The following is a 250,227-nucleotide window of genomic DNA, read 5'->3' on the forward strand; positions in this document are numbered from 1 at the left end:
AGAGCTTTACATATAAATACAAGTGTTTATCGAAGGATATATTAGCTCATTCAAGATACAGATTTGCTTACCAATGGATCCTCTGCAGTGAATAGGTGCCATCAGTCCAAACAGCTGATTAAAAAAAAAAATCACAATAATCCAAAAGTAATCAACATGACTCCAGTCCAGTTCAACGCACTTCTTTTTCGAAACCCCTACAGTTAAACAATTGAGTTTTACCACTTTGGAACTGTACTCTCATTACGCTGTAGTAATCAAAGAACTTTGTTGCCGTACTTTGGCTGTAGCAGGCACAATGATATTATGCATCACCTGAAAATAGTCTACACCTAAAAGTACTACTGCCAGACATGGAGATCAGCTGAATGGGTTAAAAAATGGTAAAAGACAACTATTTAACTCTAGGGGAAAAAAGTGACATCAAAGTGATATTAATTAATCTCATGAAGAGAAAAGCTGCATGTTAGTAATATGCAAATCCATAATTGAGACGTTTTAAACTCCAAACCATTGCTTCTGGTCAATATAAAGAGTCATCTCTCCATTATATTGTTTCCCCAAGTAAAAAAAGTAGTCTTGTCTAAATCTTGAGAGAAATATGCTCAGATCAGGCATCAATTAGAAGCAAAATCAGTCCAAAACTGTTCTAAACAAGTACGTTGCTGAATTTTGATGTGAGGTATAATGACAGGATTTATTTTTTCCTGTATATAGTGTTATTGTGGATTATGAACTTGGCCAGAAGCAATGGTTTAAAGTTCAAATGCCATAATGATGGTTTGTTTCTTACAAACACACAGCTTTTACACTTCTCGAATATTGGAGTCTGCTGCTGTTGTGTCCTATTGTGTTACTTTTCTCAGCTTTTTTGATTCTCTTTCTGATGGCACCCATTCACGAAATTTCCATTTTTAGGTGAACTATTCCTTTAAATACTGTATTAGGCTTATACTTGTATGCCTATAGCTGCCTGGGATATTTTTAACCACCGGTAAAGATTTGTAATGCTTTTAATAGAGTTCTGCTGCTGATGTTAGTGATGGTGCAGGTAGAGTTATCCAGTGTGATAACAGGGCTTTAAGGTCAGAGAGGAACCGCTCACAGCCTCTTATTTCACACCTCCAAATTGTTCAAGAACCGTGTGAGAGAGTCTGTCAGCTCGGTAACCTGCGCAAATCCTTCTCCCACACAAGTGTTACCTGGGCTAAAATGGAAAACAGCCAGTCTGTAGTCTAATGGGTTAGAGGCAGGGTGTAATTTTCGCATTTAGATTCAGTGATGTGGATGAGCCTGGCAGATCAACAAACAACAAAACCCCTAACACAAACACTGGGCTGTCATGGTGGTCCTGCAGGCTTTCAAAATGTCTGACATCTGATGTGCTGTCTACACTGATTCCCTGTCTGAATGTCTCTCTTTTTTTGTACACCCTTTTCTCCTTCTTAGTCTTTTTTCGATGTGGAATGCCCCAGTTAATACACTTTGGCATGACAGATTTATGCTTTTAATTAGTGGGACATTACAATAAGATTGTCAGGTAGTGATGAAGGAATGAAATGAAGAAGGATCTGTGTGATTAAAATGCAGACAGCGCTGTGGAGGATGAAAAGAGAGAGCTCACAGAGAGGATCCTGTCTCACTGTGCTTTAAAATAAACTGGAGCACAAAATAGTTCCCAACAGTGCAAAAAGGAACCAGGGCTCAGGGACTCACACTTCTACTTCAACCATTTACAGTAACATACAGAATCCACACAAAGTTTGTTTTGTAGATAGGTGTGCTGTCTACTTTTATTTTATAAACGTCACGCTATAAGAAAGAGATTAAACTAGTTTGGCATGTATTGATTAAGCTAGTTTGATTAAACTTATTTTGATTAAACTAGTTCAGCATGCAGGATGCGAACTGAATTTTGGTTTTGTTTTTCAATAATGAAAGTGAAATAGAACTGGGACTGTTGAGCTTTAATCAAGCTTCAAGGACACAGAAGCATCATAAATGTATCATAAAAGTGTCCCATTTCAACCCTGCGCTGTTTTGCAGTTCTTTTGATGTCAAATCACAGATTTGTGTGACCGAAAATGAACTGAGGATTGATAAGTCTGTATTATGAATAAATCATACAGTAAACTGTATCGTTCAATTTAAGTTTTAGGCTTATAATTCAGTTTCTTTTAACCATTTTGGTGGCACACATTTTTCAAAATATCTTCCTTACGTTTAACAGAAGGAAGAGAAACTCATATTGTTTCAGACGTAATGGTGAGTAAATAATGACAGAATTTTCATTTTTGGGCAAAGCTATTTCTTTTACCAGGCTTCTGCACTAGTAGTTAAACTTAATGCTTTTTTTATCTAATGTTAAAAATAGCTGTTTCTCAGAATATAAGGATATTCTGGTGCAGGTATATAGGAGGTTAAAGCATGCTTATCCGCGAGCTAAACACATGACAGTGTAGTTTTACTATATACCACCAGGCAGCCTCCCCACAGCTGGGGTGAGCATTGCCAAGCATCAGTTTCTCTTTTTTTTCCACCTTTTCTCTATCTTTATCTCTCCCATGGGTGGACTGAATAAATTTCCAACTGTCTTTGCCGCCCTGACCCTTTGCTGAACCATCTACTTTTCAGAGCAGTTTAAATTGTAAAGGCAAACACTACAGCGCTCTCCCCACTAAAGCAGCAGACACTGCAGCAGCAGGCTGCCATCTGTAATATTAATGTCACTTACCTCTGCATAGCAATACGTGACAGGCAGAGAGTGAGAGGAAATCATTACTGTATCTCTCATGAAACATGAAGATGCTGACATTAAAACCTTCGATACTTGTCTTGGCTGCCCGGTTTGTTTTATTTGTTCTGATTGTTTGTTTCCGTGTAATATTTTTTAGCTAGTCCAAATAAGCAATTAGCATGATTTGTGTAATACTTTTGGTGCAATCAGCCAATCAGTGTTGTCATGACATCTTCAGCTCCCGAATAATGAGTCACATGACATTTACAGCTTAAGTGATTGGATCAGAAACTTCAAACCGAACATCTTTTAGTAAAGATTTTAAATGGCATAGCTTCGAAGGGTCCTGTGTCAGCTGTCATGGAGATGATTGCTAGAACTAACAAGTTTTCTTAACTTGAAGGAAATATAGACCACCCTGGCGAATACAGAAATGAAAACTGTGCCAGGGCCAGGGCCTATCAACAATAAGACTAAATTAAATGTTTTAAAACAGCTATAAATTGGCATCATATTAAATATTCTATTTTGTTGCTTTAACGTTTCTTGAGAGAATTTTAAAAACATGATTTCTCATACTGTAAAAGTCATGGAAATTAATAATATGTTAAGATATATATATATATATATATATATATATATATATATATATATATATATATATATATATATATATATATATATTCATACCATTTTATTTTTATTACATTTTTTTAAATATAACATATTTTTCTTAAATATATACATCATATATACATTATATTAAATTATGTATTTATATAAAAATAATATGCACTCATATATTATGTAAAAAAAAAAAAAAAAAGATAGATAGATAGATCCGATACATTTCGGAAGTAGCGGAGTGAAACAGATAAAGCAGATAAACCTATGAATGAAGGTAGAGCACTGAGTAGGAAATGGAAGGAACAGAAAGAAAAACGTGACGGGGCTGAGAAGGACAGCAGAGAGCGAATAACTGTAACAGCTGTGGGTCAGCCCCAGTGCCTCTGCTCCCCAACACCTCCCAGAAAGAAACAAAGAGAGACGTATCATCTGCTGGAAACAGCTCACTGAAATGAAAAACGTCACCTTGAATGAAGCATGAATTCCTCAAGCAGAAACCCCCCTAAGCCAGAAAGGACCGCAAACCAATTAGAGCTAGTCACATATTACCCATTTTCAAGCAGTAAATTCAGGTATATAGGCAGCTATGAATCACATGCAGGGATAACAAACCATACAGATGTCAAAACAGATGTGGGAAGGCAGGGCTGGGAAAGATGCTTCTACAGTAATTTAAGAAAAGAGCAAAAAAAGTACATAAAATCTATTTTGGTGAATGTCTGTGCATATAAAAGTTAAAAATGGCATTGTGGCGTAGTTGAAAGCAGGGGGAAAGACACGTGGGAGGATTTATTATCTAATTTAAAGATGTTTACCAGAAAGCATGTCAAAAGAATACACTGACTTAGAACTATATTCAGTATTCTGTTTTTCCGATGATTATATTGGTGATATAATTTGTATAAACTACTAAACTACTAACAGATTCAGTTAATTGATTCAAGTCCCAGATATTAGCGAGTGGTCTATTACAAATTTAGTGTAAAACTATATAAATATTGATATTTATTCATTTTGTATTTGAACTGTATTTTCCTTATTGACTTAAACATTTTAATCTATAACCAACGGCAACAATATTTTTTTGTGGTTATGTTTTTAAGCAGCTTTAGTGCAAATACAAAATGCAGACTGAATATCTCTGAAAACTGAATAAAAGATTTTTCTGTTGCATCACTCTACCTTGAGAGCAGAGACCATGTTTCAGTTGATATTCAGATCTGGTAACTTCTGCAAATCTGTCTGAAGATGTTGCATTTTCATACTTTCACACTGAAATTACAGCTATAGTGCACTTTTTTTTGTTGTTAGAAAATGCACTGACATTTTGTTTTCCATCAAATGTTTTGCTATCTATCAGTTTAAGCCCCCCTAACCTTTTTTGCACGCACAGCGTAAGAGCTTTTAACCACATTTCTGTTTATGCTTTCTTTCCTTATCCATTCTTTTATTTACTGAAGTGCTTGTGCAGAAGTGTGGGGAATAAATTCATTTATTTCTCAAATGCTGAAACGAGATAAAATCTTTTGTCTCAAAGGCAGTGAATGTAAAATTGTTGATAGGAGAGCAAAGCTGTCAGCAGCTGTTATGAAGGAAAATAGAACAGAGTGTTTCCATTAATATAAACGCATTGGTGTTGGGCCTTTGGGTTTATTGGGTTCTCCATTGGATCTGTTTATCAGAGCAATTATTCTCACAGTAGTGCTGTCAGTTTCACGGAGTGTAGATGAATCTTTATGGCAGAATACAGAAGAGATTAAGCAGATGTTTAGGATGGGTTTATTTATTCATCCACATCTTTGAATCAGAAACTTCATAATGACTCAATTTCGCAAATTATTGTTCTGTTTAGGGGTTTTTAAAATCATTTTTGTCACGCGGTGCTTTGGGCATCTGCAGAAAGTGTCTAACGCGGTAAATGCGTTCTTCCTGTTCTATTTAAAAAAAAAAAACATTTCCTTGCAAATCACCTCACAAAAGGGTCTGCTTTCTTGCTCACATGCAAATTAAACACATTTGCACTGCACACCTTTCAAAAACTGCCTTGTGTTTTTTTTTTCCTTTTTTCTACTCTCTCTCTCTCTCTCTCTCTCTCTCTCTGTTTCTCTCTCACACATACTTTCTCTCTCTTTTCATCTGTCAACCAAAATACCTGTCAGTCGTGCATTCAAAAACAGCAGCTGCCTTTATGGGCAATCAGATGCGGGAGGAGATGCTGTCAGAATAACAGTACAAACAGGGACACAAACACACACGTTCGCAAGTAACAGCAAACCTTCTTTCAGGAGCCGCTCTGACACTATGAGTAATATATTCCACCTAAAGGTGATCGATAATGAACAGACATGAACAGCTACGCTATTTATTCCTGTAGTTGGAATTTAAGTGTGTATTTAGAGTGAGGATTTTTTTTTACATTAAATACTTTCTTTAATACCAGTTTCTCTGCAATGTTTTCAGAACGTGTCAACTTCTCAACCAGTGAGTTTGAGCAATAGCAGACAGGATAGGTGCTCTTTACTGCAGGCTGTAGCACAATGACATGCTGAATTGAATTAACTACGAAGCAGACTTTTGCAACATACTGGTTATTTGTTGCCCATATATCTTATTTGCAACTTTATAACATTTTTTGACCAAAAAAGATTTAATGGTTATGGGTTAATGTAGATTTTAAATAATGCTATTTGGTATGGAAAATGATTATAAACAATAATAATTTAGAATAATTTATTCTGATTTACAGTAATAACTGTTGACATTGAACATGTAAACTAGTAAAAGTGTCCTAAACTTAATTTAAAATTATACCATAATATTGCCATTTGTTTATTTACATGTATTTTTAATGAAACTTCAATAAGAGACTGGGATGATAATGAAGTAAAAAAAATGTCATGTTAAGCATAGTCTCTGAGATCTAATTCTAATTTGTATCACAAAATATAGACATCATCGCAGATGCCCACTCTTAAATGCGTGTACAAAATGACTGAATACATTTAAAGTACACTTCTATATGCATGCTCATTAAAAAGCTCCACTAGCTCTCTCAGCACTAGCTCTCTCAGAGTGTTCTTGAATTGGTCATTAAAACTCCATTCGGTGCCACTAGGGGTGCTGTGTATATGCATAACCATGTAAACAAGCTCTATTTCAAGCAAAATGGAGATTATGTCGGCCACATTTTCAAAAACATGGCAATTCTTTGTTGATTTATGACGTAGGCAGTATTTTGGTTACAATAACAACTTGTGTACCCGGCTCAACCCTGGATGGGCCTCAACTTTCTCTGTCCATAAAGCTGCTCTCATTCCAGCACGTAATAAAAGAGGAAACACTATACACATGACTGTCACCTCCCAAGGGGTTTAGGAAATCAGACAACCTCATGGTGTCTGGAGGCCGGGCAGGGAGACGTGGCTTTATGTGTGTGTATGATGTTTTATGTCAGTGATTTGTGCCTAGAATTTATGCCAGAGTCATTGTAGTCAAGTTCCTGTCTCTGACTCCTGTCCAGTAAATCACAGCCACAGCTGGAGCTTTAATCCTGCTCGAGTTAAAAGAAAGCTCGCAAAACATAAAGAAAGCCCAGGGACACGTATAACAAGACCGAACGAACTTCTGGCCCTCAGGCCACAGATGCACGGGCGTTTTCAATGAGCTAGTGATGGACAGGGATGCTTTGAGAATCACAACAGATGAAACGTCTGAAACGTGTTGTGTTTAATGTATTTGTCATGACATCGTTACGGTTTAGAATATGGGGGAGTGCAAAATTGGAGGATAATGTTGGACTTTTCGTGTGCTTGCTTGTCAGATATCGCAAAATAAGCTATATTAAGCCTCATAACAGTCTACTAAAAAACCTGGAAATGTGCACAGCAGTCAGTCATCAATATACTGGATTAATTCCTAAGGCTCTGTAGAGATTAGACAGGCACTGGGAGCTGGAGAAGAGCTCTTAGCGCACGCACACACATATTCGATGTTTAAATACGCCCGGTCATGACCTTTCGTTGCCTCCAGAACCATTTTTGTCATCACTCTTTGATGAATGACACCAGGCGCATAAAAAGTAGGAAGAGAAGACATATTCTAGAGTGAAGTTTAGGGAGTGAAATTTAACTCCAGCTCCAGTCCGTCAAATTTTTAAGCAGCTTTACGGGGTTCCTTCAGAAATCTGTCTTGTATTCAGATTGGATGGTTAGCTCAGTTACACTTTTATGAGGTCAGTGATTTTGTTTCATCTCTCTTTCTGATTAACTAAGTTTTTTGCATGTTACAAAGTGCAGAGCCCTAAAGGGGATGCGGTAATGGAAAAAAATATGAGACGGGAGGAATTTTTTTTGTTTCAGTGCTTTTGAGTTCTATTGCAAAACACTCACATTCTCTCGCTAAAATACTGAGTTTCCCCTGAGAAACTTTGCACTCGCTCGGCAAAAGCAATGCAACGTAGTTTTTTCTCCTACTGAATATTATTTCCGTCACAAAAGTTTTGTAAACAAACACAACAGTTCAGTGAATGAACAACAACGTTTCTCTGGGGAACGTTAAAGTTTTCCGAAAAACTGCAAACGCATTCAAATATTCTTTTTCATAATAAAACATGTGAAACAGTTTATCCAATCGATTCAAAGATTTACTCATCTTTGTTAGTGAGTCACTGAATCATTTACTCAACTAATTACTGGTCAGTTGAGTAAATTACAACATTTCATTTCATTCGTTCAACATAAATCTATACCTTAATATTCTCTAGTTACATTTGTGAATAAACTGAATAATTTGAAAGAATGACTCAATGACTTATTGAAGTGATTTGCTTTAGTCATCTCTAAATGAATCAGTGTTTTTGAACATCAATAGGCTGAAAATAAAACATGCATTTAACATTAAAATGAGGTTGACTCCTCAACATACCTCACTTGATTGATATCACGTTTGAATTAAAACAGTTTTAGTAAGAGGTATTTGTCAATTCAAGTCTTTCACAAGGTTATTTTTATTTTTTAATTGATTTAACAGTAAAATTGTAGCATACTGTAAATATTTTTGCATCATGCGCAACCTACAGCTGATCTAAAATACATACAGTAATAACTCCACACTTCATACAAAAGTTTCTTCTTCCTTCCCAAGGTCAGTGATGCATTTAGCCAACGTGTTCATTTCCTTTCTGCCACCGCAGCATGTTCTGGCTAAACGCAGCAGTTTTCATACACCCCAAGAAATGAATGATGGAGTTGGATCACAACGAACGAGAGATGTAAAGGTAGGAGGTTAAAGCGCAAAATTTTTCAAGCATTAGCCCATAATTCATCCCATTGGGAACCCAGTAATTTCTGATGATACTATGACATTTACCAGCCAACCACAAGCCAGGCTTTGGTATAAATAGACACACAAAACTCTTGCAATGATGTAAGTCACAACCACTAAATTGTCAGCTATATTCAGAAAAAGCCTCAGTAAACACAATGTCTGGCAACATGCTTTTAGTCACCGAAAATGTAAAGATTTAGGTCGTGCCAAAAGTACAAAAGTAGTTTGCAAGACAACTCAGTGAATTCAAGCCACTACGTCTCAGACTCTTTTGCGTTTTGGCTCTTCTGACATTTAAAAAAAAATTATGCCAAACCAGAATACCATACAATATTGAACTGCCACAAATCACAGAGGCAGATGCCCTGAAGCGCAACTAGCTACAGAAAGTGGTTTCCTCCTGCAAGATGGAGATGGTGAAAGATGTGAGATTGTCTCTGATTTCCTGCATAGGGGATGTGGAACCAGCCTCCATGGCAGGGTCGGCCATTGTCAGCGCACCTCATAAAACCCTAATGAAAGGTGGCAGGGACACGGCATTTGCTTGTGTGTGTATGTGTGTGTGCGCCTCAGTGTGTGTACGTCCTTGCCTGTGTGTTTATGACAACAAAGGGGAAATGAAAACCCACCACATGCCCTCTTTCTCTAATCTCAGCACAGAAAGTGAAAACCAACAAAAATTGCACCACAGAGGTCTTGGCAGGAGTTAATGGAACTGAACCTGGGATTTTCTCTTTCAGAGTTATAAAAGTAGCATTCGCACAGGAAATCCTCATTAAATTGGCCTGAAATTTCAGATGAAATACAGATGATGGCAACAACGACGATATAATCAGAAGGCTTTCAGTGGATCACAGCTTATGTGACTCCTTTAATTTAAAAACACGTTGCTGTCTAAAAGTGTGAGATTGTTTAAAGAAATGTCTTACGTTTAAGACTGCATTTATTTAAGATGCAGTAAAAAAAATTTTGTGCAATATTATTATAGGTAAAAATATGTCTCAGTACAATGTAAATCACTTCTGATAATAAAAAAATGCAAAAAAATCAAATGTGCAAACATTAACATTTTACTGCTTATTACTGTTAATTGAAATTCATTCATGATATTATCTAATGTCAACAAAAATATATTAGTATACATAAAAATTACCATTAAACAATAATTGTGCTACAATCATGAACAATATGTTAGCTTACTGAGAAAAATAAGTGCTATTGCTTTTTTGCATTGAAGACTGTACCTAAGCCCTATGGAGTGACCAGAATACCACGTTCTTTTGACTTTTACCAGCAAGTAAACACCTAACGACCCTCAACACTCTAGTAAGCGCTTAGCAACATGCTAATCAGAACACCCTGACAACCACCGACAACAGCCTATTGTGCTAGTGAGTTTTACAGGCAAACAACACTCCCATGTTTTTCAGGAAAATGTAGTTTATCATTAACTGATTAAGTGGGTTGTTGTTAAGTGGGTCGGGATTAAATTGTGACGTCTAACTCCTTTAACAGATCTTTTTACACCACAGAAACTGAATAGACGAGGTCAACTGTCCAGCCTCTGTCTCCATGAGCTATGTTTAGAAGTTAACTCGGGGCCACGGTGAGGTCATGACCCGTCAAAGCTGAGGGAAGGCAGTACTTACGTCCAACCTTGTGTTTACCCCTATGCTGGGTATTATGTTGGTTTGAAGGGTCATATCAAGTTACTGCCAAACACTCATTTATCACAGAGCCATGATAAACAGCAGACGCCATTTGTCAAATACAATACTGGATCTCAAACTATTTCCTGAGACACGGGAGGGTGGATGCTGGATGAACTCCCTACCTCAGCATATGTGTCACTCTATGTTTAAAAAATAAATGATTAAATGTCTGACACAGAAACCTATGTCAGGAAAACACTGGTAAATGTGTGACCTGCTCCAACATTTTAAGTATTGGTTTAGAAACCCAGAAACAGAAAATGTGTTTTAAGCACTAAATGAACAAGTAAGGGATTTATTGTTTTTCCAAACTGTGGTCCAGATAGCCAGTAATCATATAATAGTGGCTGTCATTAAAACGTATTGAGAAAATTACCTCTGATTATTGTAAACAATTTTCTAGTATGATTTGATTAGCAGACTTCTGCAAATAACTACATAGGCATATATTTAACAATATATTTTACCGATGATTTACACTGAATGACTTTTCTGAGGTAAATGTGACTGCAGAAAAAATGTGTTAGCAAGCTATTTTGATGAATGAATATTTTGCGGTCGAACACACAAGTAAAACTACAGATTGTATATTTAAGCCAGTTGTTCTTGTCTTACAACTTACCCCCAATTTTCATTTGTGTTTGTTGAATTGTGCCATGTTTGTAAATAAATCCACGGTAAAATAAAGTGAACAAAGGACCAATATTTTACTGACACAGTAAAAATTTCATTAAAAATAAAGCTAATCCAGTCATTCGTAATGTTGGTATTAAAAGGAAGGCAATGTAAAGACTATTTTTGGGGTTGTTTTTTTTTTTTTAACAATTTTGCACATAGCATCTTGTTGTCTTCAGAGCCATCTTTAGACCTCCCATAGACCTTGTAAACAGTATTGATCTTCTGCTGAGGCAGTGTATAGCCACACTATTATGTCAAAGTGGCACATTCCACAACCAGTTGTTTTAGCTAATTGGCTTCAATGTAGGCTGGTTTGTAAGTTTTGAGTTTTGATCCAGGATATTTTTGTAGTAAAATTACCTCTTATATATCAAAAGATGAAGAGAATTTCAGTTAACGACCCCTTTAAAGACCATAATTTATTTGAATTTGAATTTAGAACTGAAATTGTTTTAAAAGCTGTGACTTTTTATGAAAATTATTATAACGGCTGTTATGCTCGAATGAGAATGATATCACACATAGTCAGCACTGTAAATATATTGGCTAATATTTGTTGTACTTTGGGAATGACGGCTGCGTAAGAGCCTACATTGCTAAAGTCTAAGGTGCGAGAAAGGGTAAGGGTAATCTTTTATTGGTCTCACAGCTCTGTGCTGTCTCAAAAATACCTTACAAGCCAGACTGCTTTGACTTTTATGAAGGTGGGATGAATGGCTCAGGTCTCACAACATAAACACAGACTTCCCCGAGCTGCCGAGAGACTGTAATGTTTACATGTAACAAGTCAGCCCTACTTCTACCCTTTGAATGAGGCTGAGACTTTAATTCAACCTCACATCATAAGACATCCAAGAACAGCTTAATCCTTGTTCACAGAGAGCCGTGGGGACCATGCGCAGAATGGGCGGCAATTATAGACATTAGAGGATTCTCCAGTGCTTTGTAAGAAGAAAAAACAAATCCTCACAATGAAACTGTGAAAAAAGGGGAAAAAAAGTCATGGTAAAATGTTCTTCTTCCATTTTATAGGATAATGGACAGATTTACACACTTGCTTTTCGTCCTAATGCTCACTGCAGCATGACCTGACAAAATGAATTCAGCTCCAGTTCTAAAGGACAGAGAGAGCTAGAGAGCAAAGATGTGTAAATGGGGTGGGAAACAACAGCCAATCATGTGTCTGGAAGGGATAGGGACTTTTTTTAGGCCAGGCTGCTGCGTTTACGCAAACTGAGAGTGCCCATTCCCCCTTGGCACTCACACACTCACACACACTATGTAGGACTGTGTACACTAATACTGAAATCAACACTACTCAGATTTTCTGGAAGCATGTCAATGGCTTTACAACTGTACAGTGCACACAAGCAAACACCCACACCCCTGATCTTAATGCCAGCTGTCTTTCTGTGTTAACCTATCTGCTTTGTACTCCTACAGGAAGTGTGTGTTTAAGCATTTAAATATCTGTGGTTTCACTCTGTGCTGATACGAATGATCTCTCTGACTCATTTTTAGTACGCGTGTGTCTACAGGTGTTCCAAGAAATAGTAACTGTATATCTCACAAGTGTGACCAATGCAACTTTATATCTCTCAGTTGCACCGTTTTTTATGATGTACCGTATGCTGTATATTGCGATTTGACTAATTTCTTAACTGGAATTATGTATTAAATCGTAACTTCAGCCTCTTGCAATTGACTTTTTTGTAACTTGAGCACAGGCTTTCTTACAGAACCGGGGGGAAAAGGAGAAATCCAGGACAGTGGAATGAGAGAAGGAAAAAAAAACAAGGTCTAGAAATGCATTTTCTTGAGTTGAGCTTCTTTTAACATTTGTAGAGTGCTGTATCATGCACAAGATGCTGCAAAAGATGTAAATTAAAAGGTCAAAGATGTCCAAAGTGCAATGAAATGCAAAAATGCAATCCGTTTGAATGGGCTCTTATGCTGCATTACATTCAACTTGGAAAGTGCAACAGATCTCTGCTTGAAATCAGTGCTCTCTCAGAAATAAAAGTCCAAAAACTGTACCTTTTCGAAAGGTGTGCTTTTGTACCTTTTAGGTACAAATATGGATTCCTGCTACTAATAGTATAGTCTCCAGGTTTCAGCTCTTCCCACATACTTGATCTTATAACCTAATTCTGGCTTTTGCCCAACCCTATACACCCGGACTCCAATAACCGACCATACATGAGCCAACTCCCTTTAATTTTACAATGTATAAGTCACTTTTATTGCATCCCCACCACCACCACCACCCCAGCCGACACATGCACCTTATCAGATTACACAGTAATCACTAAACACACATTTATATTAACAATTAAATGACACACATACATACAGAGACAAACTCTTGTGTTGACATAAGCACACACACACACACACACACACTCATATAGTTTAGGCCCTAACACAGTGCACATTATAATTGCATACTTGGCCTTGGGCCTTAGAAAACAGCGTAATTCCTTTCCTCGGTCTAGGGCAGAGAAGTGAAAGTACAGAATAATAGCAGAAAAAGATTTGTTGGGGTGTTTCAAACTATTCTCCGCTATTCGCAGTTTGCATCACGGCGCCTTCGTTTTAAGCCTGGTGGCTGAGTATGCCACCAAAGCTCCGTTTGTTGGGAACATTTGACAAACGTTCCCAGCTTCTGAGCAGTGATATAGCGCAGATGCAGAGAGCTGTCACTACGGCGTGCCGGGAGGGCGTGCGATCAAGGCAGAGAACAAAAAGACAGTAAAAAAAAAAGGGACAAAAGAATTCCAGCTATTTTCTAATATAAATTTAGCTTTCAATCTCGCTCTGCCCCACCTGGTAATGCTTTTTTTATGGCAGCCTTATAAAATCGCAAGGATGGGAGAAAGCTGATGATGTGCAGTGAAAAGCAAGGCTAAAAGAGCGAATTTAAGGGCGGTAGGTGAGGTTTTGTGAGGCAGAGGATTTAATGTGCTATTGCAGATAAACCGCGAGTGTATTGGTGCGCGTGACAAAGACAGACAAGCACTTAGCCAGCAAACAACATTTCACAGAGAAGCCGCGGATTAAATACGGATTAAATGAAATAACCAGGTTCTGATGAAGCAGTTTCATTTAAATGGCTCATGGTTATTCATAAAACAATTACTGCGTATTGAACCTTTAGAGCCACGCTGTCGGTTTTAAGATAAAACACCAAAGCAAAGTTAACGTCACAACAGATTACGGAGCGGCATTTGTCGGCCACATCTTGGGAATGTAAATCAAGCTAGGGAGAGTCGGGACGGCAAAAGGCAGAGGGAAAATCAGAGGAGGAGAAAAAGTCAGAAGGAAGACATGTCAAATCATTGGCAGTGTTTGTTGTTCATTTCAAGCCCATCGCGAGGAATCGAGTTGGCCAGAATCCCTTTGATGAAGTGAGAGCTACGGAGCCTCAATTTATTTGATACTGCTTTGATAGTGTCATTCGGCTTTTCGGGCCCCTCTTTTATCCAGGAGCATATTCTGCCCATGTGAACCTTTAGAGCTGCGGAAAATCAGGAGGGATGATGAGAGGTGAAAGAAGGAGGCTATACATAATCCATAACTAAAATGTTCAGTCAGTCAGCTGCATTTTTTAAAGTACTTTTTCCTACCTTTTTATGAATACAGTACCGCACACATTTGGACGTAAAGTACTATGCGTTTGATACAGCTTTTTCCATATTCCATAGTAGTGAAGTATGCACGTTTATGCAAATTGTTGTATTTTTTACTCATATACTCATGTTGCAGTTCTTTTAGATTTTTCTAATGTGCTTTGATCTGTCGTCCTAGCTCAGTAAAAATATGTATATATAATATAGTTCAGAAAGCTAGTTTCGGATTTGTCACGATTGAACGGTCTGAGGCGTGCGGATCCATGTGCAGGCTTTTATTAAACGAAGGCATGGTCATAACAGGCAGGCGTCGAACAGGGCTAACAGATATATAGGAGGCGAGGCAATTACAAAATCCAGAGACAGGCGGAGGTCAGGTCAGGCGGCAAACGATCAGAGAATCAGAATACAGACAGGGTCAAAACCAGAAACAATAATCCACGAACGATATAACTACAATACAACAGGCGAAACAATGCAACCTGCAGTTGAGTGGCTTGCTGCAGTATTTATAGTCCTGGGACAGGAAGTTGTCGCAGAGGGAGTGGATGCAGATCACCCAGAGGTCAGGGCTCCCTCTGCTGGCTTGGTGACATAGCCCCCCTCCTAGGAGCGACTCCTGGCGCTCCACAACACAAAACATAACTGTGAGCTTGGGAGGGGGTTCCGGGAGGGAGTCAGCACACTGAGACCAGGGAGGAAGAGACGGTGGGAGGAGCCAGGGTGAAGACGGGAGGAGTCCGGGGCGGGAGGCGATCCAGAGCCCAGCCATGATGGTCAGTGGTGGAGCCGACGGAGGGAGGAGCCATGGAGAGGTAACGGTCATCAACACCATGGAGCTGACCGACGGCGGCGGAGCAGGTGGTCGGGGAGACTGAGGCGGAGGCGGAGAGCCGAAGAGCCAGGGCGACACAGCGGCGCTGGAGGTCCTAGGCGATACCGCAGACTTCGGCGACTGATGCGGAGACGGGGGACGAGAAGGACGCGGCGGAGCCAGAGCGACAGAGGACTGAGGTGGAGCCGGGGGAAGGGAGGAGCCTGACAGAGCCGGAGGGATGGAGGGACGAGGCGAAGCTGGAGGAGTGGAATCCTGAGGCGACGGATGGTCGACGACCGGCCAAGGCGTAGCCGGAGAGACGATGGAGCCTGGTGAAGCTGGTGGATTGACGGAGCACGGTAGAGAGGAGGGAGCTAGGAGCCTAAGGGAAGCCGGCGGGTCTACAAGCCGAGGTGGAGTCTGGGACTCGGAGGCGGGACGGTGAAGCGAGGGATCCTTCACCCACGGCGGCGATGGAGGCTGGCAGACCCGTGGCGAGCTCCAGGTGGAGGGCAGAGGATGAGTGCAGGGGCTGCTGGGATCCTTTGACGACGTGTAGCTAGGGTGGGAGGGTGGGTTAACTTGAGGCTTTGCACGCAGCGCGGGCACTGGAGGCTTTGCACAGGCGCGGGCACTGGAGGCGCAACGCAGGCGCGGGCACTGGAGGCTTTGCACGCAGGCGCGGGCACTGGAGGCTTTGCACAGGCGCGGGCACTGGAGGCTTTGCACGAGGCGCCGGCACTGGAGGCTTTGCACGAGGCGCGGGCACTGGAGGCTTTGCACGCAGGCGCGGGCACTGGAGGGCTGCAGGCGCGGGCACTGGAGGCTTTGCACGAGCGCGGGCACTGGAGGCTTTGCACGCAGGCGCGGGCACTGGAGGCTTTGCACGAGGCGCGGGCACTGGAGGCTTTGCACGCAGGCGCGGGCACTGGAGGCTTTGCACGAGGCGCGGGCACTGGAGGCTTTGCACGAGGCGCGGGCACTGGAGGCTTTGCACGAGGCGCGGGCACTGGAGGCTTTGCACCAGGCGCGGGCACTGGAGGCTTTGCTTTTGCTGGGCAGGCGACAGCCATCTTGGGAAGCGGCTCTGGGCAGGCGGCATCCATCTTGGGAAGCGGCTCTGGGCAGGCGACATCCATCTTGGGAAGCGGCTCTGGGCAGGCGACATCCATCTTGGGAAGCGGCTCTGGGCAGGCGGCATCCATCTTGGGAAGCGGCTCTGGGCAGGCGGCATCCATCTTGGGAAGCGGCTCTGGGCAGGCGGCATCCATCTTGGGAAGCGGCTCTGGGCAGGCGGCATCCATCTTGGGAAGCGGCTCTGGGCAGGCGACATCCATCTTGGGAAGCGGCTCTGGGCAGGCGACATCCATCTTGGGAAGCGGCTCTGGGCAGGTGACATCCATCTTGGGAAGCGGCTCTGGGCAGGCGACATCCATCTTGGGAAGCGGCTCTGGGCAGGCGACATCCATCTTGGGAAGCGGCTCTGGGCAGGCGGCATCCATCTTGGGAAGCGGCTCTGGGCAGGCGGCATCCATCTTGGGAAGCGGCTCTGGGCAGGCGGCATCCATCTTGGGAAGCGGCTCTGGGCAGGCGGCATCCATCTTGGGAAGCGGCTCTGGGCAGGCGGCATCCATCTTGGGAAGCGGCTCTGGGCAGGCGACATCCATCTTGGGAAGCGGCTCTGGGCAGGCGACATCCATCTTGGGAAGCGGCTCTGGGCAGGCGGCATCCATCTTGGGAAGCGGCTCTGGGCAGGCGGCATCCATCTTGGGAAGCGGCTCTGGGCAGACGACATCCATCTTGGGAAGCGGCTCTGGGCAGGCGGCATCCATCTTGGGAAGCGGCTCTGGGCAGGCGGCATCCATCTTGGGAAGCGGCTCTGGGCTGGCGGCATCCATCTTGAGAAGTGGCTCTGGGCAGGCGGCCATCTTGGAAAGCATTTCGGGGAAGGCGGCCATCTTGGAAAGCGGCTCTGGGAAGGCGGCCATCTTGGAAAGCGGCTCTGGGAAGGCGGCCATCTTGGGCAGCGGCTCGGGGAAGGTGGCCATTACTGGAGTCGATGTGTTGTCCTTCTCCTCCTCAACACCCAACGTAAAAGCTGACCCCACAGTCACTAAACCAAACCTCGCGAACAAGTTTAGATTTGAGCGGCTGATGTACTCCCTCATGATACAACTCAATCAATAAACAGTCCGGTATGTCAGAGAGGTAAGCCATGTCCAAAAACTCTTGAGTATAATCCTCAATCGATCGGGTACCTTGCTTGAGGGCCAATAAACGTCTAGCGAGGGTCCTACCTGGCCATGGATCAGGTGAAAAGCCGCTGGATCCTGGTGCGAGGTTGCATTCTGTCACGATTGAACGGTCTGAGGCGTGCGGATCCATGTGCAGGCTTTTATTAAACGAAGGCAGAGACAGGCGGAGGTCAGGTCAGGCGGCAAACGATCAGAGAATCAGAATACAGACAGGGTCAAAACCAGAAACAATAATCCACGAACGATATAACTACAATACAACAGACGAAACAATGCAACCTGCAGTTGAGTGGCTTGCTGCAGTATTTATAGTCCTGGGACAGGAAGTTGTCGCAGAGGGAGTGGATGCAGATCACCCAGAGGTCAGGGCTCCCTCTGCTGGCTTGGTGACAGGATTACACATATGCTATTCAAAAGTGAACAGTAGCAATTTACAATATCATACAAGATTTCAATTTCAAATAAATGCTGTTCTTTTATTCAATCTTCCATTCATCAAAAATCCTGAAAATAAATGTATAACAGTATCGACAAAAATATTAAGCAGAATAAGTGTTTTTCAATATTGACAATAAGAAAAAGCAACAAATCAGCATGATTTGGAAATTCAGTTGTGTAATTACATGAATAAACTAAAATTATATCGAAAATGTAAAAAAAAAAAAAAAAAAATTAAATTGTAATATTTCACAATATTATTGCTTTCACTGTGTTTCATATAAATGCATCCTGCAGTTTTGTTTTTTTTTGTCTTACCAATTCCAAACTTTTGACTCATATGAAGTAGCTTTCTCAACACAGTTTCTTGCGTTGCTTCTTGAGTCTATGCATTAGCATTAACATGCACTAAACAGCCAAAACAAGGCTGAATCTGCATTCAGAAGCGCAGCTCGTGAGGAAACTTCCGTTTGCATAACAAGGCCTTTGTTGTTTGTGTGACACTGGAGTGGACCGACGTTTAGCGTGAAGTGAAGTTAAGGAGCTCAGGGTCAATCCCACTTGAGCACGTCGATCCCTCGACGTAAACAAGCAGGGAGCAGCAACAAGAGCTTAGAGCAGAACTGGGAGCCAGTAGCCAGCAATCAGCCCACCATAACCCATAAAACAGCTCTAGCTCAGCAGCCACCTCATGCTTAGGTCATTACCACCTGTAATGTATTTTACAAGTAGACATTTCACCATGATTTGAGGTACTCCATGGATTGGAAAGTTATAAAACGCAAAGTTTTATACATTTGACCCTAAATAATGAATCTGGTCAATCAGCATTTAGTCAGCTAAGGTGAGTTAAGGGAGATCCAATTACAAGGTTTGTAAAGTTTAATATCACAGCTGCACAAACTACACCTGCAGTTCAGACGGCAAATAAACGCTCACGCTATAACTCAAATAGCACAACACCCTTTCAGAAAATGAAAATGACCCGTTTAAAAGCGTTCCTTGTTTTTAATTAAACATCCATTTAAAACAGGCCACTGTTTTTCTGGATACAGTAGGTTTTCCAATAGCCATGTGATTTAAGGCCTCAGTTGTTCCACGGGAAATGGAACTAAACTTTGGGGTACGGCTAATGCGCAGTAAAAAATAAAAGATTAATGTTGTCATTAAATTTGAGCTTTGCCTCATTAGCCCTTCGACGCTGATGCATGTAATCCAGTATAGTGCTAATTAAGTCATAATTATTTTGATTGCTTGTTTTTAATTAGTCAGATGAAACAAAGCTAGTTCAAAGTAGCCTACTGGCTGAATCAGTACCGGTCCGTGAATCAATTCTCAGACAGTCTTTCTCGCTGAAAAGGCTTGTGAAGTAAGAGCTAGCTAAGCTGTCCATACCGCATACAAAGATGGCAGGAGATGAATAAGCTTGTTTGGAAGTGAGGGAGAAAGATGTTGAGATAAAGCAAATGAGAAAAGAGAGGGAATGTTTGGATGAGGCAGCCACAAGCCTGGTCACATGTTGAAAAGCCCTCATGGGGCGGCCATTTTGAGAGAGCGTGTTTGGATGTCCCTTATTGAAGAGATGCAGGCACACATGTGTGCTTTAGATAAGAGCAAGTGAGAGAGACTAGGAAGGAGCGAATTTCATGGTTGAGTTCACTATCTCCACATCACTTTGCCACAGCTGTTATCCTCTCATAAAGTGCATAGAGTCATCTGTCATGTCACAACAGCTTGTGAGAGCTGGAGCCCTTCTCGTTGTGATGTTTTGAAAGTCTGTGGTACTACAGATTTCTGTTGGCATCGGGCACACTGGTCAGCTGAGGCAGAGCTGCAGACAATGATGGATTATGGACCAGGTCAGTAATGTCAGGGGGCTTGAGCTGAGGGGCTCGCAGTGGAAACAAGGTGCTGCAAGATTAGTAAAGAAATGGTGGAAAATTTTCTTTACAAATTACATTAACACGATCGCAAATTTGATTAAATTTGGTTAGTAGTGTATACTCAATAATGAATTCACTTTTAGTAGAATTTAGTAAAATTTACTCAACCATTCTTCTCCCCTTGTTATGTCTTCTGCCATTTTGGAGAGTATCGCAAAGCATCACATCACAATCTTTAACGTGTTTGACGTAATCAGTATGGAAGATGTAGCTCAGGGGAAAAGAATGGTGGAAAATTATGTTATTTTTGCGCAAAAAAAGTATTTTCCTAGTCGCAAAACTGAAGTTGAGCTACTGATGTCACATCCTGTTTTACTGAAGTGTTTACCAAGTTATTAAAATGTTTTTTTCTATTTTAAAAGAATGAAAACCCACTCTTTCTCAATAATTCAGGCTGTGTACATTCTGGACTTGTGTGTGTGTGTGTGTGTGTGTGTGTGTGTGAGCAGCTGTGTGATGAACACCTGCTGTCACTGTACACACAGCTTTCTGTACTGGATTAAATACCCAGTCTGACAAACTGCAATAAGACCACTTTCTGTCGCTCTCTGCAGGAGACAGAGAGTGTGTGATGGGGTGGTCAGTCAAACCACCTGTTAGTGTCCTGAAAATCACTGGTAACACAACGGTTAACCATCCATTTTCTCTTCAAGCAACACGGTAAGCATTAACATTGTCCCCGACTGTGCAAAACACACTTACTAACACTCAAATCACCACCTGTCTGTGAAAACAGCACCATATAAACCTGTGTTTGCGTGTGTGAAGGGTTGCAAGGGACTCATAAAAGTGAAGGATCAAGTCACACATTGTTTTTCCCAGAAACCACCAATTTTCAGAGACCTTCAGAACGTCTCGGTTACTTGTGTAACTCTCGTACCCTAACGTCATACGGTCCTGCTTGGGAACCCAATCACCTCTGAGCTTAAGAGTAAAGGCCAATAAGAATTGGCGAGTGGAAGTTGCATGCCAAGCCACTCCCTCATACATACAGGTATATAACCAGCATGCAACCACACATGGATGCCAGATCCGAAGAGGGTGAAGGAGCCCCCCTTTTGGGCACAGCTCTAACTATCACCAGAATTCACAAGGGGAACAACTGGGAAAAAAAGGTTCACGGATCCCTAAGGAATGGCGCTGCAAGCCGACATCCACTTGCCTCCCGCAATTACCTGATGTTACCAAGTACACAGGAGGACACAGGCTCTGCACAAAGACTGTAAAATCTTGCGAAGGTATTGGCTGTCGCCCAGTCCACAGCGCTTCATATGTCTGCTAGAGAGGCACTGTGCGCTACTGCCAGTGATGGCATCCACCACCCAATGAGCCAACCTCTGTTTGGAAACAGCATTGCCCTTCTGCCGTCCCCCAAAGAGCTGCTCAGAGTTCCTGAAACTCTAGTTGTGTTCCACATAAAAGCATGAATGGGACACAGCAATGCAAGAGCTTGCAAATTGACCACCTGATCCCAAAAAAGGAGTAATGGGAACCGTGGGCACATAACCAGGCCGTGGTCTTAAGGTAGCATGGAGAGTCAGCCAGACTGAATTCAATGCACGATTCGTCAACCTAAAATGTGTGCAGGCCCAGGGTGATTTTTCCATTGAATTGCAAAGAATCGCAGCTGAAAATCTCCTGCAGCTCGTCGATTCTTCTTTCTTCTTCTCCAGTTGCTGTTAGAAATCTAAATAAGCAGTCGCATGTAGCCATCCTGTATACCCATATATGTATGGGGGAGTGTCTTGACATGCAAATTCCACTCGCCAATTCTCATTGGTCTTTTCTCCTAAAGGTGACATGTCATGAACATCTGAATTCTCCAGGTTATAAATGCTATAATCAGGTCCCTGGTGCATCTACCAGCAAAGGAAAAGTGAAAACCCAGCAACTTTGTTTTGCTAAGGCTTTTTTTTTTTTTTTTTTTGCAAGCGTATGAAAAAAAAAACGAGCATCTCACTTACCTAGTGACAAGGGATGTTATTATAATATTACCGCCCCTTAATCTGTACATTTCAGTGCATCATTTTGATTTCACAAGCAAAACGGTGCAGCAGTTCTAACGCTATATAAAAATAAGTTTGAGCAAAACATGCTAACCGTTCTGTTTTTAGCTGCACAGGAGAACACAGCCTCAGAGACAACTGAGCAGTGTATTTATAGATTTATTTACAGTAACATATATTGCTGCTTCCACACAGATCGAATATAAACATGCAATTTATTTCCCAGCTCATTTTTATGCCCCGACCGTTTTTGCAACTTATGTGTGTGGTTTAATGTAAAGTGGAATGAAAACAGTTCTCACCTGCTGTGACAGCCACCGTCTTTGTGCACAAGCAGTACATAACAAGTCTAAACTAATATATTTTAAAACACATGAGTTTAGCATGCTTCCACTCAAAATAGGCATTTTTAAAATGATATACTAAACGATCTGTGGGGTTTTGTGAGCTGAAGCTTCACAGTTACATTCTGAAGACCCCTAATATTACATAATGCAAAAAGGGGCATAATATGTCACCTTTAAGCTGAGAGGTAATCGGGTTCCCAGCTGGGACCCCACGACGTCAGTCAGTGACGTAACATCATAGTGACTGACTGAAAGGGAATAGCTCTTAGTCAGTAAGCTCTAATTTGAAGATGACTCTAGTTGCCAAGCGGTCATATGTGCTGTGTGTGTGTGTGTGTGTGTGTGTTTGTGAGTGTTTTTTTTCTAAAAGCAGGACTAAAACTGAACAGCCTCACACACTCAGCAATGTGAATATGAGAGTATCATGTAATCCAGCTTAGTCGAATGCCGGCTTACATAATGTGTTTATGAGACCCCTTTCATTTTTACTGCTCCTGATTATACTTCACTCTTTTTCATCTTTTGTATCTGTCAACATAATTGGCGTGACCGTTTCACACACGCTGCTGTTCAAACGCTTGTGGTCAGCGAGATTTTAAAATAAGAAATTAACACTTTTATTGAGCAATGAGGAATTAAAATGTTTAAGAAATGACATTAAAGACATTTAGAATCTTACAAAAATGTTAATTTCAAATAAATATTTTTCTTTTGAAATTTCTTTAAAAAATCCACAAGGAAAGAATTCCGAAACAAAAAAAGAATTTTGCAAATATATTATACAGATCAACTGTTTAACAACATTGACAATAATTGTAATGACAATGAAAATTCAGCAATACATTTTTAAATGTATACTGTATTTTTTATAAATAAATGCAGCCTTCGTGAGCATGAAACATTTCTTTCATAAACATTTAAAAATCTTACAGAACAGTATAGTGTATAATATTTCTAAAGTTTGAATATAAGCAACTAAAACAATTACTAATAACAATGAATATTACTTTGTTTTTAAATAGTTATCAGTCTATATTAATATTTTAATAAGTAACTATATTGTGCTTTTATTTGTTTTTATATAATATAATTATGGGTTTACAGGTTTATTTGACATTCTTGACATCACGGTAATAAATCTATAGTGTTTTCACTATTTGCTACAGTTTGCTGTATAAAATCATTGCAAAAGTGTTTCCAGAAACACAGCAAAACATAACATGAAGTAAAGTGAATGTGTTTCATTGTTCATTCCGTGAAGGGATGATGTCATAATAACAGAATCATTTGATTTATGAAAGTGTTTGGTAAGTAATTGTTAAGGCAGTAACAGGGTTGGTGTATAAGCTGGAAATACAAACACTTTCAATCTTTATAATGTCAGCATAATTCAAAATACGTAAAGAGAGAGAATCCTAATGATATTTGTTCAGTGTTAAGTAACATAGGAACATGTGTTTTTTCCCCAAATGTTTTAAAATTTATGAAGGAAAAATGTGCCTCGTTTTCAGCCTCACCTTGCGGTGACTATAAATCCGTTCTTGCGTTTAGACTCATGTTGTTTCATGTCTGTTTTTTCTGTGGCGAGACTGTGGTCAGTGAGCCAGTCCTGGGTGAGGATGTGTCCCTGCCTCATACAGTTTAAACATTAATCACACGGATTAATCTGTATTTGACTTAACTATTTAGTACGTTTGTGTGTGAGAACCAGAATATGCATGAGATAAGAGGAACAAAAAAAAAAGCACCACAGTTTTAATGAAAAGAAATCCCTTTAGATTAAATGCATTCTCAGTATGTGATAATCTGTCCAATTCCTGAGAACCCTATTTAATTCTTTTGAGAGTGTGACTCTAATGACACACACACACACACACACACACACACACACACACACACACAGACACTGGGATCAGCTCCCTAAAGACTGCATGCAAGTGGAGAATAAATTAGAGAAAATCATTCAGTGACATCAGTGTGGGAATTCACACCGAGGACAATTTCAGCATAAAAACACATCCGACCCATGAAAGCCATGACTTATATAATGAAAGTCAGTGCTGTACAGTGACGTTTGGTCCACACTGACTCACACTGATTGCATGTACAAACGTTTGATTTTAAAATATCTTATTTTTGTGCTCCACAGAAGAAAGAAAATCATGGAACAACATGACGGTGCACAAGCAATGACACGATTTACATTTTTGGGTGAACTATGACTCTGATAATACATTTCAGAAATGGAATATTTTCTCATTCTAATCACCTTTGCCATGATCTGTCTTTGTCATTTTTAGCAAATCCCAATTATATTTTTGTCATATTTCAATTTACTTTACAGTTGAATTTATTTGTTAGCATTTAATTTTTTAATATATTATGGATTATTAATTATTATATGTTATATCATTGTATATTATTATATAATAATTATTGATTATTGGTTTTTAATCCAATTTGATCATTATAAATAATAGTGAAAACATAGAGATTTTAAAAAAACATTTATTAAGTGAAGTAGAATAATAGATGTATAATAGAATAATAACCAATAATGAATAATTTATATAATAAATTATATATATATATATATATATATATATATATATATATATATATATATATATATATATATATATATATATATATAATGTATAATAATTTATATAAAAATGGATTTTAATATTGGTGAATACTCTTATTATTTGCAGCATACATGGTCTTGCAGTAGAGTAACCTGCCATTTGTCTTATATATGCATGGTATTTAGTATATGTACCATTTACCTGCTCCACTTCGAACTGAATCATTAGTAATTTATTTTCACAGACACACACATACACACACACACACACACACACCAATTCAGGGAAAATAAAAGTAAAATGAATCCACCTACACGTGAAACAATAATGTCTGCCACGGCTTCAGATGAGAGGATTTTAGTCTTGTTACAAAAAGAACTATTATGTAAATCCAAAGCAATTACAGTTTCTCTCTATCAAAATTGCAATAATACGAAGCATTATGCAGTTTTGATTCTCAGGGCACTTCAGGTGACTCCATAATGTGACATTCAGCCGCTGACATTTAATTGTATGGGTTTGATTTTCTATCCAGTGGGGCCGTGTGGTGCCTATCTGGGGGTGAGTGGAGTCACCAAGCTTCCTCTTCATTAAAAAGTGCTTCGTTCTAAGAGAATGGATAAAGATGAATTAAAGGACAAAAACACGGATGAAAAAGAGATAGAGAGAGATGACAAAGGGTGACAGCGGGGATGAGAGAATGAGAAAGGAATCGTGAGGAACAATATGAAGAACTTCACTCTAATACCAGTGTGTATTCTCCTAATACCAAGGTGCATCGGGGCAAATTTAGAGAGAGAGAGCAATAAAGGTCTGCGCGTCCCCTTTAGAGTTCAGTTAATGTGTGGTTTTGGTATATGAAATCCCCAAAAAACCTTGAGGTTCGACTTTGAAAGGATTTTTCCAGTCCATTTCTGTGGTCCGTCACTGCAGATATTGGTCATATGCAGGGATTTTGTATTCACTTTTATACAATACGGTCCTTTTAGACCCTAAACTATTTATGGGGTATTTATTATGGAAAGTGACAGGAAGTTATTGTAGAACGAGTTCATGACACATCACAGGCTAGACTTCAACCTGTGTCGTCAAAATGAACATTTTGAGCAATGTATATAATATCATTATTGTGTAAAATTACAATTCGTGTCATTTCTACGTAAATTGTGTAAATAATTAAAATATTATCATGCGTTGATTGTTTACAGGTGTTTTACCTATTTAAGTTTTTTATTATTATTATCATTATATTATTATTATTATTATTTTATTATCATTATTTTACTATTATTATTATTTGTTTGATTATATTTTCAATGACAATAATATTCTGTTTTAGAAAACAACTGATCCGAGTTCAAAACGTTTTAGCATGCAAAGAGTAAGCTCCAGTGAACGAAGAAAAAACCTAAACAAAACACCTGAAAACGAGACTAGCATATTCTCCCCAGAGCTCACGCTACATCATGCACAAGAAACGATGGTGTGTAAAGTTTTAAATATAAATATTTCTCTTACACAAATGCATCGCTTCGCTTCAGAAGGCCTTAATTAACTCCCTGGAGCCACGTGTCCTTTTATGATGGATGCGTGCATCTTTAATATAAGTCTGACTGTATTTGTACGAAACAAGAAAGCCATATATGCCTTGAAGGTGAGTAAATCATGGGTTCATGTTCATTTTTGAGTGAACTATCCCTTTACAGTAAGTTCTTTTCACTTGAAATTCTGAAAGCAAAAAAAAAATAGGAAACAAATAAGTCTTATTGCATAAGTTGTAGTATTCCTGGTAGAGTATTACATATTTTGAGAGTGATTATCTGGTATAAGGGAATTGCGTGGGCTGCGACGCAGAATTTAATATATTTAATAGCCGACCTTTTAATCTGCTACATTTGAACAGAGGTGTTACACAATCCTTGGTCCTCTTAAATCGTATTTTTCACAGTTTATTCCTGATTTTTACATCATCGTCGTGTAGAGATTAGAGTTTAGATCTTGTTATAGTTATGCACCTCATGTGCTCGCGCCGTTGGAAATCATAACCGTTAAACGTATCTCACAAATGAACGTTCGCCTTTTTTTTTAATCTGCATGTGAACCGGTAAATAAAACTAGTCAAAGGTCAGATTTTGCCATTAGCGCTCGTAAGACACACACAGGCACGCAAAATTGCGCCTAGTAAAATTCAAGTGGCTGTTTGTAGCAGCCCATAAAAAGACACTTGGCCATTAGCACCAAATTATGCAGCAAGAGAGCGCTGCGCGACGCGGCCCCTCCTTTTCATTCCAGCAGAACGTCTGAGGCCAGTAGAACAGGAAACGCATTAAGGAAACCAAAGCTAAATCCTGCTGTTTGTGCACGTTTTTCTCTGGCTCTCTTAGACTATACATAGCACATCTATGTTGAGTCATTAGAGTAAAGTCTGCCTGGGACCCTAGGAGATGATGGGAGCCTTTCTTGAGGTTTTACAACATCTGGGGGTCTCATTTCCTCAAACGTGCACATAAACAGTCAGCGCAGTTGGCTTTCAAGTGGCTTAAGTGATGACATCACTGACGGGATATAAAACACTTAGCGACTTCGGAGCGTGGGAGGGATTGTCGTGGGATTTTGTCATATTAAGTTTGACGTTGGCGAGATGTTATTTTGTCAGTTTAAAGATGATCATCTGCACTTCAGTGATCGAGCAAATGTTTTCATCCCATCGTTTTCTGCTCATCAGATGTGGGAATAACTCCTCGACACCAGGGTTTCGTTTTGTCGCACAGTCAAATTAAACGAGTACGAATGGATGAATCTGGCCTGGTTTCATCAACTTAGACAATATTATAAAGTGATTTAAATTCGGTATGAATGTATTTCTACAGCACAGCAGTTTACGGTTTAAATACCGATAATAAATCAGTATGATTTCTGAAAGACTGTGTGACACTGAAGACTGTGGCACAGAAATACATTTTTTTAGTATATTAAAATAGGAAACCAATATTGGAAATCGCAAAAATGTGTGTTGTTATATTTTATATAAATGTATTTGTGTATGCATTTGCAATACATATGTAATGTATGTATATACACACATCTGGCACACACACATTACGTACACAACTTATTTTGTCACATATACATAACTACACATCTGATATTGCATTGCGGTTTCAGTAATATAATGCACGAATATTAATGCTGCTGTCGATTGTGTAATCACTCACGTGGCTTTTTCTGAGGTAATAAAAAATTCTGATTCATCTTAAGGCAAATACTATTGCTAACAAACAGGTTCAATGTTGAACTCAAAGGCATCAAACACGTCCAACGTTCTTCAAAAGCAATATGCCATGTACGCGTTAACATATCAGCGTGAGACGTATAAGGCGTTGATGCATTTTTGATTATACTCAAAGGTGCGAGACGCTTTCATGAAGAAAGGCGTAGAAAATACAAAGCATTATTCACTTTCCCAGTGGGAAACAAGATTGAGGAGATACCCAACACTCTCGGAGGATTCCTGAAGATGAGAGTGTTTTCTCACTTCACTTCAAAACAACTTCTGTCGCCTTAGATATTATGTACCGAATATCCTTTTTAGGACATTTGAGAAGATCACCTTGCTACACAAAATCCTTAGCTACATATTTTAAAGACCTTTACAATTGATATTGTATTTTTATACATCGGATTTGTCTTACTTTTTGTTACTTCCTGTTTTTGATGAAAACTTTAAGAACCATGCGCTATAACGAGCAGCGATATTCATCCATACAGGAAGAGGAACGATTTTAGTGCATCACCTGAGATGATCTCATCAACGACTGACGTAAACCGAAAGCCGTGAAACACGTTTGCGACTAACACAAAACACTGATTATCCTCTGAGGTCCCACATTCTTTAAACCTCTGTTTGTGACTGTACACACATCGCAGACGCGTCTGCACTTGTTAGAATGAGTGTAAATGTGACATTGTGAAACTCACAATTCACAAGGAGAGACGCTGGTTGGATGATGTCCAAATCAAAGTCTAAGCACGTTGAAAGACAGGTCATTTATTTAGATAGTGAAGAAAATCAAGAGTAGAGACAGATAAGCAAATCCATCCTCAAGGTTTTCAGTGTCATTTGAAGGAAAGGTACATGAGAACTGGAGGCCTCAAGGGCATTTCAATAGCTCAAAAATAGCACTTAGCATTTCAGGAACGGGTTGATACTTTGTGACTTTTCATAATCTTATAAAAACTAACTATAAACATAATTTCAACTCGATAACACACATAAAACTTTCTGCATGAAAATTGTTACATTACTTCTGTTTGGAGTCTCAGAAACCCTAGGCACAAAACATGAATAAATGCAATACATTTTTACGTGCCAAGATTTTCTGATTGGCAATACGCACCGCAGGAGTACCAGTTTGTTTATTTAAATTTATATCACTGTATTTGTCTTTTACAGTGGAAAATAATATCAAATATATTTCAACTCTTTCAAGTACTCCATAAAAATTGTGTACGTTTTTATATTATTTTATTTACGTTTTTATTTTATTTCTATTTAAAGTTTCTCTTATTTTTACAAATATATTTTTATAAATGAAATAATATATATTATTCCACATACATCTTATATACATTATTTGAATTTCAAGAATTCGAAATGTAATTTTTTTTATTTAAAATTTGTAGCTAGTGAGCAAACACTACAATTCAAATCTGAATAGATTTTAGAAAAAAATCTAAAAAAAAAGGAACATTATATATACTATATATATATATGTGTGTGTGTGTGTGTGCTTACTACTACAAAAATATATGTATTATTTATTTATTGATTTGTTCTTGTTCACATTTGTCTATCCTCAAAGTGGCAGCTAGTAAGCTAAAACCTGAAATTCAACTTTGATCACATTTTAACCTGGAAACTTTTTTGGATAAATCATTCATGGTTGAGCCATCCATGCTTCTGTCACAACAGGATCCAGACCCTTTAAATTGCCTCATGAAGCCACACAATGATGGCTATGTCTGAAGGAAGGAAAATCATTGAGGCTGGATTTTATCTAGTCTGAAAACACTTTAAGACAGCTTTCTCTCCACATGCTGTCCGCACCGGAGAAGACGCTGATCCCTGCTGTTATCGATGCACCGTTCTGTGACCTGCTTGTTTTCCACTATTATCCACGCAAATGATCACAGCTACCTGCGGCTTGAGGTTAAAGGACAATACATATTGCAATCGCAGCCAGACAGATCAATGTGGCAGACCTAAAAGGACCTGATAGTTAACAGATAGTGTTACTAAAGCCTGAGGCTATTGACACCAGTGGCTGGAATTATGAGCTTTAAATCTTCATTTCAAACACAAGCCACAGACAGCATCGTCCAGAAAAGTGAGGGACAATGTTAAATTAAAAATAATTGGTTTTACTAAGTAAAAAAAACTGTAAACGACCCATTTGTAGGGAGGATTTACTCTTCGTTTTTGTTGACTAAACAGTATCCGAGAAACACAGCTAATAATCTAATCATTCAAGTGTAAATGTATCTCTTTTGCTCAGGCTTCAAGCATAAACTACTCTTCTCCAAGTTGGAACAATGCATCCATACAGTTTAGGGACCCTACAAAGCAAATTTGAGTGAGCGAACATGGATGAGACCCATGAACTAACTTTATAATAAAGAAAATTATATGGGATCCTTACATTTCTTTTTCAGGTCATGATTACATCTTGATTTTGAGACGTACGTATTTAGCATAAACACACCCCATGGCAAATCGAAAAACTTAAAAGGGATGCAGTAAAGACGGGAGGCTGATAGGGTGACTGGTCTCTGAAAATTGCCCACAGGCTCACTTTGTTGAGATAACAGAATGCTGTCACAGAGGACAAGACGGCCACAGAAGTCGGATTACAGTGTTGATTGCGAGAGAGAGCGCACGAGTGTTTGCATGTGCGCTCGGAGAATTCCCGGTTCCCCTGCTCACCTGCAATCTGTGCCACAGGCATCAAAGATGTTCAAGTAACCAGATGAGACCATCGTGCTTAGTTAAATCAAGGCACGATTCATATCATGCAGACTGCAGCACCTCAGATGCTGTGTATGAAGAGAACATGCGCTACACTTTAAAGAGATATCAATTTTTTTTTTTCCACTCTTTCCTTTTACACAGCATGTAAAGAAACAAAACACATCTGTGTGGAATTAGCTATACTGTCTTGGCCATTTAAATTGTACTCGATTGGCAACGACTTGACCCATATTTATACTGAGAACCCGGGAAATGGGAGTGGGGATTTATACAGTTTACACAGTCTGCAGTTTATGCAATATATATATATATATATATATATATATATATATATATACACACACAGAGCTATTTCTGTCTCTGTAAAGGCATCTCCGTCACTGACTACTTTGTCCCAATCTGATTAAGAATGGTCAAAACATGATCTACACGCGTGATCTACATTATGATCTATATTACGATCTACTTTGTCTCCGATCCTTCCATTTATGGCGATCATAGTTTTTTTTTTTAGCACCGTTTGCCCCGGGAAGTCACGTAACTGATTCAGGACATGCGCTTGAGTGGTCAACTGTAACCAGCATAGCAACACGCAGCATCCCACCACCCTCTCGTCTCCAAAAACTGGTTCACCTACCAGGTTTTGTGTTCGCCAAAAGGGCCACACAGCAGAAGCAGGTTTGATTCGACCGGAGCACGGTCTCAGGAATGCTTTTGAAGAGGAGAGGAATGCATGAAGAGAGGCTGTTGTGAGAGAAGGGCTGAACTTCCTAAAGCCTTTTGAGAGTTATGACCACGGGGTGTTTCGCCTGGTCTCGTGTTTAGCTGGCCACAGTCAGTGAAAACAGTTGGTTGTACTTTTTTGCCTGCTCAGCACTGCATATACTGCAGTCTTTATTCTCAGACACTGCAATCCATAAGACGATGTGTAATCTTTCTGTCGTTTAGCAATTCAACAAAGCAGATAAGTGGATTTTCATGTCTGTCCTTTGAGTATAAACATTGGAAGGGGCAAATTATATAAAAAAAAAAAAAAAAAAAAAGAACATTGCAATCATTAACTCAGAGGCACAGAGGAGAATAAAGCCGCCAGTCATCTTACAACAGAAAATATGACAAATTACTGCAAATATACTCTTGAAAAGGCTTGTAAAAGGGAATCGAAGACACAGAGGAGCAAATCTCTGGCTGATTGCTTAATTTGTCAGAATATCTGACATAAAAATAAAAAGAATGAGAGAGTTACGGCTGGTTTCTGTCAGTAGTCATTGATTTGTGGTGACAGAATATAAGAGATCAAGCTGTGGAAGGTTTTTAATGTGGAATATCACAGTCCTAATGACTTGACAGAATGAGTATTGTTGTTATTATTATTATTCCAGACAATTTCCATCATATTTTTACATTTGTTTATCGTTATTTACTTATTATTTTCAGTGCTCCATCCTGTGTTTCATTGTATAACCTCAATATCACCATATTGCTAAACACCCATACACACTGTAAAGATTAACAACCATGCACTGAAGAATTCATTTCATTGCTGTTTTAATATCACAGAGACACTATTATATTTTATACATGTTGAAACTGAAATTGCAATTCTGGTCATATTTTTTTAACCAATAACATCTCAAACCACATCAATTTTAATAACTACTATTCATATCGTGTTGAATTATAAGTCATATATAATTGTCCAGGAAGGACTCCTTTAATTCAGGCGTTTCGAATTATTACACACGTTTTCTTTTTCCAGATAAAATGAGCCAAGAAAGAGGTTAAACTCAGACTAAAAGTAAAAAATGATTAAATGCCCATTAGAAGAATGCAATAGTAATGCAATAATAAAGAGTTATCAAAGTTAAGGAATGACCATTTGGCAGAGAAATGCTCAGTGGGTCAGCAGAATCAGAAAAAAAACAGGTGGAGAAGAAAAGACAAATTTTAACTGCAAAAGAATTACGAATGAACGTCAAGAATTAGGTGAGAAACCATCAGGAAGCATTTAGTCTCCAGCACCATCATTTTCCAAAACGGCAATCTTCCTGGAGTCTCCACAAGTGCAATGCGTCTGGTTCTCAGAGACTTTGCTTGGGTACAAAATCCTAAAAAAACGACCCTCGCTTAATAAGAATAACGCGCTGAAGTGTTGTGAAATCCATCAAGACTGATTTGTCATAGCCTTTATGGACAGATAAGTTGTGAGTGACTCTTGAAAGAACAGCGTCACATCGTCTCGAACTACCGTTTGAAGAATTTATCTTCCAGAATCTGGCAGTAAGTTTGGGGAGCTTATTTTTAGTCTTTCTCCCATCCTGAAACGTCTGTCTTTCAGAACCTGACTAATATGAGCTCCTAAAACTTACTGCCAGAGGACATGCATAACAGTTTGGAACACTTGAATATAGGGAGTTAATGATTAAATACAAAATCAATAGTGGTTATTAAGATTGAAGTGTATTGATTTTTTATATTAATTTTAGTTTAGTTTTATTATTCTTTTTATATTTAGTGATAAACCGAATGGAAATGTGAAATGCTACAGAGAGAGAGACAGAGAAAATTAGTTATATAACTGTAATAACCTTGATTTATCTCTCTGATGTCACCACGTTAATATAGGGAGAAAACCTTACTTTTATGTTGTTCAAAGAATGGAGTTTTTATTTTTGCTAATATAGTTCTAATATTGCTGCGGTAAAAATGTAGAACAGCGAGTATTTTGACATTGTTTTCCGTTTTAAAACAAATTTCAGAAAAAAGGTTTTAGTACATCGTTGTTGAGTAAACGTACCCTGAGTTTTTGACAAACATAAAGCCTAAAAATTCACGCCGAACACCTCGAAGCAGCTAATTAGGCTGAAAATCACATGCAGGTGTGTTGTGCACGAGGAAGAGGAAGGTAAATCTCCACGAGCAGGATCGAACGCCTTCAACATAAAGGTTAACAAAAGAGAGCTAAACACGACGCCGCTCATACCCCGAATTAGCGGCTCATTTACTGGCATGCTGTGCAGGGCTCATTTGCAACAGATCTAGTACCATATGTCATCGACACAAATGGCTTTGAGTTCAGCGGTTCCAAAATCGTCTGCTCAAACTTCAGCGTAACCATCTCAAGAGCACTCAATAAATTTGTATTATTTTTGCTCTAGAGCTTTGCTTTTAATTAAAACATAATCATCATAAACGGACCCATCAGAGGGTCTTAATCACAACAAACTTTAATTTGCAACGAGGCTTTGTGCATTAAAATTAAACTACGCTATCATGTTGCGGCATAGACGGGCTCAAAACGCCAGAGAGCCTGAGTTCACAAGAAATGATTTTCCAAATCCTATCAAGAGGAACCAAGGTGCCATATTGGCATTCATTACCAGTCTGTGTTTAATCAAGAGCGGGAATGATTAAGTGGCAAATTGAGAAGCTTGTCATTTCTATAAATTGAGTTTGTTGTCAGGGATTGGAATATGATTCATCTTCTTCACCAAGTAATTTCACTTTCAAAGTTTAAAGCCCTCACTTGAGAGTGGAGGATTATGCAGGGTTTGGTAATAATCTTGAGTGAATAGCACCTGTGCCGCAGATTAGAAAAGACTTAAATTCGACCCTTCTTCCGACAGCAGCGCCACTAAAACCAGCCAGGTATTTGTTGTTTGAAGTTTCGCTGACATTCCTGACCTCTCGCTTTAACACCCAATTTAAAAAACCCTCAAGGGTTGAGTGGAATTCATAAATAGCCAGAGCACTTTTCATTTAAACATCTGTACAGAAGTCTTTACCATAATGGGCTACCTATTTTTTTTTTTTTTTTAATATTGGCCTCCTTACAGGTTACTTCCGACACGTCTCTTCAATAGGTCTTGACATTGGTGCTCCACCGAGATAAGCTTCAGTTTAACATGATAATGAACGACCTCTTACATAAAGAAATGTCAGGTGCTTGATTAAAACGCACAGGAAACGATCGCGCGCCCCTCGAACCTCCGCGACCGATCCGCCATGCCCTACCAGCCAAGAGCGAGCACAAGCACACCTCCCACCCACAGGGACCAATTACTCTGGCATCAAGCCATTTTGCGGGGGAGTGTGTTTTTTCTCTCAACCTGTCAAAACTTTAATCCGGGAGAGTGGATCCTTCCACAGCTGAACACTGTGTGGAATTATCCCAGCACGATGGCTTTCAGACTTAGCCAATGTGCGTTCGAGGGTCTAAAATACTCAACGCTCGAACAGCACATCTGGACTCTCGGCGGATGAGAGCTAGGGGCAGAGTGAGAGACACAATGAAGTAATTGCATTTATAAGCCTTATAAAAAAACGTACGTGGTGTTTTAGCACACCGATTAAATCATATGGTGATACCATGGTACAGAGAGGATGAATTTCACTATTCAATTCGATTTTGACTCACTCTGTTTGATTCCCGTTAATTTGGGCACATATCCTTTCTAATGTCTATTTTACTTGAAGCATTTACCATTGTGACTCAGTTAAAAGGAATAGTTAAAAAATCAATTCTGTCATTGATTATTCAATCTTATGTTATTTCTCAAAAAGTATTTTCGTAGCTTCATAAATTAAACCACTGATATCCTTACTACCTGAAGGACAAGAGAGTGAGCAATTCATGGCAGAATTTTCTTTTTTTTTTTGGATGATATGTTTTTTTTTATAATAAGTTTAAGTGTGTAATTTATACATGATTCAAACTACACTGATTATGCTCCTTGTGTTTGTATAGATTATATAGAACTGGTTTAAAATTTAATTGGACTTGCAGATGTCATATTTCATGATATTCCATGCAGTCAGTGAGGACAATACAATCTAATACATTTATTTTTGATAGTTATTGCCTGTTACAAAGTTGTTTATTATAATTATTATTATTATTATTATATCAATGAAAGCAGTTAAATATCTTTTTGCCATGTGGCTATTGATCATGGTTCCTCAAATCTTGCCCTGGAGGGCCAATGTCCTGTAGAGTTTAGCTCAAACCCTAATCAAACACACCTGAGCGAGCTCAAAGTCTTCAGGAACCCTAGAAAATGTTATCAGGGTTTAAAATAGACTCTGCAGGGCATTGACCTTCAGCACCAGATTTAAGGATCCCTGGTGTGGAATCAGCAGCCGGGCCTGGAAAGAGCAGTAAACACTGGCACGGAGTAAACGATCAATCTTGGTCTTTGGATTTTAATAACTGATAAGACGAAGAATGAAGATCACGATTAATTGGAAAGATTTAGTACAGTAAATTATCCACCATCCAACTGAATGCCACATCCACGTCTCACGGAAATGCATCCCGTCTCTAAAATATACACTAAAATAAATATGAATAAAGCCTCAACATCAGGTCATCAGAATGTAAATACTGTACTTTTGAGGTACACCATCTTTGTGTCATAAATTTAAGCTACTCTTTCTTTCGGCCTTCTGTCATAAGCTCCTATGAAGTCAGAAAGTATGTTTACTCTGGATGGCATTTCCTTGAAGTTTCTGCATGGTTTGGCACCCATGGTTGGCCTCTTTACTGAATCAGCCCTGTTTCTCAAAGAGAAGCCCCGGTGGCCTTTTGTGCTCCATATGCGCTCCCTTTTCACTCCCTCCCTTCTCCCTGCCCCTATTGAGAAAGCCCTTATAAATTAAAGGGGCACTGTGACATGGACACACACAAACACTGGCCACTGATCAGGGAGTCACAAAATTAGGACTCATAATCAGCAAAGCTGAATAGATGAGAAAGAAGGCTGAAATGTTTCGATGAGACCGGTTTAGAGGCAGATGCTACACATCACGGTCTGGAGAGTAGGCCATGTACATCTGCCAAGGCTAAGGCCAGGCTTGACCCCTCGATTATATGGGGAAACAACGTCATTGACAGCAAACACAGAGAACCGAGAGCTAGAGAGAATACCGATGTTTACAAGAACAGAACTCATGACCTTGCATCAAATAATCTTATTCTATTTTTTATTCATTTTTCCGCTCAAGGATTATTCTTGCGTTACAATACCCTGACAGAAAATAATAATAATAAAAAAAAACTTATATAACAGTTCGCTTCCTATGAACCCAAATACTGCCATGATCTTACAGAGTAATATTCAGATTTATATTTCCAGTAATTTATATTCCACCAGACCATGACACTGATCTAAATAAAAGAAGCACCGCGATCAAGCGGTGTTACATTAATCCCTGAGGAGAACCAATAAAGATTAATAAATACAGAAGTAATCTGCCCTGCTGAGCCCATGTCTAAACACTCTCGGCAGAAATCCCTTCGGTTCCCATTTTACAGTCACCGCGAGAGATTGCGGACACACATTTTTTCACATGATTGATTGCTTTCAACATACTGGGTTAATTAGATCGAAGGATAGACAGACAGGTAAAACGGATAGAACGATTGATAGATAAAATGACAAAAAGATAAATAGAGACAAACAAAATGACAGAGTGTTTGACAGGACATGAGATAAATAGAACAGATAACAACCAAGAGAACAGTAGACAGAACGAGAGACAGGTAGAAGAGACAAAATGATAGATAAATACCCAGGTAAAAAAACAAGTACACTTCCATAAGGTAATTAAATGTGCTCTATTTGCGTGCACTAATTTTGTACTTAATATACTAAAAATGATAAACTTAAGTGTACTCAACTGTGCTGTTTTGAGACCATGAATATTAACTAAAATGCATTTTTAACATACTACCTTTGTTTTTAAAAGTGCTTTTAATTGCCACTTGAAACCATCTTTCATACAGTAGTGCATTCGAGCGTGCTACAAGTGGTAACTAAATACATTTTTTAAATTAAAAGTGCATTTTAGTTCATATTCATGTCTCAAAATAGCACAGCTGAGTGAACGTAGATCTTAAGTTTATCTTAAAGATTAAAGAATAATTTCAGTATATTAAATACAAAATTAGTGCGAAAATAGAGCACTTCAATTACATTGTGGAAGTGTACTTGTTTTTTACCTGTGTAGAACAAAATGACAGATAGAATGATTGATAGACAGAACAAAAGAGAGAAGAATAGACAGAATTCAAAGATATAAAGACAAATGACAGACAGAACAAACAATAAATAGAGCGATAGACTAGTAGAACAAAAACAGAACAAAAAAATAGACATAATAAAGAACGATAGATGATAGATAGATAGATAGATAGATAGATGAACCAATGAACAGAAGACTGAACAATAGAAAAACGATCGACAGACAGATGATAGATAGACAGAATAAACAAACAAATGGTAAATACAACCAATGAACGATAAAGTGGACAGAACTACACAAAAATGAACGAACAAACAGATGACTGAATAGATAGATGGCTGTATAAACAAATAAAGAAAAGAAGACCAGAATATTTAGGCCACAATGTTTATTCAGTAGTGTTGTTTTAACTTATAGGTACAATACTGTCTGCTTTTTGTACAACTAAAAAAAAAAAAAAAAAAAAAAAAAAAGTTACCATTTCAGTCTGCTGCGCTAACACAATACCGATCACTCTAGCCATTCTGGCGTACACATCGCGTCTAAACGACAGACATTTGCACGTTTCCAAATGGTAGGCACTTTTAAGGCAAGGTTTAAAACATTTGTGAATATACATTTATATATAATTCTATATAGATTTTTCCCATACATGAATAAGTAATTGGATGCAAAGGTCAGATGTCTACTCAATAAAATCAAAAAACAAATCTAACAGCTAACAATGAAAACTCAAATGTGGCCGAAGGAATACACAGCAATGTGAAAATCAAATGAGTCTTTGGGTTTGCCTATGTTTTCTTAGTACCTTGCTTCTTTCAGCTCCAGCTTAGATTAGGTAAGGGTCAGTACAGTCACTTTGGGGTGTTGGTCACAGTTGGGGCACATAAACGGGGCGAGGAAGGAAAGATACACAGGAAGTCACGCTTCTCAAGGCAACTTCACAACCTTTATGTGGATCTAGTGTGAATTTTAACGTACTGATCTGTATGGGTCTTTACTGGCCTGCATAATGGTTTCTGATGAGATGCGTGAACAAACCGGGCTTTACCGAACAATCCCAAACTAGATTGGAAATAAATGATTTCAATGAAAGTGATTCCAAGTCGCCAGTTTGTAGGAAAAGCAAAGCAGTAAAAAAAAAAACTACTCTCTTCATGAACTAATGAAACAGATCACTGCGGTGTGACGTGAGAATAAACGCGAGCTTTTCATCAGTGAAACATCAGAACAGCGCTCTGATCAAAGGAAATGCACGTCTGAAGGTGGGCAGGCTGTGTCAGATCCCCAGAATGAGCTACCTCAAGCTCTCATCATAGAGGACAAGCTCTGGGCTCATCAGTTCCAGAAATCAGCCTCGTTTCAACCGCGTGAGGAGCTTTAGAGTCGCCAAGACGAGAACGGATGAAAAATGGCACTGCTTGATTTTCTTAACCTGCAAACGCCCGAGCGCAGATCGAACTCAAATTATTTCGCAAGACGCGGGTCTTTCGACGCGTTTTCGGTTTCAAGCACCAATGAAACTGCATGTTGTGAAATAATAAGATGAACATCGCAACCTGGAGGGAAACATTTACATTGACTCGTTGAGAGTTAATAGACAGAGTTCTGAAAACTACAGAAAGGCATTTTTCAACATCCGAGAAAGTGATAAATTAATGAAACACTTATGATCAACATCAGACATGCTAGGACAAAACCAAAAAAAAAAAAGAAGAAAAAAAAAAAAAAGAAAAGATGAGAAATGAAGTCAGGACTGATACAGAACAATTATATTCAATTATTCCACTTTAAAATTTTCTTTACAAATACATACTGCTACAGTTAAAAAGTAGTCAGCGACTAAAAACAGCTTCTTGACAGAAGACGGATGCGGATATCCTCACCTTTACAGATCGTGTTTCTTTTTTTCTTTTAAGCCTTTTCAAATACACAGAAATAATGTTTAAATACAGAGATTTGCCATAAAATAAGCAATGCTTGCTTTTTTTTCATAAAAAAAGAAGAAAGAAAAGGTCTTAATTACAATACTCTATGCAAAAGCTTTCCTTAATGTTATTTTTTTTTTCCTCAATCATGTCGTATGATTTGTTATTCTTTTTCTTTTTTTTTTATGCAGAACGAGTTTGTCGTAGTCACTGATATTAGACCATCACCTCAGGTTGGTGAAGCTCGGTTGTACATGAGTGAGTCTATGCGTAAAACTCCTTGGTGGGAGCTTTCTGATAGGCCGCTCCGGACGGCTTCCTCTCCCCGAGGTCGTAGCTGCCTTCGTCCTTCTTTCTCATGCGGTACACCAAAAGGAGGATGAGGAAGATGGCAAAGAGGAAGCCGATGACTCCACCCGCAATGACAGCTGGAATAGAGGGTTTAAGAAGGACTAATGAGTCTGTTTGTTTCAATTAAGATGAGCAGACATCGTTGAGTTACTGTTTTCTCACGGTGTATGCGAAATCTCATTCCTGTCCGACTACGTGACTGAAGTGTCATCTGGGAATCTTTGGCTCATACAAAGCAGACTCTCATTATGTCCAGTGATCAAGTAATTAAATAAGGAGCCCCTCAACACTGCTGGAGGGTCAAGAGTGAGAGGAAGTGTGGAGGAAGACAGGAAGACATTATTTCTTCTCATTGCGATTCTGTCTTTATTCGACAGGATATTAAAGCCGAGAGTGCTTAACTTAAGAATTTGACCTTTGAGCATCGAGAAATTGATCTGTTATTTTGAAAGACTGGTAACACGCTCTTTATATTTTGTGCATCTCTCCTAAGATAAAAGATACAGCGATTTTCAGATTCAAGTTTATGAAAGTGCACACCGCAGCACCATGAATTATAAGAAGGAATTAATTGAATTGAATTTATTTATTTATTTCTAAAAAATATTTATGTAGACTACCGCTCCAAACTTTTGGGTTGGTAAGATTATTGTTATTATTACTAGTCCTATTTTTTTTTATTCAGTAACAGCACATTAAATAAACACTTTTATATTTTTACTAAATATTCTATTTAAAAAAAAAAAAAGAAAATCACGTTAAACATTCAGTTCACCAAATAATGGATTGTGGTTTCTGTAAATATATTAAGCAACAAAACTGATTTCAACATTGCTAATAAGAAATGTTTTTTGACCATAAATTTAACAAAAAGAGTAGTATAGGTATATTTGTAGCAATAACCAACGATACACTGAATGGGTCAAAAATTATATTTTTCTTTTATGCTAAAATTAAACATTATATATATCTGTGTGTGTGTGTATGTGTTACTTAAATTGCAATAGTTATATAGTTATTGCAACAAATTATGTCTTCTCCTAAAAACAGTCAAAAGTGTTACCTGATAATATCCATTTATAAATGATTATTTACAGACCTGCCAAAACCTCTGTCCTCTGGAAGAGATTTTCCGACTGGACATCCAGGGGTGATCGAGGGAGGCTGGTGGTGCTTGTGACTGGATTTCTACGCGAGTCTTCTGTGGTAGGAACTGGGTCCTAAAGAGAGTGAAGAACACTCAGTTTAGAGTGATGGATGACTTTATGACAGCAGTGGGCTCTTTGCTGTCTGCATGACTGCACAGTAATATCATCTCCACTCATAGATCCACTTGTGACCAATAGACCCCATTTACACCTGGCTTCCGTTTCAGATGATCAGATACATAGGACCTTCTATGCCTCTACCACTTATGTTCAGATCCCCTGAGATGGATGATAATCAATCAATGAATCAATCGCTTTTATTTATATAGCGCTTTTAACAATACAGATTGATTCAAAGCACTGAACAGTATCAAATAGGAGAATACAATGGTAGGGATGTTATAATGACCAGATTTAACAATTTGTTATTCAATAATAGCACAGCTGGTACCCACCAGTATCCGGACTCGTTTCTTTGTGTCTTCTGGGACATCGCGCGACGTAGATGTTTCCTCTTTCGGCGTGAAGTCTTTGGTGGAGTCCTGTGTGGGCTCTGCTTTAGGCACGATGAACAATGTTTTTACTGTAACAGCTTCCTCAACAACTTCTCCAACTCCTGAAAAACAAAAAAAAAAAATCAGTCCTTCAACTTCAATATCCACCATGACGAGATCAGTTTGCGCCCCTTGAATCAATAAGGCACTACTCACCTGATCCTGATCCAGAGGTGAAGTCGTCATCATCTTCAGGGTAACCTCCCGACCCGGCCTCCTCCAGGTATAAGTCATCAGTCGAGGAGGTGGATTTAGCCGCAGAGACTGCTATCTGCAGAGGTAAAAGTTAAAAAGAAGTCATAAAAATGGAGATTAAGACAGAAAGGTGCGTTTTCAACTTTCATTGTCTGTGTCTTATTGCTCAAACCCCTCGACTCAAAGGACCAGAGGCTATGAAATCGATTTTTTTAGCAATGTGTTTGAAACTAGTAAACTGGCCATCTTGCCACACGATGAATGAGTATTCCCTGTCTCCCCTGCTTACTGCTGAAATCTGAAAGTCAATATTTTCTGCCTTAACGCGTATTATACACAGCCTAACCTTCTCATCAAAGACTCTGCGCAGACACAAGCCCGCCAGCTACAAGTAAAATTTGCTCCACAACCTAACATTCAGAATGAACTGCAGACTCAGCTGTTTCTGTAGAGCCACATTATGACATTTTACAGCACTGCAGAAACTTCCCAACAACAGGTTCATTGTCAGGAGCCCATCTGCATCACCTACAAAAAGAGCAAATTTGCTAAATAGTTTTGAGAGCATTTAATTGCAGGTGTTTATTTACATAATGATTTCAATACAAACACTTTCTATGCCAATTCGGTTTATTATACATTGTTCCCCGTTCGCAAAGCGCATTCGTTCGCCCAGTGCAATTAACGCTGCACTATTGAACAGGATTTTATTAAGAGTGGCATTTGTGTGCATGTTCTAGCAATCATGGCAGCAGTTATTCATCAAATGATGGAGCAGAATTCTGTAGCCGGCTATATTTTTAGATACGCTGTGTAATGAAGCGTGGTTTATGCATTTTAAAGAGCATATACAGGTGTCTGCTTCACAGTTACGAAGAGAGATAGTCCCAAATACGCCAGATCACGGTAGAATTTTTTATGTCACAAACCCCCCTAAACCTGAAATAAAACATTAAACTGTGAAAATACGTGTGATAATAAAATAAAATCAAATTTATTGGTTCGAACCAATATGACAGGGATGTTGTGTGTGTGTGTGTGTGTGTGTGTGTGTGTAAATTCACACTTTGAAGAAAAAAAAAAAAAATCTTAATCTTAGTCAATTCACATGGGTTAAAAATGAATGACGCATATTCTCTCATAAGCGAAGAGAGACTAATCTCCTTTAACATGTGCTGATAACGGCAGGCTATACATATAACTGTTTTTAAATTATTCCCTTAATATTACTTAATATAGTGGGGGGAAAAAAAAGAGAAGATACATATTTGGTGTTAAACAGCTTGGTTTTGAAAATTGGTTATTGTAAATAAAAGCTTTTTATATCAGATTTTTACTGATGACTGCAGCATTAATATTTTAGGCTTATAATTCATTGTAGCCTATAACAGACCAGTTAATTGAGGAATAAATAGCCTAATATATTGTGATCTTTGCAGCGCATCAGTTATTATTGTGGGTGTCAAATTGATTATAATTTTAATTTAATAATAAAATCAACTTCATAACAATAACAACAACAAAAAAACACCATATGCTATTTAAAAATCTGTGCCAAGTTTCAATTTCAATTTGGGATACACAAATTGTATCAAGTGACGATATAAAAGTGTGTTAACTATCTGTATCTGTTTTCGTGGTAGTGCTAATCATGTTCCTTTGTGTTATTTAGTCTTTGTGAAGTGGTTTACCAGCCCCATGGCAACCAGCATTGAGCGTCAGTCCAACCCTGCCTGTGACCGTCTCTCCATACTGATGCGGCCTCGAAAAAGGCCCATAATGTGGTCACCATAAATCACACTACAGAGTCTGTGGCACACATACTGGTATCTTTGTTTTAGGAGCTGTCTCTGTTCACAGCAAAAATAATGTGTATATTGATGCTTTTTGAGACTTTTCCTACCGAAAACCTTTCTTTGTGGAAATTTGTTGTTTGTTAACGTATATAAAATGCAATGGTGGGTATTCGCGTTTGTCAGACTCACAAAAAAGCCAGTATCTCACAAAAAAGCAGAACTGTACCGAGGACGGTGAATGGACACAACGATAAAACGGAACAATAACTAGCTCATTCAAAAGCAGCAGTGACTTCCCACAGAAAAGCATTGAAGCCAAAGTCCTGATCAAAGGAGGAATTTGTTCAAAGCAACTTTATCTTAACCTTTCTAACCCAGCGTTGCTATTCTCTCAGTAGACAATTCACTTGGCCAGCCCAAACGACACCGCTGTTGATTTGGTCAAATTCTTCCTCCACTGATTGAAATGCAAAGTACAAAGAGCACAATTATCTGGGCCACACACACGGGCGCATCAGCAGTGCTCGATATCTTCAGTCAATTCTTTTGGTCAATGGGATTCTAGTCAAAGTTCTCCAACGAGGTGTCTAATGTGTCTTTATGTCTGGCTACGGACAATAAACAGCCCACAGCGCTCTTAAGATGCTTTCAAAACCTTTTGAAGGAATGCATTTTACTTGAGTGCTCTTGAACGATTAGTGTTTAGTTTGGAAGAAAATAAGACAAATTGCACCGGATCGATCCGATTCTTTTGTGCTCGAGTTGTATTTACATTCTGTGATCAGCATGGAAAATTAAAATGTGCAACAAACAATTAGTGATGATTGCTTAGACAAGCACTTCAAGCTGGGGTTATTAAACGGTCACATCTCAACCATTAGATCAGCCATAGATCACTGACAAGCTACTCAATATTGTGTTCGTTTTTTTTTTTTTATTGCCTGTAATACTGAACACAATATTGTGTAGTTGGTCAGTAACTCCGTGCATTAGCTGCCGCTCCATGTGAAAACAGGCGATGGAGATTTACCGCTAATCAAAGAACCGACTTTACTGACTATATGCACATGACCTTATCGTACGCTTTTTTTTTTTTGCTGAGCCCTATTTCCAAGCATACGAATGACACTGTTGTATGTGTGAGAAGTTTGCTATTGTTTCTGCAAGCGATTCGACTAATGGCGGACCACCAGGCAAAAAAAAAAAAATGCATTTATTTATGCTGAAAGAGTGACCCAAGCCATATTAGGGAAAACAATATGAGAAACTCAGCGGTGGACTCTGATATAGAGGAGTAAACAATCACCTAGAAACAAACCAGGCCACCCTAGTTACCAGCCACAACATCTCAGGAAACCACAAACAAAAACAGCAACACAGTTATTTTTTCATTATTTCTGTCTTGAAAATGTGTGCACTATCTGTTTATACATATTTATGTTTATATGCACTAGCACTAGCACATATACATATTCTTGCATTTATACTAGTACAATAAACACGCATATATATGCACAATTTTTTTCCCTTTCCCAGAGATTCTGTGCTATGTTTGTAAATTTTAAATGGAAATTCTATTGAATGTAAATTCCGGTAAAATAATTTTTCTGGTAAATATTTTAAATGATAAATGTTTAATAATTTGATTAGTCATAGTAGTGCTGTCATTACATTAAGTAACAGATTTGTGTCACAGTCCCATTCACGTTCTGTATAAACATATTATAGTTTTCATATATATATATATATATATATATATATATATATATATATATATATATATATATATATATATATATATATATATATATATATATATATATATATTTACACACACATTTTGTTCTTTTGATCTTCCTACCACGATTGCTACGTGTCAAGACGATTGAGGCCACATGAACCGGCCTGATTACACAGGACGTCCTTAAGACTGATTAGCTGACTAGCCGTTTGTCCCTAATATGCATTTTTGCACATCCCTACCTGACACACATTTCTCGTCTGCGACTTCGTCCTGCTGGGCAAACGTTGTCACGTACCATGTGCAAATATGTTTATCAACAAGGACGGTGACTGAGGGGCAGTAACGAGCACTGGAGAGCGGCCTAGTCAGGCAGGGAATAAGCAGTAATGAAGGGGCCAGCAGTTTGTGGCCCCCATTATGAAACAGTCACAGCATTTACTTTCGTCAGTCTCTAATGAACAGGCAACCGGCAGGAGGCTGCTCTGTTTCCATAGTGAGGCTGGGTGTGAAAGACGGAGACGGAGAAACCAGCGAGAGGACAGCGACGATAAAAAAAAAAAAAAAAAACAAAAAAAAAATATGTGATGAGCAATGGAGGGAGGGGACCAGGACATAGGGGAGTGAGAGATTACTGCTGCTAAGGACAATCTGCTGCCTTCAGGTTACATCGCTAAAAGCCTGTCAAACTGCACATCTATGCCTAGCAACCTCTGAAAGGCTAGAAAGACTCCCACTGTCTGACATATGCTTTAAGCCATGTCATTGTTAAAGCAGGCAGGGGAAATGGAGAGCAGGACAAACGTGGCCAAGCTTTATTTGGTCCGACTGTCCCCCACTGCATGCAAGCAGAATTTGCTTTTCTTACGAACTGAGGATATATTTCAAGGGTCAGGGTTGTGTGTGCATGCATTCAGACGCTACGCAGGCAGATACCCTGGCTTACACTGATGCCTTTTGCTAAAACCACACTTTAGATTTTTTTTACTCTCAAATGTTGATGTTAGTTTATCCATTTACAAAAAAAAAAAAACAGCGAGGTACAGATCTACACCACAATCAATACTGAAGTCTAGCGCAGCACACAGATCCAGTAGTCAGGGAGCGTTTATAAGTTTGAGGATTAATCACGACTGGCTGGCAACGGCTCTCATGTCACGGCCCAAAAAGAACGCAAGTAAAGAAAAGTAAGAAGCAATGTCTCCAGTGAAGATCGGAGATGTTTATTTTGACCACTTGAATACTTGAGAGATCAAATCAGCCAAATAACACTTTCTGTGTTCACTTACAGCACAGAAACATTTGGGGTAGAAAATAAGTCTAATATTGTGAAATATTAACACTATTTCAAAATAACAGTTTACATAATATGTTTTGAAATGCAATTTATTATGTGGTGGCAACGCTGAATTTTCAGCAGTCATTATTTTATTCCTCAGTGATCGTTCAGAAATCGTTCTAACACGCCAATTTGCTGCTCAAGAAACATTTGTTATTATTATTATTGAAAACAGTTGTACTGCTTAATATTTCTGTGGACATATTTGAAATGGTATCCTTTTGTAACAATGTAAAAACCTCAGCTCTAACTTTTGATCAATTTAAAGCATCCTTACTGAATAAAAGTATTAACTTCTTTAAAGATACATATCATACGGACCCTAAATTTCTGAATGGTAGCAATTTTGTAACAATTATGGCTTAAACAACAACATAAAACTTTTTTCAGAAAACAAGTCAGGATTCACTTTATTATACAGTTAAACAAATCAAATATTTAGCATTTTATAAAAACAAGACACTATTTTGGCAATGTAACAAAAGACAAACAACATCATATTCTATGTGTTTAGCATATAGAGAAGTACACAGTGTGCAATTCCCCAATTTATCTGCCGGTCTATAACTATACAAACCACAAAGTACCATCCAAAAAGTCACCAATGACTGACCAAATTTTCATGCTGAATAAAAAATGCCTTACAAGATGTAACAGTTTTGTGTTTTCATGACCATGTGACCTGTCACTTCCAATTACTTGTCCTGAGAGTCAACCGTCAAACATACTAAATGGAAAAGATTTCTATAGTCCACTGTAGTATCTTTAAAGTCACCAGCAACACATCAGCCGCACATCAGAGATATCTGCAGCTCTGTCAACACAAAGACAGAGACCTGAAAAGTTAGACATATGGGTAATCAAACAGTCAAAGGGACTTTTCAAGCAGAGATTTATTTAGGAAATGCTGTGCTGTGAAAGAAGAACATAAAAGCAGAAGGGGAATTATCCCTTTCTTCTAGGCCTGAGGTTTAGGTTGCCTTCCTAAGGTTCATAATCAGGAACTAATTAACAGAAAAACAAGCAGAGGGGGAGCTTCTCCAGGAAGTGGACACCAATCAAAGTCAAGCCCAAACCCAAGCGGGCCTGGAATGCATCCAGGAAGAACGTTTGTGAGGTGACATCATTCACGGGTCATGAGGAGACTGATCTACAAACCAGAATCTCCTCATCTGTCCTGCGAGACGCATGAGGCCTTTCCTTTTTCTCCACGGGGAGGGTTAAGAAATGCTTTGAAGCTGACTTTGACTGATCAAGGGATATGAGCTACATAAACGTCTAGAAGTTTTAGGGAAGTGCTCATTGAGCTCTAATCCTCAGTCTAAAAGCACACAATGAAGAATCAACCGTAGACCTCCAACATATAAGCCTCCACAGCTCTGTGCACCAGAGGTGACTGTATTAATCAAAAAGAAAGCTCACAAAGAACCTCTCCACGGATTCATTCCAGGCTCTTCATTTCACACAAAGAAAGCCTCTACGGTGAAGTTTATAGTGCTTCGTGCAATATTTCAGGGCCTGTCTTCATGCAGAATCCAAAAAATAAAGCATTTTTTTAAAAAATGAATAGAAAACGGAGACAGCTGCCGCTGAGAAAGCTAAAAAAGAACCCATTTATCACAAACGAATCTGAGATCTAGAGAGGTGTATGTAAACAGCAGAACTGAAGTTCTCAGCAGGCTGAGCGTCTTTGGTCTACACTGGCAGTCGTTCGTCCGCAACTCACAGTCGCTCTCATAGTCAAAAGCGCTCGGGAAAGCATGTTGGGCAGGGAAGCAAGTGCACTGGCCCAGGACAGATTAATACGCTCTCAGATTCCAAAACAAACGGCTGTCTGACATACGCAGGCCGGCGCCACATTCCTGGGCTAGTGCCCCATGTAAGGATACGAAGGGTCTCCTTGCTGTAGCTTCAGGGGCAACAAGTTTTGCAACAACAGAGGTAGCACTCCACCAAACCTTTTCCAAAACGTAAAGGTCTAATAGTACTTTCTATGGAAAAAGTGCACCAAAAAGATCAAACCAAGGTTATGCATCAAATATAAATAGGAGTCATTTTAACCAGGTCATGGTTAAAGCTTTCATGTGCAAGCTTATATATGGCTTCTTGGCCACCTTCTCTGTTGTAACCTGGCCTTCCACCTCATAAAGGATCGGACAGCCAGTTACAGCCAGGCCAGATAGATGCCGGCCCCTGAACCTGACCAGGGTCATAAATACCCTATCCCAAACCTGCGGCGGGACAAATATGTAAAGGCATTCTGATAATATTTGACAGCATTCTGCAACTGCTTCACGGTAAAGACTGCGATTGCAGCATGAAAGCTACCAAGTTTAATTGTCTGTGTCAAGAAAATACTGTGTAAACGTATTCAAATTTACTTATGTTATTTATATTGTAACAAAATACATTTCTCGTAACTTGAATGATTTTAGCCATGCAAAAAAATTTAATAAAAAAAGAAGTAGTGTTTTCCTCCAGACATATCATACTGCAAATATGACTTCCTGTCTTGCTCCCTTGAGAGGATGAATAACAATTTCATGGTTTCCAGGCCAAACAGAAACAATCTGCCCGGAGGTGCACATGCTCTAAATTATTATCAGATCTATCATAATGCACACTACAACTTTAAGATCAACAATATTCGCTCCAAGGTCATATCTGTTCCAAGCAATTATATCACCTTTGTTCAATGACGTCCTGTTTGCCAGTACATTTACAAAATGCAAATTTCACAGGACCCTCCTAATAAATTAACTCTTAAACTGTATTTTAAAGGACTTTCTAATCTAAGATCGCAATCATGGTGGTTTTGCTCTCATCTCCAAGGCTTCTTATGACTCCTCAGTGGATGGCGCCTGGCCGGTGATTCCTCGACCCAGTTAAACTGCTTTTGATACTCACAAGAAACCCAAGAATTTTTTTTGTGAGCCGTGAAATGTTATATGCTGGGAAATAGGTTTCGCCCTCCCAGTCATGTTTTGAATAAAGATTAGCAGTTACAGTTAAAGCAGATAAAGTTATGGATTTGTAGCTGCATGGCAGTTCTGTCCCCTCCGGTTAAAGAAAAAAAATGGGACAAGTGTGTCAGCCTTGCAGGGATTTGATTTCACATTTGATTTCATAAAACACCTCTCATGCATCTGCATTTCTTCTCACTACGAGTGATGAATACAAATCAAGTATCAGTGACTGATGATTTAAAAAAAACAAATTATTAAATCGCCTCCAGGGGAAGACCTCAACACAACTTCAAGAAGCCTTACTTTATCTCTCATGAGGTTTAACGTGCAAAAACAAAACAAAAACAAAACAAAAGGATTTACCATACTAAAAAAAATAAGCATTAAGAGGGCTTTCCATCATAGGCTTAAATAAAAATCAATACTACTGAAGACATGCTATTTGTTAAGACAGTCTTAATGAAGAACACTAGTTGATCCGACAGAGAGAACTTTGCACACGTTTACCTAAGGAGAAAAATCACATTATTGAGTCAGGAACATAACATACACACTGAGCAAGATAAATCAGCAGTCTCATTAGGAGCTTCAAAGATTTTTTTTCTTAGAGATAAAATAACAACAACGAAGTCCTCAACTCATTAAGACATTTCTCTCTATCCTTAAGCATCCTCAGACATGCTGAACTCTCACCTTTACTTCCAGTTCATGTTACCTTTTTATACATGCCATTATGTTATACCGAGGTAGTGTATTTTACTGTAACTTAAAGGCCATATATGAAAAAAAAAACTACAAATATATTCAAGACCACAATGCTAATTGATAGTGTGAATCATGAACACAATGGCAGATATTTCATTCATAACTGATGAGGGCATTTGTGACATTTGTGCTGATCTAAAAACAAATATTGCAAAGCGATTTCAACGTGCTTTATGAATATAGGTTTTAATTGTGTCCCTAATTTAAACCATTAGAATCATTTATGAAAAATGGTTCTTTAAAAGTTACTGTTCAGGTAAACGGTTTAAAACAATGCAGAATTTATACAATCACGTATAAAGAATTTATAAATATATATATAGAACATTTTAATAAAAATGCTGGTAAATATTGTGTCATGTAATCAAAGTTAAACAAATGATACAATTCCATTATTCTTACTCATATTACTTACGATATATCAACTTAAAAAATATAATTGAACAATGGAAAAATGGCTCTTTGGTTGAAACAATGGTTTCAATGACTGCAAAAGCCATTTCGGAACAGATATAAATCTACATATTGAATATCATAAAGAGGCTGAAACATATTGTGCTATACTTTACACAGGCCTGTAATTGACCAGAATTATAATAAAAAGTCCTACCAAAATCTAAAAAGAAATATAATAAGCTTTCTGAACAGATTATGCGGTGAAAGATAACCAATAATGCAATTAGCATGGGTAGAGCAGAAATGATTTGTTTTGAACAGATTGCTCAACAACTTCCAATCAAATTTCTTGTAGTTACACGTGATCTTTTTTTTTTTTTTTTTTTTTTTTTTTTTACTGTGAACCACTTGGGCAAAATATTCACTAAAAACATTCGTTTTAATATAAATTCTGTGCTTTTTCTAGGTGGGTCTGACCTCAATGTGACAAAGTGCGTGCTTCCATCTTTGCTGCACTCTAACCTTAACCGCTCTTTAAGGTGTTTTAACAACTCAGGTTTGCACTGACACAGACATGAATCTGCCAAGACAGGAAATGAAAGCCCAGTACAGCGTGCTGGCAGGTACTCTCACAGGAGCCCAGAGAACATGCTGCGCAAGGATCAAGGTGGATGTTTCAGGAAACAGATGCTTCGGCTGTGTAGAGGTTCCATTTTGAAAGCTCCTCAGAGAGAACAGCAGCTAAACGGCATTAGTCAGAATGAACAGAGCTGGACCGGCTGGGCTGCTGGCGTGAAGTCACACTCGGAGCACCAATGTTTGAAAGGCATTCAAATGCCTGAGAGAAACATGCCAGGTCTTTAAAGAGAAACAGAAAACAAGAGAAGCTGGAAATCCCAGGCTAATAGATGCTTTAAAAAGGAACGAGGCACAGGTTAAGTGTCAGGTTTTTGAAGTCTGAAGTAGTGTATCCTATTCCCATTTAACATGCAGAGACAAACATAAATAAATTTTCATCACTAAACAATTCAAAAATTATTCTTGCTTGCAGCCCAAAAGCAACAACACTGAATTAACCAATGAGGTTAATTTAGGGCGGGACTACCACTTTGGTCGACCAGTGAGGCTTTGAAAGTACAAACTTCATGTTTAAATTATGCTCAAAAAACAAACACATTTTTAATAAACTCTGGTAATTATTTGTAAAATATTACAAAACTTATAAAATAGTAGTCATTTAACTTCATCTGACATTTTCCAAACTTACTGAAATTACAGGCTGTTACTAACAGTACAAAAAAAAAAAAAAAAAAAAAAAAAAAGGAAGAAGAATCACATACCAAACACTTGACACTTCAATACCTGGAGAAGCAGAAGGGAAGCACATGTGGCCACATGAATATGTAACAAAGGATAAAAAACACACATCTTCCCGAGCAGACCTTTGCTCGGGCTGTTCGGTGTTGGCACAGCATCATGAGATGGATGAATGCTGTCTTTCAGGCCAGAACATGTCTGGCAAATCCCCCAGGTCTCTAGAAACGCAGGTGGTGACTTGAGAGAAACCCAGGGGGAGAGCATCTCTGCAGCATATGTGATCAGCCTTGCCGGTGTGTGGACAAGCAGGGTCAAGAAGCAGGGCTCAACAATAAGTATGGCCTGCTGGCCCGGGGCCAGAGTCAGAGAGTTTCAGGCCAGTAGATGAAAGAGTCGCTCACCCTTTTGGGGGCTAGTGCTGCACTGGAATTAATAAAAGTACCTTTGTTGATCTTGTTTATAATTCTTTCCAGCAACAGTGTATTAATGGAGTTATAATTTAGCAGTACAAGTTTTTAAAGCAAATACAAAAAAGTTTACTGACAAGCTATGAACGTGATATTGTCCAGCTTGTCAGTAAACTACAGCTTTGTGTAGTAAATACCTCTCTGAAAACAGCTGATGGCGATTTTAATCTCGAAACCGGTTTTACTAATGAGATGCACATAAATCACATAACTACTTCAAAAGTAGTTCAAAAGAAAATCATTTAATTGATATATATATACTGTTGAATTTAATTTACTATGTCCTTTTGAGATACCGACTGAAAAGGCCTTGACAAAAGGTAAAGCTGTCAGTTACATATTATCTAAGATAAAAATCGCTGATGCAATATTAAAGCTATTGTCACGAGTGCATCACAACAACTCTCATCTTGTCTTCCAAAAAAAGGGGGCAACTAAGTTCTGGCATGGTTTTTGAGCCACACAAAGCTCCCTTTACACAATTCCCCCATGCACTGGGACAACGGGTCAAAATGTGGCAGTGTGAGATTGAAGATAACAAACCCCAGTCATGTGACCGATCCGGGGACAGGCGCCTCTCGCAGCATGCACTTCAAAAGGTCCATGTTTCCCTGAGTCTGCATTGATAAAGGCTTGGCTTCCATCAGCATTAGACCAGGGCTTTGTGCTCAGACTACTCCACCCCAGCCCTAAAAACTTCAAGCCGCCCGAGGGACAATGATGTATAAATTAGCTGCCAGTTCAAAGTTTAATGTAATCCAGATTTCAGCCACTGCTGAAGTGGAGCAGAATGGCTTAGAAAGTTGGTGGGATGCTTTGTCCAGTCTCACGCCTGCCTCCCCACCTCCCCTTCTCCGACAGGAAGCTCTGGAAGAGTTCTTTAGTTTCAGCTCATTAACCTCTCAGTGGTTAGAGAACCCCGAGCATGCAATAGTCTGAAGCAGAAAAGGAACAAAGAACTGGACACGACAATGCCACAATGTCTTTCTAAGAACATTAAAGAGATGAGCATTGCCTCTGTTTTCTAACACTCTCCGGACTCCTGCGGTGTTGCAATCATCGCTCTACGAAAATGGAAGTTTTTTAAGTGCCAGCTAGTCAGGTTTCACTAATAGCGCAGGAATCGAAAAGTGGGAGCTTTTTCCTGAAAGTTTGTGCTGACGCGAACTGTTTTTCGCCCATCCGTTTACATAGGCATCAGAAATGATGACCTGCCAGAGTTGTTCATCACTTGGCGCTGCAAATGGGCCCTTATCTGCAGAGATAAAAGCTGGAGGCGATTTCGACGCTTCAGTGGCTGATCTGTTCCAATCCTCACTCTGTCGCAATTGAATTCCCATCCAACCTTTGCCTTAAGAGGATTTGTCCTCAAGGGAGTCAGGAGGCCATGGCATTTGGGAAGAGGGGGAGGGGAATTGCCAGGAGAAAAACTTTTCAAAAATCCCAAAACTGGTGACGAGAGAGAGAACGGGACAAGAGTTTAAAAGTAACGAAAGGGGAAAAGCTCGTCTCTTTGTCCTATACCAAGACTCAGATTGAAAGTCGAAAAAGCAAGATATTAGATTGCAGGGTAAAGTGATGTTTCGATGACGCAAGAATTCATCTGGTCAGAGTGTGTTGTTTTGATGAAGCGAAAAGGTATAGCGCGTATTAATAAAGCGAACGAGGGATGCAGGCCACAGGAGAAAGCAGCAGGTGGTGATTTCTGATCCCATTATGTGGGGCTAATCCACAAACTAGAGCACATGGTCTTGTTACAACCTACAATTTCTGTTCTAGGAACAGCAATACCTTCAATTGAAGTGGCCTCGGTCTCATCAGCGGAGCAAACATCTGTTGTTTTGCTTTATCTATCAATCAACTAGGAGAAGCTGGATTCTGTTGTGATTATAAAGCGCAGGGCCTATTCTCAAAGCGTGGAGCAGATGAAACATCATGCTGCTCTTTCACATACAGGCAAAGTTGCATTACGGATTAGAGCTTTGAGAAGGCATCGGGCTTATAGTGGCACATGCATGAGCTTAGTTGGATTGCTAGAGTTGACCGGGTAAATCGGGCCACATACTAAAAGGACCAACAAACCAACCTATATTCAAGGTTTTCAGTAAACAAATTAACAAAGCCGGATATAATACTGCAGTGCTTGAACCATATGGTTAAGAAACTTGTAGAACAGCGCAATATCAAACTCATTAGAAAACAAATACATTTCTGCAAATGCTACAAGTGAATATAGAAATCATAACTTTGGGCACTGAAAATCAACGACTGAAATATAAGCTGAAAATATAACTACAGGTTTTGTAATTACGGTTACAGCTTTCAGTCAGGTACATCCAGAATTTTCAGTTTTTTCCCAAGAGAGCATTATATTACAGTACAATGCATGCCATTATATAGGAAATTATATTAAACGTATATAACTTAGCAAGTCAATATCAGATAACGGCCAAGGTACTAGGAAAGTAAAATTAATTATCCAATATTGACCAAGATGGAGAAAGAGAGAACTTAAAAGAACCATTGAAAGAACCAAAATGGTTCTTCTATGATGTTGCTGTGAAGAACCTTCATTTTTTAAAGTGAGGGTTCCTAGCATACTTTCTGTGCATTTCTGTGCATTTCATATGCTAAACACTTGTAATAAAGCAACATTTGGTTATGTGTGAACAGGACTTGTCAAAAAATATTGTTAAATCAGCTGCAGAAACTGGACAGTCACTGAAACAAAAAAGCTTCATTTGTGAACAACACGTGGATCATTTCCTATCCAACAATTTAATGTGCTCCATGAGTGAAAGTGGCTATTAAATCACAATCACCGGGAATGAATTAAAAAGTTTTCTGACTTATTCCTACACGCATCTGCTCTGTTTTGTCATAGAGAAAACGGACCGTTGCCTTTTTACATATATCCAGTCTTCCTGACAACAGAAAGGGTCTTAAGAGGATTCTTAAAGCACATGGCCAAATTCAAATTTATATTTCATTCTATGTAAATAATTCAGCTTTGGCAAACAGAAATAGGTCCTGTACTAGAGCTTGTCTGAGCTTTAAATCTTTCATGATGAGGAGCGCAGATGAGCAAAAGGAGGAAGAGATGGTTCTTCCCAACAGACCCCAGCCACTGCAGAGTTTATGAGGACAGAGAGGGACCCGCTCCGCGAGACTGTTGACAAACTGAACCACAAGAAACAAATCTCAGATCTGTGCCAAACCTCACGCGCTGTTCTACCCTGCTCGTTTTACCCTCTGCTGTAATTCAAAAGGAATGCGTGTGGTTTGAATAAGTCGCCTTTTTCCAGCCCCAGAAGCATTGAAAACCCCTTCCACCATATGACTAACCAAGAGCCAGTCTGATCTGATGTTTGCTGATAAGACTCATTTTGGTTGCCGTATGGAAACACTGAGACACTTTAAAGGCACAATTGATGGCTGATGTTAGATGTTTGTCAATCTAAGCGGTAACAGAAACAACTGTGCCGAATTGATCTAGTGGTGACCCAAGCCACACCAAAGCAGAAGCACTGCATGACTCTTCTGCTTTGGTTTATTAGTGTGTACACAACGTAGAGCCAACACTTAGTTAATTACGCCTCGTAATGCAAGCTACGCTCAGATTTACTCAGATTTTCCATGAAAGGGGCCATGATTGCACAGAAATATGTTTGTGATCTCAGTATTCAATGCGTCTGATTTGTACTGTCAGTGCAGCGTGAAAAAAGAAAACAAAGCGAATATTAGCTGGGGGAGTTTGACGAAGGTGATACAAAGCAGGAACAGATGCAGAATACAACAAAAGGAAGTTGACAGTGCCAGAAAGCAATGTTTAATGTCCTACGGGGCCTATATGCAATAACAAAGGACACATGCAAGTTATCCTGAACGTGATGGATGGGTCAATAACAAATTAAGAGAGTCCTCCAATAAAGAAAATGAGAAAAAAAAATCTAGTTTAAAACACATGTGCCAAGTTACTAGAGACGGACTCTTTCATGTTCGTCTCATATGGTTTTGAAAAACCTTTGCGCCGTTAAAAAAAATAAAAATAAAACATTTTCCTATACTATACATGAAATATTTAGACCCCTTGAAGAGTTGCATCGCCATGAGAATTGTTTTGACTATGTACAAAAACAAAAAAACAAAAAAAAAAAAAGTAAAAATGTCAATTCACTGCATGTATAAATTTAATTTTTAATGTATGTTTAAATAAATAGATATAGTATACTGCTAAACTGAATGCTGAACACTGACCTGAAGTTTATACGTTATGATTTTTTCATAGTTTTATATTGTACAAAATCAGACTGCTGGTCCTCGATGGTCGGCTCAGTGCTGAGCGTGTCAATTTCATTTGTGCGAACAATGACAGCAGACACATTTGGACAGGCTCTTCTGAGTTGCCCCTTTTCTCATTTAAGCAGTGTGACGGAATGCTACTGGATGAGAAAGGAGATCAGAGTGCAGTTTACAGCACACAAATGGGTGTTAACAGAGTGCATTAGGCCAGATTAACGGCGGCGTGTGGGGCTGTCGAATTAATGCATTCGAGCACATCAAAACTCCCGAAGGGTCAGTATGCTTTCTGAACCACAATGATTAAAGATCAACAAAATTTCCTCTTGGGCAGTTCGTCTCACAGTCTCTTTCTAAGCAACATACCCACTCGCGGTCCGATTAGGTGGACACAGTTAAAAGAAATTGGATATGGTGGCTGCCACCAGTATCAGTGGGTGCAATCGATGGTTCGGAACAGCTGGAGAGGACCAGATTTCAGTCTTCGGGAACCACCAGAGAAAAGTCGAGTTATCTAGTCTCTTCAACATCACCTCAAAAAATCTCCCAAGATGCTTCGGTGTGTTCAAGCAAGGCCACATGCGCCGAAGCAATTGAGACAAAGCGAGTGTAAAGCGCTCGGCTTTCAAAGTGCAGCTTTTAAAAAGGAATGATTTCTAAACTGTTCCCATAACAACCACTTGTCACATTGTCAGTGGCACGTAGAAATTAAAGAAACGCTTGAAAACACCCTGAGAAAACATCATCCTCAACCTATGGTTAATTACTGAAGTTACACTGAAAAATTATTTGTGCATTTTAATTAGGCGTATTCGTAGATTTTAAAGAGTGCTGTGTTTTAGCAAAAGCAATCTAGTAGGCTATTTCTTCACAGGAATTTGTGGTTCATAGGTGATATGTTCATATGTCTGCACAAAGATCTACACTTTACAAACAGCTGAAAGTGACTGCATACGTTTTTGTAGCAAAAGAAACCAACCCTCTAAACAAAAATACACTCTTAGTAAATATATTAGCTTATATATGAATAATGATAATTGTTTTTTTCTAAATGATTAGTATCATCTCAAAGAAAAGTAACCTTGCAGTACAACTGCAAATAAATAAAAAATACAAACACTAGTTTGTGATAGACCAGATTTAATTACTAATTAATTACTCATAAAAACAACAACAACAACAAAAAAAAAAATCAGAATGGCTCATGTGATGCAGGTTGTTTATTTTTTGCAGACTTGGATGAATTACAGACTTGCATAACATGGAACTATGAAAAACTCACACTGCAGCGCACAGATGGTGTCTCACACTGTTCTTACATTTACTCTGCACAAGATGGCTTCTACACTCATCAGCTCACAGTTAGACGTCTTCTCATTTAACTTTCCAAAAGCTTTTTCCATTATACCAACACTTTCTAACAGTAAAGAGTGACGAGGCTTATGAAACATAGGATCTCTCAAGTTCCCTTCACGCACAGCAAATCACCCTGTGTATCACAGGCTGTCTTTTTACAGTGTATTTGGTTCTTAACCACGGTAAATAGTATAATGAACACAAGCGGCAGCTTTTTGCAGCTTTAACTAAAAAACTACTTGACTGTTTTAATCATAGCATGGAATAAGAAATGACTTACTGTTCAAAAGTTTGGGGTTGGTGATATTTAGTTGGTTTTTGGAGACTCTTATGCTTACCAAGACTGCATTTATCTGATTATTAATATAGGGAAATGATTCAAATTTCAAATGACTATTTCTTATTTTATTTGAAAGCTGAATTTTTAGCAGCTATTACTCCAGTTTTCAGCGTCTCATGATTCTTCAGAAATCATTCCGTTTATTTGCTGCTCAAAAAATATTTCTTATCAAAAGTGTTAAGTGTCCTTCAACGAATACTGAATGTAAAAAATAAAAACTTTGAAAAATCTTCTGTATAAACATTCTTATTGTTATTCTGATCTATTTAATGCATCTTTACCGGACCTACGGTGTACTGAAATTCAAATTTACCTCGTGACAAACATTTTAAGCAAACTTATTGTGGTTAACTGGTGCGCACCAAAGTTCAGAAAACCACTTTCACACCAACCAAACTCTGACGTCAAACAGACCCTGGCCAGCCCCAAAAGCTGCAGTATGAAAGCAGTTAAAACGAACCCCCTTCCATTTCAACCGCCGTTCTTAAACCACAATCCTCCAAAGGAACTTTCCATTTGCTAAGCTAATAAAGAGCAAGAAAATTCAGACTGGGAGCAAAAGGAGTGTGTTTTAAATGGTGGAGCGTGCTGAGGGTTTTTTTTTTTTTCCACAAGCCTGTGTGCTCACATTGGGGGGGCTCTGGGTCACGGCTTTGCACCCTTGAGGCTCCTTACTGTCTACAGTAACCCGGCCAAAGTAGTGCTTTGGCAGCGGCGCTTTCAGTGCTCGCTCTGTATGGAGCGCATCGGTCTGCCACTGCTCCCACCACTTCCGAGCTCCACTCGGCTTGCGCTGTTTGTCGATTCCCACTGGTATGCATGACTCTATCCCTGTGAAAGAACTGCTTCCAATTCTCAGGGGAAGGAAAAAAACAAGAAAACGTGAACAGTGCCGCTTTGAAGGAAACGCACATACGTGTTGCAGATGTTTGTGGCGCTGACATAAACAAGCGCAAGGCATGTGCCATCAGAGCATAGCGAGGCATATCTTCTTTTTATCCTCCCCTACTCTGCCTCCTCATTCTTTCCATCTGCTGGGAAAGAAGATAAAGAATAATGCCACTGTTCTTTGGAGTAACCGAAGACAGGGTAATAATAATGACGAGCTTAGCTGCGGGGAGAGAAGTCGACTGGGCTGAGGTTGCATGGCTGATGACAAAACAAGAGCACTCTGGGATTCCTTTACAGGCCTAGCGGCCCAGTGCCTGCTGAGACCATTAAGGATTATGCAATGTGGAACAGTTAGAGTCAATCAAAAAGAGCCCCCCAGGGAAGAGAGGTGGGATGTAAGATTTTCTCCCACGTGTCCATTTTAAATGCACGCTGAAGAAGAAGAAAAAAAAGTGCTTCAATTACACTACCTCTCAAAAAATGTTGAGAGCATTTGTACGCTTGTGCACCAATGCTGCATTTACATAACCAAAAATACAGTAAAAAGAGTAACAGTGACATTTACTATGTTATTCTTATTCTTATAACGGAACATTAAATCTTTTCTTATTATGTGATTCTAAATGTATTCAGCAAAGTGTTAAAAAAAAAAAAAAAAATCTAATTTCCTCACTGCTTAAAGGTGCTGACAACCTCGAAGCTGATTTGTAGATGTGTTTTCATTAACACGAAGTCATCATTGGAAATCAAAACCTGAAACTTCAGCATGCATCTGCTAAATGCTGTACCGTGTTACGCTATTATTATTTCATAAGCCAATATTCCGCCCTATACCATTAATATTTACAGGACAACGTAAACAGGGAGCACTTCTGGACCCTTATCTCGCAGACTCAATACATTTTTTAGCACGCAGGATTATTGCGGATGTGTGACCATCCGCCTTGCTAATCAGGAATAGAAAAACAGCCTCAGGTGAAAGACTGGCAGAGAAGCGAAGGGTGAAAATGAGGTCAGCATGCTGCTATCTCTCGCTCTTGGTCATTCTGTGCATTTATTTAATCATGTAAGCATCCGGACAGAGTGTAAAAAATAAAAATAAAAAAAATACTTAATACTATAAATAGTAATAAAAGGTTCCTTATTGACATCTATAGTCCATGAAGATCTTTTAAATTTTATTAAATTTTCAGGTTCATTAGAGTGAAAGAAGGTTCTTTTGAATTTTTGAAATGGTTATTTTAAGTACTGAAAGGTTCTTTGGGGAACCAAAGATTTTTATTTATTTTTTTTTTTCTTGCACCTTTGGGATTTTTTTAAGAGTATAGCGACAAAACCAATAAAGAGGTTCAAATAGTGCTGGCAAACATTTAGCTATAAAGTACATAAAGCATATTTAGAGATATCTGGCTAAAATAAAACAGAATTTATGTTAAGTGCTTTTAAAAACTAAAATTTAGGACAAATTTAATTAAAAGTACTCAGTGTGGCTTATGCATAATTTTTCTTCCTGACACTAATTTCTTTCTAAACACTAGAAAAAAAAAAATTGGTTGGATGAGAACCATTTCATTTAGACCTCTTAGAGGAAACAACAGTGCAGTGACCTTGCAAAACATCTCCATTTTGAAGGCGATGTTCACACTTCCCACCAAAACATCATGCAAATTACACGGTCAAACATCTGGCCGCAGACAACACACTAAACTGTGACAGGTTCGCAGCATACAATTTCAGAGAAAGCAGAGGTCAAGAGGCACATTAAGAGACTAAATAACATTCTCGGGTCACATTCGCAGACAAACCATTTCTTTTTGTTTATATGAGAAGGGGACGGTTTCTCTCGCTGGCGGACGCATGGATCGTCCTACAGGTTTCAAGCCAGATAAGTTTAATTGCTCGGCGTACATGATGCCGGTTCAGAAAATCTATACACTATGCTGGGACTCATTGAGATTGATGCTGCCTTTACCCCTCTAGGCCAAAGCGAGTGAGTGAGGTCCTAATCAATGGGAGGAGACAGTACAAACCAGCATGCCAGTCAACCATGGAATTACAAAGCACGGGTGCCAATCCCTTGGCATTTCGTCAAAAATTGCTAGCAACTGGCTTATTCAGAATCCACATTCATTAAAAGCACTGCCAATTAACTGTATAATGGCAGAAATGCAAAGAATCCCCGTGTAAGGTTAACGAATGCTCCAAAACATCTTCCATCTGTCTACTAGGATTCTAAAGAGTAACGGCGACTTTTCAGAAAAAGCCTAATGCAAAACAATCAACGATCGCATGTGTTCACATTCCAGCAAACCGAGCCAAGTGTGACCAAGAGAGAGTTAGTGTCTGATTTACAGCTTCTGCATGTTAAGCTGCTCTAAGAGGCACCTGGTCACTTTAAGCAGGGGTTTTAAGAAGAAGTTGGATGCGTTTTGACTTTAAGCAGAAGTGATACAGACAAAATGCATGCCATCGGTCTTAAAACGTACGTTTGTGGTCCAATCTTAAAGTTCGGCTCTCCTACAGTTGTCGAAAAAGCAATGCACATTTACCAATACTGCTGATAGATCCCACTTCCATTTTGAACAAAAAAAAGGTTAACTAAACCAAGTTATTTCTGCATTCCTCACCTCATCCGTACCTGTCTCCACAACCAAGTTAGTGTTTTTTTTTTTATGGCTGAATTTATAGTAGTCACAGACTCTTATGAGGTTGGATCTTTCTCTGCCATAAATGTCACAATACAAGAGCGAAACGTCTATCGAGCTTCTTCCCCCATTTTCTATAAACATCACAAAAGCATCAAAACTAGAAATGTTTTAGTCATTCATCTGTTTGCACAACACATCCGAGCTGAAAACCCTGGACAACACCATGTGTACATATTTGTGCAGTGTTCCCAATTCATTAATACCTTGTTTAACGTTTTCTTCAATGCATTCTAGCTATTACTATTTGAAAAAAACAAAAAAACACAAAGCATTTGCTGTCTATTAATACGTGTACTGTAGGTAAAACAACAACACCAAGCTGACTTGAAAAACACTGCAGTGATTAACTAAACTGATACTTGATACATTACATCTGATACTTAAAAACGTTTATTACCGTTGACACATGGCAAAGTACGAATCAGTCCAGAGAAACCGTGTTTAGCTTACTTAGTTTACCGCTTACTTTATAACGTGGCCGGATGGCTGCTCGAGTTTACGCTCAACTACCCCCCAGCAAACCGCTTATTGTTCTCGGTTGAAACTCACCCTTTCCCCGGAAAGAAAGGCTGTCAAGCCGAGGGTTAATATCATCCAAACGTTCCTCATAATTCCTTAGTCTTCGCTCGTGAAAAAGGAAAATACCGTCCCCGTGCCCGTTTCCACTTTTGAAGAAACTCTTCCCTCTTTCTCGCTCGCGCTCCAATCTCGCTCTCTCACAGGACTCAAATCCCACCGGATACGTGTTGCTTTTTTTTTGTCTGCTTGTTCCTCCGCGCACTTCTGCGCACTTAATAAAATAGGTCGTTTTCGATGCGTTTCGCCGAGTCCTGCGCGTTTGAGTCTACGGCCGCGCGCGTTTAAAGCTGCACTCGTCTCGCGAAGGTGAAATTAACGTGAGGTCTCTCGGCCATATGTGTGAAGTGGAGCTCTGCTGTCGAGCCACCCGCAGGACTGAGAGGAAAATACGGGTCAAACAGAGGGAGAGAGCTTGAGCAATGATTGACAGAGAGCGCGACCATATGGGCGCTTGGCCGAAGAGAGAGAGAGAGAGAGAGAGAGAGAGACTACTTCAATTCTGGTTTTCTAAATGTTAACGCTTTAAGACATGACGGGTTTAAATACTAAACCATGACGCTTTTGTGTAATTTAATGAGCTATTTATTTGTACATTTCCAATTACATAAATGCATTTCATTACGTAAAGCTACCGAAATGTACTACATTGCCTATGTTTTATTTGAAATGAGTCGGATTATTTTATTTTTTTTCAAGTGAACAGGTTGAACCAGTTTTCCAAACCGGTTTAAACGGACTGAATCGGTCCGAGTTCAGGCAACCACTTACTGACTCACTGAACCGCGAATCCGTACGAATTATGTCAAAAGGATTTAAAAATAAATGCTTTTAAGTGATTTTTATTCGTGTGCTGCGAAGAGCATACCTGCAAGAACTCGCTGAATGAATTCTCGATGCAACGTCTCCCCCTATTGGACAAATATGTAGCGCGTAAAGGTAAACGATATCATGCAGAATAATTAATCCTGTTTTTTAATGTTTAAACCTTCTCTGGGAGGCCGTGATCTTCACTTACTGACCACAGTATCTAAAACAAAAGTCTGATTGCTTTTGTAACAATGCAATGCATTTGAAAGGAATTATGTAGCGGTAAATTGCTTAGAAGATAATGAGACGCTTGCTTCCTGATCTCGAGTACTGCCAAAGGTAACCAATTAACCCCCTGCACAAAAACACATGCACCCCTCCCTCTTCCTGCTTTGCAGACCAAGATTATTAACAGTGGCATCCTAGATTACCCCGTCAATTAAGGTGATGGCAAAGCCTCTTCTGCCAGAACCCTGGGGCCTTTTTGTGCCCTTAATAAGCACTTGCATATACATCAGTTATCCAATACTAATAATGGTACTATAAAATTATTAAACCATTTGTCTAATAGTAATGCAAAAGTAATGCCGCTTTGCATGCTAAGCTTTCTTAGTTTTTTTATATATATATATATATATATATATATATATATATATATATATATATATATATATATATATATATTTTTTTTTTTTTTTTTTATTTTTTTTTTTTTTTTTTTTTTTTTTAATTTATTTTATTTTATTTTTTCTCCATTAATCATTTCCATGTGTTCACGCTTATTAGAACTGAAAAACAATTTTAAAAACGCCAACTAGTAGAATGTATTGTTATTTCTTTTTATTAAATGCGATTCTAGTCAAACAACCCTCATGCAAAGCACAGCGGACAATAAATAATAGTTGAAGGAAATTTGCATATTGTAAAACCCACACACAACAAAAGGCAGTTTTGTTGTGCTCAGCTTCCTTTTTCGCTCTGGCCTCCCTGAGGCTTCAATGTCATTTAGCTGAATGGGTTCAGCGGCTTTCCAAGTAAAGAAAGTACAACCAGACTATTAGAAACAATTGCGAAATAGACACGCTTTTTTCACAACTGTAAATAATTCAACCGTAATATAACTAAATATTGCTTATAGCTTAATATTGCCCTCCACCAGAGCGTCTAAAAACAAGGCGTTAAGTGGAGGACACTTTAAGATGCCTAAAGCCCCCAAACAGGTGAGAGGCCTTTTTTTTGTGGAGTAAGCAGGAGAAAGGCCTTCAGAGGGGAATGCTGGGTTATGGTGTTGTCCAGGGCCAGGCGCCGGTTTGACTTCCTGGGTTAAAGGTCAGGAGACAGAGAGCGAGAGTATGAAAGAGAAGACGGGTTAGTAAAAGCATAAATCTTCCCTTGAAGCTTACGTTTATCGCGTTACTAGCAACAGATCACAGAGAGGTAAGACAGAACTTCTAAAATCTCTACATTAATATATGGGTGAATAACGGGGCGAAGTATTTGCATAAATCACATGTTGTCAGAAGGCCTGCACATACCTCATATAGTTGCCACGGCAAGTGGATGACACCTTGATCCCGCAGACATAAATCAGGCTTATTATTTCCTCAAACATGCTCTCACTGTTCATTAATGCAGTGAAACACACATAATTGATCTCGCAGGTATGGTATCAATAGCATAAAGCTGCTTTTGCTCCAGCTCCACCTAAGCACCCGCTTCTGCATGCATCTGTCTCTCAGTGTCCTCTCTGAAAGTGCGGGAAGGTTAAGGATGACATGCCGTTAATGCAATAGTCACAGATTAATATGATTAAAAGCTGCGTCAGGTTATTGAATAGATTACATGCACAACTTAATTGTGACATTTTAGTAATTGAGCACTGCCGCTTTAATAATTTCATGCTTTTTTATGACTTAATTCATTCTCGGCTCCAAATTCAAACTCACCCCCACGAGAGAGAGGGTTTTTTTTTTTTTTTTTTTTTTTTCAAAGTAGCAAGAAAAGTAGAGCAGGACATTGGCAAGAAACCCTTCCACAGCTCTTTGCTCCTGCAAATATTTTGGCAGAATATATTTGGAATCACAGAGGTACGCTAATATAACTGTAACTAAAATTGACTTTTAAATTAAGGATAACTAAGAAGTTCATATATTAGACAATAAATAGGTAGAAATCGGTAGTCAAAATGAAGAGCGAAGAGCATGAACATATAACAGTCTTCCTCAAATTAAATTAAAACAAAAAACATAGTAGAATTAAAAAAGTCATACTAAAATACTTTATTAGAGATACAACACAAAGAGGAATGGGAGCCTGTCGTTCTCCTGTAGCAAACAGGCTGCTGCCACTGCAACGTATTAAATGTATATTAAATCATCCTGGTTATGGGGAAAAAGACCATTTTTCATACTGTTTTCATTATGGAGCACAGTATACAGACCTACGTTTAAATCCTGAATTGTGACACATTCCTTTTGTTAGCATTTTATTGAGGCCTTGAAGGCATCCAGTTGAGCGGGTCTTACAGTATTCCTTTGAAAAATGAAACTGAGTAAATCAATTGCTCAGAATAATACATCAAAGTCCTGCATAATGACCACCATGCCAGGAGAATGAAGTTATTAGGCCATAATTATTTCCTGATGTCTGCCAACCATATAAGCTACGTTAGAAAACCAAATAGCTTTGCCACTTCTAGATGCTCTGGGAACTGCTCTTGGTATGCAGATGTCTTTTTTTTTCTTTCTTCTTTTCTATTTTTTCTTTGTCTTCGAAATTGCAAAGCACAAAGTAGAGATTTTGCTTGTGTGAAAAACAGAGAAAATTACAATATTACAATTAAAAAGTCTTTTCCTATCAAGAAATTATTATTATTATTATATATATACACAGATAATATGACATAATATTTGATTTGTCTGTCACAATAACTTTTTAATAATGTGTACCTTTACATAAATTATTTGGTTTTGACGATTCCTAAAGTTAAATTAAATCCTAACTAACCCACATTGGTGCAAATACTCCCAGATTTACTTTTTTGGTTGTTTTATTGTTTTTCATTTTTACTGTTTCAATCTTATATTTATATTATTGTTTACTTGTATTATTTGTGTTTTTTTTTAAAGCCATCATTTTGTTATGATACTGTTTTCGTTATTTTTTGTCAATATAATCATATTGTCCAATATAATGCCAATATGTAGGCCTATTAAAAACAATTACGGACAATTTGAAAATATTTGTTTCAAACTAATTGAACTATTTGATCCACAAACATAATTATCAACTATAATATTTGTTATTGCTGCATTTTGCATTTTTTAATAGATAATTACATGTGAGATTGCAATGATATTGTGACCAGTGGACTAGGTAATGTTTCCAATGTGTCCAGCGTTTTCATATAATTTAAGGGGTTTGGGGATAACATAGCTAACTGGTGCGAACGCCTGCTTTTTTTAACACATTCGGGGGTTTTTCATATCCATGGTGCTGAAATGGTTTTGCAGAACAGTCTTGAACACATTAGCAATAATCCCGACCCTTTCGGTCAGCTATTTTGGCAAAACTCCCTCAAAATAGGCGCACAGTACTAGCGCCTAACTGTAACTTCTAGACCGCCCGCTGCATCCCAGTAACGTCCACAAACTGACGGCTGCAGCGTCAGTACTACGTGCGACGTCGTGCGCGAAGCCACGCCCACTGCGAACGAACTCTTCCTGTTGTGAAACCGGCGCACGTTAGCTAAGAGTTTGACTTTGACGTGAGAAGCTGCTATTCGGGTGATCGCTGAATTGGAAGTGATGTAAGGTAACAAACTGGCTGCTGCAGATTCCTATTAAATGTGGAATAATTATTTTGTCTGGTCATGCTCAGTTTTGTTTTCAAAGACCGGTGGATTGTACTGTGTGCTGCCTTCAAAGTGACATAAAGTTATTGGTTTGTCTAACATTTATGTTTTTTACAGATTTTGGAGGTTGAGTTCTGGTCTTTTCTTATAAAGGACTTTGCTGCTGCGAAGAATGCAGCCCAAACCGCTGTACAAAACCATAATGAAACCAGCAATAACACAATAAAAAAGAACTACAGAAAACAAGACAATTTAGTTCGTTCCGTTGGCAGGTTATAGTGGCTTGTTATGAGTCAGAAGAAATGTATTGATATTGTGACAGTTTTGGCAGGAAGGGAACAGACTAACAAATCAAATGGTACATGGTACATGCAGTATCATTGTGATTACGCAAGTTGATCAGGTGCTAAAAATCAGACTAAAAAAATAAATAAAATGTATATATATATATATATATATATATATATATATATATATATATATATATATATATATATATATATATATATACATACATATATATATATGTATAATACTTTATTTACTTTGTATTTAAATTCACACATATATATATATATATATATATTTAAATACATATATATATATATATATATATATATATATATATATATATATATATATATTACTTATTTAAAAACCCAACATTATGCAAAATCGTTAACACAGCAGTAACTGAATATGGAAATGAAACATTTTTTACATGCAGAAGCAGAACATAAATATGGGCCACAGTAGCTTGATGAGTTCAACAGTGACGTCATTATCAACAATAGAACTGATTTGGAAAGCATTTTCGACATATTTTTGAAATGCTGGTCAACCTATTTATTTATTTTGCTTTCCTAACTATGCATAATTATGTGCTTAGTTGCATTTTAGCATTTGCACATAGCCAGAGAAGAGAAGAGAAGAGAAGAGAAGAGAAGAGAAGAGAAGAGAAGAGAAGAGAAGAGATGTCTGCCCAGGCAAAACGAGTGATGGCTTTGTCCGAGTGGGAGGACAGGTGGCAGGAAGGAAAAACTGGTTTTCACCGACCTGAAGTTCACAAGTAATCACACATTGAGTCACCACCGACACTACAATCAAATCAGCTTATTTTTGTACAGATTGTTTCCAAACGGCTTCACAGTAATAAACAGGAATGTTTGAAGCAAGCGTAATCAGATACGAGACTATTAAATTCTTCTGTAAAGCAGCTCTAAACATAAAATAGAGTTATCGTTCAACTCAGCTGTGGATTCAGTTCAATAACAGTAAAGATGTTGCAAAATGCTGTGCTGAATCATGCATACTAACACGTCATATACTGTAACTCTATGAATTAGACACCATCCTGTGTTTTGCTTTGGACTGATCGTTCTGAATTTTCCTTAAACGTGTAGAGGATTCACACAATGTTACCTATATATTGTTTTCCTTCAATGTCTTGCTTCAGTTGTTTCAGTCTCTTATTTTTTGTACATTTCTGGTAGCTTGCTGGAAAAAAACCTGGACAAAGTATTATGCGGACGAAAGGAGGTGCGGTTCTTCTTCCCGCTATGCGGAAAAGCTGTGGACATGAAATGGTGCGAGGTCCAAAGTCTCTCTGTTAATGAGTGATGTTTCAAATCTTCCTAGCACTTCCATGAAATGTAAAAAAAATAAAAAAATAAAATCTTTCTCAGGCTGGCTGATATGGGTCACACGGTGGTTGGAGTTGAAATTTCCGAAAAAGGAATCAAACAGTTCTTCGCAGAGCAAAATCTTGCTTTTAATGAAGAACGGGTTCCCGCCATTCCAGGAGCAAGGGTTTTCAAGGTATCCCGCATTTGTCATTCACGCTGTTTGCCAGGTCCAAACTAATGATGTTAGCCCTAATGGATTTTAATGACCATAAATCATACACTGAGTTATTATCCACTTATTTAGCAACGTGGAAATAATGCAGTAGAATGAGAAAGACTTCTGATTAATTACCTTAAAAAGTTAGTCGGTTTATAAAATTGGTTACAGATAGCAGTTTGTAATATAAGGAGATGTGTTTTGGACAGCTAAAGTAACTGGAAGCGAATGAGGTTAAGCGTTAGGTAGATGCGCTGCTGTGCGTATTATAATGCCATTTTCTGTGTCTGTGCTTCGATTAGATGAACACAGACGAATGCCCCTCAGTGTAACACACTCCCGCTGTCAGATGGCCACATTGCTTCAGCTTTCTTTAATGGAAGTAGACAGTGTCGCGTTACTCTGTCATGCCCACTCACCTAATGCACTTTCCTTGTTCTCAGAGCGCAGATGGAAAGATCTCCATCTATCAGTGTGATTTATACAAGTTCTCTAGGTACATTTTATGCTTTCTAATTTTAGACTATGAAACACGTCGCATGAAATGCATTTTAAATGCCTGTCCTTTCTTTCGGTCTCTGTCCGTATATAGCGCTGCTGCAGGAAAGTTCGGAGGAGTCTGGGATAGAGGAGCACTGGTGGCTATAAATCCATGTGACAGGCAAAAGTATTAAACATTTCACGTCCTTTTATTTAATTGTTATTTATTTAAGTGGGATTGATCGTAAATGCACATTCTCTTCATCCCCAAGGTATGCCGATCTGCTTATGTCTTTAATGAACAATGACTGCAGGTATCTTGTGGACACGCTGGATTATAATCCTGAGTTGTATAAAGGTAAAGTCATGGATTAGTTTGTTATTAGGAGTCGTAGTTATTCTAAAGCATATGCGTCTTGTCTTTAGTGTTTGATCTTTTCTGTTGCCGTATTTGACATACAGGTCCACCATTTTTTGTATCAGAAGAGGAGGTAAAAAATGTATTTGGTGAGTTTCGGTCACTGTTCTGATGTCACCTTACCTATTATGTCGAGTTTTACCTTTTTATCATTCATTATGCATTATAGAGTTTTTAGTTCTAAAACGTTTATTCCTGTAATCGTGTCTCTTCTTTCAGGAGGTGGATGTGACATTGAATTGCTAGAGTCTGTGAATGCCTTTGAAGAAAAGTACAAATCATGGGGACTGGATTCGCTGACAGAGAAAGTGTACATTCTCACTCCAAAAGCCCAGTGATCGTTTTAGATTTACAGGAGAAAGTACAAATGACTTAATAATGCAATAACAGTTGACAAAAATGACATATACGAATGCGAAACATTGTAATAAATCCTAAATATTTTCAAAAAATGTTTGTTGTTATTTGATAACTGGTTTAGAGACCTACAGTATGCATAGAGTGATGTGAGCTCTTAGTTTGACCACAAGAGGGCAGTAGTTTGACAGAAGTCCGCACAAACTGACCTTTTTTTATTATTATTATTTACACCAGTTCTTCGAGTTCTTCTTGACATTATGAGATGTGATGTTATCAGTGGTATTTTATTAAAACATTTAAAAAAAATATATATATATACACACACACATACATACGAATTCATTTATTTTATATCTGTATAAGTTTTATAATTATATCTACTTTACAAAGTCTGTAAACAAACTTTTTTTTTTGGGGGGCGATTTGTTATGTAGCCGATCTCATGTTTAAATACGTTCAAATTTAGTAACAGACTTTTGATTCGTTAAGGAATCATTTAAAGAAACCAGATTACGATTCGCATCTCTAATCAAAAATCATAACCGTATAACGATCGCTCCCCTTCAAACCCGGATAAATAGTTAGTCAACCTTCAGGTCGTCAAGGTCTTTTCTGGTTCACCGCGCGGCGTCGGCTCGCGACCTCTGGCGACAGTGACGCGCACCGCTGGCCAGATGTGCGCCTGTTTACTTTAAATATAGCTCGTGCGAAGGCACCCCGAGTCTCTGAGCCAATCACGAGCGCCGGGGGCGGGGTCGACTGGAATGTTGTGGATGCGAGAAAATGAACAATGTAGCCTCAAAAACTGATGCTTTAACGGGTGCTATCCGTACGCGTTAACTGTACATTCACGCGTAGACGTAGGCACAGGAGGATAAGCATCTGAACGATGTAATTCGGGTGCGTTTGAACGGGATTCGCGGAGTGCATCATTCAGCGTCTGCTGAAGTTCAGGGTGAGGTACTGTCATACAGAATACAACGGTGCTACGTTGTGCCTCTGCGTCGCATTTGCGTAGCTAATGTTTTCAGATGGTTTAGTTATAATCAATATCCCGCTATTTCCGGGGAAGTTCAATTTTAGCGGCCGCGCGCAATCCACCCCAAGGGCACTGCGACCATTGTTTCCTTGTCATATTTCATACACAAGGCAGCGACAGCTCCCATCCACCGGCTCGCTAAAATATTAACGCGGCTGCTGGCGTTTCAGCGCGCTTAATGACTGCATATACAGGCGGCAGTCTCATCTCTTCATTCGGCCACATGATCTGACGCGCAATTAAGGTAAGAAACCCACATCATTACAGCAGCGCATCGCCTTTTACGATGAGCTATTACTCTCTGGAAGCCGATAACTCAAACAAACCGGCCTCGGGGTAACCGATGGAATATTAATATTTGCCCGAAATCTGCTTCTCTGTATCGTTAAAAGAGTGGGAAGAGAGGCAGGGCACGCGGGAGGAGGTGTGAGATTACGCGCGCGCCCGGCGCGTATGCCTGCGCGAGTCGCTCTGTAACTCAATCAGGTTGTAGAGCTGGTAAAGCGAGAAGACACACACGCTCCAGAGGAGAGGAGAGGAGAGGAGTGGAGGAGGAGGTGGCGAGAGAGATAGAGAGAGAGAGAGAGAGAGACGGAGGTCTGAAGACAGACGAGGTGTCTACGGCGCGGTTCAGGGGTAGACTCTGTGGCACGGTGTTATTGCATCACGCAATATTGTGCTAGTAAAAACAAACAGGGCCGTTTGACAGACAGAGGAGAGAAGGAAGCGTTCGGTATCGGCGGGGGATGAGGATGAGGAGGAGGAGGAGGATGCGGCCATAACGTGGGACCAACGCGATAAGAACAGGTAACGCACTTAATCCGACCTTTGCTCGTGATATGAGGGTAAACAAGCCAGAAGAGTAGAATAAAGGTGCAAATGTAGAAAAGGCACATTTTTGTTCAATTTTAAGTGTCGAGACATGCTGCGTATGCGGTCATTTTAAACTTTAAATAATAGAATTTAAAGAAATATTATTTAGCATAAAATAAATGGCTGATACATTAATAAATCTAAAAAAATAATTAGTATATATAAGGTATATATATATATATATATATATATATATATATATATATATATATATATATATATATAAAATATTAAAAAGATTAAATAAAAATACAATTTGCAATTAAAAATTATACTTTGTGTTGATGTAAACAAGTATATTGCTTAATATAGCAAAAAAAACTATATGAAACACTAAATATTGAATAAAATCATGGGATATTTATAGATTTTTGACAGTTAATATTGCATTGACAATGCAAGTGTATTTCAGTAAGAAATATATACACATTTTTTATTTAGCCTGCTTTGTAGACATACAATATTTTATTCTTTTTACTTCATTACTTTTTATTGTTCATGTAAGAACGGTTCATTGGCAGTTGGCTCATGTAGTCCGTATACCAAAGACAGCAGATCAGAGCTTGTGATTGCAAATTATAGATGTTAGTTATCTCGGCTATCACAGGTGCATCCGGATCGTCACAGTATTTTAATGTTGAGCGCAGTAATTGTCTTTTTAATTAGATCCCAAGATACCAAGAAGTGGTTAAGATTCAACAAACCTATCAAATCTGTGTCAGATCAGTAATAGGTTTTTACAAGATGAGTTATCTGAGAGGCTCGCGGAGGCTTCAGAAGAAAACGAAACACATACAACTGGCATTGGAATGCGAATAGATTTTTTTTTTGTTCTTTTCATTTGATTTTTGTGCCATTATGCGAGCGCCATGTGACACGAATGAAGCGTCCACCCCTGCAGTGGAGTTGAAAGAGCGAGGAAACCGGGAGGCGACGGAAAAATGGCAGGAATCTGGGCCCTTTTGACAAGCTCTCATAACTCATTCGGTGGCACCATATAAGAAAATGCATATGACTTCATTTGGGCCGGAGGAAGGTAAAAGAGAGAGGAGGGGCTCGGGAATGAATAGCCGGGCATTGTGGCACTGAAAGCACGTCATTTAAAGCCGCTGAGCTTTTCAGCTGCCACGTTCAGCCAGTTATGACTACTGCTGATAACCTCCGATTGTCCCAGCCCATCCTGTTTGTTAGGATAATTAGCCCTTGTGGCATGTGTGCGACGAGCATATTGTTTAGACATAATTAATCAAGCCTGCTGGTAATTATTGTTGTCCATAAATTAAAACATGAGAGCAGCAGCGGGTGTTCAGGCCATCTTAATAACCATATTGCACCTTTTTTGCACCAGAGAGCACGAGGCGGCTATTAAACGAAAACAACTTCTTTGCTCTCAGTTTCTTCGTCTTCCCATCCGTTTTTTTTCCCCCTTTCCTGGCTATTCGGGAGGATTACTGCAGAACAACATGTCGGATTTTTTCGATTTTTCATAAACATCCTCCGCTCTGAAATTACACCGACTTTAGTCATTCGGGTCTGTGTTTTCGCAAAAGCTCATCTGAGCCGAAGCCAGACTGATGTCCCAGCAGGCTCGACCACAAGCTCAGCGTGGGTCAGTCTCAGCACCGCAAACATGCAACAGAACTAGGCTGGGCCGTTGGCTTCGGCTCTGCCATCGCTCTCCCTTGACCTGTAATGACAGAGTTTCGTGTTTAATTTTAACTCCGTCTCACCCACCTCACCACACTATTTGTATTTCTCCAACATCAGCTGCTGCTTAGGTTTTTTTTTTTTTACACGTTGCAATCCGGGGCAGCTGAAGCTAAGCTGAGGAGGAAATCACAGAATCTGCTGTAAGAAGAACATGCTTTGTGTTTGAATATTAGCCGGTAGCTAATACTAGTCACGTTGGCTTAGTGCTGGAACAGCCAAATCCCATAAGGCCCGGGTTTGGAAACTTGCGGTTAAGGATGTGGATGTGTTAAACAAATTATTTGAACAACAACATCCAAGGGAAACTTATTAACTAGAGTGTTAATGACAAAAAAAAAAAGTTACACCTCGTTGCCCCGGGGAGCTGTTCTTGTAAAGTGGTGTGCTGTAACTTGCTTTGGTCTTAAAAAGCTAAATCAGAATAAACAATAGTAATAGTAAATATACCACCATATACACTACCTTTCAAAGGTTTTTATTTTTATATTTTTTAAAAAGGTCTTTTTTAAATTCACCTGTATTTATTTAATCAGGAATATAGTACTGTTTAAAATATGTTTTATATGATATTTAATTGTAATAAAAATTAATTTAATTTATAAATAAAACGACTACGTTTTATTATAATAAAAATTATATTTATTTAATATTACAAATATCTCTGACCCAGCAAATCAGCCAATCACGTTGAGTTTGGGGCAGAACTCTCTGTTTGTTTGACCAATGGCAGATGGGGAGTGCTTAAAAACCCCATCTGACATTATTTAGCAGGTCTGTCGTGCTTTTTCACTTTTCATATTTAAAAGCTAAAGAAAATTGAATTATATAGAGTATCGTTTAGATGTGGAAGCAATCCGCGTTCTCCGAGCAGGCCTTTTAGCATAGATCTGATTTATTGGCGGTAGAGGGAGATGGGCCAGGGGAGATAAGCTCTATGTCCAGCTGTCACACACTCGTCATGCGAGAAAACGGCTCGGGCCGGAGCGGTCTGGGCAGGAGGCACGACACAGGAAACTAAGTCACCATGCGCTCAACTGCTGCCTCTTGGCTACATCCACCTGCTCGCTGTCCCTCTCCATATTCGCTCTCCATTGCCAAAAGACACTAACATAGTTTCTCCCTCCGCGCAGGGACTTTACAAGTGGAAAACACTTGTTCTGAAAAAGCTAATGAAGTGTCCAGAAGACGGATCACTCAAAGTTTGGAAGGCAGTGTTCACTTATTCAGCTGTTTCCTGTCATGGTGATTGAGCAATATGCCATCACGTCTCGATCTCGTTACACTGCCTGCAGCCCTACCCCGTTTGATATACGGTGCGGAGAAAGACAGAGCGGGAGAGACTTACAGTGGCTGTGACAAAAGAAAGCAAGAGCATTGATGAATGAGAAAAATAAAAAGTAATTGTGATAGGAGGAGGAAACTGCAAGGAAGAGTAAGAGAGAGAGAGAGAGAGAGAGAGAGAGAGAAACAGTCCCTGTGGGGCTGAAGCCAGTGATCACTCCCTCCCTTACGATCCAACCTTCTGTCAGCTGGATGCACGCTTGGGGAATGATGGAATATTTGGAATGTCATTACATAATTCGGATGCAAAAGAAGGAAAGTGTGTTCTTACAGTTTACACTGAAACAAATGATGTTCGTTTATTTTGAACTTTACTGTGGAGACAAAATCGTGACCCGTGGTTTAAATTAAATCAAAATAAAAAAAATTATTAAAATGAAAATTAAATAAAACCAAATTTGTTGAAATTTTAATTTAAAATCTCAACAGTTCCTATTTTTCAGTTGTGTTGTTTTTTTAATCTGCATTTCAAATTACTGAATTTTAATTTTTATGTATAATAGGTTTTAAATATAAAATATATATTTATATATTAAAAGCGTTTAATGTAATATAATTACAATGTGCTAATAAAAATGTTTCATAAATATTACACAATATTTGTGTGCATACACAATTATTTATGTAAATATTGATATTATAAAATTATTTTATTAAAATAGTAAAAACAGCTTTCTTTTTCAGTATATACAATATGTAAAAGCTGAATTTTTAGCAGCAATTGCTGCAGTAAAAATTATATTAAAATATACATTTTAAACAATGTAATAAAAAAGTTATTTTCAATTCTGATGATACTTCACAATATTACTTTTTATAATATTTTGATCAATTGCAGCATTCGTGAGAAAATACGTTACAAATCTTAATTATTCTAAAACGTAATTATTCCCCACTTTTACATATAATTTATTTTGGTTTATTTTTACTATAGCAGTGTTGAGACTAAAACCCATGTTCACCCACATCCAAAAATTTGCATTGTACTATATATTCCTTAGCTCTGATCTGGCATCCCTAGTTCGGCGCAACATGAGTGATCCTTACGTCATGTAGTGGAAATCTTAACTGAAGTTCATTTTCAAAAGAAAATTGAGATTAACTTCACCTGTGAGGCATAAAAAGCCAAACGAAAGGAAAGAAGGGAAATCAATGTCCTAACTAAGGGAGTCATGCATTAATAATGAGCAGCTTGTAATGGAATCCTCTGCATCTGTTTCCCGACAAATATGTGCTTGGCCTGCAGTGTTTCGTGAGAGGAGCTTTACCGTGAAAATGCTAGCTTCGTGATCACACACACGTTCACTACAAACAGCATACTGCATTTTTACCTCGTATCTGTCACACGTTGTAAATGCATATTAGAGGAATCTCTGTGAGCGTACATTCGCATGCATGCATAACAACGCACAGGTTCTTTATATTCTTCAAAAGCTTTAGATTAGTCTGCGCTAGGTCAGACAGTGGTCAGACAGCTTAAAGAGATAAGACAGAAACTCTAGAGGAATTTAGCAGAAAGGAAGAGGTAGGGAAGAGGCGAGGGAAGAGTGAAGAGAAAAACAAGCGAGGCAGGTGAGACCTGAAAGCTGTCTTTGTGCATTGCCTGGCAGTAGAAACACTGACCTTCTCTTTGAGATGCCGCACACAGAGACAGGTACACACTTTGATGAGAGGAGGACACTTTCTCAAAAAACACCTCCCCTTTAACACTGGAGCTACCAAGGCAGTCATTTTGAGCGTTTTGAAATTTTGCAGTGGGATAGCTTTGAAAAACAACCGATATAATAATACAACGCCCTGACTTTTTCTAAATGTGTGTATATTTTATTCTAACGGTATTTTATTAAAATTACAAAACACAAAAGAGTTACCTTTAATAGCCACAGCGCTCAAATTGACTGATTGCATTACAGAGGGTATATTATTTCAGTTTTGGCGTCTATTTCGCGTGGTTGAAGATACTTCCGATTTCAGATTTGTGTGATCCAAACACTTCCAACGCTTAACTCCAGAGCGTTGTGAAGTGTAGTCAAAAATGTATTGAAAAAAGATATCTAATCATTTCCAAAATTTATAACATGTTTCAAAGCCAGACATTCAAAGCTTCATTGTAAAACCTGGAAGGAAGCGTCGACTGTAACTATGATATAAGTTTAGCATGAACAGTCAAAATGCTATGGGCTTTCTAGTAGTTACAGAATTCCGGCAGTTCTAGTGTTAAAGCTGTTGCGTGCTTCCCGGCAGAGCAAACAAACAAACCAAAAAGAACCTCAATCTCCCTTTAGATTAACTGGCATCAGATTCAGTCTCGGCTCTCACTTTAGATTTAGGCTTCTTAAAAAGCTGCCTTATTCTTTCACCCCCTTCATCTCCGTTCAACTGGAGCCTGCAGAGGGTAGATGCTATCGCTCCCCAGCTCATGTTTTGCATGTTCACTCCAAACACTGCACCAGTGTGTGTGTGAAAACAGCAGAACCGATTCAGACCACAAGACTAAATACCCCAATTTCAAATCAAGCATGGCTTCATACCGGTGCACACACTCCAGTCCTTTTTGCCCACCACCAGGGTTGGGCATGTGATGAGACACTTGATAACGCACCCGTGGAGGGCTTTGATGTTGTGCAAAAACTCACTGCACTATGTTGTTTTGTTAACTTCCCCTATTCAAACTGTGAACTGACCTTTTATATATACAGGCTGATTGGGAATCATTTTTATAGTTCTGTAACTGGCGGAAGTGCCTGCTTTTTGGTGTGTTCACACCATAAAAACTAAGAACAAATTAAGAAACTCTGTTTTGGGGAACTGCATTAGCTCCTACTTCAAAGTAGGGTCTAAAACAGCTCTGTAGGAGCTATCAGTGTAAGTGTGAGATTTAGTCAGATTTTCAAAACCAATGACACAACAAAAACAGCTCAGATCACGGTGCCTTTCCATTCACCGGTTGTAAATGCTGCAGATAAAGATGTCACTGTCAGACACTTCAGAGTGCGAATGCAAGCAGGAAAACAGCCCGAGGGACAAACTGGTTCTGTAGGAACCACCATGCTGGCTAGTTCCTATAGAGCTGAGTTCTTATATATCAATTGCTCGGTGTGAAAGCCCTTATAAGGAAATTGGTGGTTCTGTTTCCATACGAGTAGTTTGTGCAAACATGACATTCTGTCAGCTTTTGCTTGTTCAAAACTGAACATAAAAGATATTAAGATATGAAGAATGTCTGAATATGAAAGTCAGAAGGGGTCCAATTTTGGTTTGGATCCCAATAACTTTCACTGTGTGAACAAAAACATTGTTCAGAATCTTCTTCAGAAAATCACTTCAGGGACAGCCGAACTGCACTTGGTTCATTTTGGACAAGTTGGAAGTTCCGTATGTGAGTCTTAAAATAAATCTAAGCCGGAATAAAATGAAAACCGAATCATTTGTTTGGGAATCAGACTACATTGGTTGTGCTGCATGGTTATAAATTAATAAAAAGTACTGGCTCATAATAATAATTAGTTTGAGAATCTACACTGGTATCTAAACATTAACATTAAATATTTAATGTTTTAATTAAATTGCAAAATTCATAAGATTAATTCATTTGCAAACCAGACTACAGTTTTGTTTGTTTGTTTTTTGTTGTTGTTGTTTTTTCATTTAAAAATGACTGCAAGTTATGCAGGGTTTCACCTAACTTGTAGAAACTTACATACAAAATATCAAACCAAGTGGCATTTTAGAAGCTTTATCTAGCAATTAACTTCACATTTCTGAGACAGTTACTTTAAATCATAAAAAAAGTGCAAATCAGAACTCCCTTCAAGATAACAGTATCACCTTGCCAAACAATTTTCCATTTTAATCACTTTTTAAATTAAAATCCCCCTAAAATCATTTTGTCATATACTTTTTACATTTAAAAAAATATTGAATTTCATTGACATTTCATTAGTAAATGCTATCATGCTCATAGACCTAATTACATTCAAATAATTTATCGTACTGAGTTTATTGTCTGGTATTCATGTTCATTTTCTTAACCACAATGCACCATGTTTCGAAAAATGCCTGAAATATGGCTCTTCACGCTGTAATGCGCTGCCATCCATGATGCATTGCTTGCTCACTAATGTTTTCATGTGTTTGAATCTGTTGGGTGTTTGCGGATGGGATAAGAGTGTGTGTTCATGGCAATACTGATATAAATGAACAGAAGGCTGCGTACTGAAGTGTGTTGTTAATTTCTCTGCTAGGCTAACGCAGAGGGGATTCACTGAGCCATGCAGAGAGAAGGACTACCAAGAGAGGAGAAATTGCACTGCATCACTTCCAGCGGACGACAGCGGAGCACACACGTACTTCTGTCGCGTGGGCTTACCGTCCTCTGAACAGACAAGCCAAACGGAGAAAAAGAACGCATTCGTGTCACTGGTTGTCGCTGATGGACAAGTGGACACTGGTGCTATGCTGGAGCTTCGGCCCCTGCTGTCCATCCCGTCTCCCCCCTGCTGAAGCTCCCGGGACAGCCCTGGAGCACAGAGGGTGAGAGAGACGGCCTCATGCAGGCACGCAAGAAGTACGTGCTTCTGGGCCTGTGCACGTGCTGCTGGCTGCTGCTCTATTACTGGGGTGGCTTGCAGGAACGGCTGCTGGGTCTCATCACCCACAGGAGGGGGGAGGTGGCCAGGCCCTGGCCCAACTGGTTGGATCGGGACCTGCTCCCGGGTTACGCCGACCAGGCCGAGCTACAAAATGCCGGGGGTCCGGGTGACTCGCCAAGGCAGCGGCGGCAGTCGTGGGCCGGAATCTACAAGGACAGTCGCTGCAGGATGGACACCTGCTTTGACTTCGCCCGATGCCAAGGGCAGAGCGGCTTTCGGGTCTACATTTATCCGCCGGAGAAGGGCGAGCGGGTGTCCGAGAGTTACCGCAAGATCCTCACCTCCGTCGCAGAGTCGCGGTATTTCACGTCGGACCCTCGAGAAGCATGTTTGTTCGTGCTGGGCATCGACACGCTGGACAGGGACCAGCTTTCGACGCAGTTCGTGCCCAACATGGACGAGCGAATTCGAGGTTACCCGCTCTGGAACGACGGGCGGAACCATGTCATCTTCAACCTTTATTCCGGAACCTGGCCCAACTACACCGAGGACTTGGGTTTTAACGTGGGCCAGGCTATCCTGGCCAAAGCAAGCCTGAATACGGAACACTTCCGACCGGGTTTTGACATTTCCATCCCTTTGTTCTCTAAAGAACACCCTCAGAAGGGTGGAGAGAGAGGCTGGTTAGTTCGCAACACCGTCCCGCCGAGACGGAAGTACTTGTTGATGTTTAAAGGTAAACGTTACTTGACGGGCATTGGCTCAGACACTCGCAACGCTTTGCATCACATCCACAATGGCAAGGACATTGTCTCCCTAACAACGTGCCGCCACGGCAAGGACTGGGAGAAGCACAAGGACGCTCGGTGTGACCATGACAACCAGGAGTATGAGAGGTAAGTCATGTAAATGAGCCAACAGGGAGTTTCTGTACTTAATAACATCAGGTTTTAGGAGAAATTATGGCCGTTATGAGATCAGTTTCGGTTTCAGTGACTCAATGGAGTTTGTCAGTTACACCCTGGGCTATGAACTCGGGTTCCTCTGTGTTAAATACAAGAAGCAGCTATCGGTTACCGCAGGGTGTGGGTTACTTATGTAATACGCGGCAAAGTGTCAAGAGTGAATAACGCTGAAAATGTATCAAGTGTTCTCTTGAGGATGACATATACGGGGTATTGTACGTCATTAATGTGTTTAAAGACATTTTAACTTGCTGATGTTAGTATAACTAGTCGTTATCAACGTTGCGTATTCAAGAAACATGAGCAGAATCAACTGCGACGAGATCCTTCGCTAAGACCCGCCTCCCTGGGTTTACTTAACATCAAATTTGAATGAATTGAAGATTCCCATGATTGTCAGTTAAATGTACTCTTAATGTGTTATTTTTACATAAACTAGAAGCATTTTTGAAGTATTATTTTAAGTTATGCACATATTATGCATGGCAACTTTGTTCTGTCATATTTTTATTATTATTTATTTATGTATTTTTACATTTACATTACATTTTTTTACACATCCAGTTCATTTCATAGACGTACATTAAAAAGAACAAAAAATAAGGCAGGGTTAGTAAGTGGATTTTAAGACAGGGCTTGGCTAAGATTAATTTACACAATTTTTCTTACAATTTACACTGAAATTTATTCTGCTCACATTTGTTCAGTGAGGCCCATTGTGTATATAAGAATGGAGGATAATTTTATATTATGAAGTATATGATGGTGAATAGTACATTCCACTATCTAGTCACAGCTGTTCTGCGAATCGAACCATAAAGCTTTAAGCATTTTTTTGTGCTTTTTCTAAATTGTTTTGTAACACATGCATGAGCCAGTGGAATTAAACAGATTTGGGTGGAGGGATACTGTAGAAGACATATGGGAAATGAAGGGAGGAGAACTAATACAGGACCACAAAACTACCACAGAGAATGTGTATCAAATCCACCGTGGGCCTTAAAGGAGCAGACGCAGCCAAGAAGAAACCGAAGAAATGGTCTCGAACAGTTGAACAGTGCTTCGGGCTTGTTTGCTTTTGGTTTGCGGTGGGGACAGAGCTCCACTCAGCAATGGATGAATGTGTTCATTTATTCCTCAAGATAGGTTGGGGGGCTCTCCCACGCAGGAACAAACTTAGCCATACTTGTTAGCAGTACAGGTGTTAGGTGGTCCGGGATACATGTGAGGAAGAAAAACATTTATGAAATCCTTTATTTCTACTGAAATGAACATGGCGGCTTGCGTCGTGGAGGTCTAAGATGGAAAATGTGTATTTTACACTGGCAGAGGTGATTGTGACTGCTAAGGAGTTGGTGGTGTGACCCAAATATTATATGGAGGTTTGAAAGTACAGTATATATTACGATAATGGTCAATCTGGCAAGAAAAGTCATCCCAAAATTATATTCATATATTGCATAAGATAGCATTGTGTCTGGCATTGGTAAAGAAACAGCTTTAAAGGGATAGTTCACCCAAAAATTTGAATCTGTCATTAATTACACACTCTCATGTTGTTTCATACCTAAATACATTTGTTCAACTTCGATACACAAATTAAGACTAATTAAGACAGCAACCAAACTAAAGACATTGTTCGAATAGTCCATATGAAATCAGTGGTTATCCCTTTTAACATTGTTATATTCATGAAATAACTAATATATAATAAATAGGACCGCATGAGCCATGTTTAAACTGAAGTAATAATATGCTGAAATAAGCAGAGTTCCACACTTGAGATCAGTTGAATTCTATATTAGTGTGGTAAACTGTGTAACTGTGTTTCTAATTTGTCGTTAGAGTTTAGAGTTGGTTATATTTATTTTAAACAGTAAAACAAATTGTTAGCTATTTTAATGTATTCAATGTGTTCAGTGTCACATGATCCCGCAGAAATCATTCTAATATGCTGATTTGCTGCTTAAGAAACGTCCGATAATATTATTATTACTAATGTTGAAAAAGCTGTGCTGCTGATTTTTGTAAAAACCACAATGCATTTTTTCAATTCAGTATTTTCCGATGAATAGAAAGGTAACAGTATTAATTTGAAATAGAAATCGTTTTTGACCAAGTCACTGCATTCTTCACAAATCTCTTTCAAAACTAAAAAATCTTAGCAACCTCAAACTTTTAAACACTAGTGTATACTGTATAATTATATGCAGCCTATATATAAACAATATAGTTAACGGTTGAGAAATTTCTGCTGCTCATACCGCCCAGCCCTCTGTGGCGTTTTCTGAGGGCGTCAGACCGAGAATATCATAAACTTGAGGGAAAATGTGAAGACGAGCGGCGACACAGCGGATTGGGTCTCTCTCGTATTTCACTGCTCTGGTTCCGCAAGGAAGCTAAGATGCCAAACTCAGAAATAGAACTTAGGAGGTTCTCTCAGGTTAATGATCACCAGCATCTGCTACCTCCACAGATTAACCTGAAGGCACACCGAGCACCCTACTGAACTCCACTGCCCAGGGTGGAGAGATAGAGGTGCTTCAGGAATGAGAGAGAGGAACTTGCTGCGACCAAATGGCCTACATTCATTCACTTTTCAGGGCCCTTAAATAAAGGGGGGTGGGAAGTTGAGGGGGGGGACTTGCATTGTACTGGGAATGTAAATGAGAAGGAGTGAGAGAGCTTGTGGGAAGAAAAATAGGGCAAGCTGTTTCGGGACAGTTTTGGGACACACACACACAGACGGAGGATTATACTGCAATACTGATTATACTCTCTTCAGTACCACCGTAGACTTCTGGGAAAGCATTAGAATGCGGTTGGATGTGTGTGTGTGTGTGTGTGTGTGCGTGTGTGTGTGAGTCTAAGAGTGTAATAGTAAAATGCGGTACCTTTCTTGACAGCTAACAAGGTCTCCATGACTACACTCCTACCATGTGCAAGACATTCGTACAGAAGAGGTCATTATTCTCGATTCTCAAGGAGAAAAGAAGAATAATGCGCTGCCTTTTTACATCTGCCATTGAAAATAAAACACAGCTACAGCAAAACACACTCTCCGGGCGTAAAATTACTATTTTTAGTTAATGCAAATGATCACAACCGCACTTAATGAACTTAATAAGGACCTTAACGACAGGCCTCTCATTCGTTCCGTGACCTTGTGTGTGTGCACAATCGTTGGCAGGATGCAATAAGAAACGCTACACCCCACTGTAATTAGGGGGATGTGAAATTGTACCCCTAGAGAGTGTGGTTTGTGTGGCTCGTGCACAAGCCAGCATAAACTAGGTTTATTTAGAACAAATAAAGAGAGAGGGAGAGGGCCGTCCATCTTTCTCTCTTGTCTTTTGTGCGCACACTTGTTTTTTTTTCCAAGATCTCTCATTTTCTCTCACCGGGCTTCTACCCTTCACCCCCTCCCCTCCTTACCTCACCACTCACCAATCCCTTGACCCTCTTTCCCCATCTATCCAGGCCAAGTGTTTTACATACACACACACATGCATTTGCTTATTGGCGCACACACTGAGGCATGCTAATTTGCTTTTCATGCATGGACACTTTTTTTTCTGTCCAGAATGCACCTCTGACACAGACATGCACACTTATCAGTGCGTGAAACATGTTCATTTTTGTCTTCATGACCAGGATAAAATCATATAAGGTAAAGGCCATGACCTACATTTCCCAAGATTCAGTGTAGGCTAATCCTAGAACCTGATAAAACTTATTTCTTACATCAGGCCAACTTAACTGTGTGTATGTATATATGTATGTATATATATCTATCTAATTATCTACGCTAGTTATGTATATAAATACAACCACATGAATGTATATATTTAAGAAAATTTATATTTAAGAAATATACTTAGAAATATGTTAAATATAAGAATTTTACTATATAAATGTATGTGTGTGTGTGTATATATTTTTAAAATACATGCATGTGTTTGTATTTATTCATACAAATATATAAATATACACAGAACACATACATATGTTACATAAACAAACACTTTCAAATTCGTTCCATGTACTGATCTACCGGATCCGCTCTATTCAATATCGCCTACGCATTTTGTTATCTCACAGATTGTACCGCGGACCATTTGGAGCATAGTTGTTGGTAGATACCGTATTGTGTTGTGCGGTGTTAAACTAGGACATTGAGGGCTGTCAAACAGGAATCAAATTCTGCACCCGGTAGGCAGCTGTAGACATGCACATATCAACAATCGAACTGTCAAACTGACTCCGTCGATGTTCCTGGTGTGCAGCGAAGTTCTTCAAAGTGCAAGACATCCTGCCACATGTATTATATATAAGTTTAAAATCTGGCGAAATGCAGAGTTTACAAGCGGTCAAGATGTCACGTTTAAGTGCATGCCAGACAACGCACTCGTTCATCACACCACAGACGAATGCTGATTCCCCGAAGACCCATTACCAGCACGAGACATATCAGTAACGTACATGAAAATGTGTATTGTGTATATATTAGGTTTACAGCATTTTAAGGGGTAAAATAGAGTGTTATTTATAGCCTTCTGAAAACAAATCATTCAGTCAATCAGATTGGGTTCGGGAAGCGGGAAGTTCTTTTTCTCAAGGGCAAATGCACTCCATGTTAAATGGTGTGTGTGAATAGTAGCTCATAATTTTGGGCTCTAATCGGTGCTTTATCTCGCTTTGCAGAGGTGGATTTTGAGAGAATCCATCCGTATCACGTCTGTTATTATCTGTCTCCGCTGAAGCTGAATGCTTTTGAGGAAGCGTGGCTCTAAAAGTCCAGGAGACTGATGTGATGTAAAGAAGCATCCCGTACCCTCTTACCCTGTTTCTTCGCTTCCTATTATTTAAGGCAGGAAATGCCCGGGTTTCCTGTGGTTTACCTCTGATTGTACAAATAAACACACGACACGTTTCTACAATCACTCTGAACATAATCAGACTAGTTTCTGGAGTCCGTATTATGTAGTCCCTAGTGGAATCCATTGATTTTTTTCAGGGACATGGCGAGACATTGTGAAGACATTAGATTACTTTAGAAAAACAATGATCCTTTTTGCTTACCATAAAAATGCGTGTGACCTTAAAAAGCTTTTATTGACATATAAATTAGTGCTGTCAAATGATTAATGGCATCCAAATTTTACATTTTTAATTTACATAACATATGTGTCTGCACTGTTTATTTATTATTTAAATATTAAAACACACACAGTATATAATATATTATATCTTGAAAGTATTTACATGTAAATACATTTATATATTTATTTATTTTTACATTTATATATATTAATAATAATTTGTTTGTATTTAAATATACACATAATAAATATGCAAAGCATACACAAATATATTATTTATTTTGAATGCAATATACATATACAGGGGTCTGAAAAAGTATGGCCCCCCCTTTTTTTTTTTTTTTTTTTAAGTAAACACAACATGTGATTGTTAAATGTAGGTTTTTATTATGAAGTGAAAACAAACACTTCAAGCATTTCAGAAAAAGAACACATCACACCAACAATAAAATATGGTTGTGGTAGTGTGATGGTTTGGGGCTGTTTTACTGCTTCAGGACCTGGAAGACTTGCTGTGATAAATGGAACCATGATTTCTGCATTCTACCAAAAAATCTGTTCATGACCTCAAGCTGAAGTGAACTCAACTTGGGTTCTGCAGCAGGACAATGATCCAAAACACAACAGCAAGTCCACTTCTGAATGGCTAAAGAGAAACAAAATGAAGACTTTGGAGTCTGACCTGAATCCAATTGAGATGATGTGGTATGACCTTAAGAAGGCGGTTCATGCGCGAAAACCCTCCAATGTGGCTGAATTACAATTCCGCATGAGTGGGCCAAAATTCCTGCACAGCACTGTAACAGACTCATTGCAAGTTATCACAAGTTCTTGATGGTGGCCCAACCAGTTATTAGGTTTAGGAGGCAAGCGCTTTTTCCACACAGAGCCGTGTGGGTCTGGATATTGTTTTTCCTTCGTAACCGCATGTTGTGTTTACTCGTGTTATCTTTGATTATATTTACAATTGTTTGGTGATCTGACACATTAAAGTGTGACAAACATGCAAAAAAAATATAAAAATCAGGAAGGGGGCCGACACTTTTTCACACCACTCTATATATATGTACAATCCCATATCCTAAAGTGTGAAGGATGAATTTGGCGTATGCTGCTTTAAAATACCATAATACAGTAAGTGGAAGCCTGTTTCCGGTACTGAAGAAAAAAAATGTAATTGTGACTTTTTATCTCTTGATATTTTTTTTCTTATAATTGCATGATGTAAATTCGCTTTTGTGAGCTATAAAGTCAGAACTGCGGGATATAAAGTTAGAATTGCAGGATATAAACTCGCACTTCTGAGAAATAAAGTCAAAATGACTCCATGAATTGCATGTTTCCATCTTGCAACTGCAAGTTTATATAATTTTTTTTTTTTCTCAGAATTGTGAAATATAAACTTACTCAAATTCTTACGGGAAACGATATTCCCGTTCTGACTTTATGCCTTGCAGTTGTGATTTTAAATCATGTAATTCTGAGAAAAGTCAGAAGTGCAAGATGTCAACTTGTGATTGTGAGAAAAAAAACGTCAGAACAAAAGACAATCGCCTATTTTTATTCAGTGGCTTTAAACGGGCTTCCATAATAACTGCCTGATATTTTATAAGGGAATGTCCAATATTATAAAGTACGTCAATTTGAATATTTAGTAATATTCATTGCAATTCCAATATAGACCTCTGCCTTTGATATTTTGACTATCGAGAAGAATATTTCTTAACAATTATTCATTTACAGCGAAACAGCTAAAGCTTTAGTAGCATCCTCATTAAGATAAACATGTTGCAGCAAGTGGAATGTTCGAATGTTCGCCTCGGAACAGAATCCTTGACCTTTTAACCACTCAGATAAATATCTGTTAAAAAAAGATTGTTTACATTCATTAATTTATGTGGAAACAGCGAAGTGAGCTCCGGGCTGACCTTTAGCTTGACTCCTCACTAAGCCTAGGCGCACTTGTTGTAGCAAAGAGCATATGAAGGATACGGACGCAGCTGGTCATCTGCAGAAGACCGAGCACACCTGAGCCCAAGCCGTCACTAAAGTTAGCCAAAACCCTGCTTTCTATATGCACTATAGCTTCTGGCTAGATAAACTGTCAGTGCACAGACAGGCTCAGAGTGTTAAACACAGGCACCGTGACGTGCCCTAGATAAGCCTGTCAGCCAGGCAAATGAGGAATGTATTCAGCTTTATGAATTAATCATTTGAGAATTCGTTGAACTTTTACTTGACAAAGGCCTCAGTGGCAGCGTTCCCTCTCCGCTCATGTCCCCCGCTGCGTCTCCGCTCACCTGTCGCGGTTAGATAGCGGCGCTATCACAACAGCTTAATGATTAAGTATCTCTGCGAGGTCTAGACGCCAAGTGTGCAGTGTATCCATGGAAACAGTGGTCTAAACCCATATATACCAGATTTAACTTTGCATTTTTGAATAATCCTGGGGAATGGACCGGATTACTTCGTTTTAAATACTGCATCGAATTTTCAACATCAGCCTACCTGTAAAACTCACTATGAGTAGAATTTCAGAATGTGTACGTATAACAAGCCGTAGGTGTTTCAGTAATAGTATTTATAATGAATTAAAATGATATAATGATGTACTATAATGGCGTTTAATAAACATTTTATTTCCACAAATATAAAGAACTGAAAAAGGAATTGAGATATTGAAAAATATGCATTAAAGGGAGCACAGCACTCTTATTACTGAAATTGAAAGTAATTTTTGAAATGAGTATACTTATCAATGTTCATAATTTATGATTATATTACCTTTCCGGTAACACTTCAGTACAGGTAACACTTGTTAACTATCAAGTACAACTTCCCTCTATAAATTATTAATTTTCTGTTTATTAATAGTGCGGTAGGTGTTAAGTTTAAGTATTGGGTAGGGATGTAGAGTAAGGCATTAATATGTGCTTTAATAACACAAATAAATGGCTAACATTCTAGTAATATGCAAGCTAATATGCAACTAGTAGGTGTCACCACATTTCCATACTATTATTTATATTTAGGTATTTACTATAATAAAATTACATTACAATAACATCTACATTATTATTATCGCTATTATTAGCAATTCTGTGATTCAATTCAATTTTTTTATACTTCAAAACGATTATAAGAAAGAATATTTAACACTGATATTTCTAAAAAATATATATTTTAAAATATCACTTGTTAACAATACAAAATTGTAAGCCAGGGTTTACATTTTAAAAGCGTCCCTTACTGATAAGTGATAAAAGCGCTAACATTTTGCATGCAGATTCCATTCAGGACTAGGCCTGTTGTTAGTGGTCCAGTTTTTTTTTTCTTCATTCGACATTTAAATTGTTTGGATGTGCAGTGAATATTACGTATGCATGACGTCCACTTTAAAACCATGTTTTCATTTGCTAATCTGGTTCACTTTAATTTACAGGCAGTCTTTAATGATTGGGTATTAGCCGTGGATGAATGCTGAAGTAACATTATGCGGCGTGTAGCTTGAACAAGCAGCGTCTTTGTGTTGTAACTCTCTGGTTCGCGGCCCGTTCCAAACCCATAATTCCCTCTCCCACTGCATGCTGTTGTTTGCCTAATTTCCATAAACGTTGATCCCCGGCAATCTCTATTGTCTCCCCCCTTGTTTTCTCATCTCATAAGCAAGCCCTCATTGTTCATTGGCTGCCAGCCCCTGCTCTCCCTGTAACTGACCGCGATCGGACATGCATCCTGTACATGTGGATGTTTTGATATTTTGGGACCACCGCTACACACCCTGTCTTTTCTCAGTGTGTCCCCGCATAGCCCAGTGAGCATGCTGTCCTCTCGGTCCCCAGCTGTCTCTATCCCATCATCCCCCTCCGGCTACATTGGCGGCGGTGCCCGGCACACGCCTAGAGCTGGGAATGCAGAAACCAGAGCCTCCCTCTCTCTCTTACATCCCTGCTCTCGTTCACCATCTCACATTCTCATTTTCTGGGTTGGATAACGGTTGACCTGTGCTCACAGGTTTCCACACCCCCACCAAAACCTAGCTGCGTATTGCTTACTTGGGAAGCCGCCTTGTAAAGCAGCATCCAAACTGAAATGGAAGCTCATAAGAGAGGATTAACATAGGAAACAGTGTTGCATAGCACATACAAAATGCTTTGGAGGGGAGAATTGATATCTATCTATCTATCTATCTATCTATCTATCTATCTGACCATCCATAGATTGTTTTTTTCTATCTTCGCAAAGCATTTCTGCAGAATGCATCCAGTACTACCCTCAGATTTGGCCAAAACAAGGTGTCAAGGAGTCAGCATAGTTAGGTTGCCTTAATTTTGGAACAGCCTTCTCCTAAGAAGTGCACCTGCGAGGCTTTAAAATGTAATACTTCTTGGAACAGATCAATCCTCTCTGCTTATGCAGAAGTTGAACGCTAGTTTGTTCTTTTTCGTAATTCTTCTTTCTTTCACCGTCTCAAAATATCTCTGATTACCTCAACCTGCATCACACTTCTGCATTTCCTGTCTCCTATTGTTTTAATATCTCTGACTGAGTCTCATCCTGCGCAAAAACCTCTCTCTCTTTCTCTCTCTGTCTCTTTTTTTCTCTCTCTCTCTCTCTCGGCAGTAATGCGATCAGGTGCAGTGAGTGAGTTGTCTCCACTCCAGTAACTGCATTAAGCACCTCTTTTCTGTAGCATCTGCCCCCATTGCCCGTATCACTGCTTGCGAGGCCAGGGTCACAAAGGCCAAAGCTGTTCCTGGAAAACACACACACACACACACATACACATACTCCATCACAGGTTTGTAATGGAGGCCTGGCACCCTCTCTTTCTCTCTACCATCAGTGCATGTGATCTATATTCATTTATCTCCACCACAGTGGCCCTGAGGACGCCAGTGAATCTATAGATCAGATAACCCCACGAGCCTCGCACATGGAGACACACTAACTGCTCCCTGTGCGGAAATCTGGGCACCAGCTGAAGTACAAGTGCCTGTGATTTACTCTTTCTGATTATTTGGCAATGTTTAGAGTACCGCTGCATGGAGAAAAACAAGAAACAAGTCAACTACTTCTGTTGACTGTCAACTTGGTGTCTTAAACTTCCATATTTGGTGATAATTTAATGCTAGAATTAATATTATTACAGAAATATACAAATTTGTAACTTCAATTATTGTAATATCAACATCAAATTTGGAAAATAATTCATTTGGACATACGACTCGATGTATATAATTTAAAATTGTGAATATAAATGGGAATATAAGAATAAGAATTTTAAGAATTTCCAGGGGTGCCAATAATTGTGTCCAATGTATATATATATACGATATATTATATATATTATATTTTCCCCATTTAAAATCCTTATTATCCACTGAAAGAGTTTTGTGATTTTTTTAAATGAAAAGGATATTATATATAAGTGATTTAAAAATGAAAAAAAAAAAAAACACTTTAATTTAACTTTAATTTAACACTTCTATTTAACTTTTTAATGTAGCTAGAAAAAAACAAAATATTAAATTCACACAATGCAGGATGTAGACTTTTGGAATTTGAAAAAAAAAAAAAATTGTAATCTTTATTATAGTCGACAGTTATTGACCAAACTGAAGACAAGCCCATTTTAGTCACACCTCCAAACAGCTCTCTAGTGTGCTGGGCAGCATTGAGCGGATTTCTTCCATACCAGTGAATTACTGTGCGCTAAGTCAACCTGAAACTTCCGCTCTAGCTCCTTATAATGAGGTGCCAAGCCCCCCTCTGAAATCTTCACTAGCGTAGCCAGTAACTACACATGTGGGTTTATTTACTGTTTACACCAACACATGCACCTTTGATAAGCATTCGTTTGAAGCTTCATATTTCTATATGATTTTTGCATTACGAGTGCTCGAACAGCCTTGCGTACAGTAGCCAGTGACCCTTGAAAAGACAGGTTCCCTTTACGCTTCAAATCAGCCTCACGCTATTCCAAACAAGCTCTCAGACTCATAAACAAGCCCTGCTGTGGGTCATTTTTCACAGAAGTGCTCGGCTGCTTTTTTTTTTTTTTTTTGCTCCCCTGCCTTCCTTCTTGGAATAATTGAAGGCTGTTGAAATGGAGTGTGCAACTCTTGGTTTATCCACGGACGTCAGCGCGCTAATGCACAAACTGATGCCCGCATCAGGCTGCTTTCAATTAATTGGACATTCTACTTAACAAGGCAGCCTGGCACACGGCGGCTGGAGTAGCACGGAAGAGCGTGAATGATGTGTGTAATGGTGCATCGCGCACACGCTCACGGAAAACACTGAGGAAGAGAGTCGCTACGCTAGAAGTGGTGATTGACAGTGCCAAGCTGTGAATGTCTGGCACCCTGCCAGTTGTTTCTCATTTATGGGCACACTCGCCCACCCACCCTCCGTTCACCGTGACTAGATTCACTTGCATCAGTATGGAAAGAAACTGAAGTTTCATTCACTCTAGAATGTTCTAACGGGGCTCTTTCATACAGTAATGCATTGATCCAGTGTGAGGTTGCTCAGTGCTCTCGTTTGAGCCTAATTGCTTTTAGAAGACCTATCGGAAGCCAAAGCGGCGTCAGTGCGAGACAAACCGTCTGTTGACTGAAAAGCTAAACTAAACAACTGTCCCTGCTCTTAAATATAGCAAGCTGCATTTTTTTCACATCTAACAGTCTAAGCTCCCTAAGGTGGAAACCCAGGGACACATTCTGGACCGTAAGGCTGGGTGGATTATTTTGAGATGTACATGCATGAATAGTTCAATGTCGTCCAGGGGAATGGGCCATCTGACGGCTGAATATATCAACCCTGAATTTTCCATTAGAATAGAACACAACTAGGCTTTTTCAACTGCCAGCGTGGGCAAAAACAAGAGCAGTGTTTACAGCCTGAATGATGGGTGACATTTACAAATGCTACATGCAAATAGACTCGCCGCTGACCTTCTTGTACTCTACTTTTGGACCGTTTGCCCAACGGCCGGCCGAACTCTTACTAATTGACTCCGGGACCGCCACGGCCATTCAATCACAAATCAAGTTTATTGATTGGCTGTCAGCCCTGGTGAGGACAAGCATGCTGATTTTCTCAAATAAGAGAAACACATTTGGGTGCTAAATATGATCAATTGTACATAATAATTGATAAGTAGTTGTTTGGACAAAAAAGAAAAAAAACTGTTAAGGGATAGTTCACCCAAAAAATTATAAATCTTTCATTAATTACTCACCTTCATGTCATTCCAAACAGCATTATATAGCGTCATTGTGGCAGTACTCTAAGGTACAAAAATGAAAAGATACAAATATGTACATATAAGTTACTAAAATGTACTGTTATTGGTAGTTAAGATACAAAGATGTACCTTTTTACTTTTGTACCTTAGCGTATTCCCCCAGTGAAAGAACTGTAACTTTTTTCAGACAGCAAAGTCTTCTGATGAATCTTCTTCAAATGTGAGATGCAACTACAACATTTAAGGCCCGAAACGGTAGTAAGGACATCCATGTGGTTCAACCATAAATTTTTACGAAGCTACATGAATGCCTTATGTGTGCAAAGAAAAAAAAAATTTACTTAATTGAACAATTAATTTCTTCCATTGATTTGAGGGAGACAGACTTTTTTTTATTTTTTGGGGGGTAAACCATCCCTTAAAAACATCAAAATGTCTGCTTTTATGTTTCACATGCAAAAGTAAAGTAAGTAATAAATGTCTTAAAAATGAGGGTCATTAAATAATGACAAAATTATTATTTTTGGGTGAAATATCTCATGCCTCAATACAGCATTCATGCTGTGAAATGTTGAACTAGTTAAAAACGAACATACTCAATCGGTTAAAAATGTCTTGTAAAAACAGCATCATGATCATTAAGGACGGAGCCCGAGATTTCTGTACATCTCTCGTCAGGCAGCTACCGGGCTTAACGTTCCATTTACAGATAGTCAAGGAAAATTTGGCTCCCCTTGAACTGACCGGAGGGCTTGGATCAGTTATGGCAGGCGTTATGTCATGTTTCCCTTCATGGTGCTAAAACAGTTGTCTGAACTGTACCGCAGTATGCAACTTGTCGCTATGTGACATACGCTTATTATGAACTGTAAAACAGGATTATTTTGCACCCATATGGCACGCAGATGTTAAATAGATGCTAGCGTCTTTGTGAATATTATGCCATAATCATGATCACAAGTGAGAAGCTGATGCAAATTGACACCGCTTTGCCTCACTCCCTCTCCTCTCATTTCCCTCTGATTCACTTATTTCTCTGTCTTGTAGCTCATTTTCATCTTCTCCCTCTCTGTCTGTGTAGGGTTGTAAGTAAGCTGAGATAGCAACTCACTCATCTGCAACTTCAATTACATGTCAACAAACAGCCAGCTAACACTCGTGTGCCCCAGTGAGCTTTTAGTCACTCCCCCCCAGCTCGCTTAGGCACACACACACACACACACACACACATACACGCGTGCGCGCACACATTGATTTTTTTTCCCACCGTTACCACGCATTATTTATGAAGCCTTTTTAAAAATTAAATTTTAAACCAAATTTTTAACAAGGCCTCAAATAGGAGCTCAGAAATCCATAACTAACTTGAAAAAGATCTGCTTTGACTTTCTGCTGCTCGGTTTGAAGTGTGAAAAAAAGCGTTTTTGAAGTGTGTGGTTTTTCCAGCGTTAAAATAACTTTTCTAGTTTAATATTAAGAGACAATTAAAACTGAACATCAACTTCAGTAATCATTGTGATGGAGTCCATTCGCCAGATTCAGTTGTTTTTGTTTTGTTTCGTTTTTTTTTCTGAACTAATCATTAAAAAAGATTTTATAAGAGTCTCGCACCGTATCAGTTGTGCTTAATGTTTTTTTCTTTGTTTGTTTTTTCCACTGAAAAATGATCCGTTTAAAAATGATTCAAACTACACTGGTTTTTAGAGCATTATATTCAGACTGCAAATCCAGATAAAATATATAACTTCATTTTGCCCTGTGGTCGCAGACTCTGCAGTAAAAGGTCGATATTGGGATTTTAAAGTTTGATATCAAGATTGATTAACCATACAAAACTTTTTTTCAACCCTAACAAGCAGCTATGAAAAGAAGAGCATTTTAATTGAGCAAGCTTTTGTCGACACTGTGGTATTTGCGCAGGGGGAACGAATGTGGTTTGTTTGTTTGTTTATGCGTGCGTGTATGTGTGTTTTCTCGCCTCAACATACCCTGAACTGCACTGACTCAACACATTTGGTGTTGACACAGGCTGCGTCGTGATGTCATATTGACATATGTCTCCTTGTGTGGGTAGGAGTATCCTTATGGACAGAAAAACGCTGCCAGACTGCATGTCTCTGGAAAGAACAGCAATGAAAGAGACTTGATACGCGTGTTGCAGGTTGGCAATTTACAGCATGTTATATGTGATGCAGACTGTGCCAGGAGACACTTTCTGATAAGCAGACAGCATCTTAAGTGCTATAGAGGACTATAGCTAAAAGCTTATATGTATTGGAAAGGAATTAGAGTTTATTTCACTATGTATATATATATAGAGAGAGAGAGAGAAGAGAGCCTTATATTTACGATGTGATATCATCATTTTTGCATGAGTGAAAGACAAAGTGTGGCAAGCAGCCGAGGTGAGCATTGATCAACGTCACAAACAGCTAGTGATGGAGATTAACTGCAGCCATCACACCTTCTGTGTGTGTGTGTGTGTGTGTGTGTGTGTGTGTGACTCATACTGTGACAGCACTGTATCAGAGCTGGACAGATGTGATTTCTGTAACCATAGTGATAATGAGAAAGAAAAGGTCTGTGTTAATTGCTACTAGCGAGGCTCCTCTACCATCTGTCATGTTATACACAAACACGTACACTTTCACACTTGTACGTATTTGGCAGTCATGGTGTACTTTCCGAGTGATGTTTGGTTGTGAATTAAATGTATTTTGAATCCTATTTAACAAACAGAAGCTGCATCACTGTTAGCATATTGTTTATACTATTCATAATTAATACCACAGACTCACAAACATGACATTGCTCTGCTTTCAGAGATCCTCTTTCCTAAAATACAGAGGCGCCAGTGTATTTGCACCTATGTTTTAAAGATCCATTTATGCATTTTTGAAGGAAATGAATACTTTTATACAGAAAGAACATTAGATTGATCAAAAGTGACTTCGTGACGTAAACATTTCTGTTACAAATAAATGCATTCTATACATCAAAGAATCCGGAAAAATAAAATACATCATAGTTTATACAAAAAAAAAAAAACAAGCAGCACGGCTGTTTTCAGTATTGATCATGAGGTGAAATCAGCATATTAGAATAATTCTGAAGGATTATGTGAAATTGGAAACTAAAGTATGTGAATAAATTTGAATTGTAAAATTTATTTTAAATTCTAATAATATTTCACAATATTACTGTTTTTTTGCATTAAAATATTGTCCTGAAAAATAATTTTATATCAAATTTATGTAACACTTTACATAAGCCTTTATGTATAATACATTACTAACGGATATAATGCACTGTAATTATTCATAATGTGCCTTGTAATGCATTACATCTTCTTGTAAATAATTATAACCAAATTTAAAATGCATAGTGTAACAATGAAGGTTTATAATGGATTAACTTTGTTACTATTATTCATGACGTTGTACTGTGCATTATAAGGAGCATAATTAATGCATTAAAACAACTTTTATAATGCATAACATTGAAAGGCTTCAAGTAAAGCGTTCCCAAAATTTCTATTATGTGAAAAAACATTACATAACGGCTTTCAATGAAACAAAGTGATCCGTTCGTCTCGTGATTTCTGCAGTTTTTCACAGCATGAACCTTAAATACGAATAACGAAACAACAATAGCAATACATTAAGCAACGATGTTCAAGGAAACAGTGCACTTCAACCTCAAAGGGTGCTATTTAGTCCAGAGCCGGAGATGTTACAGAAACTGTACAGCACTCCGGGATGCACTGTGATCTCCATTACCTCTGAGAACTAGTCATCATCGGCCTCTCCCATGACCCCAGACTCTCTGCTGGACAGGAGGTGAGCAGGTTCAACCCTCTGGTTCTGGAGCTCCGAGAGGCTGGATAAACAATATCCTCCTGCTCCTCTCCATTAGAATCCAGCCAGAAGGTCAGACTCACTGTCTGCTTCATATATAACCAAAGGAATTCTTCACATTCTTACTGGTGGCTCTGTGTGTGTGCGTGTGTGTACAAACACGCAGCCAATATCTGTTGACGGATGGCAGTCACGAAGGTATGAGCTCACGCTGTTCTTTCTCCACGCTGATAAATGACGTCAAACGAGCGCACACGCACTTATCCTTGTCCCGACCTCTAATAGAGTTATTTATCTGTCCAATATGTTTATACAGGTGTCGCACACTCGATCTACCTCTCCGTGTGCTCAGGCAACACACACACACACACGTGCGCGGCAGCCCACCGGACAGCTGTGGCCGTGAGGAACAAATCAAAAGATTTCCACAAGCACGTCCCAAAAAGCCTACAGGAGCACAGATGTGTCACGCGACCAAAGAAATGAGCGTATCCTGCCGGGGTGAACTATAATAGTCATTTTCAGAGCTGCGGGGGTCAGCGTGATTACTCGAGCGACGACTCAATAGTCCGCTGAGAAATGAATGGGAGTCTTATTGAGGATAGCATACATATTTTATAGGCTTAATCGTATGCTAGCCAGTTAGCACTCTTTCGCAGGAACAGCGGCTTCGTCAATGGGAAAACTTCACATGGCTAATGTTTTCGGGTGAAACCGTAAGCGTAAAAGGTGTAGCTTCATGTGATGATTAAGGCACACAGGTTGGAGACGTGTCAGGACTATAAAACATAGCAGTAATGTGAATTACCTGTCAACCGTTTTTTTGTGATAGATTCTCCTACATGTTCATCTGTTCAAAACAGGATATTTAATCTCTCTGCAGCCCTATTTCTCTCTCTCTCTCTCTCTCTCTCTCTCTCCTTATCCCCCTCCTCTTCTTGTCAACCGTGACAGATGAAACGTATTTATCCTTCAACCACCCATCATCTCTTCCTCTCCCCGCATCTCCTTCCTTATGTCTCTCTGATTCTCAATTTATGCTTAAAATAAAATAATATTTTGAGCATAAACCGTAATTTGTTTTGTTTTTATATATAAAATATAAAATGTGTACCTTTTTGACCGTATATAAACATTTTATTTATGTAAAAATGCCATACGTTCTACAAATTCTGTTTAAGTTGTTTTTGGAAAAAGAATTAAAATTATCCAATTTTTTTTTTTTTTTATTTGATATTTTTCTTTATATTTATGTTTATGGGTCAAAGACAAAAAAAGGGTTTAAGCATAAAAAACGATAAGGGTTATACTGCTTTAAACTGGTGTTGCCAATTTTGTTTTTGTTTTCCTATATTAATAGATCTTAGTGCCTTAAACTCTGTAATGAAAGAATGCACACAGCATTATGTAGGACTTTGTCCCCACATGCCATGATGAGAGACGTCAAAGATCGTCATAATTCAAGAGAAAACACAAGCAGAATGAGATTGAAAAACAGGACATTCTACCTCCACCTGTCTATGGGAGTGGAGCTCTGATGTTAGCGCAGCTGCTAAAGTTCAAAACACTATTTGTTTAAGCTCAAAATCAGTTAATTGAGTATTTTAAGTGTTTGAAAGAATAAAAGCAGGATTAACTGGCATATTATCGGGGAATGAAGCGAATCCCGCACTGATGTAATGAGAGAAATGGTGTTTATTTTGCATTGCACGCTGCAAGGTTTTAAAGGGCGAGTGGTTTTTAATGGAGTGCATGGCTCAGGCGGCCCCAAAGCTGAGGGATGAAAGGAGCCGTTTGTCTAGCATTGTTATATGCTGTTCTTTTAATGGCGAAAGGACACACATACACAATATATGTACAATTACAATACACGTGTGCTCATAGACTCTCTCTGTACACACAGCGGACACACTCTCTCTACCCCACAACCATAAAAACACAAACACGGAGTAACATAAATCTCAAGCGCATATTCAGCCCCTCAGAAAACAGATTTAAGAATCAACATCAATATAGTTGTGAAAAAAGAGAAATATAGAAGAAGAGGGAGCTAGAGACAGATAGACGGTCATTGATGTGTAAATTTGCAATAAATAATTCAACAGAGAACCAGGAAGAACTGAGATGTTCTCAAACTCCTCTCTCTGTCTGTTTATTTTCTCCCAAATTTTCCACTTTTTCGTTCCTCTGTGTCTGTGAGTAACAGGCCTTTTGCCTCTGTCTTCATTTCACTTTCCTTTGCATCTATTATTTTTAGAGATTTGACAAACACTTTTATCTAATGAAACACGTTTTATAAAATACTCAGTATTTATAGGTATTTTGGTCTTGTTGGTGAGTAAAAAAAGTTTACTTAAAGTAAATGTACTTAAAAAGCAAAATCACATGACATATTAAGGCATTTTAAAATAAAAATACATGTTAATTTTATCTCTCTCTCTCTCTCTCTCTCTCTCTCTCTCTCTATATATATATATATATATATATATATATATATATATATATATATATATATATATATATATTTATATTTATATATATATAGATATATATATATTTTTTTTTCATTTGTTTTAAGAATAACCCATAAGTCTTTTTTTTATTTTATTGCTTTATTTTTGTACTGTAGGTATATTTCTACATTAAAACAACACTTTGCTTGCTTGCATGCTTTACCAATTACAAGAGGAATGTACAGAATCCATGCATGCATTGGCATCAAAGTACCTCTCTGTACCTTGCGATCTAAATATTGTAGCTTAATTATTCAGTTTGTTTGAGCTCATCATAATGTATGTACAGATATATAAACACACATCACGTGTGTTTGTCTGCTGCATATTTCACATGGAAAAAAGAGATTTAGCTCAGAAATATGTCACTATATTTTATTTTAATTATGGTATGTTTACATTCCATACTGTAGGCTCAAATTAAGAATTTGTGTGTGTGTGTGTGTGTGTGTGTGTGTGTGTGTGTAATAGGATCAGGTGGAAGAGGGTTGTATCAGTCCAGCTTAGAGAGCTTAAGATCTTCATTCAAATCCCATCGTAATTGAGAGAGTGAGAGAGAGAGAGAGAGAGAGAGAGAGAGAGAGAGAGAAGAAAGAGATGACCAATGTAAAGCTTAGCAGAGAGAAACACTGGACTTCATACTGAGACACATTTTGGGAAACATCAAGTCCAGATCCAGAACTGAGCCCTGCGGTTTCCTATAAGCAGGGCTGAAAACTTCATACAAACACATAATCATGTGCACATCAGGGAGGAGAACAGTGTTGCCAGGTCTGCTCTATTACCAATCATAACTAGGCCAAAGCTGCTGAATACCATGGCCAAAAAAACGTATAAACACAGATTCCCTTTTATGCCATTTCAAATTTCCTTTTATTTGTGGACCTGCTGTATAATGTACGCAACAGCATTACAATTTAAAATGTTTTTTTTAAAAAAAAACATTACATTAGCAACCATTGAAAAAATATCAAGCCTGACAAAGTCGGAGTTGTCACTGAAAGATGTACTTTATTATTTACAAAGAACGACTGAGGCATGCTGTAGGGGTTGCTTGGGTTATATAAATACATAAATATATACAGCTTTCACTTCATATATAAGCCTATTTCACTTGTAAATTCACTGTAATATTAACCACACTTGGTCTGTCACTTTCTATCAAAAGTAGAATCCATTATAAATGGGTTTTTTTTTTACTGTTTATTGGTCGGTCACGTTTTTTTATATTTGTGCAAGATGTAAAACCCTCAAACCGTAGGATCAAACCATAGAATGAGTCCTAAAACAGGAAAAGAATCGACTCACACCTTGCAAACTACTCTATCTAAAACGTGTACAGTTTAAATAAAGATGTAAGATTTGTCAGAAGCTTAGTGGGACCTTGAAGTCATGCAGCCATGGTGTATAGTTTGTATATAAGATAACTTTAGCTCTTTACTTCTGGTGATATTTGTATTTAAGCTTTAGATTTTATAAAAATTGGTCATTTTTTTTTATATTATCTTGAACAAACCATGTAAGAATCCTAATCTTCTGTTGGAGCTTATTTTTTGCGATAATCTAAAAGCCAATGGAATAATCCTGCTGGGCTTTTATTGTGGGAAACAGGGTGGTGCTAACTTCTGGATAAGCCTGCAAAAATGTGTCAGATAATGTAGTTACAGCATTTCCCATCAAACAAGCCATGACCTCTCTGTTACGACATGTCACGACAACCACTATTTCTCAAGAAGTGTTCTCACCGAACTGGTTTTGATGCTTCACGTTAAAAAATAGTCTGTGTGAACAGAGGGAGCTTTGCATTTGTGAACCTTAGCCTGTGTCCATATAATATCATTTGTTTCAGCATAGCAAAATAATCCAGTTTTCCATTATATGATCCCATTAAAACACACACACACACACACACACACACACACTAAATAGTGTTGGTGTAAATGTGTGCTGAAGGCTGATAACAGATGAAGGTGTTAGCGGCGGGAGCTAATGTGACTCTCAGTGTCACTGCATTGCTGCATGACTCATAATGCAGGCGGGGTGAAAGGTGTGTGTTCACAGAGGGCTCTGGGACACCAGCCAAAGTTGTCTGGAGTGTGTGACAGAAAGTGACACAACAAAAAAGAGAGAGGCTTATCGTACAAAAAAAAAAGAGCGTCAGATCAGATTAAAACATCAGCCCGGACACGCAACCACACGAGCAAACCGCAAACATCCAGGGTTTTACCGCGCCAGAAACAGAGAGAAAAACTGGATCTGGAAGGAGAAAGAATTGAAGAACCACAACAGAAAGAGAGAATGAATGTGTGTGTGTTTGTGCATGTCACAGATGGCATCCAGTTTCTGCTATAATAAGATGAGGTTTGGACCGGTCCTCTGTTTTTCTCTCCCACACTCTCTCCGCCTTCTTTCTTTTATCCATTTAACCGTCCCTTTTTCTCCAAGAGGATCATTTAAGCTTTTATTTCACTTAGGGGTGATTCTAGGATTGTAGCCTTATGGGGCTGAGCCTAAAGAAATCGAAATCACTTGACACGCAATGTTGTACTGTAGCGATACGTAGGGCAACTGTTTTTTAGTAAATGTCCATCATCGTCTTGCATTTTAAATCTTTAATGTGTGTGTTACATGGCATTCAATGCTAATTTTAATATTTCATGGTCTTATATCGGTGTAAAGGGATTTATTTTGTGATAATGGTTTTGTGATTATTTTATAACTGTAGATAGAAAACAGAACACTAGCACAGCTATGTAGGTTTATACCATGTTGCTATGGGCAACCGTTAATATTTAGAAATATTTGACCAGTGAATGATGCAACTGAGCGATCAGAATCAAGTATTATGGGGCACTGCGTAAAAGCCAGAATACTTTATGTAATTAGTTTAAATTCATGTAATTTTATGACATCATTTGGGAAGAGAAGACTCAGTGTGCAAGGCACAAATGTTCTCTCTCATTCTCTCCCGCTCTGATCTTTCTTTCTCTCGTTCTGCCTGTTTTAATGTTTAATGCGCTTTATTGACATTCAAAATGACTGTACATTTGTATTTCCAAAGCATTTCCAGCTAAATCGTATCCCAAAAACAAATGCAATGTAACATAGTGGACTTAAATTATGGAAAATAACAAATATATATAGATATAGAGATAGATAGACAGATAGATAGATAGATAGATAGATAGATAGATAGATAGATAGATAGATAGATAGATAGATAGATAGATAGATAGATAGATACCATGTTGGTATAATAAAACAAAGAGAAAGAACATATATTCAATTTGTTGTTATTATTAACATTAAACGTCAAACTAAGTACTTAATTTTTGGAATCTGATTATGTAAACCCAATTACATGTAATCAGTTACTACCTGTATGTACTGTACACACACACACACACACACACGCATACTAATTTTGGTCAGCTGAACACCATCGCAACTAACTTAAACCAGCTGGGATCAGAGCACACCTTTTTAAATTGTTTATGTTGTTAAACAAAGTAAAACTATATTAACAACTGAATGAAGACAAGCAGTAGCAATAGAGCTCTGGTTAGAGAGAGTGACAGAAGGCAGATCACTCGCTGTCCCTCATACTGTGGCAATCACTGCTGCAAACTCTCTCTCTCTCAGTAAGATGACGTAAAATGAGTAACACTTGCTTCACAATGGTTCACAATATATTAGGAGCTGATAATAACAGATTGCCTGACTCCAGGGCTGGAAATAGCTTGTGGAGGCACACCCTTGTTCCCTATACATTTCTGTTGTGGGTATGTAGCGTTATTTTGGTCTGCTTTGTAGTGACGCTTTAGCCTAGAGATGTATAATGTAGCCCAAAAAGAATGTCACAGTGAAATGGTCTGCTGTTTAATTTTACTGATCTTAATTTCATGTTACGTGATGAGAAAATAACAGCTCTTGTCAGAATAATAGCTTGTTGATATTTAAATGTCCTACATGGGTTCTTGGACTTATTACATGTAGATTAGTGTGAATTTGAATAGAGATCTAAAATGTCCCTCAACCATCTCTCTCTCTCTCTCTCTCTCTCTCTCTCTCTCTCTCTCTCTCTCTCTCTGTCCAACAGAATATTTTAATTGAATGGTTTTGCCCTGAGCTGCATTGTATGCCGATACATACGCACGGCCAGTACAAACCAGATTAAATATCTAATCCTGCAGACAGCAAGAGAAGGACAGAGGGTTTGTGCGCGTGTTTATGTGTGTGAGAGAGAGAGAAGAGAGAGAGGATGTGAGAGAGTGATTTACACATGACCTTTGTCCCCCTGCAACGGATGAGAGATGAAGATCAGCGGTCCACTGGTCGCTGTCTGTCAAAGACGACAAGACACACCCTATCTGTGTGTGTGTGTGTGTGTGTGTGTGAGACAGCTTCAATCTGTCTAGTCTCTGCATCAGTGCTTTATAAGCCTCAATAACTGCAGCACAGAAACAGAGCCTAAGGCAAGGTGTATGAGTCCGTCCTTTACATCAACTGGTTTTGCTTCAGGACCCATATTTTATATTGGACATCAAGTGCTGGCCTGTTACAGTAACTAACCACACTTTTTCATATATTCAGGGTCATATTTTCTTTTACCTTGTAAAGTGCAATTGCTTTTTGAGAATAATAGGGATGTTACACAACCTGTCTATGTTACTATCTGTCTGATTTGACTCGCTTCTGCCAAGTGACAGATGCATTTGCGGTGAAAGACTTAGATATTAGGATATGGGAAGCTTTTTCTTCTCCCTTTTAGAATTTTTCCCTCTGTGACTTTGTCAGAACAGACTGTTTGTGCTTCTTTATGCACAAACTATGCTATGTATAATATTAGCATTTAATAAATAAATACAATTTGAGTAAAAAAAAATACAACAAAAACTGTAATATTATCATTTAAAATCATTGCTTTGTTAAATTGCTTTTTATTTATTTGGTGCAATATGTAATATTATCAGCGATTACGATTTTTCTTTTTGCATATTATTGTTTATATTTTAATATATTGTTTTCTGGATTCTTTGATAAATATAAAGTTAAAAAACAACCGTTATGTAAAATATAAATCTTCTTTATGCATAAACCTTTATTATAGCAAACAGTAAAACAGTAACATTATGGTAAAATAAGGGTTCGCTACTTTATATTTTTTAATGTTTGGTGTGCATATACATTATAATTATCATTGTTGAAAATTGTTTTGCTACTTTATATTTTTTATGGATATTGGGATTCACTGATTGTGATAGCTGTGAAAGCTACACCTTTCCAAACATTACAAATCTTTATAAATCTAAACGTTCACTTCCGTTTTTGATCGATTTATTGCATCCTTGCAGAATAAAAGTATAAAGAAATCATATGACCTCTACAATATGATCAATATTACTAACTCATAGTTGCCTCTGCATATTGCACTTATTTATTTATTTATTTTTTTAATGAAAAATTGCACACATTAAATTTAACCATTCATTTAATCTCAAAAATGAACTCTGCCAGTCACAATAAATGCATACTGTATGGGTATACAGTGCACAGATACAAGTTCAGAATCAGAATTCAGCAGTATGAATGCTATCTTTCACACTCACCACTTTCAGCACAAACAGCCTCTCTTTCACCCACACTCATTCACACACTGGTTCTTCACACACACACACACACACACACACACGCACACACACACACACACACACACACACAGAGGCCTCCGGTCCACAGCCGTTGATGACAGCTGAGCAGCCGGGGAATGTTTAGCGGCTCTGATACACAGACAGCACAACAGCTGCCCCCTCAGTGCTCCTCTCAATAACAGAAAGAGAGAGAGAGAGAGAGACCAGCTACTGGCACTAGCTAACCTGACAGGAAGTAGCAACCTGAAACGGGAAATAAGTAAAGAGCGAAATCGAGGTGTGAAGCCAAAGGAGAAAGAGAGAGAGAGAGAGGGATTTCCTCCATATTCTATTTTAAATATTTCATACACTTTCCCCCTGGAGAAGGTAGATATCAAAAGCACGTCTGCAAGTGCTTTCTTGAGCATATGCCTGTGCATGCACGCTCACACACACACACACACACACACACACACTGTCTGCCATATATGAACAGAGATAACAGCAGACACACACCTGCAGCTATCTATTCTTAACTGTGTGTGGCATGGCCCTGAGTTTACTTAGCAGGGAAACCCAAACACACACAGCAGACTCAGACACCCCAATGGAAACTGCTTTGTTTGTTTTTGTTGTTGTTATTGATAAGACAAGGGCAGGGTTACATTTTTTAGGGAATCTTTCTGCAAGTTACACTGTTACGCCAGTAGGTGGCCACAACTCACCGTCTTTATGAGTAAGGCATTTGAATTCATTTCAATGAAATGAAAATGCTGATTCATCGAGGAACGAAACTCTTGATTCTCCTTAATAGCGCGTCAAGGAATCATTAATGTAGTCAATTTGTTCAAAACATTCATTAAAGGGATACTTCAATGAAACAAATGAAAATGATGCTATTAATATAACCCTCACCCCTCGTGTCATTTCAAACACATAAGGATTTTGCTCATGTTCGCAACGTGAAACATGATTTTTGTTGAAACTTGAAAGCTTTTTGATCCTACAGAGACCCTGCATAGACTGCAGTGCACCTACCATGTTCAAAGCACAGGAAGGTAGTAAGTACATTGTTACATGAATTTTTAAAATTTTCCGCTTTCTTTTTAACAAACAAAACAATTGATCATTTTTATAGCTGCATCACATAGTGAGTATATAAACCATGAGCGTTAAAGATATTCTATTTTGTATGAATGTGTGTACATGCCGACTGTTTCATGAAACTATGAATCCATAAATACCGTCCACATAATTTTTTTTGCCTTTTAAAACAATATTACGAACATATGCATATTTGGATGCAGCTTTTTAGTGAAGGAATGAATCATTCATTCAACTGATTTGTTCAAAAACATAAAAAACTTTTTTAAGAATGAAACACGTCAGTCTTTTGAAGTGAAGTATTTTACTTAATATTTTATTTAAATGTAAATAAAAAGTTTTGCTTGATCATTTACTCAAATTTAACTTAATGCTTAAAGCAATAATTTACCAATTAATTTAATTTACCAATTTACCGTTAATGGTGGCAGAGTAGTGAAAAAAGAATAATTTATTCATACATTTATGTTTGAATCACTTTTGTCACATGGACTATTTTAACGATGTCCGTACTATTTCTCTGTGCCTTGACCCTGATAGTTCCCTTGCTTTCTATGCAGGGTCAGAAACTTCAATCTTAAATAGGTTCTTAATCTAGATGAACAAATAACCTGCAGGTAATTAACTATCCCCTTTTTTATCAAGTACTCACCTTCACAACATTTTAAACCCCTAAGATTTTTTTCTCCTCTTCTGACTGCTCGTTTTCATGTAATGAATGGGGAGAGTTGCTTTTGTATTTTAAAGGGAACCCTGAAAATGTGCTAAAAGTAGTCTGTATACTATATTCAAGGCTTCTAAAGTCACGGGACAGCTTTGTGGCAGACTGAAATTTAGTCTGCAAGTGTGACTAGACGGTGCATTAAAAGCCTAAGCGTACGCGCGCATTACCACGTGATGACGGTACAGATATGTTTTATGTCATTTTATTGTCTCATAAGGCATACTTGGACATCCCAGCAGAACTGGCCGTGTTCCACGCATGTGCCGGTAAATGCACGAGAATGTTGTTTATTAGCTCTCGGAGACCAAACACTGTTAAATGATTTATTTGTTCCACTATTTGCGACTAAATGGCTTCATTAAAATACACTAGAGCAGACAGAGGAAGAACACACACAGTGGGCGACGGCAGCGGGCCAAAGCTACCGCGCACAACCACGCGCGTCATTATACACACACTGTGCATATAAACCAGCCCTGCCTCGTCTTTCTTCATCGCAGACACTCGGAGATGACTGATGTATTAGCTAATAAACAGCGGTTCTCTTAACAGGTAGTAAACAGAAGAGCAGATTAGAGCGTCTCCTAACAATCCAGCCTCTTACAGCGGCAGAGTGTGTAAAGAGCTCTGATGATTGCAGGGTAAACAACCAGCCATTACACTCGCTCTATCAGAATATCTCTGCTCTGAAGATCTGCTTACATTAGTGCACTTTCTCAGGCTAGTTTATCTAGTGTGCTCAATTCAGAAATGTAATAATGAAAGAAGAAGTTTTATTTATACATATATATAGATAATAGATAAATGGCTTCAAACAATTAATTGCATTCAAAATAAAGTTTTTTGTTTATATATGTTTGTTATTATGATGTGTATGTAAATGCACACACATACAGTATATATTTATAGATTCCAAAAAGATATCCATATATATATATATATATATATATATATATATATATATATATATATATATATATATATATATAAACATATATAAACATATATTTACACATTTTTCTTCATACATAACAGCATCAATCAAAGTCACATTAATATTTAATATCCATTTATATATTGGGTCCAGTGCATTAAGCAAGATGTACATTCATTCATTATCACAAAATAAAAACCTTCAGAAAAAGTCTAGCTGGGTTTCAGTTCAGGAATTTAATACAAGCTCTCTATGTCATTTTTATTTATTTGTGAAAAGGCACTCCGTTTGGACGCTCGAAGATGATGCATGTCGAAAGAAATAACTGAAAATCAAAGGCAGGTCAAAGAGAGATTGGCTGTTAATTTTCAGAGTGCTTTGAGAGGGGGATGCCAAGACAGAAAGATGTATGGTAGCGGTGTTTACTCCACTGGCTCTCCGGTAAATAAACACACCTCCTGCTAAATGGAGATAGAGACGCTTTCATACGAGTGTGTTTACGCTCCTGTTGGAGGTTTCACTCGGGGCCAGGCAGCGTGGACTTGTTCTGCTGGGATGACCGGGAACATTGGGTTCTTTCAGCGTTGTAACGGTTCTAACCACACACGAGTGACCCGGAGCCAAGCAAAATGAGGGGTCTTACAGTAAAACCAAGGCTCAAATGATATCCAGTAATAAGCACGCACGCAGTTCTAACACTTAATCTCGACCAGAAGCAAAACATTTATATGTGTCAATGAGAAGTTCATTGGCATGGCAGAGATGTTGACAAGAAGAAGATATACAAAGCCGGAGATTGATATAAACAGCTTCTCAAGAACTAACCACAGATTTCAGTGCTACACCTGCGTGGAATTTTCAATCATTTTAGTATTATCTATATACTATATTATATTGAAATAAGTTTTTATTTTTACATTTTCAATTCAATTTTAGTTTTAGCAACTGTGTTTTTGTCAACTTTTTTTGCTAGTACGTTTTATTTTTTAACTCCGCCTCATTTCAGCTACCAAAAGCAATTTCGGTAGTTTCAGATTTATTTGTAATTAACAAAAACAATTACGGCCAAAGCGACATCGAGGAACAGTTTACATTATTCTTTTTTTTTTACTTTTCCTGTGACTTTCAGCAGACAATTAATATTGAATATGTCAGGCTGCATCAATAAAATGTTTTTCTGTTCAGGGCAGATGGCAGCTCAGCACTTGCTGTGCTGACAGAACATCTATCTGGGATCAGATCTGTTGCACAATACCCAATTTCCATACTCATTAGCACACTGTGGGTCAACCGCAGTTTTTCCCACCTTCACCCTCACTTATCATCCAGCGGTGGCAATCACACAAAGCTTCTGGATTCGGCGTATTCTTAGAAACCATAAATGGTTGCCAGGGACGACAGCTTGAGGAAAAAAGATGGCTTGCTTGGATCAAAACACCCTTCTAGCATGGCTGCATTTTGAGTAGTGCCAGTGTGGCTCTCAAAGAGCCTCTCTTTAAACAGCCTTTGAACGGTTGTTCTTTGCACTGGGTAATGGGTTTCCTTAATGTTGGTGTTTTTTCACTTTTCTTTCGGCTTCTTTGACACTTTATTGATAGCACAGAGAGAAAAGAAAGAGGAAATGATGGAGGACAAAAACAATTGTGTCAATTATATTATGTTATATTATATGTCGATCTGTAATGTTTTTTTTAAAGAAATGTTTTAATCATCATGGATGGTTAATTAATTAATTAATTAATTAATTAATGTTTTTTTCTCTTTTTTTAATCAAAAGTGACATTAAAGACTTGATCTGTTACCAAATGTTTTTTATTTCAAATACATTATGTACTTTTGAACTTCAAAAAATTCTGAAAATGTATCATGAGTTACACAAAAATTTAGTGATGATCATTTTTCCAAATTCTTAAAGGAATGGTGCACCCAAAAATTAAAACTACCCCAAATTTTACGCACCCCGAAGCCATCCTAGGTGTATATGACTTTCTTCTTATACACCTAGGATGGTTTGGGGTTGAGTAGTTTTCATTTTTGAGTGAACTATTCCTTTAAGCACCAAACCAGTTTAAACTACATTACAATAGAAAACAGCTATTCTAAAATGAAATAATATTTCAGTATTTTATTAATATTCTTACTGTGTTATTGACCAAATAAATGATCTAAAGCCTAAAAAATTCTTACCTACGATGTTAGTGCATCCCTACTTTTGTTGCTTTTTGGATCAGTTCATGTTGCAAATCCTGAGCACTAGGCCACGCGCTTGCCATATTTTAACCTAATTTCATTTATTTCTGTTTCCTTTCCAGGTTTGACTATCAAGAGCTGCTCCACAACTCCACCTTCTGTCTTGTTCCCCGCGGTCGGCGCTTGGGGTCGTTTCGTTTCTTGGAGTCTTTACAGGTAAGGCATTTTTCAATTGACCCTGAAAACTGAACACTGCCAAGTATGCTTCAACAAGCCTTTTAGAAGATGCAAGAAAGGTTCGGTAGATTATGAAAACAGTCAGGTCTCGGGGTCTCCCAGATAAACAGCACATTAGCCGCCGAGTGGAAAAACTTCCCAGGCGCATATATTCTTGGCGTCCTGGTGGTGTGTGTGAAAGGGCCGGAAGCTCACGGAGGGTGCCCTCGCTTCGACTCTGCCGAGCCGTGCTGAATGGATAAATCCACAGAACGGTGGGTTTGGCAGACAGCTCGGCCCTCACACTGATTCCTCGGCACTCCTCTGTCTTTTTCTCCCTCTGTGCTTTTCCATATAAGCCCCTGTCTGAGTTCCATAGATCTCTTTTCTTTGGAGGCAGCCAAAGCCACAGAAAGAACTGGCAATTACTAGCACTGCATAAAGTTCTGCAACAGAGGTTCTCAAACATTTCAGGCCAAGTAGCACCTAGTCAGGGGCAAGACTGGGATTTTAGCTGGCACTAAACTTTTTGAAATCAAAGGTGGCGGGCTATTACGCTGTTACATTACACTTCTTCATTTTTTCAGCTGTGGGTATAAGTCTACAGACTGTGTGAATGACAATGCCAACTTTTGATTAATATCCATATTCCTGTAATGAAGATACATTGATGTCTCGTCGATCTTTTTGTGGACGGATGCTACTAGAACAGCATCTAAAAAGACACATTCTGAAAGGATTTCAATGAAAAATCATGTTATGTAAATGCTGCAGTCCAGTTTAAAACATTAATACTATTTTTGGGAATTCTGTCTAGTCTGACTAGACGTGCTTGGAACACACATTATCGATATCGGATTTAAAATCAAATAACATTTCATTATCCAAACAAACTAAAATTAAGATAGACTGGAAGAAACTCCAGGCTGTTTATGGTTTCTAAGCAATGTGGCAACAATTAAACTATCACAAAATAAGCAAATAAAATAATAAAATAAAAGTGTAAAAAATTTATTTAAAACATTCTTGCATAGTTATCAAAATAAACACTGTAATTAATCTGTTACTAATTGGATAATTAGCCTAACTGTGGGCTATTTATGGTTTCTAAGCAATGTGGCAATTAAACCATTAAAAATAATAAAATTAATAAAATATAATTAAATAATAAATTAAATTAAAAATAATAGTGTTAAAAAAAATATATATATATATATATATATATATATATATATATATATATATATATACTAATTAAAATAGTATTAAAATTTAAATTTTCATACTGTAGCCTAATTATATATATATATATATAAATATTGACATTGACATGATATTGAATATCAACAAAACAATAAATGACTGTAAGCTGTTTTAATGAGGCAATTAAAATACTAATAAAATAAAACAGTGGTGACTGATTTGACTTTTGCAGTCGCATCAAATATGGCTCATCCAATTAACAACAAAACAATCTGTTTTATAAATGTATACGGATCATAACTACATCAATTTAAATTAAAAAAATCTTAGTACTGCACAAAAAACACATGGCACAGCAGAGCTGCTGTTCTAGAACATCCTCTGACCCCTATCATCCAGATCCTGCCTTTTTTCTCTCTAATCTCACAAGCTCTCTCTGGTGCTGATTCCTCGACACACTCTTTTTAGAAAAATGGCTGTGCAAGCAACCACAGAATGGATCAGTGCCAAAAGGGATCCGTGCTAGTCGAGCGGCCCTAGAGCTATCATCCCAGAGCATGAAACAAAGGCCAGCTCCTGGATCTCTGTGGGCTCAGTAGGCCAAGGTAGCAATCAGTCACCTGAAGCAATTTGTTGCTGTCCGCCCCTGTGTCCTCTAACGCTGTTTAGGATGAAAGCATGGCTGCACACAGCTAGAGGGGGTGTGTTTGATCTTGGCCCGTTCTTAGGATTGCACTCTCTTGTGATTTAATTAAAAATCTCACTGTAGAGCAGAATACGAGCTGAATGACGAAAAGAAGAAGAAAAAAGGCAAACAAGGAATCTGGGAGGAAAAGTAGAGCAACATCAAGATGGAATAGTAAACAAGAGGGAAGGCGAGCAACTCCGCTTCAATAAATCATGGACCCCTGTTTCTCTCCTACCTCACCCCTCCTATTCGGGGGCAAGGGAGATGGGGTAATTAACACATCTGTCTGGCGGTGTGTCTGATAAAAAAGCTGGATGGGAGCAGTGAGTCATGCACAGGCCCCTCTGAGACTTCTTAAACAACCAGCAGCCTTTTCATCACACGCTATATATCTCATAACCTTGCCTAAAGGGAAAATCAGATGCACTATGTCTGTTTTTCAGTGCATTTGGGGTGAGCTTGCTCCCGTTTCTTGTGTGTGTGTTTTTGTTTTTCATTAGATGAATTGATTACGCTGATGCTAATTATAGGCTAAGCCACTGCGCGTCTCCTGTGGTTGTATCCCTCACAGGCCGCTTGTATCCCGGTGTTGCTCAGTAATGGCTGGGAGTTACCTTTCTCTGATGTCATCCAGTGGAACCAGGCAGTCATCGAGGGCGACGAGAGACTGTTGCTACAGGTAACGGACCTTCGCGCGAAGAACTCGAATGTCTCTTCTTTTTTTTTTTTCTGAGGAGGGAACATGAGGATTGGAAGAAAATGCTAATTAAAGCATGTTAAAAATAGCACGCACAAGTACTTTTTTATCTGAATGAAGTCTGGAAAGTGTGTGCGGATAGATTTTTGGACCGTCGCCATTAAAGTTTACCTAGCTGTAACATGAAATCGAAAGGCTTTTAGCATGAATGTGTTAGCCTTAAGTGTATATATAAGCTGTATGATGACGAAATTCGCATTTACAAGACTTGATCAGCGATTTTAATCACATCACCCTGCATTTCAGCGTCTCATCATGCTTTCTGTCCAATCAGACGCGGCGTTTCCCGTCCCCTACGCCTCGAATCGGTTCACAGAGTTAGTATTTTCTGTACGATGAATGGCACACAATTCACTAAACAGGGCATAGGGAACGTTTCAGACAGTTTCTGTTGGGGCAAAGGAAGGAAGCCTGCTTTCGCGCTGTTTCACACGAAACTTCACAGAGTGCACGGTCTGCTCCAGCACAAAGACACAATAGCATGCATCCTCAGCTCAGACCACGAAATGCATCGGAGTTAAATTATAGCAATATTGTGGCTGTCATACCCTGTCTGATGTGGTTTTACTAAGCTTTGATATAAAAGAGTCGCTATTGATTATTAAAAAAAGGGTCTTCTCCTGTCTTCCTGGTTCAGTTGAACTTACTTCAGCAGAGTCAGCACACAGAAAAACACTGCATGTTTCAAAACACTTTAGCGGACTTTTAAAATACTTAAGGTTTAATTTGTTAACCGCAGTTAATGTATGAGATGTCCAACTACTAACAACGAATATTTTTGAGCATTTGTTACACTTGGTTAATGTGTATTTATGTGCTGTTTTTTTTAATCAGATAATCCTGGGGGGGAAACTTAATACAGTTTTTACGAAAATACGAAGTAGCACTGTTATTATGATCGATAGTAGAAAGAAAATAGCATATCTGCATGACTGACACTGAAAACCTGTCGATCAACAATTAAAATCACACTTTAACGATATTGAAAATTTCGAAACAAACTTTTTGTTTGTACTGTATTGTTATCGGATAAATGCGGACTAGGTGAGACATCTTTCAAAATCTTACTGACAGGCATTTTAATACATCATTTTAATACAACGTCGTGAATCTAAACGCACCGTTTGAGTAACGCGGCTAGTTTTTACCGTTTACCGCACTTTGTTATTAGCCTCTCGCGTTGACAGAAAATAAATTGCTTCCGCGATACAAAAATAAGGTGGGTAGGCTAGTGTAGCGACACTTTTGTCAGCGCTGGGAGAGTTTGTGGAGGTGGTCGACAGGTAGAAACTGGATACTGTTTTTATGGGAACACCAATTAGCCTCACCGGTGAGTTCTTTGTCACTTTGTTCCCTCAGGTACCTTCCACGGTGCGGGCTGTGGGCATTGACAGGGTGCTGGCTCTCAGACAGCGTACACAGATGCTCTGGGAGGCCTACTTCTCCTCCGTGGACAAGATTGTACTCACCACACTGGAGGTGAGAGCCGGGTCAGCTTAGATGTGTATACGGCGGCGGATCTGACAGAGAGGAAGGTCTGTCAGGGGAAATTAAACCATTGCAGGATGCCATACATCATTAGCACATACTTAGTCCCCTGCCCTTAGGTTAATTGGCAAACGAACTGTCAATTTTGAACAAAAGCACGGCTTCGGTCTGCCCTCTGCTGGCCAGCAGGTGAAAACGGTCGCTTTTAAAAACCAACAGGGATTAAATGTGTTGCGATTCGGTGCTATTGTTTTATTAAATGCTGCCGTCTTCATGTCCGTCAGATCATAAAGGACAGAGTGTACTCGCACATCTCCAGAAATAAATTCATGTGGAATGCCTTACCTGGAGGGCTGCTGGTTCTGCCCGAGTACTCGACGCACCTGGCACACTACCCCTTCTATTACTTAAACCTCGGTAAGCCTCTGCCAAATCTTTTTCGATATTTTGTAGTGTGCACATTTATTTGGAACGGACCACTAGATTTCTTTCTGTGCCGTATGTTACGCCGTTAAAAATAAGTTTGTTGGCATCTATGAAACAATCTTTCCCATTGCACAGAACGTTCCTATTTGCATTGATTGAATGCAAGCAAATAATGAATAATAGAAAAAAGTACATTATGAACGAACGTGTTTAAGCATTCGTATTCTTTGTTGTTGTCACATATTCTCATTTTTGTACATCGCGTGTTTTATTCTTTGAACAGAACCCACTTATCGTCTTAGGAATTTAGCATTTTTTGTTTAAATGTGTTTTATAATACGTAACTGTTCTGGTTGTAGACGGCGTATTTTGCAACAAATGTGGTTTTTTGACTGTATGCATGCATATTGCAAAAAATATATATTAGTTATTTGGTAGTATTAAACATAGGTAATTGAAAAGGAAAAACTTTCATCATGTTTCATTTAATTGTAAATGTTGTCTTTGCAAGTAACTAAAATAAATCTAAGATTTCTACCGATTAAATGAAGTGTAGGTTAAAGCTTATAATAAAAAAAAAAGTAAAATTAAAATAAATATAAAGTACTAACTGAAAAAAAATAATAAAATGAAAATGTGAAAATAAGAGTTCATTCAAAATATTAATAAATACTGTAATAGCATAGAAATAATATTAAAATAACACAGTGATTGTTTGCCATTTCAAACTATTGAGCGTTATATAGTATGGATAGGGTCTTAATAGCAAGGACGCTCACTCTTTGTCTTCTGTTGATGTAGGAATCAGTCCAGGTCAGGAGTTCACTGCTGTAATTCATGCCACCTCACCCCTGGTCTCCCAGTCTCAGCCAATTATGAAGCTTCTTCAGGTCGTCTCCAAATCAAAATACTGCTCACAGGTACAGTACTGCAAAGCCTGTGTTCATGAAACAAATACAGAGTAATGTGGACTTTTACAAACTTAAAGCAGCAGCTGTCGCCCCACTAATGAATTACCAGATCCACATCGGTTCACTGTTAATATAGTTGGACAAAAACCGAATCCAACAAGAAGACCCATCAAGCGGTTCGGTGTGCACGCTGTGATAGTGTGTGTTCTTGTTTGGGTTTCTTGTCAGATCATCATCCTGTGGAACAGTGAGAAGCCGCCCCCTCACCGGAGTAAATGGCCTCCTATGCCAGTGCCCCTTATCGTCACAGATGGCAGGAGGAAAGTGAGTGTTCAAGTGAAAGAACAGTCAAGTCATGTCTGTGAGCGGAGGCGAGATCTTGCGCTCTCTCTCCACCTCGTGTCTCACTCTGGCTCTTTTCTCTGCCACCTTCTGTGCTTGCAGACGAGCAGCCGTTTCCTGCCTCATGCAGCTATTGAGACGGAGGCGGTTTTGAGCCTAGATGAAGACACGGTGCTGTTGACCAGCGAGGTATAGAGCTTCCTCTTCATCTTGCGTGGTTTTATTTCACTATGATTTATTCATTCAAATTGTGATCGTTATTTTACTTATTTATATTATGCATTGATAGTATAAATTTTATCGCTTATCCTTGAGTTATTTTAAAATTAAGTGTATTTAAACGTATATAACGTATGTTTATAAGATGGTATAATAATTTTATAATAGAGCTGTCAGGATTAATCATGCAAAATAAACTTTTTTGTTTACAGAATATGTATGTACTGTGTATATTCTTTATGTATATATAAATACACACATGCATGTATATATTTAGAAAATATTTGCATGCATTTACACGTATATGTTATATAATTCATATTATATATATTTAATATATAAATGACATTTTACTTGTCTATTTATATATACATTATACACACATTCTGTAAAAAAATATTATTTTGCGATTAATAATTTGAGCACTATTTTATATTTTTAATTGGTGTTGAGTTATATTTTCAATCTATTTTCGTTTTTTTAAAATAGTTGTGTTGTGCGTTTTACATTTCTTAAATATTTTTAATGATTATTTTACATTCATTGGTAATAGTACATCAAGTTTTCATTTTGTTTATGAAATATGTATTTTATAAAATTTATTTATAATGTTTTTATCTAATATCTTTAATATTTATATTTAAATAGTATTTTAATATGATTTTGTGTTTAATAGCGTCCGAGTTTTGTTGTTATAGTCGATTGGGGATTCTAGTAGATGCCCTGGGTCATAAAAAAAGAGCCTAAACTAAATGGAATAAATCAGATTACATTGTTTTGACACATGACAGAGCTAATTCGTGTTTTTCCATCTCTAATCCGACACTTCCAGATCAATTTTGCTTTCCACGTGTGGCGGAGTTTCCCTGAGAGGATTGTTGGCTACCCTCCCAGAAGCCATTTCTGGGACCCTGTAAAAAAAGCCTGGGGCTACACCTCTAAATGGACCAACGAGTACTCCATCGTCCTCACCGGAGCGGCATTTTATCACAGGTAATTGGCTGCAGCTGACGTATCCTGACAGGGTTGACGTCCCTCACGCTTCATCAAGCGCTCTAATATGATCAGCAGAGACATTGCTCTTGATTATGCATTTGTGTCTTTGCTTCTCACAGGTACTACCATCACCTTTTCTCTCACTACCTGCCCTCCTCTCTGCGTGCGCTGGTGGATCGCACCTCTAACTGTGAGGATATCCTGATGAATTTCCTGGTCTCCTCTGTGACGCACCTGCCGCCGATAAAAGTAGCGCAGAGGAAGCAGTACAAAGAGATGCCCACCCTGCAGGCCAGAGAGCCAACATTTTGTACTTAGAAACCTGATCATAAATTTGCATACCCCTTGCAGAACATGTTTACACACCTTTGAATCTTAAAGATAGTTCACTCAATTCAGTCTTTGTTTAAAGGGGTCGTCTGACGTTGCTAAAAAGAACGTTATTTTGTGTGTTCGGTGTAATGCAATGCGTTTAAGGTTCATGACGTGATGCCGTGTCCCGGCTTGATGATACAAACACAATAAAAGCCAGTTCAAACAAGACATTTTTGCAACCAGTGGGGACATAATTAGTGGTTATCGTGACTTAGTACTGTCTTTTTACGCGCCACATGCATTCGTCATCAGAAACGGCAAACATCAAGCACTATCGTCCGCTGCTCAAAAGTCGCATTTGAATAGTAAGTAGCAGACTCTTTTAACAAGAAAACGTAACTTACTTTGTGAGTCTGAAGAATCAGACTGTCCTTAATTGCCTCTCTTTATAGTCTTTATAGGTTTTAGGAATCAGTCCCCCCCTAAATGCACTGAACACATCTGAAAATTTGGTTTGAACCGTTCTGGAACAGTGCTGTAAACACAACCACTTATTTCTAGTTGTGTCGTCTTTTGGAAGCACAAAGGAGTTTCACACAGCGTCTCCAGAGCATGGCGCCAGCCACAACACTACAGCGAGAGTAGTGGCGCCTTCTTTTTTTTGCGTAAACATTCGGGAGATGTTCTTGACGATAAACCCACACCGCGACACAGAGACGTGGGGACGTGTTTAAACGAGCCGTATCTTTACAAAAGGATATCTCTGGTTTTGAGACATTAGTCTTTGCAACTTTAGGGATCTTATCTATGCTCTAACAGCTTGTAACACTCTAAAGAGACCGACCCCTTTAAAAGTGAGTGCTATCATTTGTTGATTTGAACTGACGCAGCTTTACGTGTTTTAGTTCATTTTAAAAGTGGTTGGTAATGAGAACTATAGCATGACATATTTTTGGACATCTCCTTTCCTGTCCACTCTAAGGGCACTAAGATGGCCCCCTGGGCGAACCCCGAGCACTTTACCCAGAGGCAGGAGTGTGTCAACACCTTCGCAAGCTGGTTTGGTCACATGCCTCTAGTGCACTCTCAGTTTCGCCTGGACCCCGTACTCTTCAAGGACCACGTGTCCGTCCTGCGAAAGAGGTACAAAGACCTGGAGCGCGTCTGAGCCAAGCTAAACGAGCGGCGACGGGTTTTACAAACTGATGGAGAGACTCATCTCTATCCCTCCGTTACTGGCTGCTAGCTTGTGGTGGCCAGCTAGGGGACAAGAGATGGGTTTTTGCCTCTTACGACCAGTTCTGAATTACGACTGATGACAGCTTTATGGATGAGAAAACTTCACAGATCTGTCAATCATTCCAGCTGCTGTTTGACTGGAGGAGTTTGTAGCATTAAGGGTGCCTACTGGTGCATTGGACTAACACATGAGTCACAAAGCAACTGACTGATTACATGAAGTGGTAATTACATGACCAATAAAATAATTCCGAAATGCAAGCGGTGTGTGTGTGGTTATATTTGTGAGATTATGGTTTTATTTTGCCGTTCCTAGCAACCGTGCCTAAAACCAGTACCCATAATGTGGCTAGTTAAAGCTGTAATCCATAGCTTAATTCATAAGCGAGTACACGCTGAATCCGTTTTCCAAACTGTGTTTTTGGCTTGTCCTGAAAACAAAACCCATTTTCTCTTCAATATCGTGACATAATATTTTTTGTGACAAATCTTTAGAGCCGAATTAGATTAACATACGATTTATTTGAAAAGGTTTGGAAAAACTGTAAGGACTGAAAGATTCGATTGTTATGAACTGAACCACAGACAAATCTCAAAGGGCAGTTATTGAATCGCCGTTGCTTTGAAAATGAAATGGAGATTCGTGCACTTAAAAGTAAAAATGATTGTAAATGAATGTAATTGCTTGACTGGTTGTTCAAAATTGAATTCATGACAAGCAAAAATATTTCTGAAACAAGAATTTTATGCTCACTAGAGTTGCATTTAGTACACAATAACCAGTAATGTGAAATATTACAATTTAAAATAACTTATATTTTAATATATATTTCCGATTCATTCCTGTGATGGCAAAGCTGAATTTTTAGCATTATTACTCCAGTCTTCAGTGTCGCATGATTCTTCAGAAATCATTCCAACGTGCTGCTCATAAAAAGATTTGACAAATGTTGGCAGAAATGCATATAATTTCCATTGTGAATTCTGCTTTCGCATTTCCTAAAAGAACCAGACAAAATAGTCGTTTTTCTTTTTTTTTTTTTTTATTTTGTACAAAAGTCTTTAGCTTACAAAAACTATCATCCTGCAATTCATTCGTTTTTTTTTTCCCAGTCAATCCTTTCCAATATCAGGAGTGTAATGCAGAGCTCAGGGAAACACACACTCTACCTGAGTACATATTTGCTGAGGAGCAACGGTGTGAAACACATCACACAGTTCAATGAGCAAAAAAAGACCACAGTGCAGGCACTAATATTTACAAAGCTCAGTCCGCGGTGCTCGTTCATCACGCCAGCAACATGGCTAGCTAACATCACCTGCGTGGCTGTTACGCTGCTTCCCGCTTCTGACGCTAACTCGGATGCTTTGATGAAGCGCTTATTAATCAGAGCGTTGGGATTTAACACTGGAAATGAGGCAGGACCACAAAGAGCTGCCAAGCCTGAGCTCGTTTGTCAAGATGAAATATTATGTGGCGTTTGCACAAGCAGTGAATGAAAGGCAGGCTGCCGTTCGTGTGAAAGCGTCTGAACGCGTGAAAGAGAGAAGACCGTAGAAGAGGGCTGACGGAAGATGGGCCGATGTTTGCTAGGAAACGTACCGCTGTCATTTTCGCATGGTGAGCATGGCATTGACGTCCCACAGGAGGTTCCTCATCTGGTCCATTAGCACCTTCATCTCCTGGTTCTTCTGCCTCACTTTCTGTTAAAAACATGATAGGAGAGGCTCTAAAGAAGCACTAATATTACATGCATCATTTAAAAAGTAGTTTTTAAGAAATTATTATTTTTATTCAGCTAAGATATATAGAACTCATCAGCAATGACAGTAAAGACATTAATAATGCAGCAAAAAATATTGTGCGTCAATTATTTGATATTAACTATTTTCTGAACTTTCTATTCATCAAAGAATAATGAAAAAAATTTGCATTGTTTTAGCATTGATAATAAGAAATGTTTCTTTAGCAGCAAATCAGCATATTATCATGGTTTTTGAAGGATCGTGTTACAACGAAGACTGGACTAATGATGCTGAAATAAATGATTAATAAATGATTCACAGGAATAAATTGCATTTTAAATCGTAGTAATATTTCAAAATTGTACGTTTTTAACCAAATAAATGCAGACGTTTATATTCTAGATTTTATGATTGATTTATATTTTAATCTACTAATTACCATTCCTTAATTTAAAACATACATTATATACATTTGTAAATTGTGATTTGCAGATGAGAATATTAATAGTACATTTTTAATACAGCTGGTTCACTCTCCGCCCATAGTTATACTGGTGGGTTTTTTTTTTTTTCACCATTATAAGTTCAGAGACATGAAACAAGAAGACAAACCTCTAGAACCTCCTGCCTCTCCTGAATGACAGCTGGGCTGCAGGGCTCCACTCTCACAGATGTCGTCTCTTCCCCCACATAAGGAACCAGCTGGAAGGAAGAAAAGAAAATATGTTATTAAAATGATACCTGTAATAATAGCAGTCTCCTGAAATTGAATCTGACTTGAATTAATAATAATTAAAAATAAATAAATAATAATAATTCACTTTTTTAATGCTTTAATGTAATTTTAACATTAATGTATTTTAATTTTCTAAATATGCATTTTCCCTTAAATTTTCTTTCTTTTTTTATTCACTAAAATTTAATTTCCAGCATTACTACATTTTCAAAAATATTTTAGAGCTTGTTTTCGATATCAAAAGTAATAACAGCACCAAGGCTTATTATTTATTTAGCAAATGCTTGATTTATTTTTTTACACACTATTGACCTTGTAGCCCAACATTTTAGTTCTTCTGGTTGGTTCTGGCATTTCCACAGTGATCTCACAAATTTATGATTGATACATTTTTTGTTTGATTGTTTTAAAATCTTAGACATTTGCTTTAAAACGTTACGATGCTCACTATAACTTTGGTTAACCCTACTTTACCAGCTTTGCCAGACAGCAATGTCTGAGCTACCAGGAAAACAAAGGTTCAAAGACAATATTCACACTTTAGTTTCACTGGAGAACAGGGTGAATTGAGTACAGCAGTTAATAAAACAACATCACAGCTACCTCTAATACCATTATATGAAACTTTTTGCTTTATTGCTGTGGGTGGAAACCATTATAAGCTAAATATTGCTGTAAGCTTTATACACGCTTTTAATACATCCACGTACACTCTGTAAGGAAGTTGGTTATTTAATTTACTTAAATACATGCAAGTAAATCATCTAAATCTATTTTACTCTTGCATTCTGACTATGTGAGAAGATACAAAGCCAAGTAAGCTTTTCATATTCCCTTAATTTGCAGTTTTTTTTCATCTTACTTTTTAGCAACATATATACCAGCAACTGCAGTAAACTGAGTATGAGCTCCATATTCTCATTATAATCATACTGTATGAGCCATGAAAGGAAGAACTATCAAATATGATACCAAATATCTTTGCTTCATTTTAGTGCTGGGCAAAAATGAATAGCAATTAAATCACATAAAAAATAAAAGGTTTTCAGAATACATGTGTGTGCTGTGTATATGTATTATGTATGTATGTATGTGTATATATATATATATATATATATATATATATATATATATATATATATATATATATATATATATATATATATATATATATATATATATATATATATATATATATATATATATATATATATATATATATATATATATATATATATATATATATATATAGAGAGAGAGAGAGAGAGAGAGAGAGAGAGAGAGAGAGAGAGACACACATGCAAAAAAAAACATATTTAGAAGATATTTACATGTATGCATATTAATATAATTATATATAAATATATTTAATATACAAACTAGTGCTGTCAAATTATTAAATCGCAATCACATTCAAAATACAAGTGTTTGTATACAAATACAACGTGTATATTGTGTGTGTATATATATATATATATATATATATATATATATATATATATATATATATATATATATATATATATATATATATATACACACACACACACATACATATACATACACAGCATATATTTTGGAAATATATTTATACACACACACACCTTTTACATTTTATATCACATATAAATATATTTAATATATAAACAATATACACATGCATGTATTTATTTAATTATACACATAAATAAACATTAATATATACAGCACACACACACACACACACAAAAACTTTTATTCTGAATGTGATAATCTGTTGCCCACCACTAGGGAAACTCTGAATAAGTGAAATGCCCATTAAATATTTAACTAGGAAAAGGTCTGAGTTTACGGAAAGGCCACGTGAAGATACTGTGCTTCAGTAAACATGGATGAGACTCACCTCAGCTGGAGACTCCTGGAGGTCAGGTGTCATTTCTACACAGCGTTCGTATAACAGACGCAGCTTCCGGAAGAGCAGTGTCAGCTGACGCAGATGCTCCTGCAGCTTCCCAAAGCGGTCCTGATATGCTGCCTGACTCTGCGTCACACCGTTAGGAAGCTGGAACAAACACAACATGACTTTTCATTTTATTAGGTATTAGTGTGTTTGAATTGTGGCGCCTGTGCCTTTAAAAAAAAAAAAAAAAAAAAAAAAAAAAAAAGGATATTTATTGCATAGTTTGAACTTTTAATTTTCGATTTCCTTATCCAAATGCTGGAAAAAAAAAAAATAATAATAATAATATATATATATATATATATATATATATATATATATATATATATATATAGTTGTGTGCGCGTGACGATGTCCTGGACAGTCTCCTGGCCGATGCGGCACAGGTAAACTTTTTTAAAAGGCGGCCTTGGACCATTATTCAATGAAGCAAGGGCACTACTTTTGCTTACAAAAACTCACCCCGTGCGCTGCGATGTCCTGACAGCGAGGCACAGGTAAACGGGAGAGATTTCCCGCAGGGCACCTTGTGGGGGCATCCCGGGCTGCGCGAGGCCAGGAGGCATGTGTGTCGGCGCGGGCTGCTGCTGCTGCTGCTGGGGGGGCATGACCGGCATACCCGGACCGAGCCCCTTCTGAGGGAGCGGAGCAGACATCTAGAAACACAGATCATTCATCATTGAGACAGCTAAACAAAAAAGTGGGAGCGTGCTTATGGAATAAAAACTATGTCGGTGTTGTTTTTTTATTATTTGTGAATGGATTAGGCTGAATGGGCGGAGCACCGAAATTCGCGCTCCAAGTTCGGAGTACGAGCTTTGCGTGGAAACTCACTGCGCTTATCGGTGTTGCTCCTGGTCCGAAAGTAGCTTACTTCTGGGGGATAACAGTAACAACTGCTGAAGAAATGTGGGGCTTCTCCACTCACGTCAAATTTCAAACATAGCAGCATTAGCCATCACTCGTTTCATCATTTCCTGTTTCCTGTGTTACGTAGAGGTACTTGTAAATTCAACAAAGGAAAAGCAAAGCGAAGCGTTGCTAATTTATAAATTAATTCCTTTGTTTTAGGTTTAATATTTTGGGTTCTGTTCATTGCTGTATTGTAATATTAATATTATAATTATTAATACCACATTGTATTGGTATTGTTTATATTTTATTCATAAAATTATTCATGCATATATTCAATCAGTACTTTTTATCTTTGTATTAATTAATTTTGAATTACTTTTAGATTTTTGGTATTAAAAAAAATAGCATTCACGTGCCTAATGTAAATGACTTATCTTTACTGTTTATTACTTTGTATTTTAAGTTATGTTGGTATACGGGTACATTACTCAACATGCTTAATAATATTTTCATAATCTGGAATCATAATTATATAATTTCATTTTAAAAGCGCACATACACATATATTATAATGTTTAATTTCTAAAAATAAATAAATAAAATAAAAACATAGTTCCCGATATTATTCGTAAAATCCTTTCGTTTACCGAAGACTATTATTTTGAAATCGACTGCTCTCATTATGTCTCGCGAGTTTTTCCGTTTCCACGTAGCGTTCAACGTGTGCGCGACAATCCTGCCTGACTCCTGGTTTGTTCGTTGCATATGGTATATATATTTATAACTTTTTATTATTATTTACACTATTCTTCATGACTTACGACATTCGTATGTGTTAAATGCGGTTTTAAAATATGTTTAGCTTTACGTTTGCTTGCTGCTTAGTAACTCTTAACGATAAAATATTAATCATTAAACAATAGTCATTTGCCTTCACAGCTGTGTGATTCAGCCTGACGTGAACTCTTTAACATGTGAACCTGCTGACCTGAATGTGCCTCAGACATTTTTTTCAGTCTGAATCGCATCCAACATATAAACGCACTATCAGTAATTACACACCAGGCTTTATGTGTTTATATTTGGATTGGTATATAAAGAAGTTTACAGCTTCTAATGCATGAATGAATGAATGAATATCTGATGGCTGTTTACAGGTTGGCCTAGAAGATGGCAGAGAATGGGTGTCATCTCAACCCAGAAGAGGTCCTTACCCCACATCATCCACCTAGTACGGAGGCACATGCAGCAGGAGGGAGCAGTTCTGACCCCAGTGGCCTGTCTCCGTCACAGAAAGAAGTTCTGGAGCGCTGTCTACATGCTCTCACTCATGCCAAGAACGACAGTCACATTTTAGCAGCACTTCTCCTGGTAAACAACAACTTATCCTCCTCATCCACCCTATATCAAAAACGTATATTGTATTCATCATTGTTATCTCTTGTGTTTAGATCACAAGGTTGTGTCCAGCCGGACAACTGGATACCGGGACTCTGCATCGGATTTTTGAAGCAGTAGGTTTTAATCTTCCTGCACGCCTTCTGGTTACAGCGTTTCGGGGTGACGACAGCTCCGGGTTGCCCCCGGAGGAGTTGATATCCCTGGGCACTGCTCTGTTGGCTGCTCTCAGCACGGATGCAAGCATGGTTGCTCATCCACAACTTCTCAGCACAGTCCCTCTGATCCTGAGCATACTGGAGAACGGCCCCAATGGGACAGATAAACCGACAAAAACACTCGGGAATGAATCCCAAAGCGCCTCTGGATCTCAAACCGGAAGCGCTGCAGATTCTCAGCCCGCTTCAACAAGCACTTCTACCTTGGATGAGGCTTTGGCCTGTGACTGCTATCAGGTTCTAGATGCTGTACGTGCTTTACCGCAAGGCCCCGAGCAGCTCCTCACCCGCGGTGCCGTTCTGGCTCTATGTAGAGCCGTGCTCAAAAAGCAAACTCTCAGCCATGACAAAGGACTTCCGCTGTTGGGACACGTGTTGTCGTCCAGCGTGAGACAACGGGCTTGGGCTAAACACTCGTCCGATCTTCTCTTGCTGTTGCAAAACGTTTCGCAAAACTTCTGCCGAGTTTCACATCAGGACAGGTTAGAGATGTGCTCTCAAATACCGCCATTTCTTCCCCCACCCGGGGTCGAGTCGGAAAGCCAGGTGCTTAAGGAGATCGTGGGCAATCTGTGGGCTTCACTGCGGCCCTTGATTCAGGGCAAGCTCACTCAAGAGCATTTAGGCTCGGTTTTGGTGGTATCTGCCTGCCTTCTGGACCTGTGTGGGTGGGAGTCGACGGGACCTCCTAAATTCTGCTGCTTGCTGGTGAACCGGGCGTGCGTGGAGGTGAGGATGGGCCTCGAAGAGCCGCCGGGTACAGAAATCTCCCCTCAGCTGCAGCACACACTCACTGCCTGCTATCGCATCATGGAGGCGGCTATGGAACAGGCCTGTAGCCAGGGGCCGGCTTCAAACCCTGCTCAGATACAGGCGGCTATCACTGGCCTGAGTCTTCAGCAAAGCAGACAGGTCCTGGGAGCTCTGGAGGAGGCGTTCTCGGCTGAAATTTACTTTCTTAAGCAGGTAAGAATGCACGTGTTAAACATACGCATCACTGTATTACGGTTCAAAAGGTTGTGGTCGGTAAGAATAGTCATGAAGAAATCATTTGTGCTTTATTTGCTACAAAATACAGTAAAAACACGAATGCTGTGAGCTATTATTATCATTTAAAATAATAATATAATTTCATTGTATTTTAAATGTGATTTATTTCTGGGATGGCAATTTTTCAACAATCATTATTTTAGTGTTTAGTGTTGTGAAGATCTTTTTAGAAATAGTTCTGTTAAGTAAAATTAAATCCTTGTTTTCCTGTTTAGGCGGAGCAGACCAGCTATGATGACCCATTTCTGTTCGCCACGTTCCGCTCCCTCTGTGCATGGTTTGCTGAAGAAACCTCATGTTTAAAGGAGGAAGTCATTGACCTCTTGCCTTTTCTCATTGGCTACGCTAAAAGTCACTTTAAGGGAGGTGGAAAAGGAAAGGGACTTGCTGATTGGATGTCAAAGATGTCCATCAGCAGCAGTTCACAAGATGAGACCTGGAGCAGAGAAGCTCCTCTTAGGTAAGATATATATATATATATATATATATTTTTTTTTATAATACAAAGTTCCCACAATCCTAATTAATGTAAAATCCAAAATATCTGTCTGTACGTATATTCCTCCTCTTTCTTAGATATCTTCTCCCATCTCTGTGCCACCTCTCTGCTGAAGATGGGCCGAGGCGGGTTCTTCTCTCTCTGGACGCTCCAGCCTTGCTTGTGGATTTCCTGAGTAAAGGTTGGGCGTCCTTGAGAGGTCAAAGCGGGAAAACGGTGGCCCGGGACCCCGGTGTGGAAACGGCATGTTCTGCTTTACTAAACTTTGCCATCACAGAGCCAGAACGAGTCAGGTACACGCAGTTTTTCACTCGCATGCAGGATACGTCGTCCCTTAACCCTGACTTGATGCACTGCTCCGTCGCACTCTCTCAGGAGCGACCCTTGTTTCGTTGCTCTGGAGAGCATGCTGAGCGACGCACTGCCTGTTCTTCTCCATAAGCCACGCCTCTTGGTCTTAGCAGCAAACTGCTGCACGTTGGGTCTCATGATTGCCAGGCTGAAGTCAACTTCCGCAGGTACCACTGGCTTGAAATGATAACATTTTATAGGATGTGAATAAAATAATATTCTGTATTGTCTTTTGATTAAAAACTAAAAAGTAAAATAATTCAAATGCTACCATTTTGAGTGTTAACTTAATTGTTAATGTCCAGAAATAGGAACTTTAATGGGATAGTTCACACAAAAATTACAATTTTGTTACCATCATGTGACTAAATTTATCAGAATAAATGGCGTAGAAGAATGCTGATAACTCATAGTTGCTGCTAGCCCCTGACTTCAATAGAATAGGAGGAGAAATACTATGGCTATTAGCAACAATTTACTTATTGTGTGAAATATCCCTTAAAGTACGTGTTAGATAACAGCAAAGACAATCTAAATGTATAAAAGCTGTGTGTTTATGGTTTCTGCTTAATAATGGGTTTCTCGAATCTTCACAGACCCCGTAGAGCTAGGTCCGCGGCGTTTCTTCTCTTCAGTTTTGTCTTTTCTTCTGAGCGCTGTGCAGTCCGGACCGGCTTCTAAGCCAGCACGGATCAGCACTCTCTGGGAGGAACACTGGGAGGAGGCCGGAGAGCTTTGGAGGCTCAGTTTGCAGGCTTTGGGCGGTTGCGTTCGAGCTCAGCCCTGGATCACCACCCTGATCAGAGATGAGGGATGGCTGCAGAACATCTTCACTCTGCTGGGACCCAGTGGACGTCTCCCAGACCAACCTTCGCAGGATGCTCTCGAGGAAGTCCTGTGTGCCGTGGCCAAGCAGTGCCCGGCGTGTCGCAAGGACATTCGTGAGCTGGTCAGGAGTGTAAGCTGTGGGTCACTTCAAGGGTTGCCACAGCTTGGCAGAATATTGGTGGAGAAGAATCTGTAAAATACATATTAAATAAGCACTTAATATGTTGTCTGTTTAGCATATTAAATATGCAATGGATTTGGAATACACTCTGGCCGAAGTATAAACGAGGATGTCGAATAAAAATATTTCTGCTTTTGTCATTTGTTGTTATTGTATGAGTAAAATTTGATTCTTAGGACGTACCTGGCATTCACTGCTTTGATTCATATGGAAGATGCATATATGTAGTTTATATGCAGTAATGACCTGCCAGTGTTGTGTGGCGGTATGTCCGCTAGGTGGCAGCCTTACAGCAATTTACAGTTACTCCGAGGAATGACTTGTTTACAAACTAATAATTAAATTCACATCATGCCATAAGCGTTTGCACAAAGAACGGTGGTTAAAACATGGACGTTTTATTTATGATAAACATTTTAGGTTACCGTCACCATTTTAAAGTTTTCCATTTTAATTTTTCTTTCACGGTTATTCTTCGGTTTGAAAAGCGGCGTTGTGTAAACACAAACCTGTAGTTTCTCACAAATCGGGACGTTTCAGATGAATAACAGCATGCTACATTTAGTAACCCTGCTCTCGCGAATTTAAATGTTAACATCTGTCGTGTCCTGTCGGCGAATTAGTAGCCTGTTACTTGTTATTGTGGCCCTTTATGACAGCGTAATTCACAAGAGACTGAAAATAACAACAACAACAACAAAATATTTAGATAGCATCATCGGGCAAAATGATTAGCTTAAACTTGTTTGACTGAAGACATATTTTGTTTTCAAACATTTAAGAACAAAAAAAAACACGCTATTCAAATCATGGACGATTAGCCTAATGAAATGGCAAAAAAAGGTTTTTAACATTTAACAACACAGTTAAAATCTTTCGTTGTACACGCGACTTTTGCCTAGATGATGTTTATTGTGGACGTCGTTTATTCACCTCAATTGTGATGATGCTAGATTATAAGTCTGAGGCTAAAAGGGCCGAAAGCGTTCATAATATCTAAAGCTTTTGCGCAGCGTAAAAAACGCTGAAATGAAAACAAACCCATTTTCCCAGCTTAAACTTCCCCGGCGCGTCTTGCCATCCAAAATCAGTGTCCCGGTGGCCCCCACTTTTGTCTACCCAAGTTTATCCTCCGCCCATCAGCATACGTCTCTCTTTCTCTCTCTCCCTCTCTCTCTCTCTCTCAACTCTTGTCTCTTTTTGTCAATAAAACTCCCGTGTCTCTCCGGTACCTCTCTCTCTCACCGTTCATCTCGCGAGCCACGTAGTCCGTTCTCTCCCGTCTCGAAATCAACAAAGGACGACAGACTTACCCAGAAACATGTTGTGGAAATCACGGACCAAGACAGAACCGTACTGCTTACAGGTAGGCTACAGTTCAACATTATTAGCGTTGCAACTTTAGCTACTTTATACAATTTTGAAAAAAAAAAAACATTTTTCAGTGAAAATAAAGTTTTTGCCGTAGCCTACAACCAAATTGCCGATTGGTTAAAAAAAAAGTAGCTTAGCCTTTCTATAAGTTAATTTTCGCATTTAGAAACTGTCTTTTTTTTTTTTTTTAATCAGGACTTAATAAATAAATAAAACGAATAGCCTGTGATCCTAAACTTTGCGATCATTATTTTCTGTGGCGTTTATAGGAAAAGCCTAACAAATAAATACATAGTCATAAAGTTTAGTGAGCTGTTAGAAAGCGTGATCAAAAAAAAAAGAAGAAGACGGATTTTACGAAATGAATGATGAGGATGAATTAATTTAGAGGAATTAATTAATGTCCCTTTAAGGTGGTCTACCCGACCCCTCCCCCCCCCCTCATAGTGTAGCGCTATAAGAGCGCTCGGGTGCGATTAACAGGGACAGTCTGATATAGAGCACCATCCAGAGAGGAGAACTGTCTTGGTCTAGTTAATGGATCGAGATCCCGGGCTTTTATTGACTGCTGGGCTTTAAGAAGGCTGTAAAAGTCGACGCGTAAAAGGCATATCGGAGCTCTTGCGCCCAGATGTTAGTCCACACCTACTCGACCATGGTGAGTTAAACTGATGCAAAGTTCTTTGGGTCCGTCGGACTCTTCATCGAGATGACCGTCATGTGATATCGGCCGTGTAGGGATGAAAGCGCGGACGCGCGAGAGTACCCGGGGTCAGTGGTATTAAGTGCGCGCGGAACACGGAAGCGCAGAAGTGTTTCACTGCGAATGTCACATGCTGCCATCGGTCTGAACGGAGACAACAGACCAGGCTTTGTTTTACGGCGACCTGAAAGTTATATCTCGCGTTTCAACAAAGAGAAGCGTTAAACTCGGCGGCTGAAAAAAAAAGGGGGCAAGACAGAAACTTCGATTTGATTTGTTTTGCCGCGTGCGAATATTTTTTTTCGCCCTAGATGAAGAAAAATCGAACAGGCTATTAAACAGAAATCTAATGACAAAACGCGGCGGTGTGAATAAACTAAGGGTTAAATAAATGCGCGCAAAGAAAATGCAGAAACGAAAGATGCGATCATATTCGTTTGTTGCGGGGTTTCGGTCCTTTGAATCGTTTTTACTAAAAATATCCGAGAAACCGGAAAAATGGCAAGGAATATCACAGAAGCACAAAAATGATTAGGCCTGCGTGTTTTCTGTAATCCTGTGTAACAGCGTTAATTGCATCTTTTGTCTGTTTATCGACCCTGATTGTTTTAAAACAGGTATCATTAAAACACCTGGCACAGAAAAGTGCTCTGGAGCCTTTGTTAAGCTATTGGCATTTTAATTAGTATGCTTTTAAGGATAGTGCGATTAACAATCATTAATTTAATCCGGAAAATAAAAAAAAAACAATTAATTAATGGAACCTGTGGTTATCTTCCCTAAGACTTGACATAACAGTTACACATATTACGTGTAAATTCAGTAAATTATTCTAATTACAATAACTCCATTCGCACACAGCTCATAATTAAAAAAGAGGCCTAATTATGTTACTTATATACTGTACAGCGTATATATATATATATATATATATATATATATATATATATATATATATATATATATATATATATATATATATAACAACCTTATTTAAAATGCAAAAACAATTGCTATCATTGCACTTTGATTTTAATTAGTGATAAGGAAAATCGAAACCGGCAGAAATCACTGTAACAAAAGAAATGGATGCATATCAGTTATAGCTAACATGCTGAAAACGCTTTACGTTACTTTTTTTTATACAAGTTTATTGTCGGTCGCTTTCATTGGCTATATGGCGGACCCATAAACAGCTGTGATGGATTTTCATGAATGTGATTATTTTTTTACCCGCAGGACCGCGCGGACGGACTGTCCAGCTCCTCTCCGAGCGGGCGACTCTCGCAGCTCTCGCAGCTGAACCAGGCAGCGTATTCCTCGGCTCCCCCGCTCTGCCACACTCCGGCGTCCGACTTCCAGCCGCCCTATTTTCCGCCTCCGTACCCCCAGTCCTCGCTGTCTTATTCCCAGAGTCAAGACACCGGATACCCGCATTTACCGGACCCCTATCCGTCCATCAATTCCCTCCATCAGCACCAACAGGCAGCGTGGCACTCCCAGCGCTCGCGCTCCGAGGACGCGGGGCTTCTCTCTCAGTCACACCGCGCTCTGAGCTTAGATCCGCGGCGGGAGTATCCGGGCGTTCCGCGGCTGCTCCATCATGGACTGGGTGAAGGAGCAGCGGCGCTCGGTGAGGGTCCTTTGGGAATGCACGCGGTGGGTCATCACGGTCTGGACGATATTCAGGTGAGTTCAATCACTTTTACATTTATTTCGTTTTAATATATATATTTTTTTGTACAGCCTAACATACATTAATGGCAAACAAATATAAGTAAAACATGATAGCTATTTTCCAACTTTTTTCATGAAATGTAAACTAGGCTACACAGTTCAGACTCTTCGTAACATAATTTATCTGTATAGGCTATTTATTTAATAAGAGCGTGTTTTGAGTTTTCTAAATTAATGTTAAACTGTCTATATGTGTGCATTAGCCTACATCAAACGGAAATGTAATTTTTTTAATACATATAATCTTGTTTTTTGCATGGGTGCTTTAAAGTGATATTTCTTTCGTGATGACTCTTCTTGTGTGTTCGTGTGAAAATGCATTTTAAAACCTGCTTTAAAATAAAACACGTTCCCTTTACTAAAGATAAAATGTTTTTGGTGCATAACGCTGTCTAAAAACAACGTTTTTACGTGGCTCATAATTTTAAAAGATAATTTCAGAGCTGACGTGCCAATAAACAAATTAAAAAAATACTGTTCCTGAAATTAAAACCGTAAATGCAAAAATGCGCTTGATTCTTCAGTGAGCTATTCTGACTGCTTCATCTTTAAAAAATAAATAAATAAAAAAATGTTAATATCTTCTGCAAATGTGGTTTTAAATCACAATGTTTGACGGTTTAGGTTTCATATAGCATGTGTAATGGAAATGAAGTGACATAGTAATGACATTTCTCAGATAAAAGGTGGATAACCCTTGGACTTAAGGTTAACAATCAATTAATTTTGTAGGAAAGAAGATTTTTTTTTTTCTCTCTCTCTCTTTCATTTAAAAGTCTCCAGATGAACTGTACGGTAATGCCACATAAAGCAAAAACCATGATGCAAAAGGCTACTTAAGGAATAAAACAGCCTACAAAAAAAAAAAATATATATATATATATTAGCCATAAAAGGTGCAATAGATAAAGTTGAAATCCGCTATAATTTATTTAAAACCATTCCAGAGGATGGTGAAGGTCGGCGCCGCTAATTGAAGACTGGTCCATTAAACCTGACCATTCCACACAAGATTCTTAAGAATCGCTTTCATTCGTTTGATTTTGGGCTCGAGCTACACGATGGCTTGTCCTTTCGCTCTTTCAGTAGAGAAACAACAGCAGTGGGCAGGTGCAGAAGGAGCCCGTGTCTGTCTGTCACAGGAAACTTAGAGCGCGTCCAATCCATTTCCTCGGCCAATTATTCAACAAACAACTGGACTCCCTTTGATGATACGAAGCATTTCCGAGAACCGAGTCAGACGGGAACGAGCCTGATAGTTTAATTTGCCATACATAAAGCTACAAATAAGCGTAAACCCTTTTTTTTTTAACTCGGTAATTCCTGCTACTTCAAATGGACGAGCATCGGATGTTAATTGTCAGAGTTCTGTATCGTTTTATTTATGCAGCGCGTCCGTATTGCAGCGAAGTCGTCTTCTCGTTGCAAACTTTTCCCTTTCTGTGGAAATATTTGTATGCACGTGACGTCTCTTTCCTTCCGCTTGTATTTTTTTTTCAAACTCAGATCATACTAAATAATGAAAGTTTTAATAAAGGAACATATACGAAATTTAAACACATCATATTTAGCATCGTCAGCTTTTGAGCATTTAAAATACATTCAAAGCCTCTGTTTAATACGGAAGGTTTTAACCATTATCGTCGCCCTAATCGTTTAAGCAATTGATTTAAATAAATCATCGCAAGTGTTTTTCACTCGTTTTGAATAATCGAGCGAGTTTAAGTAATCGTTTTATGCTATTCGGTTTTAACAGGGTATGGAGGAAGCATCGGCTTTGGGGATCCTGGACCATTCTGTTATCAAGAAAGGTGAGAGGCTGTACCTCTGATGCATAGAAAGATGAGGGGGGTGACCTCTTCAGCTAATTTTATGTGCTGCTCAGACACCATAAAGGATTCAGTCAGGCACACACACACACACACACACACACACACACACACAAAATAATTCAGCTCTGCAATTTCATTTGAAGTCAAGAAATCCTGTAGCACTCTGCCTCTGCCTTCACCCTTAAGGCAGTTGCTGTTAATGAACTGTTCATGGTCATATGAGAGAAAGAGGGGGATTAGAGAAAGGCGAAATGGAGGGAGAGAGCAGATAATAAACTTATGAAGAATTCAGAGCATCGCTATTCATTTCCACTCACCATTAAAAAAACGCAGCGGATAGTTAATGAGGCTAGCTTCTGGGATCACTTTCCGCAGCGTATTTCCATCAATTACTTATGCATTTATTTTAGATTTATTGCATATATTTAGTGCTCTACGAAATCTCGCTTATTTACCGAGCAACAGAATGGATCGATTATGTACTCATGGGTGAAGGGAGATTTCTGTGTCGGGAAGAAACTAAAGCCTACATGAATAAACGGATCTGCTCTCACGGCTTATACGTGAGACGCTTCCAGCGGCTCGGCCGCGCGCTCAGAGCTCGTTTGTGTCCGCAAATCAGTGCTGCACAGCAGGGCGTAGCGAAGACGCGCACACCGCCCACGAAGAGGAGAAAGCCAATACTACAGCGCATTTTACCTCTACAATAAGGGATATAGATAATATAAACAGTAACCGTGCGCGTTATGTGCCAATCCTTGGGAAGGAGGAGGAGAGAAGCTCTGCTTCGGCGCCACGGCGCGCGAAAACACACGGGAGCGCAGAGATAGTGGCATTTGAAGTCTCAATTTATAAACATTCGGCATTCCTCTTCACTTTTTGGGGATGGATGGTTATTACGTTTGATTAACGTGAATCACAACTACAGAAACTTTCAGGGCAGCGGATTTTTAAAATCATGTCTTTCGGTAGTTTTACTCTGGCATTCTAAAAGGAGGCCTACTTTAATGTACAGACCTACTTGTATTGTCGATGCGTTATTTATAATAAAGTGAAAATAACTGCATTTTGTTTGACCTGAAACGTACCTCACAAACACGACCTGTTTTTTTTTTTTTAGCATGAACAAATTTTGTTAGGCTACTTAAATGTTTTGACTTCTTTTGAACGGATATGGGTGGAGGATTGTTTCAAACCAGCTTTAGGTCAAATAGCCTATGGACTAACCCAGCTGTTGGGTTCAGTTTGCATGCTAACTTTTTAACCCACCAATTGGGTTAGTCTGTATTTGACCCAGAGCTGGGTAGAAACAACCTAGCATTTTTTAGAGCGTACCCTTAAGAAATTAACCATGGTTTTGCTACACTAACCATTTGTAGTAAAATAGCGGTTAAACAAACAGCGCTATAGCCTAATAAAACCACTGTTTGTTTGGGTAACCTAACACTGAAGTTAGTTACGGATGGTCCACTAGCTCGGCCAAGCTGTTCCTTACCTGCTCTCTTAGCCCGATCATGCTAAAGGTGCCCAAATCCGTCTAAAACCAGCCAACAGAGCAACAAGCCAGGTATGCCAAGCCACCCTGGGCTGTTTTTTCGTAGTCAGACTATTCCCCAAACCTCCACGTTTTGAATCATTCATACACCCATAGCTGCTTTTCCTAATACATGCCTACTCTGCATTTCTCTAGTTCTATTGAAGTGTGCTTGAAAATCCTGCCCACACAGATGTGGCATGAGCAAACGCTCGATTAAGCGTCTGCATACAGGCTAATCTTATGAAAACAAAAGGTTTTTAGGAATGATGTAACAAAAATACCTGAGCTCGAATTAAAAAGCCAATGGTGTAGTCTGTTCTTCCCAGAACACTAATCATTATTAGAGTTTGAATGGAGGTTTACGTCTCATTCCTTTTTGTGCCTTGGTTTAATGGGGAGAAAATCTTTATACAATGTAAAACGGGTTAATACGCAACAGCCTGATTTTCTGTTTTCTGTTTGCCGTTTTATTACATCGTGTTATTTTCGACACAGTAATCGTTGGGTTCATTTAAAAGTCAGATTTTTAAGGAGCCAGAAAACTTTAATTGCAAATACAACAAGTGAAAACGACTGTGTGCACAACAGATGGGAAAAAAAAGCTTTCCCCCAATGGAGATGCAACACCCATTTGAAAATAAGAGTGAGAAATAGAAATTAGCGTCACCGAGACAACAGATGCCAACCTGTGGGAGAGTTTTTACAACAGAAAGGAAAACCCAAAAACGCAAATTATCACGTTTTCATTAAACATCACTTTCTGGTACACGTACCCTAAACTGCTTTTGGTTTCTTCTTACAGTTCCTGTCCCATCGAAGCTAAACGGCTCAGCGGTCTCTGCCTTGTCCCTCACTAAAGAAGGCCTGGGTCTAGGTGGCGTATCCAACCCTGCAGAGGTTTTCTGCTCTGTCCCGGGTCGCTTGTCGCTCCTCAGCTCCACCTCCAAGTACAAGGTCACGGTCGGGGAAGTGCAAAGACGCCTGGCCCCACCTGAGTGCCTCAACGCCTCGCTGCTGGGAGGAGTCCTGCGCAGGTGAATAGAAGGGACGGAGAAAGAATAACGGCAGATGTTTTGGATGAATCTGAGGTGTTAATCTGTTCTACTTCAGAGCCAAGTCCAAAAACGGGGGCCGGTGTCTGCGAGAACGTCTGGAGAAAATCGGCCTCAACTTGCCCGCTGGTCGGCGAAAGGCAGCCAACGTCACGCTCCTCACAGCACTGGTGGAAGGTACCGAAACGTTTAATAAAAACCAGACACACACACACACACACACACACACCCTCAGATTACGTCTACTGCTGATACACCACCTCGTACTCGCTGCGGTAATTCTCCCAGCACACACACTACATTATCAGTCACTTATGGCTCACGGTGAGAACGTAGATGTTAATGTCAACGTGAAGCAATAATCCAGCGGGTGTTAACTTAAAATTATAAGTGCCTAAGAAGTCATTTTTAAACATTCGAGAGCCTGTTATCACCTCAAGCTTTCAGTCAGCACATTCGGGTTACATTTTTTCAGTCTTCGCGCTCTCTTTGCAGGTGAGGCGGTTCATCTCGCACGGGACTTCGGGTACGTGTGCGAGACCGAGTTCCCTGCCCGGGCTACAGCGGAGTATCTGTGCAGACAAACTGACCCAGACCAGCTGCCCACGCGACGCAGTATGCTGCTGGCCACCAAGTGAGTACTACATCTGACAAGATCTTCAAGCAGTTCAATCATCTCTACTTACTACAAGTCATTTGAATCATGAGGAAGATGTCTGATTGTGATATACTAATTGTGTCATTTCTTTGAACGGCGAAATACACCTGAAGAAATCAGGAATAGTTTATATTTAAACCAGGTGTTGTTCACAAATGTAACAATGCAGCTCTTAAACATACTAAAAAGTCTGTATCAGGGGTTTTAAAAAAGGTGTCCAGCGGGTGCTGAATTTTCCAGATTTTGGTTTGTTTTCATTTAATTAATAATAAAAAATTTAAATATTCTGTAGATATTTTCCAGATTTTATATGTTTTCATTTATTAATTAATAATAAATAATTAATACAGATATATATCTCTTATCTATAGATATATATATATATATATATATATATATATATATATATATATATATATATATATGTGTGTGTGTGTGTGCATATAAACGTGTCAATATTTTACATATTAACAATATAACAATATAAGTCTTTATACATGAAAATGTGAAAATATTTCTAAAATATGTAAAAAATATGTAAATTAGTTTTAAAATAAGCCCAAATAAAAGCATAAAACTTGTGCAGTCAATAAAAAAAACGATTGATCTTATGACTTTTGACCATTTACCAAATAAATGTATTTTTTTTGTTAACCCCAGTTTAAAAACCCCTGACGCAAACTTTAGCAAAATAGCCGAAAACTACTTTCAGTTTGACGTGTGAAGCCATTTTCCATTTTCCTCAATTTATCCGTTTATTCATACAAGCCAATATTTAGATGTATCGTGTGTGTCATGCTGAAACTCACGTCTCATATCATGTCTTCAGGGAGATTTGCAAAGAGTTTGTGGACCTGATGTCGCAGGACAGGTCGCCGTTGGGTGCCAGTCGCCCCACCCCCTGCCTGGAGCCCGGGGTGCAAAGCAGCCTGACCCACTTCAGCCTCCTCACCCACGGTTTCGGCACACCCGCCATCTGCGCCGCCCTGTCGGCCTTCCAGAGTTACTTGCTAGAGGCCCTAAAACTGCTGGATAAAGGAGAGGGAGGAGGAAAAAGCCACCACGACAAGGAACTCAAGCACCGCAAATGAACAATCGGGAGAGAGACACTACCCTCCCTCACTTTAGGAGCGTATGAGTGTATTTATGTGTACGAATGTGTGCGTTCACCCCACCATCTCAAGCCTGTGCGAACCGATCGCCTTCGTCTCAGAGGAAGAGGAAACGCCACGACGCTTCGCGCTGCATGCGGACCACAAACTCCCAATGGATCCCCATGACTGACTTAAACGGGGTCCTCTGGAGAGCGGGCCCCAAAACCAATCAAAAGATGGCACGGACAAATAAGGAGGGGGAGGGGGGGCGTAAAAATTAATTAGGTATTGACAAACGAATTTGAAAATGTCATTTTGTACTTCATGTCGTATGTTTATTATCAATGTTCCTGTTATTCTTATTGCCGTATTGCAATGTAAATGTAATATATTATTAAACCAACCGCTGAATTCAACCGCTCGATGCCGAGAATGATTTCCCGACAACTTTTTATACAGGTTTTTTTGCTTTGCATAAATGGACTTGTTGGCATGGTACAAATCCGGCGTGATTACAAAATTAGCGTGATACAAATTGAACACCCGGGGGGGGGTGTTTGAAATTTCTAGCCCCATTTGCTAAAGGCAGGGTGACATTAACCCAAACCGAAACCTCAATGTGACACAGTGGCAAATCGGGCAGAATTACCTCTGAGATAAAACAGTCCTGACCGCTATCCCCCGGAGGGCTCCGCAATCACTGCAGTCGGTGAACGCGGCTAAACAGTTGCTAGGCTCTTCTCTTCCACCGCTTCTGTCTCCTCTCACCCCATCTGTCACTCTACCTTTCTTCGTCTGCTCAGGGGCCTCTCCATCTCCATACCTGCCCCCCTGCCGGCTCTCACTCACACGAGCGCACACACGTACCCATCCCGAGTGTCAATTCCCCGCTTCCCCCTCGCCGTGACCCCCTCCCTCCCTTCATCTCTCTTGTCTCTCTGACACTCAGCAGGGCTGCTCTGCATTTCTCTCTGCCTGCAGGCGAACATATGCTGCTCGTCCCTTTAGATTCCGGTGTGTTCAGGAGAGAGGGATTGTTTAATGTTTATTAATCACCTGTCTGTGGAGGAGAGAGAGAGGGGAAGGAGACGAGCTCACGCGAGTGCAAAAACACTTGTGTACAAAGCAGCGAGGAAACAAGTACACATCCAAAGATAGCATGAGCACGCGCCGCTCCTTTTTCTCTCTCCTCTTTTCTAACTTCTGTACGACGTGAACAGATCCAACGCGCTTTCGAGTGCGTTTTGGTGTGGAAAACGGCAAAATCTACAAAAATGAAGAGCACGAATAAATGCTCTCCTCTTAAAATAAAAGGGAAATAAGACAGCGGTATAATTAACAGGGGGGTCAATGTTTTTATTAGAGCATGGAGGGTTGCATTTGCGGTACAAAAGAGTGTGACTAAAGGGGAATAAGAGTAGTTGCTCATTTAGGGCCCACGGGAAGCTTCTCCATGTCGTGGATGCCATCTTTGTCGATCAAACGGACAGTGAAGGAAGGCAGGTTCAGGATGAAGCGCTTGTTGAGCTGTTGGAGAAAAAGGAAATATACAAAAAATGGTTATAAAAGGTGGCAAACATAAAACCTATGGTGTTTTCATTTTTGGGTTTTTTTTTAGACAATATAGTACTTTTAATCAGTACAGATGACAGTAAATGCATTTATAATATTACAAAATCTCTCTCTATAAAATATATAATACTTTTGAAATGCATAATATTTAAAAATATTTTACTAAAATGCATATATATATATATATATATATATATATATATATATATATATATATAATATAAAAAAAAGGTTTCTTGACCAGCAAATCAGCATATTAGAATAATTTCTGAAGGATCATGATGACTGGATTAATGGCTGCTGAAAAATTTCCATCACGTTTCCAACACAGAATTTGTTTTTAAAAAGCAAACAATATTTTACATTTTAAAGCATTAGGAGACATTTATGGGACATGTTTGCATCTAACTTTAAGTGTGAAGAACAATAACAGTAGTGATGTTTCCAACAGCAACCACCAGTAATTATGAAATTACATGGATGAACAGACCAGCATATGGCCATCTTAACTTACCTCCTCTAAACACTTCTTCAGCAGATCCACAGCCTCCTCGCGAGTCAGATCTGTAGCGAGGAGAAATAGAAAAACGGGATTAGAACTCTGTAAATAAAACGGTAATAATTATACCCTCATAAGTGAAAGTGCAGGATCACCTGGTCTGTAATATCGGTCCAGGATGGAGAGAGTGAGGAAGGCACCGTATCCATGTGCGGCGAAGGGGGCTTTGGCAAGAGCTGACAGGTAGTCCATGTAGTACAGTCCTGGACCGTCAGTCTCATCGTATCCTGCCAAGAGCAGGTTCACATGGTATGGAGTCTTAAAAAAAAAAAAAAAAAAAAAAAAAAAAGGTTATTTTTATGACTTAATGCAAAAAGGAAGAGATGTAATTACAGCTGTATGTGTGTTTCAGTATGTCATTACCACAAAATAAAACCAGATAAAAAGTGGACGTTATCTTGCAATTACAAAAATCTGACACTTATAGTATGGTTACTGGCCAAACACATAGATTTGAATATTAATATTTTCATACATATTAAATAAGAAAATATGGAAGCATATTTATGCCACAGAATTTTTTTTTTTTTAAACACTCACAAATCTGAGTTTTTTTAAAATGTATTTTTTATTCCATTGTGGCAGCTGGATACTGCAATATAGGTGGCATGAAACTAGCAGAGTAATGAAGACTCAAATGCCCTATGGAAAATACTGGACAGCAACTGAACAATCAGAATCAAGTATTTCAGAGAGTCATGTAAAAAAATTAAAAAAAATTGCATAACAAAAAAAGGTTTTTTTTAACGATAAAATAGAAAAATTCAAGCGCGGACTCAAAGAATCTAATTGAAACTAACAACCACCAAACTTTAACGGGTTAGATGGAGGGAGAGAGAGAGAGAGAGAGAGAGAGAGAGGAGAGCAAAGGGAGGGGTGTGAAACAGCCGAGAAAGGGGAGAGAAGGGGAGGGAGGGGAGTGTGGAGCGGTCTGGGGGGGGTCGCTGGTGTCACCAGCAGTGTGACATCTGCAGGAAGACGGCACCCCTGCTGCCGCGAGCACCTACCCACCTCCTCTCTCCTCCCCTCCATCTCCCGCCCTCACCCCTATGCCCTGGAGCAGTGCCAGCTCTCATTAAAACTTCTTTTAGTCCTCTTCCTCCCTCTATCTTGCTTGCGCTCGCTCTATCTCAAAACTCTGTTCGGCTGAAACTACATTCGCTTTCCCCCACGTTTCCCGGCTGCTCAGATAGGGAGATTTTCATCCACGTTCTGCCTCCACTGCAATCGGCCAAATTTGGTGCCATCGGGTGGATTAAAAGGTGAAGCGTGTCATTTTTCCAATGTTAAAATTCACAGTTTAATCTGCAAGTGTAAGACATCTGTAGAACTTCCAAAGAGCGTTTGAGAGACCCGACATATCAACTTTACGCTCAACTAATGACTAAGTTTTTACCTTGAGATATCGGTTTAAAAAAAAATACATTTGATGGTTCGCTGACTAATAAGGTTAATGGCTTCTGTTTGTCTTTCCCACACTCCTCCCAAAAACATCTGTTCTGGGAGTTTGGTGAATGGGTATTAAATTTTGTGAAAAGGGTGGATTGCGTCATATCAGCAACAAATGCACATGCAAAGCTATCCACTGATACATTTAGGACAGTAAGTTCCTCTCAATTGACTGTAGGGTGCTTCAAAACCACAAAAATACACAAAACTCTCTTCAAACCCCTTACCTCAGTTTTGACAAACATTTGTGCCTAAAGTACACTTCCAAATGCAAACGTTTTTAGAAAGTTTCTAGTGTATTAAATTCTCTTCGGAAGTTACGAACGACAAAAAGGTCTTTGTATCCGTAAAATTTGAGTTGCATGTGCGTAGAAAAATATTTTGGGCTTAAATATTCAGAAAAGACTTCATGTTTGTCCAAGTAATGACTCTTTAAACAATCAATGGATTTTCAGAAACTCCATGTCAAAGAGAGATCTTATTTTTCTAAGTGACTAAATGTAATTTTTTAAGCTGGTAAACAATAAAACAAGTGAAAAAAAAAATTAAAGAATCAGATTAGAATTGTACAAAAAAAAAAAAAAAAAAAAATCACAGCCTAGAACCATCTTAGAATATCTTAGAAACCCCTTTAGCTTTATATTCCAAGGGCCTGTCAACAACTGAGATGTGCTTAGCTGTATACGATAACATTCTGAATTGTATCTGTATTTTGTCCAAATGGATCAAGTTTTTGGGACCTTAAAACTGCTAATTTTTTTTTTTAACTGGGTCCTAGAGTGGATCAATCTGAAAATGGGATCCCCATGTCATCGTCCCAGGTCTCAACACTAATCAGACACTGCTATGTCACATAGCAACGGTGGACTACATGTTTGTGTTCATGCTGCCAAAGCTACTGAGCCTATTAGCTTTACTAAAAGCAAAATCTTCTTGTGTGTAGCCGTGTTGGTTTTGTACACAGCCTGCAAGGTCTATGCGCATGTGCCAAATCTTCACGTGTCTAAATTACGACACCACATACTGGTCTGGCATGTATACTACATCGTTTTCAGTGGTTCGTGTGTATGCAGATATGTCTTGAGACAAAACATTGTTTACAGTTTGTTTGTTTTTTCTTCCAGAACGAGGAAAAAATAATTACTGGATAGGGAAAGCTCTGCCTACATGTGGACACGGTCTAAGAAATACTCAACACAGCAACAGCCGAGCAAGATTCTGTTTTTACAAGCCTTTAGACATCTACATTTTAAATGTTTAAAAATGTTCTTTGTAGCGGAAATAAAACTGTCTTTATAAAACTGTTTACTGAAAGGTTCTTTTGGAAATCCAACATGGTTCTTCTATGGAATCAATGTAAAGACCCCATTCAGAAGCTTTATTTTTAAAGTGTAAGTGTGAATATAGCATCATGTCCAGTGCCTTTCAGATTGGATGAGACTACAGCAGCTCTACCTCAACTCACCTGAGAGGCTTTAATCTGATCTGGGCCATCCCCCTGCTCTCGGCGGGTCTCTGGGGCACGTTTGGGTAAGTAAACACCCCCTAGAGAAGCTCACCTATGCAATATGCTTCACTCCCAGTAGGGAGGGTTTAGAGGAACAGGGGCTTGTTGAAAGACAAGGTTTGAGTTTGTACAAAATTCCCCCGAGTGCCATCTACCCCTCCGTATAAACCCAACACCTGTTTCCCACATTCTCCACCAACCTCATGATCTACGGTTCAAACATTACAGCCTTTCCTCTCACCTGAGTCCCCGTTACAAAAACTGAGGGACGCCAAACAAAAGCTTTGCACAGAGACTGATAATTGTACCATATCATTCATTCATCCTTCCTTTCGCTTTCATGTTCTGTTCCTACGCTCCCCATCCCTTTGCCCGCTGCCCCAGGACATGTTCTCCTCTTTGGCATCTCTGCCCAATCTGCCGTATTAATTGTTCATCTGTAGCGGAACAGGGGAATGCCTCGCAATATGGCACCAGTAATTATTTGTGCCAGTGTGCTGGGAGAGAATAAGCGGCCAATAATGTTTCGTGTGTGCCAATGATGGCAAACTGTTGCTGGACTGTTCTGCGGAGAGCTTAAGGGGATGTTGGATGCGGCGCATGGTTAAAACAAAAAGCACAGCGCATAAAACAAAACCACAGAAAACGCGCGTTCGGCTGCAAAGAGCCAGTTCTGTACAGTACGTTGGACTCCGAGCATCTGCCGTCTCTTTCTTTCTACGTAAAGATCTGTCTGAGGAGCCACTCCAGGGGAGCCCCAGAGGCCCAGTTGTTTTTTTAGAAACCTGGTCCTTAAAGCGTGCATGACATCTCTCTCATTTAAACATCCCGAAGGGTTTAAGCACAAATGAAATGGGTTAAATAATACGCAAGGTTGTACCCATAATCCTTATTTTTAAAGATGAATCTGAGACTTTCCTTTGAATATTGCCACACATTGTAGATTAAGGCAGTGCGCAAGTATCAATATGTGAACAAAACAATCTATTAGCCAAATGTGCCTCGCTCTGAGGCACATTCGAGGAAAAATATTGAAACCCCCTCATTTATTCGCTAGTTCCGTGAGCAAGTAGCATTTATGCTAAGACGAGCTAAAAGCGTGCGGATATATGAACTTGTAGCACTTTCTCAGCCCCCCAGAGACCACCCCTGCCACCCTCTCCCCCCTTTTGGCTTGCTCTAATTGTTTTTTGTAATCATTTTCTCCACTCTGCTATTGTGACAGGAGGCAGTTACACTCTTCCTAACAAATTAACACACACTCTACCAGACAAAAGAGCCAGTATGGCGTCAAGCCCATTTTTACACAGATGGGTGCACTCTATGTTGCCCTGAGTTTAACACACACACACACATTTGGAGAATGTATCATATAAGCAGGATCACATTACATAGGAGGCGCAGGTGTCAACGACCTCTGAGACCTTGATATCACCTCCACACATTCAAAACATACTGGCATCTGTTTTTAAGCAGGCTTTACACCGGCTGCATTCAGATATACTCTGTGGCACAGAGTCGAAAAAAGACTGAAGAGAGAAAGCAAAGCAATGTGCAAGAAAAAGTGATTAAAAAAGGGTTTTTAACTGATATATATATACACACTATTTTGTTTAAAACGGTAAGCATGCAATAAACTGAATAAAAATGTAAAGTAAAGATATTTATAATGTTATTAAAGATTTAAATTGTAAATAAATGCATTCCTACAATCCCTGTTTTAAGCACCTATTTTCATCATTAATAAATAATAACCGAAAATGTTTCTGTAGGATCACGTGACACTGAAGACTTAAGTAACTCAAAAGTACTAAAATGTCTATGCATTACCACAAAAAGAAACGTATTTAAAACTGCGATTATATTTTTACATTACCAACCCTAAGGTTTTTGAAAAGCAGTCACTATAGACTACCTATTGCATATAATAAAGTATCTAATTTGAATGGCATTTCTATTGCTTTGGTTTCCAGCATACCCCTTTGACCAAGTGTAAATACAGTAAAAAGGGGAAAAAATATTTACAAGTAACACTACGTCTGATCCACTGTAGATGTATTTCAGGTTGGAAATCACCAGTTTACACAAGGCGTAATTCATCTATGGAAAAATTAAGGTTTGGAACCAAACTATCCAATATTTATAGACTTAAAAGCGCATTCAAAGATCACAGAACATTTTGTGCTCGAACGCAGTGATTCTGTACCAACCCGACTCCGCAGATAGTCTGCTAGGTTTTTTCTTGTGAAGTTTGCAGCAGCCGCTGGGCTGAGCTCATATCCTGCAGAAACAGATACACCGGAAACAATTAATAAAACAACAGAAACAGTTGCCATGTAGAGCGCATGCAGTGTGATAGATTTTAAACAAAGTACAATTCTAATGATAATTCGGCATGCAAAACAAAAAGTATTAGAACTCTTCTGAACTAAAAACTTAAAGTAAATGTATTCCCAAGAGGTTAAAGCAAAATATGGTCAGAGTTTAAAAACAACACAACCAAGAGACAGTTTATCAGCCTGATGCTCTATACAGGAGATACATTTCAAGACACTTTCCATTACAATCAGTTAATCTTCAGAAGAAGGAAAAAAAAAATAATGCTTACCATTTCTCATTTTGTAAAGCTGGACATTTTTCTGAATGTATTCTGCAAATTGTACCGTGTCGCCGGCTTCACCCACACACAGGAGCAGGATCTTTTCACTGAGCTTGAACATCTTGTCATAATCTGGTAGATACATACAAGTCATCTTAACACTGCCTCCAACACAACCCTAACACATTCATAGTCTACTTGGAGGTCTATTTGACCTCCGAACCCATACAGTTTCCTGTGGAAACAGAAAGTGGGGTTTCTTATGGCTACAGTCAATTACTTGGGTCATCTTCTTGCTACAGATATAGTCAACGGCACTCAGTTCACAATAAAGGTTATTATTTTCTGCTAGCTACTGCTTGTCAGGCGCAGCTGGCATTAAGAGGTTAAGGTTAGAAGGTAAACGGCTAAATTTAATGAACTTGGGCACAACAATAGCATAATTTTTCCCCTCACACTGTACAACAATTATCGTTTTTGCTTAGGGTTGGGGTGGATGTAAACTAAATTCTACTTATTGTTGGCTTTTGGCTGCATGCCTTCTAGCCACAACCAATCAGGAGGAGACACACTGCTCTTCCTGAGAGAACTGGACAAAATTTTGTATATGAAAGATGTCAACATTTTCACTATATGTATCTGCTAAAAGTCTTCTAAGTCTTAATTCTAGTATGATGGCACTTGGATAAAGTAACGTTAAGTTTTAACCTAAAATATAAACATCAACACTAATTTTACCTCGTGGGGTTTTCTTTATAGAGAATAATTTGATATTTTTTTGATTTTAATATGCCTTCTTCGCAATTATGGAGGCGATCTTACTTTCACTTTCACAAATAAATCGCAAACTCATCGCAAACAATCGCTGAACTGACAAATCGAGGATAAACTAAATATAATAACTGACGATCTGCTCCGATGAAGTTTAAAAGCGTGTTCTAAATAAAGTTGAATGTGCTGATTTTAATATTTTAATATGTAAATCAATTCAACGCACAAACTGTGTTAGCACGGGGTAGCTACTTCGGCTAAAACTTCTTAGCTATCGTCTTATTTTCAGAAGTGCGGACGACATTTAAATGCAATTAAGACAGGCGCGTATAATCATTAAAATCTGGTAAATTATTGGGGTCTACAATATGTTTACAGATTACTACGCGTGATTCTCCGGCCGGTTAGCGCGCTGCTAACATGCTACTACACGTCAAACTCACCGTGTTTCATCTGGATTATACTGCTGGCTGCTACATTATCTGCCGCAACCAGCACAAAGTCTGGCCCCTGAATCCCGATCAGGTATTCCATATTGGGGAAATAGTTTACAGACAAAAAAAACAGGCTCTGGTCAGTAAGCAGACGGACAGTGCAGCTCAATCAGATATTACACAGCAAAACCTGAATGGAGCTCAACTTCGGCGCACTTTTCAGACGTCATCAGAGAGCGCGTCCTCGGCTGTCACGTGACAATCTGTTTACGGTAAACTAATGTAAGCGCTAAAAAGTCCGGTGGGAAGACAAAAAGTCTTTTTATAATATTACACAGTGCGCAATGGCGTGGTCATTAAAATTATTCTGAGTTATTTGTGTTTTTTTAGACTTGTAACTTGTAAAAGTGAAGATAAATAATACAATCTTAAACAGGCTAGTTATGTTACCTCTGATACAAATTACAATCTTTATATTAAATCTCTAGAATAATACATTCTGTCTCTCTAGATAGATAGATAACCCTCAGACTTGTGATTTTATTATATGTTTTGCAGTGCATCAGTAAAAATGTATAGTGTTATGCCCGTTCCATTCCCGCAGAATAGCTTCAGTGAGTATGAATGATTGATCGTGTTGTCTAGACAGAAGGGGTTTCAGATCCTGTATACCCTCAGCTGCAGTAGGAACTTCTATAGCCCCCAACCACTACAAAGACTCCCATTCATGTTCATTAGTTTTGCCTCTTTGTGTCCCTTTCCTATACTGTGGCGCAATTAACACACTTTGCAGTATTTAGATATATAGTGGCACGAATATTATCCCGTTTCGTCTGGGAGATGTTACTTTCGTTAATATACTGTGCGGAGTTTTAACATTTTTTAAGATTGTGTATCCATGTGATGAAAGTATTCCTCTCTCCTCGTCTCTCTTTTGGTAGTTGTCACTGGTTCAGCTTGACTGCTTCGTTAGGACTCATCATTTGCATTCAGATTAATTATCTAATTACCGACAAATGTCCGGCGGCCACCCCGCACTCCGGCTCGTCAGCTCTGCGCCTGTAATTATTTTAATCATTTACTTTCATCTGGAGTGTTCCTGCCATACTTCTGTGTTTAGAGGCCATTCTTAATTACCCTGCCAAGACACTCTTCCCCTCTTTTCATGTGAGGAAAAGGGGCAGAGAGAGAGAGAGAGAGAGCCCGATGGGGACAAAATCCAGGAATCTTGACAGCATCATAAAAGCTCCGAGCTCTGCTGGTTGTTCACTCTGTTTTCCCCCCTTCAACTTCTCTCTCTCTTTCTGTTTCTCTGTCTCTGACTCCCCCACCCCTCCGCCAACCCACATCCTTCTCCAATTCGAACTATTCCTCCCTCTCTCTCTCTCTTGCTCCCCACCCTCCCTCACTTCCTCCAGTTCCCCCTTTATCGCAAGCACACACAGGAATCGCCTCCGGGGCCCAGTGCTCTGACTGCTAATACACTCGCACACACTGTGACATACATCATGCGCCACGTTCGCTGCGTATTATCTGGTAAATCTATACACCTCTCTCTCTCTCTCCGCAGCTCCTCTTTATTTAGGCACCATGCACCAGTCTGGTTCTCGGGTGCATCTGGTTTGTGTCTGGTAGTTGTTGGCTCAATTCCTGCCGTCGCTGCTCTCGCTGTTGTGCCCTCTCAGCAATTGTGAGACACGCTCTGCGCACTGGTGCAAATATATAAGCTATAATTGGGGCCCCTGGCTGTTTAAGGATTATTCCAAGTTTGGAATATCTAAAGTCTGGATGGTGGTGTTTCATTTTCATTCAGTTCGAACTCATTAACTGAAATTTTTGTTTTTCTGTCATCTGAACATAAATTAGTGCTTGAGCACTGTTATATATGAGTGGTATTCGAGATAGGGAAAAAGGCGCAGTTTCTGCTCCGTCCAGATAAAACGATGGGTGCTATTGTCCTGTTTTGAGATGGGTTCTTCAGCCAGAGACTCAGAGAAAGAACGGCGCTGAGCATTAAGAGACACGTTGACTCCAGAGGGACTCGTCTGAGTTTGGGGATTATGGACTCATAGCCCAAGGGTAGTTTGTTAAGAGTAGGGCATGTTTTGAACTCAGATTAAGAATATAGGTGGTGCGTGAAGGGGGCAGAGCAAATTAATAGTATTCATGGTTTTTGTGTGGGCCTCACTTCAATCAGTGGATGAGAAATATGGAGGTTGCAGTCTTCGGGGTGATAAATAGTTCAAAATGTTGCGTATGTATGGGGGAATTTCTGATCAATGGATTGCAAGATGTTTATTCTTTACAACAGACAATAATGCATTTTTTTTTACTAGAACTTTAGTTATTATTTGTGCATTTTTGATATGCATTATTCACCTCTGGATTAGAATTTTTATACCTTAGTTACTAGCATCTATTTATTAGACTAGTGGGTATTTTAATTGTTACAAGTAATCATCGTACCAATTTTATTTTTACTATAAAGTATAGCAAACCTGCCGGTAAAGTGTAACTTCATACTAAACTGAAAAACGTGGGATAGTTCCAAAAAGTGAGATGATCTACAATGACACTGGCACCTGTAGCAACTGGAATGCATTTTAGAAAGTGAACAGCACATAATTCCATAAAATTAAATGGATTAAAAGCCTATTTTGAGTATTATTATTTATTAAAGTGCAACTATCAGATGAAAACAACATTTAAAATTAAGCTGAAGCTGATTCAGAGCTGAAATTTAATTTGTGACATTATTGATAAATTTTTTAGCAAGAACATTGCCGTTTATTTTGAAGCTACTTAACACAATTTGAACTGTATAATGCCCTTTATCTTCTTTTTACTTTACTTATCTACTACTTGCAATCGAATAGTTAGTTAGGCTGCTAGTCAATATCGGAATAGTGACAGCAAAGGAATCTGTAAAAACGCAATAAAGCAAAACCGCAACAGATAACACTCTGAAGAAAAATCCTAAAATGACCTGCTACAATATAACCATGCCTTTTCACTTTATCTGGTCAAAACTTTGACTGTGAACAAAGGTTGCGTCAGGGAAGTATGTCCAGCCGCGACGTGAGCGTGTTCGACATTGCAATTTCCACATTTGCATTCTTGAAGAAACGCAACGCCGGTGTCACCGGCACCGCTTTTTCGGTTTAATCTGCAATTTCACGGTGCTGAGAGCGGGCCGGGTTGAATTCATTGTTCCAGCCTGTCGTCGTTTAGCGGCGCTTTGCTTTTGTCAAGCGGCGGAGGGCGTCCACGGGACCTGGGCACGAGAGGGACCACTTCATCTGAAGGGGTGAAAAAGAGCAAGCTAAATGGAAGTGACAGCCTCTGAAAAAATTCCTACCGGCAGCTGGGAGGATTTGACATGGCGAGCTCCCCCACCACCGTCGGCCCTATGACCCCCGTGCCTGGCACACGCACCTGCCGCTCTGAGGCGCGCTTTCACCGGCAGAGAGATTATCTCTGGGCGTGGTGTGGTCGACCCGTCGTCAATAAAGTCCTGTGAAAACCCCCTTATGCGTGAAAGAGCCTCTATTCAGCCGCCTTTGTTCAACACATTTTTATGGGACAACATTGGGCATTATGAGGTTGCGAGATTTACATGGGACTCCATAGAGGGGTATAATCCTTTCAAGCAGCAAACGAATAAAAGTTTAAACCCGCTGTTTTCATATTTATTAGCTGGTTAAAGCAGGCGAGGCAGCTGATCCCACTTAAACCAACAGGCTTCAATATGTCTACTAGGCTAGCAGATCATTAAACACAACCAAAACTGAATAAAGCTGTCTTCACCGAACCTTTATTTCAAATCTATCTATCTATCTATCTATCTATCTATCTATCTATCTATCTATCTATCTATCTATCTATCTATCTATCTATCTATCTATATTTCTATCTATATATCGTATGGACCCCAAGGCTGTCCACATCCCCCTGACTCTCTGCCACCCCTTCTCTGTCCAAGCTGATTGTTTCCACACCAGTGGAGTGCTAGGGGCTACTTCACTGTCACACTGCATCACGAAGAGGGAAAGATGAGGGGAGAGGTAAGAAAGACAGAGAAAGAGACTTTAAAATCTTTGAGGGCACACATGAGAAGGGACACAGTTACCAACAGTGACGCCTGTTCACTTGAATGTGACTGATATTGCCCCCTCGCGTTGAGGAACGTTCAATGCAATCAGCTCCTTTCGCTTTGCGTGCACACTTAAACAGTTGCAAGCTATTTTATTCTGGAATTATGCCACATGCACCTCTGCAAAAACGCGATGCACAATTAACAGTTCACGATTTAACAGTATGGGCTGTTAGTCTATAAAAAAATTTCATATCTAATAATTAATATCTAACATTGTTATAAAGCCCAGTAGTCTGAATAGTGACCGTGCCGCTTATTCAGGCTTTAGCCTATATGTTTAACATGTTTGAATTTAGCTGATGGTAAAACCTGAGAGAACCGGTGATGCATGTTTAATTAGTCTACGTGTTATGCTAATCTTATATGCTATCTTTTTTTTTTTTTTTTTTTTTTTTTTTTTAATTTTGGGCGCAAAATCAGCGGCTCCTCATCATGAGAAACGCGGTGTTTTCTTCCTTCAGCACACCCATGCGCTTCATCTCCTCGGGTGCAGAGACGTTTTCACCGTCGCCGTTATTCGCGCCCAGCGGGGACCTTCTCACTCAGCAGTTTGTCCCACCGCCTGCATTATACAGTGTGGCTTTTGACTTCATTTTATTTTATTTTTTATGTTGGGGTGAGGACACACAGAGTCGCATCAAAAAAACACTGCTGAACTATCAGGATCAACAACCCCCCCACCATCCCACCCCCAGAGTCATCCCAGGGGCCTTAAAGGCAGGATAGCGGGATAACAGTGAATTACGAGGTACAGTTTCTAATGGAGATTAGTTAAATGCTTTCCTAAAACGGGTAATTAGTAAAATGGAGTCTATCCGCGTAAAGGAATTCACCGAAAATTTAAATTCTGTCTCTCCGCACGCTGTTCGGCTGCTTAAACTATTCCTTAAAACGAAAGTCAAGACGAAAATGAACGACTAGGAGTACAGTAGGCTAGGAATATACGTATTACATTAACTTATTATTAGCTTATGTTTTTTTAAACGTAGTTTTCAGGTATTGGGCCTAAAAGTTAACGGGCTCCAACTCAACAACCGATGAACTTCTACCTGAAGAAGTTACTATGGCAACATCCAGTTTGCTAGTCCAAAACAAGCTAAAGCCTTTAGCTGACTGTTCATCGACAAACGTAAGCAGGCTGCTGTTGTTATTAACTTTATTGCAGATTTAAATAGCACAAAAGCTCGAAGTGCCGTGTTTAAAACGTCTTCAGAAAAGTTGACGGTTAGCAAACTTAGCGAGAAGCGCCGAAATTGAGTGGCGCGCGAAATCCGAACAGAAAACAACACTGTCCCAAACTGCTAAATTATCTTTCTGTTTTTTTTTTTTTTTTCTCCCAATGCACGCAAATGAGCTGTCGTTATTTGTTACGCAAGAAATGTTATCCCTTGTACAACACGCGTTTTCTTTAGCAGTTTGCATCTGGTTATAATTCTCGCGCTCCGAGACAAAAACGCTTTTCAAAGACGTGTAATTCTCTTAGCTCGCACTTTTGGTAGTGTGACATTGAGCCAAAGACGACGAACCGAATCATTAAACATGTTAATTCTTCAGTACATTCGCAAAAGGGTGTGATAAGCGCACACGGTTAGCAGAAAAAAAAAAACTCGCCGCGTTGGGTGAGAAACGCTCGGATTATCCCTCGTTTCGCCCCGGGCTTTTGGCTGCCGAGTCTGACTGGACCTGCAGGCTGCTCACCGGGCCGGATTGGACCAGGTGCCCCGAGGCGCGCTCTGTCCAAATCCCTCAGGGACAAGGAACCAGTGCAACTCTTACCCTGCAGCTCTGCTTTGACTGTGGATTATAGGACAAACGCTGGTATCTCCGTAAACACGCAGACACACGCGTACACAGAGAAAGACCAGACGCTCTAAGCCCGGGGCAACAAGATATAGAGCCCGTGCTATTTAGATTGATGTAGGCCACTTTGATTTAAAACTCTCATCCAGCACTTTTTTCTGCGCGATAAGGAGAAACAATTGAACACTGTGTGATTCTTAAAGAAAGCACTGTCATTAAATGTCAAGAGAGGGTCTCGAATATATAAGGGTGAAGCAATATCAATCCTTAGAACATGAGAGCTGCCAAATATTGTTATATAATGTGTCAGTACTACGTTAGTCTGAATTGGGACTGGAAATGTGATCAAGTGAACATGTGCTGTAGTTACCCTAAGGAACATTCAAGACCTGGTCTGACTCCTGAAAGTATTTATAACGGTGTAACGTGAAATCATAACCGATTTAGTCAAAACATAATAGCTTTGATTTAAATGTAATTTAGATGTTACCGCTGTGCATTAAAAAAAAGACACACTGTGCGTTTATTGTTAAATATAATTTATTTTATACCACACACACACACAAAATTATATGACTTTTTCTTTTTTAAGCAGTTGGAGGAGGTGGTTGGTCGTTGGAGGAGTTCAGAAACATCAGGAACCATGCGGGCGCAGTTCAAGGTGATGTTCTGGAGAACTTTTAACCACATTTATGATAAGAGTGATAAAAGTTTAGCATTATGGAACATTATAGGGCAAAACAGTTCAGAGACCCAGGAGGCAATTTGATTCAAAAGAATAAGATGCACAAAGATTACTTTTCACATGATAATAGTCATCAGCTGGTCTCATGACTTTTCTCAGATTGTCTTATTGGGCAGCAGTGGCAGCACCCATGCGCAGAAGCTCTTTCCTATGCGTAAGAATGATGTCGAAACTGGACTGGAGTCGGTTCTGCTGCTCCTGGACACGGTTTTGTAAGGTGCGAACCCACCGGATAAGGGCCAGACGTCGATACATCGTCAGTTGGACCTGGTGCTTCTCCATTTCCTGTGCCTTGAACCTCTCCCGGTCCTGTAGAGTCCAAACAGCCTCCATAAGGTCCGGCAACTCAGAGCAAGGGTCGGTGTCTGAGTCTGATGAGCCGTCTTCAACCGCGTCAGCACCCTCCAGGCTCTCTCGACGCCGCTCTGCCTTCTTATCCGCACGGTTTTGGTTTTTCAGGGTGTCCACGGTCGCATTTTCATTGTCTGCCGTTGGATGTTCCCGGCAGATTTGATCCCAGATGGAATTGTGGGCCCCCGCGCCCCCAATGTCACCACTCCCTGTGCTGAGCGGAGAAGAGCTTTCTGACCTGTAACTGAATTCAAACTCTTCGTCACTGTCGGCCCAGTCTATCACACCATCTTCCTCTTCATCATCATCCAGTAGGTCCTCTACTTTCTCACTTTCTACCAACGCTTTCTCCTTTTCGTCATCCGTCATTCTCCTCATCTCTTCATCAACCTTGCCTTCTTCTGCGCCATCTGGAGGCACTCTGCCACCCATATCATCTCCACTTTCAATCTCAGGGAGAGGCTCCAAAGGGCTCCAGCAGGGCAGGCGAGACAAGGGGGAGAGGGGTCCAAGTCCGTAGTGATTGGCAGAAAGGGGCAGATCACGGCCCAAAGCTCTTGGACGCACCTGATTGCGATTTTCATCTCCTGTCATGGGGTCATCATCCTGCCCCAGGAAGTTGAAGTTACCATCTTTCTCGCATCTCTTCTGACTGCTGGTGCTATGGATGCGCAAGGCTGACTGTGGTCCGACCAGAGCCTGACTTCCAAGCACAGGGTTCACGGCCCGATCTTGCTGAAGCATTTTCAGTTTTGTTTGAGATTCACTCGCTCTTTGAAACGGGGAGATAAAAAAAGAAAGTTAGCGGTTTGACAGTCTTTACAGGACGCAAAAGCAAAGTAATACATTATATTATTATATAGCTGCGGATATAGTTTCAAACAAAACAGAAAAGTGCTGAAAGGCCACTAAAACACCGTAAATAATATCTGTGGCTAAAATCCCTCACTAATAATGGTTAAAATAATACATGAAATATTCAGTGGTGCAATTCCACGGCATGTTCTCCATTTCGGTGACATGAAATATTCAGATGTCCTCTCACAGATATAGTCCACGTAATAACTTGGGGGGCCTGTCAATCATTCGGCGTGACAGGCGCTGTGGTGCTGAAGAACAGCAACCAGCGATCCAGGGTTGCGCGCCCGAGGCGCAAATAATAAAACGATTGAGGACATAAAATCTGCAAGTAGTCCAATTACGCCCCAAGAACAGGACCGAAAATTTGTGCTAACCTGAAAAGCTCGGTGTATTTCGGCATATTTAACATCCCTGCTGTAATTTACTTGACGTTGCACCCAATTCGATCGGAGCAGCTCGAAGCGCCGCGTTAAAATAAATATACACGAGGCATTAAGCAAATCAATTAACGTTAAACCACCGATCAAACGCATTTTTTTTTTGGAGCTCGACGCCTGACTAGCCGCGCAAACGCTATCAAAATAAAGGTCAGCGCGGAGTCAGATAATAAAAAAAAAAATCGGTAACAAATCAGCCGCAAAAACCAAGAGAAATCCAAATAAACACCGGTTGGATTACATAAGAGCGGCGGTTACGCCAGTCTCACCCCATCTCTCAGCTTCTCTCGCTCGGCCGGGAACGCGGCGGAAAACAGCGCACATCCTCAGACAGCCTAAACCTCCTCCGATTTTATCTAGCCGTTACATAAATGTCTGATTGACAATAACATTTGAGAATCAATTATTAGAGGGCATCGTCTTACGGTTTGTTGTCCGTTTTCCGTCCGCGAATAAGATACGGCGTCGTCCCTGTTTTCCCCTCCTCCGACCGACCCTCTCTAGCGATGTTAATCTGATTCCTCCTCTCTCTCCCTCCCTCCCATCCGCTCGCTTTTCCCGTGTACCGCAGCGGACCACTGGGCTATGACTCACTTCCTAAACTGGGAAGGGACCACATGAGATTGAACCCGGTGAAATGAGTGGAAAATAGTGTGGGAAAACCAATTCAAGCCTTGAAGAAAGGAGGGGGCTCTAACTAAAACATTTTTTTTTTTTTAATATAATCAATTCTGACAGATATACGTACATCATAACATCAGTGTACAAATAAATATCACAGAAATATTTTTTACTCGAGATGACAATCTGGTCAGAAAATACTTTTTATTCTTACAAAGTGTATAATGTCAGGATGGCTATTTTACAGTAACTCTTAATAGGCCTGCAGTTTTGTTGTTAAAGGTCTTATCATGAGGCACTGTGTGACTGTGTTTTGGTGCTTGTACATCAGACAGACTCAGTAAGTACATTCCCTCCCTATCCCATGACAAGCAATTGCTGGCGACAGAAAAGAACTCTTCTCTCTCCCCCTCCTCGCTCTGTCCAACAACATCCCCATTCAAGTGTCGCACCTTCAGGCTGTCTCTCCTCTCTCCCCCCCTTCCATCTCTCAATAATAGCCTTAACACATGAAAAATACATCAAATAAAAAGTCTGCCTGCGGCTTCGTCACATGGAAAATCATCTACATCAAGCAAACAATCCGGGGAAGGAACGGGAATGAAGATGAGAGCAAGAGACAAGAGATGCTTGCAGTTGCCTCGTAAAATGAGCTTTAACACTTGCTGTATGATTTCAAAAACATTACCTGTAAAACAGTACGGGGTTAGACGCACGTTTATGCCACACACATGGAAAAAAAAGCCGGATTGTGTCCCACACATGCATGATAAGTTGCAGTAAAAGCGTGCTGTTGCCAGAAAACTGAAGCGCTTGTTTGGATGTGAGCAGCCTGCAGTTATGACCCATTTCCCTCAGTTCAGTTGCACGTCTCCCGTCCCGGCGGTTTGAGCAGTGACAGAGCCCAAAGGAACTCACCCCTGGCACTGCTGTCAAAAGCCACCACTCAGATCCAGTATGGCAGCTACTGCACATTCAACCAGTTGCCCAGAAGCTCTCCACACACACACACACACACACACACACACACACACACACACACACGGACACACACACGGACACACACACGGACACACACACACACACACACACGGACACACACACGGACAACGTGGCTTGGCAGGCTACACAGAATTAGTTTTCTAGTTTGACAAGGTCAATTATCTTCAAAAGAGCATTTCTTTTTGGGATCATTGGTTAAAACAAAATGCGCCATGTGGAGGCTCAACATGTTGCTGGAACCAAACTTGCTTAAAAATTGCAAAATGAAAATTACAAATGAGCTCAAAATCATCCAGGGGCTTCTGAGAGCTGCTCTCGGTATTCTCTTGACAATATAGTCACAAATCAGAGGCTGTGTCCACCCTGGAGCAAGGTTGATCCATTAAAAAAAAAAAAAAAAAAAAAAATTCAACTCCAGAAGAGAGCTGAATTTATAATAACGCTAAAAAAAAAAAAAAAAAAAAATGCTGTTAACCAAAGCATAACCACACAATTGTCTTGGTATCCATTTGAGCAGGTTACATAGGAAATATTCTTGGCAGTAAAATGAAAATAAAAGCAATGATTTAAAATACACTTTAATACACAATTTTATAAAAACAAATAAAATTACTTCACTTAAAAATGAGAAAAATCACAATATTTACATGATACAAATAATCTAAAACAAGACAAACTCTCAACAACATAGCATTCAGTATGGACAATCGGACAAATAGAATTCTGTATTAATTGTTAGTAACACTGGGAAGTTTGGAAACAACTTTAGTTTTCCAGATAGCTGAAAATACTTCTTGGCGGTCCTGTAGGTTTGAGGGAGTTCCCGAGACATGGCCGCTTGGCAGCAGGGCTAAAAGACTCCAACTGTCCTCTTTTCTTCACCTGCAAAGTTAATTTACTTATTTTAACTCATACTTCAGAACAAATGTCATTTTTTTATTTCACACACAAATAGATTGAAAAAATTAGGTTCATATTACATCTGGTTTATAATCTCGGTAAATATCCTGGCAACTTTCACTTGTTTATTGCAGAAAAAAAGTGATTTATTGCAACAAGCAGACAGGACTGTCCTTTCTCTTCTGAACGCGTAGCGGAGCGGTTTTCTTTTAACATCACAAAAAACAGTTAACAGTACAAAAACAGTTAACCTATCTTATCGAAATGAACCACATAATATAAAAAAGGTGCATCAATGCCAGTCCCATGTAAACTGAGGCACGCAAAAGCTTATTATTTATCAATTTTAATATCGTGAGATAGCAGAGCGCAAGAAAACAATACAGTCTGAAGTAGCTGCTCAATTAAACAATCTTGCTCAGTCATGGCGATGTTAGTGCCCTAAAACTGTTAGAAATGGACTATTTCCCATCCAGAGATAAACGATTGGATGAAGTGACTAAAGATGAGGAGTCTGTTATCTGCACAGGTGCACGATCAGTTGTGCTGCGTTCGCTCTTCTGAGGCTATGCACGTCTGTTTGTGTAATGCAGTATAGTGCTACAGCTCTCATTAAACCCGTTTAAGTCAAGTGAAGCTCGTCCCGCTTTAAACCAGTTTTTCCTTAAAACCCCATTTCTGAAAATCTTATCTATCAGCAAACTTCAAATTTGTTATGGTCAAGCTACGGGAGAAATAAAAACAGTATTGGAAAGGGCTTAAATCACAGCTTTCATAGGATATCAAAACCAAAAAAAAAAAAAAAAAATTTTTTTTATTTATTTCACTATGCGTTGGGTTTTCCAAGATCGCATCATATATAGTAAAAGCTATCATTACATAAAACATTTATCTTGAATGTTGAAGTAATTAGACGCCTCAACTCTCAGTGTCTTAATTAAAACTACAGCTCCATCTGGTGGTACAACTAATAACTACACTTAAAAATCATGCATTAAGGAAACGTCAGTATTTCTTTTTCCTTTAAATGTTATTCTAAAAAACGTAAATAACATTAGAAAACTTAAAATACCTGTTTTCTGAGTCCCTCTGATGCAGGCGGCTCTTTTTCTGGTGACAGGGTTTGGAAGAGGAAACCTCGTGAGTTACGAGGAGCCAAGGGGTTGCTGTCAGAGATGCTGGCTAACTTTTGCAACATTGCTCGAGGCTGACTGAGTAATGAGCCTCTCTTGACCTGAAGATGAAGTACACACCAAAAGATTACAAATCTGTGACGGTATTTCCCCGTAAAAGCAATTTAAACAAGTTGACAGTAGAACTGCTATAACAAATACTAGAAAGATACCACTAATAAACTAAAATCTACACAGGAAGTAGAGAACAGCATTAGGGAGGAACACTGACCACAGTGGGCTGAAATGGCTTTCGGAACTGGTTGGTACTGGGAGCGGCTTTCTCTTGCAGGGGAGCAGCTGGAGGGTCTGTAAACAGGTGTCAGTTTTAGAAGTGTATCCAGGAGAAACTCCAAAGTCAGTCAACCAGCACGATAGTCCAAAATACTGTCAGAAACCTTGATTTATTACATTTGGTTGATCTTTGCTATCTTAGTACCTTTCTTTTGAAGGGTTTTAGCAGTTAGTTTCTTAGCTAGCTTCATAAACTGACTGTCTTCTTCTGCAATCTTTTCCTCATCATCTGCATCTTCTCCCTTTTTGGCCCGAGCTTCGGTCTATAGAACAAGATCCAAGTCAGACACATAAAGACAACCACGAACACATAATTCTTTGGTTCTCTCACACACACACACACCTGTTCTCTCATCCACTGTTCCCGCTCTAGCCGTTCTTTACGTCTTTGCAACTCCAGCTGATCGATTTCTTCATCATCTTCTTCCTCATCTCCATCAGGACCCATTCCACCAAACTCAAAGTTATCATCTGGACAAAACAAACATACAAAACAGGTCAGACACATCTGGTTCAGTTAGCTGCTAGAAGCACTCTTCATCATCGGTATATTGAGAGGTGGCATCCAGACTACAAACTGAACTCACCAATGTTTTTCCAGCGGAAACGCCGAGCTCGTCCAGGTCCATCAGAATGCAGATCTCCATCAGCGAGGTAACGCTCCTGATAAAGCCGCAGTCTTCGCTTATCATCATCCAAGACCTGCTTCCTGTAAGGAGAACATAATGAGCCTCAAGTTCCTAGTTAAAGACTATGACAGGCTACAGAAGAAGCTGTCATTTAGAAAAGCAATCAGGTCGGGCACAACAGAATCACCCCGCTTAGCTTTGATAAATCGGTTGGCTCCCCCATGTGGCATATTGATATTACAACACTTTCTTGTGCAGCTTGTGCTGTCCACTGTAAAATGCAAATCTACCAAAAAAGCATTTCAGCTGCTTTAGAATGTACTCAACTGTTCCACCAACAATAAAAAAAAAAACAAAAACGTAAGTCAATGAAAGATTAAGATATTTCTTACATGTGAATCTTGTTAACTTGGTCCATCAGCTCCTCATCTGATGGCAAATCTTCCTGTATCTCCTCCTCCTCGTATTCATCACCACCATCATCATCCTCATCCTCACTGCCCAAATCACTACCAGACAACTCTGCCTCGGACTCCACAAACTCTGCTAAACGGCTGTTGGAACACAAATATCATGAATAGGTATCAATACGCACACACACAAACCATAATCAAATAAGATTAAATATATTCATCTCTAAACTCCCAACCTCTACTGCGCTGAAATGGTTTTTAAACTACTTAAATTGTTCACAAATATCTCTGAAAAACAAAAAGACACACATTTTCTTTTTGCCAGTGCGTCGTCCAAAGACCGCTTCCCTTTCCTCTTCCTGCTCCTCCTCTTCATTCTCAGTTTCCTCTTCTTCAGGATCTGATTTATCGTCATTTTCATCCTTAAATTAAAAATACATTTTTACAGCACAAAGCACTGAGATAATAGTAACAAATGCAGACAAACAGTCTTGTTGTTTCTGTGCCACCATACAATATATTTTTTTCTGAAAACACTCCCATTTTCTGGACAAACAGGTAGTCCCACCTCAAACTCACCCCACTGGTTGAACCAATGTGGGAACATTTGGCAAAGTAACAGTATCAAATATTTTCTAAGACCCATTATTTGTCAAGTACCTTTTCACTGAGGCTGTCTACATCTGACAGGAGCCGGAACTCACAGTCACCCTCCTCCTCTTGTTCCTCAATTATGTTCTTGTTTCTATGGGGACAGTATGAGGGTATACATTATTGAGTATTTTTTTAATACTAACTATACATTTCAAGGATATGCAAGAAAACGATGTACATCGATGTACCTGTTTGTTTCAGATAGCTTTTCAAAGGCTGGACTTGAGACTGATCGTAGCGATGAAGCAGCTAAAAAATATAGACTTTGTTATCTATAAAACTTAAACATCTTTTTAACCCAATGTATAAACACCACAAGACTTACATGGGCTTCCTGTGAACTTGCCAGAGCAGAGAGCCAACAGCTGGTCCATGTCTGCCTCTGAGCTGCCTTGACTCTCCCCTCGTTGGACTTCTGGCTCCAATGCCTTGCTCTTCTTCTTCGTGGGCTTGACAACTGGCTCTTCAGGATGTGTGGAAAAAGCTCCGGAGCACAATCCCAGCAGCTCATCCTCTGCTGCAGGCTGAGAAGCCCTTGGCTGGGTCTGCCCTGTTCCGAAGCCCCCTGAGCAGAGCCCTAGGAGCTCACCCATGTTAGCATCCATGGCGTTTTCATCCAGACTGTCTAATATAAGCTGCCGTTTGTGTGAACGGCTAGGCACACCACGGGGACCCACGTTTAAGAAGCCATCGGCATCTAGTAGCTGGGAGTGAGTGTCCTCCTCCAGTGAGAAGCGACCCTGGGAGTCCCCAGCCGGAGGGAGGGCAGACTCACTCGGGGAAGAGGGAGCATAAAGATCTTGAGAATCCTCCACAGGGAGGGAGAGGGAGGGTTCGGACATCTTACCTGAGCTCTGAAAAAACATTCAGATTTTGAAGAAATAAATACATTTAAAAAGGTATAGGTCACATTATTTTTGTTCAGTAAACTTAAACAGTAAAGCTTTTTGTTTGCCAAAAATATAATTTTAAACAAAATTGTGTGACATTCACCTTTGAAGCAGAGCCAAGGAAGCTGGATCTGAAGAGGCAGGGAGATGGAGAGCGGAAAGCACTGTTGGACAGACCTCTGCCTGCAGCTCTATTGACCGGCTGGTATGATGGGATCATTGAGCCCATCAGCTCAAAGCTACTGTTATGACTGCTGTCCTTAGCCAGTGAAAGGGTGTCATCCTCCTCTGTGAAAAGAGCAAAAATTCTGAAAAATGTGTGACCAGTTGTAATACCAAAACAACAGGTATTAACAACTTACTGTTTTAAATAAGAAACAGTGACAGAGTATGTATGTAATATCCATATGCACTCACCCATTTTATTATCGGCTTCAGGGCCAGCTGTGCCTAATCTTCTTACACCATCCCTGTGTGGAAAAAGACATTCAATTAGTATGGACTACAGAGAGTGTTTTACAGCCTAATTAGGAAACGATCACATACCCTGTGCGAGAACAGGAGTTGCCAGCAAACAGCATCAGTGTTCCATCAGTGTCTGCTGGAGTTGGAGAGGGACTTTTGAATCCTGGGGAAGCACACGTTTTTACTGAAACTTCATCTTCTTCTTTGTCTGCTGCCTCTTCATCACCACCACCATCACCCAGCAATTCATCAACACCCTAAAAAAAAAAAAAGGATGGAAACAGAATTTTAACTGCTGACTGTAAAAGTCATGATAAAGAGTAGTAGTTTTTTTTAACTGACCAATTCAAGAATAATGCTAATTTTTTGTACCTCTTCATCCTCTGACTCGGTCATCTCCGCTTCCTCTTCTTCCTCACAATCCTCATTGTCAAGGCGATGCAGTGCAGCTCTGCGCTCCCTCTCCTCCTTCCTGCGGATGGCCATAGCTTGTTGTAAACGAGACTTCAACAGTACCAGTTTCTCACCTACAAGGACACAAACAAGTGTAATGAAGTAACGAAGAGGAAAAAACAAACATGCTTTCATACCTGGAAATCAAAGCACTGTGGTAAAAATATTGATTGTACCTGGTTTGACATTTGCAGGCTCATCCTCTCCCTCATTGACAGTTATTGTAATTGATTCAGAGCGCAGTTCTTCCTGTCCCGAGGGAGCGCTGTCTTTCCTCACCACATTAAGCTGCAATGTGCGCTCCCTTTTAGGGCGAGGAACAGGTTGCATGTGCTTCATGAAGCGTTCCTGTAGTGCTTTCAGAGCTGTATTACACACACAAAAATCAATCACTTGTTGAAAATGGTGGACATTTAAAAAAAAGAAAAGAAAAGTGATAATCCAAAAATCTCACCTGAGTTTTCCTGAGGTGGCTCCAACTGGACAAAAGCCCCATCATCAGCACACAACTTTGCCACAGGAGGAGGATCTAGACCAAGTTCTCTTAATCTGGCTAGTTTATTCTTGCGTGGTTTAAGTATCTGAGCAGCAGTCTGGGCCTGATCAACTGAGACCCGTTGCTCTTCTTGGTCCTTGTCTGAGAGCTTCTCTCCCCCAGTTTCTTGCTCTATGGGAGTTTCTATCTCTTGACCCACAGGTTTGGGTTTGTCAGTGCTTATGTGATATTCTACTTCTGCTTCTGCTTCATTTGAGGTCTGTGGGTTGCTGTCATTGGTGGGACTGTCCTGATGAGTGCCGGTGGCTGTGTCTCCTAGAGGTAGGGATGCGGTGAAGGACTGGGTACCTAGAGAAGATTCAGCTGGAGCGCTTGAGCCCTGCTCAGGCATGTGCTGAGATCTTGTGGTTTGATCTGAAGGTGGTTGTGTAGTGCTCTCTAAGATACAAGCCTGGTACTTTGAAGACCTTATGGACAAGTGAAAGATTATACTGGTTATTTCAACAGTATGAACATACACAGAAAATCAATTAGTTCTCTAGTGATAGACTTGATCTCATACTTGAGCAAAGCCATTGCAGGACCCTCATGACGAGGTCTTTTCTTGAAGAACTGGTGTATACTTTTGGGCTCTGGCATGTAATATGGTAGATTGAGCATAGACTCTGCAAATGTATAAAAAGACAGCAGTTAAGTTTTTTTTTTTTTTTTTATTATCCTGAAATGCTCTACACCACACTTGGGAGTTTTTTTTTATTATTTCATACAAAATACAGTAAAGCAGTAATATTTTTAACTGCTATTAAACAAAACAATGACAACATTTTCTTATTTAATATATTTTTATAATTTAATTTATTCTCATGCTTGCCAAGTTTAATTTTCAGCTTTCATTACTCTATTCTTCAGCATGACACGATCCATTCTTAATATGCTGATTTGGTGTTTAAGAAACATTTAGTCCTATTAATGATGAAAATAGTTGTGCTGAAGATTTTTGTGGAAACCATGATACATGAATATAAAGTTCAAAAGAACAGATTTCACTTGATTGTCTTAGTCTATCTTAGATGTACTTAGTAATGTAAACGCCCTTAGTGATCCTAGCAGATTGAATAACCTGAAATAACTTCTGACTGACCTCGCACAAGTCTCTGACTCTCACTGTGAAGCTCCTTGATTGCCTCCTTGCTGGCTTTTGCTGCTTTCCTCTCCTGAAAACAAGCCAGTGGTTTTAATATACTCAGTTAACACAATCATCAACACTATCACTACAAAAAATAAAAAAATTAATAAATATATATAAAAATCTTACTTTGCGTGGTGACCGGTTCTCTTGTTCCTCATCTCCACTGAACTCAGACAGATGAGGCTAGAAATTAAAAAAATTAATTAAAAAATAACCAGAAATAACAAGTTCCATCATATGGCAACTTGACACTCGAAGCAAATGTCTGTGCTTACTTTGCGTTTGGCCTTCTTTTTCACAGCTGTTCGAATAGCATCTAGAGACTCTTCTTCTTCACCTTCCAGTTGCGCTTCAGAGTCTTCCTCTAACTGAGCGTCAAATAGATCAGAGTCTCCAAGCAAACAGCCACTGTCATTAAGTGCTTTGATTGGAAAAGTCTCCTTAAAATAAAAAAAAGAAACTAAAGTGATTCAAACAAATAAATATGACATATGTTGGTTGCTAAATGTTTTAAGCACCCACCTCTGTTTTTTCTTTCAGTCGTTTTACAAGAGCAACATTGCGTTTCCCTTTTTCTTTGCATCTCTGCGACTTCTCCCTCTTCTTCTTTGCTTCTTTTGGTTTGACTTGGACTTCCACTGCCTCTGGCTCACTCTCATCACTGTCCATTTGGATACGGGATACTCGTTTTCCTCTTTTCTTTTTGTTGCTTTCAGCCTCATTGGTCTTCGTCTCCTCATCGCTGGACTCCGACAGGACCAGAGCATTTGCCATTCCAGAGTTGTCCTGCTCCCCATCACAGTCACTGTCCTGCAGTGCCTTCCGAGAGCGGCCCTTACGGCCAACAGTGATATCTTCATCTGAATCTGAAACACAAAAGGTTCAAAAAGGATCTGTCAGCCCACAACATATTTCACGCGTCAATGTTCAAAAGTGTCAAAAGCATTCTTCTCGCTCATTCATCATCAAATACAAATGAATCAAGTTCTCAAATAGTTATAATCTTAGCCAACTAACCTTGTTGGTCCTCAGTGACCGTGTTGGTCTCAATGACAGGCTCCTCCATTGGCGAGCCCATTCCACTATCTGAATCACTTTCAGCCGTTCCTGCCTCAGACAGATCTACAGGCTACAAAAAAATACATTTGTTAGCCATGTTAATATTCACTTGACAGACTTCCATTGCGTGCTTTTGTAAGCACGCGAGAATGTAAATATCGCATTGTGACTACTTAACCTTCCACGAGCACCGCATTGTAACTAATGTTAGAAGGCAACTTACACCGTGTTTATTATGACATTCTTTTGCTCACGATACTATTTTACGTAGTACATAATAAAATTATATTCGACAATGGCGACAATCAAGTTAAAGAAGCAAATAAAGTATTCAAATCTCCTCTGGCCTTACGTGACAAAAGACGGGATGAATAGCTAAGCGGGCTAGCTAAACACAAATAACCTGATGAATTTATTCAAAATCATTATCACCCGTTGAGCGAATTAGTTGTCAATTAGTATTTGTTCAACAAATATAGTCGTTTACATGTATTTTTGAAGTACTTTAGTGATATTTTGTTCTGATACATTACCCGCTCAGACAGCAGAGAGCTCATCTTTAGGTCGTGTCTCGAGTTTTATTCGGTACAAAACTACATTAATCGCTCGATGCAGACAATCCGAGGCCGTATTAACGTAAAAAACGCAGTCTTTTTATCCAAAATGTCACAAATTTCTAAATGTAAACGTTATTTTTACAACGCCAGAACGTACACATCCAACTCCCGCCCGATGGTGCTAAACGAATAGAGCTTCACCCTTCGCGCGCTGGGCTCGAGCGCTTTTCTTTAACTTTCTCCGTCATTATTTTCGAGAATCGCTATTGGACGAACGGTTGTTAGGCGCTCTTGGGCTGCGCTGATTGGACAAGACGGTCGGAACCGAAACGCCAATAACGCGCCGGATTGGTCAACGCTGACTGTAAATGGACAACAACAGAGTTCCAGCAAATGAGGCAAGTTGCCACATGGGGGCAGGATAATTTTATAATAAAATATACAGTAACTTTCAGGACGCTTCACGTAAACGGTTAATAAAAGATAACACGTAAAGATAAAGAAAACATCCACAGCCTTTTGAGTGCTTGCCAATCAGTAAACCTTTGACCATCCGCAATTAATCAATACACGTGTCAAATGGCACTTACAACTGAAATGATTGCGCGCGCAGCAGATCTTCCCTAGATTTAGATGGTCGGCTGAACTGCATTAAAGTCAGTGCCGTTGCTAAAAAATCTAATTATGTAATGCTACACGCAACTCGGCGAGCCTGTGTATCCGTGTAGTTCACCGCCCAAACCTTTTATCATTTTCACTGTGTGTGTCAATGTACGCGTCCACCAACCGAATTTCGCGTCCTCGCGCATGCGCACTTACAAATCCCATGGATCTGCTTTAAATCACTCAGAAGACAACGCAGGCAGAGCGCTGCACATCTACGCATCCTTCCATTTCTTAAATTAGCCACCTTAAGCTTCGAGATACCGCCCCCAATTTCAGTGTCGGTACGGAGCCGCCAGGCCGGGACAGAGACGGAGAGAGAGCCCTCGGCCATGGAAGCGCTCGGACCCGGTAAGTGCTAAAAATCGAGCCGTGTGACAGCGTAGTACGGGCCGTTGCGCTGCCTCACCAGGGCCCGCGGTAGCGCGCTGTTTAGGCCTCGACGGAAAAAACGAAAACAATCCCCTTATCACGCTACGCCCGCTTGTCAAAACCCTACTACCGACACAAAGCTGTCGATAATCGTACTAGGTCTCGGCGAAGGAGATTCTGGGAAGCCAACAAGTGTTTGTTTATTAGTGAATGAGCGTAAAATGGTTCTAGCCCAGTGCGGAAGACAGGACGGCATTGTGTGGTGGTGGAGGGGATTTAACCACACGCATCTTTCTTCCGCGTCTGCTACGAACGCGCCTGCACAATAAACATCACGTCTTCGGTTTTAAAAGCAACGCATTTTTTTAACGTTTTTATCCCAGACGGTTTGATAGCGAAATGTGCACATGGGTGTATATGCATGTTTTGCGCGAGCTTGAAACGCAAATAGAAGGCTCGCGTGCGGTGTAGCTTATACGGGCGCGGATGTTTTTTCTCTCTCCCTACTCTCTGTCTCTTTTTCATTGTTGGCGCTTTGTGTGATCCCCATGTGCGTTTGTTTATGCCTAAATGCTGACCACGCCAGAGGATAACGTTGACAGGACTTTAAGCGCCAAATGCACGTATCTAACTCCATGCGCAGACAACGAGCAGCTGTGGTCACTATAAGAATGATCTCGCTGACCTCTGACAAATTGACTTAATTATGATTTTAGCCTATGACATGCGTGATAATGAGGATTTCTTTTTTTTTTTTTGGAAGGCTTGTTCGATTTGCCATGCATTTGTTTTCATATTGTTTGTTAATGCATCAGCGCTTTTGAAAACGTCCTGCTTTTCTCAAATGATGCTTTTCGTTAACCTTCCAGGTCTTCTAGCTCATTAAATAAATTTTTATTCAATCAGTCTCGTCTATAATCACGTTTGTTTAATGAACAAATGTGTGAGCCATACAAATCACCCTTCATTGGCATGCTTAATAAGGAAATGAATAGTGTGCATGTTGTAATATTCTTAAAAAAACATTTTGTTTTGGAAATGTTTGCATTTGTTTAATGTAACTATTTTTTGTTTCTCAGCTGTGAGGTCAGGTAATGGCAAAAATATGCCATCAAAGCGTTAAAATGACAATGTATGTTGATTGCAGGATTATAATTTTGCGATCTTGCACAAAGCTGCGTACTATGTGTGTTGACATGGTTGTCAGTCTCATGTCATCTGCCAGCCAACATCAGCATTGTTTTTATTTGTTAACACAAAACAAGACTTTAAGTTAACATGGAATCACAATCAACATTAGTGGATGCCCATTTCTGGTCTCATTGTAAACCATTTATAGAAGAATCTGAATTTAAAATATAAATTGCTGAAATAAACAACTGCCGAACATTTAATTATTTTTCAATGATTAGCAGAACCCCCATGCTGTTAATAATGCCGCTTTTTACCATCTATTCAGTGCCTGATTTAAAAAAAATAAATAAAAAAATCTGAATGTGCCACACCGAAGGAATAAAATGGGTTGAAAAACGAAATTCACTGTGATTGTTGCAATCTTGCATTGCTTTGTTATAATTCGACTTATTATTTGGTAATCTTAAATGAAGGGGATTAAATTGGGTAACTGCAGCCACTTACAGATCAGGATGTTTTGATTGTGGCTACGGTGTGTGTGATTCAGTAAATGGTTAACATGGATCCTGCATGTCTTTGTCATGTCTAGCATCCGCTGTGTAATCCAGGTGATCTGCCTGTGTCATGAGACTCAATGTCATTACTGAGTCATCACTTAGTCCAGCTGCCCCTCAGTTTAAGCCTATCATGTCATTTACCTCGCAGCATGACACTTTTAGCCTGTTGCCCCCCAGTAGAGAGAGACTGCATGCAGGATACAATTTGGAATTTCGTTTCATTGCCAAATTAAAGGATCAATTACAGGATCTTCTTGTTGACAAAACCAATGCAGTGAAGTAAAAAAAAAAGTTGCATATTAATTTAAAGCCCTCTTGCTTTTTGAATAGTTGTCATGTTTAGAATTGCACGGTACCATTCCTTTGCACAATATTTACATTTTCTATGTGCATGAAATGCATTTGTAAACAGTCAAAATTGAATTTAAAACAGCACTATTTTCTGTAGGTCTAAAACAAGCTATCGATTGACTCTTCTACTGATTGAGCCCTTAAAAGGTCTCAAAATAGCCTATTTTAGGTTTTAAACTTTAAGTCGTGGAATTAAATGTTGCATACACTGCACAAAATTAATATCTTTTCCAGTACAAATAAATCTAAACTATCTTTCTAAATCAAGATACATTTACTTTAAATGCAAATTGAATGTGACATTGTTGTATGATAAATTAAATTGATGTGAATTCATGCTTAAAAGAGAAGAAACCTCTCTTAATGAAAATGTTTTATGAGCCAGCTGGCTGATTTTTTTTTGTTTATTTTTTTAATCAAACTCCCTTCATTTAGATTGATTTCACGTCAGTCATTTTGTAAATGCATCATTTTTTTTTATGAATGACATAAAACCTTCAGAAACCCTGTACTGTAACAGTATTTAGTAGATGCTGAAATGGTATTCCATTTTGATCATACCCTTATACTTCAAATGACTGCTAGACCGTCAGGCAGTTGTTAGATGTTCTGGATCAAATAAGCAGTCCAGTGCCTTTTTGTTCATGGATTACTTTACTCTTAATGCAGTTAAAGGCATCAGGATACCACAGAAAGCTCAGGCTTGATAATGAGTGCCGTGAGACCCTGATTACAGACCAAAGGCAGGAGCTGCCCACTTTTAGCGATCGTGTCTGACACTCCATCTTAGTGTGAAGTGTAACAGCTGAGTGGCCTATATATAGAGTCCTCTTGGTTTTTGATGAATGCAGGTTTTCCCCCATCTCCACCCCAGCCGTGGTCATGCTGTAGTTTGTAGTAGAGCTTTGTTGGCGTTGAGGAGGGGGAGCCATAGGCAGACAGTATGTGGAATGGATGAGAGAGCGGTTATAGAGGCTCCCAATTGTTCTTCCTTGCGCTTGGCTTGCTAACTGGAGCGTGTAGGTCTGTGAGGGGCTTAGACCCCTGCAAACCACAGTGATTTGACAAAAGGGTACATCATATCACTCTGATGGGCCCCAGTAGCCATCCATCCCCCTCAAAAGAAAACATAGAAAATTTAGAAATAGGGAAGTTTTAATGTTGTTACTGCTTAGTAGTGCACATTTGGATTAAAATGGGCTACATGGGAATTGGCCATTGTTGTTTTAATAGTAAAACACGGTTTTACAGGCAAATGATTTGGTGGGTTATGATGGCGTCATCTCAGATCGCAGCCCCCACCCCTTCCCATATGACCCTGCTGTCGTCTGTCTGCAGTGGACACTCAATCTTTTGTCTGATAGCTTGCGTGGGGTTCCTTGGAGGCGGGACATTAATGATTGGCTATTATTGTTTCTTATTTTGTAGGTTTTTTTTCCCCCTTTGTAGGTTAAGGGTCAAGTCATTTTGCCTTGTTAAGTTTTTTTGTATCTCTGTCATTCTGTTCTTCCCTGCTAATCAATCTGAAAGCCAGGCATTCACTGTATTGTGTTTTTCCATGAAAGAAAAGGGCATGCCAGTGTATGGTATGTCAGATCAGATCTCAGTCAATGGCTACTATGTTAAATTTTAAACAAAATGATTTCTTCCAGGCCCGCCTGCCCCTACCTCCCTCTTCCAACCACCACGCCGGCCCGGCTTGGGTACGGTGGGGAAGCCGATTCGCCTGCTGGCCAATCACTTCCAGGTGCAGATCCCCAAGATCGACGTCTACCATTATGACATTGACATCAAGCCTGAAAAGCGACCCCGCCGGGTCAACAGGTGAGTACAAGCAGATAAAAAAAAAGTAAAAATAATAATAATAATTATTATTATTTAAATGTTCTAAATTGTACAGATGGTCAGATTTTCAAACTTTTCAAACAGTCTTTAGCGTCACGTGATCCTTCAGAAATCATTCTATTGTGATGTTTTGGTCCTCTTAAAACATTTCTCATCAGTCTTAAACAGTTTTGTTTGTTTTTGTTTTTTCTCTCCAAGATTCTTAGTTTACATTAGAAATATTTTGTAACATCATGACTCTCTTTGCAGTTTTTTTTTTAATCAATTTCACTCATCCTTGCTGATTAAAATCATTAGTATCTTTAAAAAAAAAAATTGCTGACCCCAAACCAGTTGAACAGTAGTGTGTGTATTTGTTGAATATGTATTCATGATAACTGCTTATGTAGCTAGCAGTGGAAAATATATTCAAATGATTGTAAATTTTGGTATGTTTTATTTTATAGAGAGGTGGTGGACACGATGGTTAGACATTTTAAGATGCAGATCTTTGGGGACAGGCAACCTGGTTATGATGGCAAGAGGAACATGTATACGGCACATCCACTACCCATCGGAAGAGACAGGGTAAAAAGAAAGCATGTTCAAATGCAGTGTTTGGTTTTTCCCGGATGTCTAAAAAAACATAACGATGTTCTAGTGTTTCGCTTTTTATTGCAAGTAGAAAATCTTGGAGTTTTTGACATGTGATGCAGGTGGATCTGGAGGTGACATTACCAGGTGAGGGGAAGGACCAGACCTTCAAGGTGTCTCTGCAGTGGGTGTCAGTGGTGAGTCTGCAGATGCTCCTGGAAGCTTTGTCTGGTCACTTGAACGAGGTCCCAGAGGATTCTGTTCAGGCTCTGGATGTCATCACCCGTCACCTGCCCTCCATGCGGTAAGCCACAGTGTTTGATTTGAAGCGGTGCTGCATCCACAGATCGGTGTATGACATCGAAATACAGCAAGAGCATATATACAAACATGTGGAACCATCAGCTGTCAAGGGCTATCACTGTGCTTTGATGTCATACACCGATCGGTAGATGCAATGCTGCTGCAACACACTCACACTGTCGTTGTTGTTGTTGTTGTTGTTGTCTTGACTCTTTCGCACCTTTTGATACAGGTACACTCCAGTAGGTCGTTCCTTCTTCTCACCACCAGAGGGGTATTACCACCCACTGGGAGGAGGGAGGGAGGTTTGGTTTGGTTTCCATCAGTCTGTCCGTCCTGCAATGTGGAACATGATGCTCAACATAGATGGTATGTTTTTGTCTTACTAATTGTTTTTTTTTTTTGCCACTTGAGAATATGCCCAACTCTGCCCATTTTACTTTTGTGTTCCACACACTGCAGTTTCAGCTACAGCCTTCTACCGAGCCCAGCCTGTCATTGAGTTCATGTGTGAGGTTCTGGACATCCAGAACATCAACGAGCAAACCAAGCCCCTTACAGATTCACAACGTGTCAAGTTCACAAAGGAGATCCGAGGTGAGGGCGCGTTGCTGTAAAATGGTTCATAAAGTCATTTACTGTAGGCTAAATCACCTACCTATCAAAAGTTTGGAGCTGGTAAGATATTTCTGTTGTATTTGAAGAGCCTTTTATGCCTACCAAGTCTACACTTATTTGATCAAAACTGCAGTAAAATCAGCATTGTTGTGAAATTATTACCATTTATAAAAAAATATATATATTTTACCATAAAATGTATTTCTGTGATAAAGAATTTTCAGCAGCCACTACTCCAGTGTCACATGATCCTATTGTTAATTTTTCTAATGTTGTTATTATTATTATTATTATTATAATTTATTTTTTTGATCTCTATAAAGTAAAACATTTAAATTACAAACAAACTTCAGCCTTATCCAGATGATTGTCAGTTGAGCTTTGTAAAGTGGCACTCTGACTTTTATTATTTTAAATGATTTGTTTCATTCATGAATGAATCACTATTTTCACTCATAAAGACAAAAAACATTCCAGCTACCTGCTGGCATAACTATTTACTGACTGGCAGCCTGTCTGGAACGTGCAGGGATCTAATGCTGGTGATAAATTGGCAATCTTTAGAATGTTCAGTTAGATTCAGGAATCAGAACTAACTTTTGTTATTCTAAAAGTTACCAGACGTGTTAATCTTGATTATTCAAATAAATAAGTAAATGCATTTCACACCTTTTTATAGACGAGGGTAGCTGATCACGTTGTGATTTCTGTCTAGCCAGAAATCAAGCATTCTCAAAAACTCCCATTATAATAACTAAAGCTGTTTACACTCTGAAATGAGTCACTTACTTTCTTCATATGCACTTTGTTGTTTCTGATGAGAGAATTTGTCCAAGACCAGAATTCAATCAGGGAACGCGCACACACTGAACAAAACGCTGGCGTTTCAGCAGTACCTCATCAGTACCTCATCAGAGCTGCGTCAATAAGCTCAACAGAATCATGTGTGATTAGTTACAGAGATGACCATAACCACATATTATATAAATCTAAAAAAAACCTTCTTTTTAATTCATATATGCTTACTTTTGGAGTAAGCATAATGGTGAACTTGGTTCAAGTGTGCCTTACTAATTAATCACATTACAGCCTTGAAGTTGTGCCACACTCGGTTGCCATTTACATATACTACAGGAACGAAAGAGAAGATCTGTAAGCTGAATCACACCTGTCGCAAAAAGTCCTTGTCCTGCGTAAACCTGTCATTTACAAAACTTTTTTTTTTTCCAGTGTAAGCTTTAAAAATGTGCTGTTCCGAAAGGTATTATTAGTCTTAAAAGTTTAAAGATTTGCAGGTAGGCTGTCGGTTTCATTAAATGAACCGTTTCCTCTAAAAAGCTGTTTAGTGAGGCTAAGTGACGTCCATTTTAAATAAATAAATAAATAAATACCGCCAAAACAGAAGCATTAGCTGTTATGCTTTTTGGATTAAGGTTGCAGGCCTGCCTTTGTGCATATTCATTTCGACGATGTGACGTCACTGTGCTTTATTGCTGCCATTTTTGTGTCCGGGTCACAGCTGCGTGACCTGTTTCAATCTATGGTCACAACAGCTACAACTACCAGAGGAAGATCAACCAAACCACTCCCAGAAAGTTCACAGAAAGGTTAAAATATTCCCAGGATATGTTGGACTATTGGCTATAGCAATCATCAGAGAAACCACCGAACAGTACAAATGAGTACGAGTGGTTAAATGGTTGGCTTCAATCAGAAGAATCTTTTGGCAGCGAGGGTTGCGAACTTCAGAAAAATGAAATTTGTGTCTGTAGCATAGGCGGAGCAAGTGTAAGGCTTTCCCCTGTCAAAAGGGGTAAAATGTCCCTGCACAAACAAATTAAATCCATGGTGTCTATTGCCAACAAGATTAAATCGAATGGTGTCTATTGTGGCATTTAAATCTATATCTGCTCATTTTATTTTCAATTTTACAACGCCGCTGTAACCAATCACACACGGTTCTGTTGTTTAGGAATGCAGCGGCCGATGAGAGACGCTCGGATGAAACTTGTCAGTTTTGTTGAGTGCACAAATTCTTTAACTTTTACAAATTCTTTCATCATAAACACAGCACAGATGCACGTACAATGAAAGGGATTCAATTTCACAGTGCATACAGCTTTAGTGACTATAACAATATTTTTGAGTGCTTAAACTTGTGATAGCTCAAAGTTAGTGATAATGTCATGTTCTATATATAATTTATTTGCTGTTTGAGTAATCATTGAAAAGGAAACCTAATTATGCATTTCACATGTTTTTATTAAATGGTAATCGTGTTCAATACAAATTCAGTCCCATTTAACACATTTCATTAACCTAGTCTAGTTCTTGCTTAAAAAGATGGGTTTTTAATACATTCGGCTGATTTTTAGCCTTACTGTGGAAATGATTCACCCTCTGCCTATAGTCTGCAGTTAAGTGTATAAAAGGTTTTCAAAAATAATCACATTTGTTTTGATTTAACTTATTTATAAACCAAACGATTGCAAAAAATATTTAACGTCACAGTCATTACACACAAACCATCTGCCGGAGTAAATTATGAACTGTGACTGCCCAAGTGGTGTAGTACAATTACATAGCCTGCATACATATAGCATAAGAACTGACATTTCAGGCTTTCGCTCAGTAAAGCTTTTTATTTAAACAATGGCAGAATTGGCTAATGTTTTTGAAGCCATGTAGCCTATGAATTAAAAAATATATTACAGACTAAATAACTTAGTGTGGATTTTTGGTGCTTGAATTTTATTTGTGCTTTTAGATCCAAGTTTAACAAAACACTGGAAGGTAAATTTTTTTTAAAAATGTCTTTTTTTTTTTCTCTCTTTTTAACAGCATTTACTTACAATAGTGAAAGACGTCTTCCCTCAGGTAGATTGCATGTTTTCTTGGCTTGCTGGATGTTGGGCTCATATTAATAATCACGCTGTTTGCTTTCGCCCCCAAAATGATTTACTGAAATCAAAAAACGGAATGTAAAGGGAAATGCCATTTAGCTTGGTTCCCGCTCGTTGTTGATAAAACAATGATTTTTATATGAAAAGAATTAGTTATTATTTGTACTAATGTTAAATAGGATTAGTAAATATTAAATTTAGATTGTATAGCAAGCTAGCTAATGTTATATTGACGGGCGACCATAGCGGAAGTAATGTCTTTGGTGCCTGTGAGTAATAATAGCCCAACAATTTTATTTATATAGTAAGCAAGCAATACGTGTATGTATAAATAAACGCGATAATATTGGATACTGTGCCACTGAGCCAGTCAAAATCACCGCACGGTAAATTTCTTTAAATTGCCAGCCCTTTTTAGTGCTAAAAGAACACATTTAATGCTGCGTATACACTGTGTCAGAATTACCGCAATTGCAAGATTTAAGCAAAAACTAAAAAAAAAGTTTCATGTAGACCTAGTAATTGCAGACCTTGAAAGATGGGAGTTTTCTGAGAGCTATGACTTGTGCCATGTGACCGGAGTACCTCCTGACTTCAGCAGATTCATTTAAGTGCTATGTTTAGGAGTTGATGGCGTTGCCATAGGAACCCATCAGTCCAAGGACGTGAGCATCTGCGTGTAGAACGTCACAGATTCTCAATCTTGAGCCTGCGATAATTTAGACAGGGCGTGAATGCAGCTTTATCAGTGTTGAAAGTTGTGCTGCTAATGGAAACTGTAATGTTTTCAAAACAACAGCTTTTATTTATTTATTTTTTTAAATGGATTTAACTTTTGTAACATTATAAATATCTTTACTGACACTTTTGATCAATTTAATAATAATTTTTTCAATAAAGTAGTAATTTCTTTAAAAAAAAAAAAAAATCTTACCGACCCCAATCTTTTGAATGGTGGTATGTTGTGCCACATCAAGAGCCAAGACTGCTTCAGTTGTGGTTATGAAGTGAATTGCTGAGTTAATATCATTGTATGTTTAGGACTGAAAGTGGAGGTCACACACTGCGGCCAGATGAAGAGGAAGTACCGTGTGTGCAATGTTACACGCCGCCCAGCCAGCCATCAGACGTTAGTGCTTTTGCATTTGAACCAGTTTTAGCAAAATTTGCTGTAAAATGTACTTATACCCACGTGTTTTTTCCCTTTTTTTTATATTCTACACATTTTCTACAGATTTCCTTTGCAGCTTGAGAATGGACAAGCTATGGAGTGCACCGTTGCCCAGTATTTCAAACAAAAGTACAGCCTGCAGCTTAAATACCCCCACCTCCCATGCCTCCAAGTGGGGCAAGAACAGAAGCACACCTATCTACCCCTGGAGGTAAGAGACATGCACATCATGTGGTTTCAACGCTTAGACATGTAGAAATGAATTGATCAGACCTGGCATACTGTCTTGTATCCTCCATAAAGGTTTGCAACATAGTGGCGGGACAGCGCTGTATAAAGAAACTAACAGATAACCAGACCTCGACCATGATTAAAGCTACGGCCCGCTCAGCCCCAGACAGACAGGAAGAGATCAGCAGATTGGTAAGTGGCACTTGTTGAAAAACGGGTGAGATGAATCGCGACGCTTAATATGGCAGCAGTACAAAGAGAATACCAGCCTTATTGTTAAGAGCCAATAATAACCACTATAGATCCTGTTATTCCTTTTAGGTCAAAAGCAACAGCATGGTGGGCGGGCCTGATCCTTATCTGAAAGAGTTTGGCATCGTGGTGCACAATGACATGACCGAGGTGACTGGGCGGGTCCTCCCAGCGCCCATGCTTCAGTATGGGGGCCGGGTGAGTACAGACACTGGGAGGGACTGTAGCAGGGTGAGTACTGGGGCTCGGGTGCAGGGTGAGTACGGGTGGGCTGGGAGCATTGGCATGCGTGTACGTGGGTGTGTGTTTGTGTTGTCGTGGGATGTGTGGACTAACCAAAGAAATGATGATCAGACTCCAATGCTGTTCAGCATCATCAACAATCTGCTTTTACATCCCAGGAACTTGAGGAGCTCAGGTCTAATTCAATTAGACAATTAATTGCTCCTTTAAACTTCCACACATCTCATTTATTGCCGTCCGCTGTTGTTTAAAGCTACAGCTGTATATAAACATCTCATTTTAACCTCCACAAATTGATGAGTGATGTTAGTCATGTAAAGAAGCATCATTGGTAGAGTCTAATCTTCATTCCTGTGACATAACCACCTCTTTTGAGGGATCGCTCTCTTTGCAAACAGAAAGTTGTTTTAGTTTATTTGGAAAAAAACTGTATGTAAAGAGATCTGCAAGCTTTTTGTCTTTTTCTTAATAAATGTATTCTTAATGACTGTTATTAACTATGCACAAAGTACAGGTGCAGTCAATACTATCACTGTAATTTGTTAATGAGCTCAACTGAAAATTGACTTGCCTCTAACATCTTGTTTGTGCTTGTTATGAGTGCATTTAATCTTAATGTGATTTCAGTTGCTCTAGTCTTCAGGGCCCTTCATTTTGTATTATATTATATCATATTAAATTAAAAAAAAAATATATACATTTAATATTTATTCAATTTCGTTTAAATGTTTGATTTATAATTATCATTGTGGAGATTTTAGAGTATTTTATAAGCCCTGAACACTAGAGCAGTTCTTCTTTTTGTATTAAATTCAAATAACTCCTGTATTGATATTTCAGATGCATTCCTAATTGAATAAATGATTTTGTGTTATTGCATTAATTTACTTGCTTCATGTTTAACCTTTACTTTGTATTGCAGTTTTAGACTAAATATTTTAATTGTTAAATCATTGTGTGCGTTTAACCAATGGGGAGGTGGGTCTTTTCTGCATAGTCTGCTTTCTGCTATTAGCCCAGGCCTGTTAGAGTTGGGAGGGGTTGGCAGTGGAGGGAGTTGTGTAGAATGTGTATCTCCTGATGAGAACGAAGGATTCACTAAGAGTGTAGGGACTCTCTCCCCAGAACAAAACCGTGGCCACACCCAACCAGGGTGTCTGGGACATGAGGGGAAAGCAGTTTTATGCGGGTATAGAGATCAAAGTGTGGGCTGTGGCCTGCTTCGCCCCTCAGAAACAATGCAGAGAGGATTTACTCAAGTAAGGATCTTTATATCAACTTTATATATAAATGTGTCATTTTAAAGTCTGTTTCAGTCATTTTAAAAGATGCATGCTTAAATGATGTTAATTAAAAGACTTTTAGATAATTGTTGGATTTAGCAAAAAAAAAATGTATTAAAGTTTTACCAGGATGCAATTGTCAGGAAGCTTTTTGAAACTATTTCAGAATCAGAAGTGCGTGTGCGTTGTGTGTGTGTGTGTGTGTGTGTAGGAGTTTCACTGACCAGCTGCGTAAGATATCCAAGGATGCAGGGATGCCCATCCAAGGCCAGCCCTGCTTCTGCAAATACGCCCAAGGGGCAGACAGCGTGGAGCCGATGTTCAAGCATCTCAAAATGTCTTATGTGGGACTACAGCTCATTGTGGTCATTCTGCCTGGAAAAACACCAGTCTATGGTAAATGGAGCTCCTTTTAATGAAGCGCACAAATAGTCAGAATTTGCCACTGATACTGAAGTGGTTTTGTGTCTCTCCAGCGGAAGTGAAGCGTGTGGGAGATACTCTGTTAGGAATGGCCACTCAATGTGTTCAGGTGAAGAATGTGGTGAAGACGTCCCCTCAGACGCTGTCCAATCTCTGTCTGAAGATCAACGCCAAACTAGGGGGCATCAACAATGTGCTGGTGCCACATCAAAGGTGTGTTGTGGATTTAAAATATTTTATGATGAGGTTAGAGTATGCGTGCATGTATCAATTATCAATCGTCAATCAAATAATTATATTCATCATTTACCATAAAATTTGTTACATATTTTGAATCAAAAATGCATTAGACATAAAAGCTTCAAATAAAATGCTAGCAAAAGATTGAGGTCACCTTCAGTTCAGGCGTTTTCAGATTGTAATGTCAAATCTACATGATTAGAGTGGTGCCCAAACAATGCTTGCATAAATTGTTCAGTTTTAGTCCACGCAAAAAAATAACCCTGTCACCTAGCAACAGCACTGACAATCATGAGCAGTTTTAAAGAGCCTTTAATGCATTGTCACCCTGGATATTCCCTGAACAAAGGATGGAAACTTCTATTGTTACTTCATATATCTGTTTTTGCTTTCCATCAGGCCCTCTGTGTTCCAGCAGCCGGTCATCTTCTTGGGGGCCGATGTCACCCACCCACCTGCGGGCGATGGGAAGAAACCGTCCATTGCTGCTGTGGTGGGAAGCATGGATGGGCACCCCAGCCGCTATTGTGCCACCGTGCGAGTGCAAACCTCTCGCCAGGATCTCTCCCAGGAGCAGTTCTACAGCCAGGAAGTCATCCAGGATCTTACCAACATGGTTCGAGAGCTCCTCATTCAGTTTTACAAGTCAACCCGATTCAAGCCCACGCGCATCATCTACTACCGCGGAGGAGTCTCTGAGGGCCAGATGAAGCAGGTGAGTCATCCGAAGGAGATGCATTGACTCAGACTGCTGCTGCATTGATAGTGTTTGAAAGCTTGTTTTGTCTGAATGAAGTGAAATTAAATATGACCATATATAATTTGTGCCTCCTCAAAAAATACTTTTTCCTTCTTCAGTTAATATTATTCCTTGTCTTGTGCAGGTTGCCTGGCCAGAACTGATCGCCATCAGGAAAGCTTGCATCAGTCTAGAAGAGGACTACAGACCAGGAATCACTTACATTGTAGTGCAGAAACGCCACCACACTCGACTCTTTTGCTCCGACAAAGCAGAGAGGGTAAGTTGTGGGGTTTGTTGTTGCTCGTTTTCCATCCTTTGGTTAAAATAATAACTTTTTGTTCTTTCTAACTAAGTGGGCGGTTTGTAGTCAGAATATGCGTAGTAGACCGTGCAGAGCCAAACTTCTGCTCAGTGTTTAAAGTACCGGCATATGTGAAGCAAAATTTGAAATTTCAATGTGGGTGGGCAACCTAGAGCAACGCACCTGTTATATAAACAAGGCATCACAAAATGTAGTTTTATAGGACGTTGTTACTTTTAAAATCAACATGAATTAATGATTAATTGCATGCTTTTCTTCTTAATCTTGTATACAAATTTCTTTGACTCAGGTTGGGAAGAGTGGCAATGTCCCAGCAGGCACTACAGTGGACAGCACCATTACACACCCCTCAGAATTTGACTTCTACCTGTGCAGCCATGCAGGTATCCAGGTGAGTCACAACCCAGTTGCTTATTTGTTTATTTTATCCTTTTTGTTTGTACAAGATTGATCCGTTTGCATTTCTTCCCACAGGGCACAAGCCGCCCCTCTCACTATCACGTCTTGTGGGATGACAACTGTTTCACGGCCGATGAACTGCAACTGTTGACTTACCAGCTCTGCCACACCTACGTGCGCTGCACCCGCTCCGTCTCTATTCCCGCACCAGCCTACTACGCGCGGCTTGTGGCGTTCCGTGCCCGCTACCACTTAGTGGACAAAGACCATGACAGGTTATTAGCGTTATTGTCATTATTCACCCGAGGGGTTCTCATGAGAAGTTAATGAATGGATTTTAATTCTTTCTGTATCATTTCCTGTGCACAGTGCTGAGGGCAGTCACGTATCAGGACAGAGTAACGGCCGAGACCCTCAAGCCCTGGCTAAGGCGGTCCAGATTCACTATGATACCCAGCACACTATGTACTTCGCCTGACGTCAACCAGCAGGAGACGCACTTCTACACTCCCTTTTCAGTCTGTCTCTCTCTCTCTTCCTCTTCCCGTTTCTCTCTATCGCGTCTTCGTCTGCAGCAAAGCAGTTCTGAAGCCAGGGGGCCATCTGTCAGTCCAGTTGAAATTGGTCGGCCTCGGAAGAACCAACCTCTACCAGCAGTCCTGCACTGAGAGGCTTTTGGCCTCCAATGCACAGAGAAAAAAAAAAATCAAATTGAGCCATTTTTAACTTTTCATTTCTTGTTTTGATTTTGAATGTCTTTTTAATTTGTAATATACACTGAGTGTGAGCAAACCTGCGCCATTGGTCAGGGCAGCTCTGGCTCTCTCAGCTAAGCTGGACTCTGTCTACTTTTACCTCAAGCCGCCATTGGCTGAATCTTGTCACATGTCTTTTGGGGCAGGTGGGGTGGATCTTGCATGTTGGGTTTGGGGGGGGGTTTGACTTGGATGGATTTGTTTTTCTCCTTTTTATGGTCGTATTTGAACTCTCTCCTCTCAGTCTTTTACAAACGAGGTGACCTGGGTATACATTACCCATTACCCGCTCCCATTCTGTGCGCGTGTGTGTGTGTGTGTGTGTGTGTGTGTGTGTGTGTGAATGTGGGTTTATGTCTCATGGCAGGCCACTGAATTGTAAAGGGAAATCTAGGAGCAAACTGCTGTAAATGCCTCTTCTTTTTTTTATATTAACACACACATAGATATATAAAAAATATATAAATATTTACAGCTCTATAAGCATATTCCACTTGATGATCTAACAGGCTTTCATAAGCTGATGGTTTTGTGTAGCAGTAGCATTACCCATGGTCTCCTCTGTGACTGTTGGGGTTGTCGGACCTGGGCAAACAGGGCTTGGTGCAGGTGCCATTCTGCCTGTGGCAAGACCAGAAACGCATGCGTCTTATTCGGATAGTTATTTTACAGGGTTGAAAGGTATGGCCATTGCACAGTTCCAGACAAAGCGCTAACACGCCGTCTGATAGGCTAGGCTTGCAACATACAGCACTCTCCCTTCTTTTATGCATTTATACATAAGATTCAAATCAGATTTGTAAGAGTTTAATATAAATGGTTTTTTGTGGTAAACTTTAACAGTTTGTTAGAGTAGATAATCGTTGTTCTTGTCGTTCTTAATGTTGATATTGATCAGTTGTCTGCAAATCAGTCGCTTAATTGATCCAGGAGTCATTGTGGTTGTTAATGGAGAGGTTTTTTTTTGTTTTTTGTTTTTTCTCAAATACAGCTTCATTTCTATCGTTGTTGCAATGAGGGCCCAAAATGCTTTGGTTTGTCCACTTTTTTTTTTTTTTTTTTTTTTTTTTTTTTGAACTGATCAAATTTAGGGTTTTAGCTCATTTCTGTACCAAGTTAATGGGGGGGGGAGTGGTGTGACAAATCAGAACTTTTTTGGGGGAAAACTTAGCAATGTTCCGCAGTTATATGAATTTTACACTTAAAGTGTGTTTATTACTTCTGTGTGTGTGTATATGAACTTGAATCTATAATATAAATCTGAATGAATTTTTCTCTTGCGTATTAAAAATAGGACACCATACATTAGGACACATGAGCATAAGCACTGCCTTTGGACTGAACAGCACCGAGGGTCTCCAGCGCGCACGCCTCGTCGGGTGAGGCGCTCTGCAAAAACCCTTTTGTAATAAACCATCCGTAAAGCAGTAGGTTTGCTATGAATGAGTTTGAGCGCCAGCCTGTCGTTGGCGTGGACGCTGGTCCCATGAAAGAAGAACAGGAAGTGGACAAGGGCATAACATGCAATAAATTGATTTTATGCGTTGAATGCTAAATGGGTTACTCGATGTCACGGCTTCCAGAGAATAATGCGTTTAAGTAGTGTGTGTGTGTGTGTGTCCTTTTTAGGCATTTTCGCTAAATTACATGACATTTAATTCCAGTTTGTATCATGATATCATTGCAAAGCAATATAACCCAAAATCTAGAACAACTTAAAAGCTGTAATACTTTTTTTGTCGATGTGGCTGTTGGTTGGATTCCTATTGCCATTTGTGTTTATGTACTTATTTTGCTTGTATCAATCAGTGGGAATGTGCATATGGTGGACTAGCTCTTTAGGCTATGTGGAAATTTTTCAAATTTAAACTGTGCTCGCCTGCATGCCAGAGTATTGTTCTAATCTCTTTATAAAATATTTATTATGGCGCATTATTATTATTATTATTTTTTTAATTATGATTAAATCAATACAGTGAGACTGTTTTTGAGTAGCGATGTTGTCCGGTCTCTTTTACAGGATTTTAAAAGTTTCTCCAGAAATGTCAGTAACTCTGAGGGACAGACTCGGGGGCTGAAGGGGTGTGGATGTTGGTCTTTGTGAGCTCCAACCCAAACGAGGTACTTTCTTCAATCACTGGGCCGCTCAGACAGACCTCCTCACCCTTTCTTTCCGTCCTCATGCTGATGAGGAGCTCTTTTACCCACTGTCTTGTTTTCTCTCTGCTCTCGGGCTCTCCAGTGCTGTGGCACAGCCCTGGTGGCACCTCCACACATGCACTTCCTCTGCATGTGGTGGACCCCGAGGGTCCACTGCACAAGGAATTACCTCTTAACTTTTTTTAACCGTTCTCTGTCCCAATTTAAAGAGAGAATGTTTGTTTTTGTTTTTGTTTTTTTTTTTTCTTTTTTATTCCTATTTGATATATATGGCTTTGTTATTTGAAAAATGTGTATTGTAATTTAAGTTTTTGTTTCTCTTACTGGTGTGTAGCTTTTTGTGCTGTTCTATTCTCGTGTTCTGAGCTGTGTGATTTGTCCGATAGCAATAGGGGCACTTTCTTTGACCTGCTGGGGAATGCCCGGGACTCCTGTAGCTTCTCCTCTCTGAGTGCCCCATCAGTTGCTGTACTGCTTTGTGACATTTTTAAAAAATCCCCTCCCTTTTTTTTTTTTTTTTTTTTTTTTTTTTTTTTTTAGCCTGCAGGGAATATTTGTGTTATTGTGCAAAGTAATAAATTGGTATTTTATGCCTATAACACACACCTCTGACTCTTGTTGTTGTTGTTATTATTGAGGTTCAGGAAAGGACACCTTAAAAGGTCTGGTGTGTCTATGTATATGTGTGTTTGTATGTAGGGAATGTTTCTTGTAAATAGATTTATTTTAAAACCACTAGATGGCAACACCTACTTAGATCTACAAGGTGAACCACTCACTGTTGTGATGGTCTATCCAGCTTAAACGGTTTTCTTGGATGACTGTTTATGTATATTGTGTATTCATATTAATGGAAAAGACCAACATTTAAGTTCTCTAATGTTTACTACTTTTTAAAAAAAAAAAAATTTATTCATGGTAAACTGCAACCTGGATTTTCCACTTTAAAAGAACTCTCTTTGTGTTCCACAGAAAATAGTAATTTATTAAGCTTAAAATGAGGACCCCATCCCCCCTCTATTTTATTTATATATTTTGAAAGTAATTTGAGAGGTTCAAACTTATCTTTACATATAGATCGACTGTTAATGTTTCTATTTCTTTATTATACAGTTTGCCTTTTTAAAATCTGCGTTCTTGTACGAATTATACTTGAGCTTCATTGTGGGCCATTGCTCACTCGTCTGCTCTCTCTCTCTCTTTTGTGTACCCACTCTCTCGTTTCCTGTGTCCTGTGCTGTTGTCATGACCACTGTTGCCAAGGAGAGGCAGCCACAAGAGAAAGGAAACTTAAACCAGAGATCTTGTAGCTGTAATATTTAATTCATCACCTCAGACGCTAACGTTTGCATGTTATGGAGCAGAATGAAACAAAGGAACTGGCCAAAATTACGAAACAAAAAAACAAAAACTCCTTTGGAAACAACTTGGTAGTAGTCACTTCATCAAATATTTTTATTGTAAAATGTAAATTACAGCACGTAGACCCCTACCAAAAAAACACTATCAATTCATCTTTAATCACCTTGCAAGGTAATCTTATATTACAGTAATCTGATCATTTGTATCTTTGTAAAATATCCCTTTACAATTTGACAGCCGTGTAAATTCACACTTGCCTAAATGTTGTTACTCTGAGCATTTTTGAGAGGATGTATATTACTGATGTTCTCCATCACAAAAAATGGACTGGCATGCTGTTTCAAAGTGTGAAGATTTAGGTGTTAGTCATCAGTCGCCCTCAGAAATGCCTACAACAGCAAACACCCTCACAAGCCCACTATTTTAAAGCAATTTCTTTTGTCTTTATTAGGGGAATTGCAAACAATCTCTTGTATCAGCTCTTGAAAAGCACTAAATGCTTTTGAGGCTTATTGTTGACGGCCACTAGATTGTCTTTGTGTTAATTGATCCGCTAGCAGACACCACTCTTGCCCTCCCTCCTCTGAGTCGCTCCATCTCCCTTTATAATCCTGCCATCCGCTGTTTTCCTTTCAGGATGAGAGTGGCTTTGCTCAACAGTGTTTCTAAAGATGGACGAGACTAGCACACTTGAAACACCTGTAAGGGGTATTGGGCGGCCCAATAAGCGATCGGCATTCTGACGGAAACCAACCAACCCGTGAAGGTTTTGTTGCGGTGAACATTGCTTTTGTCTTTGCCTAAGTGGCCTGAAGCACAGCAGTCTTTTTTTGTGTGTTTGTCTGCTCTCGATACGGCACGAGCATCTAATCTACAGAGCTTGAAAGAGGACAGCGTATTTACTTTTGGCATCTCTCGGCACAGTTGTCACATCTGAAGAACCTTTCTTTTTACTTCACACGAAACTGTGTAATAATTTACGAAGGCCTTTGCCATCGTTCAGACTCTAGTCTAGGTTCTGTTTGACGTTTGTTGGGTGCTTGGAAGTAATGCATCTTTGACAGCCACTGCATCCACGTCACAGTATCAAATTCAATCGGTGTGACCTGTTTGGGTAAGGCAACACCGGACTGGGTAGCAACAGAGACACATGTCCCTGTGATAAGAGTAGATCTTTCTTTACCGAGAAGACAACAAGTCCACCACACTTTGCAGTGGTGCGAGACCAACTTCTACCGTCTGGACGTAGCCTGTGATGGTGGGTTTCTCACTGAAGTTCAGTCAGCCTCATGTGGGTGAGTTGAGACGAGTGGCAGCAGTTCAATTATTCATCTCTTCAAAGGAAGACCAGGCGAAAGTGAACACAGCTGTCTGAGAAACCAAAAGACGGACTAGAACGTGGCTAAACAAAACTTGCTTCCAAGAATTTCGAAAGACAAATCTGAAGCGGTCTGGTAAGGCTCTTTTTAAGGAGGACTGACCGAGACTTCTTGCGGAGGATTGGGACCAAATAAAGCACTAGAATGTGCCTGAACTTTGCTCTGTGAATTTAAAAACACTACGTGAGGTCCAGCAAGGAACTTTAACGGTGGACACAAGGACTGACAAACGAAACGAGACAAGAAGACGGACTAAAATGAATCTGAACAAAACTTTGCTTCAAGAAATTTGAAAGACAAAACCCTAGCAAGTAACTCGGATTGAAAAGAGACTTCTTTCTGAGGATTGGCAAACTTGCCGACCTCTTTGGGCAAGGAGGGCTGAAACTATTATCTATAGTCGGAGCTCCTGCAAGCGGAAAAGTGTCGTCGAGGTTGTGGCCCGAGGAGGCGTGGTACTCAGAGGGTGGCGAGATGGTGAACACAGGTATGCAGTTGATCAGCTTCACCTGTGCTGTGACAGGATGGGTGATGGCTATAGCAGTGACTGCACTGCCCCAGTGGAAGGTCACGGCCTTCATAGGCAGCAACATCTTGACCTCTGAAATCGTTTGGCAGGGGATTTGGATGAACTGCATCTACCAGACCACCGGCCACATGCAGTGTAAGACCTACGACTCCATGCTGGCTCTACCGCCTGACATCCAGGCGGCACGGGCGCTGATGTGCATTGCTATCTTCTTGGGCTGGTTGTCCTGCACCGTCTCTTGCTGTGGAATGAAGTGCACCACCTGTGCCGGGGACGATCGCCATGCCAAGGCTGGCATAGCGCTGTCCGGTGGGGTGCTCTTCATCCTGACGGGCCTGTGCGTCCTAGTGCCAGTTTCCTGGACAGCAAACACTGTGGTGCAGGACTTCTACAACCCCAATGTTCCCCTCCAGCACAAGCGGGAGCTGGGTCAGGCCATTTACCTGGGATGGGCGGCAGCTGTGATTCTTATGATCAGCGGGGCCGTGCTGAGTAGTACCTGCCCGCACATCGAGAGAGGAGGGTACAGACGTGGGTACATAGGTCGCAGTTTTGCAAACTCAAGGCCTTCTGCTCCTGATCCGCCAAAGCCAATCACCACCAGTACCCTGCCTCTAAAGGAGTATGTATGATAAAGAAAAAAAAATCGGAGCAAATGCGGGAAGGTGTGGCTAAACGAGGATAATGATTAAAGGTGCACTCAGTGATTTCTGTTTCAACGGACGGATGCATTTTGTGTCATTGTGGTGATATACATATTTGCCATTTGAAATCCCATTTATCTGTTTTTTTTTTTTTCTTTCATTGCCTATACATCGGACATATCTTGGTGCTGTTCACCATATCCTCCATTTTATTGACTGTAATATACATAATGTATTTGTTACATTGTTTTGCTTTTGTTTAGATATGTTTGTTTGTAAGTGTCATTTCTGCACCACTAGTAGCATTATTTTATTTTTTTTCAGTGGAACATTGGCACAACCAATGCTGTGAGTTTGGAGTGGAACAATTCGTTTGTTACACTGTTTGGTGACACAGGTGGAGCAGAAATGACACATTTCAACTTTTAAAGTACTTTTTGCACTGCTAGCAAAAATGGAGAAAATGAGGGGGAAAAAAAAATTGGCACTGAAAAACAGATTCACTCCAAACACTGTGGCACACTTCAGCATTAACTGAACTGTAAAACACAGCTGGCCATGTGATCTCCGTTTGTGTGAGCGTACATTATTTTCAATTGTCATAAGTATTATTATTTCTTCAGGGGTAATGGTTTTAATGTGGGAAAAAATTACTGAGTGCACCTTTAATTAAAGACAGTCTAGTATCTAGAATTTGAAATCAAGTGTTTGAGTAGTAATATTTGTAGTAGTATTGCAGTGGGTCTACGGTTTTCAGAAATATTTCATTTCCCTTGCTGCTTGTCACTCTATTAGTGTATTTTCTCATATGAAGGCATTTAAATTAGTTTAGACCTTATTTTGATACGATTTTAGTCCAATAGTAGTGACCGTGGGCTAAATGATACCTTGGGCCCACTTTGCAGTGTCTTTTTTCCTTTTTACTTATATATGGTAATCTGAAAGACGGCACACCAACAGTACACCCACTTTCAGTATGTTAGATTGCTGTGTTCACTGTGTTTTCTCTGTATTTATCTATTAAAATTGTGTGAACTTGAACCACTTGATTAAAAATAAAAATGTGTGATGTGACAATGGTGCAATTGTTCTATCAAAATAAACAGGAAAAAAAACGAATTAAATAACCACATTTATTAAAATAGAGCACTGCTCTTACAATGATGCTAATGCGTAGTCCTTGTAAAGCTAATGACCAGTGCAGCACAAAATTAATCCAGGAGTCTTGAGTTCCACCATTACCATACCACTGTCCTTTTTTTAAAAGATCTTTCCATGTCAAACTGAGAACAACAGCCAACACAGGAAATGGAAATGGCTTCTTGATAATAACACAGCTGATATTCATTCAGTCTCCATGAAGAATGATACTTGACACATTGCATCTAAAACACAAAATATACATTTTGAGACAAAAATCAAATTTTACTGCTGTATATATTTCTATACATGTACATACACTAACTTATTATTAAATGTCACACAACAAACAAAATAAATTAACAAATGCAGCCAAACTTTTACACAGTACCGAATTCTCTTTTTACACCTGGTAACAACATATTAAATGTGTTTTTAATGGCCACTGGTGATAAGAATGAAACGCTGTTTACACCAGTTTTTTGTTCCAACCATAGTAATCAGATCACCCGAGACAGACATGAATACCCAATGAAAATGGGGCCAAAGAGTGTAACCTTATCTACTCCAGGAAAAGGGGAAATACCTGCAATTCTCTCCTCTCCACTAGCTGAATGTAGAGATTCCCATCTCTTTGGTGCCGTTTCCATTAACGTAAGGTCGCTGGGCGTCAGTGTCTGCAGGAGGTACCTTCTCTGCACTAATCTGACCAGACGAATTTAGGAAATATTGCAAAATAATGCACATACTTAGCACACAGAGAGATGAAGTATAGCATTGATGCCAACAGTGGTCATGAGAAATGAGGTTTAAAGGATACTGTAGGCGGTAATAGCGCTCTGCATCTTGAAGCCACTCTAACATATCTGAGATGGAGGGACAGATGGCTGATCTGGAGACACAAACAGCAATGTCAAGAGTGTCTGTGTTCTTCTCATAGAACTGGAAAACAGCGGACACCTGTTGACTGATGGCACCCTGCACCTTCTGAAGAGCATCCCTGGAAATAAAGACCAAATTAAACAAAGATTTTTTTTTTATTTGCATTCGAATGACAACCAGAAAGGACCTACATTTTGTCAGCAAGCTTTCCCAGAATTGCATCCACAGCCAGTAACAGTTTGTAACGAAGGCGTTCTTGTAAACTAGGGAAATTGGCAAGAGGTGTGTTTGCAATTTGAACGTTTTTCAGTGCCTTCAACTGCACTGCAAGGTTTCCAAGAGAGCTCATTAGAGGTTTACATTCAGCTAGTTCACCGTCCCAAACGCTTCTATTCGCTTTTAACGTCTCAAAGCATTTTTTGAGTTGTTCGTGCAATGATGATAAAACAGCACTGGACATTTTTTAAAAATCCTTTTCAGTGACAGAACTGGAGAAACACCGACGTTCATTTAACGAAGACTATAACTAACGAATATATATTTATATAAAGCTAAAACATAAATTTTTAATATACATTTTAAATTTATCTGATAAACTACAAATCACGTCTGTGAGAGGGGATAAAATCGTCCTGTTTCCATCGTAAATGTACATGTGATAACGGCAATGCGCTTCTTCCGGGAAAACGTATCATCCACCAATCCGCTTGTTTCTTGCCTTAGCCGTAGCAGTAAAACTTTCAACCATTGGCCAGACTCTTGGTTTAAGAAAGGCGACATCTTATTGGTCAGAGCAAGAGGCATGTTTACAAAGCTGTAAGCTGATTGGCTTTGTGACGTAGTAGTGTTCAATTTGAAAAAGCTCTTCCTAACTGCCAATGTAGTCTTCAGCGAGAGGCACAGTTTCAACATAGACCGGGTTGTTAGAGTAAGAAATATACACACGCGCTTTTTATCTACTTAGTATGTATCTAGAATACATTACACCCATAACTAGATATATACATAGCACTAATATAGCTTAATCGCCGTGAGGTTGAAGAAATTTATCGTCTTTGTTTTTTTTAGGTTCATCATGGCACCGAGAAAACGCACCCAGACTGCTAAAAGCAAGAAGAATCCCAAAACACCGAAACTGGAAGCTTTTCTGCTTGATTTCGACGACGAAGGTACATTTTATCGCTGGTGTTTGCGTACTGAGTATTTGTTTCCATGTTTTGAAAGCTTCACTCCGTGTTTGCAGTTCATACTATTGTTGAAAGACTAAAGGAGAAGACGAACAATCTTCTGAAAGATGCAGACAACCTTTACAAGACCGCTCTGATAAAGCTTCCCATGGCAGTGAGGAAAATGAACTGGGTCGATTACTGCAGTAAGGATTTTGCTTTTAACATTGTACTTTAAATGTCATATGTGTTTATATGTCCGTGGCGATGCTTTGGTGTTGTCTCACGGTTCTTATTTTAAACTTCAGATATAGAGAAGCCAAAGTCACCAGTGGATGATTCAAAGGTACTTGCATATCTGTTTGTCCTTATGATTGACATATTGTAAACGTATCGATATTGTTAAATCAATCACTCTTGATCTTGATTCAAAATATTCTCTCTGATTAGGTAAGGGAGGAAGCTGCTCAAGTGGAGCTTGCTATTGCTGAGAATCATGTGGTTCCCAAGTCGGCTGCTAAAGGTACATTTTTGTATCATCTATAAGCTTCTAAATCCTTCTTTCTTGCATTTTCAAAGCTGACATTTCCATTTCTATCTCATTTTACAGAAGCCAAGAATTGTGCAAACTCGGAAGATGAAAACGTGGCACCGCTTAAGTCTACGGTCAAAAAGGTTTGTGGTAGTGTGGTCTTCAAAATGGTCTTTGCCATTCAAATCACTCAGAAGTTAACGTATTGTTTAAAATGAGAACACGTGCTTGCCGTGTTGTCTCTGAGCCTCAAGAAATAAATATAATGTCTAAATGTTTATATTCAATCTCAAATGTGGATTACCATTTTGAAACATCTAAGTAAAAGAAATTGAAGGCAGTTTGTTTACATTAACATTTACATTTATGCATTCGGTGCAAGCTTTTATTCAAACCAATTTGCATTGCTTTTGCAGTCTACATTATCAGTTCATGAATTTTCCATGCATAACCTTTGTGTTACTAGTGCCGTATTCTACTGTTTGAGCTACAGTTAATTAAGAAAACGGTTAGCAATACTAGTCTTTGAACGGTACTTGAGAAAATCTAGCCCATTTGTGTGCATAGGAGCCTGACTCCCTTTCTCTCTTTGATATTTCTGCTGTAGAAGAAAGCCTCAAAGAAGGCACCTTCTACATCCAAAAAGGCCAGAGCTCTCTCCATCAGCAAACAGAGCAACACCATCCAAAGGTAAAGAAACCGTACAATCGGCTAATAAACACCAATTTTGTCCAAAAGGTGTTGCCTCATGGAATCCCAACGGTTTGTTCTGTGAGTCTGATTCACGTTTGCATTTTTTTGTACACAGGTCTACAAGAAAGCCTCTAATCACCCCTGCTAGAAGTTTACTTGAGTCTTCAATAATTGGCGCCACTCCACTTATCACGCCACGCTTTGACCCAAGGTAAGTAATTACATTTAAGACATTTCATGACGCTTTGATTTATGATTGCCTAAATATTCCTGACATCATTTACTTATTGAATTTTTCATTAAATTACGTGTTTACTAAAACATTGTTTGTCTACAAAATCAGTTTATCACGATATGAAAATAAAATGGGGTTTACATAGTGCAATTTTTTCAATGTTACCAAGTTTTCTAATTAAAGGCTGTACATTTTATTTATTTATTTTTTCCCCCCCTATCATCAGATTGCCAAAGACTCCAGGACTGAGACTTGCACGTCACAGGGAGAAGGTGTACAGCATGTCTGTTAACGGCTCACCAATTGCTGGCACTGGAGAGGACATTGTCATTAGTGTCCCCATCGGAAACGGAGAGGTGGGTAATTTGCTACTGAATTAATGAATTTACTAATGAAGCAAAACGCATTTACCCCAGTTTCACAGACGAGTCTTAAGCCTAGTCCTAGTCTACATGTTAATTTGAGCTGTTTCAGTTGAATGAAACTCGCACTAACTAATCTTAAAACATGTCAGTGCCTTCGTTTTGTCTTAAGATGCACACCAGTAATGCTTTTTCTTTTATGAAAGGCGTGTTTATGAAAGCTACTTGAATGCCTACACGACATGCTTTCTTTATCATTTCAGTGCATTCAGCTGCTGGCCAGTGAGATGGACTCTGTGGATCTGAGTCAGTTGGATGAGAAGGCCCTACGCAGTATCAGAAACCTTCAGGTATGTGTGGCTGTGTGAATTCTTAATGGAACTTCTAGGAATTGAACTGAAATTAAATTTACTTTAATCAGTGTTTATAGTGATTCCACCACCTAAGTTGGAAGAGGCTGAAATAACATTGTTTTCCCCCCTTATGCAGAATCGCCTCACAACTCTGTGTGGAACAAAGTGAACACATGATCCGGTTTTGTACAGCTTTGGAATATCACTTCCAAGTATTAGCTTATTTTTTTATATATATACATTATTTCCCTAATTATTTCTGTATGATAATCGTGTGGATTTTAGTTGTTACTTTCATGCTTTCAGTATGCTCTATATTTTCATTCTCATTAACTTTTAAAGGTAATGTAAATAAGATTAGTTGTGACCATAATCTGTCTTGTTCTGCCTTTTTGTAAATACGACTCTTAAATACCATGATTCCTCATCCCTGTCGTCTCTTGCTTTTCCTTTTTTCTTTTTTGGTGAATATTTAATCAAGTAATCCAGTATAGAGAAAGAAATAAAAACCAACAGAATCTATACGATGGCAAAGAACACAAGTTATCAGTGCTGTGCTGGAAGTGATTACGTTATCTGTATTACATAATTCCAAACAATTTTGATATAACCGTAATCTAAAAGTCAATTTGCATGACAAAAAATTGGTAATCTAGAATGTGAATTAGTTTTCATCATGTAGCCCGTAATCAGATGTAATACAATTAAGTAAATTGTATTGGAATGGTGAAAAGAATCTTTATTTAGTTAATAAAACATTACATACAAATTTAGAAACACACACACAAACTAGATTTAAATATAACATGGAATACACTTTAGTGTGTGTGTGTAAGACAAATAAAGTTGTCTGTGTAGTGCAGTATGAACATAGTTCTCATCTTGGATTCCTGTCCCGCTGGATGCTTTTGGCACTTAAAAATAAAATTGCAAACTGCAACAATATTTATATAGAATTTCTGATCTTTTGTGGATGATTTCTTTAAATTGACACCCTAGAAATGCGAGACTGCACATGTTCTACAGGATTGCTTAAACTAGATTGCCCTCTGGTGGTTCCGGTATAAAGCATTGAAGGGAGGGCTGATGTCAAGTTACAAATGAAATTGGCTCCATGCTTATGAAAAAGAAAAACACTGTGCGAAGGCACTTGAGGAGAACTTTTACTGACTGATTATGATTAGCCATCTTGAGTCATGCCGAATAATGTCATGTTAGTTTCAGTGTAATACATATCTATAATACATAGTTATTGTTGGTGCAGTCATTAAAAAAATATTTAATGTAATTAATATTTAATATTCAGATTTTAATACAATATAAGTGTTTATTTTATTTGAGTATTCTTGGTTCCTGAATATGTGACGTGTGTCACTAGAGGGCAGTGTGCACATATCCATACATCTCCATTGTGCAGAGAATCGTCCAAGGACAAAGCAGAACAGCTGACTGCAGCTCCTTTCCAAAGATCTCGGTCCGTTTAGTCATTATTAGAGTTCAAGAGCTCTTAAAACTTTTTTTTTTTTTTTTTTTTTTTTTTTTTTTTATAGAAAGTTACTTCAGCTGAAAGAGAAATGGGCCTACCTAACGAATGAATCTCAGCTTACCTGCCTTTTCTCGCGCTCTCTCTCTGCCTCCTGCAACACACAACCCACAGTCTCCTCTCTTCCTCAGTCTCTGACCTTCAGGGTTGGGAAGAGCCAGTAAAAATGCATCCAATTAGTGCTTGTTAATGCGTTGCCCTCATTACAGGAGAGAGAGCAGATGAGTTCAGCATCAGCTTTATACCGAGTCCTGTTACTGCTTAACAACTTCTGGCAGGCTGCGTCTCCTCCAGCGTTCGTTCGCGACATATATGCTATACATCCGCAGTACACAAACCCGCCGTGCCATTAAAGATCAGCGCTGAAGAACCGTGGCTTTATGGGAATGAACAGATGCTGTACTCGCTGAGCCGTTGAGTTCAGATCTCCTGTTAGCAAACGTACGCTAGCGCACCTGCTTCATGAATCACATTCACACCGCTGCTGTGCGTCAGCTATTGAGCTGGAAAATATTTTTCTCCCTAGATGCGTGACTTGATTTACAGGATAATACGTGCCGATATAGTCCATTGGACAAATAGGCCCTGTCCCATACGGCACACTGGGTAATGTTATACAATCATAGGGTCAGAGTATTTACATCCTTGCTAAGTCGGCTAACTGTGTCGTCCTTTTAGTCTGAGCTTCCATATTTTTCCCCTCTAAACTAAATTTGTTTTTCATTACAAACAATCACGCGCCACATCAGAGCCGTGTTTTCCACACATGCATCATCACCAAAAATCCAGAGGAGACGGGTGCCTAATTATGCAGTGGGATGGAGGAAATTGGCAAATTTGTGGGGAGATGGATTGCCTTGGCACCGATCTCACCAGCCAAATGAATTCCTCTGTCTGCCCTGTCCCCCTTACGAGACCATCCGTCAAGCGGGTCTTCTAATCGATTTATTCACAGCGTCTCAGTCTGCCACAGTGGCACTTCCTTCTCACTTAGTGGAGCTAGAATACAGCCGTGCACGGACGAGATGCGCCGCTGTGGTGCTGTACGTATGTTGCATTGTGTATTGTGTTGAATATAAACAGTAACTTATTGGCGTTTGAAATTCTGCTTAATACTTAAGCTTCCACTGTAAGGACGCTTACAACGTGTTTTCACGAGAGGTAATAACTGATTGATTTCATGCTTTTAAAGGGATGGTTTACCCCCAAATGAAAACTCTGTCATTAATTACTCGCCTTTGTTCTGTTCCCAACCCATAAAGTCTTTTCTTTCATCTTCGGAAGACAAATAAAGATATTTTGGATAAAACCTGAGAGCTTTCTGACCCTGCAGCAGTGCAGCTGACACATTCAAGGCCTGGAAAGGTAGGAAGGACATCACTTAAACAGTTCACGCGACGTCAGTTGGATTCAAAGCTATGTGAATGCTTTTTGTGTGCAGAGAAAACAAAACTTCTCTTCTGGATAAGTTGCACAATCACAACACAGTCTTGAGTGTGGCGCTGCTGAGGCTGGAGGTTTCTGTTTAAAATGAATGCTGTTCTTTATCTTTCTGTTCATCAAAGCATGAACAAAATCTGTTTCCGCGAAAGTATTAAGTAGTATATAATTCCATAGGCTATTGAAATGCTCTATGCCATCCCAGGAATAAATTGGATTTTGAAATTTTACATTTGTAAAAATATTTGTCTATATAAATTTATAAAAATTATAAAATTTAATATAAATTTAATATAAAAATGTAATATAAAATTATAAATTTATATAGACAATGTATAATATTTAATTTTAAATTTAAATGATATTTTAAAATGTGATATTTATTTTTAATTACGTTTTTAACTTATTCTCCAACAAAATTTGTTTACACTTTAGTTTAAGGTGTTTTTATTACAGTGTAATTATACATTTAGGTTCTAAGTAATATCAAAGTCTCCAAGATTTTAAGGGTATTCTATATATTCTTTGGTAATATTAATAAGCAACATATAGGGTTAGTGTTAGAATTTGGGCTTGGTTTAGGATGTGTAATTATGCATAATTTACTGTTAATACTGTGTATATGTAATGTAACAAACACACTGTGCAATGATTAAATATTTTGATAAATTAGCATACTTTTTTACTAATAATTGTTTGAAGTGAGAAGTAAAACCTATTATAGGATGTCTGAAAATAAATAGCTAATATCACTTTAAGTCAGCCGTATATTTAAAAAAAAAAAAAAAAAAATGACACCACTGTAATATCCATCACATAATAATAATAAACACATGTCGTTTGAGTTTTGCCTGTAAATGCCACTGTGGTAGAAATTTTCATTTCCGAAAGAATGACAGGATATGACAGAATTCTGGTACAATGCGCGTACTCGGTTGAAGGAGAGAAAATGGTAGCAAATGTGTTTATTTCCTAAATGTCCCATTCTAATTCTAGTTGATCTCAATAAACAACTAGTGGTTGCTGGAACAATCCCAAACATAGCTGTTCCGTGGAGACGACCCAACGGTTTAATTATGTGGTGAAACGTCTTGCCCATTTGATGACCCCAGTAATTAGATAATACAGCCTGACGTTCCCATAGATCAGAGGCTGATGATACCGCACCAGTCTGGGCACGTACCCTCTCTGCCAAATGGTCTGAGCCTTAATAGTGTTTTGATGGGCCACCCCTCTGTCACCACAAACCCGAGGTGGTACAGAAACAAGGACATCTGCTGCCAGAAAGCCGTGCTCCTTTACAATCGACTTTGCAAATGAATGTAAAGGAGCCGTCAGCAGACTCTCAGGACGTGTTTTGCCCTCTTGGCACGTCCAATATGTTGTTTTATCTGTCGGCGACACTGAATAAGCCACGGAACATCAAAGAGACAGAGGAAGGCCCTCAGAGGTTCTCATACAGTACAACAGAGCTCATGCTAATTCTTCTATGCCAGCCTCGGTCTCCCAGGACGTCCTATTATTTGAGAAATGTGAGCTCCGAGCAGACGAGTTAGCTTCGGTTTTATTTTTTGCCTTATATTTTGCGTAGGTTCGGATGACAAACATCCTTACCTTGACACCGAGAATGAAATTAGCTTTTAAAAAGAAGAAAAAAAGTACTTGCAGACTTTGAAAAAGCTTAGTCTCCTTAGGTTGGCAATTGCGCTTTGGTTCATAGCCCTGTTTCTCTAAAGTGCCTCAATAAAGTCTATCACCTTATTTGCGAAAGTAATATGGCCCAGTGCGATCCCAAATTACATATAAATGACACAGCAAATTGGAAAATTAGGAGAGGAGGGAAGGGTAATTTGCAAGCAAACAGGGTAAAACCAATTTATTAGGAGAGAAGGGAGAAAAATAGCCACAGCTACTGTCGTCCATAAAAACATCAGACTTTCATTTAGACTCGCAGGTTTATCTCTGAAATCCTCCTCGGGTCAAATATCTGAATGTCTATTACTATCTAGAAGGATGCCGTTTAAATGAGACTGAATGATTTTGTGATTCGTTTTGTCAAATAATTAGCATGTAAAATGAGTCTTTTGAATGGACTGGTTTCTACAGGTATTTCTGCTGACGTTCTGACTGCTGAAGGAAAGGCCATTAGTGTTCGCTCTGGCGGCGTTACATCACTTCTGTCGCTCATTTGGCACTCGTCCTTCACCGGGCATGCTTCTAAAGCGAGGGTCATATCTCAGGTGAGGATACGTGCGTCAAAAGTTGAAAGCATCTTTTCAATCAGCACAGCTTGGTTCGTGCAAGACAGTTCAGTTTATGATGCAGCACCAGAAAGTGTTGGGAAAAGGTCTTGCATGACTTTTTTTATCCATCAGTTTTTGCATGAAAAAATATGTCCCCATGAGTATGGTAATACCAGTACATTTTGGCCTTGTGGGGACTTTTTTTGGTCGCTATAAGGAAAACAGCTTATAAATCATACAGGATGAAATGTTTTGAAAGTCTGAAATAACACAAAGTGTCCTGCGAGGGGAAGGTTTAGGGTAAGAGGGTAGAAAATTGTACAGTTTGTACAGTATAAAAAAAACATTATGCCTTTGAAATGTGTGAAAAATGATCAAATCATTACCTATACATAAAAATCATGATCTTTATTTAATAATGTAATATCATGTTATTTGTGCTGATTTATTGTCAGTATTAGAAACTTCTTTGGTGTTGCTGCTTAGTATTATTTTGGATATTTAGCACATTCTTGCTCAATTAAAAATGTATATTTTTTCAAACTTTTGAATGATAGCGTGCACTGTTATAAAATATTTACATTTTGAATATATGCTCTTTTTATTCATAAAAGAATCCTGAAAAATATTTCATATGTTCCGAAAATAAATAAATACATAAAAATAAATTAATTAATTAAGCAGTACAGCTGTTTGCAATATTAAAAATAAATTAGGCATCGGCAAACAAAGAAATATATGTTGGTTTATAGTTAGCTGAAATGCTGACCTTACTTTTTGAGGAGAACAACCAGCTCAGCCTTCACGCTTCTGTGAACTTTGAGGTCCTGAAAAAGACAGTTTTACATAATACAGGTCAGGCCCAGAAACACTTACACACTCCAGAAGCGGCCTATATTTATTCAGATGCCGAGACAGATAGTTGGCTATTGTTCAGTTTCTGCATCCTGCTGTGGAGCTCTATGTTCTGTGTTTCTGACAGTGGTAATGATACCCAGAGCATATATAACAGCTGAGTCATTTGACTTTGTGGGGTTGCCATGTAGAAAAAAAGCGAGCGGAAACGCATTGCGAATAAAGGCCTGCCTTCAATGCCACCTTTCAATCAAAGCTCAAAGCAAAAGCAGTTTTTAGCAGCACACCTGTGGTCAAAGTGCTTACTGCTGGCACAAATTAGCATGTTGATTTCTTTTTAGAGCGTTTCAGGCTGCTGTTAGTTCCTCATACCAAAACAGCTCGAAATCGGTCAAAGCAAGCGCCGAAGCCAAGTGTGTCATTTAAAGTGGTGATAAGTGGCTGCAAACATACCGTAGTGATCATTCAAACACATTCCCTTCATATAATTTACCATAGTCAAAATTATTCACCGTCAATGTAGCAAATTAAATTGCATCATTTTTTTTTCTACAGTTGTATTTTATTTTACTTTTAATTTTATAGTTGATGTTACTCTTTTGACCTCCCTAAATGAATAATTATGAAACAAATCTACCTTCTAAGGGGCCCTTAATTATTTTTTGCATTAATTTGAGTTTTTCTATGGACGTCTTTGAAGTTTCGCTCATTTTACATGTTGTCACAAACACACCCACCAGATCACCGTCTCCCACGCCAATCACCCGCTCATCATCTCCGGAATTCTAGCCACCTGTTCACCACACCTGTTATCAATTAACTCACCTCCATATATACTCCGGAAACAGTCAGTCTTTCTCGGCTGGGAATTCTCGTACTTCTGTCCGCTCTCCCGAACTCGTTCTGCCTGTGTTTACCCCTGCTGATACGGACTACCCGCATTTGAGTATTTGTTTTGGTTTTTCTTGTTTTGAGCTGATGTATGCTCGGCGTCACGCCATTCTTAAGTTTGATTAAAGACGTTGCCAGTATTCGCCTGCCTGCCTGCCTCTCTCCTCAGACCGTGACAGAATCCCAGCCCGGATATAAGACGAGATGGAAGAAGACGCCAACACGGAACCCGCCAGCTCGCCGAATCCACTACACGAGATCGCCACAGCTATCCACGCGGCTTTGTCCCGACCCACTCCAGCGCCGGTATGTCCTCGCTCGACCGTCACCGTACTCCGGTGAGAGGGAACGTGCAACGGATTTGCTCCAGTGTTCCCTATATCTGGAGTCACAGGCTCACCAATTCCCCTCTGAAGCTGCCAAAGTAACCTTTATCATCTCGCTGTTACAAGGACGAAGCGCTGCAGTGGGCGGAAGCCCTCCATTCAGCCCGAAACCCTGTCGTGAATTCGCTACAAACTTCCTGGCTCATTTGAAGGAGGTATTTGGACCCATCACCTCCCTACTATCTGTCCATGATGAACTGTTTAACCTCCGACAAACAGACGCAGGGATTCACGAGTACGCCATTCGCTTCCGCACTCTGGCGGTGGCTAGTGGCTGGAATGAGCCGGCGCTGCTCTCCGTGTTCCGCCGGGATTATTGCCAACAGATGGCGATTTTTGAGGATACCGTTGGACTGGAAGCGTTTATTAACAAATCTATCCATATCTCCCAAAATCTTAATGCCTGTGTGGATTCCCGTCAGCCACCAGCGCCACCTACCTCACCGTCTCCAATTCTAACCGACGAGCCCATGATTACGGACACCTACCATCTCACTCCCGCCGAACGCACCCGCCGACTTGCTGCCAACCTATGTCTCTACTGTGGACATCCGAATCACCGCCTCACCACATGTCCTGTCCGGCCCTCGCGCCCAGCGGTGTGAGTACGATTCGTTTCACTCCTCAAGTTACCAATCTACCCCATATATCTGGTACTTTGATCCATGCCAACCACCTCTTCCCAGTATATATCCTCGTGGACTCCGGTGCCGCTGAAACTTCATCTCCTCGAGGACCCTCCACAAACACCAGATTCCCTCTCACCCAAATGACACTACCTACAGCATCAGCACCATCCAGGAAACCCGCTGGGCCGGGCCGCGTCCACCGCACCACACCACCTCTCACCCTGCAGATCGGTCAGCTTCATCTGGAGGAACTCCAACTCCTCGTCCTAGAAGACGCCCGTGGTGGATGTCGTGCTCGGGAGACCCTGGTTGGAGCAACACCAGCCTGACATCCTCTGGAGAACCGGTGAAATCCAGAAATGGAGTGTTTTCTGTTTCAAAACTGCTTGAAGAATCTACCCTGCCTGTTTATAATTATCCTTCCATACCTATAGGATCCACTTCAGTGGAAAGTCCGAGCCCGAGCACGACACACCACTTCCCGAACCGTACCAGGATTTCAAGGATGTGTTCAGCAAGCTGCCTTCCTCCACACCGGCCATGGGATTGCGCCATTGACCTACTGCCAGGTGCCAAACTTCCCAAAGGTCATGTCTACCCCTTATCGGTTCCGGAGAGGGCTGCGATGGAGGAGTACGTGGAGGAGGCCCTACAACAAGGTTTCATTCGCCCCTCTACCTCGCCAGCTGCATCCAGCTTCTTCTTCGTGGCCAAGAAAGACGGTGGTCTCCGACCTTGCATCGACTACCGAGCCCTCAACTCCCAAACCGTCAAATTTGCATATCCACTTCCTCTCATTCCTGCCGCTTTGGAGAACCTTCGTGGAGCCACCGTCTTCACAAAACTCGACCTCCGAAGCGCCTACAATCTTATTCGTATCCGCAGGGGTGACGAATGGAAAACAGCATTCCTTACTCCCACCGGACACTACGAATATCTTGTCATGCCGTATGGCCTTGCCAACAGTCCCTCCGTGTTCCAGGATTTCATGAATGAGATCTTCCGAGACATGCTAAACCGATTCATCATCATCTATATATCCCGGATCTTCCCACTCATCGTCTACACGTACGTAAAGTCCTAACCCGCCTGCGAGACCACCACCTCTACCTCAAACTGGAGAAATGCAGCTTCCACCAATCCTCCGTTCACTTCCTGGGCTATATCGTCACCCCTGCGGGCCTCCAGATGGATAACCAGAAGACCCGGGCAGTGCAGGAGTGGCCGAAACCCAACTCAATAAAGGAAGTACAACGTTTTCTCGGATTTGCTAACTTCTATCGTCGATTCATTCCCGCCTATAGTAACCTGTCTGCTCCCTTAACCTCTCTCACCCGTTCCTCTAACAGACCTTTCACCTGGACCCCTGAGGCACAACACGCGTTCCAAACCCTGAAGGCCGCTTTCTGCACTGCTCCCATCCTCCATCATCCAGACCCCAACAAGCGCTTCGTGGTCGAGGTGGATGCGGCTACCCTGGGAGTCGGTGGCGTCCTCTCCCAGTGGCATGGCGAACCTCCGTACTCCGTCCATGTGCGATTTCTCCCGCAAACTGTCCCGGCGGAGCAGAACTACGACGAGGCAACCGGGAACTCCTCGCCATCAAGCTCGCACTGGAGGAGTGGCGGCACTTGGAAGGATCCCAGTTCCTTTTGAAGTTATCACAGATCACAAAAACCTCCAATACCTGCGCTCAACGCCAACCCCGACAAGCCCGTTGGTCCTTATTCTTCACACGCTTTAATTTCACCATCTCCTACAGACCTGGCTCCAAGAACGGCAAAGCCGACGCACTCTCCCGTATTCATCAACCTGATCAGGTACCCGACTCACCCGAACCTATTCTTCCTCCTCATATCTTTGTCGCTCCTATAGTGTGGGAACTGGAGGACCAGATCCGTGCCGCCAGCCGCGAGGAACCCGCTCCGCCGGGAGGTCCGGAGGGCCTAATACGTACCATCTCGCCTGCGCCCGCCCTCCTGGACTCCAGACACACCTCTCCGGGAACCGGGCATCCTGGCAGGTACTTGAACCCTCTCCATTCTCTCCCAGAGGTTCTGGTGGCCGCGGATAAGGACGTTGCTAGGTATGTCCGCTCCTGCCCAGTTTGTGCTGTAACCTCCACACCTCGCCGGCTCCCGGCAGGCAACTCCAACCTCTCCCCATACCCGAGCAGCCTTGGTCCCAATTGACTTCACGCCACCGATCTACCCTCTGACGGCCACACAGCTGTATTGATAATAGTAGATCGGTTCTCTAAAATGTGTAAATTTGTCCCTTTACCTGGTATTCCCACCGCCCTGACACCGCTCTCTCTCTCTTCGACAACGTCTTCCAAACTTCGACTACCTGAAGACATGGTGTCGGACCGAGGCCCGCAATTCACATCACGGGTATGGCGAGAGTTCTTCCGTCTACTGGGGGTGACAGTCAGCCTCACCTCCGGGTACCATCCCCAGGCTAATGGCCAGACGGAACGTAAGGTCCAGGAGCTTGCCCGATACCTACGCGCTTACTGCCACCAGAACCAGAATAGCTGGAACCAGTACCTGCCCTGGGCCGAGTATGCCCAGAACTCACTCCGCCAGACCACCACCGGGCTCACCCCATTCCAATGCGTGCTGGGCTACCAACCTCCTCTGTTCCCTGGTCGGGTGAGCCCTCTTCGGTTCCGGCGGTGGACTACTGGTTCCGGGAGAGCGAGAGGGTGTGGGACTCAGCCCATGTCCAACTTCAACAGGCAGTGCGACGCCATCAACACCAGGCGGATGTCCGTCGGTCACCTAACCCCATCTACCAGCCGGGAGAGTTGGTTTGGCTCTCCACCCGAGACATCCGCCTTCGCCTGCCCTGTAAAAAGCTGAGTCCCCGGTACATCGGTCCTTTTCCCGTGGTCCGGCAGATCACCCCTGTCACCTACGGCTCCAACTACCACGTCAATATCGCATCTCACCCTCCTTCCACGTTTCACTCCTGAAAAATTCACTAATCCTGTTCTTCCTCCCTCCACAGACGCGAACTACCCCCCACCTCCCGAGATCGAACCCACCGAGAACGTCTACCGGGTCCAGGAAATCCTTGGCTCTCGGCGACGGGGCAACCGCCTCCAGTACCTAGTGGACTGGGAGGGTTTCGGTCCGGAGGAGCGGTCGTGGGTAAACCGCGGTGACATCTTGGACCCGACACTCCTCCAAGACTTCCACCAGGCCCATCGGAAGACCCAGCTCCACGCCCCCGGCCGCCCCCTCGTCGCCGTTCGCGGGCGCCAGGAGGCGTAGAGGGGGTAGTGTCACAAACACACCCACCAGATCACCGTCTCCCACGCCAATCACCCGCTCATCATCTCCGGAATTCTAGCCACCTGTTCACCACACCTGTTATCAATTAACTCACCTCCATATATACTCCGGAAACCCAGTCTTTCCTCGGCTGGGATTGAAGTTACGTTCTCGTACTTCTGTCCGCTCTCCCGAACTCGTTCTGCCTGTGTTTACCCCTGCTGATACGGACTACCCGCATTTGAGTATTTGTTTTGGTTTTTCTTGTTTTGAGCTGATGTATGCTCGGCGTCACGCCATTCTTAAGTTTGATTAAAGACGTTGCCAGTATTCGCCTGCCTGCCTGCCTCCTCTCTCCTCAGACCGTGACACATGTCTTTTAAAGTGAGTCACGCATGACCCCATTTTCTAAAAATGAAAGTAGCTGAATTTTTAAAAAACAGGTTTCTTTAGCATGTTTTTTTTAGTGTTTTCATTCCACTTTTCCATTTTTTATTTTATTTTTTTTTACAAAAAAGATGATCCACGCATACGAGAAGCTGAGAGTTCCATTGAGAGAAGGTTTGTCCTTTTTTGAAGAGGATGCCAACGGTTGACCAGCAATTTGTTGCTGTGAGCAGTAAACATTTTTGTTGGACTGACAAGGTGAGGTCCCAAAAGTCATTCATGAAAAAATGGCTCGGAGTCAAACACATCTCAGTATCCAACAAATATGATCTGCTCTGTGAGTCCAAAAAGGTGAGAGAAGGGGGGGAGACACCTTTATTTTTTAAAGTTGACCTTATTTTAACTTGAGTGCCATGTTCTTAGAACACTGTCATGCACTTATACTTCAGTGGGTAACTTTATTAGTAATTGCAAAACAGGGTCATTCGCACAAAATATGTTTTTGCATTCCGCTGCACTTCAATATATGAACATGACTGACAGTTGCTCTTGCTTCTTTAAACACAAAAATGTATACTTCATCAATGGCCTCAAGACTGCCTTTGTCATGACAGGCATTGTGTCTTTTCCATTGTGTGCCATTCACACAGTTTTTGCATTGAAAAACACAAAATGCACTCAACAGATGCAGCCATTTCTTGGACTAAATGGAATAGAAATGTAATAATCGGCAACTGTATTGCTAATCCGGCTAGCAACTTTCTTAGTAATTGAAACACAATGCTTGAGTTAAACCACAAGAATAACCTTTGCTGTTTTCCACCACAAAGCAAAGTGAAAATCTGCCTATTATTCTCTGTCACACCTCTTGAGTTAACTATTTCTGTCTTCCTGCCAAGTGAGTCTCTGTGCTTCACAAGTTGCAGACGGATGGCCGGTGTGAGTCTGAGGTCTCTGGTCTGAGGTTTCTGACCATCAAATGGGCCCCGTGGGTTTCGCTAGGAGAACCGGCTCCTCTCAAACCATCTGTCAGCTTGTTCCTGAAACGGACACCAGAGAAACCTGTCCAATCAGTAAGCAAAGGGCAGCCATGTTGGATCACAGCCATTCTCATGCTGGCTTAGTAGCAGTGTATTGTACTACAGCACATCTTTTTGGTTAATTTGTTCAAATAATGGATCAATACGTTTTTCCGTCTCTCAGCAGGGTGTCTTAATTAAGACCGCTGCTGAAGCAAAATATTTCCTTAAACGTTCTTAAAAGTCTGAATGGAGGCCATTGAGTTATTCGTTTCTAGTTTAATCTAACAGGAACAAAATGAAAGCTGATGCAGGAAGAAGAGACGGCTGGCATATGTTCACTTTCTTTGTAAACATCGGGAAAGCATATCATGAAGACTTTCAAGTAGCAAAATGATGCCACACTTAATAATGGATGTTTTCTTTCTCAGAAAGTTCTTCGGATACTGTTCTGAGAGAAGGCCCCCGAAGGCCTGTATAAATCTGTAAAAATGTAATCAATACAGCGGCAAGTTTAGCTTTTCCTACAGTTTGCCAAGTTTCTCTCACTCAAACCGGGAAGGGCATTTGTAGTTCCCAGCATGCTTTGCTCTGGGAATAAACGTTGATTATTTTGTGCTTTATAAGTGTTTTTGAGCAAGATAAAAAAAGAGAGACTTAATGGTGATAAATGTTGAATATTTGCTTTTGGTAGTAGTTAGCTAGTTATGTGTATGAACAACACTGAATAGAATAAAAAAAATTAAAACTATTATTCACATATGGAAAATGTACAAAAAATTGCATTTAATACATATAAATAATATGTATAAATAATTAAATATTGTTTTTTTTTAAATAAAACAAGTGATCTTTGAAATAATCTTACAATTCTACTTTAGTATGTGTGAATCTGTGAATAAATGGACTCAAAATTATGTTGACGCACCTTCGTTGATCTGTGTTGAACTGATGTATATTATTAAATCATGCAAATTCAAAAAATGTTTTAATCAGGAAATATACCCTTATATAAAGCATTTATTTTTGCTATTTATTTAGCTTTTGTGATGCATGTCCACGTCTTTTATTAATATTCTTTGAAGCACTATAATACAGTTTTTCATAAAACTGCCTCTTTTTCAGACTCTGCTTTGACACTGTGCTTGACCTTAAAACCATAAAATGGACGCTTTCATTATTTTTTGTTTCATTCTGTGATACGCTCTACATTAAAAACGGTCATTTCTGTATGTTCGCTGCCCTCAATAAAGCATAAAGCGGAAGTTTCTTTACCCCTAGTGCCGAAGCCTTCCATTTCACAAACATGGAAGAGTGTACAAGGTCTATTGCCTCAAATTTCCCTTCGTGTTCCCTCTTCAAATCTGTGATGGCCTTATCTTGCACGGTTATCTATGATCAAAGCAATAAACTGGCTTTACCCCGGCTACACCCCAGACATCAGTCAGCTTTGCCTTCGAGTCACTTTTATTGCAAACACATATCAGAGCATCCGCACTCCGTACATACTGGAAGATAAAACTTCCACACTTACTCAGTTTTGCAGTAACCACGGAAACCAGCAGGCGTTAGTGCAGGCTGCTGGCTGAAAAATGAATCATTTCCATTAGAGGTGATGAGAAGCGAACGCTTCTGCAACGAAAAGTTCAGCACTGATTTGACAGAATTACGATGCCTATATTATGCGTTTCTGATGTTTGGGGGCATTGGTAAAGTCTTACGCAACTAGACAAACCATCAAACAACATGAAAACACTGAGGGGTATTTAAAAAATGCCCCCATTTAAATCAATCTTAACAGAACGTTCGCCAGGGTAATGCTGTACTGCTGCTGGGGTTTTACAGATAGGCCTGGCTGGTTTTATATAGGCCAGGCATCTCAAAATTAAGCAACCTGAAAACAACCTAAGCAGCCTTCTCGTTACGAAAATATTAAATGTGTAGTGAGAGACGTGCGTATGGAGACTTGGAATTGGAAATCTTGGCAAATTGGGGTGACGTGAGGTGACTTTGTTTATTCTGGCAAGGATGCGGTTCTCAGAAAGATAAATAAATTAGGATGAAGCAGGGATCTGGATTGCTGGGATCAGCTTCACGCCTCAGCACGTGTTTTTCCGGGATGGTGTGATGGATGGGGTGCTTGCATGGCGAGCCGTTCTTTGTGTGCCCCGACATGCGGCGAGCAAATTAAGAACGCCGACATATGAGGATGAAGGTCACCGCTATCTTTGAGCGAAGTGCTCAATCTTAAGTGTGAAAGTGAAAATTCTTCTGTCAGAGCACATGATGAAGAGAAATTATGCAAACCTATCCTGTTGCAAGGCTCGCCTGTTGAGTGCCAGATGTTTTTGGTCACAGTTTTTTCAGTCTTTGTTCGAAAACATGGATTTGTTAGTATTTATACTAAAGGATTACTAAGTTATTTGTGCTTATTTATCCAATCAGATTCTCACTATATGTTCCGTTTCCTGCCTGGAATATGAAATGTAACCTACAAGGTGAAACTGTGCTCCTTGATGAAAAACAGCTAAAACCAGCCTGAGCTGGTTGGCTGGTATTAGCTGGTAATCCAGCCTGGTTATAGCTGGTCAGTTGGCTGGTTTTAGCGGGATTTTGGCCATGTCCTAAACTGGTCAGGCTGGGAGACACACATATGTCTCTATTTTTCACGACAAGGAGGCTTCCGTGCAATCCCTTGAGGAACGAACTTATAATACTTCATTTTGCATACATAAGAAATACATTGAGGCCTACAGAAAAAGCTTAAAAGAAGCAACACAAAAACAGAGAAGAAATGAGAAACAGAAGGAAAGGCAGAGTGAGATGTTCTAACTCTCTCAGCAGTTGCTGAGTGTTTGTATGTTTATCTAATTTGGACTCTCTGGAGCCCCTAAACTACCTCTTCAGCACTAATGAAAGCCCAGTTCAAACTCCACCCACACCACTCCACTCCACTCCGCACGGCGAGACCGAGACCAGTCATCCAGAGTAAACACACCATCAGCAAAGACTGCCCGCATACCTGTGACTACAGCTCAGCCTCATCGGGGGGAAGAAAATACACATACACCCATATGAGAACAGAACATCTGCTCAAAAAGTGCTGAATAGTCAAAAGAAACAAAGCAAGCACCTTTTTCTGCTGACGCCTTGGAGGTTTCTCCTCTAAAGGAATGACATGCCCCCATTCCTTCATCTGCTTCCTTTATCTCACTGAGCTGGTGTTATTACGTCTTGAGGGTGGGCGCCGAGAGAGAGGCCTGACACCACAGGTGCCAAGATGTGTGCATTGGACAGCTGCTAAAGCAACCGGAGCACATATATGGAAATGTATACATTGACAGGGTGCACATTTTTCACTCCAATGACAGATGGGTTTCCAGTCGGGCCCAATGCCTCATGCGGCACCGTTGACTTACTGTGGCGTCGATGTGAAATAACGAACAAACAAACAATCACACAACTGTAAGCATTCAGTTTGCCACGCAAGCAAATATTAGTCTAGGTTAAATGATAAACACACTTATGAACACTGGGAAGTCTTCTAATGAGGCTGAACTGCTTAGTAGGCAAATGTGTTTATGTCCCAAGAAAGCTTCCACGAAACTATAGAAGAAACAATAAAGTTCAATGGTTCGTTTTACAGTCTGTACTTTACGACAAAATGAAGCAATATTTTCAGAGCTGGACCACCCTTTTTCTATTTATTATAGTTTTGCATCTCTTAGAAAATGTTGTTAACATTACCTCTAGCATGGAGTTGTTTGCAAACTTCAGTTAAAATGTGCTTTTTCATGTAAAAAATATTTAACACTGAATAACTCTCAACATTCTGATATTATACCAGCAAAACACAATTTAACTTAAATGAATAAGTTATACATTTTATTCATTTATTTACTTATTGGCCATTTTGGGACCCTCTTGTTGAATCAGGCATGTGATAAAGGCAAAAAAGAAGACTTAAGCAGCAAATCATTGGGGGAGCCGCTGCAGCGACCCACAAAAAACATCACATTACAAGCAAGGCCGTACCCACCGTTGAGGTTCCCGAGGTCCAGACTTTGGTATTTTTCTAATAAAATATGTTTTACAATAATCACCTTACTTAGCTTCTTTACTGCAAGGATAAAAAGTCAAGATAGCACATCTAATGTGGTCCTGCTACATGCCCAGTGCTTCCCCCATTGGAACGAAAGTGAAATTCAATGAAAAAAAAAAAGACAGCTGCCATCATGGGTGCCTACACAAGAGCTTGTTGAGCTGCTAAAAAGCCCTTCTATAACTGAGAAAGGAGGACTTTTATGAACCATTTCAAAGATTGCAACTAAGAGTGCTAACTCTAAGTGGCTAACAGTTAGCACCAAGCTCAAGTTATTTTGTTGGCCATGTTTACTTTTTAATACGAGTAAAGGGACATGTATTGACAGACGCATTAACTTTATTACAAGTGACAGGTGAGTTTGGCAGGTGAGTTTTGAGTATAACTTCTGCTCCCAGAAATAATGAATATAAATACCAAAAAATATTGCAAAAACATTGGATTTAGACATGCAACATGTATTGTGCCTAATATTTGTGCCGGTTTCTATTTGTACTATATATTTACAATATATTTTTACTGTACAAACAGATGCAGCAGCCTTGCTGGGCAAAAGAGACTTCTTTTAAAACATTTAAAAATTATACAGATCCAAATTTAAACACAATGAGTAAATTTGTTTGCCGAATATTGCTCAGCCCCTCTGCTTGCTCTGCTATCATTTCCTGTTTGAGTGCTTTATAACTCAAGGCCCTCCATGTGGTCACTGCGAAGTATTGCCAGTTTACCTGACTGGACCGATGATCTGGTTTAGACCCATTGGCTGCCTTCTTAACATTGCCTTTTGGGATTCCCCCGTACCAGTCGACGGATCGGACTTCCTTTGTGATGCTGAATCTCCGCCTGACTTAACGTTCATGTTTGTTGCCCTTGCCCCTAATAAACAACCACACATGGATTCTAACTCAGCCTCCGCATCCTCGTTGCAGGCAAATCTTTGTACATCTACAAATTAATCTTTGTCTTCAGCTGTGTGTAACTGTTAAGCTACACATGACTTCAGAGCGAGTAAAAGTAAAAAAAAAAAAAAAAAAGAATAATAGTCATTTGATGCATTAAGAAAAGTTTTATGCCATTTATTGGTAAATGCCCTATCAAAGACCCATTTGAAAAGTGACATTCAGCCTAATATCGACTTAACTGCAGCTTTCCCCAGGTATAAGACCTTTTTTTCCCCTTCTAACCTTTCTGATTAGATTTTGTATGAGCCGTTTGTCTTTTAGATAGCCGTTTGTCATCCTCTCGGTCTTTCTCTACCCCACCCAATAGCATTATTTAGATTTTTCTCAGGGTCCCTTTTGGCCCCAACTCCTCCTCCTATCGGTTTTTCTCTCTTCTTCCCACTCTTCTCGGTCTAATGATGCCGACTAAATGCTTACTCTTCTCTTTCTCTCTCTTCTTCTCTATCCTTCCCCCTCTCACCCTGCCGGACCCCCCAAGGTTAAACGAGCTCCTTTAATTGCCCGTCATCAATTAAATGTTGACTCATGAGCTCCGGGGTGTGCAGGATAGATCTAGTTATTCTGCTGAAGACCCCTCCTTGGACCCGGTTATAGTGTTTCTCTTTCAGAGTTTTGCTTAAACAGATCCTACCGGTTGTTGGAGGAGGGTTTGTGGTGGGATCTCGCCCCAGGGACGGGATCTTAATGCGTTTTTAATGAGAGTAGTCTGCAAAGTGACACGGCGTAAATGGCTGATATGATGTGTGTTTACGTGTAGAAGGTTTGCTTTTTCCCAGGTGTTTATTCTCTGCGCCTTCTCCGTTCCCTCCTCCTTTGTGATTCAGTAATGACCACTTCAAACAAAAGCCTCTGTGTTATTTGCCTATTAATGGCTGCTGTATGTTTAATATCTCTCGCTCAGCTCCGCTTTAGAGGTGCATAATAAGAGAGAGTTATTTTAATAAGATGACAGCGATTAATATTCTCATTTCTCAGATGTGAGGAAGAGAGGGGCGATGCACGGCCTCCGGTGCGGCATATATTACAGCCTGTGCGCTCCATCTAATATTAATACGATTTGGTTGGATATTTTAATATGTCTTGGGCTAAACCGATGGATGGCACGGAAAAGATAGATGGCTGACAAAAGAAAATTTTGCTGCTTCATTATTGAGGCAGTCAATTGAAAGTAATGGAGTTGGCGGGCATGAAAGAGTGTCTGAAATATGAACTGAGAGACTCTTTAGCCCCTCATCATGGACCGCACGCCTCTCAGACACTTCAGCGGATCAGTCAGCCGTGTGCTGGGTGCATTTAGATCACCTCAAATGCTGGGAGTTTTAAAACTTCAGACTTAAAATTTGCTTTAGACTTATGCCTGTCTGAGTACATAACGCAGTTGTTAGCAGATTTCAAAATGAACATGCATCTATCATAAAATACTTTATAACACTGTGATGCTTAAATTCACTTGTACTATGAATATTTAAATAGTCATAAAGTCATAGCGATATTGGTGACATACTTAATAATATGTCTGTATATTGAAATATACTGACATGTATAAAACAAGATTTAAAATCTATCCGATGTTTAATAGGGAGTCAGTGCAGTGTTGACAGAACCGGGCTAATATAGTCATAATTTCTATTTCTAGAATGGACTCTAGCTGCTGCATTTTGGACCAGCTGCAGTTTGTTTATCAAGCAAACAGAACAACCACCCAATAAAGCATTACAATACTCTAACCTCGAGGTCATAAACTCATGAATGAACATTTCTGCATTTAACATTGAGAGCATAGGTCATAACAATAGAAATGTCTCCACAATCTGTTTTTAGAGAATATCAACGTATCCCGCTATTCTAGCCTCCAAATATACTGTACAACGCGACACATTTTCACTCAGCGTTAGAGTTACACTCATAGGAAACTGCACTTATTCACAATCACAAAACATTTTTTGCTTTAAACTTATGCCGGCTAAATATTTCATATACATGCTCTTCTGACATGCATGCACTTTTCCAGAGCGTTTACACCTGAAGCGCATGCACACTAACGTTAAAAGCCTGTTAAATGGCGCCTCATTACTTAACTTAATTACTTAAGTTATGTATCGCCTCTTATTCACTAATCAAAACACAAGGTTTACAAATAAACACTAAACACCTAGACGTGTGCCTATATATTATATCTTTTAAAGCGACAGTACTAAACATGCTGCCCCTTGTCACTAAGGTAATGGCAAATTTGAAAGAGACAGAAAATCAGGATTGTAACAGTAAAAAATGTGGTATTATGTCTATTACACACGGGCAGTCAAGTATGTTTTGTGTGTGTTTGATTTCTGTTTGATCTTTTGTTTTTTGGCTGACAGGTAGAAAACATTTCTCACACATGGGCGGTCGCGAGACGCCTCTTTCTAACCAAAACTTAACCTGTAATGTCAGTAGTTGTTCTGCAGTTTTGTTCAACAAAAGCAAAACTGCTTCTGCTACTGCTAATGGTGCAGTGCAAATCATCTGAGGATACTGTTGCTATGATTACAGTACAGTACAGTAAATATTGAATCTTTGTGTAGATGTTAAATATCTGTCAATAGGTCCTAGGTTCAGTTTTAATGTAATTGTTCTGTAAAATCTATTCGCATTAGCTGTTTACAAAAGCTATTTTCAAACCATGTTTACCTGAATGTTTCATCGGCTGTGAGATGAGAAACTGCCCGACTTCTGCAGCCACAGAAAAAGAAATCGACTTAACCATCAAAAGATGGCTTTATCTGGCCCCGGATAGGGATAGTGTCAGGAGAGAGAGGATGAAGACAACAGGTTAATGGTCTTGTGACTTGATTGGATGTTGAAGAGTGGTGTGCACAGTGCCGAATGTTCATAAACCGAGTCAGATGTTCAAGCACATTGCCGCTTGTTTGTGGACTGAGGCAGATATAGAAGAGTTGTGTGCACAGCGCCACTTGTTCATGAATTGAATTAGATGTTAATTTGTGTGCACAGTGCCGTTCGTTTGTTCATGCACTGAAACATAGATGTTCAAGAGCTGTGAAAAATGGCATTGAAATTCAAAATTTTGTTTGTTTATTGTTGTTAAAATGTAAAATGTTTTGTTTAAATGAGACAATAAATATTTTTCATAATCCTGTTGTTGATTGGTCATGTTTCATCTGGACCAAGGGTGTATATAAAGTGGCTAGATTAAGGTTTTGTTGATGCTGGAACGAAATTATTCAGTCCTACATAGAACCAGATCAGGGCCAGCTGTAGTCATACATTTGGCTGAGATATAGCTATGCAATGGGCCATATGTGGCCCGAGTTCTGGCAACCAGACCTGATCCACTCATGTACCGTAATTCATTGCTGTATTTGGGCTAAATGAAAGTGGGTTCTGTGGCCCATCACTGGGCCAAACCAATTTTGCTATGTGGGATGGTTTTCAAAGGAAAGATTCCTATCAAACAGCACACCTAGGTCCCTAACTGATTAAGAAGGATTAACAGAGCAGTTATAGACAGTCCTCCAGATTACTCCAATAATTAACAACGAATTAAATTAATTTTTCTGGAATTTAGGATTAAGAAGTTACTCATCGTTCATTTTTTTATATCAACTAGGCAAGTATGTGTATACATATATATATATATATATATATATATATATATATATATATATATATATATATATATATATATATATATATATATATACACATAAAAAATATTAACAGTGTATACACACATATATTATGTAAACAATAACTTTTATTTTGGATACGATTAATCCAAAATAAATTAATACAATTTGGATACGATGAAATGTATTTATATGTGGATGTATGTATATGTGTGTGTGTATATATATATATATATATATATATATATATATATATATATATATATATATATATATATATATATATATATATATATATATATATATATATATATATATATATATATATATATATATATATTATATATATATATATAAATAGATATTAAAATACATCATGCATTTTATATATAAATTAGAGTCTTTATGTTACAGTTGTCATTCTTTTACATCTTTAATTAATGAATTGAAAAAATGCAATATATCCCTGCTCTCTGATGGTGCCTTTGACTATTTCTTAGTTATTTCAAAAAATGTCAAGTGTTTTCTTCCTTTGCAAGCCAAGGTACAGGTATTCAACCACAAGGTTTTTCAAAGTGTGACTTTACCTTTCTCGTGTTGAGTAGTTATTGTGCTGGCGGTCCTGCTCATTTATAATAGCGCAAATGCACGCTTTTCCCTTGGCCCTTTATAAGATTATTAATAAATGGTGCTAGTGCTGAAAACCAATAGGTGCAATTGATTTTAGAGGTTGTGGATATGGGTCTCCAGGTCATGTTTTTAATTTTATCCCTGCTCTATACAGAAAACGATATAGACTGCAGCAGAGACCCTGACCTTTAACCTCAAGAGTAGCTGTTTCAGTGCAAATGTACTTCTTTCCATTGCCCCTTTGCTCTGTTCATCAGAGGGAGAAGATGCAACAACCTTCTCCAGGTCTTCCTGTGAGAATCCACAGGCAGTGATGAATGCAGAGGTTTGCGTGTCATCAATCAGTGTCATGCGTGTCCGTCTCTTTGGGGCCAGCCTTCTGATTTTCAGCCCCAGTCCCTCTCGAGGAGCTGCTGCGTGCCAGTGTTAGACCTCTTGCTGGGAACTGTGGGAGTGTGTAATGAAGCAGATTCTTTTCATATTTGGACTTTTGTTTCGGAAGTCCCGAATAACAGGAATGTTATTTCGAACCAGTCAGCCGTCCGAGAAAAAATAGAGACCTTAACAGTCAAAGCAAACAGAGGGGGGTGGGAAGTTTTCTGCTTGCTTTATTTATTATTTTAACTTTGTGTCTGTTTTAATTTTTTTTAATAATCACGTTTATTAAAAAGTAAAAGCATCATCATTACATTTAATGCATGTTTTGTGTTTTTTGAAAGAAATCTTACTGCTCATAAAATCTGCAATTATTTGATCAAATATAAAGTAAAAACTAAGTATTATTATCCAAACAGTTTTTCTTTACATAATTTATGTTTGTATATTGCGTTCATTTATTATGCAAATATTAAAACACACATATACACTATATACATCGAAGGTTTTTACATGTGAATGCATTTACATATTTATTTTCTTATATTTGATATAAATATATAAACATCTTTAATATATGAACGTATTTTTCTTAAATATATGCATGCATGTTTTATATTATGTAGAAAATAATTTTTAACTTAATAACTTGGAATCGATTAATCGTTTGATATATGTGTGTATTCAAATTTGTGTTTTATATCATTTTAATATTTGTATTATTTAAATAAGAATGTAACATTTTGTATTTAATTAATGTATTAAAATAATCTTTAGAATGTTTTAGAATTCCAGTAAAAAAATTTGATTGACAGCCGCGTGTTCTGCTCAAAGGATGACAGCAGAGCATTCAGAGGATGAATAGAAAGACAGTTATGAAATAATAACAGAAGACGGGGGCAGTTGAAGGTGGTAAATGTATCTCTGCACTGGGTCACATGTGCCTGAACAAGTTCCCCTCTTTTTATTCTACAGCAGTGAGAGAGAGTTCTGCTTCATAGAGTATGAATTGAGGTAATGTACCTTGATGGCTCTCTTTCCCTCTCTCTCTGTCTCCCTGCTGTTTTTTATGTTCTTCTCAACACCTACATGCCTAACTGCAGCTGTCAAGATGGTTTGTACCTTCCTCTACCCTGTCATCTGTCCTGTTTCTTTCATTCGCTCCCTTTTGATTATTTCTTATGTGGTCCCCCGCCTATACTGACGTGAGAAATTACCAGTTAAAATGAAAGCTTGTGTGTATGTGTGTGTGTGTGTGTGTGTGTTTGTGCATGTTAATGAGGTGCCATAATGTTCTGTCCGGGGAAATAAATCAGCCGCTCTCCTTGACTTTGCAGCAGTGGCAGGACACGTACAAGATAAGAGAGAGACAAAAAGAAAGAAAAAGTGAGAGGCTTTGACATTGTAAAGCATTTTAGTGAATCATAAGATAAAAACTACTGCAGAATTGTTGAAATGTTATTAGAAGCAGACTCAAAGAATTACAATGTTGTTATTAAATACAGGTGCAGCTTGATAAATTACAATGTTGTGGAAAAGTTCATTTATTTCGGTAATTCAACTCAAATTGTGAAACTCGTGTATTAAACTCATACAGTACATACAGACTGAAGTAGTTTAAGTCGTTTGTTCTTATTATTGTGATGATTTTGGCTCGCATTTAACAAAAACCCACCAATCTCAACTAATTATTTCAGAATAAAGATAAAACAGAATACGTCATTATACGAATAAAAACAGTTTTATTGAATTGTTGACCTTCTGAAAAGTATGTTCATTTACTGTAAATGTACTCAAAACTTGGTAGGGGCTCCTTTTGCTTTAATTGCCGCCTGAATTCTGCGTGGCATGGAGGTGATCAGTGAGTTCGCTGGCCAGTCAAGCACACCGACACCATGGTCATTTAACCAACTTTTGGTGCTTTTGTGAGTGTGGGCATGTGCCAAATCCTGCTGGAAAATGAAATCATCTTCTAAAAGCTGGTCAGCAGAAGAAAGCATGCAGTGCTCCAACATTTTTTGGTAAACAAGCGCAGTGACGTTGGTCTTCAAAAAACATAATTGACCAACACTGGCAGATGACAATGCACCCCAAATCATCACAGACTGTGGAAACATAAAACTAAAACTTGGGCTATGAGCCTCTCCACCCTTCCTCCAGACTCTAGGAACTTGGTTTCCAAATGAAATACAAAACTTGATCTTATCTTGATCTTATCCTTTGGACCACTGGACAACAGTCCAGTTCTTCTTCTTCTTCACCCAGGTAAGACGCCTCTGATGTTGTCTGTGGTTCAGGAGTGGCTTAACAAGTGGAATACGACAACTGTCTGTGTGTGGTGGCTCTTGATGCCTTGACCCCAGCCTCAGTCCATTCCTTAAATGGATTTTGCTTCACAATCCTCACAAGGCTTGGGTTATCTAAGTTGTTCGCTCATCTTTTTCTTCCACACTTTTTCCTTCCACTTTCTGTTAACATGTTTGGATACAGCAAACCACAGAACCAAATGTGCATTTCATTTATTTAATACACAAGTTTCACAATTTGAGTTGAACTATTGAAATTAATAAACTTTCTCACGACATTCTACGTTACTGAGATGCACCTTTATATTGGAATATGCTGATTGTAGCCTATACTTCAAGCAAACAACTAGAGTGAGAAACCACTGAATATCCTCATATTTTCAGTCTTGTCACATAGATGTGTAAAGAAAATGTGGTGGACTTAACTTTTTATGGTTCAAACAGAAGTCAGTTCAACTCAATTAATAGATAAATTAAATAGATGGTTAAGAGCATTAAATATGGATGTCTCTATTTGTCCTGGGGACTGTCCCGTAGTGCGTTAACATTTGAAGTAGTGTGTGCAAAGATTCAGCTAGAGAAAAAGAAAAGAGATCCATTCGCTGCAGGGAGAGAGAAAAGTCAAAGAGAGGAAAAGAGAAGAATTTGAGAAGAGAAGAGTTTGAAAATGTGCCTTCTGGGCTTTAGGGTAATGAGTCACACTGTAAAAGTTGCTATTTTCATTATATAGAAACTTAGAAAGCTTCTACAGAAAATGCATTTATATAGAGAGGGAAGGACTGACACCGTAAATGCAAAAACAAAGAGATAAATACATTTTGCATTGAAATGGTCTTTTGCAGAAAATATATTTTTAATGTTTACTTTTATTTATCTAATTTACCCATCTAAAATGTAATTTAAAGGGGTAGTTCACCCAAAAAAGAAACCTATGTCATTAATTACCCCCGTGTTGTTTCAAACCTGTAAGACCTTTTCTTCATCTTCAAAACACAAATTAATATATTTTGGATTAAATCTGAGTTTTCATACCATTTCAAGGCCCAGAAAGGTAGTAAGGGCATTGTTTAAATAGTCCACGTGACCTCAGTAGTTCAACCTTAATTTCATTCAGCAATTTCTTTTCTTCTGTATCAGTCTTTGATGTGCTTTCACGAGGCTGCTACGATGCATGTGTGCCGGCGTTCTGATCTAGAACACCCATCTCTCTTAAGATCATCATCTGTATATTCTAGTTAAAATAAGTAAGGCTGTGCGAATAAATGCAAGTCATCCTCGCTGGTGAACTCTTCAGACATGTTTACGAGCACTGATTCAGGTACAGCACTCACTTTAATTTAGAAAACTTAAATTTGTTATTTGTATAAAACTTTGTCGTCATGGAATCTGTCGATAGCCAAGAAACAGCAAGAATGTTACACGAAAATGACGTCTTGTCATATTTTTTCCACATTTATTTTTATTTGCAGATTCCACTGTGTCTTGACCCATATACTATAACATAATTTTTGCGATTGGGGCATGTACAGAAATATATGAAGAGATCATATGCAAAAGCCTCTAAGCACGTCTGACGTTTTTCTTTAAAAGAAAAGAACATTTCTTTCTGGTTACTTTGTATAGGTTTCTATGCAAGTACCTTAAGGCTGGCATTTAGCACATCTGAAGCGAAAGCACTTGATGAACATATACTATGTGTGAAGAACATTCACTCAGTGTCTTTATCTCTTAAAAGATGGCTTTTGCATCTGAACCCTTCATACATTACATCTGCATCAGTGTGGCAACAACTGAATTTGTAACCGTAGGGGACTTCCCAGTCTCTTTCAAATTAATCTCACTCATTCCTCAGAGACTCAGTTTGTCATCCTACGCTTTCTGTCGTATCATTATTTCCTTTCCTCAAGCAGTGAATCGTAAATGTCAATAACATTGTGATGTACCGCTTGATAAAATTTGAACTTATATCAGTTTTCGTACAGTTGTTTATTTCCGACTCTCTCACATGGATGGATTGGATGAAGTTCAGAGTGCCACTGGCTGTGTGTCACATCTCCGAAAGGGGAGATGCCGAGAAGTGTGTGTGTGTGTGTGTGTGTATGTGTCCTTTTGTCATGTTTACAGCGCCTGCAGTATTAGAGTCCTCCAGTTGTTGTTAGATCATGCTGTCTTGTTCAGTGTGTAACCCGCTGCCCCTTGAGCACTCAGATGATCTAAACACACTTCTTGTGGTTGAAGCTTCAGTATTCTTTTGTGTTAAAAGGCCTCCAGTGTTTGCCGGTAATCTCTTTGTTTCTTCCTCTCGTTTTCTCCGTCTCATTTTGTAATCGCTCGCTAATCATAGACTACAATAAAGCACCTTAGAATTGCAATTTGTGAAGCCACGTGGGAGGGGGGAGAGCAGCGTGAGATGGTGGTTGACTTTGTGCAAATTAACTGAAGAGGAAGAGAGAGAAAGAGAAAAAAAGAGATGAAGATAAAAACACTCTCGCTCCCATAATGCCGCAATTACTAAACTGATTGAAAGATCAAAAAATTGTGTGTGCGTACAACAAAAGTATTGCAAATAATCCTTTGAACTGATTACGCCATGGCCTACCAGATAAATAAAGTGTTGGGCTATGATATCATTTCTGATTTTAAGAGGAACTTCAATGACATGTTTTGTAGCATCTATATTTAAAGCTCTAAATTAGTTAGATTAATTTCAAATCAAGACGTAGCCTAAAACATTTTCACACTTTGTATACATAGATGCTATTAGTAATAGCATTCAAAAAAAGAGACGAAACTGCAGCATGTTTTGTTTCAGTCGTGAGCAAATTCTTTATTATTTGTTGGTTTGACTTATTGTACGAATGTGGCACATACACTAAACTAACATTAAAATGAAATTCCTATAGCTGAAAATTGATTAAACAATGTGACATGTCAATAGAGTTGTTCATTGTTCATCAAAATTGTATTGTAAAACGTTTTTATTGGTCGCTCTTTTGCTCAGAAACCGAAAATAAATCCACAGGTGAAGTCAGGCAGTCTGTGACAGACAGATTGTTATACATTCAAACACTTGTCTCACAGATTAAAAAAATCTATAGTAATTTATATGGAGTAAATGTGCACTCTCATTAAAAAAACAAAATTGAAATTCCATAGAAAAAACTGTCCATTGTCCACATGAAACTCTCCAATAGTGTTGACATTTTTTTTGTAAATAAAGGGGGTTTACTATTAAACATTTTATTATTTCTTAAAAAACGAAGTTGTATTTTATAAATAGTAGCAGTAGTAGCAGCCTATCATATACATTATTCTAAATAATAGTAATATATTTCCGTCACGATGTCTAAACCGAGCCTTTATTTTGACGGGTTGCCCCGTACCTTTACATTTCTGTGCATACGGTTTTACTCAAGTGAAACGCTCAAATGCGTGTGAAGTGACTCTCAGAGCAGTTCTGTGGATGTGATTAATGTATTTATTTCCTCGTTGAATTGGCAGATGCTGAAATTACCGCGAGCGTCTCACGCGCTTCAGTGTAGTAGCTAAAGAAAACCGCGTGTCTCTGCCATTCGTTCATTCACTCACTCACTCACTCACTCACCCACTCACTCACTCACTCACTCACTCACAGAAGATACAGGATTCATATTTTAATCGAGTTTTGCGTCTTTCTACGAGTTTTGTCCCAAATTCAAAATCGCACCCTCGTGGTCTTCCGCCCTACGGGACACCGTACTGTCTCGTTCACTTAACGGACACGCTCACGCGGCGGCCATTGTAAGTTCGTAAGACCGCAAGTGAACACGAAGCCTGCAGACCTTAGTTTACTCTTTTAGTAACCGATAATAAGGATTGTTTTGATCGTGAACAAAACTTTTTAGTAAATCAAAATGAAAGATCTCAGTGGCACAGATATAAACCAACCCCAACCCCACAATATCATTTATAAACGTGCATTTATAATTTGTAATATTTATTAACGAGAACAATATTTTTTTTGTATGGAGAAAGTGAGGTAAGCCGCTTTTTTGAGAACCTGAATAATTCAGTGAGCAACTAAACAACATCCTTTAGAATTCAAACCAGCTCACCTGTCAATCAACGCGCAAAGTTACGTTTTTACCTCGAAGGTAAGTTTCGCAATGTTGGTTTTTACATCATGATGTGCAAAGAGTCTGTCAGTAAGCGGAGTTCAGCTTGAACCCGTTTACATCTCATCGGCTGTCATCCCGAAGAGTGCGGTCCCGTGTCTGCAGGCTCAAGTGAACCATGTCAGCAAATGGATTCCTGATAGATCTTTGTCAAATCCAAAATCCCAGTTTTTTTGTTTATTTGCGAAAATACGTTGCTCGTTCTCAGACCTCCATTTGTTTTGTTCATGAGTCTCGAATTACATATGGAAAGAAAGTGTAGGCTCCCAGAACAAACACGCACGTCACTCTTCTGTCTTTGAAATGCTGATTGATCGGATGGGCCTTTTTCTCCCTATGACCAAACGTCTTATTTCGTTGCTGTGAAGCGCTTCGTGTGCACCATGTTAATTCTCGATGTGTTTTGCGGCAGAAATCAATGAAGACGTTTTCAAACAAATGTTTGAGTGCGTTTGTTTGTCTCGGCTGACAGCGCGGCAGTGCTTTAGTGTCTGCTTTGACATGTTTGTCAGCTTTCCTCTTCCCCTCTGCCTTCATTGACACGACCATGAGCTCTGTGATTTCGTTCTCTGTCTGTCTCTCTCTCTCTTTCTCGGTTTCTCTCTCTTCCTGTTTCACCGATGTGCCTGAGCAGACGTTTTAAAGCTGCGCGTGTAGTTTTAATGGGAGTTTTTGATTTCTCTCAAAGCACTAATATCCATAACCATTCATATTCATGGCCTGTATTAATAAAGAGGAAAATGAGCAAATCCGGGATCTTTCAATGCCAGTTGGCCTATTATCCTTCATTATCTTTTTTTAATGGCCTCACTCATGAATGGAATCAGAGACTGCTGCTGTAACTTAATAGAAAACTGGAGAATAGATGTAGAGAACAAGGGAGCACTGACAGATTGGGTGTCAGTTTTCTTGTTACTTTCATAAGAAAGGAATATTAAAAGCCTTAAATATTCTCTGGGTGATTATTCTGGTCCGATGTATTGTAATATTTCATTGTGCAATACCTCATATTGTAATATTTGTCATCGATCATGATATATTTTGTTTCAGGTATAACCCATTTACTATGCTTCAGGATCCATATTTTACTTTGAACATAAAGTGACCCAAAACTTTACTCCAATTGTTCAGTTACTCTGAACTGCATTTTAATATGATGGGTATGAATACATTGAATGCATTAATTTTTTTTTTCTGATCATTGTGCCTGAAATGATTGCTTTTGCAGCATCTTTTCTCAGCTGTCACATTGTTTGCAGAATGTGTTTCTGCGAAGCCGAAATCTTGCAATAATCATGTTGATTATATTTGGTGTGTATGCAGCTAATTAAGAAAGAATCATTGCAATAGCTTACACATGTGCATTATTCAAGTAATATATTATATATTTAAGTAGTATAGGCCTATTATTTATTAACTTTCAATCAGGCATTTGGGTTTTTATGCTGATTGGGGTATTTTTCACTTTTCATAGGACCAGCCCGAATGGAAACGAGTAAACCATTTGTTTGCTTTAATTGATCATTAACATCAATTGAATTCTTCATATAAGTGATTAACCACTTTTTTTTACCGAAAATGTACCAATATTTTCATTAGTGTTCCATAATTTTCATTCAACCAAAAACGTATTTGGTAATTAAATGTGAGAAAATATTTTTTTTAACATTTCAGTGCATCACAATTTCAGTGTATCATATCTTCATATGGGGCGTATTAATTTTTACATAATCATTTTATTAAGAATTGCACGTCACCATGAATAATGCGGAGGATGGACCTGTTTTAGTTTTTTTCTTTTGACATTGATAATCCTGAAATTGAAATAATATAGCTGCGTGTTAGCCATCTTCCAGGGCCGTACTGAAAGAGGTTTTTGGCCCATATTTTGGGTCACGACCCGTAAGTTGAAAACCACCGCTCGTGCAAGTATGCATTGTGAATGTATATCAGTGTGAACACATGCGTGCCGAGCTCTCACTGTGTGTGAAATAGAGGCAGCAGTACGTGAATGTGTGTTGAATGTGGAACACGGTATTGGGAAGATGCACACCAATGTCAGTTGGGCTGTCGTTGAGGGGCACGGAAAATCATGGCTTGAGATAAGCTTCCTGAAGGGTTAGGTGTAGCTTGAAGGCCCAGTGGAAGGCCGTTAATCAAAGGAAATGACTGAAGGCAACTGTCTGTGTGTGTGTGTGTGTGTGTGGATGTTTTTGTGTTACAGTTCTTTCTTAGCATGCTCTGAATCAGACGCATTTAACGGACGAATAAACAAGTCATAGACTTCTCATCTCAGGTGTTTCAATGACATCTGTGGTGTTTGGAGCGTCTTCACGTATTCTGTAAAACAAACACACATACTTCTGTGTTGTACTGAATGTAAGATTGATTGGACTGCTTTCGCCCCTTTGGTCTCCCGTTTCCATTCGCATCCGTTTGATCTTCTCGTCTCTCTGTTCTCTCTCGTCAATCCATCAAACTGTTTGTCCTTGTAAATTCCTGCATTATGAGTTCATCCGTCACAGCTGGAGGCAAAACGGCTCAAACTGCTTCATGCAGTGAACGGAGTGCCATTTGATCACAACTGGACAGATTAGTAGGAAAACATTTTAGGTGACAGCTTTAAATTGAAATTTGTACCTTGTTTACCATGAAGGATGTGTTTGAATATGTTTACCTCTTAGGGAAACGGTTATTTTTGTCTCCTGCGTGATCTGGGATTTAGTGATGTGATTCATGCCCACACTTGTGTGTTGGTGTTTCTCGTGCTGTGTTAGAGTCTCTGACACACTGTGTTTCTTTTGAAGGTAATAAGTGAGAGGATTGTTGCCCCTTGACAGACTGATAATAACTCCACTCACCTATAGAGGGCGCTCTTTAACTGCACATACAGCCTTTAATTGTTACTCAGACCTCAGTCCTTGAGTTCGTGTCTTCAGAATAATGTACCTGTGCAAAAAACATATAATATAAAAACAGAGGTCAGTGATAAATAACATTTCAGATCTTCTGAGTTAATTGGACGCAACATTTTGTGTGCCTTTTCAGTTGATGTTTTCAGCCTCACATGTTTTAGAGCCAACGTCTTATGCAATCTCATTTTTGTTTTTCAACACCTTGTTTTTATTTATTATTTATATTAATTTGATAGTAATTGAGATATAAAATGTATTATAACATTCTACTGGAGCGCAATGCTATTTCAGCATTTTTCTGGTAAAATCATTGTTAAAATTGCAGTTGCATTATGTCTCTTCTGTATTTTTTGCCAGAACTTAACACAGGACACGCGGCCCTCATTTTTTTGCAACGTGTACAGGCCTGAACTGTCGTGTAACTTGCTGGGTCACGAGGCCTGTCTCCTGCGGGCCAGCTTAAATCCTAGCATATGAAGCCCTCTTTAATATTAATGCATGCTGATTAAACTGTCCAGAAATTATAATGAACCTGACAGAAAGTATCAAGTTTGTGCTGCTCTTTAAAGTCTAATGTTAACACTCTTAAATGCCATAAAACGGCTAAATATAGAGGTTTCAAGGGACGCTCCACAAATGAGGCCAATTCGGCAGATACGCTAGTTTGCCGGTAGTAAACATTTACTGTGATGGCGTAGTTTGAAGATTAATAGAGTGCGTGTAGTAATTCTTGTGTAGTGGGTCAGTGAGCTGTACTTATATCTTGTTTTTGGCCTTCTTTATAGCTGCCTGATGGGTCTGTGGATGGGATCTCACTAATAGATACATGGTGTAATTTGTTAGCAGTGTAAATCAATGCGAGTGGGAGCGCCAACAAGAGAATAAATCAGGTGATCATGGACAAGCACTAATAAGCCATTTCACTCTTAACAAATGACCCGGCGTAGTATCTGTGCGTCTCTTTAAGTGTGCGGAGAGCTTAAATGGAAGTGTGCGAAATCAAGATAAAGAAAGAGGATGCAATACGATACTATGATAATGATATACCTTTGTTTTACAGATAACAGGCTTGTAGACCTAAAGTTTTCCTGCTTAAACCAGCTTTGTTGGTTTCCCAACCAGTTTGAGCTGATCTGGTTTGCTGGTTTTAAAGGGTTTTGCACACTTGCCATACGGGGAAAACAGCTGAACACCAGCTTAGGAGAGCCTATTTAGTCAGCAAAGACCAGAAAACCGCTCAAAGTTCTTGACTTTCCAGTATTGAAGCAGCAAAAGAACAGTTCTATGGCACTGCTGAGAAAAACCCTGTCCGAAACCCCCATTTTTCATTCAATCAGTATTCAAAAATATGGGTTCTTATCATATGAGTGTTGTTAGTCCTTATCTAAAGAAATGTTGTTGAAATATTAAACTAAATGAAAGGACTCCAACATTGATTGTTATTATGAACGAAGAGGATGAAAGAGTCACACACGCATAGAAAAACTGCAGAAACATCTGTCCACATCATGTGTCTTTTGTTCATGGAGCAGTAGTTTGATGAGCGCGCTCGGTTCAGATCAGACGAGGCCCAGCGGGCAGCGGCATGTGTTTGGATATTTTATAGAGATCACCCATGTGTGGCCTTAAGCTATCCAACGCTCTGTCCATTCAAAGCAATATTCAACAGCAGCCTAATCCCATTACTGGAGCTCACCCGAGGGACATATCAGTCTCTCTCTGCATCTCTCTCACCTTCTCTTTTTCTTTATTTCCTTTAGAGATAAATGAGCCATGCAGTATATGTATAGTCTGGTGTCATACACTGCCTGTGTTTACTAATATGTTCAGTGGAAAAGGTCTTTCAAGTGAAGTTTTGTAGGGGTTTTTTTATGTTGTGTTAGGAATAGATCGGAAATAGATAGGAATAGAGGAATAGAAATGCATTTAATTTATCCATCCTCCTCCTGTACTTTATTCCATTTTGCATCTCTTTATATTTTTTACAAACAAAGATGGTTCACCAGATCAGTCAGAGGTCCATGGTGTTTTGTATTATTTTTTGTATTTTTATATTTTATATATTTTATATATATACTGTATATATATATATATATATATATATATATATATATATATATATATATATATATATATATATATATATATAATATATATACAATATACAATAAATATGTATTATTAGTTTCTGCTATTTGTCATTTATGTTTAATATAAATGTTTATATATACTGTGTATGTTTGTAATTATATGCGTAATATACAGTACACACACATATTATGTAAAACAAAAACCTTTTGTATGTATATTTTGTAGGCAAATAATCATGATTAATAGTTTAAATTTCATTTGTATATTTGTAACTTTCTAGATTTGATAGTTTCATATTATGTTTGTACCAGGGATTCTTTTCTTGAGAGGAAATCTATGATATGACTTTAAAGGTATTTAATGTAATGCAATATATATAAATTGCAATCAATTTCACTGTTATATTTCTATAGTAGGCTATATTTCAAATTTTTTATAGATTTACATTTTTACATTATTTTCATAACTGTTAATCTGTCATGACTTCAAAATATAGTGCTATGGCTTTTGTATTTTTTTTAGGCTGATAGAAAGTATTTGTAAAGATTCTTCAAAATTTTGCTTTTGTGTTTTCACATGAAAAATAATATTATTCAACATATTGTCAACAGATCTTCCTTTTTGGACGAGCTGTTCCTTTAACTGCAGACCTGAGACCAGCGGCAATGTCAAGGACGCTGGAGTGAAGGTTGGTGTTTATACGGCTGAATACTGACGGCGCATCAGTTTTGAAGGCCACGCTCTGATATCTCAGAGAAGAGCTGAGTTATGTGGGACATGAGCGTGTATGCTTTTCCCTCCTCCCTTGCCTGCCACATCTCTATTCTCGTTTCATGATTTATTCTGCTGGAAAGGTCATCATAACTGCGCGGGCCCAGCCTTCATCTGCTCAACGCATAATCCTATTTATTTGCAACATACATGGTCTTTACCCACTGTTTGGAGTCGCATTGTTCTAATCAGAGAGATCACCTGTATGCAAGTTCATTTTTAGTTATTTCTTGGCTTTTGCATGAATGTTTGTGTATATACTGGCTTTGTGTGTGACCTTCATTATGTTGACCTTGACTGCTTACATCTATTCGTTGTTTGTGTTATCAAGTTACTAAGTTTATTTTTCTATTTAGACCCACGTGAGTTGTCTTGGTGACTTATGTATTCACACCTCCTTACTGCATCAGTGTGTGTCCATGTGTTATGTGCGTTTTCTGTGAGGCTTGAGAGAGGCTGTAGTAATCAGCTCCCTTTCTCACACGAACATCAATAACTCTGCGTGTCTGGTCCCGCTTGAGCCGGCCTGTTGTTTAGCTCTCAGTCCTGATGAAAGTCTTGATGAAAGACTGATATTAAAACTAGTTCTGCCTGCCCACATGATCTGCTGACCTTCTCAGGATTTCAAAGCTTATGAATCATGATTCCAACTCAAATGAATCCCGGTGAACTGAACCCATGACCTCCTCAGAGATAACACAAAACAACAATGACAAAATCATCAAATTCAAGCCTTATAGGATTTTAGCGTTAATAATAAAAAGCAAGTTGAAACTATATAGCGGATAACAGAAAAGAAAGTTCTGGATTATTTAATTTTTTAAGGTTTAATGATTTGACCATAAATTAATTTTAAATATTAATTAAAATATTAAATAGTAAAACTGATATATATATATATATATATATATATATATATATATATATATATATATATATATATATATATATATATATATATATATATATATTTATTTTTTTTTTGCATTACAGGACAATGATGGGTTAAATATGATTATTATTTATGAAAATAATAAATAATAATACAAATATAATATAATTATTGTGGAAGAGTAATGAACAAATAAAATGCCTGCTGTTCTTCAGAAAAATCCTCAGAGATTACAACTTCTTTGGTTTTCCAGCATTTTTGTGTATTTGAATTCTTTCCAACAGGTCAGCACTAAATACAATACAACACTAAATACAACAATTAAATGCTTTTTGTATGCAATTGCATCCCTCTTGTTTTGGTAATTTTGCAGATTCTAAAACTTTGGACCTCAACTGTAATATATAGAAGTCTGCCGTTGCACTAAATAATGATTTTGTTAAATGAGTTCAAAGTGGCCTATGCAGCTTTCTGCGTGACCGTGAGAGTCTCTTCATGAAGGATGTGATCCCATAATAAGCCTCCTTCCCCGCCGCTCATCATCAAGGTGACTAAATATCCCTAGGGACACAACAGCTCTTTAGAAAAGTGTGCTTGAAAAGACTTTGAAAGTCCAGTTTCAAAAGTTTCACATATTGTCTTTTTTTTCTCCTCTCAGGGGGCTACAAGAATGAGGTATTTTACGCTCCCACCATGGCGTCTGTCACTATGATACCCACTCTCTGTGTGTAAACTCCATTACTGCTGTATGCCCATCTCTGTCACTGTCATCACTGTCACACACGCACACTTACAAGCGCTTCGAGTCACTCTGAAAATCTGCTCCTGTGGTGTCCATCACAAAGTCTGTGGGTTCCATCACCACCTCAATCAAGCAGAAGAAAAGAAAACCTCCGCAGTACGAGTTAACACTCCCACAAGCTCTGGCACATATGTGCTACACACGCAGGTCTGCGCTCACGCCATCTCAGTGACTTCATCGGGTCTGATCAACCAGCAGAAGAATCAAAGAACTCCCACACATCTGGTTTCAACAAACAACTCGCCTGCCTTCCTCCACAGCACTTTTTAATGGAAAATACCTCCACTGAGTGGTAAAATTGCATTTATGTAGATGCTATCGGCTCGCGTGCGAAAACAGTAGTACTAAGTACAATGCTAATGTCTCTGTGGAGGCAGAAGATAAGAGAGGATTTGATAATCCGGGGCTTCCATGGAATCGTACGGAAGGTGCGACTGTTCACTCAGATTGCTGAAATCTGAGCAGCATTGGGGCCTCCTGATCACCGCATGACACACTGGAACATGTGCGATTCAGCTACAAATAAGAGTTTGTTTACATGGGACCTATTATTGTGTTCCAAAGCTGCTAGACAGCCTGCATAAATACGAAATGTTTGAGATCCATTGTTTGGCGCTAACGGGTCAAAGATGTCTATTTCACCAGTTGCACCACCCTAAAGAAGACCCTGTATTTAAGTAGTTAAGTAGAGCAAAGGAAATCTAACTCTTTTACGTCATTGACACTCACAGAACTCCCAATGAAGCACTTTTAAAGGGTAAGTTAACCCAAAAATTCAAATGTATTCATTTTCGAAGCATCAGGTTTTTTTTCCAGATGAATCCGATCAGAGTTATATTAAAGGTTTACTCCACCCCAAAATGAACATTTTGTCATTCATCACTTATTCCCATGTTGTTCCAAACCACTAAAAGCTTTGTTCATCTTCGGAAAACAATTTGAGATATCTAAGATGAAAACCAATAGGCTTTTGACTGTCCCAATGACTGCCAAGTAATAAAAACTGTCCAGAGGAATATGAAAAGCATCGTCAGCCAGACACCATCTGCCATCAATGGTTCAATCTGAATGTTATGAAGCGATGAGAATACTTTTTCTATGCAAAGAAAAAAAATTGAGTGATAAAAATTGAGAGACACAGAGACGAATTATTGAATAAAGGATTTATTTTTTCCTTTTGCATACAAAAAGTATTCTGGTCGCTTCATAAAATTCAGATTGAACCACTGATGGAAGATGGACTATTCTGATGATATCTTTCATACTTTCCTGGACCATGACAGTGTAATTTACTTGGCAGTCAATTTCCTGACATGGGGACAAGTGATTAATGACAAAATGTTCATTTTGTGGTGGAGTAACCCTTTAAAAATGATCCTGTTCCCACCAAGCCTTATAATGGGAGTAAGTAGGGGGTTTGTTGTCAACAGTTCAGAAAACACCCCCCACATGGCTCCAGGGGGTGAATAAAGGTCCCCTCTATGTAATATATGTGTTTTTGTAAGATAAATATACATTTCAAACATAATCATTTTTTTTCTTCTGCTGACTGTGGTATGTGGAAGCAGTCCCCAGCGTTTGACATAGGATATAAGCTCATTTTAATTTTTGGGTGAACTAACCCTCTTATCTTTGGACATGATTTGTTTGTTTCTTTTCTCTCATTGGAGTTTTTTGGTGAAGTCATGGGTGATGTAGATTTTCACCCGGAATTCTGATCTTTAATGTGATTTAACATCTGTAATCAGTTTTCTTATATAGACAAAAAGCATCTATTTTATAACAGAGTTTATTCTCCCAGAAACATAGAAAATGAGCAGCGGGCAGATTTCATGTGGGCTTGATGAGTAACATTTTGATTTTGGATGACGGTGAAGGGAAAAGAAAGGACAAATACTTGCAGCGCAGTTTTGTTTTTCATTGTACACTCCTACACTAAAGTGAAACAACCCCTGTCCTTTATCTCTTTCATTATTTCTGAATATACTTGAACTCTATTTTTAAGACACACAATGGAAAACTAACCCAAACCAAGAATAGAAACGTTCCTCTTGTGGATAAAGGGCTGCTTCAGTGACCGTCGCCCTTTCTGGATGTGAATTCTCCCAGGGGTTTAGGACTACAACGCTGTTCGGCGCAATCAGACAAAGGCAGGGTGGAAAAATGTTTTAATCATCACCTTCCAATCATACGGTCTGAACAATAGCACCTGTCCCCACAGCTGCGAAAGGACAGGGGAGACATGTCCACCCTCGTGTTGGCGAATTAATCTACAAAGCCCAAATTGTCTCTGCGCAGATGAGACAAAGAAAATCCCGCATCCCGTCCCCCTGCGAGACACTTGCATTCATCAAGCTGACCTGGATGCCACAGAGCCGCGGCTCTCAGTATCCCCTTGTTCCTCTCCCGGTCTCATCTGTTCATCACGCATCCTGTTATTTATTTCATCCCCTTCTCGCGCTTCACTCAGCTCGTATTATTACTAATGATAATGGCGTCACGAGGCCAGACACTTCATTGTTCTCCACTCTCTCCTCCTGCACCGGCGCGCGTTTATCTTTTCTCCGCGCTCGTTTGTTTCTTGCTTTCTGTCTTGTTGTTTGTCGGCGCTAATGGAGATAAGGAGACTGATTGTCCCGCTTTCGTGTGCAGAGGGGAGAGACGGGCAGATCAACATGGCACTAATTGTTTTCCACCCTCTCTTGTCAACTACGTCAGGAACACATTCATCATTAAGGTGTATCAGTTGGGGGCAAGATGACTTTGTCAGATGAGCTCCCCCATCGCTTCATCCGTCAGACCGCAGGGGCTGAACACGCCCACGTACCTGAGACACTCATCAAGCGTCCCGGTCCCGGTTTCCGCCCACCAGCACCAATCACGGCTTGGCTGGGTGGGCCATCGCCTTGGCAACTGACTGTCTGGCCTGACATCTCATCTTTTTTTTAATTTCCTTTTTAACATTAACTAAAAAGCAAAGTGGGTTTATTCAGATTGAGTCGAGACTTGCATTTATGACCTAGTAGGAAGCTTTTGGCCAATTAGAACAGTTCCCTTAGCGTACAGTGTGATTTTCATAAGGATCTACATTGAAAGATTTGGTGTAGATAAAATTTTATGTTAATGATCAAAAATACAGTAAAAATGGTAATACTGTGCAGTGTAAAATAGCTTTTTTTTTTTTTTTTTACTTTTATTACTTTTTTGAATAAATTATTCTTATTTTATTAAATTTTTTTATTCATGTGATGGCAAAACCAAATTTGCAGTATGATTATTCCCATTTTGAATGTCACATGATCGTTCACAAATCACAAATTTGGTGCTGACGAAACATTTCTTTTTATTATCAATACTGAAAACAGTTGTAAAACGTAACATATTTCTGGATTCTTTGATAAATACTTACCCTTTAATTTATCATATTACTTATTTAGCTTTATATATTTAATCTCATCATATTCAATTATTTTAGTACATTTACCATCATTTGTTAAATAAAACATTTTCCAATGAAAGGGCAAATATTAACCCATTTGCTGTATTACTGTATTTAATAATCACATTTAAAGAAAACACAATATATCTGATCAAATCTTCCGAGTTCAAACCTGTATGTTTGTCTAATTTAATTTTCCACACCTCTAAATTAATTATGCCGGCATTTTATGGAGTGAACATCTGAGAAATTGCATTACATATGATGAAGTATGGTAGTATCCCTTGGGAAGCTTGTCAGTAGATTGTTTAGATTCATTCGTTTGCACGCCTGGTTTTCAGTAAGACCCTTTGCACTGAGAGGGTAGCGTGGAGATATATGTTCTCGTTTAATTAACCTCGCTGCTTTATGTAAATGGACTGACCGAGTGTTGGGAGTGTTGAGAAAAATGGCGGAAACCATTGATGAATGAATTGGAGACGTTTGGTCAACATTTTAGTTATTGTTGAAATGTTTCTTATATTAGCATGCAGTTTTACAAAAAACTACAACAAAACACAATAGTGGTTTATTGCACAAATAGCGCAGCTCAGATTCGTGAATCCACAATGAGCCTAACTTGCATAGCAAGCGAGTTTTTTGTGCTAAAATATGTAATTTACTTCTTTTAAAAATGGCGAAGCACTATTTCACCTCATTTAGCACCTGGTTAAACTGCAATGAGTAGTATAACTGTTTCATCTGTTTCTCTTCCTGTTTTTCTTCTCTGCACATTAGGCTAGTCCTTGCTATGCCCTTGGTTTAATTGTGATGAGGTAGATTTATGCCCTGCTCTCAGCGACATGGCGATCATGTCATAAATTACCCCGGTAGCCCCTCAGCATCGATTTAGCTGCAACAACTCGGTGAGCAGACGCAGCTTATTCCTTCACAGTCATTTTGATACCTTTATTCGTCTCTTCTCTTATTAGCATTTAAGCCACTCCCCCTCCAGCCCAAGCGCCCCCGTCTATGCCACATTGCTCCCTGCTATCACCTGCTTGTCTTTGAAGACTCCTTCCTAGGTCTCTGCAGGGCTGTGTCAGCGTTATGGGGATCCGAGAGTAAGACATCAGGGATTTTAACCTGTTATTGGTGCCGCGTTGCATCAGAAACAAAAGGCTGAAGCTAAGGAGGCCTTAAAGAGATAGTTCATTCATTCCAGTCATTATATTTTGTCTCCGCGTAATGACATTTTTCTGAGAAATTTCATGCTGCTCATTTATATTTGAAAGTTCAAAGTGAACACATCTTTTGAGATACAAAAAGCGCCATAACACTGGTCCAACAATGCTGCAATATTACACTGTGTATCTCAGTGTATTTGTCACGCAAAGACGTGAAAAGACGTAGTGCATGTTCAATTAACTTTCTGTGATGCTTTTAGTTTTTTGGTCACACTTTATATTAGGTGGCCTTAACTATTAAGTGCTAACGCCAAAAAATAAGTACAATGTGCTTATTGTGTCCATATTGTGTTGCAACACACTTCTGCTGCTATTGAGTTGGGATACTGTTAGGGACAGGTTTGGTGGTATGGGTATGTTTAAGGTTTAGTTAAGGTGTAAGAAACGGTGTAATTATAAATGTAATTACATGCAGGTATTTTTAAAAATATAAGCACAATATAAACACGTGTACAGTATGTACACAATAAGTGCATTGCTTCAAATGATTAATTTAAATATAAGTAGAAAGTATTTAAGGCCACTTAATGTAAAGTGGGACCTAAGTTAATTTTTTTAGCTTGGGGTGGAACTATTGTTATACTATAGGACGTTAGTTGCATTCAAATAATTATTAAAAAACAAACAAACAAAAAAACTTTGTATCAGTAAGAATTATATGGCATTATTTACCATCAATGTTTTTTAGTTTATATTAAAATATATTCACTATAAAAATTAAGATTTCAATTAGTAAGTGTTTATTATTGTATGGAGTTGCTATAAGAAAGTATTGCATATAAACAAATACTAATATAAAATATATACACCCAGTTAAATTTACTACAGTATTTTTCAGCTTATTGCAATAATTTTTTATAATTTGGCATATATAAATTATAAAGTAATTAACATTGTTAACATATTAAGATATAATTAACATGTCATTAACATTGTACAATAATATTAACAGTTAAAGGTTTATGATTTTATTTAGGAATTTATTACATATAAATTAATACTAATTTAAACAATATAAATCCAATTAAATGTATTACATTAATTCAAATGTACAGTAGCAGTTGTTTCGTAATTGAAAATGGTATGTCATACATGTGTAGTAATATACTAGAATGAACAACAATAAAATAATAACAATAAAATTTATTTAAAAAAAAATATTGTTAAAAAAGCATCATCCTAATATTTAATAAAAATATAAAGGATAAATACAAAAATAAATACATTGTTAAACATTAAAATGGAGCATTCTTTTGTGGTGAGCCCTGCGAAATGTTGAGCTACAGGTCCAGTGATTTTAACAATAAAAAAAAAATCTTTTATTATTGTGAAATATCATTTTTCTTTTAAGCTCTTTGTCTGTGTGAATGGAGACTGAAACACTACAGGTTTGCCGGTTTGGTTTGGCACATCAGATGAGTGCGTTCGTGACTGGCTTCCACATTTTCTAATAAGATCAACGTGAAGTAGCTCGGTTAAATGAGTGGCCTAGGCTAGCTCAGTGCTGCGTTTTTATTAACGTGTGCTAATGCCGACACATATGGGCCTGTGGCTCAATTTGCCAGCTGTAACAGATAATTATGTCCAAACAAACGCTCCCCATGGTGAGCAGATACCATCCATTTGCAATGTTCATTAAAATTCCTCCAACTGTGCCTCTATCTACCGGCAGCTCCTGAAAAGCTGGCCCTCCTAAAAGCTAGTAAAACAGATAAAGATGCAAGCAATTGGCTGAAAAGAGACTAACTGCCTCTATATGTAGGAGCCGGGATCTTGCTGGGGTGCTGAAATTGAGGTAATGTATAGTTACTGTTCAAATTGCTGTGTAGGAGACACCAAGCTGACCTACAGATGACTCTTGGAAACCTCGGGGGAACTGTTGTGAAAGGTGCGTGTATGTGACACGAAGTCGTGAATTTGGTATGAGGTGGACAGCATTGTTTGGACCCCGGACAGGGAATGGTCCGCTTCCTGGAGAGCGAGGTGCGAGGTTTTTTGGACTGCAAATGAGATGTCTAACTCGGGATGAATACGAATACAATCTGCTAACCAGGACGTTTTGCTTCGAGCGTAATTGGAACGGTGATAGAAACTTGTGTTTTCCTAGCAAAAAAATAAAACATCAGGACAGACAGAGACAGAAAAGGCTATCAGAGTGCAAGGAACAGGCCGACGGACAAAAAAAGAGAGGTTTCCAGAGTTAGACTGGCACACATACTAGAAGATAAAGAAAGAGATATATAGAGAAGGAAATAGAAAACAAAAGCAGTGTTTTTTTCACAATCAGCCCACCTCGGCACAGCTCAATATCAGACACAGCCCACATGCATCTCTTTATTGAGCTCCTGCCATAGAGATCCAGACATTCTTCTCTTTACCTTGAACTGAGTCCTCAGAGCCAAGAAGGGTTTTTACAGTGTTGAGAAATGAAAGTTTATCCAGTGCTTTTAAGTTTTTGTATTTATTTTTTTTTGCATTTACTCTAGGTAAAGTCAAGCAAAGGCAGTCAAAATCTTAATTACCTTCATAAACCTAACTGAATGTTTTTGTTGCTTGTGTGTTTTAACAAGATTGTGTGTATTTGACAGTTTAAAGCACTATAAAACTTAGTTTAGTACTCAGATACAGATTTCTGTGTGCGTGCTTTCCATTTTAAAACAGCATATCAGAAGTTTAAACTAATATGATTTTAAAATGAATGATTTCAAAACCTAACAGATGCTTTTTTAGTGGAGTATTAGAGGTACATGCATTTGCATTTAAAGAGTAATGCACAAAAAATGGCACGTTTTCTGCTTTCACTCAAAGTAGTTATTGTCAAAATGGTATAATAAATGGACAAATTTGGATATAGCATGCACTTAATAACATATATAAATTTCCGATTAAGTTTCTAGAAGCAGATTAAGACGTACCGTAGCGCTCATCAGGGGATTTTGCTATTTCCCGTTGTGTCTTCGGAGAACATAAAAATTGTAACGTAGCTCAATGGGAGACTTTCTCATTGTTTATGCCTTTATGGTCTGAAACCACCTGTTAGTGGAGATGATTGACTGTTTAGGTTTTTTTTTGTCCACTTAATGCCAGATTGATTCTAAAGCAGCATAGTTGTATCATTATATATATGTTGTGTGTGTGTGTGTGTGTGTGTGTGAAGGAAGAAGTGTGAACTGGCTGGTGACAGTGAATGCTGTCTGCTGTTGAGAGGAGTGTGTGTGTGTGTGAGAGAGCAGAGGGGCTTGCAGACACTGGAACTTGGCTGCAGAATTGTAAGAGGTGCCAAGAAGTCTGAAATATATATGCAGAAAGAAAAGCATAAAGATTCACTTCCCTTCCTCCTAATTGCAACGCAACTTTGCAACTTATTCACTGCCTTATTTTGGAGTACTTGTGAAAACGACAAAAGTGATAAAGGATGTGGCTTTTTAAACATCTGGAAAAATGAAAGAGAAAGTAATTACAGGCAATTCTGAAAACTTTTTTTTTTTTTGCTCACTAATGTGTATTAAATGGGGTCAGTTTTCATTTCATGTGAACTATGCATTACTCTACTACATATACATCTACTCATCCAGCTCTCTCTCACTCTCTCTCACACACACACACACACACACACACACACACACACACACACACACACACACACACACACACACACACTGCATACTACTGTATAATGACTTGAGGCTGTTTCTCTGTCCTGCACTGCAGAAACAGCATTAAGACTGACATGTCCAATAATCCTCAGCAGAAAGCCGGAACTGTAGATGGTGCATAAATACACACACACACACACACACACACACACACACACAGAGACAGAATGTAGGGATTTTTGCTTTTTGTGTGTATGTGTCAATGTTGTGGGGTTGGCCAACTTGATCTGACTAAATATGCAATATTTATCATTACAAATGCCTCTTCTGTGATGCCTTTTGACTTTTAACTTCATGAAGGGGTAGAGAGGAAGACAAAGGGAGACTGATCTAATGAATTAATAGAAGCAGAAGAAAGCACTGCACTGCATGCATTGTTTTTGATGTTGCTTTCATCTTGCCTAACTTGTGGTGCTCCAATACATTTTTCTATATTCATGCAGTACATTTTGTGCAAAAGTTTTCACACGTGAATTCCGATTTAGGATTATAATCAGCCACACCACACCTTGCCTTAGATTTTTCCAGCATGCTTTGATTCAGACTGTAAATGGATCTTCAGTGATACCACTTTTATGGCCACCATTTCCACATGCATATATGGAGATGGTGGGTGCGTATTATGCTAATTACTCACTGCAGGCGCAAGCTCCCTCAATGAGAATAATGCAAATTCATCAGAATTACGTTGTGTCTAATAACAAAATCGCGTGATTGCACGGCGATTGGGAATTCAATTGTATCTATACATATAGGCTTGCATTAAGACATTTAGCCGGTATCGAGTGTCAGCAGTGTAGGAAAATACAAATTCCAGTACAGCGGGTTTGTTCTCTCATTTGAAGGGGTCTTGACATATTGTCTTCATTGTTCGTGGTGGTCTTGCAGCATTAGATGCCTACTGTGCCTTTTCCGTGTTCCTTCCCAGGCTACAGAGAGGAAGTGTCAACCCTGAACAATGTCATGAGACCCGGCGTCAGTCCCGCGGAATGATCTGGGTAATGTTGCGTGATGGGATTGTTCCATATTCATTGAAAAAATGCAGGAATGGTTGTAAAGCGAGCAACCACCTCCCTTCCCAAAGCCAAGCAGAGCGTGTCTTCAGCTGCGCGTCGCTGGCGTGTCTTCCCTTGCGTTCTTTTTTTATTGTAGTTATTCTCTGTCAGGTTCAGTACCTCCCCCATGGGCACGGGGATGATGTCACTCAAAGTCTGTTCGGATTCTTCTCTTCGCTGTGGTTTGACGTGGAGGCGTACGTGTGTACTAGGTATCTGATTTTGGTGTGCAACCTTTTTAGGGATTGCATAAACAAGTTACATGAAGTTGTAATAGTATTTCTAAGGGGAAGCGGGTGATATAAGTGTACGTGGGAGTGATGTGAAAGACGTGGTTTGAAATTAATCCTGGATTAAGGATTCATTTTATTTATTTATATATATTTTTAGAAATCAATCAGATCCGACAATACTGTAAAATACAACAATACGACGATACATATCTTGCAAATGACACCACCTGGCCCCAAACCTTCATGAGGGAGAGAGAGGAAGATTGGATGTCTCTGCAGACTACGCTTGAAAAGAGCGGATGATTTATTTGACCTATACTGGTCTTTTCTAACGCATACTTTTTCTATAGGCCCTTTATAGACTGTCCTCTGCACTTATTCACTGGATAAACAGTCCAGTGCGAAATGTCTTAAAGCACATTGGGACGATTATACTGAAGGGGTTGTGGTGCTTTTGGATAGCACATTTTACTGTTTACTGTAAACAGCCAACCATAATAAAGTATAAGCAAGTGCTAAACATTCTGAAATAGATTCTGTATTCGGTAAATGTTTTTTTTTTTTTTCTTAAAACTGTTTATTAAAACAACTGTCTCTAAGTGATTTCTTCTGGGAATTGCGCTTCCCTTGTGGTGGTGTAAGTTTCTGATTCACTAAAAAGAACCAGTTCATTTGTTATTCGTTTTGGGAATCAGGATGCACTGGTTTGTTTTTGCATTCAGAACTCTAGAAAGACAAATGTTGCTATTATTCAATCAATTTGATTGTTCAAATGAAGATCACGGTTGATTGGAAAATCAATAATTTTACTCGGCACAACAGTTTTCCTGGTGGAATTAACATCACACTATTTCCAAATAGCTTGTGCTGTCCTTCTGCTGAAAGCATGCCAGTCTTCGCATTTTCCAACTATGTGATATATATTCATCTTGACACCATGTCCCCCAGAAGTTTCCATCTTTTTTTTTTTCTTGATAGCTTTTTTTGAGGCTCAAACAGCAGAGAACATTCTCTGCTGCCTTAAAAAGACAGAGTACGAACCCTTGTCTTTTAATACCTTTTAAATTATTTTGGATTTTGTTTTTCTCTCGATAATATGCCTGTTCTCACAATGTTCCGGAGATGAGAGGTGGGAACAGTACTTATTGAACTGTGCCCATGACACCCATGAGACAGCAGAGGACATCGACTTCAAATTTGATTATCGCTTTCTCGTTGAAGAAAAAAAGAGACTTCCTAATGCTCCCCATCGTGTCCCTCTTAAGCAATCAATGAATTTATTAATTAATCTTGCCAGAACCTTCTTGCATTTGTACATTGATCCTCTGCGCTTAGAATGGAGGCGTCATTCAATTTCAATTTCAGCTCTGAACTCTTTTGGTGATCGATCACCCACACAGCCCCGGCCTGGGGAAAGTCATATTGAGACAGGATGATACAGAGATGGAAATTGATTGAACAAATGGAAGGGTGGATGGGAAGAGCTCTGGAGCTCTCGTGGCATGTGGACGTGGGAGTCTGGTACCGCAGGGGGTTCAGAAAGGCCACTGCCTCATCGCTCACAACCTCTCATCCTCCTGTTTTTAGGAATTTCTTAGCCACCTTAAAGGAGTAGTTCACTCGAAATTGTGTCATTATTTACTCAAGGTAATGTCATTCCAATCTTATATGATCTACAAAATGGAGGAAATCACTATAAAGTCACCATAAATGATTTATGAATCTCTTGTATGTTTCAGAACTTAAATGGAACAGAAGGTATATGCTATATTATAATACAATTTTTTATTCAATAATAGCATACAGGGATTTTGCTTTTGGCCAGTCTGTTTCTATTAACGTTCAAGCTACTTTTCAGATACCTGTATAGTCTGTCATGCTAAAATAGTTTTTTTGAGTTCTGCTCTTGTTCTGTCCTCTACATTTTTTCTTTGAAACTTTTCCCCTCAATCTTCTGCCCTCTTCTTTGCTCTTTCATTTTCTCTAGGCCTATATCTATTTTTTTCCTTTCTTTTTTTTTTTTTGGCCCTTCATCCCCGGCAGGTCAGGGGGTTCAGGGCACTCGAGGCAAAGAGATGGATAGTCCTGAAATGCATTGAGGGGGGGAAGGAGATGCAAAGAGAGAAAAACCATTACATGATGTGCGTAGAGGGGGGATGAAGGGTCATGATGTTTGGGGCCCTGGTCTTTTTCCACTAGCCCAAAGCTGTAAAGGAGCCTTGACCATTTCAAGGTTGTGTATCCCATTTACACAATCTACTGGTGCTATTTCAGCATAGTAATTAACAGATTATGGGTTTCCTCCTCATGTCCTGCTTTTTATAAGGTTACTGGAGCTATAATGAACACTGTAGTCCTGACCTTTGAATAGATTGTGCATGTGTAAACAGCTGATATATTGGTTATGTTCAGAATGCAGTAACCTTTTCTGCTCACATGGCTGCACTGTATGGTGTGCATACTGTCGTATGTATGTGATCGATTTGGTGTTGTATTTCTTCTGTGAAAGATGTATCAAAAATGATGCACCAGTTTCACACTCATTTTTTAGCATTTCATTTAAAATTGGATTAAAATGCACAAAACATTAGTTTTTTTTTTCTGCTGCAGATAGAAAGATTAGTTGAAGACGACAATGATGATATGATTGTTATAGAAATATGATTAAGAAAATATAAGCAAATAATAAAAGTAATTTTTAAAGAAGCTTATCTCATCTAGTATTAAATAGCAGGACAACAATAACAACAACATAATAACAACATATAATAATATAATAATAAATACAACGTTTTTTAAATATGATTGAAAATAGCATAAAATGAAGACAAATAATTGAATATTAAGAGAACAGCAATGGAAAAAAACTAAGATTGCATATACAAAGTCAAACTTTTATTTGTGATTTATTCAGAATTTAAAAACAAAGTGAATCTGGCAGGTTTTGTGTTGTCAGTTTTAATCAAATCACGTTTTGGCCTTTAATGGACTCTGAAGTGCCAGTCAAAATTATGAAAGGACTGACATGTTACAGTGTCTTGAATGAGTCGGACATGCTGTTGTCCTTAAGGCAAGTCCTCTGGTCTAACCTCATTAGCACAATGGAAAAAGAGACATAATGGAGCCTTTTTCTGCACACAAGAAGGGTGAAAGAGCACCAGACAGTCCGACGAAGCCATTACGATCCTAATGGGGGAAATAAAAAATAAACCAGGAGCAGTGTTTTGCCTGCCGGCTGTGCGTTTCATCCACCGTGCATCTGAGTAGTCTTGAAAGCGGCCTGCTTATCTACTCTGTTATTGTTCAGACATGAAGTTTCTATCAAATATTTGTGAATTTGCCTTAATTTTGAGTGATTACACAAGGCCCCCTCCTCCTCAATTGCTCAGCTTTATAAAGTTAAGCCAGGCTCAATTAAGGCCTGTTTGATCTTCTCCGGCGCATTCTGCCCCGCTAGCAATATTAATGAGTCTGTTTAGTGTCAGCACCTGTGGAGGGTGGGGCTCTGCCTGGCCAGAATTAGAGACTAATTAGAGATAATCTAGGCTTCCTAACGAGCCAGGTGTGCCAGAGAGCATTGAGAGAGCGTTTAGGTACTTCGCTCTCCCCTACAGATAATGACTGCAGAGACAGAGAGGGAAAGACATAGGAAAACACAGACGTTGGCAGTGCTTTAGTGCACGTTGGGCGAGCTGCAGTAAGAACGACTGGTTTGTAGCCGAAGTTGCATCCGTTTGTAATTACTTCGACAGGCATGTGCGAATACAACCATTTTTGTGCGAGCTTGTGTTGTTCGCATTTAGCAAGAGCGCGCAGGACAAGCTACATCCATCAGAGAAATCTGTGGAAAGAGTTCAGGAGTCAAGGGGGCGAGAAGAACTGTGTGTGTGTGTGTGTGTGTGTGTGTGTGTGGGAGGGCTTGCGTACCTCATTATCATTACCTGTAGGCTCAGCGCTGGGAAAGTGTCGGCTGTAGATAGACCGGGAAGATTAGCGGTAAGAGGTGAGCAGATGCAGGGATTACAGGAATCCCTCGGCCCTCCCAGCAGCCATTAAAGCCAAACTAATTATTGAACGCTGGCCCCGAGGAACCGCTACTGCGACTTCTGTCAAGGACCTAGCTAGAGAGGAAGAAAAAAGAGGGTATTTGTGTAAAAGACTGGTAGTGTTTTGCAGAGTTATTATCAATAATGCAAAAAAAGGATGCATAACGGTCGTAAGCACAAAGCAGAGGAGGCAACCAAGACTTGGCCCCAGATGGCTCGTCCGTGGACCGTATGATGCATATTGTACACTAAAATAGCAAGAGCTGAAAAAAAACATTGCAGATGTAGTGTAATTGGCTTGCTAAACAACCTCTGGGAGTTGAACGCCAAGGTTTTTATCATTTCGTTGGAAACTGCCACGGTCACTGTACCTCCACTGTATTTTCTGAAGTTTGCGATGCATGTGGCATCAAGGATGGAGAAATAGTTTAAAGCAACTGAAAAGTACAACTGTTCCTGTTGGAAAATCTAGCTTTTGGTGGTACTGCAGCTGTGTTTTAAAACGTTGGGTTTTAGCTGGTCCAAGCAGGACTGTACAACATATTGTCTCAAAGCAGTTTCACAGTAATAAACAAGAAAATAACAGAACCAATAAATGGAAATTCAATTATGAAGACGATTCAGATTCTTCTGTAAAGCAGCTTTAAGAGACAGTCGCATTATACAAATTAGTTCAGTGTGGGTTCTGTCCATTGGGTTGCACATTTAATCGTGATCAAGATTTCTGCCTCTCTCGATTTATTAAGCATAATTATCTGCAATATTTATCCTTCAAACGTTGCATTTTAATGAGCCATTTTTGTTTTCGGTAACAAACCTTTCTAAAAGCTTTCATGCTTTTGTTTAAAGCATTACATTTTTTTATGGTGTTCCAAAGCTGTTGCATATGCAGTTTATTTCTAAGGTTAGTGATGCATTGACTTTAAAATATTGATATCAAAACCAATAATTTGATAATATTTTGATGTTATAGACATTAGCTCATTATTAAATGAACTAATGTGAATTAATGAACCACAAGATCAAAAAGTGGATATCCATTTAATGATTTGCTAATGTTGTTATTAAATTGTTAGTGTTTTTAAAAATTAATATGTCCATCTTTTATGATTAAAGTGCATATTTTAATACACCACACATGTGATGTTCTTTGGTTTGGGATCTAAAAGATGGATTTATTTATTTTAATGTAAAGAAGTCTCTTATGCTCTCCAGGGCTGATTTTTTTTGTTATAAAAAATTAATATTGTGAAATATTGCTACAATTTAAAACCACTGTTTTTTGTTTTAATATATTTTATAATTTTCCTGTGATGGCAAAGCGGATTTTTCAGCAGCCATTACTCCATTTTCTTTAGAGTCTTGCAATCCTTTAGAAATCATTCTAATAAGCTGATTTGGTGCTCAAGACATATTACTATTATTATCAGAGCTGAAAACTGTGTTGGAGCAGTGGAAACCATGAAATAGTTACTGTAAATAAAGCCTCTTTGTTGGAGCAGGATATTGCTGACTATTGCTGCTTTGTACATCTCTAGAGTATTCTATTCCTGTGGCTAGATCAAATTTAGAAAACAGGACACTGAATACACATTAAGGATGTTGTGAAATGTCCAGCAATGTCATTTTCACCAGGTGTTTCTGGATCCGTTTTTTCACTTAAGCATATTAGTGATCAGTTTAAATGGACAGGACCCGATCCAAAGTCAGCAGTAGGTTTCAGAGAGCATTTTAAAACCTAGTACTGGAGCTCTTCACTCAGCTGTGCACTGTTGCAAACTCGCTTTACTGCTCAGACAGAGATCAATACTTCATATGAGGAAGGTGGGTGTCAGAACTCTCTCCAGTGATCTCTGATCTCCCGGATTGTTCCGCAGCCTTGTTCTCTGAGGAGCCTCTCCTTGACCCGGAGTCTGAAAGCCACCGTTCCTCTGATCTCATTGCTTCTGGTGATTTCTCGCTTCCACTGCAGATGTTATGAGTGATATCGCTGTATTAAAGTAGGTAGTTACAAGGTCTCTAAGAGATAAGTTCGAAGAAGTTTTTTGTGTTTTGCTTTCCTGTATGTTTCTCAGTCTGTTTAGATGCTATTTTCTCTCAGTCAGAGCAGATAAACTTTTTACGTAAGTTAGGTCACAGTAAGGACACAGTATTTTGTGTTATGTAATACTGTGTTATGGAATCTAAATAAAGCAGCAGCAACAATGACTTACTGAGAGATTAATTCATAGGACACTGTTGTTAAAATTTGACTCTATTCCTGGAATAGTGTCGTATGTATTGAGCAACCTGATCTCAAGAAGAAAACCTAACTTTTATTTATAGCTTTTTCTCCAGTCCTTGAAACAGCATAATCATTATGGATATGTTATATGCGATTCAAGATTACATTTAGGCTAAAATATAATGTAAAACAACAAAAGTCACTTGGTTGTGTTACATGCCATTCAAACGTTTCCTGTTTATTTTGGCCAGATTGACCAAGAACCAGTTCCATAAAGGATTTGAGAACTGAAGAGAAAAATGAAGAACTAAACAGAACTGAAGACCAAAAGGTACCCAAAACCATAGCACAATTTACTTTTCTTTGTCGCCATCATCAATTGGGGCATGAAATATCCTGCTGTCTATTCCTGTGTACTGTAGCCAGACTTTTGACTTGCAACATAAACTCTGCTTCTCAGAAGGCCAGCATGATTTACTGACTCCCTTAAAAGATGACACCGTGCAATGTCTGTGAGTGATGTGACGCGTAAGAATAGTTATCTGAAAAAATTGACAAGTTCTTGGAACCTGTTCTGACGTTCACTGAGAAAATATGTATCTAAAAGCTGGGTTTCTCCGTTTCTAAAATTGTGGCCTATTGTATCAGATGTGATTTAAGTTGTCCTTTTTGACTTCTGAACGTGAGCCTTCCTTGATTTTTTTCATTCGTTATTTGCATGTAATTGATGCAAGATTAAATTTCCCTTTTTTCGTTACTTAATGAATTGACTTTACTGGATTGAATTTCTCACTCTGCGGGATTCAAGGTAATTATGTGAGATGTGACAGCCAGCCTTAACAAGCTGTCCATGATGCGCTCGTTGAAGAAATTAACCACAAGACTGCTTTCACTCTTTAAATGAAAACTTGTGTATTTGTGAACTCCTTGGAAGCAGCTGGAAACCTTCAAGCAGTAGATTTACTATACTTTTTTTCAAGATCGCAAGGAGATGTATGCATTTTGCAGTCTCAAAGAGATTTTAGGGAATAGATAAATAAATCCTTCCTTTCGGTTTCTTTCAGCTGTGGAATAAACATTAATGCTCTTGTTTTGATTCCTTGAAAAAATCACCAATGATAATTAGCCGGGGTACGCAAGCGAACATGATGTATCTAATTAAAAACTGATGAAGTAAAACAGATCTTAATTTATTCCAGCTTGCTTTTTATTCCAATTTTAAACCACCGCTATCAAACAATTAAATGTGTGCACGAACACCATGGGGTCAATTCCTTCTTCCATTAGACAAAAATGTATGAAGATGAACATGAATTACAGGATGCCGTCATGGCCGAGGAAAGGAATGATTTGTTTACTGAAACCCTCCTATAAATGAAGTCTTCACAATTAACTGTCTTATGAGAAATTTTGTGCTGTTTAATTGCCTCTTGACTGGTTAGAATGGGATTTGAATAGAGAAGAGATCTCTTCTTCCCAATTATGTTTGGAATTGTGAAATTCTGTTTCATGTAAAGCAGAAGGGTTTTTACGTATACAATTATCTTTCATATGGAAGTATAGGGATGAACTATAAGACAAATTTCAGTATAGTATTTTATTTCTTTATTGTATTCATCAAATGAATAAATAAAAATAATAATGAAATATTAAACCTAAAAATAATACTTGACATAAGACATGAAACTATTATCATGTGCAGTATATAGGAAATGCATATGTATTTCAAGATTGGCTAAATATTGCATTTAACAGTTTTCTTAAAGATGAACTTTAACTGAACATTAACTGAAATTCGAAGTCTATAGGCCTAATTTTTATTGCATGCTTTCAAAAGCAGTAATCTTGTTCTTAATTGAATATATAACTACTTATTGTCAATTTATTTACTGCAATAATATTCTTTAATTTTTGTAATACATTTTGATTTTCAATTCTGAGTGACACACAACCATGATCATGATCATGATCAATGTAATAAATGAATTTGTATAAAGATATTTATACTTAATTTGTGCAAGCTTGATGACATATTTGCCAGTACAATTTAAGCTAATTACACTTAATTTTCATATGTGTTATGTAGAAAGCCATTGGTAATTTTAAAGCAAGTGTTCTATTTAACAAATGAATATGTGGTTACTGTGTCTAGTTAGATCCTGGGATTTTCAGGTTAAAGTCATATACTGAAGGTTGCAGTCCTGGGCAAGTGTCCTGGGATAGACCAACAGGGTTCTCATTACCTCTGGAGCTCGTGCTCCATTTTCTCATTCTCTGCTCCCCTGATAGAGAAAAATTAATTAAAACTTGTCTTATTAACTCTGAGTTCCCAGGAGGACTCAGCTCGGCTTGAAGCACCAGGTCGACCTGAATTCACCCCCTCTAGCTCTTTTGTCTGCAGGGACACACACTTACAGATCTCTCCGACCGCTGATTTGATGAGCAGATAAAGAGAGGAGGAACGAGGGAAGGAGAGATGACTCGGGACAACACCGCAGAGGAACAAGATGGAGAGGAAGGAGGAATGAAGCAGTTAGACCCTCACCAAGAAAACGGCAAGATCCAGACTAAGAATGGACCCTCTGAAGCCCGGATTCAGACCAAAATATTCGTAAAAATTGAAGGAATTGAAAACAGTTTAAATGTGAAGACTACCTACTTGAGTTATCAGCGGTTTTTCAGCTCGAGAATGATTCTTTCTCTGCCGTTTATGTCACAGTTACGTCAAAATCCAGCAAATCCAAAGATCACTCCAGTTGCTATGACTGAAAATGAAGCGAACCTTGCCAAAAAGACTGAAGCTGATCCATACCTTCGTACCTTGGTTTTGAAATTCAAATGTGATATTAAGATCAACGCTAGACAAAATTCATAAGGAAAAGGCTGTTCATGTGTTGGAATTAATTCTGGGAAAACATTGATCGTGTTCCCAGGAGTTTACCTTCATCCCAAACCATGTCAAACACACTCCTGCTCTGTCACTGCAGGTCTCGCTTCCTTTTTTTTATCTGTCTCCCCTCCATCCCATCATCCCTCTGGTGTCGTCTCTCATGATGTAACCCCAGCATCAGACTCCACCGGCGTGTCATGAACTCAACTGACTCCGTAAAGAGCAAGCGATCCTCTCCAGCCTCTAAGAGCCTCCGGTGTCAGGCCTGATGGGACTTTGAAGCACAACCCCATATACTCTCGAACCTCTTGAGTGTGTGAAAGTGTCACGAGGAGATGAAAAACCCGAAGAGCCCGTGTTTGCGTAGGAGCGTAACGCGCGGCTGATTCCAAATTCCGTATGACTCCTCGTACGCTTTGAAGATGTGTGCATTAGTCCCACAGGAGTCAAAACGGTGTGTGACAGCTTCAGGTGCCTCTTTATTATGTGTCTTCTAACATATGTCGGCGAAATTCAGCCGCGGCCAGATTGATACATCACACAGCTGATCTTTGACACGCTGGCAGCTGCTACTGTATCAGTTCTGCTCGTCTCCCTGCGAGCGCTAAGTGGATCCGACGCAATTAGGCTTCCCTCATCGTTCACATTCCTCTTTGTTCTTTATGGTCCTTGTTAACAAGCTTGAGAAATTGGCACATAATCTGTTGTTATTTTGCTTTCCTTTTTAATTTGTCAGAGATTAAAAACTTGGCGTAAAGCAGCAATCGAGCAAACAACCGCTTCTGTTCGCTACGAATGGGCGCGACGCTGACAATTAACGCTTTCATTTCATATTCCGGTTCA

General features: G+C 39.3%; 13 protein-coding genes across 31 annotated transcripts; 7 read left to right on the forward strand and 6 right to left on the reverse strand.

Annotated features, from left to right (window-relative positions):
• Positions 1 to 39,910: 39,910 nt before the first annotated feature.
• Positions 39,911 to 63,687, reverse strand: sdc2 (syndecan 2). Of its 2 annotated transcripts, XM_043217935.1 has the most exons (6): positions 63,260 to 63,687; positions 42,291 to 42,405; positions 42,036 to 42,196; positions 41,532 to 41,652; positions 40,310 to 40,509; positions 39,911 to 40,073 (listed from the first exon to the last, which is right to left on the reverse strand). In XM_043217935.1, the coding sequence occupies exons 1-5, from the start codon at positions 63,317 to 63,319 to the stop codon at positions 40,346 to 40,348; spliced, it is 621 nt and encodes a 206-aa protein (XP_043073870.1). In that variant the 5' UTR covers positions 63,320 to 63,687; the 3' UTR covers positions 39,911 to 40,073; positions 40,310 to 40,345. The 2 variants fall into 2 exon arrangements, with proteins under 2 accessions (XP_043073870.1, XP_043073869.1); XM_043217934.1 differs by having other exon boundaries at positions 39,911 to 40,509; positions 63,260 to 63,685.
• Positions 63,688 to 67,772: 4,085 nt separating this feature from the next.
• Positions 67,773 to 71,141, forward strand: LOC122323257 (probable thiopurine S-methyltransferase). 4 transcript variants are annotated; one of them, XM_043216952.1, is made up of 10 exons: positions 67,773 to 67,909; positions 68,839 to 68,884; positions 68,922 to 69,018; positions 69,443 to 69,535; positions 69,635 to 69,767; positions 70,235 to 70,287; positions 70,384 to 70,458; positions 70,544 to 70,629; positions 70,734 to 70,778; positions 70,909 to 71,141. In XM_043216952.1, exons 3-10 carry the CDS (start codon positions 68,924 to 68,926, stop codon positions 71,025 to 71,027), a joined length of 699 nt encoding a protein of 232 aa, XP_043072887.1. In that variant the 5' UTR covers positions 67,773 to 67,909; positions 68,839 to 68,884; positions 68,922 to 68,923; the 3' UTR covers positions 71,028 to 71,141. The 4 variants fall into 4 exon arrangements, with proteins under 4 accessions (XP_043072887.1, XP_043072885.1, XP_043072886.1 ...); XM_043216953.1 differs by having other exon boundaries at positions 67,808 to 67,904; XM_043216950.1 differs by having other exon boundaries at positions 68,839 to 69,018.
• A 657-nt stretch (positions 71,142 to 71,798) lies between these two features.
• Positions 71,799 to 119,936, forward strand: ext1c (exostoses (multiple) 1c). Of its 2 annotated transcripts, XM_043218189.1 has the most exons (13): positions 71,799 to 72,332; positions 72,481 to 72,895; positions 80,257 to 81,500; positions 110,998 to 111,091; positions 113,554 to 113,661; positions 115,099 to 115,218; positions 115,512 to 115,644; positions 116,455 to 116,573; positions 116,793 to 116,888; positions 117,009 to 117,095; positions 117,958 to 118,118; positions 118,241 to 118,412; positions 119,419 to 119,936. In XM_043218189.1, exons 3-13 carry the CDS (start codon positions 80,563 to 80,565, stop codon positions 119,602 to 119,604), a joined length of 2,214 nt encoding a protein of 737 aa, XP_043074124.1. In that variant the 5' UTR covers positions 71,799 to 72,332; positions 72,481 to 72,895; positions 80,257 to 80,562; the 3' UTR covers positions 119,605 to 119,936. The 2 variants fall into 2 exon arrangements, with proteins under 2 accessions (XP_043074124.1, XP_043074125.1); XM_043218190.1 differs by lacking the exon at positions 72,481 to 72,895.
• Positions 119,937 to 120,699: 763 nt separating this feature from the next.
• Positions 120,700 to 125,090, reverse strand: zgc:114119 (Mediator of RNA polymerase II transcription subunit 30-like). Its single transcript, XM_043217203.1, has 6 exons — positions 124,931 to 125,090; positions 124,592 to 124,752; positions 124,413 to 124,504; positions 124,040 to 124,209; positions 122,034 to 122,123; positions 120,700 to 121,379 (listed from the first exon to the last, which is right to left on the reverse strand). Exons 2-6 carry the CDS (start codon positions 124,750 to 124,752, stop codon positions 121,284 to 121,286), a joined length of 609 nt encoding a protein of 202 aa, XP_043073138.1. The 5' UTR covers positions 124,931 to 125,090; the 3' UTR covers positions 120,700 to 121,283.
• Positions 125,091 to 125,560: 470 nt separating this feature from the next.
• Positions 125,561 to 129,616, forward strand: ncdn (neurochondrin). Its single transcript, XM_043218378.1, has 7 exons — positions 125,561 to 125,719; positions 126,109 to 126,322; positions 126,403 to 127,533; positions 127,833 to 128,077; positions 128,194 to 128,409; positions 128,492 to 128,634; positions 129,064 to 129,616. The coding sequence occupies exons 2-7, from the start codon at positions 126,122 to 126,124 to the stop codon at positions 129,489 to 129,491; spliced, it is 2,364 nt and encodes a 787-aa protein (XP_043074313.1). The 5' UTR covers positions 125,561 to 125,719; positions 126,109 to 126,121; the 3' UTR covers positions 129,492 to 129,616.
• Positions 129,617 to 130,720: 1,104 nt separating this feature from the next.
• Positions 130,721 to 139,879, forward strand: tfap2e (transcription factor AP-2 epsilon). 2 transcript variants are annotated; one of them, XM_043218210.1, is made up of 7 exons: positions 130,721 to 130,842; positions 132,793 to 133,242; positions 135,047 to 135,101; positions 137,462 to 137,693; positions 137,770 to 137,888; positions 138,207 to 138,345; positions 139,199 to 139,879. In XM_043218210.1, the coding sequence occupies exons 1-7, from the start codon at positions 130,798 to 130,800 to the stop codon at positions 139,458 to 139,460; spliced, it is 1,302 nt and encodes a 433-aa protein (XP_043074145.1). In that variant the 5' UTR covers positions 130,721 to 130,797; the 3' UTR covers positions 139,461 to 139,879. The 2 variants fall into 2 exon arrangements, with proteins under 2 accessions (XP_043074145.1, XP_043074146.1); XM_043218211.1 differs by lacking the exon at positions 130,721 to 130,842 and adding an exon at positions 131,332 to 131,508.
• A 919-nt stretch (positions 139,880 to 140,798) lies between these two features.
• Positions 140,799 to 148,571, reverse strand: psmb2 (proteasome 20S subunit beta 2). The gene is made up of 6 exons (XM_043218212.1): positions 148,364 to 148,571; positions 147,159 to 147,281; positions 146,761 to 146,831; positions 141,690 to 141,852; positions 141,550 to 141,599; positions 140,799 to 140,990 (listed from the first exon to the last, which is right to left on the reverse strand). Exons 1-6 carry the CDS (start codon positions 148,452 to 148,454, stop codon positions 140,889 to 140,891), a joined length of 600 nt encoding a protein of 199 aa, XP_043074147.1. The 5' UTR covers positions 148,455 to 148,571; the 3' UTR covers positions 140,799 to 140,888.
• A 6,261-nt stretch (positions 148,572 to 154,832) lies between these two features.
• Positions 154,833 to 157,282, reverse strand: LOC122323256 (UPF0500 protein C1orf216 homolog). 2 transcript variants are annotated; one of them, XM_043216949.1, is made up of 2 exons: positions 157,130 to 157,282; positions 154,833 to 156,178 (listed from the first exon to the last, which is right to left on the reverse strand). In XM_043216949.1, the coding sequence occupies exon 2, from the start codon at positions 156,148 to 156,150 to the stop codon at positions 155,161 to 155,163; it is 990 nt and encodes a 329-aa protein (XP_043072884.1). In that variant the 5' UTR covers positions 156,151 to 156,178; positions 157,130 to 157,282; the 3' UTR covers positions 154,833 to 155,160. The 2 variants fall into 2 exon arrangements, with proteins under 2 accessions (XP_043072884.1, XP_043072883.1); XM_043216948.1 differs by lacking the exon at positions 157,130 to 157,282 and adding an exon at positions 156,974 to 157,123.
• A 1,607-nt stretch (positions 157,283 to 158,889) lies between these two features.
• Positions 158,890 to 168,241, reverse strand: LOC122323565 (claspin). 4 transcript variants are annotated; one of them, XM_043217479.1, is made up of 24 exons: positions 168,089 to 168,241; positions 166,900 to 167,011; positions 166,405 to 166,748; positions 166,158 to 166,322; positions 166,009 to 166,065; positions 165,835 to 165,907; positions 165,256 to 165,358; positions 164,652 to 165,160; positions 164,374 to 164,562; positions 164,117 to 164,271; positions 163,826 to 164,001; positions 163,697 to 163,749; positions 163,383 to 163,567; positions 162,715 to 163,243; positions 162,578 to 162,638; positions 162,396 to 162,480; positions 162,045 to 162,157; positions 161,715 to 161,876; positions 161,281 to 161,402; positions 161,037 to 161,164; positions 160,839 to 160,956; positions 160,632 to 160,708; positions 160,300 to 160,461; positions 158,890 to 159,209 (listed from the first exon to the last, which is right to left on the reverse strand). In XM_043217479.1, exons 2-24 carry the CDS (start codon positions 166,958 to 166,960, stop codon positions 159,093 to 159,095), a joined length of 3,744 nt encoding a protein of 1,247 aa, XP_043073414.1. In that variant the 5' UTR covers positions 166,961 to 167,011; positions 168,089 to 168,241; the 3' UTR covers positions 158,890 to 159,092. The 4 variants fall into 4 exon arrangements, with proteins under 4 accessions (XP_043073414.1, XP_043073413.1, XP_043073415.1 ...); XM_043217478.1 differs by lacking the exon at positions 168,089 to 168,241 and adding an exon at positions 167,475 to 167,889 and having other exon boundaries at positions 166,158 to 166,319; XM_043217480.1 differs by lacking the exon at positions 168,089 to 168,241 and adding an exon at positions 167,656 to 167,888.
• An 89-nt stretch (positions 168,242 to 168,330) lies between these two features.
• ago4 (argonaute RISC component 4) lies at positions 168,331 to 184,844 on the forward strand. 7 transcript variants are annotated; one of them, XM_043217481.1, is made up of 19 exons: positions 168,331 to 168,512; positions 172,228 to 172,399; positions 172,867 to 172,987; positions 173,116 to 173,297; positions 173,529 to 173,665; positions 173,759 to 173,893; positions 176,756 to 176,791; positions 177,859 to 177,946; positions 178,052 to 178,199; positions 178,292 to 178,411; positions 178,541 to 178,702; positions 179,825 to 179,973; positions 180,209 to 180,393; positions 180,474 to 180,633; positions 181,060 to 181,375; positions 181,545 to 181,679; positions 182,014 to 182,115; positions 182,199 to 182,398; positions 182,493 to 184,844. In XM_043217481.1, the coding sequence occupies exons 1-19, from the start codon at positions 168,494 to 168,496 to the stop codon at positions 182,599 to 182,601; spliced, it is 2,676 nt and encodes an 891-aa protein (XP_043073416.1). In that variant the 5' UTR covers positions 168,331 to 168,493; the 3' UTR covers positions 182,602 to 184,844. The 7 variants fall into 7 exon arrangements, with proteins under 7 accessions (XP_043073416.1, XP_043073417.1, XP_043073418.1 ...); XM_043217482.1 differs by having other exon boundaries at positions 179,840 to 179,973; XM_043217483.1 differs by having other exon boundaries at positions 178,541 to 178,669.
• Positions 184,845 to 186,548: 1,704 nt separating this feature from the next.
• cldn35 (claudin 35) lies at positions 186,549 to 190,117 on the forward strand. The gene has a single exon (XM_043217164.1). It carries the CDS (start codon positions 188,254 to 188,256, stop codon positions 188,938 to 188,940), a length of 687 nt encoding a protein of 228 aa, XP_043073099.1. The 5' UTR covers positions 186,549 to 188,253; the 3' UTR covers positions 188,941 to 190,117.
• c19h1orf109 (c19h1orf109 homolog (H. sapiens)) lies at positions 190,072 to 191,672 on the reverse strand. Its single transcript, XM_043217165.1, has 4 exons — positions 191,166 to 191,672; positions 190,913 to 191,092; positions 190,679 to 190,797; positions 190,072 to 190,337 (listed from the first exon to the last, which is right to left on the reverse strand). The coding sequence occupies exons 1-4, from the start codon at positions 191,432 to 191,434 to the stop codon at positions 190,297 to 190,299; spliced, it is 609 nt and encodes a 202-aa protein (XP_043073100.1). The 5' UTR covers positions 191,435 to 191,672; the 3' UTR covers positions 190,072 to 190,296.
• A 106-nt stretch (positions 191,673 to 191,778) lies between these two features.
• On the forward strand, positions 191,779 to 194,742 carry cdca8 (cell division cycle associated 8). Of its 3 annotated transcripts, none has more exons than XM_043217239.1 (11): positions 191,779 to 191,902; positions 192,043 to 192,143; positions 192,218 to 192,346; positions 192,449 to 192,486; positions 192,591 to 192,663; positions 192,751 to 192,815; positions 193,280 to 193,362; positions 193,481 to 193,576; positions 193,827 to 193,956; positions 194,226 to 194,312; positions 194,452 to 194,742. In XM_043217239.1, the coding sequence occupies exons 2-11, from the start codon at positions 192,050 to 192,052 to the stop codon at positions 194,482 to 194,484; spliced, it is 828 nt and encodes a 275-aa protein (XP_043073174.1). In that variant the 5' UTR covers positions 191,779 to 191,902; positions 192,043 to 192,049; the 3' UTR covers positions 194,485 to 194,742. The 3 variants fall into 3 exon arrangements, with proteins under 3 accessions (XP_043073174.1, XP_043073176.1, XP_043073175.1); XM_043217241.1 differs by having other exon boundaries at positions 191,820 to 191,902; positions 192,034 to 192,143; XM_043217240.1 differs by having other exon boundaries at positions 191,823 to 191,937.
• The last annotated feature ends 55,485 nt before the right edge of the window (positions 194,743 to 250,227 follow it).

This window comes from Puntigrus tetrazona, chromosome 19 (genome assembly GCF_018831695.1).
Source record: "Puntigrus tetrazona isolate hp1 chromosome 19, ASM1883169v1, whole genome shotgun sequence".
Classification (NCBI taxonomy): Eukaryota; Metazoa; Chordata; class Actinopteri; order Cypriniformes; family Cyprinidae; genus Puntigrus; species Puntigrus tetrazona.

Excerpts from the sequence above, each read along its gene's own strand:
- cdca8 (XM_043217239.1), top strand. The coding sequence starts at position 192,050 with ATGGCACCGAGAAAACGCACCCAGACTGCTAAAAGCAAGAAGAATCCC. Across the intron at positions 192,664-192,750 it reads TCCCAAGTCGGCTGCTAAAG|AAGCCAAGAATTGTGCAAAC; the intron begins GTACATTTTTGT and ends CTCATTTTACAG. Across the intron at positions 193,363-193,480 it reads CAGAGCAACACCATCCAAAG|GTCTACAAGAAAGCCTCTAA; the intron begins GTAAAGAAACCG and ends TTTTGTACACAG.
- c19h1orf109 (XM_043217165.1), bottom strand. The coding sequence starts at position 191,434 with ATGTCCAGTGCTGTTTTATCATCATTGCACGAACAACTCAAAAAATGC. Across the intron at positions 191,093-191,165 it reads GGAAAGCTTGCTGACAAAAT|GGATGCTCTTCAGAAGGTGC; the intron begins GTAGGTCCTTTC and ends CTTTATTTCCAG. Across the intron at positions 190,798-190,912 it reads GAGCGCTATTACCGCCTACA|ATTAGTGCAGAGAAGGTACC; the intron begins GTATCCTTTAAA and ends TCGTCTGGTCAG.
- zgc:114119 (XM_043217203.1), bottom strand. The coding sequence starts at position 124,752 with ATGTCTGCTCCGCTCCCTCAGAAGGGGCTCGGTCCGGGTATGCCGGTC. Across the intron at positions 124,505-124,591 it reads GAAATCTCTCCCGTTTACCT|GCCGCCTTTTAAAAAAGTTT; the intron begins GTGCCTCGCTGT and ends TAATGGTCCAAG. Across the intron at positions 124,210-124,412 it reads ACTATATATATATATATATA|GTTTGTTCCAGCTTCCTAAC; the intron begins TATATATATATA and ends AAGTCATGTTGT.
- ago4 (XM_043217481.1), top strand. Across the intron at positions 173,298-173,528 it reads CGTCACCTGCCCTCCATGCG|GTACACTCCAGTAGGTCGTT; the intron begins GTAAGCCACAGT and ends CTTTTGATACAG. Across the intron at positions 181,680-182,013 it reads GCTCCGACAAAGCAGAGAGG|GTTGGGAAGAGTGGCAATGT; the intron begins GTAAGTTGTGGG and ends TCTTTGACTCAG.
- psmb2 (XM_043218212.1), bottom strand. The coding sequence starts at position 148,454 with ATGGAATACCTGATCGGGATTCAGGGGCCAGACTTTGTGCTGGTTGCG. Across the intron at positions 147,282-148,363 it reads TATAATCCAGATGAAACACG|ATTATGACAAGATGTTCAAG; the intron begins GTGAGTTTGACG and ends TGTATCTACCAG. Across the intron at positions 146,832-147,158 it reads GCTTTACAAAATGAGAAATG|GATATGAGCTCAGCCCAGCG; the intron begins GTAAGCATTATT and ends CTGTTTCTGCAG.
- tfap2e (XM_043218210.1), top strand. The coding sequence starts at position 130,798 with ATGTTGTGGAAATCACGGACCAAGACAGAACCGTACTGCTTACAG. Across the intron at positions 137,889-138,206 it reads CCTCACAGCACTGGTGGAAG|GTGAGGCGGTTCATCTCGCA; the intron begins GTACCGAAACGT and ends CTCTCTTTGCAG. Across the intron at positions 138,346-139,198 it reads AGTATGCTGCTGGCCACCAA|GGAGATTTGCAAAGAGTTTG; the intron begins GTGAGTACTACA and ends TCATGTCTTCAG.
- sdc2 (XM_043217935.1), bottom strand. The coding sequence starts at position 63,319 with ATGAGGAACGTTTGGATGATATTAACCCTCGGCTTGACAGCCTTTCTT. Across the intron at positions 41,653-42,035 it reads AGAAACGAGTCCGGATACTG|GACCCAGTTCCTACCACAGA; the intron begins GTGGGTACCAGC and ends CACTCTCTTTAG. Across the intron at positions 40,510-41,531 it reads GAGGACAGAGGTTTTGGCAG|CTGTCATTGCGGGTGGAGTC; the intron begins GTCTGTAAATAA and ends CCTCTATTCCAG.
- cldn35 (XM_043217164.1), top strand. The coding sequence starts at position 188,254 with ATGGTGAACACAGGTATGCAGTTGATCAGCTTCACCTGTGCTGTGACA.
- LOC122323257 (XM_043216950.1), top strand. The coding sequence starts at position 68,924 with ATGTCTGCCCAGGCAAAACGAGTGATGGCTTTGTCCGAGTGGGAGGAC. Across the intron at positions 69,768-70,234 it reads CAGGAGCAAGGGTTTTCAAG|AGCGCAGATGGAAAGATCTC; the intron begins GTATCCCGCATT and ends CCTTGTTCTCAG. Across the intron at positions 70,288-70,383 it reads GATTTATACAAGTTCTCTAG|CGCTGCTGCAGGAAAGTTCG; the intron begins GTACATTTTATG and ends GTCCGTATATAG.
- LOC122323565 (XM_043217477.1), bottom strand. The coding sequence starts at position 167,498 with ATGAGCTCTCTGCTGTCTGAGCGG. Across the intron at positions 161,403-161,714 it reads CAAGTTAACAAGATTCACAT|GAAGCAGGTCTTGGATGATG; the intron begins GTAAGAAATATC and ends TTCTCCTTACAG. Across the intron at positions 159,210-160,299 it reads CAGAGGGACTCAGAAAACAG|GTGAAGAAAAGAGGACAGTT; the intron begins GTATTTTAAGTT and ends TTAACTTTGCAG.
- ext1c (XM_043218189.1), top strand. The coding sequence starts at position 80,563 with ATGCAGGCACGCAAGAAGTACGTGCTTCTGGGCCTGTGCACGTGCTGC. Across the intron at positions 81,501-110,997 it reads GACAACCAGGAGTATGAGAG|GTTTGACTATCAAGAGCTGC; the intron begins GTAAGTCATGTA and ends TTTCCTTTCCAG. Across the intron at positions 111,092-113,553 it reads GTTTCTTGGAGTCTTTACAG|GCCGCTTGTATCCCGGTGTT; the intron begins GTAAGGCATTTT and ends TATCCCTCACAG.
- ncdn (XM_043218378.1), top strand. The coding sequence starts at position 126,122 with ATGGCAGAGAATGGGTGTCATCTCAACCCAGAAGAGGTCCTTACCCCA. Across the intron at positions 126,323-126,402 it reads TTTTAGCAGCACTTCTCCTG|ATCACAAGGTTGTGTCCAGC; the intron begins GTAAACAACAAC and ends TCTTGTGTTTAG. Across the intron at positions 128,635-129,063 it reads GCTGAAGTCAACTTCCGCAG|ACCCCGTAGAGCTAGGTCCG; the intron begins GTACCACTGGCT and ends GAATCTTCACAG.